The sequence below is a fragment of the Canis aureus genome, chromosome 16, assembly GCF_053574225.1.
Source record: "Canis aureus isolate CA01 chromosome 16, VMU_Caureus_v.1.0, whole genome shotgun sequence".
Lineage (NCBI taxonomy): Eukaryota > Metazoa > Chordata > Mammalia > Carnivora > Canidae > Canis > Canis aureus.
The window spans coordinates 11,958,002-12,219,847 of NC_135626.1; the positions used below are offsets into that span (position 1 = coordinate 11,958,002).

The following is a 261,846-nucleotide window of genomic DNA, read 5'->3' on the forward strand; positions in this document are numbered from 1 at the left end:
GTCAGGAGGCACAGGAACCATAAATGCTCACTTGGGGCTGGGCACAGGCAAAGGAAGGAAAGCCTGTGCTCCTCTGCCTCACTTGGGCCCCCTTGAGCCTGGACCACCACCCAGGCCCCCACCCACTGCCCCCATCCATGAGACGCCTGCACAGTGCAGCCAGGAAGTGACAGCTCAGCGGGCTTCTGGCCCTTGCCCCAAGGGCAGGGGGAGGCCGGGTGTGCCTACCCGCAGCTCCCACAGCCCACTGCTCTGTGCCCACACCGCTACTGTCCTGGCCCAGGCACCTGCCAGGCTGCGCTGGGTGGAGGGTGGGGTGGGCGGAACGGGGTGGGGCTCCTCTGGGAGCCAGCAGCAGCTTCTCACCGGCTCGTCCCGAGGGAAGCGAGCCCTAAGCAGACCTGAGCAGGCTTGAGGGACAGTCAGCAGATCGTGAAGGAGAAAGGCCCACCATGCCCATAGGCCCTGGGCCCCAGGGTTTGAGATCAGAGACTTGGCCAGCCACCATAGCTGGCACAGGACTGGCTGTGGATGTGACACCCTCTAGCCACCTGCTCAGATACACCCAGTCAGAGTCTCCAGCTGCACTCGCCCTGGCCCCAAGCCCCCAAGCAGCAGGGGCCTGGAGAGGTGGGGTGTAGGGACTTGGAGGTGCAAAAGAAAGCACTTCGGAGGCTGACTCAGGCTGGACCACATCTGGGGAAATGACATGCAATTGACAAGCATCTGGCATACAGGGCCCCGCCGCACAAAAGCACACATCTCCCGTTAGAGACCGCACACAGACACACGCACATGCATGCACACGCATGCACACTGCCCAGGTCTACAAAGTGGGGCGAGCAGGGCAGGCCAGCCTGGGCTGCTGAGGGCCTTGTGAGGGGGTCTGGCCAGGGCGGTGCCCCCAGCCTCTACCACCCACTTTGCTGCAACACCCACAGTGTCTCCACCAGCTGCTCCCCAGAGCTGATGAGCTCCTTGCAGCTGGTGAGGCCCCCAGGGTGGCAGATGTGAGGGCCGGGATGAGGTGACACAAGGCCAGCGATTTGGGAAGACAGTTGGTTGTTGGGAGGAGGGTGCCACCGGGGAGGGCAGCTGGAAGCACCGTTGGGCGAGGCGGGGCAGAGATAAATGGCCAGGCCTCCAGCGGTGGGCTCTGTGGGTGGAGGTGGCTGCGGGCACAAATGAAATGAAATGAAGCCGCACCTTCACGGCTTCTCAGCTCCACAAACCACCCCAGATACATGGCCAAGACCTGTGGTGCCACAGCCCATGAAACCTGCCACCCAGGGGACCCCAGGGCCACCATCCACTCTTGCCAAGGACTCATGGCCACACCCACGGAGCCAGCAGGGAGCTCTGCCCTCCCCCAGGCCTGCCACCTCCTCATCCCCACCCCTCCCTGCCCCGAACGACTACCCAACTACCCGCAAACCTGCTCGGCCTCCTCCAAGGCCAGTCAGTCATGGAGCTGGCCACCACTGGGGCACCCTGCCTGGGGCCAGGCCCTGCGCCCAGCCCAGTGCATTCCCCAGGTGACCTGGGGCTCCTCCCCACAGCCTGCGAGGAAGGTATTGTAACCTTGCCCACAGTCACACAACACAGAGCAGAGACTTGCCCTTGGCGCCACCTCCTCCACACCGGGAGCACCAGGGCAGGCCGGCAGACTCAGACATGCCCAGAGGCCAAAAGCATCTTCAAACAGCTCAAAACAGTCAACTGGGGGCCACGGCTTTGTGGGGCGCGGCAGGGGTCTTCTTCCACCTGCTGCCTCCACCTGTAGCTCACATACCTTGATGGGAGCCTTCCAGCAGGACAGGACAGCCTGAAGGGCCTGTTGCCTGAGGAGTTGGCTAGATCCCGGCTGAGTGGCCTCATGGTCAGATCACGGCCTTGCCAGGTGGGACCAGTGCAGAACCGCCCATCAGCCCCATTCAGGAGCTGGAAGAGTATTTACCTCCATTGTCCACATGGGGAAACTGAGGGACAGTTCATAGGTAAGAATCTAGCACTGACACCAGAGCCCAGAGGCAGGGCAGCCCAATGGGTGGGGCTCGCGGGCATCATACTCCCAGGGGCAGCCTGGCTTTGCCCTGAGACTCCCCCAAGCCCTCAGAGGGACCCCCAGACAGGAAGACCCCTCCTCAGGAAAGCAGGACAGAAGAGGGATGGCTACCACGTCCATGGAAGAAGGAGAGGTTAACATGCTTCCCACCCTGCCTGTGCCCCCACGGAGCCCTCTCCCCAGGGCCAGGGGCAGGCCAGGTGGGGCTCAGGTAGGGCCCCCCCAGGGTACTCACCAGCTGAAGGCCACGGGCTTCGCTGTCTGTGGGAGGGCGCCGGGCAGCAGCCGCTGGCCAAACACAGGCACTCGGGCACCTGCACCCCCAGGTGTGCAGGAGGTAGGGCAGGAGGCTGACAGGCCCGCCCTGACGTTGCCAGAGAAACCCAGGCGTCCACCAGTGTAGGCTCCTCCTCCAGGCCAGCTTCCTGGAGTCCATGGGGACCGAGACTCACAGGCACATCCAGCCCACTTGGGCAGGGGACACACACCTGGGGCACACTCATCCCCCCTGGGCCCCGTGACAGGGGGCAGGGCAGGAGGCAGGAAGGGGGCTCCCTAGTGTGGTCCAGGACCACTCCCTCTCAGCCCTCCACCCCTACTTTCTCTCTGCCCCCTGGGACCCTCCAGCAACCACCAGCAGCGCAGCCTGGCAGCTAGAGCCCCCTGGCCCCTCTAGACACAATGTTGGGGGACACCTAAATAATCCACAGTTTGGAGACAGTGGGGAGCAGTCCATAGGGGGAAATGGGAGGAGGCAGGGCAGCAGGGCAGCTGGGAAGTCCAGCGACCAAACTCAAAACCTGAAAGTCTCCTGCCTCCTTGGAGTCAGAGTGGGACCCTTGGCAGCAGAGGTTCAGGAGGGTCTTGGGGGTCCCCGGCAGCACCTGGACACTCACATGGGTCCTTGGGGTCTTGTCTGTGGCTAAGATCTGTGGCCTCATGCACAGTCCTTATCTGAGGTTTTCAACTACGGGTCCTGGTCAATGTGTTGCGGAGGCTGTGCTACGCACACCACCTGCCCAGCTCCAAACTCACACCCGCAGGGGCCGGGGGAGCCTGGGAGTCCTGGGAGCAGGCAGCCCGCCCAGTGCAGGTCAGCGTCCTCCCCGGTGCAGCCCAGGTCAGCTATGGAGGTGATGCCAGCAGGTGGTGCCCTCTCTGTTATGGCCAGAGGAGCTGCCCCACACTCCTTGTGTCCCTACCACCACCTTACCCCAGGAGGTAGGTCTTTCCCTCCCTCCCCCCCAAAAAAAACTCTACTAGAGTCTCTCTTTTTTGTTTATTTTTATTTTTTGAAAGATTTTATTTATTTATTCATGAGAGACACAGAGACAGAGGCAGAGACATAGGCTCCCTGCAGGGAGCCCAATGTGGGACTCGATCCCAGGAATCTGGGATCACGCCCTGAGCCAAAGGCAGATGGTCAACCGCTGAGCCACCCAGGTATCCCTACTAGAAGTCTCTTCCAGAAGATTCCTCTTGGAGTTCAGGAAATTTGGGTTTGAGGCCAGAGAACCTCGGAGCTCAGGGTTACACCTGCCCTCCCCAGAAGTGGTATGGGTGCAGCAGCTCCTCAGCCCCGGGGCATTGCTTGGCACAGATCCAGGCATCCGGCAAGGCCACCTTGGCCCAGAGCTGGGACTGCCCAGCAAGACCACACTGGAGGTAGCTGCACCCTGAAGCCAGAGGGTCAAGAGGGTGGAGACCCCGCAGCCAGCAGCCTGGTGTGGAGCTGGGTGTGCTGGCAGGGCCCCTCTGCCTAGAGATATCTGGCACCCAGAGGCGGGTGGGTTCAGGGGTGTCAGTTCTGGTACAGATGGGTTGACCCTGTCCACTAATGTCAGAGAAACAGAGGAAGTCCACGTGGCTTGAGGTTTGTCACATGACCCAAGCGAAGACACAACCCTGTTCAAAAGGAAGTCCTAGGGAACAGCTGGGACCCGAGACCGATGCCTGGCCTGGCACTCAGCATAGTGTGGCAAACTGCAAGCATGAGCTGAGTCTGCACCCCCCCAACCCCGCCCGGGCACAAGGCCACGGCTCCACAAGGCCTGCAGAAGACGGAACATCAGAAGCCCACACAGACAGAATCATGCTTGAGCCAGTGGCCGGGGCCCTGTGGGCCCTCCACTGCCCTCACGCTGGGCCACAGAGGGGAGCTGGTACGCCAGGCCAGCTGGGGGAAGGGCGCACTGAGCTGGGCCGCCGGGTAGCTGGGTGTCAGACAGCAGCAGGCACAAACACCAGGTCACTCTCCTTCCGGGATGCGACAGGGCTGGAGGCTGTGGAGATAGGACAGCCTCCCAGGGGAAGAGCTTTGCACCTGGTCCCCCTTTGTGTGCAAGAGAGATGGCGGAAGGGCAGTGGCAAGCGCCCCATGCCCCTCGAGGGTTAGGGACCTAAAAAGGGAAGGAGGTCTGGGTATGGGCCCACAGGGTGGGTGCGGGGCGTGACGGTCTCCCCTGCCCTCAATTTCCTGTCTACCAGTGAGCACCCACTCAGAAGCCACATGAAGCCACTCAGGTCATAGCAGCTGGGGTCACGGGCTGCCTCGGCGCTGGCCTGATGGGCAGTGACCAGACTGGCAGAGATGGAGGCCACCTGTGAGCTCTCAGGGACCAAGGTCAGTTCGGCTCACACAGTGCTGAGCCTCCTGCTTCAGAAGGGCAGAACCTCCTCCTCACAGGAGTGTGTTCAGGGCATGGGCTGGCCCGTACTGCCCGCGGGGTCCCCCTGGGGTGACAGGACCCCTGACCCTACCATATGGGACCCCCCCCTACAACATTGCATCAGACTAGGGACCTGCTTTCTTCAGAGCAGGTGGGGGGTGGCCCTGTCCACAGGTGCCCTGGCGGCACTCAGTCCAGCTAGGCTGCCACCTCCAGGGAGGGCACAGCCTCAGGTGTGAGCCGGGCCAGACCCCGCGAGAAGAGAGCGCTTCGCTCAGGAGCTCCTCATGGGGCTGCATCCCCAGTGGGAAGAACTGTTGGGTCTGGGGACCAAGGGCTGGAAGCAGGGTCTCACCACTCACCCAGACCCCCATGGGCCTGGCTACCTGGCAGCACTGCTTCTCCCCTACAACCCGACAAGCACTGGTCCCTGATGCGTCATGCACCCCAAACTCTGCTTTGGCCTCTCCTTCTGGGGAACCAGCCCTGCAACAAGTGGGGCCAAGATCAAACTGGTCACTCTGAGGGACAGGTGGTCTGTGGACTCGAAACCTTTGGGGCTGGCCAGACCCTGAGAAGACCCCTCCATTCTTCTGCTTGGGGGTGGAGGTGGAAGGAGCCAGCCCCGTGAGCACCCCACTCCCTGGCTTCCTGCCTCTGTCAGGCAGGGGGCCCTCATGCAGACCTCCTGCTCTGGGGGCACCTCAGAGTCCAGCACCCGCTCTCTGATGCACCTGAGGGTGGCCCCCTCTCCCATCTGCTGCATCTTTATGAGCTTGTGACTCCACAGAGAAGCTTGTTACTGTCGTAACAGTCCTTCCAAGGGGATCAAAAGTAAATGCAGGGCAGCCCCGGTGGTGCAGCGGTTTGGTGCCGCCTGCAGCCTGGGGTGTGATCCTGGAGACCTGGGATCGAGTCCCACATTGGGCTCCCTGCATGGAGCCTGCTTCTCCCTCTGCCTGTGTCTCTGCCTCTCTCTGTGTCTATGAATAAATAAATAAATAATCTTTTTTTTTTTTTTTAAAGTAAACGCACATGGTGGGTTTGACTCCAGTGAGTCGTTTCCCTAATTTCCCAATCAGCCTGGCTCTGAGCTCTGACCAGTCCTGCGGGGAGAGGAAGCCTGGGGTCCTGTGTCCAGGGAGGGAGGCTGAGGACCTGTCTCTTCCTCCTTCCTGCTGCCTCCCTTCTTGGCTGTTCTGGGCCAGATGCTCAGACGCTCTTTGGGGAAATGTCTGTGCTCCCACCTGGGGAGGTTTGTGATTTGAAGGACCAGGGTGATAGGATTCCAGATGTTTGGGGACTGGGGATTCCCAAGGGCCTCACGTGGATGCTCCAGGTGGAGGAGGGCATGCAGGATCCTGGTGCCCAGCGTCTCCAGCATCCGCCCCCACCCCCCACCCCACTGGAGGATTTGGAAATGAGGGGAAGGACCCGCTGTCCTCTTCCTGGGGCACCTGGAAAGAATCAAGCTGTGAAAACAGCCCGGCCCTGAGGCTACAGGGGGCTGGAGAGAAGGTGGCTTGGCTGAGCTCTGGCAGAGCCAGTGGGAGGAGGGCCCTTCCCCCCCCCCACCCCCCCACCCCCCCCGCCGCAGGATGCAGGGTTTCCATGGCAACCATAGCTGCCTAGGCTGGGAACCGCTGGGCAGAGGCTCAGGGAACAGACCCCGTGTGCAAGGGTGAGGATGGGTGGGGACCAGGAGGAGGTGTGGTTCCCCTCCCCTGCTCTCCCTGGGCTTCCTCGCCACTGCTGGACACAGATGGACATTGCAGGGGGACCCCTCTCGGTGGCCTTCCCGGTGGCCTGCAGCAAGTCCAGGCATAGGTGTTGCTGGCACAGGCAGGGGTGCTTGGTGCTTCTTGAGACGACCTGCGGCCATGGCCCCAGGTCCAACTGTGCCCTGGAGAGCTGGCCGCCTCCAGGCTCTGCCCCAAGGCCCAGGTCCTCCACAGCTTCCCAGCACTGCGTCCTTGTGCCAGGCGAACTGGGCACAGCATCCTGCCCTCTGCCTCCCCTGAGCACCCCCTTACTGAGTAGTGGCCATGGGTCCTCTGTGTGCCCCTCTGACGCCTCAGCTCCAGGACTCGGCACTGGAGCACACCCCTCTGGCCTGCCGGCTGCCTGAGGCATGGGTACGGGTGACCGCTTGTGAGGGCAGAGAAAGGGCAGAAACCAAGGTCCTTCTTCCTCCACACCTGGCAGTAGGTGAGGCCTTCAGGGGGTTTGGCTCCCACGGAGGCAGGTGCGAGTGTACATGGGGGGCTCCTGCAGGAGCAAGCAGGCCCCATGGGACCAGGCTTCCTCCAGGCCCTGTGACCACACCCCAGCTGTGGCAGGTGGCATGCAGGTGGTGGGCACCCGGTGCTCAAGGCCAGGACTGGGGGAATGAGGAAGAAGAGGGGAGGGGGCCCCAAGGAAGCCCCTCTTCTGGGCCCAGAACCCTGGGGATTCCTCCGGTTCTGGCCACCCTCCCAGGTTCCCAGCTAGCAGGCCAGCCCAGTCCTTCAGCCCGGTGGCCTCAGAGGCCCCCAGGCCCCCTCTGGTCCTGCTGCCAAATGGAGCACCTGTGCCAGAGACACAGGCAAACCCCGAGCCCACTGGCCCCACACACAAAGTCTGTGCCCGAGGAGGCAGGAGGGGGTCAGACCAGGGGTCAGGCCAGGGAGGCTGGAGGTCAGAGCAGGAGCAAGCTTCATGGTGACAGCTGTCCCTTGCAGGCTGTGTGATATGTCCTAGGCCCATGCCAAGAGCTTTGCGGGCAGGACTTTATCCTCCAGGATCCGTTGGAGAGAAGAGAGACTCCAGGTGGGGCTGGGGCCCCTGTTTGTCAGTAGCTGAGCTAGGCCTGGGCCTACTTCCTGGCTTGTCCCCTGCTCTGGTGGCCATATGGGCTGGGCCTGCAGTGTCCCAAGCCCCACACCATCCCTGCATTCTGAACAGCCAGGGTCCCCACGGAGAGAGGTTTTCTCACGGACCCATGAGTGTCTGTGTGGCGGCCCTGCTGAAGGAGTTGCAGGAAGGGATAGGGGCCCTACTGGCTTCCACGAGACAAAGGGGAAAAGGAGGGAGCAGCGGGGTGTCCACTGCGAGGGCCTGGTTGAGGAGCTAGGTCAGGTCCAGGGATGAATGTCACACAGCCCCACCCCAGTCATGTCTGCGCAAACCTTTCTGAGATGCCTGGGTGGCGCTCACGAGATAATGTTACGTGACCACAAGGCCACAAATCTACAAGACTTACGTGACTCGACTCATGTGACAACCATTGTAAGTAAACACAGGGGAGTGAGTGTAGCGTGGAAAATGGGTTCCCCAGAAGACACTGCCCGCCCCCCAGAGCTGTAAGCATGACCAGCTTTGGGAAGAAGGGTCTTTGCAGATGTCATTACATAAGGAACCCCAAGGGGAGACCGTTCTGGAGTCGGTGGCGCTGCATTGATGGCCAGTCCTTCCAGAGGAGAAGGGGACGGGCCTGCTGAGGTCAGAGCAGAGGTGGAGGGGCGCCCAGGGCCCTAGGCGCTGGTCAAGCAGAGGGGACACTCCCCTGGAGCCTCGGGAGGAAGGGTGGCCTGCGATGTCTCAAGTGTTGCAGCCTGTTCAGAACTAGAGAGAACACGGTGCTCATTTAATCTTCCCCGTGTGTGGTCTCTCATTGGCACAGTAGCCCCAGGAGATAAGCACAGACGACCTTGCCCCATCTCAGGGGGGTTTGGTGAGCACTTGCTGTACCTCACTCACTTCCTCCCACATTCACCACCCCGTGGCCACCTGGGATGAGTGCCAGAGAGTCAGGGAGTCTGCCAAGGTGGCGGGGCAGGAGGGTTGGGGGTGGACATGACACAGGCATGTCGGCGGCAGTCCTGGAATGGGGAGCTAAGGGCAGAGAATCCGAAAAAGGGGTTTGCCATTGGTGGCTTCCTTGGATTTCTTTGGGGCAGGAAGTTGGCTTACCTAATTCTGTACAATTTGGGCTCATGTGAAGACTCCCCCTCCCAGCACACACCACAGTGGAAACCCCAGACTCTCCCCTGCAAGTGTCAGCCTCCCTCTCTCGCTATCTCTCTGTCTCTGTGTGTCTGTGTCTCCCTATCTCTCTGCATCACCCATCTGCCAGGCCCACTGGGCGGGGCGGCGGGTGTGCAGACAGGCAGGGCAGGGTTTCTACCACGGAAGCTGAGGCTAAGCTCCCCCAGACCAACCTGCTGTGGTCCAGCCTCATGGGGCCCCAGGGGTGTGGGCAGGCTGCAGCCACCAGCCAGGGAAACAGGAATGCTGGGTGGCCAGGTGTTGGGGATGATGTGGCTGGTGGCTGGCTTCCCTTGGACCTCCAGCTATTTCCTGGGCCCACAGTCTCCCAGGGAGGCACTCAGCCCCTGAGGGCGGGTGGGCAGACCGTTTCCTGCCAGCTCCCTGAGCCATGTGCTCGCGGATCCATTCACCTGCCCCGCAGACACCACTGTCCAAGGACTTTTGAGGCCCTGAGGAAATGGCTGTGGGGTGACCCATCGGGGCCTCGCAGGCTATGGGGGGCCTCACCCTGCAACCTTACAGGAGAATAAGTTACTTCCCAGAGTAATGAGGTTATCCAGGATGCAGTAAACCTGAGTGATTTTACTTAAGCAGGTGCATGCACTCACGGTTCCTCTCTCTTTCTCTCTCTCCCTCCCGTCCTTGTCCACCTTTTCCCTACTCAGCTGGGGATGCATGGCACAGGTTGGCCAGGAGTCTTCAAGTTCGCTTTGGGCTTGGCTGCTGTGCTGGTGGCTCTGGTAGTGCTCCCAGCCCCCACCGGGCCCTGCAGGAGCAGCCCTGCTGGAGAGGTGGGAGTGCAGGGGGGGAGGGAGGGAGGGAGGGAGGGAGGGAGGGAGGCCACAGGCCAGGAGCTGCCATGCTGGCCAAGGGGACACCCCAGTCTACCCCTGGCCTCAGTACATGCCTGGGTGGGCCTTAGAAGTTGCATGCCCTGCTGGAGCTCATGGGCCCATCTTTTGTCCCTAGGATGTCTCCAAGCAGCCTGGCTGCCACCTCCTGCTGGACTGGCCTTCACCCCGGGCCCAGGGGACCTTGAGAGTCCACCACATCTCCCCATTTCCAGAGGCTCAAGAGAGCCCTGCAACTGTCCCCTGTCTCTCCTGCCAGGCCTGTCCAGGGGATAGATCAAGAGAGGAGTGAGTCAGGAAATCAGGGTGACGTCAGCTCCCTGGCAGCCCAGTCTGGAGACCTGGGACACCAGGGCTCCATCTGTTCACCTTACAACAGGATGGGCGTGCCGATAAGGCTGGATGCCAGGGAAGGCTGAGTAGGAAAGGGCAGGCATGTGGCAGGTGCCTTCAGGTAGAGGTGACACCGTTGACTTCCTACAGGGCTCTGGGCGTGCTGGCACTAAACCCTGGTCCTCCGAAAGCAGCGTGTCGGCCCTCCAGAGGTGGTGCCTCCTGGACCCGGCCCAGCACCATTGTCTGTGTCTACGTGTCGCATTCCTTCCAAGGATGTATCTGCTCTGGAAATTGCTTTTCTTCCCTCTAAGGCTCCTCTGGGAATGAGGCCCATTAGGGATGGATGGAGGGGGCGTGCTTGTGGCCTCCCATGGGAGCCCTCTGTCGGCTGGTGCACCAATGTCCCAAAGTGGGGAGGCAGTTAGTTACATGGCAGAATGTAAAGAGGTGCTTCCACCCTCCTGCCCCCGGGGAGGCTGGGAGGAGGGAGAAGCAGCTGGGGAGGGAGAGCAGAGTGAATGGAGGAAGGCCGGGTGCAGCGCCAGTAGGCCGCAGTGGTGATGGAAGGCTGGTACCCTCCAGGAGCTCCTCCTGGCCCAGACTGTCACCCAGGAGCCCCCTGCTCTCCGAGGACCAGGGATGTGCTCGTTCTCACAGGTGGGGGCTGTGTGGGCAATATACGTTGGGCCTGTCACCTGGTGCCAGTCCTCATCATGCTCCACCTCCCTGCATGGGTTCTCTGGGCAGGAGGGAGTCAAGTCTCCATGACACATCTCCAACAGTGCAGGTGCTGTCCCGATCCAGCCAGGACCCAGGAGCACCAGCAGGGCCCAGTGGGGACCAGGCACAATGCACAGGCAGACTGGCCCCAACGCTGGCCCTCCCCGAGTTCTTACTGCATACCAGGAACGGTGACCAGCACTATCCAGACCCCAAGAGCCTTCAGGGTCCCTGTGGGATGGAGTCACTGAACCCTATCCACAGGTGGCAGAACCAAGGCTCAGAGAGGGAGAGCAGCTTGCAGCAGGTCACCCGGTGCCAGGGGCAGGGGTGGCCCCTGTCCCGCCTCGCCTGCCAGCCTGAGCCATTGGCCCACTCACCGCACTGCACCCCCAGAAGGTTCCAGCTCCTCCTGGGAAGCTGTGATATAAAGCGGAGACTCTTCCAGCCCAGGGACCCTGGCTCCCTAGGCTCCCTGTTTCCAGGAAGGAAAACAAGATGCTTTCCCCATGGTGACAGCTATAGGGCCACATGCGTTTCTCCTTTATTCCGTCATTCATATCACGTCACCATGAGGGCTTTCTTGGCACCAGTCACCTGGCGGCAGACCCAGGGAACCCGTGGGGGCTAGCAGCTGTTGCCTCCCGGGACACTGAGCTCAGTTCTGGCAGAGGCAGGGCCCCAGGCAGCCCTGCCCTTACAATGAGGCCGGTTCTGGGGGCACCCAAGGTTGGAGGCCTGGGGCTGTGGCAGATAAGGGAGGCAGACCCGCCCACTACTACCCCCCCCCCGCCCCCCGGGAGCCAGCAGGCAGGGCATCGCGGCCACAGCAGGGAGCAAGGCCCTGCCCAGCTCCTGTGGTCACAGGGGAGGGCGAGTAGGATGAGCTGCCAGGCCGCCAGCGCTTTGGGCGCAGATGGTTCTCATTCCCGCTGCCTCTCTTCTGTAGGAAAAACAAACTAGCCCAGGGCCAACAGGCCCTTTTTTATCTTCTGTTTATTTTTGTTGCCATTTGCCTTTGCCTGTGGGCTGCATTCTGCTGAGGGTCCGGTGTGGAGGCCCTGGCATTTCCCTGACCTTGGGGCGGCTCCCCCAGGAGGGGCCGCAGAGCTCCCGAGGCAGGGAGCCCACTTCCTGCTCCCGGAGCTGGCACTGTCCCGTCAGGCCTCAGTGACTTTGCCAGGGTTTGGAGTCTTCTGGCGGCACCAGGACTGAGAACTGCAGGAAGGAACTGGGTGAGACCCAGGTGTGCCCTGAGGGCCTGCCATGTGCCCATTCCTAGGTCAGGCACTGCCCTGGAAAAGTGCCCTAAGGCCCGGCGGAGCCACGAGTGGGTGGCCAGGAGGCCGCAGGGTCAGGTCTCAGCCATCAGGGCTCCCAGGCGTTCACAGAGGAGGAGAGATCGCGCGCTGGGGTGCTGGGTATGGGCTGGTGGCTGGGGGGGGTGCGGGGGGGGTGGGCCCAGTGTCCTTCCAGGTCCTCAGAGCCGTCCAGATTGCAGAGGTAAGACCGAGGTTGGGAGGGTGAGGGGGTGACCCCAGGTTTCAGGGGTGAGAAACAGTTGGGGGGCTGCCCAGTCCGGGCCACACAGGCCCTGGTAAGTGTCCATCCCCTGGCTCCCTGGGTGCTCCCAAACCAGGGAGTCCACACGGGGCACAGAGCGGGCAGTTTGTCACCAGGTCCCCAGGTGTCTCTAAAGGAGGCAGGGGGTCATCTCCCATGGCCAGCGCCCCTCCTCCCACCACCAGCCTGGAGAAGGAGTGGGCAGTTGGGGCTGGACAGCAGGATGGCGGGAGGGCAGCGGATGACCGAGGGGGGCTGGCTGCCTGCCAAGTCAAGGCAGGGCGCCTCAAACGGTCCCTGGAGCGGGTGGGCAGGCCGCCCCGCTGCACTGCGCCCCGACGCCCGCGGGTCCCCGCAGCTCTGCCCTCGGCGCGGGCGGGGGGGGGGGGGGGGGGGGCGGGGCGGGGGGGGCGGGGCGGGGCGGGGCGGGGGGCGCGCTGGCTCCGAGGCCCCGCCCCCTCCCCCCCCCCCCGCGGGCGGCGGTGACATCACGGCCACGGCGGGAGGGGCGGCGCCCCGCGCGCATCACTTCCTCGGCGCCTCCCGCGGGCGGGTGGACCGACCGACGGACGGACTGACGGTGCCGGCCGACGGGGACCGGCGCAGGGCGGCGCGAGCGGGGCAGTGCGCGCCCCTGGCCCTGGGCGACCCCGGCCCCATGGCCGGCCCGGCCCCGTCCGCCGCCGACGAGCTGCCCGGCCCGGCGCGGCGCCTCTACTCCAGGTAGGCTGGGCGGCCGGGGGGGCCTGCGGGGCCGGGCGGGGCCGGCGGGGTGCGCGGGGACGGGCGAGAGGCGGCAGGCCCCGAACAAAGGCTGCGGCGGGCGCACAACGTGGCGGGGACGCGCCCTCCCTGCGGGCTGGCGGCGGAGGCGCGGGGGAGGAGGGGTGCGGGGCGGGGGAGCCAGGGATGGGGCAGGGCCGCAGGGGGGTGGGCGCGGAGGGTGGGGGCCCTGGGGCTCCCGGGGCTTGTGCCCTTCTGAGTCCAGGGCTGGTGGGGGTCGGGGTGGTTGGCTGGGATGGGCTGCTGCTGGCTGGACCCCCCTCACCCGCACAGCGCCTTGGGACAGGGGGCGGGAGACCTACAGCTGTGCTCCTGACAGCTGGGTGGCCTGGCACAGCAGGTGTGTGGAGGGGGGCTGCCAGGAGCTTCCCCCGAGCTGGGCACCACCACCCCACTGCCCTGGTCTGGGTTCTCAGGAGGCAGCATGGCTGAAGGGATCGGGCTTCATCATGGGTGGGGCCTTGTCCCCCGAGGACCCACCAGGAATCTGGGGTTGCGGGGGGTGCCGCAGGTTCGCATCCAGGCTGCAGAGCCAGCCAGCCAGGTGAGGTGTGTGCCTGCCTGAAAACGCACCTGCCTCGGGGCAGATTCATGGATGATGCCAGTGGTCCATGCTTTGTGCTCCGCACTCGTCAGGGATGACAGGGTGGCCCTGCCCACCTGCAGTGCATGCCTGCTTGGTGACTCCGGGCCCGTCCGGGGTGTTCCACACCGTGATGCCATGTGCCGGCCCTGGGCGGACACAAGGTCCTCTGAGGGGAACAGACTGCGCCAGGGACTGCACGGGCCCAGTCCAGCACTCAGCACCAGTGCTGGGCAGGGGCCACTCGCTGGTGGCAACTCCCACAGGCAGGCCTGGCTGCCTCTAGGGAGCCTGACCTGTCCCCAGCTCGCACGGACACCATCATCCTGGGACCTGGCAGCCTCCCCAGCTGCTGAGCCTTCTGAGGGCCTTGCCTTGCCTAAAAGGATCCTCCAGCCCCAGCTGGGCAGAGTGTCAGCAGCAAACCTCTGCTGGGCGCCACCCCCCCCACACCCCCACCCTGCAGAGTGAGGCCCTAGTGGCGAGTGAAAAGGAGGCCTTGCCACTCCTCCCACCTCGGTCTCTGTGCGACTGGCCAGAGACACAGCCTCCATTGTGTGGTCCCAGGATTGAGTGCCGAGCCCTGGCTGCTGGGCCCCATGGGGGCGGGGGTGTGCGGGTGGGTTTGCTGGCAGCTGACACTGGCAGCCCGCCCTGAGGATCTCCCCCCAGCACCCCTGTGGGAATGGCAGGACTTGATTGGGCAGCTCCCGGCCATGTGTGCGCACATGTGCGTCGGGGCTTTAGTCCTGGGAGACCTTGCACAGCTGAGCATGGGGCCGCATCATGCTCATGTCCACATCCAGCATCTTGGCTTGGGAGTCTGGGGTTGGGGCCCAGCAATAACACGCCAGACAGGACCCTAGCGGAGCTGTCCTGGGCAGGGACAGGCTCTGAGGGGATACCGGAGACGCCCTGGGCCCAGCCTGACATCCTTGCAAGCTGAGACCTGAGTTGAGCTCAAAGGGGCAAGCCTGACATAGATTTGGGGTGCATGGCCCCAAGCCCTCCGTGGCCTGTAAGGACACCCCTAGGGAGTTTGTGTAGCCACAGCTCCAGGTGGGCAGGGCAGTGCCTGCTCAGAGCTGGCTTTGGGAGGCTGGCAGGCAGGGATGGGAGTCGGGGAGCCATGTGTGAGGGCATCCTGGATGGGTGGGGGCCTTTAGCTAGAGAGGAGGGAACTGCTTCCTCAGTCCAGCATCCTTGGGCCACAGTGGCTCGGGGCTGGAGGAAGGTGTCAGAGGGTCATCGGGCCAGGGAGCCCACCTGTGGCAGGGCAGCTGAGGGGTGCAGGGAGCCCGGCCTGTGGATGCCCCATGACAGGATCTACTTGATTCGACTACTCTGCCAATGGCTGTTTGTGGGGACCTCTGGGCTGGGCCTAGCATCCTGGCTCTCTTCCCATGCCAGATTCCTGCCTGGTGACACAGGGGTCTGGGGGACATGGGCTTGGAATGCACTCTGAGAGGGACTTGAGCCTGAGTGTGCCCATGGGCCCAACAAGTCCCCAGATGGGGCCCTGGGGAGGGTATTGGGTCAGGGAGACAGAGGCAGGTGAGGCAGTTAGTGCCCAGAATTCTGCTCTATGCCCCTGGGCCCACTTGCTGGGAGCAGGAGTTTGGGAGGGAGGGGCCTATGGGCCTGGGGGAAGTGGTACAGGGGGTGGGCAGGTGGCCAAGAGGTCCCTAAAAGTGAGGAGGCCCTGGGTGGTCCTCTCCCTGTTCCCTTCAGGTAAGCACCTGAGTGTTCTGGAACTGGGGAGGGAAGAGTGAATGGGGAGCACCCCCACTGTGGGGTGACATGTTAGAGGAGTGCCCCAGACATAAGGCGGCCAGACAGGAGTGTCCTCAGGAGCAGGTCGGGCACCCTGCCATCCACCTATCCCCACGCACCTCCTTCCACAGGTGCCTGCAGGCACTGGCCCTGGTAGGGCCTCTGGGGAATAATGGCCTGGCCCCAGGGCTCCCTGGAAAGACAACCCTCAGGTGCTTTCCTAAGCGAGGTGACACTCATGTCCCCCCACAGCAATACCTGTCCCACTGTGCTCCCCGCCCTGTGCTGTCCCGAAATTTCCATGTGGGAGTCAGGGTGGCTCTGCTTTGGGGGCAGTGGGATGGGGTGAGCCAGGGACCTGGAGCATCTGCTCAATGGCCCAGTCTGGGGGTGACATCCCTGGAGAGGGAGGACAGTGGATCCATTTAGCAGAGAATGGGGCCAAGGGGGATACATGTGGTGGGAGCTGGGGGCCTGGCCTGGAGACCCATGATGCGTAGTGCTGGAGGACTGTGTAGGGTCTGTGGGATAGACGAGTGGGGACAGGGGCCCTGAAGGAGAGCAGAGCAGTTTGGTCCAAGTGAGACTGGGCTGATGGCTTCTCCTGGGATGCTGTCTTGCATGCCAAGGCCAGGCTAAAAGGGTGTGGGCTTAATGTGGTGGCCAGAATAGTAAGGCCGGCCCCCTGGGGAGTCGATAACCATTTTATTAACCAGTAAGCCTGCGGGCAAGCAGCAGGAGCTTGGCAGACAGTATCCTGCATCCTGGCCACTGTGGTCTGGCCACTGGAAGAGCTGGCCTGGTGGCCCTTGCAAGGAAGGGCACATTGGGCAGTCACAGCATGAGGGTGGATCGGTGCAGGGGGATTTGGTCCCCCTGGGGCAGGACCTCCACGGACCAGTCCCAGAGGTGTGGGGTCTAATCTCTGCTGGGCAGGTGGAGGACTGCGGGTCACCCGCGAGGCATCCATGTAGCCTGGATGACAGATCCCAGGTGGGAAGGCTGTCCCTCCCAGGGTAAGGGTGGTGAGGCTGCTGGGGCCCTGAGATCTCTGGCCAGCTCAGCCCAGACCTGCAGAGGGTCCCGTGCCCCCAGGATAGGGCTCTTGGTGGCCCTTGGGGTGGACAGGCCGTCTGGAGGCTCCAGGCAGCCCTGCAGCGGGGACGTGGAGGCAGTGGGCAGGAAGGCCAGCTCCACAAACCGGCACTGGAGTGAGTGGTCCAGGGTGGCTGCAGACCAGCATGTCCTTGGGGTACACGGGCAATTCCAGGAGATAGGACCAATACCCACAGGCCTGCAGGGGCGGTGTGGGGAGACAGAGGCCCCAGAATCTTCTTCACTAAGCAGGGCCCTGGGCCTGGCCAGTCTGGGCACGTCTCAGGGGAGACGGGAGAGGGTAGGGAGAGGGTAGCCTGCAGTTCAGGCGGGTCCTGGGAGGCAGAGTAGGGGGCCTAGTGTTGATGTGCGGGTGCAGGGTTGAGGGCCCAGCTTGTTAATAGGAGCTGGATAAAAAGGAGGTGATGCAGGCCCTGCCCTGTACCTGAGCTGTCCTGAGGAGTGGACAGGCGTCCTGAGGGGTAGACAGGCAGCATCGGAGAAGCCTCGGGGCAGGGAGGAGGGTGCTTGGTCGGGACACTCTTGGGAATAGGGCCTGGTGAGGCTGGCAGCCTGGGACCAGGTCCTCCCACCTGTGCTCACCTGCCAGGCCCCCCTTGCCCCCCCCCCCAGTGGCCAGGGCCTACAGAGCTGAAGCTGGCGCTGGCCCTGGCACCTGCCTTGACTTTGTATCTCTGGAATGGCCTTTGCCCTGGGCCTCGCACTCACCCTTTGACTCGGGTTCCTCCATATGCTCTGCTCCGACTCTGGGTAGCTTTGGGGAGCAGGGCCCAACCTGGCTCCCCAGTTCCCTCTGATCTCAGAGCTGTACCCCCTCCTCTTCCCGGGGTCCAGAGCCTTGGAGGCCTCTGCTGCCCCAGTGCCCGTTGCCAAGCCAGGCAAGTGGCCTGGCAGAGAGTCTCCACCCCGCGCCCCACCCCCCCTGCAACCCAGACCTGCCCTCTCTGCTGACGATGCTGATCCCCTGCTCTGAGCTGCCCTGATCCCTTGATCCACCTCAGTTGCTGGAGGCCCCAGACACCCTGCCTAAGGACCTGGGGTCTCTTGGAAGCCAGAGCCTTTGGCCCACCACTCTGGGGTGGGTGGAGGCAGGGGACCACGAGGCGGGCACATCCCCAGGGCCAGCAGCCCGGGTGGGGCAGTTGTCGGCAGGCCTGGAGGGAGGCCTGGAGCCCCAAGATGCCCGCTGCCTCCACGGAGACCCAGCCTGTGGCCCTGAGCTTGGCAGAGAAGGCTGTCTGCAAGGTGGTGTATGGCGCCCCCCGTCCCCGCCCCCTGCTACTGCCCGTGGGCCTGGAGCTGTGGCTGCATGTGCAGAAGATGCGCAACCTGCGGAGGAAGAGGTGCGGTGGGCAGTGGGGCAGGGGCCGTGGAGGTCAGGGTCTGGAGGGTCTCGGGCCAAGTGGAGGACACCTGCCTGCCACCTCCTCACATTGCTGGGCCCATGTGGGACCTGCCCGTATGTGATTCAGGATGCTGTGTTGGGCACCCCCTCACTGTGCCCCTGGGCCCTTGACACAACCTCTCCCACGGTGATGGTAAGGACACATGTCTAGGCAGGAACACTGGGCTGGGGAGGCCACTCCCCCAGTCGTGTCTGTCAGCCAGCAGGGTGTGCTGGGCTCAGGACCCAGCAATGTCAGACTCCAGGCCCCCGTCCTCCCAAGTCACCTGGGAGGAGAGATCACTCAGCCGCATCAGAGAGCTAGTGCCAGCTGGGTGAGGACGAGCCGCCCTTAGTTAAGGAGCCGTCTGCACGGTGGTGGCCAGGCCAGGGGATGGCTGCTGGGGGCTCCTGCCATATGGCATCCGATGTGCCTTCCCAGAGTGTGGTGGGTAGGAGGCTGAGACCCTGGCCCCCAGCTCTCCGAGAGGCCACCCAGGCTCTGCTTGAGTCTGGAGGGTGCAGGGCAACGCCAGGTCCTGGAGCCCACTCTCCACTGGGGAGTCCAGGCTGGGCCAGGGGCACTGTGACGGAGACCTCCCACAGAGAGCCCTGAGTCCGTGTGGTGTGGGGCTGTTTGGTACGCGGTCTTGTTGGAAATGTGTAAAGTGCCCATTTTCTTGACGATGTGGGAGTCAGGTGGACAGGGCACTCTGGTTTGTATCAGCAGGCTATGTGGGCAAAACGGCTGAGAAGTATGGCTGTGGGCAGATTTGTTTGTTGAGAGGATATGTGTGATTCTCCTCCAGTAACTGCTGGTCACTGGGGGGACATGGCCAATTTGGTGTGGACACCTTGAATTACCCTGCAGGCTTTCCCTGGACCCCGGTGACTGGGGTTGGCCCTTGGCCATGCAGAACGTGTCTCTCACTTTTCCAGGGCCATGTATGTGGCCACTGGGCCCCTCCTGCCACCTGCCTGGGTGCCCTGCAGCCTGGAGCCCCACTCTTCCCACCCTAGGGCAGGGCAATGTGCCAGGCCTTGAGGCTGGAACCCACAGGACCAGCTGGAATAGGGCAGAGGAGGAGACCGAGGTTCTAGGTGGTGATGTGTCCTACCCGGGACCCCACAGCAGGGAGAGCTGGAACCAGGGCCAGCCTGATCAAGTGACTGCCCACACAAGGCTCTTCTGACAGCCCTGTCCTTGGGGCAGCTCACCCAAGGCCCAGGGGTCGTGGGGCCCGCAGTGAGCAGGGCCCAGGTAACAGCTGGGGGGCTTGGACCCCACCTTGGGGGCTAGCAGGGCCTAAGGGTAAGGGGCTGCTTTTCTGAGGCCCCTGCCCAAAGGTCGGGAGAGGAAGCCTCCAGCAAGGGCACTGGTTGTCCCATGGAACCCCGGGCTCTTGCAGTTGGGCTGGGTTCAGGGCCAGGAACCTGGAGCAGTTTCCCACGGGTCCAGGGGTCGTCCATCCCGGGATGGGCCCTGTCATGTCCTCTTACAGTAGCGCCATGGGGATGGGGAGACCTGGGAGGTGGCCAGCTGAGCACTTAGCCCGTGGGGCTGGCTGACCCTTGGCTCCCACACAGCCATGCCCCCGAAGGATGGGAGGCGAGGACAGATGATGGCTGAGCCCCAGCTGCCCACAGAGACCTTGGAGGGCGGGGCCCACCCTAGGACATAGGATGCAGTCAGCTCCTGCCCATGTGGCCATGACCAGTTTTCTCTGAATCTCCCAAGGCCTCGGCTGTCCTGGGTGAGAATCAGGGCCTGCCACGGGCTGCTGTGGCTGCTCTGGAGGAGGGACGTGGCCCCAGGCCTGGGGGGCCCTCGTCCAGGTGCCCGAGACTTCTTGAAGGCTGTGGCCACCGTGGCCTGAGGGTCTTGCTATGGTCACAGACTCATGCCTCTTCCTGGGCTGAGCCCCGGGAGCGTGAGGGGTGTGCAGTGCAGCTGGGGCACAAGTGAGCCCACCTGGGGACAGGCACAGCACTGGAGCTGGCACTCGCTTCCAGGCAGTCCTCCAAAGACATTTCCGACTGTGTGCACGGGGATGGAGGGGGCCACCGCTCCCCGAGGGCCTCGTGGTCCTGGTGACACCTGGGCAGGGAGCACAAAGGCCCCGTGGGACCACGCAAGAAGTGGGCGGTGACTTGTGTCCCCTGCGCGCAGGATGGAGGCCTCGTGCCTGGAGCTTGCCCTGGAGGGGGAGCGTCTCTGCAAGGCTGGGGATTTCAAGGCGGGCGCGGCCTTCTTTGAGGCAGCGGTGCAGGTGGGCACCGAGGATCTGAAGACGCTGAGTGCCATCTACAGCCAGCTGGGCAACGCCTACTTCTACCTGAAGGAGTACGGCCGGGCGCTGGAGTACCACAGGCACGACCTGCTGCTGGCCCGGTGAGGTGCCCTGCGTGCGTCTGGGGAGCTCAGGGTGCCCAGGACCCCGGGGCGGGGGGGAGGACCGCACAGTGCCCCCGGCAGCGCATGTTGTCTCTCTGTCGGCCCGTGTTCCCAGTGTGTCCGCCTGCCCAACTCCGGAACCCCGTGCACACCTGTGTGTGGGCTCCATAGGCCTCACTGTTCTCTGGCCTCCAGGCCTGGGCCCGAGCTGCTCTTGCCCTGGAACACGCTCTGCTCCTCCTGTACGTGGGCAGTGGGTGCCCCACAGGCCCTTCCCTGGCCAGCAAGCCCCTGACGGCCCCTGACACCCAACCAGCCTGTCAGAAGTTATTCACACCACCGGGCCCCATGGCTCTCCCGGGTTCCATCCGGGCACCTCCCCAGGCCCTGACAGTGGCAGGCTGGGCCCAGCAGAGAAGTGACCCTCCCCCGCTCAAGCAGGGCTCCCGACCCGAGGGGCCCTCCCCACCCACCCCAGAACCTCAGCCCAGCATGGCCCCCATCGGCCCAGGGCTGGTCCTGCCAGGCCTCCCCTACCCTCACCTGGGCTTCCTGCAGCCCGCAGCATCCTGAGCCTGGCCTTTGGCCTGGCCGCACACTGCCCCCTGCCCTCCAGGACCATCGGTGACCGCATGGGGGAGGCCAAGGCCAGTGGCAACCTGGGGAACACGCTCAAGGTCCTGGGCCGCTTTGACGAGGCCGTCGTCTGCTGCCAGCGGCACCTGGACATCGCCCAGGAGCAGGGGGACAAGGTGGGTCAGCAGCTTCCAGGGCAGCTGCCCCTCCCAACCCCATGACCCGGGGCCTCATGGGAGGAAGATGGAAGAGTGACCCCTGACACACTGCAGGGCTGAGTCCCTAGCTCCCCATCCCCCATGTCAACTCTTCCTCTCACCGACCTCTCCCAGTCTGGCTCCAGAGGGAGGCAGGGTGGCGTGGCAGCTGGGGATAGAGTCGCTCTGGGCCTAGCTCTGTGCCGGACCTTAGGCTGTCCCACTCGGTAACCTCCCTCCATGACCCTGTGACATAAGCACAGACGAGGAAACGTGATGGCTTGCCCCACGTCGTATCTCATGGCAACCGGGCCCGGCTGGGAGCGCCCTCCTTCCCCTGGCACCACACAGAGGCCTGGCCACCCTGACGGCAGAGACTGAGGGCTGTGGGTACCGGATGTGGCTGCACCTCCTCTGCTGAGCCGGTCCCAGGGTCGTTTGGTTGCCTCATCCTCTGTCCACAGAATGGCAGTCACGTGCCAGCACCCCCACCCCTCCTTGGGGCCCCAGGCCTACCTCAGCATCCACACTTGCCTTTGGGGCTGTGTCTGTGGGTCCCCCCAATGTCGGTGCTGCCCTCAGGTCGGGGAGGCGAGGGCACTGTACAACATCGGCAACGTCTACCACGCCAAGGGCAAGCAGCTGTCCTGGAATGCTGCCCAGGACCCCGGGCACCTGCCACCCGACGTCCGGGAGCCACTGCGCAGAGCCTCCGAGTTCTATGAGTGAGTGGGGCGGACAGGGGCACCTGCAGAACCAGCGGACCGGGCTTTGTCCACGCTCTCCTGGCGCTTCCCGGGCCACTGCCACTGGCCCAGGCCCAGAGCACCCATGTCCACCCCATCACCTCTCCACAAAGCCTGCGTGGTGCTGGCCAGTTGACTCTCCTTCCCCACCCCCCCCACTGGCCCCGTCCTCAGGGCCTGCGGGGAGTGCACCAAGCCTCCTGCCGCTTCCCTGTGCGTCAGTCCCCCACCCAGTGCAGAGAAGCAGGGAAAGCACCAAGCAGAAGCCATGGGTGGCGTTTAGAAAGCACATGGCTGGAAGGGGGGCAGGGACATCGGCCAAGCCTCGTGGGTGGGAGAACCTTGCCCCTGAAAACCAGAGTGGGGCAGGCGAGCCCCGGATGCAGGCCTTGGAGCTTATGGTACCTGCTGGCAGTGGCACCAGAGCTGGGGGGCCCACCCTGAGCGGCCCTCGTTCTGGGGCACACTCCTGGGAGGAACCGAGCAGAGGACACCTGTCCGTCACCCTCTAGGCTAGGCGGGTGGGTCACAGGGCCCCTGCTTCCCGGGCATTGAGAGGGACACAGCTCAGATGGATGCGACCCCCAGGAGGAATCTGTCCCTGGTGAAGGAGTTGGGTGACCGGGCGGCCCAGGGCAGAGCCTACGGCAACCTAGGCAACACCCACTACCTGCTGGGCAGCTTCATGGAGGCCACAGCCTTCCACAAGGAGGTGAGTGCACTGTGGGGCCCCCAGCCACCGTGTCTGTGCGTCTGTCATCCACATCGGGTCCCGCGGCTACTCTGTAACCACCCAGCCTTGGGTCTGTATCCTCAGCGCCTGGCCATTGCTAAGGAATTCGGAGATAAGGCAGCCGAGAGGAGGGCCTACAGCAACCTGGGGAACGCCCACATCTTTCTGGGGCGCTTTGACGTGGCCGCCGAGTACTACAAGTAGGCAGGCCTGCCCCCCAACCCCTGCCCACCTCCCCACCCACCCCCACCCCTGCCCGCCCCCACCTGCCCAGCCCGGGGGCCAGGTGGGGGGTTCTGGCCTGTGTCCTAGGGCTATCAAGGGCAGAAAGCACCACAGCCCCTTCCCTTGGTACGTGCTGGCAGAGGCCACTGTGTGCCGGGGACACAGTTGGCCACAGCTCGGGGCTTTCTGATGCTAGCTGTGGGGGGGAACCCCCAAAATGTCTTTACTCCCCACGATAGCTCTGAGTGCACGTATGATCCTTGTACGGACTCAGAAGGTCAGGACCATGTGGGCTCCTGGGAGTCCCTGACCTGTGCCCGGGGAGCCCTGTGAACCATCTGCAGAGCGGTGGCCACCATGTAGAGACTGGGTCATCGGCCCCAGGTCCCGGGCTGAGCCTTACCATCCTGAATCAGGAGCCCGGGCTGGGCTGTGTTGTCCCCCAGCCCTCTATGGAGACTCTGGTGGGATCCTGGGGCTGAGGTCACAGAGCAGGTGGGCTGCATCTGCATCGCCCACTGCCCACCCCTCAGATGAGGGCCATGCACAGTGCCACGCCCCCTCCATTTGGGACTGACCCTCTGTCCTCTCTGCAGGAAGACACTGCAGCTGTCCCGGCAGCTCAAGGACCAGGCAGTGGAGGCACAGGCATGCTACAGCCTGGGCAACACGTACACGCTGCTGCAGGACTACGAGCGCGCAGCTGAGTACCACCTGCGGCACCTGCTCATCGCCCAGGAACTGGCTGACAGGTTAATGGGGGGTGGGGGTCAGGCCTGGCCCACAGGCCTCCAGACAGTCCTTGAGCTGCAAACTGCTTTCAGCGAGGCCCTGCCCTGCTGCCGAGCACCAGGAGGCCTCTCCGAGCAGGACGGCCTGCCTGGCCTCAGTCTCCCTCTGCCATTGGGCCATGCCGTCCCGAGTGGGACCGCATGAGACCAGGTGGGTGCCGGCTGGCCACCTGTGGTGACCGTCAGGGTAGGCTGGTTGGGGATCAGCCCCCTGAGCACCCCGTGTCTGCGTAGCCTCAGTCTCTCAGGAGACACAGAAGTATCCTACATGCATGGGTGTGGGGTGGGCGGCCAGGGCAGGGGCAAAGGGGCTGCTGGCAGGCTACTCTGTTGGGAGGCTCCAAGTGGCTGGCCCTTGCTCTGGCGGGCGATGGCGCTCTGGAACTAGATGGTGACGGCTGTGGATCAGAAGTACACACAGAGCTGAGCATATGCCCAAGTGGTTAAATTTATGTTTTGTGATTTTTCATCTTAATTGAAAGATTGATGACCTGAGGGACTGCCCCTACCTCCTGCCCCCACACCCAAGGGTGGAGGAGAGCCTCACTGGCTGGTAGGGGACAAGCGAGACCCGCAGGAGCCCCAGGCCTGCCGGCTCTGCTCCTGTCACAATGGGCCCGAAAACCGGGGGCTGGTGGGTGGGCTGGCGGGCCTGGGGGCTACAGATGTGAACTCAGTGTCCCACCCTGGCAGAGTGGGTGAGGGCCGGGCGTGCTGGAGTTTGGGGAATGCCTACGTGTCCATGGGGAGCCCGGCGCAGGCCCTAACTTTCGCCAAGAAGCACTTGGAGATCTCCCAGGAGGTAAGCCAGGCCCGCCCTCCTGCCCTCCCCAGCCAGTGCCTTAGCGGCCCTTGGAGGTCTCCAGGCGCTGCCTGGCCCACTTTGGACCAGGCTAGGTGCCTCCGTGCACTCTGGGCTCCTGCCGGCACTCCTCCTCATCCTCTCCAGGCTGTTGCACGCTGGCCCTGCCCTCAGAGGCCTAGTGGCTGCTTCTCTGCCGTAGCCAGGGGGTGCGACAGGGGAGGGGGCCCTGTTTGCACCCCTAGAGTGTTAGCATTCCCTGTGGGCCGACCCTTGACCACGTCCTCTGTCCCCGATGGAACTGGGCCGGGCCAAGGTGGAAATGACCTGCCACAGGCAGCCCAGGGCACGAAGGCATGGCCGCCCCTGGGGGCCCCTCCTTTGCAACTCCCTAGCTGGACATCTCCTTAGGGATGGGACAGGGTCTCTGAGGGCCTGTCCACGCAGGACCCTCCCACTATGGTCAGCGCAGCCCCTGATCACAGGGCCATTACAGGTGGCCTCCTGTGTCCTGGGTCTTTATCTCAGCCCTACACTCCTTGGGCCCCAGTGGCACCTCCTTCCAGCACACGCCTAGTGCCTGCCCTGACCCACCATAGCCCCAAGCCTGAGTGGGCAAGACCCATAGGAGCCCAAGTGGTAGGGGGAACAGGGAAGCTTGGGTCAGAAGAGTCCCCCTGGGGCCACCAGCCCGGCTGGCCCCCATGTTCCCCCTCACCCGCGCCCCCAGAGCTCCACTGGAGGTCCAGCCACGCCCCACCCCCCGCTAGTTCTTGGGCAGTGCACATCACCCCTCTGTGACAGGGCCCTCCTGTTGAGCCTCTGCTCTGAGCTAGGGGCCTGCGGGGTGCATGGGTGGCTCAAGAGACTGGGAAAGGTGGAGTCTGGGGCAGGCCACCCACCTTTGGGCGGGTGCTCAGGAAGGAGTGCCCCACGTGGCACAAGGCTGGCTGCCTGAGGCCCCAGGTGCTCCCGGGGTGTGAAGGGGGCCCACGTGGCCCCCCTCACCCAGGGACAAACACCCAGCCTCCACCCCTGAGGCGTAGTGAGGCCCAGTTTCCTTGGAGGCTGGAGGCTCAGTGGCTGTCCACAGGAGCCTCCCAGCCCACCTGCCCGCTAACCTGGCCCTGCTTGGCTCTAGATCGGGGACCGCAATGGGGAGCTCACCGCCCGCATGAACGTGGCGCAGCTACAGCTGGTGCTGGGCCGGCTGACCAGCCCAGCGGCCACAGAGAAACCGGACCTGGCTGGCTACGAGGCCCAAGGTGAGCCCCCAGGCTGGGTGGGCAGGGGCGTGGCAGGAGGACCACCCAGGGTACGTGGGCCTTGGGGCAGTGCTGATCTCTGGCAGTCTACTAGGAGGTGGGCTCTGCCCCCCGACAGGAGACTCTCTGACAGAGCTGCCCAGTAAAGGTGGTAAGCCCCCTTCCCTGGGGGTGTCTGCCTCTGCCCCACTTCTCTGCCCTGCCCTGGAGCTCCCCGTGGGGGTGGAGGGTGACTGGGTGTCCAGGGTGCTCAGGGCACAGAGGGAGGGGCTTGTTCCCCCAGGGCAAGTTAGGAATCGGGACTGGAAAGTACAGGGGACAGGGACAGTGTGGGAAACATGTGGCCTGGACGTGAGGCCTCCAGGCCAGGGCTTCATGGTCGCTGGGGCAGTGAGGGCCCATAGTCACCCTGAGCCCCCCAGTTTATCACCCTGTGACACTGTGGCCCGCATGAGGAGGAGGAGAGGGCCACTTGCTGCCCCTGATTTAGAGCTCCACTGGCTCCAGGCTGAGGGCTGGGCCTAGGGGCCGCAGTAGCCAGAGAGGCCTAGAGCCCTGCTCGTGCTCAGGGTGCTAATCAGGTGAGGCCCGGGAGGAGCCAAGGCAGCTATAATGACCTCATTCACGGGCCGCTGGTTGCCCCATACAGTCAACATTGTCAGGCACACAGGGGCACGCAAGGACAGAATGTTCCTTGTAGAGCAAATGGATAAAAAGTACGGGGCCTGGGGAGGGGTGGGGTGGGCACCCTGAGCTGGCTTCCCAAATTGCTGTAGGTGGGTAGGGTGGGGCAGGCTCCGCTTGGGGGCTAGCTACCCCCTCCCTGCCTGCATGGACCCCGACCTCTGGTTTTTGAGTTTGGGGGCAGTCTGGCCCGAATCCCCTTGTGGCTGTGTTCCTCAGGGGTGCCTGCCCTGCCCCCGCCCCAGGAGCCCTCCAGGCCTGCTGAGGATGAGGCCGGGGAGGACGAGGCCAGGGAAGTAGCTCTGGGCTACAGCAGGGCTTCTGTGGGTTTCTAGGAATGGCCTGTCCTGGGAAATGGGGCACATGAGTCACCCCCCGCCCCCAGACTGAGGACAGAAGTGAGGATGCGAGGCTTCTGGGATCTTCAGCCACCTTTGTTTTGGGGTGCTGTGGCTGAAGGGGATGGGATGGAGGAGAGCTCAAGGGGCAGGACTTTCCTGAGCGTGGGCGGCTCTGCTTGGAGCCCCTGGCCTTGCACGCCTCGGCCTTGGCCTTGGAGGAGCCCAGCAGCAAGGGGGGGCAGGGCTGGCCTGGGCTTCTGGATAGGCTCCCGTGGGGCTCTCCTGCCATCCTCCTTCGGAGCTGAGGAAAGGCGGGTACATCACGAGAACAAGGCGGCTCTGTCCACCCCACACCCAGACCCTTCCCAGCCAGGGCTCCCGGAAGCCCCCTCCCTGCCAGGCTGCCCGCAGATGCTGGGCTGCCGGCTGTCCTCCGGAGCCACCCACTCAGGCCCATGGAGGCTGGTGTGGGGGCCCCGGGCCGCCTATGCAACTGCTGGAGGCAGCGAGGTGCCCTGAGTCTGGGTGGCCCTTCAGGAGACCCCGGCCCAGGTGAGCCTCACTTACTGGGTGTACACGGAGTGGGGTGGTAGCCTGGCCCAGTGTCCAGAAACGAGCCTGGAAACTGACCCTCACGGCGCGGGGGAGGGTATGGGGGGGCACTTGTATGTGCACAGCCTGTCAGTCTTGGGGAGAGGTGAAGGGGCCAGGGGAGCCCTGGGAGACGTGTTAGTGGGGCTCACATTCTGGGGCCCTGGGAGGAGGCCCAGGCCTCCAGAGGATGAGCGCAGCTTCAGCGAGGAGGGTGGGGCCGCGGTGGGTGGGGCCTGGCTGGCTAGCCCAAGGCCGGACCCAGAGGGGTTTTCCCCCTGTCCTGATAAAGACAAGGGCCCTTTCTGCGGCTGGAGAACCCAGAACTGGCTATGGCTCAGTTTGTAGGTGGATCTCACCAGCCTTGCAACCCTCATCCCAGCAGAGGCCCCAGAAGGAGTCTGGGTGGGCGGGGGCCCTCCCTGCCACTGCTGCCTGGGCCTGGGTCAGTCCTTCCAGGTCTCCTGCTAACTAGCTGACCTGGTGATCTGCCCCAGCTGTGCCTCATTGTCCCCATCTGGGAACTGGGCCCACTGCTTGTCCTGAGGATAGTGCCTGGCAGGGATAAGGGCACTCCCTGGGAGTAGACACCTCACCATCCATCCACACTTGGCATTTATCCTGCAGTCTGTTCACAGGCCAGGCACTGGGACACACGGACTGTCCTCGTGTCTGTCCCTTCTCTGGCCGCTCCTGCCTCAACCTCCTGGAGCTTGCCAAGTGGGCCTGACTTCCCACATCCTGACCCTGGCTCTGCCCCTCCATGCCCTGTGACCTTGGCTGGTGATCACTTTTCTTGAGCCCCAGCATCCACAGTCCTGGGAGGGCAGTCAGACATGACAGTTCCTGGAAGCCCTGCACAGGGCCCCATAGATAAGCGCCAGGAAACACTACCTGCTGGTCATCAGGGAGTGGGTCCAGCGAAGGTGGCCAGAGATGACAAGTGTGCGGTGAACCTTAGTGAACAGATAAGAGGCTATGGCTGTTTGGGAGGAAAGAATGGCCATGAGGCTGGGTGCAAGTGTGCGTGGCCATGTGGGGGCCACTCCCCGTGAGCTCAGGCTGCGGATGAAACACCACAGACCAGGTGGCTTAACCATATGGATGTTTACTTCCCACAGTTCTGGAGGCCAGAGGCCCAAGAGCAGAGGGCCAGCACGATGGGGTCCCGGTTTACAGATGGAGTGGGGGGCCTGGGGTTGGTGGGAGCTCTGTGGTGTTTTCTCATAAGGGCACTCACCTCGACACTGGGGCCACCCTCGTGACCTGGGGTCACCCCAATAACCTCTCAAGGCTGCACTTCCTGGTGTCAGTGCGTTGGAGTTTGGGTCTTCAGCCTGGGACATGGGGGACACAATCGTTTGTTCAGTAGTGGTGACTTGTGAGCAAGGACTTGAAGGGGAGGAGGGAGTGAGCCTGAAATTAGATGGAAGACAGCTCTGCAGAGACCCTGGGGCCTGCACAAGCCCAGCTGGGAAGAGCTTTGGGAGGGCTGAGCCCCTCCCCGTGTCAGTCCCCCCTCTACCCCCCCCCCCCCCCCGCAGGGTGAGCAGAGGAAGAAGATCCCACTCAGGCCCTGTGGGCGTGTCTCTGGGGCAAAGGGAGGAACAGGGAGGCAGGCTCAGATCTCAGCAAGGTGAGAAGGGGTCGCATTCTGGATTCGTTCCGAAGGCAGAGCAGCTGGGATCCTGGACATTGGGATGGACAGTAGGAGGAGCTGGAAGGACACAGCCCAGCAGTTAGGAAGCCGGGTTGCCCGGCCCAGGTGTGCCGGGCTGCACATAGGAGGGGCGGGGGGCGCATCGCGAGCCTGCTGGGAACAGAAGCAATGATAATGACGAGGGAGCCGGTCAGACTCAAGCAGGAGTGGGGTGATGCTCAGGGAAGTTTCCAGACCTCACCCTCACTCTCGGGGTGGGCAGGACGGGAAGCCCGCTAGCATTGCTCTGGCTTGAATGCTGCAGTGAGGGCAGCATACCATCCAGACAGAGGGTGCATTTAGCCAGGCTCAGGGGGCCCTGGGGGGACCCGCCCTGGAGCCGGACACATGCTGTGCGTCACAGGGGCGTTTCAGCCTCCACCACAGCCTGGGCCGGACCGTCCAGCCAGACGGGGCCCCACGGACCCGGTGGGGAAATTGAATATGCCCCTGGGTGTGAGGGGGCAGCCAGCCTGCCCATGGCGGGAGATGGAGCTGGCCTGTCACCGGCCGCGGTGAGTAAAGGGCCAGCACATAGTCCTGCCGGTCCTGACAGGGCCACCCCACTGTCCCCAAACTACTCCCAGGGCTGGGTGATGCCCAGGCCCCGGCTGGTGTTGGATGATCCCACAGTTTCCTCAGAGCTGCCAGTCTGCTCCAGGGGGTGCTGGGCTGCGGGGAGCCCTGCTCCAGCTCCTTTGGCCTCACAGCACAGAGTCAGGCTGTGTGCCCAGAGGCTGCCGGCCAGAGGCTGTTTGCAGTGGGCAGAGGCAGGCCTGGCACTGACCACCTCAGCCGAAGGGAAGCGGGAGGGGGGAGTGGGAGGGACGGACAGCCCCAGGTCCCGGACCCGCAGGGCCACTGATGCTTCCTGGAGCTGGCCACCTGGGACAGCAGCCACCAACGCCCCTTCTCTGATCATCACTGTTTTTCCACCCAAGGCCTCTGGAGAGTGGGGAGCAGGGGGTAGCATTCTCAGAACCTGGAGGTCAGGACAGGGACTAGGGCTCGGCTACCCGCACCATCCCCTTGGACACCTGCCCAGCTCTTAGGAAGCCTGGGGCATCTGGTTTGGGCTAGTCTGAACACCTGTGCTCCTGAACCAGCTCCTCTTCCCCTTGGGGACCAGATGTCAGGCAGCAGGTGTGGCCCAGGGTGGGGTTGGGGTGCACACCCCATACTGTCTGCTGCAGGCGTCTGTAGGGCGGCTTAGTGTCACATGTGGAGCTCAGTGTAGTGCAGGGGTGGCCACAGAAGGCAAGCCTTCCTCACGATGCAGCCTGTGGGTGTGCACAATGTGCCAGGCGCTGTAAAATGCTTCCATGGGTTCCTGTTGCATGGCCAGCTGCACACCTGCAGGTCCTGTGTGATGGGTGGGACATGGGTTCAAGGTGCGGTGGTGCCGAGACAGGACCCTGGAGCATCTGCCAGCACCAGAGGCCTCGCACATGCCTTCTTATACCCAGCACATGTCTGCAGCAGGAGGGGCGCTTAGCTCCGGGGAGGACCTGGCTGCCCCCATGCGTGTAGATGAAGGGGTGAACTGAGTGCAGCTGATCGGGGTGTGAGGCCCCATCTGCATGGAGGTAGGGAAAGCATTCCAGGAGAGGACGTCACTGAGGCCGGTGGGGAAGCCAGGCCTGGGTTAGGAGCTCAGACACGACCTGTGGGGAGCACCAAGGCCAGGCCTGGCTGCCTGTCCAGCCCAGGGGTACAGGGTCATGCGGACATTGCATACGGTGTCTGCCTCCATGGGGGACAGTGAAGTGGGAAGTTCACCTGCCAGCCCACCTCCTGGCCAGGGGTCAGTGCCAGGCTGATAAGGCCCACTGTCTTTCAGGTGCCAGGCCCAAGAGGACACAGAGGCTGAGTGCAGAGACCTGGGGCCTGCTGAGGCTCCCCCTGGAGCGGGTGAGTGGGCTGAGGACGGACGGCTGGGGCCCCAGGGCTAGAGGGCAGCCGTCTGCAGTTAGAGGCTGAGCACGGGCATTGGGTTCATGAGGCCGGTGCAGGGCTTGCAGGGCTGCCCCCACCCACCCTATTCTTGTCTGTGTCCCATCCCCGCCACCAGTGACCAAGGCACCCTCCACAGCCGGAGACGCTGGACCGGCCATCGGCCCCCAGAGAAGCCCCACAGGCCCTGTCCCCACTGTCCACTTCATCTCAGGGTCCCACCAGCCACATTCCCAGTCCTGGCCGGCCCCCACTCCTGTCTACTACCTGCCCCCTCAGACTCTGCCTCATGGGGAAGCCGAGCTGTTACAAGTGGACCAGCAAGGCCTTGGCAAACCCCCCACCAAAGCCAGGCAGGGTAGGGCTCCGGGTCCACTCTGTACCTGCCAGAGGTGGGTGCTGTGTAGCCCCAGGGGATGAGCTAACCTCTCTGAGCTTCTGGTTCCTCCGATGTGGATTGGTTTCAGGCACAGGTGCCCATTGGGAAGTCTGTTGAGGGACAAGGCTTGGGGCTGCCGTGGTCACTCATTGCTCCACGTGGGGTCAGCCGTCTAGCTCCTCCAGGCCCCAGCCCTACCTCTCCTTCCCCCCAGGCCCTGTCTTCATCTGGCACCCAAGTGCCCAGGTGTGTGTCTGTGGGTCAGGGCCGCTGCATCTGCCAGCCTCCCTGGGGTCCTGGGACGGGGAGCGTCGGTTCGGGATTACTGGCCACCCCCGCCCATGCCTGGCCTTCCTCCCCCTCCCCAGGAGCAGAATGGAGACAGCCACCAGGTGGGGGAGTGGCGGGGGCCGGGCAGGGACATGCTCCCTCTCCCCATGAGGAGCAGGAAGTACCAGGAGGGGCTGGAGGCTACCGAGAGGCCCCGAGAGGGCGGCCACTCCCCGCTGGACAGCGCGGACGTCCGGGTGCAGGTGCCTCGCACGGTAGGCGACCTCTCCTGGGATGCCATCCCGTGCAGCAGACCTGGGCCAGGCCAGGCCACCCCCAGGGGCAGAGGCCACACGGTCCTGTGTCATCCCCAAGCCCACTGAGCGCAGGGCACAGGGCACTTGGTGCAGAAACAGTGTTCCATCAGTTGCATCCGGCCTTGGTGAGGCCCAGGCCACAGAGAAACTGGACCAGAGGCCTTGTGGGTGAAGGTCTGCAGGGCAGCCTTGGGGGAGCCTTGGGGGAGCACAGGCCCCGGGCCCCACCAGTTGCCCTGGTACAGGCTGATGGGGGACAGAGGGATGGGCATCCTGCTGCCCGGCCAGTGTCCCTCTGTGTCCAGCAGGCAGGGTTGGCCTGTCTAGGCTGCTGGAAGCCATTGGGGTTTAGAAGGCAGCGGAGCCCAGGTTCAGAGGTCAGCCCAGAACACCCCACCCCATGCACTGGGCTCCAAATCTCTGGGAATTACTCTAAAAATAGTTTCCTCCAATGGCTTAATCAGCACCTTCCAGCATGGGCACGTGCTGGGTATGCCTAGCCCCACACGGCTGCTGTGTGCCCGTCTCCCCCGCCAGGCTTGGAGGGCCTCTGCCAGCCCTCACACTGCCCCTCAGCCTGCCAGCCAGAGTCGTGTCCGTGGAGTGAGGGGTGAGCACGGTGGGGCCACTGTCCCCATCACATGGGGGTTTGGGGTCTAAGATGGTGTGGTTGGGTGTCGTCAAGGGCCCCGGGCCCTCCACCCGGGCAGGACTTGGGGGGTGGGGCTGGGTCAGCCCCAAAGGTCAGCATCCACCTAGAAAGGATCTGGCAGGGGGCCCCTCAAACACTAGGGAGCTGCAGCAGGCTTTGGGACAGGAAGGCCCTTTCCAGCTGGTGACTTGGCCCCCAACTGGTGACCTGGCCCTGGCCAGGTCCCTGTTGTCGCCACGGTGGGGCGGGGGTGGGGGGCTTCTAGCAAATATGCTCGGGCTTGCCACAAGTACTGCGTTCAGAGGAGCCCTAGGAGGGGAAAGTGAGGCATGGGGCAGCACAGAAGCTAGCCTGAGGGCATCCAGCTAGGAATGGTGCAGCCGGGGGTCCCAGCGCAGCCCCTTGGAGAGCGCCACCAGGCTCCAGGCCATGTGTGCCTCTGGAGGGAATTTTGGTGGCAGAGCCCAAGCCTGGGCGCACTGGGGGGCTGGAGCCCAGTGCCAGGCTGGTCCCCTGCCCCGCAGACACTGGCCCGGCTCCCCGCGGCCAGACCTCCCACCACCCAGGGCTCTGCGCAACAGGAAGGCCCTGGGGATGTCTCCATGCCGTCCGTCCTCCCCTCCTGGCTGGTCCCCTGGATGCCCTGGGTGGGGAAAGCACCCCACAGCGAGCGGCACGGGGTGGGGTGGGCCACGAGGGCCCTGGGGCTGCCAGCAGTTCTGGCTGCGTGGGGAGTGGCCGCGAGGCCCATGCCCGTGGGAGAGGCCGGCTCTTTCTGGCTTTTCGCCCGGCCCAGGAGGCCCCAGCCTCGGGAGTCGGGGCTGAAAGGAGAGGTGGCTTTCCCGGGCGGACCGGCTCTGGAAGGAAGGCGGCCCGTCAGCCAACTACAGCTTTCCACATAGGTTCCGTCCCCCTGGCCCTCCGACAGGGCCCCCCCAGGCCGGGCGGGAGTCCTTGTCCTGGAAATAATCTGAGTGTTTACAGAGCGCGTGCGCGCGTGTGTGTGTGTGTGTGTGTGTGTGTGCGTGCGTGCTGCGCGCACTTGTCTACATGTGCGCGCTAGAACCCGGGCGAGCAAGTGAGCGCCGTGGGGGGGTCAGGGGCCAGGGCGGGGCTGGCGCTCCCCCAGGGCCTATTTAAGCGCTGAGCTAACGGGGGCAGCACAGGCGCCACGCGGTCGTGAACAGCACACAGGGAGCGGCAGATCCGGCGTGAGTGTGGGGTCCCCTCTGCGGAGGCTCAGGGAACGCGGGGCCTGCATGACGCTGGCAGGGGGCAGAGCCCAGCTGCCCTCCTGGGACTAGGGCTGTCACCCCTGCAGCAGCCCAGCTGCCCATCTTGTCCGCTGCAGGACCACCCACCCTGGCCAGCAGGCAGGAGGGCTGCGCAGGGGCAGCCCGGGGCCAGGGGGTGCAGGGAGTTTGCGAGCCCCTGGCTGGAAGTCCAGCAGGAAGGGCTCGGAGAATCTGGGATAGAAGGAGCCAGAGCCAGGCAAAGGGGAGGTGGAAGCCTGACCTGCGAGGGCCCAGGTGGCCTTGCTGTCCAGAGCTCCCCCTGTGGGAGGCTCCTGTGGCCTCAGCCCCAAATCCCCCAGACCAGGGAGGCCGTGGCCCTTCTCAGGTGGTGGCAGATGGCTGTGCCCCTGGAACCCAAACTCAGCCCAGGGCAGGTGGGAGGAGTGCCGGGAGCCCAGGGTGACCGCCCTTCCAGGAGCAGCCTGGCTCTGTTCAGCTGGCCACAGGCCACCCGGGGTCCCCTGTAGTGGGCTGGGGCCTACCCCACACCCTCCTGGGGACGCAGGGCCCCTCTGCCCTCGACACCAGTTTTCCTTTCGCTCTGGGCTCCATGGGGTCTTGGGCCAGGACGTGGGACAGCACAGCCGCGAGTTGAGGCTTCCTGAACTATCTCCAGCCTTGGCTCCAGGCCTGCCCTGGTGGGACAGGGGTGTGGTCTGTCCTGTGAGCTCCGGCCAGCTGGTGTGGCTCATGCATGAGCTGTGCTGTTACCACCTGCTCTTGGCCTTTGGGGAGCCCAAGGCAGGCGTGTTTGGGGGAGTGTCCCCCACCTGCCCCTTGGAGGCATGCAGCCTCCCCTGCCTCAGGACCCTCCTCCACAGTGGCCTCTGAGGTTGTCAGCCAGCACCCAGTAGTGACATCTTGCTGTCGTGGTCTCTCCATGAGCCCAGCTCTGAGCGACCCCAGGAGCACCCCCCCCCAGCTGACTGGTGGACAGGCCAGGGCTGGGTGGGGGACACTAGCATCAGAGGGGAGGTGCCTGGAAGCCATCCCCTTCATCAGTCAGCCCTCAGGGCCCTGGACCGGATGCGGATGGGGTGAGGCTGCTGGGGGGACCCACCCTGACCCTGCCCTTCTGGGGGCTCCAAGAGACCACCACCTCCAGCCTCCCCTGTGTAGATGTGTAAACTGAGGCCCAGAGTGGGAGTGGGTTTGCCCAAGGTCACATGGCCCCTTGGGACTCAGGCAGGCCCAGTGGCCTGCTCACCTGCTTCTCATTCCCCCGTCCCCTACCCGGCCCCATCAGGGGGGCTTGCCTAGACCTAGCAGTTTGCCCAGGTCAGCCCTCCCCAGCCCCCCAGAGCAGACCTTGGGCACCTCACTAGCACGTGCAGGGGGAGGCTGGGGGATGTGAACACCTTCTCTTTAGCCTGAACACCCCACACCAGGATCACAGCCTCTACAGGCTCTGTCTTCTGGGCCTGCCCACAGGTCTGGTACCAATCTCCAGAAGGGGTGGGACTGGGGTGGAACAGAGGAGCCCTCACTGTGGTTCCTTGCTTTTGATGATGTGACCTGATGGTGCTGGCAGCCCCAGGGCCACTATCACCACTGCCAGGGTCCCAGCACAGGCCAGTGTCCTGTGTAAAGTAGCCAGTGAGGCTTCCTGCCTGGTCACTCACACATTCAGCAGACACTGGTGAGTGCTGTGCTGGGTGCCAGGCCCCAGAGGTGTAGGCACAGGAGGGGCTCACTGCAGGGCGCTGACAGTGTGGGACAGTCCCCCCCGGGGAGGGTGGGGGGCTGGTGACCCGCATGGGGCCCCTGTGGCCGAATGCAAGCCAATGTGGACACTCTCCCCTAGAGTATCCCTCGGGCACCGTCCTCCGATGAGGAGTGCTTCTTTGACCTGCTGAGCAAGTTCCAGAGCAGCCGAATGGATGACCAGCGCTGTCCCCTGGAGGAGGGCCAACCTGGGGCTGCAGAGGCCACAGCCGCCCCCACCCCGGAGGAGAGGGTCGGTGAGTGCCCCCGGGGACGCGCTGCATGTGCTGCACTCCATCCCCACTCCCAGCCCCCAGGCTGGTGGCCCCGGGAGCCCTCACTCCTGAGGGGCGGGGAGACCAGCTGCAGAGGTGCCCCCTGTCACCACAAGCTCCCTGTCCCCCGCCTCGCCCAGAGCCGCATCCTGAGAAGCGTGTAATCATCCCCGTCCTCCGGAACAAGCAGTGTCAGGGTGCGTCATGGGTGCAGAGCGGGCGTGGGAAGCCAGGCCTCCCTCCTGTCACTTCAGCACCCCCTGGGGGAGGGGGGACGTGGGGCCTGTGGCAGGGACAGCCGAGGCCGGCTCCCAACACCGCTGGGAGCCCCACGCCCCCGAGAGTGTGGAGGGAAGGCCTGGCTCGGGCCTGATCAAGCCCGTGGGCCCCCGGCCTTGCCCTGCAGCCCAGCCCTCGCTGACGGCCTCCCCGCAGACCGAGGAGCTGCTGGACCTCATTGCCAGCTCCCAGAGCCGCCGGCTGGACGACCAGCGTGCCAGTGTGGGCAGCCTGCCTGGGCTGCGTGTCACCCACAGCAACCTGGGTCGTCTGCGCGGGGATGGGGACCCCCAGGAGCCGGGGGATGAGTTCTTCAACATGCTCATCAAGTGCCAGGTGGGCCTGCGGCTGGGGAAGCTGGGTGCTCACCCCCGCCCACCCCGGCCCCAGGGGGCTCCGGCTTGTCTCTGTCAGGCTGATTCAGCCGGTGTGGCCAGGTGCCTGCGGGTGCTCAGACCTGAGGCCCTGCTCCCAGGGCCCCAAAGGCCACCTGGACATACTCAGGCTGGCTGCTCCTTACCGGCAGGGGGGCCAGTTAGGGGGCGCCAGGCCCCCTAGGGTGTGGCCTTGGCCCAGACGGCACCCCCAAGCCGGGAGGGCAGGAGGGCTCTCCTCGTCGTGGGGTCCGGCTGCCTGCCTCCCTAGGCAGGACAAGATGATGGACGGGATGTCAGGGATCCTGTGAAAGGCTGCAAGAAGGGCAGCTCCATGGCTGGCCTGGGACAGAGTGGTTTCCAGATGTGACGTTCGTTCCCACAGAGCAGAGGGAAGCGCAGCCCTGGGCGAGTCCAAAAATCCTCAAAACCGGCCCTTGTGGCAAACCCCTGCACCTCTGACCCCCCTGCTTGCATGGTCCAGCAACTGCACCAGCTCCCGGCCCTTCTGCTCCAGAGCCTGCACAGAAGCCCAAATGCCCCCACAGCTCCCACCCAGTCCCAGCGCCCTGGCCTGATGGGGTGCCCTGCAGAGCTCTGTGCCCCAGCTCCCGAGCTCCTGAACACTTAACTGTCGGGTGATCTTAGGCGCAGTGGTGGTCTTGGGTAGGCCCCGCAGCCCCATGCCCGGCAGTCACTCAGCCCTCACCCCAGGGGGCCCAGCCAGAGGCCTCGGAGTCAAGGCATTACCTGCGGAGCTAGTCTTACCGGTAGATGCCGAGGTGGCCTGACCAGCCCTCCTGAGCTGGCGCCGCCCAGATCAGCAGCCCCTGCCCAGGTAGTGTCCCCGAGACCGCTGACCACCGGGCCCTCCGACACCACCAACCCACGTGTCTGTCTACCCAGTCCTCCAGGATCGATGACCAGCGCTGCCCGCCTCCTGACGTGCTGCCCCGAGGCCCCACCATGCCCGACGAGGATTTCTTCAGCCTCATTCAGAGGGTGCAGGCCAAGCGGATGGATGAGCAGCGGGTGGACCTTGCTGGGAGCCCAGAGCAAGAGGCGGATGGGAGCCCTGAGCCCCGGCAGCAGTGCCAGCCTGGTGCCAGCTAAGACTCCATAGCCTCAGCCAGGCTGGCCCCACCCCAACTCCTGGACTTGGGGCCAGGGGGCTTACACCTGTGATGCCCACGGCCCCTCGAGAAGCCCGTTCCTCTGGAGGCCATGGCTGGGTGCAGGCTCTGCACCCTCTGGCCCTTCCCGCTGTGCAGATGCTAGGCACGGCCCTCACGCTGTTCCCTCCCAGGGTGGCAGGCTCAGGCAGGGCTGCCCTGGGCGTGCGGGCTCACCCCAGTCCTGGACCTGCCCCTCCCCGCCCTGGGTCCGGCCTGCTGCTTGTTGGTCCCCAAACCCTCAAAGGCCTCTCCCCGCCCTGCCCAGCTCCATCCCTCCGTAGCGCCCAGCAGATGTGAAGACAGCTGCCTCCCCTGTGCCCCCGAGGGCCGTTCTAAAGCCTTTGCTGTGGTGTCTGCCAGCGACACGGACGTTTTTGTCCTCCCAAAGGGGGTCCCAGGGGTGACGGAGCAGACATGCTGGCCCTGCCCCCTCACCCCTCCTCGGGCCACAGCATCAGAAAGCCTGGAGCCTGACGAGGCCATGCTGCCAGGCCAGGGCCAGGTCGCCATGCCCTGGGCACTCAGCCCCCAGCCCCAGCTGGCATCCAGCCCCGAGCAGGGAGAAGGCAAGGGTGGGGCTGAGCCGGGACACCCCTCGGCTCCAGCCCCAAAGCCCAGAGACACAGCGGCCTGGTTCTGGACACCAGCCAGCAGCAAAGTCAGCACCCTGACCACACCAGGAGTGGACAGCAGGAATGGGCCCCCAGGTGAGCACCCAGCCCTCCACTGGGCAGATGACATTACTGCCTTCTTGTGGGGAGGGTCCGGTGCCCACACGCCCACGTTGGCCCGCGGGCCAGGGTAGGAGGCCAGCGCTCCAGGGGCTGTGGCCACAGCTCTCGTGCAGGCCCCTGCCTTGGCCAGCCACCAGCCCCTCCAGCGAGTTCCTGGCCCCACAGCACAGCCCCTAGGGCATGAGGGGCGCCTCCTCCCCAGGGGGCGCCCCAGCTGGGCTCCTCGGTCTTTCTCAGTGGCTCTCCAAGTATGGGGAGGCTGCTGGACCCCCATCCACCTGCAGTGCAGCCTGGGGCCCAGGGGCCATGCCCCGAAGGGTATGGGTGGGGGCCCAGGTGCGGGGTCAGATGCACAACACAGGCTTCTTCTTGGCCGCCCCACATACTTGAATGTACATGCATATTTATTGCTCACACGTGTTTGCCATGCTGTCAGTGGGTCCTTTCCAACCCAAGGTACATTTTTTTGTTTTTCCCAAAAAAATAAAGTCTGCCAAGTGAATGCTGTGTCAGAACTAGTGCTAATGATGAGGGGAGGTTGGTCTTTTGGGGGGGCCCCAGGTGACGGATCTTATGTGGGTAAGCGAGCCTGCACTGTGCAAAGGGCCTGGGCCACCACCCTGCTCCAAGCACACAAGCAAGGTGACCTAGCCAGTGATGCGAGCACCTGCAATGGCGCCAGCCAGCCACTTGGTGGCAGGTTGGGACCCTTGTTCACCTGGCTGTGGCGTCTATCCTGACTGGGCAAAGTCACAGGTGGTCCAGGTGCCCACTCGCCTTTCCAGTCCCGAGTCCTCCCCAGTTAGAGCTGTGGCCCACCCACCCAGGACGTGCTTGGGGCCACAGAGCAAAGGAGGTGCAGAGTGCCCATGACCTCACACCCTGAGCCCTGCTGGCTGAGGAGAGCAATGGAGCCATCTTCAAAGAGGGGAAGTTGGTGTGGGGAGGACACCCCCAAGCAGAGACCCCCAACCCCAGAGCTGTGTCCCCAGAGGCATGGTGCAGCATCCGGGAACTGGGCGAGGCAGGAGGCGTCACTTCACTCCTTGTGACCGGCTGCATGGTAGGGTGGTAGTGGGGGAGACCCCTGAGGTGAGGGTGGCATGAGGAGGACAAGACAGGTGGGAAGGGAGTCTGCAGGGAGGAGCTGCAGTCAGGGCACACCTGCCCAGCGAGATCCTCCAGGGCTCCCCACCCAACCGTTCTTGGCGCTCTGAGAAGCCTCCACAGCAAGTACCACGGGGTGCCACGCTCCTTCTTGGTGGTTGCCCTGGGAAGCCACAGTGTGAGCCATCCTTGCCGCTCTGAGGGCAGGGGCTGCCCCTCACTGGCTGGCACCTGGCCATGGGGTACACTCAAGGGCAAAGCTATGACTGTCTCTAGGGCCTGGCCCTGCGCAGGGCCGTCCCTCCAGGGTCAGCAGGGCCTGGACGTCCAGCATCAGGATCAGGAACTATAAGACGTGGTCTTCCACCCCAGGCCTGGTTCCCTACCTGCACCATTGCGTCAGCAGGACCCCAACCCCAGGGGGACAGGGAGTCAGCAGCGGGGGCCCAGCCCTGCCTCCTGGGGCCATGGGGAGGGGCAGGCTCAGCCTCCAGGCCGACAGCCTCTGCCAGCAGCTCCGGAGGCTCCGGGGGAGATAATAGATGGTTGTTTGCCAGGGGACAGACAGGGGGTAATCGAGTCACCGCACACGCTGCCAACACCCCCGAGAACGTGTTGCAGCTCAGGGCACCGATGCAGGGCAGCTGTCAGCTGGCATCCTGCTGGATCCTCGAGGCCATGGCTGGTGATGAATGGTGAAGGTCACACTCAGGAAATACACGCGCTCCCATAAACACAGGAACATCCTGAGGAGGCCGTCAAACAAGGCTGGGAGACAAACCACACGCCCCGTGGGGGCGGGGGGGAGGGCACCACATGGGGCACTTAGCACCCGTGAGTCCCACCCCTGCCCCATCATGGCCACCTGCCCCGCGGCGGCCACAGCGAGCAGCCCAATGCCCCGACTCTGAGGCCGGCCACCAAGGGTCAGGGCTGAGGTGGGCACTGGGGCCAGTCTGTCTGGGTGTCGGGGTGGCAGGTGGCACAGGAGGAAGGAGAATCTGTAGGACCTCCCTGTGTCTGGCCAGAGGACCAGGACCCATGGTGGGTGCTGCGCCCACCCCCAAAAGGACAGTGGCTGAGTGGCCATCCCTTCTGGCAGAGCACATCCAAGCCACCCCCACCCGTTCCAAGCCTTGTCTTCCCGCCCTTACACCTGACAGGCCGCCACCATTAGTGTCTTCATGTGATGGGAAGGCAGCTTCAGAGGAGCTGAGGGACCTGCCCAGGGCCCCTGGTCACAGCCAGGAGGGGCTCAGGCCCCCAGCAGCCTCTTCCCACAGACACAGCCGGCAAGTCTGGGCTGGTCCTTTGTGCGGAGGGGCAGCGGAGGGGCAGCGGAGGACCAAGGTCCTGCAGCACCCGCAGGTGGTTCCTGGGACTCATTCTGATTCCAGAACCAGGGACAACAAGAAGGCCCCAGACCCACCATCTCCAGGTGATGTGTTTATTGATAGAAAACAGGCCAGCCTGGGAGGGTCCCAGTCCGAAGCATCTTCTGGAAGGCAGGAGATGGGGTCAGCTGGGCTCGGTCTTGCCAGGATGAGTGGGATCCTGGTCCTCACCCCCTTCTGGAGCAGGAGGGGATTTGGAGTTCCCTGCAGCTGCTAAAACCAGCTCTAAGGCCCCGTCGCCAGCCACTCGGCACACCTTCTCCCCTCTGGCTGCCAGGATTTCTTCAATATTCCTGAGAGAGAAGGAGGTGTTGTGACACTCCCAGCCCTTGGTCCTTCAAGGGCACCCCAGGGCGCCCAGGCCAGGCTGGAGCCAGGAAAGCAGGTCCCCACACTGGCGGCCCCCACATGCTGACCCTTCAGAGCCCCCAGAGGCAGCTGCTATCTGTCCCCAACCCGTTCTCAAGTAGAACAGCCACTCAGGAGCCCGGGTGAACTCCGGACCACGGCCCCAATTGCTGTCCACAGGAGGGGTGCACACTGCCCCCCACACCTTCAATCTGGCCTGAGAAGGCGAATGATGCACCAGAACCCTGCCTGGACTCTGGCACCCCACACATCTGCATGGAGACAGAGCCGCCAGAGTGGACGAGGGTCACTGGTGCAGGAGTCAGGCCAGCGTGGGGGACCCTGGGGCCCAACATGGCTGCTGGCTGTGATGGCAGAAGGCGGCTGCCAAGCAGGACCACAGGGGCCTGGTCCCAGCCCTGCCCGGCATCTGTGGTTTCCCCAAAACTCAAACGTAACAACCCCTGCTGTACCGGGAAGGCCGTGGGGAAGGCAGGCTCCTCGAGCCTCCCGACAGCAAGGGGGCCCCCGCGGAAGAGGGGTGGGGCCCGACCCCGCAGGCCTGTCCCCTCACCCTCCCCAGGGGGCTTCACCCTCCCCAGGGGGCCTCACCTCTTGCCATCCAGGTCCGAGAACCAGCCCAGGTTGTCGGCGATGACGTGGTGCTTCTGGCAGCCGGGGCAGGTCACGATGACCACGCCCCGGTGATAGGCCAGTTTGGAGATGCGCTTGGAGGACCGGCTCCCACACACCTGAGGGACACCCGCAGCCCAGGTGACGCCTGGACCCGCCCCCGGGAAGACCCCGCCCCCTCTGGGGAGTGATTCCACCCCCGGGCAGGGCCTGCTCTTCCTGAGACAACCCACCTGTGTTCCAGCCCCGCCCCTTGGTAGCCCCTCCTCCCGCCCTGGGGGCAGCCCCACCCCTCCCCGGAAAAGGCCCCGCCCCCAGACATAGCCACACCCTCTCCAGGAAAGGCCCCGCCCCCAGCCATAGCCCCACCCTCTCCCGGAAAGGCCCCGCCCCCAGCCATAGCCCCACCCCTCTCCAGGAAAGGCCCCGCCCCCAGACATAGCCCCACCCTCTCCCGGAAGGCCCCGCCCCCAGCCATAGCCCCACCCCTCTCCCGGAAAGGCCCCGCCCCCAGCCATAGCCACACCCTCTCCTGGAAAGGCCCCGCCCCCCAGCCATAGCCCCACCCCTCTCCCGGAAGGCCCCGCCCCCAGCCATAGCCCCACCCTCTCCCGGAAAGGCCCCGCCCCCAGCCATAGCCACACCCTCTCCTGGAAAGGCCCCGCCCCCCAGCCATAGCACCACCCCTCTCCAGGAAAGGCCCCGCCCCCAGCCATAGCCCCACCCTCTCCCGGAAAAGCCCCGCCCCCGGGCAGCCCCACCCCTCCATACTGTCAGCGCACGCGGCACCGCTGCCCGCCGCGCCGGCCAACCCGAATGCGGAACCAGCTTCGCACCCGTTGCGCGCTCACCTTACAAGTGTAGACAAGCTGGTAATGTGCGGCCCCGGGCGCCGGCTCCGAGCTGAAGCACCGCCAGCCCCAGAGCCCCGCCCCGGCCCGCCTTCTCCCCGCGGCCTCCGGGCCGCCCCTGCGTCCCCACAGCCACCTCAGGGCGGGTTCCCGGGGGCGCACGCGGCTCAGTAGCGGCGGCACGCGGCTCAGCGCAGCCCGCAGCATCCCGCCCTCCGACCTCGGCCGCGCCGCCCCGCCCCGCGCCGCCGAAGCCGCCCCGCCGCCATCTTGGAAGCGGGCACGGAACGTAATCGGCCCTTTCCGGCTGCGGTCCGCCGACTGGCCGGCTGTGTTCTGCTGCCCCCTGGAGGCGGGAGGTGCGCGCGCGGCCGGGGGTGCACATGGGAGCGAAGTCAGCGGAGGCGGCGGTGGCGGGACCGCGGTGGTTTATTATGCATTTCTGACACTGCTGCCCGCGTCCGCCCCGCGCACACCGAGCACGCCCGCCGGCGCGCCGGGCCGGCTAGGAGCCCTCGGTGTCCGTGTTGTCGCTGCCCGTGGTGTTCTCCCAGTCCACCTCGCCCTGCCTCGAGCAGTGCTGCATCTTCCGGAGGGCGCGCTTCCTGCAGGGGCGAGCGCGTGTCCGCGGGGCCGCCCACCCCGGACAGCCCGCCCCCTGCCCCGCCCGCCCGGCCCGGGGCCGCACCTGCGGTAGTTCTCGAAGCTCTCCTTGAGGCGTCTCCGCTCCTTCTCTGGGGGCTCCCCGCCGCTCAGGCCTGCGCCCTGGGGGAGGAGCGAGGCTCAGGCTCCGGGGGGCGGGGGGCGGACCCGGACCCACAGCCGGCTCCTAGGGTGCCCTGAGCGCAGCGCCCCCGCACGGAGGACTGGCCTTCCGCCGCTGCCCCGCCCTGGCCCCCCTCTGCAGGCAGCTCCGTGCAACAAGGGGCACTAGGCTCCTTGTTCCAAACAATGCCCCCCAGGAGCCAATGGCAGAGACCCTTGCCTTCATCCCCAGGCATCCAGGCTGCACAGACCCCCTTCCTGGGCTCAGTCACCCCGAGGCCTGTGTCAGGGGTGCCTAGGGCAGTGGGGACCCCAGGGAAGCCTTACGTTGGTGGTCAGTGGAAGCTGCTCCTCCTGCAGGGCCACAAACGATTGCTGTGGGCTGTCCTTGTTGGCCAGGCCTCCTAGAATGGAGAGTTGGGCCTGTGAGTCCTCCCCAGCTGCAGGGACCACACTTAGCATGGCCAACCCTGGCCACCGCCCCTCCCCTGAAGCTGGGGCCAGTCCTGCAACATCCCCTGGGTCCTTACTTGAACCCTAAAAGGGGACTGGGGTCAGGGACTCCCCCTAGGCAGCCAGAGGCTGCCAGAAGCCCACCAGGCACTGCCCCACCATCCAACTCAGCTCCTGGGTGGGGGCTGGGGCCCTGCAGCAGTTGGCAGCAGAACGTTCCAAGCTGCCAGCTCCCTAGAATTTGCCAGAGCCTGGACAGGCCCAGGGCTCAGGGCCCTCAGACAGAAGGTGCTCTGATGGGTTGGCTCCCCTAAGCTGGCCAAGAGAGGGGCTGGACATCCAGTCTCCACTGACATCATAGGGGGCTAGCACCTTCCCTTCCTCAGCCTCCGACCCTGAAGCCTGCCCCAGTTCCTTCAAGGGGCCATGCCACCCCTGGGTTGGGGCTCCCAGGGCCTTCCCCTACCACTCATTGCCTGAGGGGTCCTGCCTGCTTGTCCCCACGTTGGGGCTCTGTAGCCTGAAGCTCAGCCCCCTGCCTCTGCACTGGCTGTTCCTCTTTTGCTTCCTTTGGAGGCTGGCAGCAGGCCTGACACAGAGGAGGACTGTCTGGCTTTCCATGCCACCTTCAGAATGAGCCCTTCGATCCCTTGTCACCCCTCAGCACCCCCGAGGCCATGTTCCTGCCACCTCTGTGCCTGGCCCTGAGACAGCCCTGCTTTCCCCTCGTTGTACCTCCGACACTCACTGTTGGACTTCCCCTGCCCCCTGCCCAAGAGGAAGCTCAGGGAGAGCAGGATGCCTCAGCCCTGTATTCCTGAGCCCAGGGTGGGCTCTCAGCATCAGAGCTGGGGCACAGGCCCCACACACCTAGCTTGTTTGTTCATTGGGGAGCCTGAGGGCTCCTTGTCTCTCTCCAAGCCTCAATGTCCCCATCTGTAAAGTGGGGTTGTGAGAGATCCATGGGACAGGGCTATGCCCAGTCCAAGTACAGGAACAAGGAGGCCTCGGCTATCTCGTCCCTGAAAAGCTGCTCTGCTCCTCACCTTTGTCCGAGAGCTGGACGGCTTCCAGGTCCAGGGGGAGCGAGAGCTTCCGGGAGAGAAACGGGCATCAACGGCCTGGCAGGAAGTCCTTGCTCCAAGGACCAGGAGGCGGGCCAGCTGGGGCCCAGCTCCCAAAGGGGACTGGGGGGACAGTGGTCTGGCAGAGACTGTGGCCTGGAGCCCACCCTGGGGGGCGTACTCACCTCCTGAGAGTTCCTGGGTGAGCTGTCATCCAGGTCAGAGCTCTGTGGTCACAGAGAGGAGTCAGTCAGCAAACAGGAAACCCAGCCACCCCCAGGGTCGGCATAAGGTGGGGCACAGCGAGGGGTCCCAGGCCAGAACACCCCTCCCTCCTCCTCATGACACCCAAAGTGGCCTGCCAGGCCCTGAGATGTGCCACACCCCCAGGCTCCCCAGAAGGAGAGGGGGGCCTGGGAAAGGCTTGGGACCTGCCCAGGCCCCCCCGTGGAGCAATCTCCAAGCCAGGCCTGGCCCTGGGCTGACCAGCGTCCCTGCCTCTGGGCTCTGGTGTCTCGGGGACACGCTGGCATCTGAGGGCCTATCCTGTGTTCTACTGTGGCTGCATCTCTGACCAGCGGGCGCTACAAAGGCCCACAGCCCTTGGGAGGCCCACCAGCACGAGCATGTCCAGCTGCTGCCGCTTGAGCCTGCCCTCCAGAGCTAGCAGCTGGCCCTCGCGCTGGAACAGTTGCAGCTGCAGCTCGTCTGCCTTCTCTGCCAGCTCCCGGACCTGCTTCCGCAACGTGTCCTTCTCCTGCAGGCTCCGCGAGTGCTGTGCATGCAGCTCCTCCCGTGTGGCAATGGCCTGTGTGGACAGGATGGCTCAGGGTGGGCTGGGTGGCTGCTGGAGACCCCCAGGACCACCCCCGCCTCTCAGCACAACAGTTGAGAGCTTCCTGCAGGGAGTCTGCTTCTCCCTCTGCCTGTGTAGTGCTTGAGGGTTTGTGTAGTAATAACAGCTTCCAATGGGAGGTGGAGATGAAACCTCCAGCTCTGATCTCCGAGCCCTCCACCCCACCGCACATCCAGCCCGCGCTTCTACCCTCCACGGCACTTAGCGGTGGGATCAGGAATATGGCTGTTGGCAGCTGTGTTACATCCTTCATCACGGCTGTCCCTCTGGGGGACACGGCACACTGACCAGAGCACACCTGACGCAGCTCTGACCCATAGCCGGAGTCAGCCAGCTGCCTACGTGCCCAGGCCTGGAGCAGGGTGGCAGCTGCAAGCAGCCGGCCCCTGCCTGGAGGCCAACCCAGCCCTAGAGCCCTCGGCCCTCAATGGCCAGAACTTGAGGAATCACTGAGAATTGCCTTCCTTTCCTGTTGCCCACCAGGGACACCCGAAGAGAAGCCTACCCGTTCACCTGGGCTGCTGGGCCCCAGCATCCCTGGCTGGCAGCCTGCCTTTGGCGGCACAGCACCCTCCCTTCTTCTGCCTCCCCCAGGGAAGGTGGGAGCACTGCTTCCCTGCTCTTCCCTGCCTGTGGCCTCCAGGCAGCTCCCTGGCAACAGGGACCAGGCACCACACCCTGGCACCACGACCCTAGCACCGTGCTTTCTCTGCACACCGTCATCCCCACCAGAGGCATTCAGATGGGTAACTGCAAGGCTAGAGGCTCTGAGCAGGCTTCCAGTCCCTCCAGAGTGTTGCCAAAGCACCGACTGACACTGATCAGAAAAACCCTGGTGCTGACGAGAAAGAGGCCGCTTCTGCCTCCAGTTCCCAGGAGCACAGCCAGCCAAAGTGACAAGGGTTTGGGGTTTTTTGTTGTTTTGTTTTGTTTTTTAAATATTTTATTTATTTATTCATGAAAGACACAGAAAGAGGGGCAGAGACAAGCAGAGGGAGAAGCAGACTCCCCGCAGGGAGCCCTCAACTGTTGAGCCACCTAGGTGTCCCACCCAAGAGTTTTTTAAGTCAAAAAAGCTATTTTAAGGGTGCTTGGGTGGCTCTGTCAGTGGAGTGTCTGCCTTCAGCTCGGGTCATGATCCTGGGGTCCTGGAATGGAGCCCCGTGTTGAGCTCCTTGCTCGGCGGGGAGCCTGCTCCTCCCTCTCCTCCCCTCTCTTGCTCTGTTTCTCTATCAGATAAATAAATAAAATCTTTTAAAAAATTTCTGCTCAGGTTGTGATCTCAGGGTTGTGAGATTGAGCCCCACTCAGCGGGGAGTCTGCTTGAGGTTCCCTTTCCCTTTGACCCTCCCCACCATGTGCATGTGCTCCCTCCCCGCCACCTCTCCATCTCAAATAAATAAATACATCTTAAAAAAAAAAACAAAACCAGAAACCCAAAATGCTGTTTGCCAAACAAGACGGCTCCCATTTTTGTAAGACAAAAATGAAACTGTATGTGCACTAGAAAGAATCTGAAGGCACGACCTGCCAGCAGGGCAGTTTTTCTGGCAGTGGGCTGGGGTGGCAGGGGACGGGAAGGGGTTACCCTCACGATTATTCACGTTTTTTCAACGAGCTGATGACAGCCCTCCTGCAAAAGGGCAAGGCACCACAGTTGTGGGAATCCCCCCACCCCACCTGTGCCCTCACCCTGGGCTGCTCCTCGCCAGCATGAGGCAGGAAGCGGCGAGGTGCCTACCTGGTCCCTCTCGATGGCAACCTCCTCCATCTGCTGCAGGATGGCCTCGATGCGGTCCTTGTACATCTTGGAGTCCTTCCGTAGGGCTAGGCACTGCAGCTCGAACATCTCCTTCTCCTCCATGCACTACGGGAGCCAGCAGCTAGCCCCCACCGCCCATTCTGGCCCCTGCTCAGGCCCAGCTGACAGGGAGGCTGCTTGAGTCTCTGGGTCCCTGCCAACCCAAAGCCCGGGCCTGCCCATCCTGTAGGAGTGCAGGCCAGGAGTGGGGTGGGAGGCCAAGGCCCCGCACCTCCAGGAAGGGGTGAGGCAGGGCTGTGGATCCCAGGGGCTGCGTGAACACAGGGTGGTCCCTCAGCCCACCCAGCCTGGCTTGGCCCAGGCTCATGTCCACCGGCCCCAGCTGCGTACCCGGGCACGCAGGGCCTCCCCCTGCCGCAGGTCCTTGCGCAGAGAGAGGATGGTACTGGCTTGCTCCTGCTGGCCGCGCAGTGCCTGCCGCCAGTCCTCCTCCAGCACCTGGATGTAGGGGCTGCTCCTGTCTGGTTTCCCCTCCTGTGGGTGGTGAAGGGGAGAGTGGCAGGAAGGCAGCTAGACTCGAGGGGGCCCTGCTCTTGGCACCAGCATCCTGCCAGATCTCTCCAGCTCCCAAAAGTGCTTATCCCATTCGCACAGGAACCCACCTCTGGCCCCTGCCCTGGGCCCGCCCCACCCACGCGAGGCCCCCCCGCTCCTGCCCTGGGCTCCCCTCACCTGCACTGTGGCCTCCAGCTCCTGTACGCGGGCCTGCAACAACGTCTTCTCCTGCTGCAGCTCCCACAGCAGCTCCTGGCTGGGCCGCTGCTCCATGGCATGCCTGAGCTTCAGCGTGTGCCTGCGCTCCACCCTGCAGTCGTCTTCTGCCTTCATGAGGCTGTGCTTGAGCCGCTCAATCTGTGAGGAGACACCATCAGCCGCCAGCCTCGCCCCGCACCTCTCCACCCCCAACCCGGCCTCAGGTGCCAGGACACCTCCAGCTGCAGGTCGCGGCTGCGCATGAGCGCAGCCCCCTTCTCCTCAATCTGGCGGGCCAAGCGCATGGCCAGGTCGTAGTTCTCGTCCTTGCAGCGCTTGAGCTCGTGGCTGCCAGCTTCGCACTCCTCCTTGAGCCGCTGCACGCGCTCCTGGTGCTTGCGAAGCAGGCTGTCCTTCACCCGCAGCTCCTTGATGAGGTCGTCCTTGGAGCTAAGCAGCTGGCTCAGATCCTGTACCTTCCTCTGCAGCTTCAGCACCTCGCTCATCAGCAGCTGCGTCAGGCCTGACTCCCCGGATGCGTCTGCAGATGGCCAGGCCGCGTCAGAGGATCCCCTTCCGTGCTGCACCCCTTCCTGGGCCTCAGCCTTGAGGACCCACTCCGAGGCACACAGGGCCCGGCGCTGATGCTCCCCATGGAGGAAGCGGGCTGACCTCCTGACTTAACATCCCCACTGTCTTCCCGCCCTCCAGGACAGCAGCAATGAGGCCAGGTACCTACCCTCCCTTCTCCTGTTATAAGGGCTGGTGGGCACCCAGTCCTTCCGGGAGCCAGGGCTTTGGTGGGGTCAGATGGAGGGGTTCTGTGCCCTCCTTGCATGGGTCCTCCTTTTCTCCACCAGAGAGAAGGCGCAGCATGGGGCCCCGCTGTTGGCACTCCCATGCAACCCTCACACTTCCTTTTGCCCCCAGTTTATCCATCAGGAGCTCAGCCATCCGGCCTGCCCATGGGGCCCCCTGCCTCACCGATGATCATGGAGAAGACGCGGGTGGGCTCCTTGCCCGTGACCTTCTTGTAGAGCTGGGGGTAGTACAGCTCCAGGCTCTCAAGGAAGGCCACATAGCCCTTGTGACCGGTCCGCTGCAGGATGTCCAGGAGCACTCCTGAAACCCACAGGGCCAGGCTGGGGCTGGCTGGGCTTGTGCACTGAGCTCCTATAGGCCCAGCCCAGGTCAAGATCTACCTGCTGCCCACGCACCCTTGCCCTCCCAGGGGTGTCTGCTGTGCATGGAAGCACCACGGCTCCCAGCAGACAGGACAGGGTGTGGGGTGCTGGGGAGCGCCCATTCCTGTGCTCAAAGCTCCCGGCTGAGGCAGCACTGACCCACTTTCCGCTTGCGGATGACCAGGTTGGGGTCACTGAGCACCTGCTCCTCATCATCGGGGTTCAGCACCTTGCATTGCCTCAGGTAGGGCGTGATGCGCGAGGGGTCGATGACGGAGATGAGCTTCACTCGGAAGCTCTCCAGGGTACTCCAGCACTGGTCTTCGTTCTCATAGTCTGACATGGTGGCGGCCACCGCTGCGATTGGTGGGAGAGCAGCTGGCAGGGACAGTTGCATGCTGGGCCCAGGGGAGTCCAGGACAGGTAGGTGTGAAGCCTCACCCGCCCTGGCCCTCCCTCCTCTGCGCTGGTGCTCTGACCGGGGCACCAGCTCAGCCAGGGCAGCCCTCCCGGCCTTCTCTAGACCCTGCAGCCACTCCCTCAGCAGGTGACCTAGGCTTTCTCTGTCCAAGTCACCCTGATAAGTGTGAGGGAAGATGTGGAGGCGCTTCAGGGACTGGCGGCATCTGAGAATACCCCCCCCCACTGTGGCCTTGTTCTGGCCTCTGCACCCCCATCCCTAAAGCGTGAGTCTGGCAGACCACCACCTCGTACCCACTGGCAGGGCCTCCCTGGCAGGTACAGGGAGGTAGGCGCCCAGGCTGGGGAGGCACGCCTGGGGCATTGACCTGCCCACGTACATGCCAGCCTGTGCTGCTGTAGGACTTCCTCCTTCTTGGACATGGCTCCTGCTCAGGGCCTAGCCCCACCGCCTCCTCTCTTTCCGGCGGCTGGCTGGTGGTGCAACAGTGGCCCAGGCACCGGCTGGCTCAGGAAGGGCAGCTGTGGACCGCTGCACCAGGAGGGGCCCAGCTGCATTGGCATGGCCAGCACCCACGCCGCTCCTGCGCCCTCTGCAGACTCCTAGGGACCAGGCACCAGCCACCTCTGGGCTCCTCTCCCTGTTCCTGGGCACGCAGGGTGCCAGCTCCCTGACCAGGGCCATCCGTGTTGGGACTACCCACTGCTGCTCCCTTCCACTGGCGGGCACAGACCACGCTCGAGGCCTGGGCCAAACCAGGAGCCTCCTCCCAGTGGTGGGGACAGAGACCCTGACTTGCCACCTCAGACTGCCCTCAGCCAGCGTAGGAACTGTGGGCGGAGGTTTGCCACCCAGAGGAGCTAGGCCATACTCCCAGAGACAGACGGCAGCAGGCAGGGCCTCTGGAGGAGCTTCCTGAACTTCCTGCAGCCCTTGGCCACACCATCCAGCCAGAGAGACACCAGCAACTCAGTGGATGGCCCTTGGAACGTTCAGCCCGCTTCCTGCCTTTCCCACCTACATCCACAGGTCCCACACCTGACCCCTGCCGCTAATTCCACCGAGCTGAACAAGCAGGTCTCAGGTGGCTGTGAAGGACAGGGCAGGAGTGGAGGCCCTGGGTGCTCTTCTGGGGTATGTGCCCCAGGAGCCCTGAGCAGAGAGATGGGTGTCTTCCTGGCCACCCTGAGAGGGCAGCCAACCAGCCTACCTCAGGGTCCTCGAGAGGCACCTGTGCAGTGGACACTGGTCAGCCCAGGCTGGCCTGATCTGATGAACAGGAGGTGCTGCTGGCAGCCCAGTGGAGCTCAGGAGGAAAAGCTGTGCACTTCCTGATGGTGCTGCTCAGCTCCACAGAGCCGGGAAGGTCCTCCCAGAGGGAGTGGGTCCTTGGGCCTGCCTTCTGATTCGCCCGCCTGGCAGGGCCCAAGAGGCGGGGCAGAGGGAAGTGGAAGTCCTGCTCAGAGGCCTGGAGGCCCACCCCTGGCATCCACTAAGTGGAAGTGTGAGCAAGGACCCTCCCCGGAGCTGGATGAGGCCAATGCACTGTCTAGTCCGCTCTGGCCTGAATGCAGGCTTCTGGAGGCTTCTCCACCAGGGGCTGGCTGGGAACCTGCAGCGTGGGCCCTCTGCAAAGTGCAGGAGATCCCAGGGCTTCAGGCCTAACTCTGGGATTTCAGCCAGATGCCCACACACACAGTAGGCCAGCCGGGCCTTGATCACATGAGGGCTGGTGTAGCGTCCAGAAGGCATGTGGCTGGAGACCCCACTGTGGCCTGTCCGTGCTTGCCCCACATGGCCACCGGCCCCTGCTACACTGCACACCCTATCCCTTCCTGGGAGTGTCTCCACTTAGCAACCTCTTTACTAGGACACTCGGGACTGTGACAGCAGGCTCCCAGGCCACTCATCATGGCCCCGCAAACCAGTTTCAGAAGGGCTGTTTCTGCCATCAGAGCTGCACCCAATAGCCAGGATAGCAGGCCTCCAGACCAGGGTCTGCCAGGAAACCCCCAGGCCAAGGCCTCACTGGCGCAGCTGGGCCGGTTGGTCCAAGTTGTTGGCTGCCAGGCTGAGGCAATTGCTAGGGAAAGGCCAGGATGGTCCTGAGCAGGGCTCCCAGCCCCACCTTCCCATGGCAGCTGCCTCTTGCCTGACAGGCTCCCCGCCTGTAGGCTCTCGGACCTCTGACCCTGGGTGGATGGAGGCTGCCATCGCGCTTCCAGAACAGCCAGTCCTGGGCCCTCCAGGAGCTATGACCAGCAGTGTTTCCCTGCTCTGCAAAAGCAAATTAATAAAGGGTGTCTCCCCCACGGGGGTGTTGGTAAGAATTCAATGACAGAAATGTTCTGTTCTCTGTATCAAAAGCCAGAAATCAATAACAAAAGGCTAACTGGAGAATCCCTAAACGTTTGAAAATAAAATAAGAGACCTCTAACTAGCCATAGGTCTAAAGGAGCCCCCAAGGAAAGCAGAAACGAGCTGAAAAAGCCCCAGGTGCAAACTGAAAAGCTAAGAGCTTGTGCATGAGGCTGCACGGTGGTGGGTCAGCCCCCTGGTGGGTGGGTACAGCACCCCAGGGCATGCTCACACCTGGAGAGCACAGGCATGAAGCCTCTAGAACCAAGCACCTCAAAAGGCTGCACACCAAAGCCAAGGCTGTGCACCGCGTCCCTCAGAGCACCAAGGGTGCTGGGGCTTGGCCTCCCACCAAGAAGCAGCTGCTCAGGAGGAAGGCGATGCCGGCCTGGGGCCGCTGCGTGACTTGTGGGCAGGCGGGCAGCCGCTGGTTCCAGATGCCTGCCTGGGTCGGCGGTGTGGTCAGGAAGGCAGTGAGGCAGGTCCACCCCATTCCCTGTGGCCCCACCAAGGCAGCAGCTGCCTGGTAGCTCTTGGCAGGCCCTGGGGCTTGAGCCACAAGCGTGTTCTGTGCAAAGGGCACTCCCCACGTCCTACACGGTGGCCCGGAGCTCAGGGGGTTCCTCAGACCTCAGGGCCCAGCCATCCGGGTCCTGGCACGGTCAGGGGAGCCCCAACCCTCTGCCCAGTCTCTTAAGGCAACAAGAATCTGGGGCTTGCCTTTTAATAAAAAAATAAGCCATTCACTTTATTCCTTCAAACATTCCTTCCGATTTGTGCTGGAGGACTAGCCAAGCCCCAGTGGCTTCACGGTCACACGGCGAAGCCTCCCCCAGCCTCCAACTGCTTTAGGCTGCTTCCTCCGGGAGGGTTGGAGCTGGGCTCCACAGGCAGGTGGGCTCACTGGGGTCCAGCATGGCTCCCGCCTCCTGGAACACAGAGATGCCCAGATGGTGGGGACACCCTGACCCCAGCCAGACCCCAGAGATGGTGCTGTAGGATAGGAACCAAAGGTGGCATTAGGCCTCCTCCGAGGGCGCAGAACCGGGTCTGGCTGCCCACCTGCAGTCCATGCAGGGGGCCATGCTGAGGGCAGGCCCTAGAGCCTGGGTGGGCTTCTGATGCCCCCACCCCCACCCCCAGCATCCCCTCTGTGGACCCTCTCAGGGCGCAGCCCCACTACACTCGCAGGAGCTGGCTCCCACCTCTGTAGACCAGACATCTTCCCCCACATGGGATCTCTGCACCATGAACTCAACTAATCCGTACTGAGGGCCTACTTGATGCCTGCTCTCTGGGCACTGAGGACCCGGCAGCAAAAACCAAATCATATCACCGCCCTTAAGGGCTCACGTTTATGGCAGACACGCATGTAAACCATGTCGGGTGTAGAAGAGACAGTGCTAGCAAGACAGACATTGACAGTGGTACTGCCCCAAGAGAACAGGCAGAGAGAGCATCTCTGAACAGCCAAACACTGAGCAGACATGATTGGGATAAGGGAACAAGCCTTACAGACATGGACGAAGACCAGGCAGAGGGGACAGCAGTGCAAAGGCCCCGAGGCACACGTGGGTCAGCAAGAAGGAAGCACCAGAGCCTGGAGTGTGCAACCCAGTGGGCGAGGGTGTAGCTAGGGGAGAGGGATTACATGGCCCTCCCCACAAACGGCTCCCATAGGCCTGTATAACCCTCCCCATCACACTTGATGTGAGCTCCTAAGGGCGATGATAGTCTGCCCCACATCTGGAAAGCTGTGGGCTCCTGTGTGCCCAGAACAGAGGCACGGGGAAGGCCCATGGTATAGGGGTACCTGCACCCACCCCTGCCCCTGCTTACCCTGCTGCTCACACCAGCCGTTGCCGCTTCCGGGCATGCCAGGCATGCCGGGTTCTGCGCACATCAAGGCTGTCACAACCGTCCAGGCTCTGCCCAGGGTCTGGGGCTCCCTGAAACAAAAGCCAGGAAGAGGGCACAGGAGTGAGTCCCCACTAGGACAGATAGGGAGAGCAGTGGCAGCGAGCAGTCACGCCAGGGGGTAAGCTACATGCTGACAGCACAGTGCAGGGTCAGGCTGCTCCCCAGACCTTATCCTTGCAGACAGTGTGGCTCGCAGAGGACCAGAGGCCCCAGCACATGCAGGGGCCACACGTGGGCTCTTGCTTCCCCCTACCCCAACGTAGGGGCTCCATTGCCCTTGAGGACACTCCAGAGCAGCCTCCTACACCCCGGTCTTCCCGGTCAGGCCAGCAGGGCAGTGGCCAAGAACATAGGCAGGTGGCAGCGGAGAGCTTGCACATAGGGGACAGGAAGCTCTTTCCCCCACAGCCCCCCAGCCACAAACCCTGCCTCCTGCTGTCCCAATGGTGCAAAGGGGAGCCCCACCTGGGAAGCCTGTAGGAGACCCCACAACCTCCCAGACCTGGCACATGACAAAGTGGCCAAGCTCTCCCATGGCCCCAGGAACAGGTCAGAGGATGCCTTGCCAGAGGCCCCGTAACCCCGTGGTACACATGGCCACAAGGACACAGGGACACCTGCCTGCACATGTCAGGCTTCTTGCCAGGGAGTAAGGATAGTTTTGCCCCCACAGGTTGGAAAGCTCTTCTGGGGCAGCTACTGCCAGAGCCAACAGCTAAAGATCTCGGGGTCCCCAGATACGCAGGGACAAATGCAGTGCCACCTTTGTGGAGCTTGTGCACCACCACAGGAGCCCGTGTGTGCATGGGATGCATGGGACCCAAGATCACCCACTCCTTCCCTCAAGCAAGGCCACGAATGGAGAGGTTCCTCTTTGTTTCCCACAGTGGCCTCAAAGGAGGCCACATCCGTACAGACTGAGCAGGCCCAGAGCCAGCTTCCTCCTCAGCAAACCGTGGCCAGCCCTGGGGGCTGGAGCTCCCACCACATGTGTGTGGACATGGCTGATGGCCACAGGGAAGCAGGGCAGGGGGCCCGTGCCTACCTGAACAGGGATGGTAGCTGCTGGTCCTGCCTGAGGACCACAGGTGAGCTCCAGCTCCCCCAGGTCATCCTCACTCTCAGGGTCAGCCCTCGTGGCCAATGACAGGGTAGTGGGGACGCCGTGGGGAGACAGGGTGGCCAGGAGTGCAGGGAGGGTGAAGGCAGCCAGGAACCGTGCCTTCAGCAGCAGGTAGGCCGGGCTGTCCTGGAGCTGCCTCCGCACCTGTCCCAGTGAGGCCTGCAGGGCTCCAGCTGCCCCACTGGGCATGAGGGATGTAGCTCTCTGCTCTAAGGTCTTCTTGTGGAGCAAGAGTCCAGACAGGGCCCGAAGGCTGCACAGGGCAGGTGGCTGGTAGGGTAGCCTGCTCCCCAGCGGAGGCACGCACACCCCCTGCTTTCCCCGAAGCCACTCCTGCACAGCTGCCTCGCTCTCCTGGGACAGGAGGTCCAGGTCTAGGGCACCCCTCTCAGGCCTAGGCCGCGGTGGGGGTGGCCTCTCCAGGCCCAGAGGCCCCGGGAGTCCCCCTGGCCTTGGGGACCCTGGTGTCTCTCCTGGACCACTCTCAGCTTGCATAGGTGGCTGGCTGGATCTGCAGGGCTTTGCTTCAGGGTGGTCAGCCAGGAGTGTGGCTTGGGAGGGTATCCTGGGCATAGCTATCTCCTGGACCACTTGTGCCTCTCCAGGGAAGGCAGGTCCCCCAGAGGCATGGGCCACGTCACCACCCATTTCCACAGAATTTTGGGACTGGCAGAGCATTGGAATGGTCAAGAGGTCTGTCCTGGAGGGAGGATCTGAGTCTGTGTCCACGTTGGCCGGGGGCTGCCAAGGGTGGCTCAGCCCAGAGGGCCTGGGGTCCCGGCCTACCTGCATCCCAGGCAGGGTGGGTGACAGAGTCACTGACAGTCCCTTGGGGTCAGAGGTCCCCCCCGCTGGGCCTCGAAGGCCCACCACAGCTGGCACTGAGAGCAGCCCCTGAGCCGTGAGCACCCAGGTGACAGGCAGAGGAGTGGTAGCCACCACGTGCGGCCCCTCCTTGTGCATGCCCAGAGCTGGCGTCAGGCTGAGGGGCTGGACAGGCAGCTGAGTGGGGCTGGGGGCTGCAGGGAGAAAGAGTGGTGCCTCAGGCAGACCCTGCTTCCGAGACGTGGCAGGGGCCTGGGACTGTCCCAGACCATCTTGATGGCCATTCACGGAGACCTGGCTGGGGCCCAGCACCGGAGCTCTGGAGGCAGCAGGAACAGCCTCTGTGGAGGCCAGGGTGCAGGCCACGACTGGCAGGGTGGAGGGCCGCTCGTCCTTGGCTGACGTCCTCAGCCCAGTCACTGCAGGGGCTCCAGGCCCAGAGAGCACCATGTCTGTGACAGCCAGGCCCGAGGTGGAGGGGTGGTGGGGGGTCTGTGGTAGACTAGGCTGGAGGATTAGTGGTGAGGACAGCAGCAGCGGTGTGAGAGCCACAGTGCCCTCGGTGGCCTTCTGGGCCCGGGCCTCCCGAAGCCGCTTCTCCCGAAGCAGCTCGGAAACGGTCTTGGGCTTGGGCCGGGGGCCACTCGGAGCTGGCAGGGGCGCCTGTGGACTGGACTTGGCACGGCAGGGCTGCCAGCCCCTGCTCCCCTTGTGGCTGGTGCTCTGCTTTGCAGGCTCTCGTGATGGCAGGCTGCAGAAGCTGCGGCCTGCAGGAGAGACAGAGCTTACGTGAAGAGCTCCGTATATGTGGACCGGACATGGGCTTCCCCCACATCCCATCAGGAGGCCCCTGTGGAAGGCGGGTGGCTGCTGGGAGCATGGAGTGGGAGCCCTGGTGTCTGAGCTGCATGTTCCCAGACCTCCCTGAGCTCTGGCTGTGGCCAGGGCACTGGGTGCCAGGCAGCAGGGCCCGTCGCATACCACACATCAGCACCGCACCTTCAATGTCCCCAAGACAAGGACGGCTGGGCAACACCGCCCACCTCACGTTGTCTCCCAGGCCCCAGTCCCTCGCATGATGCTGCTGGTGTGGGGAGGCTGGTGGCAGCCAGCAGACGCCCCTCCCTGATGCCTGGGACTGGCTCATGTGCCACGTAGGTAGGAGCCTAAGGAGCTGCCTCTGCCCCCTCCTGTCAGCCACGCTACTGTCCTTGCTTTGGGATGCAGAGACCTGGCACCAGGGCCACAGTGCTGCTCAGAGCCCGAAATTCAACGCCCATGGAAGGTTTGCTCCCTTCCCACTACAGGAGATGATCAACACAGGAGCAGAGAGGCAGACAATACCTGTGGCGTTCTGTGTACTTGAAGACATCTGAAAAATAAGTGTAAGCGCTTCAGGGAAGTACCCAGGGTCCAGACCCACTTCTCTACCCCCAGGGAAGCCTTCCTTCTGCCCTCACCTGCAGCAGAAACAGGGTCCCAAGCACCAGAGCCTCCTTCCCTCCCACCCACATCCACCTACAAGTACCACTGGGTGAGCTCATCACAGTGTGGTCAGGGCTGCGTGGGGTGGAAAGACAGGAGCTTGGCTCTCCAGGCAGGAGGCCTCAGGGGCTCCGGGGCCTGGATGGGGCACCACAGGGCTGACCTGGTTGGTCCGCCTTTAGCTGTGACTGGACTTGAGGACATGGGTTTTCACAGACAGAGCCCACACCTGGCATCCCACCCCAGCAGGGCCAGTGCCTAGAGCAGCAGATGCCCAAGGGCTCAGAGGCCTCCATGCAGCACAGGCTGTGGGACCAGGCAGGCCTGAGTGCCAGTTCTGGCTCTGCCTCCCCTGGACTTGTCACAGAGCCCCTCGGGGCTCCAGGCAGATGGGCAGACAGCAGGACATCTCAGAGCCAGCAGGGCTGTTCTCAGGAGCTGACCCAGCCCCTAGGACACCTGAGAATGCCTCCTGTCTCTGGAAAGGGTTGGCATTGCCTTACTCCCCACCTGGGCAGCTGCCGTCCGCCCCAGCACTGGCCCTGCCATGTCAGGAATGGGAGGAAGCCTGTGCCCAGCGCTCACCCCTACTTCTCACCTGTAGGAGCCCAGGCCCTGGGTCCTGAGCACTAGTCTGGAGAAGGGCAGATGACTGGGCCTTCCTCTCTCGAACAACCTCCATGCAGCCAGTGGTGTCGATCTGGAACAGCTTGAGGGACACATGTGACACATGCATGACATACTTGTGACAAGAGCCCATCCCCCTTCCCTGCCAAGGACTGAGATGATGAGGGTGTCTGCAACCAAACTGCACCAGCTCTGAGCACGGCCCCCAGGGCAGGTCCAGAGTCCAGTACAGCCCCTCAATGCCACGACCCCTTCACTTAACCCAGCTGGCCTCAGGACCTGGGGGCATCGGAGCAGTGCTCCCACTGCACCTGGGTCTCTTTCCTGAAGTTTTGTTTATGCACTGGGGCTCCAGGCACCCCGTCCCTTTTCAAGATGGGGTTTAATGGTTGCTGGAACGCTATTCCAGTACTGTCCCTTCCATAGTGACTTCTCTGTTAAACGTCACAGGCCACTGAAAAACCCATTCCCAGGGCCCAAAGCTTCAGAATGTTAGACTTTAACAAGTGAATCCACCACAAACTTCAAAATTCACCGGGTGAAACAAAGTACAAGACAAGAAACTTCTATGTCACGGGCTTCTCACCTGGATAAAGAGAGTGAACACGGGGGTGCTGGTCAGCTGGGCATCCTGCAGCTGCTTCCTGAGGCCATCGGCTGAAGGAACAAAGGCACACGTGCAAGGTGGTTCTGGCTGCTGGCCCTGACTGGCCTCAGCCCTGCCCCCCCGGAAAACACGACCAGCTCTCCAGAAACCCAAATGCAGATATCGTGCACCTGAGCCCTGAGAAGACCCTTGCTAAGGCCTGAATGGCTGTTTGCTTGCCAGGCCGTCCCCTGGGTGCTAAGCATATTGGGAGACAAAACCCAACCAGCCCTCCAAATGGATGCTCTTTAAAAAGATGAGACAGGCACACGGGTCCCTTCCCTCCCTGTGTTCCCTCCCCAGCAGGGTCACCCCTCATCTGCTCTGTGTCTTCCCCCACCCCAGTCCCCACAGGAGCTCTCAAAGGAGAGCTAGGGCAGTACCTTGAGTGTGCACTGTGGCAGGCCTCCGGGAAGTGCAGGGCAGGACATCACCCACCCACGAGCTCATGGCCATCAGGAGCTGGTACTCAAGGAGCCTCCTCTGCAGGGCCTGTCCCCGCCACCGCCGCCTGTTCCTGGTTGTCCTGTGCCACAGCTGCTGTACACGGGGCCTGGCCACACTGCTATCACCAGGGCTGGCCCCCAGGGATGAGCTGAGCAGGCATGACTGCCTCAGTTTCTCCTATATAAGGAAGAAAGGCACTTGGGCTTCCCAGCCAGGCTTGGCTCTGGGGCTGCCCGTGCCCCACCCTTACTACCCCATACTCCTTCCCTGTACTGGCAAAAGGGGGACCAGGCCGAGAGGGCAGTGGTTATGGGGGCTGTGGCGGGCAGCAGCTGGGGGCTGGCTCCTACCACCATCTGACACCAGTAGGCTCTGTTGGTTCTGAGCACCTGCAGCAGATGACTCCCACTATTGCAAATGTGAGGCTGGACACATGGGGAACCCTGGCACGGGGCCTGCAGGGGCAGCACGCACAGCCTTATGCCCAGGTTCCAAAGCAGGGTGGTGGGAAGTGCCCTGAAGTGCCCTCGGGCAGGTCCCTAAGGCCTGGCACCAACAAATCTGGCTGGCTTGGCTGCAGCCAGCACTAACAAGGTCCCCGACCACCAGCAGGCCCCTGAGCTGATGGTACCACGTGCTCATAAATCCCATGGGCAGCAGCCTCTGGACCGGTGCCCAAGGGCCTGACAAGTCACAGATATGGCAGAGGAGCCATGCAGCGCAAGAGCCGGCACATGTAGTCTGCCCCGACAGCCCACTGTCTCCTCAGGTGCCACAGAGTGGAGTCTCCAACTGCTCCCAGGACTCAGTAGCCTGTGTGCTGCAACCCCACACGCAGCCGAAGCCAGGCATGCCCCAGGGCCCTGACACCTCAGACACCAACCAGGACAGGCACACACAGGGCTGCAGGACAGGAGACCCTCCTGCTTGCTACCCCTGCCTCACCACCGCTCAGGGACAGACTGGTCAGAAACGGCTCTGAGTCCGGGAGCCTGCCCAGTAGAGGCCTCCACAGCTCTCCTGCATGGCTGGTAAAGCAGACCAGTGGGGAAACGAGGCTGCTGCCCTACACACCATTCACGAGGTGTGAACACTGTACAGAGCCAGGACAAGGTGTCTGAGGCCCCTCCATGCCCAGGAAAGCCTGCTGTGCCTCAGCACCAGTCTTGCTGACCCTCGAGTAGCAATGTGGGATGCAATGGGGCCTGTGGCCCTACCTTGTTGGTTGGCTCCTCTGAGCTCAAGGGATGAGTGTCCACCAAGTCTGGGTGCCCGACGCCTCCTGCACTGTGGGTGCTGTGGGTCCCGGAGGGGGCGTGTACCCTGCCCACCTCCTCTGTGGGAGCCGAGGCTGTGGGGTGAATGGCCCCGCTGCCATCCTGAGCCTTGCTGGAGCCTTGGGGAGGGCTGGAAGGTGAAGCATGGTGTCCTGGCCAGCCCCGGGCCCCCTCTCCACACGGCTCACCGGCACTCTGCCTGGCAGGCACCCACAGGTCCATGTCCGGCACAGTGTACTGTGTGGACGGTGGTGCCTGGCCACCTGTCCCAGCCTCCGGGGCTTCCTCTGGCTCTGAGTCCTCGCTGTTCCCGCTGCCGCCCTCGCCACTGATGTCCTCACTGCTGGTGTCCCCGCTGCTGGAGCTCCATCGCACACTGCGAAGGGGACGCCGCCTCCTCCTCCCCCGACTCTGCTTCTTCTGTGGGGAAGGGCTATATGGAGGCCTTGGCTGCCCAGGGCTTGTGGACCAGGGATAAGGTGCAGGAAGGCTGGCCCTCTGAGGAGAGACCCTGAGCAGTCTGGGACATGGCGTGCTGAGAGAACAGCCCCCCCCGGCCATTCTGAGGTGATAGCAGCTCCCTGATAGAGCTCAGGGGCTCTCTGCCCTTGGCCTCTGGGAAGAAAAGATGCCAGGACCAGAAACCAGACGTCCCTCCTCCTCTCCCTGCCCGGTGGTGATGCTGGCCCCATAGATGATAGGGCCTTTGGACTGACTTTTAGTAAAGCCTCACCCTGACCATGATCTTCCACTTGCTCAGACACTGGGAGCCCGTCCGATGAGGTAGTTCAGAAGCTATTTTTGCCCAGTGACCTACAAAACAAAACAATGTGGAGGCTGCTTCCCAGAATCTGTGACGACGTATTTGCCAGCTTGGACAACGTACTCTTCTCGAAGACACGCTCTCTAGTAAAAGACAGACGCCATGTGCCATCGGAGTGCGTGCTCACCAGCACACCACTCCCTGCATCTAAGAAGCCCAGGGATAGCAGAGTGATCGGCCCTTTAGCAAAAGTCTAGAGAACACACAACTGAGGCGAGGAAACACACTCTGCGCTTATGTAAATGTAAACCATCTCCTCTGTCCTTCTGACAGTACAGGCAGGAGGACACTGGGGCCTTCTTTATAGGACTGTGTGACCGGTGCAGCAGTCAGAACTCTGTGTGCACCTGAACTTGGCTAAGCCACGTCTAAGGATCTGCTGTGGATAAGAGCAGATGCAGAGACCGAGCTCTTGGCTCATTCCAGCTTGGGGACAGAAATGAGAAATGGAAACATCTGTCAACAGATGTGTGGCTGAGTAAGCTCTGTCCTCTTCCTCAGGGAGACGGGACACAGCTGGTAATACTGGGAGGTCACAAGACACATAAAGACAGAACATTCATAATGGATAGCAGAACGCTGCATCATAAAGTGGAAAAGAGCAGACTCAGTGAACTCACACCAAGAGACTCAATTTTAAAAAGCTTCCCTAGAAAGGCACCCAGAGAGCGGACCAGGCAGGTGCGAGTGGCTGGTGGCAGCCTTCTCAAGGAGAGGAGAGGAGTCACGGCCCTCCTTACTTTCCATCCCCACTGTGCGTCAGTGTGCAAGGGGGAAAAGTGGGGACAGGGAGACAGCTGGGGTCACCGCAAGCTGTGCCTCCCAGGGGCTCAGGGCCGACAAGAAGCCCAGGACTTACCAACACCGTACTTCTCAATCAGCTCAACCAGCTTCTCCTCCTCGCTTGCATTCCATCTCCCCTTTTTCAAGCTGAAGTGTAGCCGTCTGAGATACCTGCAAACAGCAAGGACATGGGGGCATTTCAGGCGCTAGAACGCCCTCCCTCAGCCATCCTGGCTCCAGCAAGGGCTTTGAGACCCAGCACCAAAGTTCAGGTGATGAACAAGGAATAGATTAACTGGACTTCATCAAAATGAAAACCTTTTCAACACGTCTCACAGGATGCCATCGAGAAAGGGAACACGCAGCCCCCAGACTGGCAGACGTGGCCACTGATAAGGAACTCGTAGCCAGAACACGTATCAACTCACAAACCTGTGACACAAGAGCGTGCAGGTGCCTGTGTGGCCCAGCTTTCCGCTGTGGGGGTGCAGTGATGCTGGACGACACGGCCGTCCCACAGCTAACTCCCAAGGAAGCGCCACACTGCTTCCACGGCACCCGCAGCATGTGCCCTCTGCACCCTCGTCAACAGCTGCCTGCCCTTTCGTGCAGTTTTATTTTATTTTATTTTTTAATCTATCTTTATTTATTTATTTATTTATTTATTTATTTATTTATTTATTTATTTATGATAGTCACAGAAAGAGAGAGAGAGAGAGAGGCAGAGACATAGGCAGAGGAAGAAGCAGGCTCCATGCACCGGGAGCCCGATGTGGGACTCGATCCCGGGTCTCCAGGATTGTGCCCTGGGCCAAAGGCAGGCGCCAAACCGCTGCGCCACCCAGGGATCCCTCTCGTGCAGTTTTAAAGCAAACGTCCTGATGCAAGTGAAATGGGGTCTCACTGTCACTCTGATCTGTGTTTTTGCAATGACTAATGACACTGAGCACCGTTTTTGTGTGCTCTCTGGAGAAACGACCATTCAAGCCTTTGTCCCTTTCCGGAACTGTGTGCTGTGGTTGGCAAAGGGTGTTTCTCTGGGTGGTGGTCACAATGTCCTGAAGTTGGGGGGATGGGCTGCACGCTCCCTGAGGACAATAATCCCCCCAGAACACCACTCTTCACGTGAATGTGCCATATGGCACATGGATTAAGTTGTTAGAAACCGTTAAAAAAAAAAAAAACCAAGAAAAGGAGATCATCAAAGCAGCCTTCCAAGGATCTTGCTGTCAGATCAACAGGGTCAAGGAAATAAGCCTTGAGCCCAGTGGGTCAGGGGCCACCTCAGGTTAAGCTCGGACAAAAGCCTGGTTCTAAAAACCACGGACGTCCTGCTTCCTGTGAAGTCACCGCTGGCACGTAGGGCTCCCACGGCCACCCTAGCTTCCACCAGCAGACTACCCGGGGCCATGGGCTGCTCGCCTACCGAGAAGTGACCCCAGCAAGGCCTCCCTCACCCAGCGAGGTCCAACTCACCGATCTCGGCACTGGGCATCGCTCCTACCTGGCACCTCTTCCCGGATTTTAAACCAATCCTGCTCCCCATATTTGGCAACTGCTTGAAGCAACTTCTGCAGGAGAGAAAGCAAACAAGCAAGGCCTCTGCAGGCAGCCATAACCTCCGCAGCCCGCAACAGCCCATTTCAGAAGGGACGGTGGGCACCTAGGCTCACATCCCGGGATGGCTCTCCTCGGCTTCCACGGCCATACACTCACCGCATCTTCCTCTGGGGCCCAGAACCCCTTCTTCAGGCTGGGGTCCAAGCTCTTGGTCCACCGATAGATGAGCTGCATGGAATCTCTCCCTTCCATGTAGTAGACAACTGGAGACAGAGGAACCTGGTGAGCACTGTGCTTCCTGGGTCATCCGGCAAGGGGCTGCATGACCTGACTTCCCCTCCAGCCCCTTGTGCCTGTAAGGACCGAGTTGCATCCGCCTATGAGGGGCCTCAAGCTGGGCGACATGCAAGCTGCGGCAGGAGCACAGGTGGCAGGACCTACACGGGCACTCACTTCTCCGGTAGGGGATGTGGCTGCCGACACGCATCTCCTGGACGAGCTGGGTGAGCAGGCGGTCCTCTTCCCGAGTCCATTCCTTGCGCTTCAGAGCCTTGTTGTGCTGCTGGTACTTCTGCAGGCACTGGAAGGCACTGCGGTTGGTCTTCCCAAGACCCAAACCAAAACAAAGTGGGTGTTACTGGGCGGGCACCGCCTGCAGAGGGACGGCCAGGGTGCAGGTCATTTGTGCCTTGCAGGCCATGCATTTTTGTGAACCAATGACCTAGTTACTCCTACCAGACCCTGCAGGCACAGCGGAAAGCACGATGGCAGATGACCGTGAAGCACCAGTTTGCAGCTTCACCAGACGTGTATCCAGAAAATTCTGTTATGCTTCATTTACGTGACCTCAAGGTGACACTGGACTACTGGATGGCAAACGCCAGCTCAGCAGCCTGTGAGAGGAGCCTCCCTGCAGAGCTCATGCCTCTGAACGACATGGGGGATGCAGTGCTGCCCTAATTTTGGGGCTCTGACCGGTCTCTCTGAAGCCTCCATGGAGGGCAGCTGAGAGGAGCCTGCATGTTGGGCAGCAGGGGGCCAGTTCTTGTGGCGCCCACATCTCTGGGGAGGCCATCCTAGGAGAGCTCTGGAGCAACCGTATTCCAGCTTCCACAGGTGCTCCAGTTCAGCATGTAAACCGCCAGTCTACACAGCAGAAGCTTTTGCCTGAGCATGTCCCCCATCACCCCCTTACTCCCCTTCAGAAAGAGTTTCCCAAAAGCTAATTAACTTTTAAACACTCTTTTTTTTCCTAAAGAAGACTCTCGAGTTAGAGAGAATATGACATGTATGGTTGGATGTAAGCAGTCTGCTGGCCTACAAGGTCTGGGTTTGGAGATGCCCTTTCAGACTCAACACCAAAAGCATGGTCCTTGAAAGAAGGGATCAGCTGGGCTGTGCTAAAAATGAAACCTACTGCTCAGTGGAGACAGCAGGAGAACGAGACGACAAGCTGCACACACAAGATGCATCTGATAAAGGCCTGTCATTCCAAATACACAGGAGGTTCCTTAAGACTCAGCAACAAGACAATCTGATTTAAAAAATAAACCAGAAACCTCAGCAGACTCTTAACCAAAAACGACCTGCAGATAAGAAATAAACTACCACATGTTTGTCATCAGAGATGCAAAAGTAAACGAGACGCCACCACACGTCTGGGAGAATGGCCCGAATCTGGAGCCCAGATGCCGTTGCATGCTGGCAAGGACCCTCATTTGTGGCTGGGGGCTCACAGCCCAGGGCGGCCACTCCGGAGGACAGGAGTAAACATCCTCTTAGCATACAACCACTCCTTGATTTTTCCCCGAAGGAGCTGAAAAGTCACATCCACACAAACACCCTTGCACAGATGTTGACAGGAGCTGCAGTAAGGACTGCCAAATCCCAAAATGATCAAGAGGCCCTGCAGCAAGTGGGTGGACTAAGCGAGGTCCATCCAGATAATGCGCTGTTATAGTGCTCAAGAGAAATGAGCGATCAGGCCGAGAAAAGGCACAAAGGGGAGTAAGTCGTCCAAACAGGCTGCAGGCAGCAGGGCCCCAGCCCCATGACATCGTGGAAGAGGCACCGCTGTGGAGGCTGTGAACTGTCTGCGTGAGACTGCCCCGGTGGACACGTCCCCCACACTGCCCAAACCCAGAGTGCACCGTGACACAGCCCCGACGTCCATGCTGGGCTCTGGGTGCCCACACGCCAACACACATCCAGCCTGTTACACAAAGCACCGTTCTAGTAAGGGATGATGATGGGGGTGGAGCAAGGGATAGAAGGGGAGCCTCTGCATCTTCCTCTGTTTTACTAGGAACCCAAACTGCCCTCAACCAAAAACCTTAAAACCCAAGAAACTAAGGAAATAAAGACTAAAAACAACTTTAAAAGCACAACTCAGGGGACGCCTGGGTGGCTCAGCAGTTGAGCATCTGCCTTCGGCCCAGGTCGTGACCCCAGGGTCCTGGGATCGAGTCTCACATTGGGCTCCTCGAGGGGAGCCTGCTTCTCGCTTTGTGGGTGTCTCTCTGTCTCTTGTGAATAAATAAAATCTTAAAAAAATTTTTTTTAGAAAAAGCACAACTCAGGAAGTGTGTAAAGCATACGTGTACGGCACCAGGTTACCTGGCTGCTCAGGATAAGCAGCACATCTCGTGCTTCTTCGCAAGGGTGGGGACGTGCCTTTCTGACATCGGCGGGGCGCTCCAGCCCAGCGCACTACAGATAAGCTCGGCAGGACAGACCACAGACCGTTAGCCAGGTATGCGCTGAACCCTGTGCCCTCGGGGTCTGTGCGGCCTCCGCACAGCTTTAATCAGGTTTGGTTCAGTGGCTACGATCACGTGTCTGTCTACAGAAGCGGTCAATCCAAACACCTGGACTTCATGGACGACCTTCTTAGGTCGTAAGCCAGTAAAGCTCAAAGCCAGCACAACATGGAGGATTCTGGAGACACCTAACTGCCTAACACCCTCCCTACACAGGGCCGAAGCGGCGGCCAGAGTCCGAGCTCATGGCGAATTGTTTTTGAGAGGCAGGCCTTCAACACCTTCGCAGTGGAGACAGAGGCTGAGCGGAACCCTTGGTCCTTACCTCAGAAATGAGGAAAACAGAAGAGCCCAGAGAAAACTGGGAAGAGTGTTCCCCTCAAACCCCATCAGAACCAACCCCTGGGCTTCACGGGAATAAGGAAGGATCCAGAAGGAAGCCAAAAACAGGCCCTGGGAAGGAGGGGGAAGGTGGGTGAGCACTCAGAGACAGATGGGGGCTGAGGAGCCAGAAGCTTCCGGAGATTCAGCCCAGGGGGCTGGAGAGGCTACTCTTCTCCTTGTAGGCCACACCCTCAAAAGCAGCACGATGATGAAGCTTGGCAGCTCCCAGGGCTGTGGCATGACAGGCAGCCCGTGGCGACCCCAAGCCCGCCCAGTCTCCCAGCCGTGGACCCGCCCCTGCCTGGTCTCGGGGCCCCCTCCGGTCCTTACCCCTAGCTCCTTGGCAATCGTCTGCCACTGCAGGTGGCCATGCTTGGCGGCGATAGCCTTTAGCTGGTCCACCTCCTGCCCACTCCACTCCTGCTTGTTGATGCTTGGGTGCTCAAAGTTCTGCCAGAATTTCCGGATCTCCTCTGCGCTGCGGCTGCCCTCAAACTGCACCCACAGAGAAACAACCCAACCTGAGAGGACTGTCGTGCTCTGGTGGCTGGCGGCCTGGAGCCCCAGGAGAAGCAGGGTTTGGCTGCAAGCACATGCCTGAACCCTCACACCCTTCTGTCTCAGGAAAGGCACCTCAGGCCAGCAGGATGGGCCCCGTAAAGCCTCTCCACACCGCTGGATAGGCGCCTGCCCAGGGCTTCACGGCAGATCTGGTGGCCACTGGGGACGTGACCTGACTGCCTGATGCTGATTTGCTCATTCTAAGCCGCCAGCCCAGCACTGCCCCAACTTACATTAACGTTGGAAATCTTCTCCCAGTCGTGGTTGTCAAGCCTGTTCCCCAGCAAGGCCTCCTCTGGGAGCTGCCTGGAGGAAGGGACAGGCTGCCAGCGTCATGCCTGGCCTTCCACGCCTCTCCCAGGCCACACCATCCCCGTAAGACCCAGCTCACCGGATGTCTTGGGCCTCTGTCTCCGCCTCCCTGCTCTGCTTCTCCAGGACCTGCCTCTCTGCCTCGCTTGTCACCCTACTCTGTTTCTGGTGCAAGTACTCAAGCCTATGGGCAAGCAGAGGCACCAGGGTTATCTGTGTCACCCCTGGGGGGCAGGGGGTGGGGTCTTGGGGCCAGTTCGGCTTCCCCATGCACGCAGGCATGCGCGTCACTCCACGCAACGAAGCTCCACATCAGGGGGCACACGCCAGAGCCTGGCTCCAACTCCACGCCTGCCTCTTACAGGCAGGAGGCTGCCCAGCTTCCCACCCACAGGAAGCAATGACGCTCTCCCTCTGGGTGCTGCTGGCGACATGTCAGCAACTAGTGTGGCTATGTGTACAAGGACACACGGTAACAAACCCCAGCTCGGCGTCCCAGCTGCCAGCCTTGGCCTGGCATGCAGTGAGATGTACTGTGGGTAGCCTGGCAACAGGCCAGAGCCTGCAGTCGCCCCTCCTGAAGGCCAGGGAGAAGGACACCATCACAGAAGCAAACCCTGACCCGCCCATCAGCCGTGAGACCTGGGCAGACCCAGGGAGCCCTGGCCCAGCCAACAGGCGCTGTGAGTTGATCACATGGTGTCACTGCATCACAACACAAAAAGGTCTCGAGAACGGCCCACTTCAGACCAGCGAAACTGCCCGAGCTGCGTGAGTGAAGACGACCATTCAGCCTGCCTGGTTCTTGCACGCAGGATCTCGAGCTCAGCTGCCTTGCTGGGGACAAGTTCCGGGATCGGCGCCTCTCCCACTGCGACCAGGGGGTTGCGGCCACACCGGAGCATCTGCCCATCACAAAGCGTCTGGCCTGGACACCCCCCCACCCCCGCCAGCTCCCCGGGGAGGCTGACATCTGAGGCCATGCTTAGACTTACTTCAACAGCTTCGGCTGAAGCAGGCGCTGCAGGCGGTCGCTCACCACTGACCTTCGGAGCAGAGCCTTCTCCCAGTTTTTCCCTAACGACAGACAATGACCTCAGCAGCGCCTTCCCTGACTTCCATTCGAGGAAGTGGTGGGCACACGACCAGTCCAGGGCCGCAGCACCGGCGGGGGGACCAGGCTACAGGCACAAGGGCCGCTGTCCAGCAAGGACGCCCTGGCCCACACTCACAGCTGGGCCCCTGGGGCTGGGAGTGCAAGGATGGAAAGGCAGACCGGATAGTGAACTGTGTGGATCACAGCCCTAACATGGCGTGGGATAGGCGGGGGTTTTGAGTGGCCAGTCCCAGTGGTCAAGGCCTGGAGGGGGAGGCACCTGGGGAGAGGCAGGACTGTGATGCTGAGGCCCAGGTGCTTACACTTAGTCACCAGGAGCTCCTCAAAAGCCTTGATGCCCTGGGCGGCCTTCTCTCGTGTCTCCTCGTTGGCAGGAGGCCCCTGCCAGATAAAGTGGTGTCACGATGTGGACAGAACCCAGGTATGCTCACCTCACAGGCCGAGCATGTTGCTCTGAGGCCCCACTAGGACTCTGGAGCCCTTCCCCTTGGCCTCCTCGAGCAGCTCAGCCTCAAGGGAGTCCGGGCACTGGACACCTGGGCCCAGGGCTACTGCCTGGTGACTGGCTGAGGGCCACGACCCAACCGGCATGGGGTGGGCTCAGCAGTTCCCTGGGACCTTGCAACCAGGCCGCCACGATTCTGCCAAGCTGCCCCGACCTTGGCACCACCTCTTACAGAAATGCCCCCAGGCTTACTTGTGGAGCTGAGATCACCTTGCCACGTTCCAGGGCCCAAGACCCTGACTTTCACCACTGGCAACAGTGGAGAGTTTGAAAGAGGCTAGAGAACATTACCCTGAACAATCCAAGGGAAGCCGCAACACCCCCAGCAGGTGAGGAGACGAGAGCCCCTTCCCACACAGCCTGACCTTCTCCCCAGTGAGTAGAGTGGAGCGCCAGTTACTCACCACTCCAGTCACTCTATCCTTGAAGTAGGGCTTCATGAAGTGCCCTATGTACAGGTTCGGGGGCAGGCTCTTGCCGTCCTTCACCTTGGGGCCTTTGGACCCTGCCAGGTCACTCATGATCTCTTCCTGTGGCAGATACAGAGGGTCCACTGGGGCCAGGCAGCAGTGACTGCCCTTGTGGAGAAGGGGAACCAGGCAGCCAGGGAGCAGACTTAGCTCAAAGCCCTGGTACTGGGGTGTCTGGCCATGAGGGTTCTGAGGGCCAGGCCCTGTCCTACCTGCTGCTCCCTGTTCTGGGCCAGCAGGAGGCTGACCTCCGCCAGCCTCTCCTGGATGACCTCCTGGTAGACCATGTTCAACTGCAGGCAGGTCTCTGGGTCTTCAGGGAGGTTCTTCTCCTTGGGGTCGTCCTCACCATTGCTGGCCTCACCCCACCTCTCCTCTTCCTGGTTACAGGTGAGAAATGGCAGGTGAGAAAGAAGGCATGCAAACACCATCCCTCTTGTTACTCAGGGCAGCACAACGAGCGTGAGTTCACGCTCCGGTCCCTGGAACAGCAGGAGACCACCCCGACACAGAACATGTGCACATTCCACATCTTAAAACAGAAAACAAGCTTCTGAAGGCACCTCTGGGATTAGAAAGGATAAGGAGGTAAGTGCTGTTCACTTTCCACAATAAATGCTTCTGTGGAACTCAAGGCTCTGAATGGGCTTGTGTGCCCTCATCCCTGGCAGGGGCAGTGAGCACTAACACGGGTGCAGAGGGCCACTGTGGTGCCAGCAAAATTGAAGACTGGAAATAATCCACAGGTCAATTAGGTGTGGAACTATGTAAATCTAAGCCAGGGGGACTACCTGGCAATCAAGAAGAGGCACTTCTGTACCTATTGCCTCATTGAAAGAACAAAAATCCAATCATAAAGATTCTCTAAATTAACATGAAATTCTAAAATAAGCAAATAGCAGCAATAAAAACTGGCGTGACTTGAATACTACCTGCCAGGCACCGTCTTAGGTGATCACACACATGGGCTGAACTACCTGTGCTGTGACTACCCCACTGCACCCTGCAAACTGAGCACAGACAGGCAAGCTGCAAAGGGCCAGACTCCAGCAGTACGCTCAAAGCCTTCCACCTGTGATGTCATACCCAGATCTGTGCGCATTAGGAGGAGCTCAGGAAAGCCAGGAGACATACACCCCAAACTATAGACAATGGTTATTTCTAGGGAGAATGTTAATTTTGGTGACAGACGCTCTGTGATATATCACCTCCACTAACAAGCACATGGAAAACCCAAATGAGCTCAAAGAACCCCTCTTGGTCTTGGGCCCACTGGCAGGGTGGGGTCTGCCTTGGCAGGCACAGACAGTTCAGGCCAGTAGTTACCGAGACAGGGGAATCAGCAGCATCCGAGTCCTCCTCTGGCAATGAATCTGTGAGAATGCAAGCACATCGTGTGGATGACCAGTGACGGGATGCCACACCCGCCAAAGGGATGACCAGCAGGTGCAGCACAGGGTCGTTTCCTGATGGTCAGAGGTGGGTGGGGGCTGGAACTGGACCTTCCCTTCCCATCAGCCAGTGTCTGAGCACTCACTGACCGGACAGGACAGGCCCTGAACCAAGGGCAGGGTCAGCCAGAGAGGGAAGGTGGACCATGCTGGAGGCCAATACAAAGCTCGGATTACAGGTGAAAGGCAAGCCCTGGTGTAGCCCAAAACACTGAGAAACAGCCTCAGGACTGCTCCCCAGGGCCGAGAAGAGGCAGGTAGGCAGGAGGCCCAGTTTCTCATAGTTTCTGACCACACAGGCAGGCCTCCAATCAGATCTGTGGCGAGGGCCCTGAGGGCCCAGGGAGCACCAAGGACAGCCCCGGGGCGGGGGGGCGGGGGGGACGGACGGACACGGGACTCTCAGCTGTCTAGTGTGGTGGTGACTGACAAGCAGAGCTCTGGAACCTTCCGACTCCTCCGACTCCTGAGGACAGCATACTCACACCCAACCAGCAGGTTGGCCAGCTAAGGAGGAGCGCTAACAGGCCATCCCCAGGAGTAAAGGCAGAGGTCGGTGTGGGCGAGCACTGGGCTGGTACGGAGGCCAGATGGATGGGTTCCAGCCGTGGCCTGTGGAAGCTTACCTGCATCAGAATCCAAAGCAAGACCAGACTCAGAAACACCCACACCAATGCTCGAGGAACTGGGATCCAAAATCCTCTCAAGCTCTGCAATCTCCTTTGCTATCTTCTCTCTTTCAGCATCTACGTCCATGACTCCTACTGGTCAACGGGACAGATGACAGGATTTCAGGGACCCATCGTCCACACACGCATACCCGTGGTGGGGGTGCGACAGAAGCCTGACCAAAGCAGGCGGTCCTGCTCGGGAGCCCTGGGGCCCTGACCTGACACCTCCCACACGGCTCCCAACACCCGCTATCTGCTCCACCAGGTGCTGAAGCCACGTGAACGTGCCTGCCCGCTCCCAGGCAGGCTGTGAGCAGGATGGAGGCAGAGTGATGGGCACGGAACGGACGCGCCCCAATGCCGGCCAGTCACCGGTGCAGACAGGCCGTGTGCTAGCCCAGTCACCAGAACAAGGACAGCCCCAGGCCGAGAAAAACCTGAACCCAGGGCTACCAGCGGCTGCAGGCCGGTCCCGGGGATGGTGGGCCGGGCCCCGCACCTACAAGGGCTCCCGGGAGCGGCTGGCACCCAGCCCGACCTGGTATCTTAGCAGCGCCAGTCGGGGAGGCGCAGAACAGAGGAGGCTCGCGAGGCCTCGGCCCGGACCGGGAGCCGGACGCCCGGCCGGAGAAGCTCCCCCACCCCCGCCGCAGCCCCGGCGCTGGTGCACGCTGCGAGCGAGCCGAACCGACGAGAGCCGGTTGCCCCCGCCGCCCGTCCTCCCGCCCGGCCCCCTTCCGGACAACCTCCCCGACACCGACTCCGCGGCTCTCACCCGCCGCCGGCGCCGCCGCCAGCGCCTCCGCCCCCTGCACTTCCGGCGGCCGCAAGACCGGAAGTCGCGCCCCGCGGCCGCAGCGCGAAGCACGCCGGGACGGGACCGGCGTCGGGCGCTTGCTGCCCCCGCGCGCGGGCCGCGGGGTTGGGGGTGTGTGGGGTCGGCCGCGCGAGACCTCGTCCTTGCGGAATCCCGCTTGCTCCTCTCTACCTGTGCTAACTACCTCGGGCTGCTGCTGCGGCCAGGCCCCAGGGCAGGCGGCGCGCAGGACCGGAGGCCCCCCCCAGCCCCCCCCCAGCCCCGCGCGCACCTCGGGGCCCATCCGGGGCCGTCCCGGGCCGGGCGGAGCCTGCCTGCGGTTGCACGTCCTCGGGGCGTGTGCGGAGCTGGGGCAGGGCAGGGGGCGCTAGTCCCCTCCCCGAGTGCCGGGCGTCTCCGGGGTGGGGGGTATGCAGTCTGGAAACCCGGAGTGCGCCTCCCCTAGCGGACAGACAGGCGGAGCTGGCAGGCCGAGGCGTGGGGAGAACCAATTGCAGGACCGGACTGGCCGCGAGGCGCTGGAAATCCAGAGCCCGAGCTGCACGTCCCCCCAGTTTGAATCTTTTATCATGGAACACACCAAGCACACGCGGGAGACGGAGCAGTAAGAGCCCGAGCGTGCATCCAGCTCCTTACTTCATCTAGACCCTTCTGGCGCCCGCAGCCTCTCCGCAAGCCCCTGTGGAGGTGGTAGGGGTCTGGCGGGCTCAAGAGCAGGTGGAACGCATCAGGGGCGCTACGAGCCACCCCCTTAAGATGCTGGGGCTGCAGCTGTGCCCAGAGGCATCCTCCCCGGGAGCCCCGCCCCTGCTTTCTAGCTCCCTGGCTGGCCCTGTCTGCTGGCCCAGAAGAGAACCGCATCCTAGCACTTGCTGCAGAGCCCAGAACCTGCTTCTTACCAGCAGGCTGGAGCAAGAGGTGAGGGTACCCTGAAGGACATGTCTGGCAGGGATTTCTGGAAAGCTCGTACCTGTGGCTAGGATCAGAGAGTTTAGCAGTCTAAATGTCTTAAAATTCAACCACGCGAAAGAATGCTGCAATACTAGACTCCAATCTGTCCAACTCCAAAACACGCAGCTCTGACCCCTAGTGCACTGGCCACTGTGATCAGGCCCACGCAGCAGTGGTCAGTCTCCCCTTGACCCCCCCAGGGCATGGGACTAAGGCTTAACCTGTCAGCACAAATGACCTCTTGTGACAAGATGGAGGCCCTGAAGTCAGAGGCCAGTACTGAGTCTCAAGCATGAAGAACTGGTTAAGTCAGAAAGAAAGGGGCAGTTCATAGACTCATGATTTACTTATTATGTAGAATTTATAATTTATTAAGTAGAAAAGCTGTCAATTGGAACAGGAAGGTAAAAGGGAAATTTATTAAAAAAAAAAAAAATCTACAGAAAAATAGCCAAGAAGGCACATAGTGTAGGTTATGACTTCCCTATGTGGGAAAGCATTTGGAAAGGCACCCTGGCAGACCTTGTGCCAGCACAGGAAGGCCTGCACACTCTATAAATTCGATTCTAAACTTCATTGTATAAACCACCCCTGGCAACATATATCAGAACTCTCCAGCCCAAGCAGTTTTTAAAACCTGAAGGCCCACAGGTGTGTTTAGATGACTGCACAGAGCGGACAGCCTGTGGGACCTGGGGCTCATGTGGGGCAGTGGCGCTCAGGTCTCCCAAGGCAGGCACCACCCATGGGGCCACAGGATGGACTCCGAGCCAGCTGGGGACTAAATGAGGTCACAGAGGCACCAGGACCTTCTGAGGCTTCCTATGACTACAGCTCACCTACTTTCTCTCTTTCAAAATTAAGGACAAACAATTGACTTATAATTAGCATTCTAAAATGACAACGGAAAACATTATAAAACTGTGGTTTTCAGGTTTAGTAACTTCAAAAAATCACTGGCTTTTATAGAAACGTCTTCCGATAGAGCATCAGAGTCTGTCTGTGAAGTAGTGGGAGCTCACCCAGAAGGGCTGCAGAGGAGCCAGGCGTGGCTCTCACACGTGGCCTGCTTGTCCTTGCAGTTAGCTGCTAGTGCTGTCGGGTTATGAAATTAGTATGTCATGATAAATATCTTTACTACGGGTGAGGACAACACGTTTAAAGATGCAATGGCACTTCCAAATCCAGAGCACAGGGACGTCTGAGTGTGAGTGGTGCTGCAACCTGGAAGCACCTCAGTGCTATCAAGACTCCTCCTCTTCATCTTTAATTTCAGAAATTCTGTCTATAGATTTAAGGATTTCAGCTACAAGATTCAATGTTTCAGCTCCAGAAATCAGCTGCCTGAAACGGAAACATAGACATTATGGACCCGAGGCTATGACTGTCCAATGGCCCCAACAGGAGAGGGGCCCAGCCCGTGGCAGGCAGATGGGATGCTCGGGGAGGTCAGCACCAGCCATCTTGGGGGAGGGGGGTCCTCCTACGAACTCATTTGCTTCTTACGACAGGATGTAAACTGTTATTCCTCTCTGTTCAGAACTGAGGTGTTTGGCAGGTGTGGGAGTAGGGACCGTGATCCATCTGAGATGAGGGCTAGGTAAAAATGTGATTACTATGTGGATGGTTCAAGGGCCTGCTGGTCCCGCACACAATGTGTGGTCTCGAGATTAACGGGACCATTGAGTGCACTCCTGCCCCTAGAGCCCTGTCTGCTGTGAGCTGTGTCCCGGTTTCAAACACCAAGCTGAGGACTGCCCCTACTTCTGCGCCCCGAGCCCACTGGCCATCTCTGCCTCACCCCATCCCATGCCCCAGCACCCTCAGCTCCCCCACACTCACTTTATTGAGGCGTGGGCATTATTCATGACGACACGGAGGTTCTGCAAGGCCACGTCGGTGTTCTGCTTTACCACCGTCAGGCTGGCGCCCTGGCCGGACCGCAGGGCTTCATTCTCACGCTTGAAGTTCGAGACCTGTGCCTGGGGGTGGGCGAGAGCAGTAAAGCACTTTGGTAGCTGAATGGGAGAGCGTCTGGAAGGCAAGGCGGCTAAAGCCAACCCCAGCAGCCTCAGCAGAGCAGCAAGTAGATGGGGCTGGCCCCTCCTGAGAGGGCTCTTGGGGCCCATGGGACTCCCTGGCCCTTCAGTCCACCCTCTGCACAATGTGCAGAAATGGGAAAGCCGGGCCAGGGTCCACGCTGTTCTGGACAATCTGGTACATGCCCACCGCCCTTACGTGGAGCAGAGGAAATGGGGCCAGGAGGACCAGGCTGCTTCCTTCATCTGAGTCAGGGTAGGAGCCGCAGCTGCTAGGGAGGCCCCTGGAACCTGTGCACGTGCTGTCCAATCACCTGTAGCAAGTTGATCTCCTGCTTCAGCTTCATGACATGATTTTCTGCCTTCACAGCCCGTTTCTGTCACCAAAAAAAAAAGGCATCAGCACAGTATACCATGGTGAGCCCCCAATGCAGGATGAAGCCAGCCCTTGGCCCCCACCCCAGGCCCATTATGAGGGATCCATCCTCACACCAGCCCGCAACACCCGGTGCATCACAATGCCCCCCCCCAGACACCCCCCCCCCCCCCCCCCCCCCCCGCACCGTCATCAGCTCCAGGTTCTGCTCCACCTGCTGGACTACTGACTCCAGATCATGGTAGTCGCTTTCCTCCTTGATCATCTTGGCCTCCAGCTTCCGCTCTAGTGTCCTCACCCTTGGGACAGAAAACACCCAATTTTTAATACTCATGCACCTTACTCTCAAAATACACCCAAGAGGCAGTTAAGTGGGGCAGGGTAGCTAACACCACAAGGGCACTGGGCCTCGAGACCGACTGCTCTCTGGTTCTCAGCCAGCATGGTGGGTTTGGGCCTAGTGTTTGAAATAAACTTTCGCTCAGAACACAAGACACATACAATGAAAGCCAAGCTCGGTTCCACCCTGATCACTTCATTACTGACGGAAGACTAACTTGAGTGTTAGCAGGTGTTTTGAAGTGCAGCGCTGACTCAAAGCCTACGTACATTTCTGTTTGAGTCTCAGAGAAGCTCTGCACCTCAGTGAGCTTTCTTCTCAGCTTAGAATTTTCATCTTTCAGCTGTAAAGAAAAAAAATCCTATTAGAAACTATATCTCAGGCAGCCCCGGTGGTGCAGCGGTTTAGTGCAGCCTGCAGCCCAGGGCCTGATCCTGGAGACCCTAGGATCGAGTCCCACGTCAGGCTCTCTGCATGGTGCCTGCTTCTCCCTCTGCCTGTGTCTCTATCTCTCTCTCTCTCTCTGTGTCTCTATGCATAAATAAATAAAATCTTAAAAAAAAAAAAAAAAAAAGAAAAGAAAAACTGTATCTCACTGAAAAGGAGTCTGTACCTCTGCAAATTGGTTCTGGAACTGATGAAAGAATATTCTGGAAAGTCAACATACTGTTCACTTACAGAAGATAACCATGAATAGAATACTCTCCCTTTAAAAGCCTATGATCACGGAGGCCAGTTTTACTCCTCTTTTAGGTGATAATCATTTCTAAAAAAAAAAAACTTCTACTCCGAACACAGCGAGATGTCCCTGAGCTGATGCCTGGAGTGGGCCCTTTCCTGAAGGGTGGCCTTCGAGGGGCCTGAGAGGGGCTGCACCTCGCTGCCCCGCACACGGCTCTTCTGGTGGCACACCATGTACGGAATCCGCCAACTCAGAGGACTGCCACATGGGAACTCTAGCAGACCATCTTGTCCCTGGAGCCAAGACCCCAGGCCCCCAAGGCCATTTAGAGGCTCCAGGTTGTCTGCTCAGACATGAGGTGCTGGCCAGGCACAGATGCAGAGCCCTCTCACTTACTGCTTCATAGCTTATCTGCAGTGTCCGGAGATGCCTGTCCCCCAGAGACTCTCCGTGAGCTACAAAGTCTGCACTGGGGCTCCCCGCTGGAGAGGTGTGAGAGTCAGAGTTGCTCAGTGTCCACGGAGGCAGGGTCTCGGGCCCCACCAGCTCCGATGGAGTGGAGAAAAAGGAGACATATGTGCTGCAAGGTGACGTGCTGGTGGCGACCCCTGAGGAGCGGGTCTGTTCCACAGTGGATGGCAAGTAGGCCCCATTCCACCCATCGTCCTCATCCTCGTCTTCATCCTCATCCAGAAGGTCACCAGCCCCCGTAGGGTCTTCAAAAAATGGCTGCTGATATTCCAGGCCATACCCCACAGTCTGGGAAGTTGAGGAGTTGCGGCTGAGTCCCAGTGAGTGTCTTGTGGGTTCCTAAAGAAAACAGTCAGAGGCACAGCTCAGACTCAGTAACCGCTAGCGACCTATCTTCCAAGGTGCTCAACAGTGGAACAAAAGGCCCTGTCCTGTCTAGCAGGGAAGAGGAGGGCTCCCAGCAGCTTCTCTACCCAACTTTCCCACCAGCGTGAGGGGCGGGCTCCCTTTCTCCCCCAGCTCCTGCCATGTCTCCCACGATGGAAGAGAGAGGTCCTCTGGATGTTTTTCTGTGAATAGTCATTGCAGATGATGCCTTGGATCTACCTTTGAATAAATCCTGTTGTTGGCTGTATTCTCTCCTGACAGGGTGAGGTTCTTGGTTTTCAGAAACTCTTTAAAGGAGAACGGATTGGCCTCTGTAAGATCTTCAAGTTTATCACCTGAAACAGGATCATACAACACAATTGCAAAACGTCTCCTGAAAATCATTAAAAAGGAAGCTCCACTTTAATTTTTCTAGAACACAAGAAAACAAAAACAAAAAAAATTTTTTTTCTAGAACACGACCACATCTAAAATCAGGACTTCACCCTTATTGCTCGCACTGATTCTAGGAAACGAAAAACCTAGCCAATAAAAGAGATGTACTTCCACACTCTGAATTCTCCTTCCTGGGGCACCTGGCTGGCTCAGTCAGTAGAGCGGCTTGGGCTTGTGAGTTCCAGCCCGGTAACAGGAGTATAGTTTCCTTATGAATTCTCCTTCCTGTTCCCAACCCCTTGGTTCCCCCACCTTGCTGCCCACGGAGACCACCCTCGGGATCTTTGGGAGGACAATGGGCCTCTACTCCCACACAGACTGTGTTAGTTGGCTTGGGGCACAATATGTGTTAGGGGCCGTCAGAGTTCTAATGGTACAGCTACATCGGGAATCAGTGCTCCACCTCTGTCCTTTCCCTGCTCACCCATCCATCCTTCCAGCTCTCCTGGTTCCTAACCAGTAACACCGTGGCCCTTTCAGTCCACAGCCATCTAAGCCCAGGTGCCAGCCTTGTGTAAAGCGGACTCCTGTTGTCTGAGCCCGTGAAGGCTCCTCAGACCCCTCTACTGTTACTTTCCATGTTGTGTCCTGCACGTCTCAGGTTCTCCCATCCCCGTACCCTCTTTCTACCCTAGGGTCAAGAGTCCATCCTTCGGACTCCACCCCACTTGGCAGACGAATTATATGCTGTCAAACTGACACCCCAGCACAGGGCACGTGCTTGGTACTAGGTGTTGGGGAGAGGGAAAGAGAGGACTGCTCAACCACCATACCTCCGAAATGTGTCTCTTGGGCTCCAGGAGGACCTTGCTTAGTACATTTCCCCTTTCCGTAGCCAAAATCTGCAAAGAGACGTCACTGCTTGACCATGATCATGGAGGCCTCTGTGACAACTTTTTTCCAACACGGGGTCTCTATTGCCATGATTCTCACAGGCCGGGGAACTTTTCAAACCCGAGGCCCCGGGGCTCCTGCCCATGGAGACGGTATGGCTTCCGTGGGCCCTGGCGTCTGTGATTCAGAAAAAGCTCCCTGTCGGATTTGATGAGCAGTGTTCGGTAGCGCAGGCCCTCCTGTGTCTTGAGATACCTCCTGAATACCCTCACAGGTGGCCACTCTCCTGAGACCCTGACACAACCACCTAGCTCTCCCTACACCCTGGCTGCAGGGCAGCCTGAATGCTCCAGGGAGAGCGGGATGAACTAGCCCAGCCGCTGCCAGGGTCTCCTGGAAGGAGGTGGTCTGTGGGGCTTCTGCTGGGCACTTACCAGCCTACAGTGAGTGTCTGTACTTGGAGGGGAGCGCCCCAAGGCCACACTAAGTAGCTGGGTCAGGGGGGACTTAAGGCCACAGCAAGCAGCCTACAGGCCCAGCCAGCTCGGGGCTCCCTGAGGCTTGTCTCTCACCTGTGTCTCCCACGGAAGCTAGCACCGGGCTGGGCACATAGCACATAAACGTCGGCCGAATGCCGAAGAAGTGGGAGTCCAGGTCCCTGCCATGGGGGCGCTCACAGTCTAGCTGGGGGAGACAAGACCGGCGCTCATAGAACGCTGGAGCTGCAATAACAACGAGAGCGATTGGCCGCGCTCTTCGCGGCCCGCCTCACCTGCAGCCCGGCCCGGCGAGGCGGGGGCGGCCCCGGGGTCCGGCGGGCTCGGCCCCGCCGCCCCGCCCGGCCGCTCACCGTCCGGAATGACGAGGCTCCGGGCTCGCGACAGCGGAGGGACGCCCGGGCGGCGCGCGTAGCCCGCCATCGCCGCGGGCCCGGCGGCGCCGGCCCTCCCTAGCCCGGCAGCAGCGGCTCCATGGCCCCGGCTCCACCCCGGCCGCGGCCCGACTTGCCCGCCCCCGTCGCCCGCAGCCCGGCCGCCGCTCCCAGCCTCTCGCCGCGGCTTCCGCTCCCGGCACCGGAAGCGCGCGACCGAACGCCGTGGGCTGACGCCGCAGGGGCGGGGCTTCGAGGGCGGGGTCGGAAGTGACGACAGAAGCAGGGGCGGAGGCCCAAGATGGCGGCTATGGTAGTGGCGGCGGCGCGGGTGCTGCTTCGCGGCTCGGGCTCGTGGCGCTGCTCGCGGCTGAGGTGAGCAGGGGGCGCGCCGGGGGCCGGGGCGGCGCGCGTCCGCCCGAACGCTCAGTCTCTGGCTTCCCCACGCGCAGTCGCAGCGCCGCGGGTTCGGGCTGGGGCTTCGGGACCCCGGCCTCGTCTCCGAGGCGCTGGGGGCGCTTCCCTGCCGGGACCCCCGGGCCCGGGTTCCGAGCCTCATCCGCCTGTCCTCTCCCGGGCCGCTGGACCCTCTCCCGCCCAGTCCTCCCGGCCCGACGGGGCGGTCGGAGGCCACGTGTCCTCTCCGCCCCGGCCCGGTCCTGCCGCGGGGCCCCGTGGTGAGGCCGAGCCCGCGGGGCCTCGGTGCCGCCTCGACTGCAGCAGGCGCCGCGCGCTCCCCGCCCCCGCCGCCCTCCCGCCTTCTTGGCGGCGAGCAAGCCCTCCCAGGCCACAGTTGGTGGGGCCCCTCCCTGGTCCCCGGCGGCGGGCGCGCGGACCAAGCGGGAGCGGTCGCGTGAAGGCTTCCAGCTTCAGGAAGGACGGTCTGGCGGCAGGTAGCGGGACAGGGGCTTCAGGCAGCGTGCGGAGGGTGGCCTGTCCGAGCAGGTGGCATTGGTAAGTCAAGAGACGAGGAACGGAGAAGGGGCAGCCGCGGGGAAGGCGCAGGTAGGAGCAGGCCAGGCCAGACCGGGAAGAACAGCTGCTTTGCGGTGAGGACCGAGTGTGTTTAAGGGTGCCGCCAGCAGGCCACCACGAGGGGCCCTGGGGGTGGGGTGGGGAGAGCTCTAAGACAGCTGGGGGACAGGGCGTTGAGAGCTTTGGCTTGTGTGTGGACCCTAGAGGGGCTGTGTGTGAGAGGTTAACCCGCATCACAGTGAGGTGCTGTCACTACTGTCTTTTACGAGAGACGAAGAACTGATTTCGGCCCAAAGAACTGATCAACTTGCTGCAGGCCCCTGGGCCGAGCCTGGATTTGTACCTAGCAGTGGGGCTCTGATCACTCCTGTGTGTCGTCTCAGGGTGTGTAGAAATCCGCAGAACGGGATGCACTGAGTTTTAACTTAGACAAAACGTGACTGTGGGCACCCGGGTGCTCACCACAGGCTCCGCGGTGTCAGGTGTGCTGTAACTGGGCAACCTCTCTGTTTAGGTCCGGTGCCCCTTCGCGCAGACAGTTCAGTGGTGGTGGTGCCTATCCCCACGTCCCACTCTCTTCCCCCTTACCCGGAGTGCCTGAGCCTGTTTTTGCTACAGTCGACGGACAAGAAAAGTTTGAAACCAAAGTCACCACGCTGGACAATGGGCTTCGCGTGGCCTCCCAGAACAAATTTGGACAATTTTGTACGGTAGGAAGTAAGTACTGTTGGTGGTGGTGTGGGTCATCCTGCTTGTTTTCATGCCCACATACTTTCATTGATCGTTGTGCTTAAACACATTGTCTGTAAGTTGTGTTCTGTGTGGAAAAGTGTGATACAGGCCCTAAAAACCAACTACGTGAAGCACTGAGGCGCCATGGTGGTGATGGGTTTTTCCCCTTTCTACCTTCCTAGAGTTCTAACACTTTTCTACCACATATACAAAGCATACAACTCCATGGGTGTCAGTACACAGTGCAGCTGTGGATATGTAGCCCAGGTAGCGGACACACTGTCACCCTCATGTAATTAGGTCGGCCTGTCTGATCATGTTCAGTGTTAAAAGTTTCTTTTCATTATAACGTTTGGCTTAACCTCTCAATTTTCTCTTTATTGCTAGTTCTTATTAATTCAGGATCAAGATATGAAGCAAAATATCTTAGCGGAATTGCTCACTTTTTGGAAAAATTGGCATTTTCGGTCAGTGTCTAATTTGTAATTTTTGTGACTGTATTTGAAAAGAGCCTACCAAGTTTTATTGTTTCTAAAACAGTTGTTTTAGTAAGTGACAAAATTGCTAAGATAATCCTGCTAAAAAGATATTTAAATTAAAAGATAATCTGATTTCAGATGTTTTAAAAATAAAAGTAAACTTTTTTCCTTAAAAATTGCATATTAGAGGTGGTTTTGGATTGCATACTTAGGTGTACTTCTTTATTTTCTCTAGTCAACTGATCGATTTGAGAGCAAAGATGAAATTCTACTTACATTGGAAAAGCACGGGGGTATTTGTGACTGCCAGACATCAAGGTACGCCAGCTTGCTTTGCATCCATGGGGAGCTGTGGTTCTTATCCTTGGTCCGAGTCCGACTGAAACCCATGCCCTGAAGAGGCTGTGGAGGTTAGCAGTGAAGAATGGGCCTGGCCTGGGCTGGGTCGGGTGGAGAATTTGGTGGGCAAAGCATGCAGACAGCAACACTAAGAGCAGAGAACATACTGGAGGGCCAGGCAGCCCCCAGAGACTCCAGCCAGGTAATAGGGACACAGCAGAGGGCTGCACAACAGGTCATGGTTGCGAGAGCCAGACACTGAAGACTGGTGGGAGCACTGGGATGAACGAACAACTAACCTGATCTGGAGTCAGGAGAGGAACGACTATAGCAAACTTGACCTTGGACTGGTCTTGAGTTTGCCAGACCAGCTGAGGGGAGGAGGTGGCTCAGACTCTGGGAACAGCATAAGGAGAGACTCAGCCAGGAAGAGGCAGTGGTCTTCTTGTGGACAGGGAGAGGTCCAGAATGTACCAGCGTACATATGTAGGGGCCTGTGGATAGTGCAGGTGGTGTTGGTCTGCCAGATGTGGCTCTGTCCCTAGCCACATGCGGCCATGTATGTTGCATGTGCACCAGACAGTTGGGGCCACAGATAGGAAGCACATGATGAACACCCCCCCCCCCCCCGCCCATGGCAGGAATCCTGTGCTTGGGACGTCTCAGAACTGGCTCTTGTCCATCCTGCCTGGGCGTCTGCTTTCACTCCAGCGCGTGCTGGAAGTTACACTGTGAGATGGGACATACCAAGTGTGTGCTGGTCTTCAGTGTAGAATGGGGAATGGCCCCTGCTGGTGTCCCCTGCTGTGACCTTTGTGCCTGCTGTCATTGCTGCTTTCCAGGGACACGACCATGTATGCTGTGTCTGCTGATTCTAAAGGCCTGGACACAGTGGTTGGTTTGCTGGCTGACGTGGTCCTACACCCCAGGCTCACAGGTGTGCCCTGGGCTGCTGCATGAGAGGGCTGGGAGCTGGGCTGTTGGGAGGCACGTGGAAACCCTGCCCCTGAAGATGAGCACTGTGTGCAGCCCTTGGGGCGATTACCAGTGAGTTGGCCCGGTTACCTTGGAAATAACTGATGGTTGGAAAGGCCTTTATGCCTAATACATTGACAAAGGTTTGTGTCTTCTGATGTTTTTAGTTAAATTGGGTCTTTCATTTTTTTTTTCTAAGTTTTTATTCATTTAAGTACTCTGTACCACACCCAACATGGGGCTCAAACAACCCCAAGATCAAAAGTTGTATGCTCCTCTGAGTGAGCCAGCCAGGTGGCCCTGGGTCTTTGATTTCTGAAGGACATTTCAGACTGTATTTACTTATTTATTTATTTTTTTTTAAGATTTTATTTATCTATTCATTAGAAAGAAGAGAGATTGAGACAGAGGCAGAGGGAGAAGCAGGCTCCCTGCAAGGGAGCCTGATGCGGGACTCGATCCCAGGACCCCGGGATCATGCCCCTACCTGAAGGTAGACGCTCAACCGCTGAGCCACCCAGGCGTCCCTTCAGACTGTGTTTAAACAGTTGGGCTGGTGTGCTGCCAGAAGCTTCTATGTCCCTGTCTCCATCCCTTTCCTTGGCCTGGTAGTGGCAGGACTTTGAATTCTATGCTTGAAGTGGGCCAGAGTGGACTATGCTGACTATTGCCACCACTGTGGCTGTACTCTGGTCACGTTAGCCTGGCCATGTGGTTCAGGGCCTTAGTGCTGAGTTAAGATCTTTCCGGTACATACTCCAGGTAGCTGTTGAGGTGGCAGTTGTGATGCTGGACTGTGCCTCTTGTAAGCACCTTCCCGCATCCCAAGTGACTTTATCCTCACAGTGGCCCTTTGGGGCATACAGGTCAGGGGCCTGAGTGCCTCTCATGGGAGGGAAACTGGGGCTCAGAGTAGGTCCAGGTGGCTGCCTCAGGGCCAAGCTGGACAAGAGGCCCACCTGCCCACATGGTGGTACCCCCTTCGCTGACACAGGTGCCCCTAGGTCTACCCCAGATGAAGGCCAAGGAGACTGCCAGTGTTCTCCAGACAGGGACACTTGGCCCAGCCTGGGCGCCTAGGCCCTGCACCATCTCTCTGCTGGCTGGTGTGGTCTGAGCCTTGTCTGGGTTCTTTGTAGACGAAGAAATTGAGATGACACGAATGGCTGTCCAATTTGAGCTGGAGGACCTTAACATGCGACCTGACCCAGAACCACTTCTCACGGAGATGATTCATGAGGTACTGGAAAACTCTTAAGCATTCTCCCCTACCTCTGTGTCAGTGGCCCTGAAGCTGCTCACAGGTTATAGGTGTGGACAGAAGCTTCATTTCCATGTCTGCTTCTCATGCAAGTTTCTCACGTTCTCATTTTTTTTTTTTTTTTAATGTTCATGAGAGACACACAGAGAGGCAGAGACACATGCAGAGTAAGAAGCAGGCTCCCTACAGGGAGCCTGATGTGGGACTCGATCCCAGGACCTCGGGACCACGACCTAAGCCGAACGAAGGCAGACACTCAACCCCTGAGCGATCCAGGCGCCCCTGACATTTTCATATCTATAGTAACAAGATCTTAATCTGTTTCCACAATGAACTTTTTACTTGATGTGGGTTTTTTTTTAATCTTCTTTTTGGAGAGGTAGACTTTATTGCTTTTATAAACACACAGAACTACTGCCAAACTAGTGAAGCTAAGCAGCTGTGGGTTTTTGCTGCCACAGCTAAGGTCATAGTATCTCAAGGGAGGAGACTTGGCCATGGCCTCTCTGTCATCTATTTCTCCCTCTTTTTATTAGGCTGCTTATCGGGAAAACACAGTTGGCCTCCACCGTTTCTGCCCCACAGAAAACATAGCAAAGATTGATCGAGAAGTGCTTCATTCCTACCTGAGAAACTATTACACCCCTGACCGCATGGTGCTGGCTGGGGTTGGGGTGGAGCACGAGCACCTGGTGGAATGTGCCAGAAAGTACCTCCTGGGAACCCAGCCGGCCTGGGGATGTGAGAAGGCTGTGGATGTCGACAGATCAGTAGCGCAGTATACTGGGGGTGTTGTCAAGGTAAAGCAGTTTCTGGACTGTTTTTGGTTTTTGGGGTTTTCTTAAGTATCTGTTTTTGTGTGTTCTCAGCTTTATCCTGCAGGTGTTAGAATTAGCTATGCTTTTGTGGCTTTACCATAACACGTCGTGCCAGAGTAGGACATGTTTCTTGCTTAAACCCAAGTGCGTGTTAGGAGTGAATTTAGCTTCACTGGAAGGCTAAAGGATCATTCTTGTCTCTAGAGGGAGTTTATGGATGTTGATCTAGGATTTCTATAGAACCATGGTGGGGTTTTTTTTGCCTATTTTTTTATTTTAAAGTAGGCTTCACACCCAGTGTGGAGCCCAACGTGGGGCTTGAAATCAAAACCCCGAGATCAAGAGTTGGACACTCCACCTCTGAGCCACCAGATGCCCCTGGAGCTGTTTTTAAATTCATGTGACCTGAGAGGTTTTTGAGGCCTGCTTGTTTTTCATGTGGAAACACTCTTCACTCTCTTTGGTTACAGCTGGAAAGAGACATGTCCAACGTCAGCCTTGGCCCTGCCCCATTCCCCGAGCTCACACACATCATGATAGGACTGGAGAGCTGTTCCTTCTTGGTAAGTCCTAGCCGGGTCCCACCACATCTTGGAACTGGGGGTTACCTCCCAGCCAAGTTCTGCCCTCCCATGTCCCGCAGGAGGAAGATTTCATCCCCTTTGCTGTACTGAACATGATGATGGGAGGCGGTGGCTCCTTCTCAGCTGGCGGGCCTGGCAAAGGCATGTTTACCAGGCTCTATCTCAATGTGCTCAACAGGTAGGTTGGATTCCTCTCACTTGGCTGTCCCAGGGTCGCCAGGCCTGGCTGAGGGTGCTTTTGGGCTGTGACACCACCTTCCAGGTGTCCCTTTGTCCGTGCTCCCTACAGGCACCACTGGATGTACAATGCAACCTCCTACCACCATAGCTATGAGGACACGGGCCTTCTGTGCGTCCATGCCAGCGCTGACCCCAGACAGGTGAGGGCCAGCCCCGGAGCTAGCAGCTTCTACTTCCTGTGCAGGTCATGTCTCAGTATACAGAGCTGGTCTCTGAGAGCAGGGAGGTTGTTGCCACGGTTGGAAAAGATAGGCTGTCAGGCCCAGATCACACTCTTCATTCATCTGTACCTTCTTTCTTAAAGGTTCGAGAAATGGTAGAAATCCTCACAAAGGAATTTATTTTAATGGCTGGAACTGTGGATGTGGTAAGTATGGCATAGAGCTGTCTGCAAATGTCCCCACAGTGCTGGCAGGTTAGAGAACATAACGTGGGGGTGGCTGGCAGCAGGTCCGTCCTCTGTGCCCCCAGCACCAATATCCCAGCCAGAGCAGTGCAGCCCCCTGGGTGGCCGGGGCCTACAGCTGAGCTCCTCCCCTCCTCCCTTGTCAGCATGGAGAACAGTTGTTGCCCTGCCAGCACTGGGTGTGTTTGCACCTTCCTGGCCCCGCATCCTCCTCCAGCTTCCTGGAAGGAATAGTGCAGAGCAGTTTTGTGTGTCCTTTTCAGCCACCCTGCAGAACCATGTGAATTAGAGGCATGCCACATGGATCAGTAGGCCACTCAGGGTAGTTCATGAGCTCTCCTCTAATTCCCATTTTGTGTTTTGTTCTGCTTTTTTGTTTTTATTTTGTTTTGTCTTTAAAGGTTTTATTTCAAAGTAATCTCTCTCCCCAGCATGGGGCTGGAACTCACGCTCCCAAGACCGAGAGCCATCTGCTCTCTGGACTGAGCCCGCTGGGTGTCCCGAACTCCATTTTACGTTTTAATCTAAGTCTTTGTTTCCTTGTGTTTTTTTTGGCATAGTTTTGATCACCTTACGCATTTAGAGATCTTGTTTCTTCCTGGACTGGTGCTGGCACGAATAAGCAGGTTTTGTATGCACGCACATAGAAGGCCCCAGAAAAAGAGCCCCAGTGTGTGGGCTGAGTGCCTCTTGGGGTTAACGCACAGCCTTCACCTGTAGATCTTCTTTCCTATTCAGTCCATGTTTTTTGCAATAGTCCCATATTCCCTTTTTAGTCAGAGAAAGAAGGGTAGTTTATTTCTGTATTTTATTTTAATTTTCAAGATTTTATTTATTTGAGAAAGAATGAGCTGGAGGAGAAAGGGAAGGAGGAGAGGGATAGGGAGAAGCGGATTCCCCATGAGCAGGGAGCCCCATGCAGGACTCCATCCCAGGACCCTGAGATCATGACCTGAGCTGAAGGCAGGCACTTAGCCATCTGAGCCACCTAGGCGCCTAAGAAGCATTGTTTAAAAAAAGATATATTTCAAAAAAAAAAAAAAAAAAAGAGAGATATATTTCAAAAAGAATTTTTTTTAAGTGGGGGTGGGAGGGCTCCATTAGCGGCCCACTGGGAAGAAGTACTTCCCACTAACATGAAGCTAATTTGAGGTATGTTTTAAGTATTTGCCTGGAGTTAGAAAAATAGAAAGGACTTATCTGAAATCAGGAGTCCTTATGCGTAGACAATGACATGGAACCTCAGCAGCTGCCTCATCTCTAGCGTGTGTGCTCTGCTCGCGCCTGGCAGCTCCTGAAGGCAGGGCACCATCATCTCTTACTCAGATGCGTTTCTGTGCCTTCTGGTTTCCGGCTGACCTTTGTGAATGGAACTCACCAGAGTCACGGATTTCAGTTTCAGACTTGGTCAGAGAGGCTCAAGGCCCAGACTTAGTAGATCAAGTTGGTCCCCTCAGAGTTTCCCTAGAGGACACAGGGAACATAGTTAACCTGGGCGCCATGCCTGGGGTCTGTGTGGTCTTTGCCCCCTCACCCCGGTCTTCCCCCACCCCCACTCTTCAGTTTGTCTTCCTTGTGCCTTGCCCATGATTGGGCGATGGTATGTGAACTGCTGCGAACTGAACTGTGTGACTCAGTGGTTGAATCCCAGGTGGAGCTGGAGCGGGCCAAGACACAGCTGATGTCCATGCTCATGATGAACCTGGAGTCCAGGCCTGTGATCTTTGAGGACGTAGGGAGGCAGGTCCTGGCGACCCGTTCCAGAAAGCTGCCCCATGAGTTGTGTGCGCTCATCCGTGAGTACTGTGCTGCTGTGCCCAGACCGGGCTCCCCTTTTCCCTCCCAGGACACAGCCATGGCCCTGGTTAGGTGTGGCTCCCACACTCTTGAGCCCTCGTCCTGGACCAGCTCTGCCTTGTTCACTGAGTGCAGACCCTGTGACCCTAGCTTTTTTCCTCTCGTGAAGTGGCCTTTATCACTGCTCCAGGTTTATTTCTTTTTTTATTTTTTTCAGATTTTATTTATTCATGAGAGACAGAGAGAGAGAGAGAGAGAGAGAGAGAAACAGGCAGAGGGAGAAGCAGGCTCCACGCAGGGAGCCCAACATGGGACTCGATCATGGGTCTCCAGGATCAGGTCTTGGGCTGAAGGCAGCGCTAAACCACTGAGCCAGACAGGGTGCCCCTGCTCCAGGTTTCTAAGCAGATTCAATGAGATAATGGACATAAACGCCCCACATGGGCCTCATGTGGTGGTGCCATCTGTGACGCTGTGGCAGGTGTCCATGGCCTCCTGTGAGTGACCTACAGGAAGTCCCTGAGTTCTCTGTCAAAATTTTACTTACTTGTGACTCTGGGGGACAGGTTTCTCTCTGCTGCATCAGCTCTTCAAAGGGTCTGTGACCCCACAAGGGTTAGGATAGTTCTGTGGTGACATTTGTTAACTCGTGGCCACTCCAGCACTCGTTCTGTCCACGGATGAATCCTTACCCAGCCCCTTGGGGAGCCCCTCAGACCATGGAGCATTGCAGCACCTGATCTCCCTAAGGCCTCGTTTTCTTTTTTTTTTTTTTTTAATTTTTTTTATTTATTTATGATAGTCACACAGAGAGAGAGAGACAGAGGCAGAGACATAGGCAGAGGGAGAGGGAGAAGCAGGCTCCATGCACCGGGAGCCCGATGTGGGATTCGATCCCGGGTCTCCAGGATCGCGCCCTGGGCCAAAGGCAGGTGCTAAACTGCTGAGCCACCCAGGGATCCCAAGGCCTCGTTTTCTGTAGCAAAATCAAGCTACCTGTCATTGTGTTCCCAGGGTGTGCTTTTCGTGCCCAGGCAGCTGTGCTTCCCGGGTCCCTCCTCAGAAGGCCAGGCTGCGTGTGTGGCCACTCCTCTGTGAAGCATGGGGAGGGGAGTGTTTCCTTCCTTGCAGACTCTCCATGGGGGTAGTTCTGCAGACAAGGAGCTTTTCTGTTTTAGATGCATCAATCTCTCTGGGTGGGCACATGTTTCTGCATTTGAAAATGATTCTAAACCATTGGTACTTCCCTGTTTACCAAGAAAATCTCCTGTTACTTCACCCTGACTCATAGTACAGTCTTCACATGGCTGAATCTGGATCCCCTGACGTCCGCAGCCCTGCCTCGGACCCCTGGGTCTGTAGTGACCACAGCCACACCAGGAGACAGAGTGTGTGCAGGAGTCGGGCGTTCCTCTGAAGTCTTTTTGTTCCCTGTGCCAGGCAGCGTGAAGCCAGAAGACATCCGGAGAGTTGCCTCTCAGATGCTTTGCAGGAAGCCTGCAGTGGCCGCCCTGGGCGATCTGAGCCACCTGCCAGCCTACGAGCACATCCAGGCGGCGCTGTCCAGCAGAGATGGGCGCCTGCCCAGGACCTACCGGCTCTTCCGCTAGAGGCTGGCCAAGACCTGGCCTGGCTGTGGGCTGTGGACTCAGCGTGTGTTCACACATGTCTCTTTGGGTGTGAGTTTCAGCAAAGATTTATAAATGGTGCAAACCATGGGACTTTTCTCTTAAACTCAAGCGAATTTAACGTTGCTGAGTATAGCTCAGTTTCTGATGCTTGGCTATCAAATAGGCCACTTGGTGGAATAAAGGTTTGCTTTCACAGCAGCTAGAAACCGATGGAGCCCAAGAAGGTTCAAGGCTAACTGCTGTAGGCGAGCAGGTTAATGTTCTTAACCTGTGCTCTGTGCTCCTGGAGACCAGCAGTCACGAGGTGGTCAGTGCCAGCCTGTCTCCCCACAGAGGCTGCTGGCCTATCCACCCTTCCCAGCCTCCCTGGGCCTGGTTTGCTTTGTGGAGTGTTTTCTCAGCACAGTGTTTGCCTTCATGCTCAACCAGCAGCGTCCCTGAAACAGGGCCAAGAGCAAGCGAGATCTTTCCCTGGGGGTCATCCAGGTGGACCCAATATTGTGAGGCCCTTCATCCTTTAATTGTAAGATGTGTTCCGATTGCAGATGTGTCTGCACAGGATGGGAGATGGGATTTCTTAGATCCGTTGGGAGAGCAGAACTGGGAGCATGCTAGGAGGTGGAGCGTTTGGTGGCCGTGGGAGGAGTGCTATGGGACATTGGGTGGCTTTGTGGTTCTTAAACATGAATGCACACAGAGCCCACGTGGGCCACCTATGGTGGCTGCAGGGCCGCTGGTGGCCCCGGCACTGGGCAGTGGGGCTGTGCAGCATGTGGCTACAGTGCCTGTGGGAGAAAGCCTGCAGCCTCGGCTGCCCAGGCAGGAGGGCAGGGCTGTTTTGAGGAAATCAACACATAACCATTACTTCAGTTATTTAATCCACTTACTCTGTCGGAGTCCATCATCCTAGTTTGATGCCTTTCCAGCATCAATGCCAGCGCTGGCAACTGTGTTTTGGGGACACCAGGCTCTCCGTGCCTGCTGGGATGGGGCCTGAGGGAGACAAGCCTGGCTCAGATGGCAGGTGGGCAGCAGTGTGGACCGTTTGTTTCTGTGGTTACCCCGGCGGGGATGGGATGGGTACAGCATCTCGGGGATAGAGGTCAGGAGTTTAGCCATGCGGCAGGCAAGCTATAAACTGGGGCCAGAGCTCAGGAATACACGAGCCCCGGGTTGGGGGTTGAGGGGGTAGCCAAAGCACCAGCACCACTGTACTTGAGCCCCTGACCAGTCTGGTGACACCCAGACCCAGGGGTCTGTTTGGAAGTTGGCACCAACCCACATGGCCTGCTTCCCCACTGGTTCCTTCCCTGACCCCATTAGGGCACCTCTGCTCCCCTTAGCACCCAGCCAAGCCCCCCTCCCCATTCTCAGCCCCAGGGCTATCCAGCTGCAGGCCCAACAGGTGCCCAAGGGAGGCCTGGCACAAGCAGAGCCTCACGTAGGCGATGAGAGCCGGGTTGTAAAAACCACCCTTGTCTCCTATTTCTCAATTCTTCCTGAAGCTGGTTTTCAGAGACTGGCCTACTTTGTCTTCAGTCATCCAAATTTTAATCTGAATTTCCAAGTGAAACCTGTTCATCTAAATTCTCCTGGCTGCTCCTAAGTGAGTGTCCTGACTTGAGACCTGTGGCCTCTCGGGTGTGTCATGATTCTTGAAGACATGAAGCCCCAGCTCAAGCCAGACTCCTGCACACCAGCACCACCCCATTACTTTCCATCCAGTAGGGCAGAGACCGCGCCTGGGAAAACGCATAACCGCTGCCTCATCTCCAGGCCTTTCCCCACAAAAATCTGTAACAGACCTTTTCAGTTTGTGACTCAAAACTCAAACGGCACATTTCTTTGAACAAAATTTTATACAATCTGAAGTTTCTTAAAGTCTGAGGATTCTCATGAATGGATTCTCCCCTCTGTCCAGAGACTGGGCATCTGGCTCCTAGTTTTGGAAGCGAGCACTAATAAAGTGGGTATAGTCTCCTTAGGAAGTGACTTCATTTCCTTGTGGTTCACTCAGGTCTGGGGTATCCCCTTCTCTCTGAAAAGCTCTTTCCAGCCAGCCCCTGGACTGGGGAGGTGGCCAGGTGTGCAGCAGATCACAGTGGGGAGCCACAGTGTACACATTTCCTGCCTTTGAACTTGACACCCATGTTTTCTGAGAACGTGAGAACAGGCTGAGTGTACAGATAATTTCTAGGACTCAATCTTTCGCCAGAAAGAATTTAAGATTTAACGTGGATTTATTTAAAAATATAAAATATGGAAAAATAAATAATTTAAAAGACTAGATTGCCCCTTGGTTTTCCCACATTCACAGCCTGTCTCCTAAGAGCCACTGTGGGCAATGATAAGCTCAGCCCTTGAAGAAAGAAGAGATCTGGAATGTGGCAGGGACATTCTAGCTTCCCCTGCTTCCTCAGGCCAGGAAATGCACTACTTAACGTTAATGCTATTTGAGGCTGGTGATATGTAAAATGGTCTGAAATCACCAAAACCAGGAGAAGAGAGGGAGGTGGTTTCATGGCTGGAGGAGCCAGGCCATCCCCCCAAGACCGGTGGCCCTAAAACAGGCCAGGCCTCATCCAGCGGACAGTGGACCACATTCCCTCCTTGGAAGTCAGTAGGCTTTGGCCTGACTCCCCGGGCCTGGGTTTGGTCCTGGTGTACTAGGTGGGAGGAGGCCCCTGCTGCTCCCTCGCTTAGGGACCCAGCCCCCTGTGCTCAGATGGGGAAGGGCATGTCCCAGGGTGCACCACAGGTCAACTCGAGTGCTGCAGACACGGGCTGGGGGGTGGGGAGGTGTGGGCAGAGGGTGCTCCAGGCCATGTCCCACCCAGATGTCTGCTCCGAGGGACCAAGGGTGCGGCGTGGCCCATGTGTCCCATGTGTGTACTGCCCGCGGGGTAAAGGACATGCCGTTAGTGGGGCTGGTTCGTCTCGGGCACTGCCACACTGCTCTTCAGCCGCCTCTCAGGTTCTTGGAAGGAAAGCATGTGAACCTCGAGCGGTCGGTCGTCGGCTGCCTGGAAAGGGGGAAAGTCCCCGACAGCCGCCTCTTCCATCTTTTTAGGGGCTTTTGGTCAGATAACCTTGCGTGGAGGCAATAGTGGTCCTCGAGCAGACCTCAAGACACGGTACAAATCGTACTCGAGTGCTGATTTTTCAGTGCTTGCTGTCTCTGGATTTCTTTGGAAATCCGTCTTTTGATTCCTATCAAGTACAGCTCTCGGTCAAACTTGCCAGCAGCTAGCGGGATGCTGTGGAAGAAGGGGCGTCAGCCAGGCAGGCCCGGCTGGTGGCTCAGCCGCCCATTCCCCGCGGGCCTTGGGGACCGGCCGCGAGCAGCAGGACTCCCCCCAACCATGGGGCTGCCACCTGTGTGACAGCTGCTTAAGAGCAACCCTGGACCCACCTGGGGTTCTGCCCGTTCCCCACCCCCAGGCCCCGAGGCCCCGAAGCCAGGACATAGGAGGACATGTGTCAAGGGTACTGTACTGACTTGTCTCTCCCCGGCCTCACTTTGACCCGGAACAGGCCGTACACGGGGCGGTGGTCAGACGTCTTGATGCCAGGGCAGGAAGAATACCTGACTGGACAGATGTCACCCTTGTGGCGGCTTCTGTACATGACCCGGTCCTGCAGGAAAAACCCCATACACAGGAGCCCCAATGCCACACAGCTTGGCCTGCGTGTCTGTCACCTCGGCCTTGCTCGCACAGTCCCCAGGCAAATCCCGCTGGAGTCCATGCCCGGAGCCCCTCACCAGAGCCTGTTGCACCCACAGGTGTCCAGGCAGCAGGTGGGGCCTGGCTGTGCTGCAGGTGGCATCTGCTAACGCCCAGGCCCGTGAGGAGGTGGAGGCCGAGGCCGAGGCTCCAGCCCTGTGCCCCAGAGCCAGGTGCAGGTGCCCAGCCTGGAGCTGCGGGTCCCGTGGGGTCCCCTCCCTTCACCCGTGCAGCCAGCAGCTCCAACCAGTGATGGCATGGGGCATGTGCCCCGCCCGGGCCCAGCAGACCACCCTCAAAAGGGCCCGTTGGGAGGGCACTGAACCCAACCCCAGCAGTCTCAGAGAGGTGTGGTCACTAGCCCACGGCAGGCACCGCATTCAGGGGTCCGGTCTGGCTCAGGGGCCCATGTCTGGCTGCACCCCAGCAGGCCCTGTGGCTTGTGGGCGCTGCCCTCACACTCAGGCCTTGGCCACAGAGCAGGGCCACACGGGGAGGACAGGCCGGCACCAGGCGCGTGCTCACCGTGTAGGATGGGGTCCTTTGCTTGGAGGTGGTGTCGTAGGAGTCCTTACCAATGTCGAACTTGTAGGATGGAAGAAAATGGATGTCTGGCTCCTGGAAGCCCTTGAAGATGGACCCTGGCACAGTCACAGCCTCTCATCAGCCCCCTCGCTGCCCCTCCTTGGGGGTGGGAAGGCCGCACCTCACCCCCGAGACCTCACCTTTCTTCATTTCCTGGGTGAGCTGGTCATGCTGGAGCAGAGTAGACACCTTCTCTACCAGGTCCTGCTTCAGGATGGCCTCCACGGCCACGCGCCCACCACTCAGACGGAAGTTGAAGTCTCCAAACCAGAACACCCCATCGAACCGGGTGGTGACATCCGCTGCAAAAGGAGAATGCCCATGAACCCAGCCCTCCCCGTGCTCACCATGCCTTAGCGACAGGGACTGGTCTGGTCTGTGTCCCACTCCAGCTCCCTGAGCCACAAGCAGGGACTCCCCAGGGCAAGGGGGGAGTGTGCACCACGGCCTCCTTGGCCCACAGTCGCATTCACCATCTCTTGTTTCAAACAGCAGCAAACACCGGGGACAGCACAGCCCTCACACTCACAGGAGCCCACCCTTCCCTTGCACACTGCCTCCACCAGGGCACCGTCCCCAAGGGGCAGCCAGGAGGCAGGAGGGCCTGTCGGAGGGGCTAGTGGGAAGGACACAGACCCAGCTTGGGAGGCTGGGCTCCTCATGGAAGGGTCACAGCTTGTGAGGAACCCACTGCCAGGCCGTGTTCAGAGCTAGTGACTTTCTAGACTTTTCTGACCTTGATTCTCAAAAGCTCTCCAAGTTTACTCTCACTCAACTACTTGGAGAATAAGGCAGAAGCACATGGACAGGGCCTCACCAGCATCGGAGCGGTAGGGGCTGGTGTCAGGCACACTCTTGGGCAGGGCCAGGCCCTGGATGGTTCTGCTATAGTCCAGCAGCCTCTCGCTCACCTTCCCGTCTCCAGCTGTGAGAACAGAGCATTAGGGGGGGCTCTCCGGTGGGGCTTCTGGACATGAGGGAGCCCCTGCCCACCAGATGTGCTCGGCAGGGGCCCGATACCCTCCTCCTCCCTGTAGCAGGGCCATGTGCCATGGGACAACATGGTCCCAGGTGGCGGGCCCCCTGGCTTCCAGGCCTCTCCCGGCGGAGACAGGGGAGCAGAGTCCCTGATGCCTGGGACTTACAGGTGAAATGGGATGTGATGAAGAGAAAAGAGGTGCCGAAGAAGGTGAAGCTGACGCCCAGGGCCCCCTTGGTCTTGATGTGAGATACGATGCGCGTGGTCACCGTGGAGCTCTCCACCTCTGTGGGACAAAGGGGTGGGCTGACTGTGGCCCGGAGGCTGGGTGGGGTACCCAGGGTGCTGGCGCAGGGCAGGGCAGCCCGCATACCTGAGCAGAACCAGATGAGGTCCCTGCGGATGAGCACGGACATGTAGAGTGCCCCATGGGCTACCGAGTACAGCGTGACGTAGCGGGGACCCAGCGTCTCCTGCAGGCGCGTCTCCCACTCCCGCCTGTGGAGGGAAGTGGGGACAGCTGGGGAAGGGGCTGGAGCCTCCCAGCCCCGCAGCCAAGAGAGCCCGGCCACCTGGCCTTGTCCTGCAGGGCCAGTGGCATCCAGACAAGCATATGAGGGCTCCTGGGCCACCTTGTCCATCTTCAGTGCAGGCCCTGCAGCCTGAGTGTCACCCCCCCACAGGGCTCTCGGGCCACAGCAGCTTCAGCCCCAAAGGCCGCCTCAGAGCCGTTCACAGGGCCTCGGGGGGCTGACTGGGGCAGGGGTGCCCTACCTGTCGGAGCAGCCCTCCTGGACCCCGATGACATACAGGTCCTGGGCGTAGTCAGCCTCAGCAGGCAGCAGGAGCTCATCCAGGTTTGGGGGCAGCTCCTGCAGAGGACCGTGCCTAGTGGGGCTCCCACTGGGCCTGTGGTCCCAACCTCCCCCGCAGGACACATCCAGGGGTGCTCAGGCCTGGGCTGGCATCTGTGCCCCTCCCTCGCCATGCGGCCCGTGCCCCCAGATATGCCCGGATGGGGCACGGTGCTCCCAGATGTGAGCGCTCCTCCACCCTGCGGCCGGGTGCACGTGCACTGGGCTGGCCTCCAAGCCCTCGGGGCCCTGGACGAAGAGCGCCATCCCACGCATGGGAATGGCATCCGAGGGACAGCAGTGCCGCCAGCCTGTGCACCTGCCTCCTTCAGCCAGAGGAACAGTCACTTCTCTCTCCTTCTGGGGGCTGTGTCGTCAGGACTCCTGGTTACTCAGCCAAACCTCGTCCCCTCCCCAGGGTCTGTCCCCAGGGCCAGCCTGGGGCACTACTGTGCAGAGTGAAGGGCCTTCTGTGCTGTCGTTCCCAAGCATGGTGGCCCGTGTGGGCAGCAGAAGGCACTCGAGACGCCACCACGGCAACCATTGCCCCACTGGGCGCTAGGATCGCCCACCAGGCAGGAAGTCCACACCCAGCCCCAGAAATCAGAGCACCCCATGTGCAGGGCATGGCACCCACCAACCCAAGGACGGTCCTTGCAGTGATGAGGGAGTACTAGGGAGACACAGCTGAGCTGCAGAGAAAGCCAACGACCCAGCATCCAGGGGCCCCTAAATCAAGAGCTAGAGATAATGTGCAGACCTCTGGGCCAATGGCTGTCAGGACACAAGGCGCCTGTCACACCAGAGCGGCTGGAGGCCACCACTGTCCCCTCCTCACAGAAGCTGCCCAGTGACCCCGAGGCAACAACTACCAGACCAGGCCGTGCAGGCTCACTGATGGTCACAGTTGGCCCCGCAGTGGGGAGGTCATGTGGGAGTAGGGGCTCTTGGGAGTCTCTGTCCCCTTCTCTCCATCTGCCGTGAGCCTACAGCTGACCCCAAACAAACGTACGCGTAAGTCATTGGTCTCTTCCCCATCAGGCCGTGGGTGAGGCAGGTACCTTCCAGCCAAGGGGCTTCTCTAGGGGTGACCCAGGCGTTAGGGAGGCCGGGCAGATGGTGCGCAGCCTGGAGGCCCCAAGAGAGGATCTGAGTGGGAGTGGGGCACATACCTTCTGACCTTGCATGTTCCAGGTGGCCACGAAGAGGGCCAGGTTGCGGTCTGGGAAGTACCGGGCCAGTTCCTCCGCCCCCATCAGGGCCCCACTTGCCAGGAGACTCCCCTCGAGGTAGCTCCTGCAGAGAGAGGGCAGGTTCAGAGGGGACCAGGTGCAGGGACACACCGGGGCACGCCTGCCAGCCTCAGGCCCCTCACAACGTGGAACCCTGGTTTGGGGAGCTTTCCCAGAGCTGGGGTTTCCTGAGGCCCTGTGGGTGGCATGCGGCATGCGGCATAGCCACAGTTCACTGTCCTCCTGGAAACCCACTGCATTCACAGCCCTACAAACACCAGCACGAGTTCAACTTTTTTGTCACCTCCTGTGACGAAGGGCATGAAGGTGATGTCTGGGCTCTTCCAATGGGGCCTGTAGGCCTGGCCCTAGCCCGAAGCACCCTCTGCCAGGGGCTTGCCTCTCCCTCCACGTGGCATCGGGGCCCAGAAAGCTTCAGGGGCATGTCCACCCTAATGACAGTGGACACTCAGGACACACTTCAAGGGTTGAGCAGCACAGTGCATGCAGGGTCACAGCCTTGGTCGTGGAGCACCTGCCACTCTGCCCGCCCCCGCCAACGCAGCCTACAGGGCTCTGGGACGGGCCACCTGTCCGTCAGAGCCCTCGAGAAACCAGCCCAATGTCCATTAGCAGACCCGGAGTACTTTCCATGCCTGCTGACTCTTCATGCCAATTCACTAAGAAAACCTACATTTTACTCTTGCAAATAGGAACCATGTCCTTTGAAGGAGATCCTATCAAGGGCATGGCCGCATGGTCTGGCTGAAGCAGAATGCTGTTCTAGGAGGTCCCACACCCTCCGTCCTAGGCCCTGCTGGCTCAGCCTCATGCCAGGGACTCGAGGGCACCTTGTCCTCTCGGGACCAGTCCGTCTGCAGGGTAAGCAGGACGCAGCCGAGAGCGCAGTGCTGCAGACTCCGTCCCAGGCCCTGCAGCCTGTGTGCCCCATACCCCCCCACAGCAGGCGGCCCTCCTGGCATAGGGGCCACTGCTCCACCCTCAGCCAGGTCCCACCCTGGTTGTGGACAGTCCCTGAGCCGATAGCCCTTTCACGCTTTCTGCTGGCCGGGGCAAGAAAGCCAGGACCTTGTGACCTGGGAGGAGTACGTACGACGCCACCTCAGTGTCCCTGAGGAAGGGTTAGCGCCACTTGGCCATGGATGCTGCTGTACAGGGGCCCGTGCCCTCCCCTCCCACCTTACATAGAGGGAGACAGCCACTCTCCAGTGCTTTACAGGACCGTGTGCTCATGCTCATTCCAGAGCCACCAAGGGCTGGAAAGGCAGGTCGGCGGTATCCCCATCAACCTGCTGTTTGCTGCTTGTCTCAACACAGTGACTCGAGGACCCAATTCTGAACGTGATTCTCATTCCAAGGAACGAGTGGGCTATGGGCACAAGTCCCATGCAGCGCACCCAGGGCAGGATCACTGCCTGTGCACCGGGAGGCCTCGCCATCTACAAGCAGCTGTGACTCCCTCCGCCTCCTGACCCTCAGAACCTGTGCAGGGGAAGGGGACCCCCCAGCAATGGCCTTGCAGAAGTGACCAGTTAAGAAGCGACATGAGAGCCTCCCTAAGGTTTAGGGCAGGCGCTGGGTCCAACGACCAGTGCCCCTGAGAGGAGACGCAGGCATGGTGGGCAGCCGTGTGAGGGCAGAGGCTGAGGGATGTGGCCACAAGCCAAAGGACACGGGGGCCCAGAAGCTGGAGGAGCCAGGAAGGACCCTCCCCTGGAGCCTCTGAGGGAGCATGACCCTGCGACATCGTGGTATCTGACGTGAAGGCTCCAGATCTGGGAGACAATACAGTCCTGTTGTCCTGAGGCTTGTGGCCATTTGGTTCCAGATGCCCGGACACCAGTGCACTGACCATCCTCCCAGCTTCCCCGGTGCCCTGTCCAGCTGGGCTGGTGCTGGTCTGGATGGCGGAGGGCAGCAGGTGAGGGAAGTGGGGCCAGGGCTATACCTGGTACCTTGGGGGCCATGTTGGGGAGCAGGTGGCACAGAGACCCCCAATTTAGGGCCACGGCCCCAGCTGGGAGCAGAGGCCAGGGCCGACCAGTAGGAGGGGCCAGAGCTGTGAGCGGGCTGGTCCGGCTCAGAAGGACCAGGCAGGGAGGCCTTTTCAAGCTGTAGCTGGGCACCTCGTGCACCCCACGACCGTGGTCCCCAGAAACCAGACACAAGGGCTTGGGCGAGCTGGGCACAGAGGGATGTGGGACACCTGGTGTGTGAGTGAGGCCAGAGGCACATGGGAGAATCCTGAGTGAAGGGAGGACCGCAGGGGAGGGTTCTTCTGAAGCTAAATAAAGTCAATGTGCTAGTTGACAAGGTGGCTACTGAAGTCACACAAAGGCTGGACACCACGCGTCCTCTGTGTGCATGGGGCCAGTGGGGTGTTCAGCAAACAGTCCCAGAGCCTCAGAGGGATCGGGACGGGACTGGAAGCAAAGCGCAGCCAATCCAGCCCTGCCTGCCCTCCTGCCGCCAGCAAGTGGGCCCCAGGGCCCCCCTATCCCACCGTGAAGTCAGTGCGGTCACAGCCAGGGGCTCCAAGGGCTCCTCCTCGCAGCCACATGGGGAAGTGGGAGCACCACTCACAGTGACAGCCCCACAGCCGCACAAATGGTGGCACAGATTCACGCGCTGAGCCCTGGCCCCACTTCATGACCTGACAGCGCGAGAACAAATGACACACGGCACTGTGCACAGGTCACGTCCACATCTGAACCATGGTTCACAGGCACGTGCGCCCCAAGTGCTGCTGAAGCATGGGGAAAGTTCTGGAAGGGGTGTCCCTCTGGAAAGGAGCTGGGAGGTGGGCACTTGGCCTGCCCATCTCTGTGCCGCCCCATTCTAGGAGAATACCCTCTCATGCTGCTTGTGGAGGTCCACACACGCTAAAGCAAAGGCCACGGTGATGCCCCCAACCCCCGGAGCCCCTACCTGCTCCGGACGTCCTTGGCGCGGATGGGGGCCAGGAGGCTGAAGGAGGATCTGGCCTCACAGACGAGGGGGCTTGGGGGCCGGCCAGGGCCCAGGCTGCTGTGGGCGCGGAACAGTCTGCTCTGTAGGTGGGGCTTGCCATCAGCCGGACCTGAGTCCACTCTGTGTGTGGGCCGCAGGGACTCGGGGGCCACCTTGGGGTCCACAGGAGGCAGCCTGACGCTGGTCCCAGCCACGGCCCCATCCCGGTGCAGGAGGTCCAGGGAAGTGCTGATCATTCCGGAGATACAGTGGCCCCACGAGGAGGGGCTGCCACCTGCGCTGTCCTGGGCCCGGCGGGATGTGGGGATCTCCTGCAGGGAGGTACTCAAGCAGGGTGGGGACCCAGGGGGGCCGGGAGGCCTGGGGACCTCGTCCTGCAAGGAGCCCCTGGAGCCACCGGCCCCACTGCCCGCTGCCAGGTCCTCCGGGCTGGTCCGAAAACGCCGCCGCCTCCACGCTTTCTCGTCCAGTGACAGAGCCCGCTCCAGCCTGGGCTGCGGCGGGGGCTTTGGGGTGAAGGGCTTTGCCTTAGCTTCTGGGTCCTCGTTGCTGATTTGTGCCGGAAAGGTCAGAGGGAGCACCGGGGTCCTCTCGGGATCCTGACCGTGGTTGGTAGGCGGGGGCCCCAGGTGGGGGGCGACGTCTTTGCCTGTGCTTGGGAGCTGTCCCTTGAGCATCCTGTCCTCAGGCTGCGGGGCAGAAGCCTCTGAAGGGCCCAGGCACGCCAGCTTGCCAGTTTGGATGGCATAGCCTGGAGCCAGAGCTCACAGGTAGGAGCTGACCGGCCCAGCAGGGACCTGGCTCCTGCTGGGGCTGCCGGTGAAGCCCAGGCTCAGAAGTCGCTGGGCAGGCTCCGAGGAGAGAAGGCGCAGGGGCTCCTGTTGGGGCCTGGGGCGCACCGGTAGGGGCAGGGCCAGCTGCTGCATGGCCGGGAACCCTGAAATCCTGCAGTCCACACAAGAACCTAAAGTAGAACCGTGCTATTAGCCTCCTACAGCCTTGGCCGCAACGCCCCGTGACTGCTCCTGCCCAAGCCCCACTGCAGGGTGACAGGGACAGGCCAGCAGCAGGCTAGCAAGTACGCAATCAGACGCTCCGCCTGTGTCTTCCTCCTGGGAGGTGGCTGCGAGCTGGCACCTCTCAGGATGGGCCTGCTCCTCTGTGGGGCGTCAGGGGCGGAGGGGGCGACCGCAACCCCCCAAGGTCAAGGCCAGTTCGTGCAGCCTCGAGGGGTTCGGTCCCTGCGCCCTCACTCACTTGCGGGCCCCTCACCATCACTTGATCCCACAGGCCCCGCCCAAGAGGGGCCCCTTTGGCCGGTCGGCGGCCACGCTGCCGCCAAAGGCCCCCCTCAGCACCCGCGAGCCCGGGCGGCCGCCGCAGGGTCCCCTTGGGGTCCCCAGGGAAACTACCGTGGCGCAGGCGGACCCGCCCCCAGCCCGTGCTCCGGCCCAGGGGTCACCCCGCGCTCCGGACGGTGCCCCCGCCCCGCCCAGGCGTCACCCCGCGCTCCAGACCGAGCCCCCGCCCAGGAGCCGCCCCGCGCCCCGCACCTCTGCCCAGAGCTACCCCGCGCTCCTGCCGAGACGCCCGCGTCCGCCTCTCAGCGCCGCCCGCTCCCGACCTTGCGGGCCCGGCCGCTGCTCCCGGGCAACGGGCGTCCGGGCTCGGCCCCTGCAGCGGCCCCTGGCGGCCGGAGGACCCGGCGCGCCCGCGAGCGCAGAGACCCCGCCCCCACCCGCAGCGTCCCAGGCTCGAGGGGGCGAGGCCGCAGGGGACCTACCAGCACCCAGCACCGAGAGGCGGCTCCTGCGCCCCCCACCCCAAGAGGACCCACAGACAAATGTAAACAAGAGGTGATAGCGCCTGCGAGCGCAAAATACTTTATTTACCAATTTGCAGTGTAACAATTTGCACTTAGGAAAATAACAGCTCCCGCCGGCCCGGAAGGGAGCTTCTTGAACCAAAAGTCGGTGGAAGTCGGCGCAGACAACGGTGGGCAGGCCAGATGGGGGGGCTGCCGAGGGCGCCGGGGTCTGGGGGCCCAGGACCCCCACTGCGCACCAAGGGACGCAAGGATGCTGCCCCTTCAACCCGGACTCTCTCAAAGTGACAGGAACAGATGTATTGAGCCTGCCTGTAGGCGACACACGGGAAACCTTCAGTGGCCTTTCCTGGAGGACCCAGGGTCCCGGGGAAATGGGGAGGCCTGCGCGAATTCCACGTTTTTACCGTTTCTGTACTCAGATTTAAAACACCAAGCAAACTACGTTCCCCAGCAGAACCTACAGAAATTATTTCCTAATGATTCTTATAAATATTTAAATCTTTTCTGCAGTCTCTTCAGACTTAACAAGAATGTGAATAATTTCAGGAACAGTCGATGAAGCCGTAAAGCTTGGAGTCCAGGGGGAGGGCTCTCCCTTCTGGTTTCCTGTGACTGCAGTCAGCACGCTGCCTGCAGAAGATGCTGGGGTGGGTAGAACAGAGGCAGAACCTTAGATGCAGAGCACGAGTCAAGAAGTATTTTCCACCCCTCTCTTCAAGATGTCACCACCCCCTGAGAAAGCAAGGCAAGTGGATGGCACCGTGAGGACCAGTCGTGACTCTGGCACAGGCAGCGTGGCCATCCCTAGCGGTTCCCCGAGGAACCTAATCCCACTACTCACATATGGAAAACACCCAAATCAGATTTGTTGTGGTGACAGTTTTAGTACCGGTGGGTTAACGTGGACTGGTCCCGGGTGGGAAAGACAGGGCCACCCCTCGTGCACGGGCAAAGCCAGTCCCCCTGGGTTGCATGGGACACAGACAGAAGAAGCTGGAAACGTCTTTGCTACCGGATGGAGATGCACTTCAGCGATTCGGGCCTCCCTCAAAAGCTAACCGAATTCTTGCTAAACCAAGTCCACATTTCCTTGAGGGCTTTGATGCAGAAAGGACCTCCCAGGGCCACAGGCGGGCAGCAGAGCCTCCCCTGGACCCAAGGCTCGCTGTTCACTGTGCATGGTTAGGTTCTCAGAGACACCCGGGTTCCTCAAGAGCGAAGTCCTTCCTGTAACAAAAATGCCTCCAGCCCCACCCAGCATGACACTCTTCCACAACTGAGCCTGTCTGACCCTTAAGTCACTGTTAGGTGAAAGATGACAGAGCCGGAGAGCTCCCGTCCCAGCCAGCGTCCTTCTGGAGCTGCACCTGACTTGGGCCATCCTTCAGGGACAGAAGCGGTGGAGGAAGAGCGACTATGTCACGTGGAGACACAGCTGCCCATCCAGGAACACAGGGATGCTGCAGGTGGTCTGTTGGAGTTCTTGGTGGAGCATTATAAGGATTTCAGGCTTCAGGATACGGCTCCAGGATGGGGACTCTCCTAGCTCAACACTGGGTACTTCCTCTGGCCAGTCCTCCCCATCCTTGAGCCTCCCGAGGTGGCAGAGGCCTGGAAAGACAAGTCAGAGTGCTGACTCCCACTCACCCAGCCCCCAAGGCCCGTGGCACCTTCGAACACCCGCCACTCGGGTGTGCGGGACCATTTACACCAACATGCAGCCCCGGTAACGGACCAAGGCAGGACCAGATCAGGGGGTCTCTTTAAAGGGGTCTGCAGTTCTGTCAGGTGGTAAGAGGGGAGCTGACCCCAGGGGCCGACCCCCAGGGAGGAGAGGCCATGGGCCTCTCCTGTGCTCCCTCAAATATCTTAGCTGGAACAAACATCAAAGAATTTCTGTAAAGCACAAACCACAAGGCAGAGATAACAGAAGAAAACTGCATCGTGGAGCAGAAAAGCAGATGTGTGGCAGCTGGGTGGTACCCTGGGATGGGATACAGTAGCCCCGGATCGGGGTGGCGGGGGCCAAGAGCCCGGTGCAGAGGGAGCAGGCCGGCCACCCCGGGCAGTGAGGGCAGGGGCTGCACCAGGACACGTGGGGTCAGCTGAGAGTTTACACCCTGAATGCCAGGACGACCCCTGCCACAACCTCCCCTCTCCCTGGCTCTCCCCAGGCTGGCTGCCGGTCTGTACACTACGGACAAGAACAGGGAGGGGAGGGGAATGAAAGGAAACATTGAAGAACATTGCTCAGTGAAGGATGGGCTGCCTGGTGAAGGGTGGCCAAGGGCCTCATGGGAAGAGGGAGGGCAGTGCGCAGTATACCGGCAGAAAAGTGCGGGGCCCCAGCACGGCTTATGCCAGAGCAGGGTCTGCGGGTCAGCGGGTGCAGTGGGGGCAGGCCTGCTGCCGGTGTGGGGATGGGGGCAGGGATGCAAGGGGCACCAACCTGTGCAAAGGGAGCAGGGCTGTAGAAAGGCATGGCTGGCCCGGGAACGCCCCCTGCAGGGGCGTGGTCGCTGGGAGCCTAGAAGCACAGAGAACCTACATGAGCACAACGACCTCACTGGGTGCTGTGCTCCTCGGTGCACACAGACACTACTCCTGGGGAACCACTGACAGTACTTCTAGGTAAGCCACAGAAGCAGGTCTAAGACGCTTCTCACAACACTGGATTTAATTACTTCATGTTTCAAAGAAAAATAGTAAACATAAAGCAGCATGCAGAGTAAAATGCCTCAGAAACCAGAACATGCAAAAAAGTAAGGAGTGCACAACACCAAGACATCATGTTAGTGTCTATTTTAAGTGGTTAGTAAACATTTTCGATTACTTCAGACCTAAAAAATCCAGCTATAAAATCCAGTGTTTTCGTGTGCAAATAAAAAGGTCAGAGGAAGCCTTCTATCAAGCCAATGGAAAAGCTTCAATGCATGATACACATAAAAGATGAAGTATTCCTTTATCTCCCGCCCAGGCTGGCCAGAGGACAGCCTCCCTGCCGCCCTCTGCCAGGCCACTGAGACCAGGAATCCCTCCTGCCCCCGTGGGCATCTGAAACCCACTCATACATGGTGAGGCTATGCCTGAGGCCAGTCATTTGGAAAGAAATCAATCCAGAAAGAACACAATTACAAACTGCATTCGTTTACTAGGAAAATCTTGGGGTCCACACAATCGCCAGTATATCTGGATGGCTCATGACCTCCTCTGAGGGAGGACATAGGGAGAAAGGAACACTGCATCCTCTGGCGTGCAGTGGATGGGGGGCAGGGGCAGTAGGTCGCGTTAGTGACAAGGGCACGACGGCCAGCCAGCACAGCGCTCTCAAAGGGAACACAAAGGCGACCCAGTTCAACTCGTGTTCAGTGAGAATTGCCAGCCACAGGTACCTGATAAAAATGCTGGCTTACTTCACGTGATAATGAACTCATTGAACTACAGCGTGAAAGCTACAAAACAGCAAGAACACACACAAAACAGACAAATAAAAAATCAACATGCATGTTGCTGCTCCAAGCTGTCAGTTTAACCCCAAAGAGCTTCAGGATGCCATTAGAATCAGGGCAGTCCAAACGGGAGAAAAGCCAGAGTTAGCGTAAAACACCTATTTGAATGGACAGTTTTTATGAAGAAATAACCACTAGCTGGGGGGACTACAGTGGCCCTGCTGTGCTGAGTGGAGCCTGGGGCGTATGTGCTCCAGCCCTGCTCGACCTGGGGCTCCCAAGAGGTTCTGCGCAGACAAGTGGGACTGTGTCATGTTCCCACGACACCCTGCAGGTTCTTAAAAGCTGCTAACCTGCCTTCTACTCAACACTTGCTTTCAAAAGAAGCCATTGGACAGTACACGTGAGCCATGTGCCAGCCGGGCTTTGGGTCAGGGAGCCTCCTTGTGGGGGTGCCTTACCTCTCCTCCTTGGGAGCTGTCCTCGTGGGCAGGTGGGAGCTCAGGACCGGGGAGTGCTGCCGCCGAGCTAAACACCTGCCAGAGGAAGGAGACATGCAGCCCTCCATATGGGACGCTCCGCCCCACCTAAGGCGCCCCTTTGAGCACCGGCAGGACCCACGGGCTCCAGGGCTGATGGCCAATCTCCAGGGCACGCGGACCCTGGGCCCTGCCCGCAATGGCCTTGTCATCCCATCTCAGAGCAGGAGACAGGCTTTGAGGAGTTCTGTGACCCCGTCAATGTCAGGCAGCTAATTAACAGGAAGCCAGGCTTGAAATCCACTCTGTCCACCTCATACACCATACTCTGAATGATCCTATTTTACATGCAAATTCTAAAAAATTAAAAAAAACTTTACAACCATGATTTCAGGAAGACCGAGTTAGCTACCCTGCACACGTGGTTACTCTCCGCATCTCTAGTAGCCGTTCATTCAAGGAGAGAGACTTCCAACAGACACAGGCTGTGTGTGGGCCCCGGGTATACGGTGGGCCTGACCACCAAGTTGGCGAAGGTCAGGGCCAGCCTGCCCCCGTGGGGGAATGAGGCAAACCCTCACCGCCACCCTCCACGTCCTGCAGCCCCGCTCACCTGGGGCTCTGAGGCAGGTTCTGGGTTGGCCGAACCCCCTGCGGCCCCCTCTGCGGGCGGGGCTTCCTCTGCGTCTGTGAAGGGGACAGTGTGGGAGACTGTCAGTCTCACAGGAAGGCTTTCCCATGGTGCACTCACTCACGGGGACAGAGAAGCGAGTACACCCTTCTTACAGGGAGATTAAAGCCAAAGGCTCACAGAAAAGGGGTCAGAGGTCAGAAGGCCCCACACCACCTACCTGCATTTGGTCCAAACAAGTGAGGAGGAATCGGGAGCGGGGCAAGAGGAGCAAAAAACTCTGCAGGAGCAGGAGCTGCCTCGCTCCGCTGAGGGCCCCCTGGGTTTAAAACGTCCACGTAGCGTGCTCTGGCTCCAGCTGCTTCAGGAGAAGCGGCAGGTTCAGGTTGGTGCACCCCACACCCCCGCGGGTGTGTGCACCACGACCATGGTCCCCAGAGACCAGACACAAGGGCCTCCCCAGGGCCCCACCTTCCCTCAGTGGAAGAGCGAGCGGGGATGCAGCTATCCACACAGCACTGCCCACCCCACGCCCCAAAGCTACCGGTGCTGCGCTGCCCACCATCTGCGCCGCCCACCATCGGCATGGAGTCTGCTGAGCTGGGGCCTCGCACTCCGGAAGAGGAGAGCTCTCCCTGGGACCGGCCCAAGGGAAACCAGGATCCCTCTGCAGACAGATGGCCTGCCATCTAACGCCGACTTACAAACCCTAAGCCCTGGCATCACCAGAGGACCAGCAGGTTCTCAAACAAACTCTAACCTCTGGCTTGACTGTGTTACCTGCTTTCCTAGAAAACATGTTCACAGAGGCCCTCGGGGGCCCTCCAGGACCAGGGGGCCCAGCAAGCGGAACCTTGGGGAGCGAGGCTGGTGGTGGGGGCGGAGCCTTCTTCTGTGGAGAGAGAGCATCTCAGGGAGTCATGTGAGAACCCGAAGCCCGGAACAGCTGGGGCAGTCCCCCCAGCCAAGCAAACCCTGGGAATTCCGACTCACCTCCTCCTCCGGCTCATTTACATCCACCCACCGGTTCTTCTTTTCATCCCAGACGATCTGCCACGGTTGTGAGAAGTAGAGACAGACGTCAGGTGACACAGCTCAGGGGACACAGAGCCTGCTCCCTCCACACAGCCCACCCTCCCGGGGATGCCACCCAGGCCTGCTTGGCTGTGGAGACACTACACACCAGCACTGGCAACTTTCCTCAGGCTGCACTCCATCATACTCACCGATTTGTTCTTGTCGTCTGGCAAATAAGCTTCTGTCCTTTTTTTCCCCGGGAGCCAACGGAAGAACCAGGATTCACTACTCTAAATGTAAAAACCATAAGAACCACCTTGAGGACACGGTGCTCAGTGACAGAAGCCCATCACTGAAGGACAGATTCTACTCTCAGGACGCCCCAGAGGAGTTGGGCCCATGGACACAGAGCAAGAGGGGACGATGTGCAACAGGAACTGAGGTTCAGTCTGGAAAGGGGAGTCCTGGACACAGGCACAGACGGCGGCTGCACAGCAGCTGGGGTCTAACACCATAGAACCATGACCTTAAAAATGCTAAGTTTTATGTTACGTGTATTTTGCCACAATTAAAACATCTGAACACTGAGCCTTTTAGAGCTTATCCTGTCTAAATGCCAACGAGTGGCAGATTCTGGCATTGTTCTGGACTAAGCAGTGGCGAACAGGCTGGGAATGTCCTGTGGGACCTCCTCAACACAGTCTGTCGCCCTGCGTCCTATGCTGGGTGGATTTAGGTGTCAGGGACGCTTACCTTATTCTTCATACGCTATACTTCAGTTTATCTAAAATATGGAGAAACAAGGAAGCAGCAGGTGTGTGTGTTCTCAAACCCGCCACTCTGAGCTCCACGGTGGAGGCGACACAGTCTGCACGCTCACAACGGGTCAGAGCGTCATATTTTAGCCCAGGCCCATGCACACTCTGAATTAAACTTGTGTTTCCTTAACGATGCTGGCCATTAAGGGACACCTGGGCAGCCTAGTGGGTTGAGCATCTGACTCTTGGTTTCGGCTTAGGCCAAGATCTGAGCTGTGGGATTGAGCCCCAAGTCGGGCCCTTTAGAGAGTCTGCTTGGGTCTCCCTCTGCTCCTCCCCCGAGTGCCTGCTCTCACTGTTTCTAAAATGGATACATCTTGAAAAAACAACAACAAAAAAACCACCAGAAACCACTAACCATTAAAAAAAATTCGATATGCTGAACTGCATGAAAATTAAGAATGTGTCCTACGTAAGCTAACATTGAGAGTAAAAAGGTGGTCTGCAGACTGAGGGAAGATCCTGGTGACGCACACATCTCACAGAGGACTCGTGGCCAGGACATGAAAGCGGGTGAGACACAAGCCAACACTACAAAGGAAAACACACAGGTGGTAACGGCACATGACAAAGGTGCTGGGCAAGGAAGCAAAGCGAGAGCATTAGGAAGCACCATGAGCCCCCGCTGAGAGGCTGCTGTGGAAAGGCCCGACAACCCAGTGCGCATGGGGAACAAGGATCGCCCTGCTGGTGACAAGGAATGACTGGGCCCCTCCGGCTCTGCTGGGGGGAAGGTCACCCAGTACAACCGTCCAGGAAAACGGCCTGGAGGCACCTCCCTGAGAGAAACAAGCGCTTTCGCCAACAGAAGACAGAGAACGCTCACATGGGTTTCACGTAATGACCCCAAACTGAAAAACCGCAAATGTCCATTACTGGAAAAAAGGACGAACAAAATTACAGCACCTACATAAAACAGATACTATTATACAATGACTTAAAAATTAAGCACTGTTATAGGAAGTTCTGGTATAAGAGAAACTAATGGTGACAAAAGTCAGAGAAGGCCATCTGTTAGGGGTGGGCCTTGACAGGCCCTGGATACAGAGCCTTCTGGGAGGCTGGCCCTGCTCCAGCTATGCTCTGGGTGGTGGTTATACGGGGACAGACACACAAACACACATTAAGCTGTGCACACCTCCCTGTCCGCATAGCACGCTTCCAATGCCTTTGTCCCACTGCCAGTGTAGGAGGAAAGTTGTCTGTGGGAGCTGAGCCCCCTCCCCAGGCGCCCCCACCCTGCTGGAGGTGGGCTCTGTGTCACCTTCTTAGGCTCCTTGGCCTCTTTCCTGGCTGCTTGTGTAGGTCTCTTCACTTCGGGAGCGGACGTCAGTGGTGGCTGCAGAGCACCTGAGCTGGCACACTCCCACCCTGGAGGGACCTCAGAGTCCTGGGACATCCTGGAGGGGCCCTGTCCCAAGGCAAGAGGGGACAGGTTCACCTGGGGCACCTCCCCAGGACCCTTTAAAGCATTACCAAGGGGCCATATCACTAGCGACAAGAGCAGAGTGAGGAGGGCAGGAGGCAGCTGCCCCTGCCTCCGGACCTGCTCTTACAAGCAACCTGGTCAAGGCACGTGGCAGGACTCATAACGTGCCAAGGCACGTGGCAGGGGGACCATGGAGTCCAGAGGCACCCATGGGCTGGAAGAAGGGGTGTGCATGTGAGCACCAACGGGCCGCTGGGCAGAGAGGGGCAGGGAACATTTTAAAACACAAGATTCTTTTTTTTTTCTTTAAAATACACATGGCTGAGTGAAGACTGTCTCTTTTATAAACTCTTTTTACGTGAAAATAAAGCATTTTCATGGCAGAACACATAAGGAAAGTTTAAAGTACAGTAAGTGCCTGTGACAGCGTGGCCACAAAGGCCTGGGTTTGTGGGAAGAAGGCTGCGGGACCCACGGCGCAGAAAACCAGGTGTCCCTCTCCGCTGGGGCCAGAGCAGCAGACCCGGTATGTCTACCCAACACGTCTAAGAAACTCGGTGATTTCAGGACAACCAGTGCGTTTCCGGGATTCTACTGCAGAGAAAGGGGTGCAGAACCTGGGAGGCCTCTACGTTTTAGAGAAGGGACTGTCTGTACACCAAGTGATCATCCTCCTCAGCAGTTTCCACCGACCGTTCACACTGTGAGGGTTCGAGCTACCTTACAAGTGCTCTCCTGCTGAGGAGCAACTTCAAAGATAATCTTATTTACACCGTTCTCCCCCTACTCACAACTGGAGAACAAGTTTGGGCTCCTGATCAACGCAACTTATGGAAAACAAAGAGCTTAGGGGAAAAAAGTGGGAGGGTACCAGATTAGCAAATTTTCCACCAAAACCCTCTTCTCTCAGCTCCAGAAGTGAGTTTCTACCAAGCGCCTCTGGTGGCAACACCCCTGTCAAGAGAAGAGAGAACTGCCGTGGTCTCTATGCTGACACAGCACAGAGACCACAGCACATGGCAGACGGACGCGCTCACAATACAGCAGTGCTCGGAGCCCAAAACCAGAGATGTTCCCGAAATAGCTTCCTTTTGAAAGCCAGGCCAGTGTTTTGCTTTGTTCGTGGGCGCACAGGCAGGCAGGCGCCCACCGGCACAAGAACCATATCAATTGTGGAGGAGGCTTTGGCCTGGGCACAGCTCAAGGCCAGCTTGCCACAGCTGGATGCCCACTTACCCTCCTTACTCTAACACGCAGCCACATCACAAAACAAATGAGCACTGACATCCATGAGCCACCCAGCCTACCGCTTCCAGGATCCTCAGCATGCCCTGGCTAGGGAACTTGTCTCAAGTCCAAATGACTTATGGCTTTTCCACCAATCCTCTCCTTGAATGCCAAACCCACTACAGTTCTGCTCTCGGGGTGGCATCAAGCAGGCCTACCTGGGTCCTGGGTCCTGGCCTCCTGCTCACTTCCCTGCAGAGGTGGCACGCCAGGTGGCAGGCCAGGCCCCAGGTACGGAGCCACAGGGTCAGGCCCAGAGGGCTCTGGAAAGCCAAGGGCAGCCCCTTGGGGTCCACAGCCAGGCCCCAGCTCAACAGGGCCCTCAGGTGGCAGCACCGGGAACAGTGGCACCCTGGCAGGGACGACTGGCTGGCTGGCAGGGAGCGTTGACGGAGCTGCAGCAAGAGAGCAGAGAACAGAAGCCTGCCGTCACTGGTGCTAACTCCAATCACTTGAAGAAGCTAACTGGTGGTGGCCAAAAGTTTATCACATCCTTTTGTGCGGCCACGTTTCTTTTGTTATGGGCCCAGGGAGCAAATCGTCAAGACAGAAAGTGCTGACGATGCCAGGGCATCAGTGATTTGGGGAAAAGCAGAACACAAACTTTTAAGGTCAAGAGGAGGATGTCATTAAATGTTACATGGGGCCCAGGCTTTAAGACTCAGCGAGACCCCAATGCAGCCTGGGGAACAGCTGCCTGCAACAGAACTCAGTGTTCGTGGATCCCTCCCCACCACCTTCCTTCTCCTCCGCCAGGGCTCAGTAGGTCACCCACCCAGTGAGACAGATGTCTAAGGCCGTAGGACCTGACAGGCTCACGAAGGGCGCCAACCCCAGGGAGAGAGGAGGCTGACGTGCTGGGAAGACCCATCCCATCCACTCTCCTGGAAGCAAAACGATAACGTTCCACATTGGGAAGCCCCTGCTGCGTGGGGGAGGTGGGCAGGTGTGCTGCTTCCCCGGTGTTAGGGGGCTCACCTGAAGGCAGCAGCCGCACACCCTGGCCAAAGTGCTCAGCGCTGGGCACGGGCGGCGCCAGTAGCGGATTGCTGGTGCCCGGGCCCCCTGGCTGGGCGAGCGCTGGGCCATCGTAGTGCCCTGCCTCGGAGCTCGGTGTGCTGGGGCAGCGCTGGGGGAAGGTCCCATCCTGACTCCACACTGTGGCACCCTCCTAAGGGAGAGACATGGCGGGCATTTCCAACAGCCCGACACCATGACACCCGACCCCACTGACCCGCTGCCCACTGTGCCTTCCCTCTCCTGGGGGTTTAAGTATCCTGATGACTGTGCACATTCCTAAAATCATACTGTTCGCAGCTAATGCATTGGTGTGAAAACAGTAGGGGCCCGAGTCACACTTGTCAGGATGTCTCTGACCTCCTGGTCCCCTGAGACTGAACATGTGCTTCACACCTTGACCTGCTTGTCCACGCGGTGCAGCTGGGCCAGCCAGGCAGGCTCAACAAAGGACTCCTCCTCCGGCTTCTCTCTCAGCTGTGGGTCAAAGAGCCGCAGCTGGGACGCAATCTGGACACACACAGGGAGGAAAGGGCCCCGTCACTTACCAGGAGTGACAACGAAGGCTGTTTCCAAAACCTACCATTACCTGGAACAAAAGCATCTGTGGGGCTCAGCAAGATTGTCCTCACCACCTACTCACACAAACTTTTAAGGTCAAGAGGAGGATGTCATTAAATGTTACATGGGGCCCAGGCTTTAAGACTCAGCGAGACCCCAATGCAGCCTGGGGAACAGCTGCCTGCAACAGAACTCAGTGTTCGTGGATCCCTCCCCACCACCTTCCTTCTCCTCCGCCTTCTGAAGCATGCGGGGACCTGCTCTGAAACCTCCACACACTGCTGAGTCATTAGACAGGGAGCCCGGCAGCCTGTGTGCCACCAGCACCCGGACCCTCCAGAGAGGAGTTTGCTGCCACTGCCATCGACTACACAGACTTAAGCTTTACCGACCAACTGATCAAAATGCTGAACAGACCCAGACCTGCACACACTCTGATGGGCTATGGGGGGGGGGGGGGAGAGGGGACAGCGAGGGATATGGGTACAATGAAACCAGGTGGCCTTGAGTAAACAGCTGCTGATGCCTTAGCTAATTATTCTATTTTCATAGACATCTAAAGCTTCCTATTCTCCAGTGTCATGAGTGTATCTCCCAGGATGAAGCTCCTGGAGGGAGGGAAACATAGGTGTCCCCATGCACACGGGGCACCACCCACCCCATCCTGTTTGCACTTCACCCACACCTTGCACAGTGTCCATTTTATAGAGCAAGAAACTGAGGCTGGCCCTGGAGCAGCCAGGACCCCAACCCAGGCTGCTGGACTCTAGAAGCTCACACTCTTAACTGTTAGATTAAACTGCCCCACGGAGGGGATCCCTGGGTGGCTCAGCGGTTTAGTGCCTGCCTTCAGCCCAGGGGCGTGATCCTGGAGTCCCGGGATCGAGTCTCGTGTCGGGTTCCCTGCATGGAGCCTGCTTCTCCCTCTGCCTGTGTCTCTGCCACCCCCCCATGAATAAATAGATAAAAATCTTTAAAAAACAAAAAACTGCCCCATGGCGAGCTTCCCAGAGACGGGGTCCTTCTTCCTTCGAAGCTTACAGCCCAGCGTCTATACCAGGTGAGGCCTCTGAAGACTTCCTACAGGAACACACAGAACGCCCCATACCTGCCCAAGAACACCTGAACCTCTCAAGCTGCTCGAGAAAGAAGTCCTGAGCATCTGCATGGTCACAGTTCAGTCCCCAACACCAGTCCTCCTGACGTGCACGTGGGAAGATGCCACTGGAAGGATGCTGGAGAAGACGTTACCTGAGCCAGCTGGCTGATGAGCACGGGCGAGTACTTGTGGGGCTGCAGCAGGATGCTCTTGGCAATCACCTCGCAGTAATGGAAGGCCTGTGTGGCCAGCCCCATCTCAGCCAGGCGGCACAAGTAGATGAACTTGAACACCTGGGATCAGGGAGTGCAGTACAGTCATCCCACTGTGCCTCCCCAGCCCCCTAAGCTGGAGCTACTCCAATGCCTCGTGCCCCCTGTGCTCCCCACGGCTGCCCAACAGCACTGAACCCCAGTCCTGGAAGGATTTTAGATGTAAGTCAACAACTAAACTTCTTAGAAACTCACTTCTTTTCTTCAGCACACTTACCAGGCTAGTCACACAGGATTCCTCACCCTGCGCACCCAGGCCAGCCAGAGTGGCAGGATGGCTGTCCCCAATGACACCCCACTACACAGCATCTACACCCACACGACCCCAGGTCAAAAATACTCTCCTTGTGACAGTAAAAACGGCAGACAGGAAAGTACCGAAAACCAAATACTCTAGGAACTTTTTAAATGCAAAGAAAAATCCTCAATTCCACAGGGTTTGCTTCTCAAGCATTACAAATCAAATGTCTCGACATTTCCAAATACACTTTATCACCTTCTGTGTAAGACCTCAAAAGCCCTCAACGACCAAAGACTTGTTAGCACTGACCACCCCCTCGTTAAAACCAGAGTAGCTCCAGCTTACCTGGAAATTGGGGAAGGAGCAGGTCTGTGCCCCAAGAGACTGGGCATATTCATAGGCTTCTGTCCTCTGAATAGCTTCATTGGTTGCAAACTTTGAAAACGGCAAACTGTTAAGCAAATAAATAATTTTAATCTATGAGCCAGTTACCCAGAAGCATATCCTGCCACGTGATTGACACGGTGTGATCAAGATGGGAAACCATGGCTGCCGGGTCTGCGAGAGCCGTTTCTGGGTTAGCTGATGGAGGAATGCTTCCTTTCTAAAGGAAAACAGATACTAGGACGTTCCTCACCTGTGGTTCGATCCAATTAAGACGAGTTTTGTGGTTTTCTTTGTATAAACTCCCAATCCGACCTGGGCCATGAGGTAGCAAAAGTGTGCAGCATCTAAGAGACCTTTTGAAGCTGAGGAGACATAAAGCAGGCCAAGACTCAGTGGCTGTGAGTTCTCCCAGAAATCTCCACACGTGGACAGGAACACCAGAGGAGCTAGCCGAATGGGAAAGCCACGTGTGGCCCTGCACACCCCGCCAGCAGCTGGGGTGTGCACCCCCACCTCTGTGCCTACATGCACACTCAACCTACCCAGAGTGTCACCCATGGTGGCCATCGCCCTGGACTCCACATCCACATTGCTGCTCAGGTTGGACAAAACCATAGCAAGATGTGGCCTCCAATCTCCCCACTTCTCATCTCCGCAACACTGAGGTCAGAAAAAAGCATAACAAAGTCAACCCTTATCCTTGGAAGAGCGTGTCACTATCCTCTTGTAATGGGGGAACTTGAGGAGCCTAACAGGAGAAAGCACTGGGTTTGCAGCCTACAAAGTGCCTCTCATAGGAGCGCACTTCACAGGGAGCCCTGCACACTGACCGTGGATGCGGCAGGCATCCGCCCTGACATCAGCTGGTACACTGTCTGCAGAGGGTCGTTGATGGGAAGACTGTTGGCAAACCTAGGTGGATACAGAGAGAGAGCTAAGTCAGCCCTGTTTAAAATACCAAGAAAAACCAGTCTGGCTTCATCCTGGCCCTCTGGGAACCATCTTGTGCCTCACCCAAGCAAAGCACACAAATCCCAGTATTTCAACAAAAGAACTAAGAAAGACTAAAGAGGGGATCCCTGGGTGGCTCAGTGGTGTAGAGCCTGCCTTCACACCCAGGGCGTGATCCTGGGGTCCCGGGATCAAGTCCCACATCGGGCTCCCTGCATGGAGCCTGCTTCTCCCTCTGCCTGTGTCTCTGCCCCTCTCTCTGTCTCTCGTGAATAAATAAATAAAATCTTTAAAAAATAATTTAAAAAGACTGAAAAATACAGAAAACTGCAGTTAACAAAATTTTTTATTTTTATTTATTATTTTTTTAAAGATTATTTTTTTAAAGATTATTTATTTATTCATTCATCAGAGACAGAAAGAGAGTGAGAGAGGCAGAGACCCAGGCAGAGGGAGAAGCAGGCTCCCTGCAGGGAGCCTGATGTGGGACTTGATCCCGTATCTCCAGGATCACACTCTGGGCTAAAGGCGGTGCTAAACCACTGAGCCACTTAGGCTGCCCTAATAAAATTTTTTAAACCACCCTTCTCCGTACAGCCGGAGGGAAGAGGGCCCAGCAGGCCTGCACCAGTGAAACAGCAGCACAGTACAGAGGACACTCCCCAGATTGTGACAAGGGCTGCAGATTACTGTGCTTCCAAGAGCTGACCAGGCAGCGCCACTGGACCAGCCTGATGTGTCCAGAAACAACCTATACCTTAATGTCCTCTACCTGGTCATGACGCGGGCGTGTGTCCGGCTATCCATCTTACTTGCAAGTAACAGAGCATGACCCCATAAGGCATTCTTCATCGCAGACTCTAAAGCATCCTGCAAAATATTTTAGTGGTTATCTGAGTTATCAGAACAATTTCTGGGACATAAACGAGCAGAAACAACAGCACATGCTGTTACGTGCTGTCGGGAAGGCGGGGGAGAGGGGCCACGGGGCCCATGAAGAACGCGTGAGTCAAAGGCCCACCAACAAAACACAAAGACATCCGCCTCTCACAACCTGCCCTCATTGTGAAGTCTCTGCAATAGGTCTGGTCTGTGCATGCACACACTAGTTTGTGATCTGTTAGCAGCCAGCAGACAGAACATTCACACTAACAAGAAACAAGGACGACGGAGCAGCAGTACTGCCGCCTCCCAACTGTCCTTTCTGTTGTGACAGATGCCACAGGCATGCATCCCCCGTTCCAGGACACACGAGGCCTCCACAAACCACATCTCACACAGACAGCTTTTACTAACGTGGCTTCCCTACACCCAGAATCCTCTGGGGTAGCCCTGCGAGGACTGCTTCTTCAAGGACAGGGATGTGTTGCAGTAGAGGAAAATGTTAAGCAAACCTGGCAGATTCTCCGATTTCGATCCGTCGTAAAACGTCGTGAAGATTATTTATCAGATACGAGCTTTTGGAATTTATCATGACATCCAAGTACCAAGAACTCTAGCCGCCAGAGCGGGGTGGGGGGGAGGGGGGGGCCCTTCCCACTGGGCCCTTGAGCGGCTCCCACCCGACCCCTGCCTTGCTGAGAGATGGTGAGCACACGCCTAACTGTGTGAGAACAGTCTGACTCCTGTCCCGAGCCCAGGTCTGTCCCTGAGACACACACACAGCAGGGGTGCGGCTCAAGTCCCTGAACACTGCACCTGCAAGTCTCTGACCCTGGCGCCCCTGGAAAGACAGCCTCTGCGGTCAAGGGTGGACACCTTGGACCCAGACACGCTTCATAGAATGAGCCCACCAGCGCCGGGTCGCAGTCAAGGTGCTGATGCTCCCGAGAACAGGACCGTGCACACCAGGGCCCGCCCATGGACCCTGCGGGTTTGAGGCCTGCTCACCTTCTTGCGGCCATATAGCAGCAGCTCCCGGAACCTCTCGGTCTCCTTCTCAAGAGCACTGCTGCTGGCTGCCTGGCTGTCAGTGAGAAACGAGAGCTGGGCCTCCCCGGACTCCTCCTCCTCCACTTGCTCCACAGCCTCGTTAGTAAAATCAATCAGGTTGGCCTCGTTGGGTGACTTCCCAGGAAGCCACACGGTTTTGTGGTCTTGTAACAAAAGCTCCGCAAGGTCTGTTCCCACCACAGTCTGTAGGGGCCGCAAACAAAAGTGCTTCACTACACACAGAATTCAGGTCAGGTGAGGCCCCCAACGGGACTCCTCTGATGAGCATGTTAAACTGCCACGGACACGAGCCACCACTTGTGATGTGGCCAGGAGCAGGATGGACAGATCAGACGACCTGAGAGGCTGACAAAGTGGACCCAAACCTCCCTTCACCCCAAACCACATGCTCTCAAATTCCACTTCCCCCCAATCACAGGTGGGATACTCTTCCTGAGTAAGCCCCTGGACAGTGACCCTCCTTGCCGCACAGTCTGCCGCAGAAACTGCCTAAGACAGGCCAACAAGAAACTTACCCCATTCTGTCTGCACAAGAGAACGATAAAATTCCAAAGAAGACTTGCAGACTCCTTGTCAATTAAATTTTCATTCTGCAAACATTTTGTAGCTTTATTCTGTGCAAAATTAATAACATCCACTTTATGGGTATCATCTCTGAAAAAAGAACAGACACTCAATGAACAGCAACGACTGCATCTGTGAGGCCAAGCACAGCAGCCACCCCCGCACCGACGTCGTGGGATGCTTCAACGGGGAACATACTTGCCAAGTGGTCCTGGGAACGAGCGCAGCTCCTCCTGCTCCGGCGTGTGCTGCAGCAAGGTCTGAGGTGGAACGGGTGGGGGCAGAGAGAGAGAGAGCAGCTCACGGAGGTCAGGTGCGTCTCAACACCAGCCCGTGTCTGCCAGCTACACCTCCCTCACTGGGTGCAGGCACAACTGCTTTACAACCGTCATTTTCAAACTCAGCAATAAGAACCATCTCTCCTCTCCAACTCTGAGGCAGGGCCCTAATACATGCGCAGAAGAGGGCTGCCAGGGCCGCAGGACAGGGTGCCCCACACCAGCCTCCAGCGCCCCAGCAGCAGACAGCCACCCCACTTGCCACCAGATCATGAAGCTCTTCTAGCTGTGACCAAGAGCCACCACCAAGATGGACACGAGCAGGGTCCTCCCCACTCAACCAGAAATGCAAATAAAGACACAATAAAGATACAATAAAATGAAGTCAAACGTGACACCGGACGCAGGTACCCAATGCTGAGAGGAGAGGGAGATGACCCAGCACAACAAAACCCATAAACCCAAGATTCACGGGAAAAAACATTTCCCAAGGTCACCACTTCAGGGGCAGTCCTGCGATGCAGAATCTCTACTCGTGCAATTACCTCCATGCTGTGAATCTCAACCAGCGCAGGCTGTCCTTCGGAAGGCAGATTTGGGATCACTTTAATGAGCTGCCCCCCAGGACCGAACCTGGCACAGACATGAGGCACGGAGAACTTCTCCGGGGAAGTTGGTCTTGATGGAGCTACATTTAAACAAAGTGAGAAAGAAACCGTCAGTTTGTCACTTTTTAATGCTTCTGAACTGGATCAATGGTACAGATTCTCCAGGTGTGGACACAGCTGGAATCATAGGTTGGACCATTCATGACAATCTAGATTTCAACTGTAAACTTAAATATCCCATTAAAAAGGAGAACTTAGGCATGTGTCAAAAGAATGTTTCAGTTGTAAAAAACGAGAACCGTTCTCTCCTAAAAAATAATACTTTAATACAGCCCTGTGCACCAAGCATGTGCTCCTCAGAAGCAGCGTCTGGCCACCTGGCCGGAACCTCCACACCCCAGCTCTCCTTCACAGGCCGGCTCCTGGCAGTTAGTAGCACGGGGCACTGAGAACGATGATGATGGCAGGATGCCTGAAGTCAAAGGAGATCTTCCCTAGAACACTGCCCTGCAGGAACTGACATATGCTTCTGCACTTCCCCAAGGAAAAGCATTTGATAGAACATCTTAGAGATAAGCTGAAAATGTGGCACAAGCGACAAGTCCACACACAGGAGTTTCTCACCAACTGCTGACCCAAGTGGCACCCGAGAACTCGGCAGGTAACCTTGTCATCAGAGCCACGCTAACGTGGGCACCATGGACAGGCCAAGCAGTGCTTGGGTCTTGAGCCTGAGGGAGGTGGACAGCCCCTGTGACAAGCTCTGGGACCCCCAGCAGTCCTGACTGTGCACAGAAGACCAGGCTGGCGCCGATTCCCACCCAAGCTGAAATCCACATCAACACCCCAAGCTTATGAGGCTGCCTCAGCAGTGACCCAACATCCCCGTGTACCTATAGGAGCACAGGGTCCCCACCACACATATACCTTGCTCCGTGGCAGGCCAGCCACCTTCAGCAGGGTAGCCGTACTCTGGGAAGCCCTGGGCACTGCCAAAATTGCTGCCATAGGCGCCGTAAGCATAATCGCCAGGCAAGGAGCCGGGGGGAGGCGGGGCCTCGTAGGAAGCAGCAGTCACACCATGATTTCTGTAAACCTGACTCTGAGAAAACATGCAACAAACCAGAAAAATCAACTCCTGGGAGTGCAGGGCACTCAGGAGTGCTGTCACGACAGGGGAGGGCAAGAGGGCCCCCACCTGACGGGAGTGGGAGCTGAAGCTGCTGCGCAGGCTCTGGGCCGAGCGCTCGCTGTGCACGCTGCGCCTGTCCACATCTTCCCCATAAGGGTCCCTGTGGGGCTCAGGGTCATCGTCAAAACTGCCAGTGAAGCGAGGGTCATATCTCCAGGGGTCATCATACCTCTCGGTCCTGGAGGAGGCAGCGACAGAGGTGAGGAAAGGGAAGGCTGGGTCGGTGACTCCAGGACAACAGCCCTTTGCTGCACAACAGTAAGGCCCACCATGTCGTCACCCCCTCACCAGCCTCATGACCTTAGAAGCCCAGTTAGAGCCCACCCTCAGGAGAGTGGCCACATCCCAAGCCCAAGTTCAGATCTCTGCCTTCAGATTTAGAGAAACACCCTTCACAGGCACGCTGCGTGCGGCCATGCCTCTCCCAGGCCCAAGAAGAGGAGGAGCTGACTCCCAGGGCCTGTCCAACAGCCCACTCGGGAACTGCCAGGAGGGCCTGGCTCACCCTTCTCTCTCAGACAGTGACCCCAGCGTCAGTTGCTCACCAGGATCCCAAACACAACTGTAGCCCTCAGGTGAACGACAGACACGAGGGCAGAGACGCAGGAGCAACCCTCCGTATCGAAGTGTGCTGTACCAACCTGTCGCCATAAGCATAACTTTCTTTCCTGTACGGATCGTATTCAGCATCATACCAATACCTCCGGTCACAGGTGCGGGGATCCCGGAATCTGGAACCATAGTGGTACCGCTCCCAGCGACCTGGGTCTGTAAGCAGGGGGTTTATGGTTTATTACAACAGGCAAAGGGAGACACTCCTCTGGCCTTCGCTAGAGAAACCACACCACCCCAGGACTGAGGAACGTCTGTCTCCAGGCTCTTAGAGGAACCAAATTTTCCTCCCAAAAATCAGCATAACCTTGGAAAGTATTAACTGTGAGACAGAGGACCCCAGGAAGTGTCCTGCCTGTACGTGTAACACCTAATAGCCATTGGCTGTTCTCTCGACACTCAATTAAAAATAAAAAAAACCTGCTAGAAGACATCTTTGTTTAATTTTGTTCGTAGTCACTACCTTTTAACACTTAATGCCATGACTACAAATTTTCCCTGTAGGTCTCCTCTCAGCCCAGAGAGTTATAAGAAATACTCCAAAACTAAACAATTAAGAAAAAAGACATTAACATCATAAATCAGATGCACCACTTTTGGCAGGTATGAGCAGAATTTATACCTCAAGTGATACAAATGTATAAGGGAGAGGCCTGAGGGAAGTGGCAGATGGGGTGGCTGTGCTGAGACAACCAGAGGCTGTGGGCCCAGGACCCGCCCCTGCATTAGGTGGCAGGGACCAGCAGGGCCGCTCAGGGGATGTGCTGACATGTACATGCTGCCCAATAGGACAGCGTCAAGACCAACAGGCTGCAACAGGTGCAGTGAGGCCATCTGATGTCTGCACCACACAACTTGGGGGCTCCCGACCACAGGAAGCCATAGGAGGCCACTGGAACACCTGATGTGGCCAGCGTGATCTAGAAGCTGGTTTCCCATTATACTTATTTTAATCAACTTTAGTAGTCACATAGGGACAAGGCCGCTCTGGGACTACTCACAATTACGCTGTTCTAGAAAATCAAAAGAAACTACTAACGTGATAAAGAGACATTAACATTAGAATTAAAACATACTTTCCTAATGAAAAATAGCAATACAATTATTTCCAGGCACAGCTCATTTTCAACTACTTTGGCTCTCAGGTGAAAAACACAGAGACTAAAAAACAGTAAGGCCTCCTGAGAAACCACCACAGAGTGCAGCTGAGCACCTGGCTGTGCCAGTGGTTGGCCATCTAAAGCCCTGAACGACGGGACGCCTGGGTGGCTCATGGTTGAGCATCTGCCTTTGTCTTAGGGTGTGATCCTGGGTCCGGGATCCCTCCAGGGAGCCTGCTTCTCCCTCTGCCTATGTCTCTGCATCTCTCTCTGTCTCCCTCATGAATAAATAAAATCTTTAAAAATAGTAATAATAGGGCAGCCCGGGTGGCTCAGCAGTTTGGCGCCACCTTCAGCCCAGGGTGTGATCCTGGAGACCCGGGATCGAGTCCCATGTCGGGCTCCCTGCATGGAGCCTGCTTCTCCCTCTGCCTGCTTCTCCCTCTGCCTGTGTCTCTGCTATTCTCTGTGTCTCCCGTGAATAAATAAAAAAATAAATAAGTAAAAAAATAATAAAGCCCTGAACATACCTCCATAATCATACTGGCCGGAGTAACAATCTGCATAGCGGTCACTTTGACTGCTCCATCCACTTTTGGAACTATAGTAACCTTCGGGGTACCCCTGCCTGAAAGCAGATACAACACTGTTAAAAACAACTCAGCTCCTCACTTCTTAGATTAGGATGGGACATTAGTCAGTATAACGGACTGCCAGAGCATCAGGCACTCAGCAAAACACTCTGATTGTGAAAAAACTCAAAAGAAGATTGGAAACAGTAACAAGGATATGATGGGACCTTCTCCCACAGAGCTCAAAAAAAACCTCATCTCAGAAGTACCTATTTAAGTGCCGTGCAGTGTGAAAGAGCGGGCCGCCCTCTGCGTGCTCAGCGCCGTGTCCTGCATGGCCAGGCTCAAACAGGTTCTCGACTTTCTGATACCATGCTTAACAGGAGCAAAACGCATTGAGCTGTCAAACTCATCCTAATGCCAACTTCGATACCCTCTACATAGACCACATGGTGTGTCCTCTGGATGCATAAGGGTGGGCGGCGCTGGAATAGGGCAGCAGCTGGCTCAGCCCTTGGCGTTGGCCTCTTAAACGTGACTGGTGTGAGACCTGAACCACAACTCATGGAGGCCAGCCTCACAGACCAAGCTACAAGGCGGACCCTCAGCACAGAGAAAGGAGAACTTAGGAAGGTTAAGTGTCAGACCTTCTAAGGTAATAAAACTTTTTTTCTCCAACAGTGGGGGGTAGGGGGAGAGAGGGAGAGAGAAAATGTCAAGCAGAATCCACACCCAGCATGGGGGGCTCAATCTCACAACCCTGAGATCAAGACCTGAGTTGAAATCAAGTGTTGAATGCTTAACTAACTAAGGCGCCTCTGGGGCAGTAAGGTTTTTAGAAGAGCTTAGCTAGCATTTTTGTTTCTTTTTTTTTTTTTTTTGCATCTTTGTTTCTTAATAACAAGTTTTATACAATATTTGATTTTTTAAAATATGACTTTTCTCATGCCCTTTCAGAAATGTCTCACTCAGCTAAGCTTGGGGGCTCAGTTGAAAGCAGAGCCCTTTGAAAGGGCTTGTGAGGAGATGGCCTGTGAGCAGCACCCACTGCCCTGGGCTCAGCTATAGGAACAAGGCATCTTCCAAGTGTTTTGGAAGAGAACCCTGAGACCCCGCCCATCTGCAGAGTTGGGGCCCCTGAACACACCAGTGGTGGGCTCAGAACAATGATGTGACACAGTGCACAACCAAGAGCATGCCACCTCCTTGCTGCCCTCACCAACTAAGCCCATTCATCCATCAGCAAAGACACAGTCACAAAAACAAAATACATGTTCCTACCTCAGCAGTTCCTGCAGGGACGTGATCGCACCAGACGTGAGTACACACACAAGCATGCACACATGTGCATATAAGAGCACACATCCCCCAACCAAAGCAGGGCAGGAAGAAGGACAGGCTGCTCTCCAGAGCTGTTGCAAATGAGCAGTGAAGACAGCAGGAGAATAGAAACACTGTAAGCCCAGGGACAGAACTATCTCCATGTACCCCAGCCTAGCTTCTTGTTGAGTGACTTTTCAACAGCATGGGGCCACCTTTGGCCTCTTGGAATTGACTGCTACATTAATTTGCAGGTGGGCAAGCAGAAAGAAAACTGGAACAGCAAGATGCACTCCAGCTTTGCCCCTCCCCCACCTTGTCCCTTCTAAGTTCCAGAAAACACCTGCCCGTTGTTTTCCCTGAATCAGAATACTTATTTTAACTTCAAACCTCACGTTCTAGGTGGTACACAGGGACTAAACCCTCAGGAACTTTCTTACACAAAGGTCTTAGAAAATTGGGCCACATGTAGATCAGCGATACACAGAGAGGCCAGCTGACCAGGCAGGCAAAGGCTCACAGAGAAAGTGCCTTGTCTCCAGCAAAGCTATCAGAGACTCGAGGACCAGCAGTAGGACCCCACAATTCTGAAAGGCAATTCACATACAAAGTCTTCATTGATGATCAAACTTTCTCTGTTATGAATCTGAGAAACCACATACTCTTATAACAACAACTACACCTCTGACTTGTCATTCTTCCAACCTGATGAGCAAGTACAGGTGAAGGCCCTGGAAGGCAGGCAACGATGCACATAGGAACAGGTTGCACACCCTGCTGTTCCGCTGGAGCACCACCTACGTCTCTGAGTGGGAGGACCGTGACCTGCTTCATTTCCTACTTGACTGAAGGTACCATGCCAGGGCTCTTTCAAAATCCCCCATCCAGGGCCACCTGGGTGGCAGTCAGTTGCATCTGACTCTTGGTTTTGGCTCAGGTCATGATCTCAGGGTCCTGGGATCAGCCCCGTGTTGGGCTCCCTCTGCTCAGTGGAGAGTCTGCTTGCTCCTCTCCCTTTGCCCTTCCTCACACTCGTGTGTGAGGGTGCGCACTCTCTCCCCCAAGTAAATAAATTTTAAAAGATTTCATTTATTGATAGAGTATGAACGAAAAAGAGGAGCACGAGCCCAGGTAAGGGCAGAGGGAGAGAAAGCAGCAGACTCCCCGCTAAGCACAGACCACCCCCGTCCATAAGGCCAGATCTCAGAACCCCGGGATCATGACCTGAGCCAAAGGCAGACACTAAACCGACTGAGCCACCCAGGTGCCCCTCAATAAAGAAAATCTTTAAAAAATAAAAATAAAAGTGAAAAATAAAAAAACCTCCCTCCTCTATAATCACAAAACCAGGACAAGCTTGGTCAGCAAAAGAGAGCAGTAGCTCAGAAGTGTGCAGGGGCCTTCTGGCACAGGAGGCCATGCTAGGAAAGGGATGTGGGCAGGTGTCCTGGCCCATGACTGCCTGGCCTAAGAATCAGGCATCTCTGTGATTAGCAGTAAGGAAGAGTCTGTGTAAGGGCAAAACCACCATGGTCTAAGGGCCCTAAACACCCAGTCAGCAAAATGCCAGAGTTGTGTGTGGGCCTCAGCACTGGATGGCCAGTTGGCCCAGAGAAGACCCCACCAAGGGTCTAGGCTGACGCAGTGCGGGCTGATAACGCAGCATGGCTGTAGGGGAAGGCTCTGACCAATTTCAAAGTGCTCCTGTGCTCTGCCCGCGCTGATCAAACATAAACACGGAAGAGATAGGTTGGTGTAATTCTTTACAATACAAAATATCATCTTTTCCAGATCAGGAAGTTACTACCACAGCCAGCAACGCAAACACCAATCACCTGGCAGATGGCCGGTCTGAGCAGTGACTTGCTCGGGAGCTGGGTCGCTCAGGCTCGGGGTAGCGGTAGCTGTCAGCATAAGCAGGCGCCGCGCTATCGTAGGACCTGTACCTGGGCTCATACAGGCCGTAGATGTCCTGCTGGAAGAAGGGTGTGTGCAACATTAGAAACCAACAGACACAACTCATCCAGCAGCTGGTGCTAGCTCTGCATGGCACCAATGGCCTTCTAGGAGGAGCACAGGATGTGGGGCTTCCTTCAGGCAAAACAGGAAACCTACAATTTGAAATCCACAGCCGTAGGCAGGCAGCAGGATCTTTCTCAAAGGGACTGCCCTGCTGCTCAGAAGATGGCCAATATGTCAGCAGGTGGCCCCTATGGAGCCGTGGAGACTCTACAGGGCTCTGCCAAGCTTTTATTCCCTCATGTCTCGAATGTGGAGATGCTAGGACTCCACAAGCTTGTGTTGTTTCGGACACCATTTCACATAAGCAAAATAACCAGGGTTTCTTCTCAATGGGTCCTGGAGCTACAGGTAGCCTCATAGAGAGGACTGTATTTTATCCTCACAAGGCTTTTGGCCCTGTTATGGACCCATGAATGACTACAGCTCTGTCTCTAAAAAGTGGCCATGTGAAGAACCAAAGCAGAGATGAGGTGGTCTAGGCAGGAGACAGAATCAGTCCTTTGGTCTGAGCCTGACTCTCTGCCATCACCTGGCAAAAGAGGAGAAATCACGTAAAACGGACTTATTCTTGACCCCTCCTGGAGACCATGGCGACAAGGCCAAAGGGCAGAAGGAAACGGGCTTCCACAGAAGTGTGCTAGGCTCTGGCTGGAGTTCCCAGGATGCGCAAGTAGTTGCTGCATGAAGGATCGAAAGCAGGTACACTGCTCCCTTCATGCTCTATTGGCCCTTCCTGGGCTCTGGGCAGATCAGAAATCAATTTCCATGTATGGAAATAGGAGTCCTTGGGGCCCCTTCCAGGATCTAGAATTCACGAGTCTCAGTGATCAGTTGTACACTATTTGTACATTCCCAAAGATGCTCAAAGCCTGTGAAGGAGACCCAAGCCTCCTATCGCTGGGGGCTGCCACCCAGCCTGGGCCCCAGCAACCCTGCACACCCAGTCACCTCTAACCTCGAGGCCTCCAGAATGACCATGGCTCCTGCCTGCGCCCCCTTGTAGGACAGTGCTTTTCAAACTTCTGGTCCACACTCCTTTGAACTCAGCTAACCCTGGGTGATGCTGGGCAGGGACTAGAGCTGATAAGAAGCAAATAGTGATCCAATGTGTATACTTGAACCACACGGTTTCAAACTAGGGGACTGAACAGAACTGGATTTCAACATTCGTGCACTTGTGCCCTGAAGGGCAAGGCTTCTGCAGCCCCAAGGCTGGTGTCTGGTGCCCCCAGACACCCCCTGTTGGGACTGCTCTGGCGGAGTTTATGGAATTTCATCCCCCTTGGCTGTTGCGCTAGGATTACACTCCAAACCTAAGTTTTTTTCTCTAAATGTTTTTATTCTCAAGGAAGAACTTCAAAGACCATAGTTTCCTGTTACTGGTCAGGTAGACTTTTCACATCAAAACCACACCGAAGCTTCAAGGGGCTATCCCACCTTCCCGAAGTGTACAACCCACAGCTCTAGTTCTGCAGAGAAGCCCCTGGTGGGACAGGAAACAGGGCTTCTCAGTCAGAGAAGCTGGGGCATGCTGTGTTAAAAAATTAATCGAGTATTCTATGAGATTCAATACACAAGCGTGCAGAGTCAATTCCAAGAGATGGGCTGCACTTGGCAGAGCAAGCTCTGTGACCAGGGCCACTTTCCTCATGCAGTAGCATGTGGAACTGGCACTCTGCACAGTGGTGGCACTAGAGATTACTTCTGAATTGAGCAAGAAAAGCCTGCCATGGAGCACAACTTGAGAGAAAGAAACCGCTGGTCACAGGATTCAAGTCTGAGAGCTTGACCGTACCTGATAATAGAGGGAGACCGTGCCAGGATCCGGCGGGTAGGGTGATGGGTAATGGGACTGGTAGCCATCGTACAGGGCTCTGTAATAATAATAAGATGCCAAGTCTGGAGGCGGCGGCTGCAGCCAGTGCTGGTCCGACCGCACAGCTGCCTGGCTCGAGCTGGTAGACACAACAGATGCGCTGGAGGACCGAGGTGGCCGCGGCGGCGGCAACTGCTGACCCGTGTCAGCCGGAGCTGGACTTGCAGGTGGTGGGACCGAGTTTTGGGGCTGACCCTGTATGGGTGGACTTCCTGGGTTTGAAGGTTCTGAACATGCTGCTTTGGGCCCTTGTGGGGGAGGTGGTGCGGGCTCCTGCTGGGCTCTCTCTAGGCCACACTGGTCCTGAGCATCTTTTGTCACCTGTTGGTAGAAATAGTCTGGGTTATGTGGCCCAGGCCCCGGTTGTCTAGGATGACTGCTGAAAGTGTGTGGACAAGCGGAGCTGTCAGAATGGGACGGGCTATACATTCTTAGAGGATTTTCCAAAGTCCTATTAGGCGCAAAGTCTAGGGCTCCGGCAGTTTCTTCCCGATTACTGGAGTGATCTGCCTTATTACCAGCAGGTACTGAGGTAGCATTTGCAGGTGGCACTAACATCATGCCTATGCTTCCAGCAGGGCTACTGACCAACTCGGGAAGAACGTTCTCCACATTATGAATCTTTTGGTTTTCTGGAAGCAAGTTCTTTGGAACTGGATGAGGTGGTGGCTGAACCAGCAAATTAGCAGGTTGATTAGAAACTATTTCCAAAGTGCCAGGAACTTGTGGAAAACTACTTTGCATGAGACTGCTGGGCAGAGGCGAGCGGGTGAGAGAGCCAGCCACGATCCCAGACACAGGAGCGCTGTCTCCAGAGTCACCCCCCACAGCCCGGCTGCTTGTGGAGGGTTTATCCCCAATCAAAGCATCTCTCCAGGGCTGATTCTTCTCATTAGGACTTGATAAGGACACAGAAAAGTTAATGGGCTGAGCCAAATTATAGCTTTGATCAGGCTGGGCGATCAAGACTGGTTGATTCTGCAAAGATTCAGTGGGTGGTGAGGATAACAGACTGGCATAGCCAGAACTTGCCTGTGATGGGAGGGCCTCCTCTTCTCCCATCTTGGGAGGATTCTCGAGGTTCTCAGAAGCACCGATGCTGTCCCCACTCTGCAGAGGGAGGCCAGAGCCTGGCTGCCGGGCCTGTGGAGCAGACACGCCCTCATCTGGAGGCTGAATCACTTCAGATGGCTGTGGTTTCACAGGCACATGCAACGCAGGAGCAGCTGGGGCTAGAAGGACGTTGCCTCCAAAATCTGGCAGCTCGTTCTGCGCCCACAACGTCGTCACTGGGCTCTCACACTTCACAGCTCCCTGGGCTCTGGCCAAAGGCCTTTTCTCAGCTGCCAGAAGCACAGTTTCCAAGGGTGGTCCAGTGGTGTGTACGAGCCCAGGCCCGGCCTCCACGGGTACAGTAAAAGGCGGAGAACAGGCCTGGAGTGTGAACAGGGTCTCTATGTTGTCTGGCGGCTGCTCCAGGTTGCCGGGGGAGGTGTCAGGTGGGGCAGCAGTGGGTCTGCGCTGCTTCTGGTAGGCAGCGGTTCCTCTCACCTCACCCACCACATTGGCCCGATCGGCCTCAACTGGTTTTACTCCAACTAAGTGGGATTTCACTGGTTCAAATGAACTATTTGCACTTGTCTGAAATATCCCAGTGGGTTTCGGAGGGCTGGGGGTTGAGGGCTGAGACAGGCTGCTGTGGTGATTCTGGCTCATGGTGGTCCCGTTTGTCTCACCTCCCACAGGAGAAGAATCTATTTGCTTAAAAAAACTTCCCGAAGACTCATCTTCAGGTTTTCCAACTTCTTGCTGAATGAAAGTACCTACCAATTCTTGGGGCCTGGCTGCACTCGAAGGATTCCTGTGGCTCTTGCTGCTGTAACTGGATGACACGCTATCAGATCGTACAGGGTGCGGTGCTGAATCCGGTGCCTCGAGATTTGGGCCCCCGCCTCCAGCAAGGCCCACAACACCGAGCCTGGGAATGGCTGGCCTGGGAAGGGGCCCATATCTGACCTGATCACTCGGGGTGGAAGGGTCCAAGCTCAGGGGCTCACTTGGCAGGACTTCCTGATTCTGAATGAATTCAAGGTCTTCCACGTTCTCAGATTGTGAGCTACTGGCAGCGTGCGTACCTGCATTGGCTGTGCTGCCCCACAGGGTGATGGCAGCATTTGCTGTGGTGGGTCTATCAGGCTGGGCACCTGCAGACTGAGAAAAATAAGGTTGTGGATGCCCTCCTGGCTGCGTGGCCTCACTGCTGGAACCTTTGGGAAAGGCCTGGTAAATGCTACCTGCTCCCATATGGGCAGGAGCATGACCGAGTGCAGGACTGGGGGAGAAGCCATCGAAGTCACACTGACCAGCAGAGCCTGTTTTTTCAGATGAGAGGTTCTCCTCATTTTCTGTCTCCCCACCTTGGAAAAACATAGAGAGAGCTCCCGAGTCCACTTCTGGCAGGGCCCGGCTGGTCCCAGCCCCCAGGGGATAGTGCAAATGGCTTTCTGGGCTATTTCCCTGAGTGAGGGGATTAATGAGAGCAAGGTCTGGCAACTGCTCTTTATTCACTCCTGGACTTGGCCTGAGCTCCTGGCTCACCCGAGTATTCCCAGCTTGAGAATTTTGCCTGAATGCATTTTCAGGATCAAAGTTACTTGTTGAGTGGTTTCCACTTTGCAGGTAGGCTGCCTCGGTGCTTCCGTCACTGGCTAAGGGCCCTGGCAAAGGCATCAGTGGGTTGAGCTGCTCGTGGCCAGGACCATGGTGCGGGTTGGATGGAGCAGGGAAGTGAGGAACACTGGAGGCATGGGGCACCGCATTCTGAACAGATCCTTCTGGGCGAGGCCAGTAGTGCTGACCTGAGGGTTGTGGGCTGCTCTGCCCTGGCCCCCACTGGCCTGGCGTCGGCTGATGAGGCTGAGGGATGAAAGGGGGCGGTGCTAATGCCGGAGCACCATCGTGCAGGTTCTGCGTACTCAGGGGCCTATCAGGCCCAGGCAGGTTTATGGGTGGATGCCCCCCGTGGGAACCGTCAGGACCCACTCCTGGAATGTACTGAGGACACGACAGAGTCTGAACTTCGGGTTCTGAGCTGGGAGCACCGTCGGCACTCCGGTTCAACTCTGACTCCAATGGTGCTGAAGGGGTCAACACACTGGAAAACAGACCACCATCTGCTCTGGGCTGTGACACAGGTCCTTGGGGGGTATCCCCAGCATTTGTGTGAGGCACAGGCAGACCAGGGCGCTGAGGGAACGCTGCTGGGGCTGGGCCTTGCAAAATGGGCAGGCTGCTTTTGGATGAACTGCCCAACGATGTACTTTGTAGCGCCTGTCTACTAAAAGCAAATGGATCCGTCACCGGCTGCAGTGGGCAAGTTATTGGAGTCACGGGTGTGTTATTATTTGCCTGTCTCCTATACGGTCTGTTGGACCAGAACATGCTCTGAGGAGTCCCAGCTGGAGGTGGCCCAATCACGCCTGATGGGGCTGCCTGGGGTGGTGGCTGCATGATTGATCTTTTGCACAATTAGATCCACTTACAGAAAGAAGCAGGATATAGGGTTTCCTTAATTTGAACTGAAAAAGAAAAAGAAGAAATCAGCATAAAATCCATATATTCGAACTCCCAACTAGAATTAGGGAAACTAAAAAAACAGAGAAAGCCTGGAAACTTAAGAGTTTGCATGTCCAGTCCTGAGGCCCGCTGCTCCCATCCCCTCGTGCCCAGAGGAGGAGCTGCTGAGCGCACAGGCAAGCACACGGACACCAGCCCAGGACACAATCACAGACTGTGTGGGAGCTCACTGACCAACTTCAGACTTCACACAAGTCACTACCTTCTCTGGGGTTGTTTCAGAGCCCTGCTGAATACCCACCTGGAATGCCTGATGCCTCTGTGATGCCCCCACCACATGGACACAGATGAAGCACAACCTAACTGCTGGTCTGATTTACTACCAGCTACACTGATCTCTCCTGTTAATTATCACCAGATCCAGAAACAGCCAACTCCTCGCTTAAGATTACATATCATACTTCTCATACAAGTTAATGTTCAATCCTGAAATGAAAACGAAAGTTTAGGGATCCCTGGGTGGCGCAGCGGTTTGGCGCCTGCCTTTGGCCCAGGGCGCGATCCTGGAGACCCGGGATCGAATCCCACGTCGGGCTCCCGGTGCATGGAGCCTGCTTCTCCCTCTGCCTGTGTCTCTGCCTCTCTCTCTCTCTGTGTGTGACTATCATAAATAAATAAAAATTAAAAAAAAAAAAAAAAAGAAAACGAAAGTTTAAAATTTCCATTTCCAGTGTAACGAAATAGCATTATAAAGTACAGAGTAAAGAAGTTGCAAAATCGGAAATACATAGAAATACCTCTTATGACCCTTTGTAAAAGATCTTATTTTCTGCACTGTGACTGGTTGAACGCCACTAGCAGGTGCCCCTGACTGCTAGAGCTACAACTATACTCGGAATGAAAACCCCAAGTAAACTTAAAGCAACTTTAAAGCTGACCAAATGGGGACCTCTGGGTGGCTCAGTGGTTGAACATCTGCCTTTGGCTCAGGTCATGATCCCGGGGTCCTGGGATTGAGTCCCCCATCGGGCTCCCCACAGGGAGCCTGCCTCTCCCTCTGCCTATGTTTCTGCCTCTCTCTGTGTGTTTCTCATGAATAAATAAAATCTTAAAAAAAAAAAAAAAGAGTCCTGACCAAATGACTTGATTCAAAGATTTTCAATAATAGAATGCCAACAAACTTTAGAGACAACCAAAGGGGCAAAAATCATCTTTACAGTGTCTTTTGTTGCTGGTCCTAGGGGTGGGTTTATCTAAATAAGATACATTAAGTATAATTTTAAATAGTTAACCTGTACTTCTAAGACAAGAACCCAGGTACTGTCTCTTTACAAAGTTCTTTTCTATGTGGAACTTCTTCCTCCAGTACCATCCTCACAAACAACCAGGGTTAAGTCTAGCCAATCACCGGGAAAAGTAAACACCAGAGGGAGAAATCATAGAAGGACTCCAGAGTTTAACCCACACATTTCTGCAGATGTACGATGTTTTTGCTCTTGGAAATCTGATAATCAGATACAAGAACACATTTATGAATGTGTTTTTAAGTAAAGCTACTTACAAAAGAAAGCTTCTATGCCTCTCTGGAAACTCAGGTGCTTGGAATCTATTAATTCACTACCATTACTGCCCACACATGCTCTGTCCTAAGCCAACAGGGAACCCCTTCTGATGGATGAGCATTTCAAAACTCACTCAAACTTAATGGACCATATTAGGAATTGCATCGGATATCTCACCAGGTTACAAACTGCCATTTCAAAACAAAGAATGTTTACAGCTCAGCTGGACTGACAGTAGAACAAGCAGAGCCTCCTCTTATCTGTGAAACTGAGGCACCCAGGACGCCCTCCAAGACACAACTTCCTCCTGTAAGGCTTCAGCAGAGGACCCTCAACCATCTTAAACACATTGAAAAAAGAAAAACCCCACATAGCAGAGGTCCAGGGGGTGTGACAGAGCAGAGGTGTGACAGGAGAGCAGGGCTGGGTGTCCAGCTGAATGGCCCCAGGGAACACCACTTGTCTTTCTGGGACCCAGCCTCTTCATCTGTGAAGTGAAAGAAGCAATATGACCATTTCTAAGGTTCCTTCTGGGTTTCATCTTACAAAATTCTATTCACAGTAGGTTCTGGGATGCCTTAATGCCTGCTGCTTTTTAACAGGGAAATGTTATCAAAGAGTAAATTTCACAGGTTTATACTTAAATGTTTTCCTTGAAGAAACTTTCTTTAAAAACTATTTTCTCAGGGATCCCTGGGTGGTTCGGCAGCTTAGCACCGCCTTCAGCTAGGGCGTGATCTTGGAGTCCCAGGATCGAGTCCCACATCGGGTTCCCTGCATGGAGCCTGCTTCTTCCTCTGCCTGTGTGTCTGCCTGTGTCTCATGAATAAAAAAGAAAGAAAAACCTTTAAACAAAACAAAACAAAACTATTTTCTCAACTCCTAGACTAAGAACCAGTTTTTAGGCAAATGCTATTACTTCCCTATAAAGTAAAATCCCCTTCTCTCCCTCTCCCATAATTGAGAGCGTTTTGGCAATATGTCAATTTCATTCAGAACAATCTTGAACAGGGACATTATTCTTTTGTTCCTTTCCTCAATTCATAAACAGAAAAACTGCCTAATATTTCTCTCCTGACCCTAGGAGCTTAATTCCAGCCCGGAAGTCATCCTGTATCCCCAAGTCATTTAACAAAAAACAAAAGCAAACAAAAGCATTATCTTAGAGAAACCAGTTGTGTTTCTTAAAGATGCATTACTCATAAACGTAGCCCTTCAAGTAGACTGCCTTGTATCTCCGTGAAATACTTAAGCACAACCTATTTCCAATACACAGTCCTGACTGTAGAACTGAAACATTCGAGCTATGAGCGTATAAAACCAACAGGAGCACCAGAAAGCACCCAAGAGTCTATCTACCCTTTGCCTACAATCTCCCTCACAGTGACCGTGAGTGTGACGTCCCTGTCAGACTATGGGACACTTCACCCAAAGACACCATAAACTCCAGCTTTTCTAAATACACAAACACATTTACATGTTAAACAACAAGAAAGGGGAGTCTAAACACTGCTAAAAGTGACAAAAGATCCTAAGGGATGCACTGACATTCAGGGAAGAGCTTTACAGAAGCAAGGCTTCATTAAAATCGACACTCTACCCTTAAGAAAGTTCTGCATAGGATTTTGGGACTTACTGCTATTTAGGGTGAAGGAATCACAGGAACAAGAAAGCCGCACTATTGTGCCTCTTGCCTTATCTTTGCAAGATGACACCACCCAGAACCCTAAGAAGAGGCATGGAAGAAAACAAACACAAAACTGCAGGGAGCCTGGCTGTGCTGAAACTTGCAAAAGTATCTCTGGAGGAGCAACTGTCTGTAACCTGGTTTGCTCCTTGCCCTACCTGGAGTGGGAATAGTGGCTCTGGCGAAGAACACCTGCACACATGTATCTAACACAGAATCTTAAGCAGATCATGCCCAATCCCTAAGCCATGTAAAAGTGTTTACAGGTGAAGCAGCAAAAACCGATTTTAAATAGCTGTGGTGTGCCCTGACGCTGGACTGTGATACTTCTGCCACGAGAAACCTACTGAGTTCATTACTCTCGCTCTAGCCCTTAATGTAAAGCAAGTGGCCGACCTCCGACCTCCGCTGCAGCATCTCGGTCACTCCGCCACGAAATTACCAACAGGCAACAACAATGCGACTCTCTCAGCAGCTCGGCTCAGAACAAATCTCCCAACCAACGGGGACTAAAGTACTTCCGAAGCTTCCGAGCAAAGGACACGCACAACTGTGAGGCAAATTTCGTACACGTTTGTGCTCTCTGAAAAGTTGCAGATCTGGTCTATCCTCCACCCCTTCCAACACAACCCTCCAACCAGGCCGCCGGGGCTGAGCCCGACGGGCACCTGCCACATAGTCGGCCATGCCTGCGGGGTCCACGTCAGTCAGTCTGGTCCCCACCCGCAGGTCCCCACCGGCCCCCGGGCCGACCCCTGGCGGCCCCCGGAGACGCGCTGTCCACCCGGGGCTGGGCCCGGCCCGGCCGCTCCCCCCCCGCCCGGCCCTAACCCTCACCGGCGCGCCACAGGGCGCCCGAGGCTCCCTCCTGGCCCCTCCGCGACCCCTGGGCCAACCCCTCAGGAGCCGCGGGTGGAAGCCGGCCCGGCTGTGGCGACGAGCATAGACCCGGCAGCCGCAGCAGCCATCTTGGCACATCCGGCTCCGGCCGCCGCGCCGCCGACGTGTCCGACCACGACGTCAGCGCGCGCCACGCCCGCCCACCACGCCCATCGGCCCCGCCCATCGCAGCTGCCCCGTGACGCTACGCCCGGCACGCTAGCTCCGCCCCCTCCCCCGCCGACCATCCATTCGTCCGCCCCGTTGACCCGGCCCCCCGCTTGCGGCCAATCTCTCGGCGTTCATCCCTTCGTCCCGCCCCCTTGGCCTCGCCCCTCAGCCCCGCCCCCCCGTGACCCGCCCTTCGCCCACCTTTCGGGCGGGGCGCGCGGCGGGCTACCCGGAGACGCCCCCGTCACGCCAGCTCTTCCTCTCAGTCTTTCCTTGTCTTAGGACGGGAGAAGAGTCGGGCTCTTCGGTCAGACCCAAGTGAGGGTCTAGTCTTGATCGGCCGAAGCCAGCGGGCGCACCCACCGAGATCGGCTACTCGGCGACGCCGAGAACCCGAGCGGCGCCCTGGCGCAGGCGCGACCCTCCCATTCTGCCGTTGGACTTCCTCCAAGGCTGGAGACGGGCGGAAGGCGACTGCGCATGCGCCGGCCGCCGCGGCGGACTGCGCCTGTGCACCGCGCGGCGGCTTTCCAGTTGCCTGGTTACGGCCAGCTGCGGCTCAGGGTTCCGGTTCTGCCCGGGAAGTTTGTTTCGGTCCGCGCCCGGCCCTCGGGAAACAGACCCCTGGGAGCCGTCCAGGGGGCAGGCCCCGGCCCGGGCTACGCCGCCCCGCCCCCTCCCCTGCGCGGCCGCTACCGCCGCGCACGCCCCGCCGCGTCCGTCGATGCCCCGGGTCCCCAAGCCGCGGGGACGAAAGCCAGGGCTGCGTGCGGCCTTCCGCAGCCGTTGAGCGGGTACGGGACAGGCGGGGACAGGCGCGCGGGGTACCGCCGCGCTCAGCCTCCTGCTCCTTCCCGGGGAGGGTCTTCGGGACCGGGGTGCTGCCGTGTATACCCTCATTTCCCCCCTGAGAAAGGAGGTTCAGAAGGTGGGGAAGCTTCCAGCCAGCAGGGCCGGCCCACTCACCTGCACCCCTGCCTGGCAAGGCGCGACCTGCCCCCACGTGTCCCAGCTCCTTCCGGGGTGGGGGGGGCGTCCGATTGCATAGCCCCGCGAGGCCAAGCTCCCAGCAGCGAGGCCGAGCTCCCAGCAGCGACCAGTGCGGGCAGCGGGCGCCGGGCAGCGGGCGCCGAGGCCTGCTGGGGTGGGCGGGCTCCCTGCTCACCTGTGGGACGCGAGCCTGGGGAGAAGGAAGGAGTGTGGCTCAGCTACCTGTTTGCTCTGACTCTGGCAGGGAGCAGCCACGCTGTCAGGGGGTGCGGGAGGAGGTTCAGCCCATCTGACGTGGCCACTCTGCTAAACTAACATTTGCCTTGCAGAAATCAAGGTCCCAACCTATTTCAACACAGTGAGAGATCGTGTGCTGGAACTCGGCCCCGGACCCTGCCGCCCTTGATTCACTTCCTCCTGCGGTCACTTTGTCCCAACAATCCGCTCCACAGAGACAGAAGTCACTGTGAACCCCCCTGAAAGGAGGAAGCAGAGGCAAAGGTGCAGGGGCCCATCCCCACCTCCCCACTGCTAGGCCTCTGGAATGGAGGCCCTTGGGTCCTTGGCTGTTCGGAGCCTGGTGTGCAGGAGAAGGGTCTAGGCCCCCAGCGGAGCCAGAGGTGGTGGAGGCTGGGCTCTGAGTCGCAGGTCCTCCACTTTAAGCTTCCTTGCCCTCCCTGACCATCGTGGCCTCATCAGCCTAGAGTCCAGGCGGGGTGGAGCACCTAAACAACATGCTGTTGATGCATGCACCAGAACAGCAGGCATGAGCTTGACTGTCCTGGGCCAGTCAGGGGCAAATGGGCATAGGGTGACTCTGGCTGAAGAGCACATGAGGCCTGTGCAGGGGGGCGAAAGGTGCACTGCCACGACAGCTGCTGCTGTGCCTGAGGAGTCGTCCATCCCTTTACCTGCAGCATGTCCCTCTCCTTTCTTTCTGTCCTCCCTGGCTGGTGGAGGCTGCATACAAATGCCGCCACCTCCCTGAAACCCGCCTACAGGGGCTAGAGTCAGCCTCTTTCCTGAGGGCAAAGTTATTAGTTGCTCATGCAAAGTTCCGTAACCAGAGCTGTAGTCCTGTGACCCAGAGCACCCGGACACAGGGCTACGTACTTCCAGGACAATGGACAGAGGCTGTGCCAGGGAGCAGGGCTGTCCTTTCCAGCATCACGGCAGTCTGTCACGCTGCATTTTCAACAGCACAATCGTCAGCCCCTCCCAGTAGCCTGCACTGTCCAAAGATGGCTGCCACTGGGCACCTGCAAGGGAGGCCGGGCTGAGCAGAGGTGGGATCTTAGCAGCATTAGAGGCCAGAGTGCCAAGAATGTCAACTAGCCCACTGATAGCTTTCTTTAAAAAAAAAAAAAAAAAGATTCATTTATTTATGAGAGACACAGAAAAAGAGAAAGAGAGAGGCAGGGACACAGGCAGAGGGGAAAAAAAGGCTCCATGCAAGGAGTCCAACATGGGACTCGATCCCAGGACTCCAGGATCATGCCCTGGGCCCAAGGCAGGCACCAAGCTGCTGAGCCACCCAGGGATCCCCTTCACTGGTAGCTTTCTATTGCATGTTGAAGTGGTGATATTTGGGGTATATTGAGTTAAATGTACTATTAAAATTTATTTCATCTGTTTCCCTTTTTTAATGGAGCTCATCAGAAGTTTAAAATTCCATACATGCAAAAAAAAAAAATTCCATACATGCTGGGCATATTGCCATTGGACAGCGCTGGCCTAGACAGCACATGGAGGGAGGGGGTCGGGGACCCCAGGCAGCGGCCCCAGCCTGGGGCTATAACTCCCTAGATTATGGATCTGACAACTGACCGTTTCGGTGACTGGAGAAGGAGCCCTCGGAGGGGTGGCCGCAGTCTCAGTGTCTGAGCCTCTGCCCCTTGCTTCCCCAGGGCATAAAGTAGCTGCAGTTGAGGGGTCTGCAAGTGGATGTTTATAGGACAGTCCTGCTCCACACTGGGCACTCCCCTGAGTCAAGCCTTCAGCCCTGGGTGCTGAGACTGGGGGCGTCGGAGGGGGCTTGCTTGATTCAGCCTGGAGAGAGCAAGGTGTGCCTCCATGCAACAGGACTGGCTGAGTTGTCCAGGGAAAAAGTGCATTGGGGCCTCAGAGATGGAAAAAGCTGGCAGGGAGGGCTTCTGGAAGAGGAAGGAGGCCATATAGCTGAGGAGGTCCAAATGGAGAGGAGGGGCTGTCAGCTCCTTCAGGAGAGGGCAGGTCAGGGGGGCAGAGAGAGTGAGGTGTTCAAGCCTGTCCCGTGGCCCCTGTGCATCGGGCTCCCATGGTGTGGAGAGTTGTCGGTGGTGTGTGACCAGGCTGAATGTAAGGAGAGAGAGGTGCCTCCATGGAGCCGGCTGGGGTACAATCCAGCCCCCTGGGGTGCCTTTCGAGAGAAAATCCACACCTGGGCTGAGCTTGAAGAATGTCCCCACCATCAGCGTCCTCATTAGCTCTCATCTCCAGCACCTGCAAACATGCATGGCACCTGCAAGCCTCAGATAATTCTTTTTTTCCTTAAGCATTGAACCAAGTACTAAACATGTAAGGTGACACATAAGTGAGAGGAGTGTCCTAGAAGCACAGGAGGGATGCCATTTCCACGTGAGTCAGGCCACAGAGAATCAGAGCCACATGAGAAAGTGATTTGTATTTCATTAGCTGCCGCCAGGCCCTGGAAAAAAAACCGAGACCTCTTTCACAAAACTGTACAGTCATTTGCTGAGCCCCTACTGCACTCCAGGCACCACTAGGAGCTGGAACTGTGGCTGTGGGACTGCTAGGCCGGCCCCTGCCCCAGGGACCGTGTACTCTGAGCAGCTGCCAATGCACCCAGTGGGGGTGGGGGGGGCATGGGAGCACCTGTAAGATCTGGATCCCACCTGCGGGTGACAGAGTAGAGCCCGGGACAGAGGAAAAGGAGCATTTGTGGCTGAAGCAAGCAGAAGCTTGTGTAGGAGCAGCAAGGGGCGGAAATCCTTAGGTGGGTGGTGGCATCAGGCGGTTATGCGTTGCCCAGGGCTCTGCAGGCCCTGCACTAGATTTCTGAGGGCAAGGAAGCTCTTGGGAGCTCCCACCAGGAATGACATGGTCAGTTTGGCCTCCCTCTGGCTCTGGCAGGGCGCTAACAAGACCCGGGAGCCCAGGAGGGGGCCTTGGGGCCCCAGGGGAGCAGTCAGGCTGCTAGACCAGACTGGCAGGGAGAGCTGAGCCTCGGTGACTCAGATGCCAGCGGCATCTGCAGCCACCCCACCACCACCACATCAGCCGAAGTAACAGGAGGGCGTGAGCCCTGAGCATGGACTCATCCGCAAGCATGGGGGCTTGCGGATTGGGAAGGCAGAAAGGCCACGGTGGAGCACCAAGTGCCAGGCTGGCTGCAGCACTGACTCCTGGGCGTCCGAGTTACCGTCTGGAAAGTGTGTGACCGAGCCACAGAGGCCCCCTGAGTGGTTGTGAGAACGTGGACCAGGGAGCCATACCACCCTGGCTCAAATGGGTGCACCTGGGGAAGCGGGCCTGTCTCTTTGAGCCTCAGCCTCCCCATCTGTAAAACGGGACAATAACGCCAATAACACGGTGACTGGGCGACCTTGAGACAGTTGTGAACTGCAGGTGTGAATGATGGAAATCCCCGCGGGAGCACCTGCTGGCCAAGGGGGCACTGGCAGGAACCTGCCAGCAGGGGGGGCAGAGAGCCGCCTCCCATTGGAGACCCGGTCTGGGGACTTCGGGCTTCAGAGGCTCCTGCAGGATCTGGGCCTTGGCTGCAGGATCAAAGATTCGGGCTTCCCCCCCAACACCCCCAGACTGGGGCCCTTTACAGGGGGAGTATTTCCGGACTCCTTACACCCCTGGACAGCAGGCGTTGTTCTGTTCACACAACAGGTGCTCCATAAATCCTCCAAGTTGAGCTCGATGCTGCCACAGAGACAGGGAACGTGTGTTTTTCAAGCTGTGTGCTCAGTGGTTTCATCCTCACAGCCCAGGGGCTGGGAATTGTTTCTTTTCCATAAAGAATACCTATAATGCGCATTGCCCTGCATCACCTTCACCAGGTGTGGCCAGCAGCCTTCCCTTTTCTCCACCGGAAGACAAGGAAACAGGGCAAAGAGCAAGTCACTTATGTAAGGTTATACCTTTCGATGGCTCAGGTTTTATTTTATTTTATTATTTAAAGATTTTATTTATTTATTCATGAGAGACACAGGCAGAGACACAGGCAGAGGGAGAAGCAGGCTTCATGCAGGGAACCCCGATACAGAACTCGATCCCAGGACCCCAGGATCACGCCCTGGGCTGAAGGCAGATGCTCAGCCGCTGAGCCACCCAGGCGGCCTGTCAATTACAGGTTGAGATGCTAATGTTCCAGATATATTGGATTATCTAAAACATATAAGCTTTTTCTTGTTTCTTTTCACTTTTTTAAAATGTGGCTACTGAGATGTTTAGCACTGCGTTTGTGGCTTGTGTCACACTTGTTACACTTTCGCTGGAAGGTGCAGCTCTGAATCACCCCTCGAGGTGCTGAACAAAGTTATCCCCCTCCCCCGCCCTGTCCTTCCACCCAGTTCAAACAAGTTGTCCCGAAGGAAGGAAGCCCAGGGGTGGGGGGAACTGGGCCTGCAGCTCTGCTGTAGGTGTCATGTGCTTTGTGTTGCTGGGCCCAAGTCTCCAGAGGAGGGACAGGGGCTCTGGGTATGTGCCTGGCCAGCCGGCTGGGGCTGCTGGGGCTGCTAGGGCCCCTGGGGAATGGCTCTGGCACCTGGAGGTGAGACCCAGCACCCTTGGCTGGTCGGCTAGGGCTGCCTTAACCAAGCCCCACAGACTGGGTGGCTCAACAGAAACTAATTCCCTCACATCCGGGAGGCTGGACATTTGAGCAGGGCAGGCCTGGTTCCTCCCAAGGCCTCCCTCCCGCGTTTGCAGATGGCCATGTCCTCCCGCAACCCACCTGGTGGCCCCCGTGTGTGTGTCTGTGTTCTTTTTTTATAAGGACAGCCGTCAGGCTGGATTGGGATGTACTCCCAGCCTCCCGTTACCCTGATTAGCACTATAGACACCACGTCTCCCAATAAGCCACATCCCAAGGTCCTGGGACCTCAGGTCTCAAAACAGAAATTCTGGGGGGAGGGGACACAATTCAGCTGGAACAGGCCCCCTAAGTCAGGGGGAGGCCTGTGGTGTCTAGTGGGGCCTCCTAGGGGTGGGGACTGGCTGAGCCCGCCAGCCCAGGGCATACATTGAGGAACCACAGGGCAGAGGGACCACAGGGCAGAGGGAGAGCCTGACAGTGGTGGGGACTCTGCAGCCAGGGCAGGGGAGCAGCTCTGGGCCCCAGGGGACACTGGCTGGGAGTCTCAGAGCCAGGTGGGTGGGGACAAGTCCCTGAGGGTCGGACTGCAGGGCAGGACAGAGCACATGGCCAGAGGCTGGCGGCCCCCAGGACCTTGTCCGCTGGGACACAGGCAGGGCTCCCCACTCTGCGCTCCGTGTGAGCTGGAGCAGGGTGATGCTCTGAGGGCTCCGTTCTCTTCTGTGGGCTTCCATCCAGCTGTCAAGGGCTCTGGTGACTCTGGGGACTCCCGAGGCCCACCCTGCTGCGTTGGGGGATCCCACCACCTAGATGAGCCTCTTGGAACTGCAAACACTGCTGGGACTTGGTTGTTTCTTCTAAAACAGTAACTGAGCTAAAACTGAAGTCGTCATTATTGGAGCGAGCACGCCCGTCTCAATATGTTCAGCCTGCTATGCAGCCAGCACCCCTGGGGGACCCTGCCTTCCGAGGCACCATAGGCACCCCCACCCTGCTTCCTACCTCTCTGGGCTCCCCCATTCTGCACGTTCATACCAATGGAGCCATATGTGACGAGGCCTCCATGTCAGGCTCCTGGCACCCAGCATCACATGTTTGGGGTTTGCTGTACCCTTGTGCTAGGCCTCCGTTCCTTTTTGGGGCTACATCATACCCCATCGTGTGCACTTGGTCTGGGTTCTCCAGACAAACAGAACTGAAAGACTGCACATGTGTATAAAGAGGCCTATGATCAGGACTGGGCTTGTAAGATTACAGAGGCTGGTAAGTCCCAGGGTGTGTGGTCAACAGGCCAGAGCCTGGGACAGGTGATGTCAAAGGCTCCTGCCTGAGTCTGAAGGCACACAAGCCAGGAAAGCTAACGGTTCGGTTTCCATCTGAGAGTCCTCAGGCTTGAGACCCAGGAAAGAGCTGATACTTCCATCCGTGCTCAAGAGCAGCTCTGTTCCGGGGCCAAGGGTGAGGCAGGAGGGCTTCCCTCTGTCTCTTTGTTCTAGTATGGTCATCAACTGATCGGATGAGGCCCACCCACGCTGCAGAGGGCTTCAAGTAACTCCATCCACTGATCCGAATGTTAGTCTAATCCACAAACAAAAGGCCAAAAGGCTCAGCCAAGGGGACACATGAAATGAACCATCACATGTGATCCACACATCAGCTGTTGGGCATTGGGGCTATTTCCACCTCCTGGCTGTTATGGATAGTGCCGCAGTGAACAAGTGCATGTGGGAACTTGTTTGCGCCATTTTCACTTCTTTTGGCCACCTAGATGTGGCATCTCGGGTGCTGGGAGTTCTTGGGGCAGATTTCAGACTGGCTCTGCTCCCTCCATACACAAAAGTCGGGCCATGTACCCTATTCTACATCCTGGAACCTCTCATCTGGTCTACACAGCCCAGGGCCTGACACGGGGCCAGGGCAGGGGTAAGTGGGGAGGGGAAGGAAGCCTCCAAACTCAGCAAGGAACTTGGGATCACACCTGTGCTTGGGTCTCCTGGGCCCACAGGGCAGGGGTCGTAGTAGGGGCCATCCGACGTTCCCTCCCTCAGTTAATCTGGCTGGAATCTGCCAGCTGGGATGTGGCCAGGTAGAGATAAAGGCACAGGTAGGAGGGAGAAGGGGGCCCTGCAGGTGCCTGGCAGCCTGTGTCTGACAGCCGTCAGCAGCTCCTCGGCCTTACATGACCTTCCCCACCACGGTCACCCCTGTAGCTCCCTCCCCCCGCCCCCGCAGGGCTCCCCAGGTTGGGCAGGTGGTGCCCTGCCCCTCTGACGGACAGGAGCCCCCTGCCTTGGGGCTGTGTGTGCCTTGCGGCTGCGTGTGCCTTGGGACTGCTTTAGCTGCCACGTCCCTGGCCCTCTGCACAGGATGGGGCCAGGCCCACACAGATGCAGAGACGCCTGCAGAACTCCTGGAGATGGCTTGTCCCCAGCATCCCCAGGGGCCAGGGCCAGGTGGTCTCCATCACTGCGCATCAGAAGGGGCAGAAGAATTGCTGTTTCCCTCCGAATAGAGCGGCCTGCCCACCCGCCCACCCGCCTGGCCTCCAAGGAAGGGAGCGGATGCCACAACCAGATTTAGCAAAATTGGGATGACCATCAGCATTACTTTTATTGCAAATCAGTTAACAAAAAAAAAAAAAAAAAAGATGAAAAAAAATACAGCATTTTCATCACCTACAGTTTTGCACTTAGATAACTTTTTTAAAAAGTTTCCTTTTTCCTGTAAACTACACTCTATTTTTACAAAACACAGTAAGAATCAACATCTCAGGGCATGTCTGGTCATGCCCACTAGGGATGGCACACGACACTGCCCCTTGGCAAGGCCGGAGAGGCTGCCTGGCGGAGGCAGCAGGGAGGCCTTCCCTGGGTTTGCTCTCAGGAGCTACGGTCCCGGCGGCTGCAGGTCAGGCCGCCAGACCTGGTGGTGAGCAGAGCCATGTTCTGACATCCCTCATCAGCATGACCCCGGACACACCTGTTCATTCAGATTTTTTAAACAAAATCCACCTTTAAAAATGTATTTACAGACGTTTACTTTGCCACAGGCTTATACTTGATATTGCAAGAATCTGCTCCTTCCCCGGGCACACGCACCCCTCTCCAGACCAGGAGGGGTGGCCCCGGAGCTGGCTCCCGTGACCCTGGGGGGCACCCTGGAGCTGTGTCAGGCCTTGGGATGAGCTGTCTCTGCAAACCGAGGCTGGACACAGCCACAGCGCTGGGAAGTCTCCCATGAGGACGAGGCCGAGAGCTGTTTGCTCTGCGAGCTGAACCCAGGCCAGGGGGTAGCAGCTGATCTTTCGTGGGGTCTAGTGAGGTGCCGGCGTCTCCAACAGGGTGGTCCAGGCAGTGTCTTTCCCCAGAAAAGGATTCTCCCACATGGCATCCCCGGGGGTCGGGGGCAAGGTGGGTGCCTCACGGAGACCTGACTCCTCACTCTTACACAATGCTTACATATCAAGGCCAGGGTGGGGGGCAGAGGAGCTTGTAAAAGAAACAGGAACTCACAAGACCAATCCACAACTATGTAATACTGAACCTGAAACAAAGATTCATGATCGGTACCATGAAATGTGCTCGCGGGACACCCCAAGAACACATCTTTAAAAGCACGTTTTCAGAAAAATCGTTAAAGAAACCACATCATTTTATATTTCACACTCCTGGTTTAAACGCGAATTAATCCACATGCTAAAGGTGAGGTGAAGGTTCTGTCTTATTTGCATCTAGATGCGTCTCCTCCCACAAAGTAGGTGACAGGTGATGCCGGCAGGAGGCTCAGGACCAGGCGTGGGGTCGGGGGAGGGGTTGCGGGGGGGCACGCGGGGACAGGGCCTCAGCCCCCGGTCACCCTGGCACCTTTCTGGACAATGCGGGTTCAAACCTCCCTTCCCCGACATCATTCTTTTGGATTTTGAAGGAAAAACAAAATCAATAAATAAGTGGCATTTATAAATCATGAATCTTTGTTCATATTTTACAAACACGTAACAATATCATAAGTAGTAAAATCTCAGCTGAGCACTAGTTTATTTTCTCAGAACAGATAAAAATTGTTACCTGGAGCCATAGAAAACATTAAGTATAAATAAAAAAGGCAGTGTTTCCTCGGAAAATAAAAGTACATAAATAAATACTAAAAAAAAATTAAAATCCTTGTCCTTTTATTTTGTATAAAAACATGTTTCTTAAGAAAAAGCCCCTTCGGTCCATCCCGGTGTCTGCGGTGCGCACGCAAACGCCCCAGCAGGGCTTGGGAAAGGAAGCCAGGGTCCCACCGGGGTGCTGGCTGTTTACTTGAGCGTCTCCGGAATGTGGGCGATGTGGGACTGAGTGCTGGTGGGCGGGCTAGAGATGCCCTCCGACCAGTCAGAGACGTGGGAATGTGGCGACGAGCTGGACCACTGGTCCGGGGACTCAGGGGACGGGGTGAGGAAGGGGTGCTCGGGAACCTGCAGCTGGTGGCTGGGGGTGTTGTCCGCAGGGGAGGAGGAGTAGCTGTGCTGTGAGGGCGGGGTCAGGAACTGGGCGGTGGTCATGGCCGGGGCCAGTGCAGCAGGCAGTGCCGTGGGCAGGGCCTGGCTGTCCTGCGGCAGGATAGTGTGCACCGCCAGGCCACTGGCACCCAACGGCTGCACATCTGCCTGGCTCGGCTCTCCGCCCAGGAAGCTTCGGCCCACGTGGCCGCTGGCGGCCGAGCTCACCCCGAGGTGCGGCTGGGGTGGCTGGGGTGGTGGCGGCAGGCTCTGTGGCTGCTGGATAGTGGGTGGCTGCAGGCTCGGCGGCGGCTGCAGGCCGGGCTGCGGCATCTGTAAGTTCTGCTGCTGCTGCGGCACCTGCTGCAGTGGCTGGGTCTGTACCAGGTGAGGCTGGCTGGCCAGGCGAGTGTTGGGCAGGGCCTGGTAGCTCATCATGTGGGATAGGGCAGCGGTGGTGGGGAGGCCGGCGTGCAGTGGGCCCATCAGGCTGTGCTGGAGGCCAGGGGCCTGCGAGCTCAGGGGGCCCGGTGCCACGTTCCCTCGCAGTGGGTTGTACTGGTTTGGCACCAGGCCATTCTGGAGCCGGGACAGCCACTCACACTGGCCGTTCAAGGCCGTGGCCCCACCCATGGTGAAATTCACGGCCCCTCCGCCACTGCCACTAGTGCTGCCACTGCCGGTGCCCAGGACAGTGCCGGTGCTGGAGGCCACGGGTAGGTGGGAGAGCCGTGGCGGTCCCGCCTCGAAGGCCAGCCGGCCACCCCCAGCCAATGTGGCCATCTCAGGCTTGGCGGCCACGCTCAGGTGGCTGACACCTAGGTGGGCATCAGGCATGCCAGGCAGGTGGCCAAGAGGCACAGATGGGGATGGCTGGAATGGAGACGACAGCAGAGGTGGTGAGGCCACGTCTGACAGGTAGCCGTGGGGTGACTCCAGTGAGTCCACGGGTGACAGCACACTTGAGCTGTCCAGTAGGCAGGCCTTGCCGTCCTGGGATTTCTTTCTGCGTGCCTTGAGGTCCTTGGTCTCCTTGCCACCACAGGCCAGGCCCTTGGTGCTGGGCTTGCGGGCCTTCTTGCCCGGCACAGCTGGCTTCAGGTTGCCCAGGTAGCCATTGGGGGAGCAGAGCGGGGGGGAGAGTGTCGGCGTGCCGCCCAGGGCGGGGCCGTGCAGCTGGGGGCTGCGTACAAGGCTGTACTCATCCAGCAGCCGAACGATGTCATGGTGCATGCGCTCCTGCGCAATGTCGCGAGGTAGGCGGTCCATGTGGTCTGTGATATCCCGGTTGGCGAAGTGGTCCAGCAGCACCTTGGCGGTCTCATAGCTGCCCTCCCGAGCGGCCAGGAACAGGGGTGTCTCCTCCTGGGAACAGGCGAGAGGCAGGTGAGGGGGTCACCCACACCAATGCCCTGTCAGCAGAGGGACCGCACCGGAGAAGCAAGCTCATGTAGGCCCTTCCCCAACTTCACCATGACCTGACCAATTAAGTCTTACAAACGCCCTTAAGAGGAATCCCAGGAGACCTGCGCTGAGGCCGTCTGTGGGGTCTGTGTTCTAAGTGACTAGGTTTGACCTGTATGGGGGCACAGACCCCCCAGAATCTACAACCGTGGCCTCTCTCCCTCTCTCTCTCACCTCCATAACAGCTACAAATGGTGCAGCCGTTTCAGGGACTGGAGGATCCCTGAGGGGGCACCCTTGGGCACCAGGCTGAGAGGGTCCTGTCCCCAGATGGTCCCCAAGTGACCCTGATGCCTTAGCACCTCTCCTGAGTTACGATTTCCCTGTCTGCACAGAGAATACACCACGCATCCCTGTGAGGCTGCTGTGTGGGTGGCAGTGGGGAGCAGGTGGCCTGGTGGTGCCTTCCCGGCTCACACGAGGCACCGGCCATGGCCCAATGCCTTCCTGGCAATCCCCGCATCTCTGAGGCTCAGTCTCCCTAGCAGGATGGGGGGTCACATTGTGGGCACTCCACACCAAGGAGACCCAAGTGGGGTCAACACACACAGGGGTCAGCCACCAAGGAGCACCCTGTGCTAAGCACCCAGGGCCCAGGTTGGGAGTTGGGAAGGAAAGTTTCCTTGGCTTTGGGGATACACTGAGCAAGATGGTGACAGCTCCACACACAGGAACATGGCCTGGGCATCCCCCGAGTGCCAAGCCCCCACACCCACCAGGCTTGGGCTCCATCTGCGTCAACCCTTCCTGCCTGTTCTCAAACAGAAGGTGCTGTGAAAGGACTTGTAGCCTTGCCCCGGCCCGTAAGCCCACCTTGTTGTTCTGCATGTCTTTGTTGGCCCCATTCTTCAGCAGCACAACGGCAGCTTCCACGTTGTTCACAGCAGCGGCCCAGTGCAGGGCAGACTTGCCTGCAAGGGGAAGCCAAGGGTCAGTCAGGGTGGGCTGGCAGGGACAGCGGGCCCATCCTCCACACCCGGGGCCGCAGCCTGGCTTACCCAGATCATCCACAGCGTTGACATCAGCATGTGAGTTGATCAGGTCCTCCAGCATGCCCTCCACAGCCAGGCGGGCCGCCAGGATCAGTGGCGTCGTGCCGTCATGCATGCGGGCATCCAGGTCTGTGGCTCGATTCCGGATGAGGATCTAGACAATAGGAGACGGTCTCAGGCTTGGCAGATGTGTCCGAGGCTGCCGGCCCGGACACAGTGCCTGCGAACCCACCCGCAGCACAACAGAGCCTCTGTGAGTGGAGTCCTGGGAAGTGTGGATGACGCAAGGAGCGCAGGGAGGGCGGCACTCCACTGGCGATAGCTGGAGGGGCTGGGGTGCAAGCTGCACTGCCCACACACACCAGGCATTCGATCATCAGGCATGGCCTCATCCCATCCTTGCTGTGGGCCTGGCTGCCACCACCACCACCCAGGACAGAGGAGTTAAGTGTCTGCCCAACCACGGTGGGCAGAGCCATGCCTAGACCATGGACTCAGAACTCCTGAGCTGTGCTGTGTTCACCCAGGTTCAGAGAGAGCATGCAGTCCTTCAGATGCTGCTGCGCCCCAGGTCACCGATGGGAAGGACGGTCACCATCCACGGGTGGGTGACAAGGGCTGGCCTCACTCCCACTGAGAGCCCCCGGGAATCCCACATGTCTGTGTGCCAGAAGGGCTGTCAGAGCCAATACAGCCAGAGCCGTCCTCCGGGGGCTCGTTTACAGGTCCTCCCCCAGCCAGCCTCGCTTCCTTAGCTCCGCAGGCGAGTAACGCGTTAAAAATCATTACATTAGCAGCTTTGTGAGGGCTTTCCCCCAAATGGCGCCATGCCTTGCCTGTCTGTTCAGGGCAGGGCTGCCCAGAGCCTGGGAACTAGCTGGTGGTTTGCAAAGGGGGGGGGGGGTCTGTGCAGAGACAGAAACCCAAAACCCACACATCCAATTCCCTGAACCCACGCTACCCCCAGGCTCCCAGTGAGGCCAAAGCCTCAGGTCCACAGGGCCCCAAAACCCTCGCTGCCACAGGCTACGCCTCCAGCCATGGCTGAGCAAGGGGGCCGTGAGGAGCTACCACAGTGGGGCCAGGAGGCCTCTCACCCCCACGCCCTGTAGGCCTCCTGCACACCTGCCTCCAGCCTTCCTTGGAGCTGTGTGACTCAGAGCCACAGGTTCATGTGAAGCTACCAACCATCCCCGCTCAGGCTACACTTGATGTCAGGGCTCTGGGGCCCGTGAGCCCAGTCGCCAGCCAGACCAGGGGCAAGGTGGGTGGGCCAGGGGCTGGTGGAAGGGCACGCGCAGCAGCTGCCCACCTGGAAGACACCCTGTGCGTCAGCGGACACGGCCGCGTGTAGCGGGGTGCGGCCCATGTTGTCCTGGATGTTGGCATCTGCGCTGGCTTCCAACAGGCGCTTGGCCGCATCGGAGCGCGAGTAGCGGGCGGCCAGGTGCAGGGCGGTCTCGCCGGTGCGGTCTGTTTGGTTGTGCAGGCTGGCGCCCTGGTAGATGAAGTCGGAGATGACTGCTGGAGCGTCCTCTTCCTCCTCGCTGTTGCCCGTCTCTAGGCCTCCTCCACTGCAGGAGGCGATCATGAGGGGCGTGAAGCCATCTGTGTGAACGCAGGGGAGGGCTCGGTCAGGAGGGTGGGCCCCAGGCAGCGGCAGCAGCGGGGGTGTCCATGGTCTTGACTTGGTGGGCGGCCATGTGGATGCACAGCCCAGCCTGTGGCACCCTCTACCCACGGTGGGGCCACCAAAATCAACCTGAGCTTCCCAAGGGACAGAGCCAGTCCCGCTGCCAATTGGCTAGTGGGTGACGGTAGCCCTGCAGCCCCATGGCCTGACCTGCCTGAGACCTTCATCAATAACCCATCCGGGAAAAGGTGACGTAAGCACCTCAGACGTTTCAGAAGGAATGAATCTGATGGGCAGAATGCCTTCCCCAGATGGAGCCAGCTAAGGTAAGGGAGGAGCGTCTCCCGGGACATCCTGTCCTGAGAGTGCACCTTGCCTACCCAGTGCCCGGCCTCCAGCATACTGACCCCGGCAAGCTGCCGGATGAGGGTAACCCTGTCCCAAGAGCCTCTGGGGTGGGGGGCAGTGGCGGGTGGCTGGCTGTGCGCCTACCTGGCCCTCGGACATTGACGTCCATGCAGTCGGCATCGGCTTCACCCTGGGGTGGCGTGGGAGCCATGGCCGACACGCGCAGATCGGCAGCATCCAGGTGCTGCTGCGTCCACTGCCGGTGGTCTGTCTGGTCATCCAGGTCGGGAAGAACCACCGGTTCCTCGAACTAAGGAAGGGGTGAGCAGAGGGCCCATCACAGGGGGCCCAGGGCAGGGGTGGAGCCGCCCAGGGACGTCCAAGATCCCACCAGACTCACCCGGAACTTCTTAGCCTCCAGGTCCTCGTCACCCCACTCGTTCTGGTTGTCGTCCATGAGCGCGCCATCTGAGACATTCTTCAGGGGCCTGGGAGCACGAGGGCGGGGGAGTGAGACTGAGCAGGGCTGTCCCCAGGGCCGGGGCTCAGGCAGCCGCCCAGTGCCCTTGGACCGAGCAAGGTGAGGCCTGTGGGTCTGCAGGGGACGGGACCCGTCTCCCCCAAGCCCCCCAGAGGCTGCGGTGGCGTCCACTAACTTGAGACCCACGGAGTCCTCGCCAAGGGGCTCCCGCCGCTTCTTCTTGCTGGCCTCTGACACCTTGAAGCCTTCAGGGAACCAGAGCTGTCCATGCTGCCGCCGGCGCTTGCGGGACAGCAGCACCCCGCAGCCCACGAAGAAGAGCAGCACGAAGGCGGCCACGGCCACGTACATGAAGTGCAGCTGCGGGGGCGGGGGCAGCTCCACGGTCTCACCTGTGGGTGCCCAGATATCAGGCGGCAGCTCCACGGCAGGCCGGCAGCCGGGGGGCAGCGGACTGGCTCCGCGGCTGGGTGCCTCCTCACCCGCTCTCCTCCACCCCGCCCCCCAAAATAAGGTCATTTTCTACGCGATTAATCAGAATTGCAAACTATCGCTAAATTCTCTCTTGCACCAGCCGACTATCTGGAGACGGCTTTTACTTTTTTCTCCTTTAAGGGAGAAGGATTAGCCAACTTCAAATCACTGCACTTGCATTGAGCTGTTAAGACAAAGGATTTACAGGGATTTTCGAGATACAAACTTCAACACTTCACATGACACCGATCAATTCTTCTCTCTCTCTCTCTTTTTTAAAAAGCTGTAATGATTTTGAAATAATACCCAACAAAGAAAAATCAGGGGAACAGGGAGGGGGAGAAAAAGGCTCCCACTTTCTGGCAGATGTGTCCATCCCCTGGGCCAGCCACCCCGACAGCTGTCACTACGGGTAGGGAGGGCGCGCCAGACAGAAAATCCCACAGAAGTGCTTCCTGCGCTCTGGACGGCATGACACGCACTGCATGGGCGGCAAATGGCACAAAAAACAAGAACATTTGCCAGGGGGCGGGGGGGAAGGCTGGGAGATGCAGCCCCTCCCAGGTAGACTTTCCTTAGAAGCCTGCAAACTGTCCCCCAGGGAGTGGGGCTAGGGCGGGCCACTCACTCTGCACGGCCTCAATCTTGTAAGGGATGTTGAGGCTCCCCAGCGAGGCAAGAGCACCCAAGAAGGCGGCCACATCCGTGGCACTCTGGAAACACTGCGAGGATGACTGGACACACTGCCGGTTGTCGATCTCCAAGTAGACGATAGATCTAGGGGAGTACCCAGGTCAGGGGGCTCAGACCTCAGGTGCACCCCCACAGCTGCTCCATTTACCCCTTGGGCCCATGGCATCATCCCCATGGGGGAGGGGGCACTCCCAGGATGGGCATAACTGTACAGAACCACCCAGGAGGTGGACAGTGCTCCCTCCAGCCCAGCAAGCCCCACATGGGCACACACAGCAGGTGCTTCTGAGACACTCCTCAAAGTGCTCCCTCGACCACTCTGCCACCCTGTACATCCCACTGGGAGATGCAAGCACTGTTCTCCCATCTCAGGAGTCTGGTCCTCCTCTGGGAACTGACCCCAGGTGCTGGGCAGGTGGGCCCAGGAAGTCTGGGTCTTGTGGGACCCTCTGTCTATTCCGCCATCAGGTTGGGAGGCAGCACCCGGCCCACCAGGGGAGTGGGGAGCTGGCACGCTCACCCGCGGATGTCCATGGGGTCCAGCTCCCTGCGCCGGCGTCCAGCCCCACCAGGGAGCAATGCAGCCTCCACCCGATTTAGCAGGGCCCCAGGCACGGCCCAGCTGTCCACCGCACGTTTGATGGGGTGTTTGCGCAGCTCCTCCTCTCGTCCGTAGTATGGGAAGATCATGGGCTGGCCATGAGCATCACGCTTGAACACCACGTTGGTGTGCAGCAGGCGGCTGAGCTCCCGCAGGAAGTGCAGCGAGTTGTTGCGCAGCTGTGCAGGCGGTGTGAGCACCACCAGCACCAGGGCACCAGCTGCCAGCCGCTCGGGGACATGCTCTGCACAGTCCAGCCCATCCCACTCACACTCCGCGCTGTTGCAGCCCTGGTCACAGTGCCCATCACCGAAGTGGTCCTTGCAGTACTGGTCGTACAGGGGGCTGTGGACAGATGGATGCAGGCACGCTCAGGGCCCTGTCCAGCCCTGCGCCCCCGCCGGCCCCTCCCAGAGCCCTGCCTGCACCCGGCTCCTCACCTGTGCCCCTTCTGGGACCCCTCCCTGCACCTGCTTCTCCACCTGTGCCCTGCCCTGGTGCCCCCTCCCAGAGCCCTGCCCCCAGAGCCCCACCCGTTGCTCACTTGTGCCCCGCCCCCACCTCACATGTGCCCCACCCCAGCCCACCTCCTGCCCACCTGCACCCTACCCCCTGCCTAAGCCCCGCCCCCTCCCCCACCTTGCTCTGCCCTGCCCACCTATACTCCACCCACTCTGCCCAAGCCCCACCCAAGGCCCCGCCCCCCAACGCCTCACTTGCACTGGCCCTCTGCACGCTGGCAGTCGAAGCCATCGAACAGGCAGCCAGCAGAGTTGCACTGGCTGTCGCAGTGGCCGTTGCTGAAATACTTCCAGCACTGCAATGACTGTGAGCAGTTCTGCCACGGGTCGTTGAAGTTGAGCGAGCAGTCGCCGCCGTCCCAGCCGCACGCATGGTTGTTGCATGCCAGGCTGCACACCTTGTTGCCCGCCTCTTCGTGGCACTCAGGCAGCTCGCAGGCCTCCTCTATCTGTGGTGGGGGGATGTCGAGGCCCAGGCCACCCCCAAAGCTGTAGTCCAGGATGTGGCACAGGAGCCCATTGAAGTTGGCGGGGCACAGGCAGCGGTAGAAGGGGCTCTCGGTGGTGGGCTCGCAGCTACCCTGGTTATAGCAGGGGTTGCCACCCACACAGGGGCTGCCGGCGGGGAACTGGCACTCGGGGCCGGTGAAGGGGCCCAGGCACAGGCAGGTGGGGCTGCGCGGGCCCGAAATGCACGTGCCACCATTGAGGCAGCGCCGGCTTCCGCAGGCCCGGGCATCATTCTCACACGTGGCACCCTCAAAGCCCTGGGGGATGGGAGATAGCGGGGTGTCAGGAGGACAGGTAGGGCCACCTGTCCCCGTGCCTGGGACAGCCTGCAGCCGGTGCCTTGGATGGCACATTCTCCCCACACGGAAGCCCAGGGGTTGCTGGGGGCCGGGAGGGGGGTTGAGGATGACACCAGGCACTGAGATGCTCACAGGCCGTGGCCCTGGAGGGCATGTGGTGCTGCCTTTATCAGAGCCCAGAGCACACACCCTGCAGGAGTAACCCCGACCAACACAGCTGGCCCCAGTGTGCTCACCCACTGTTACCCCCATGTGTGACCCCGAGGTACAAAAGCCACATGGGGATGGTGCAGACAGGGGCATAGCAGGTGCCTGCACCATTTCTCTATAAACCTGAGTCAGCTCTGCAAATAAACTTCGGCCAGAAAACCTGGATCTCAGAGCCAGGAGGACGCAGGCCAGCCCCAGCCAGCCCTCCCTGCCCTCCATGTGCAGTGGCAGGGAGGGGGCACTCTCCTGCCCCCCGCAGACCAAAGAGCCCCTGGGACACCTACCGCAGGGCACTTGCAGATGAAGCCACGAGCTGTGTTAGATGCCACGGCGCAGGTGCCCCCATTCTGGCAGGGCCTGCCCTTGCAGCCATTGATGATGGACTCACAGCGGCGTCCTGGGGATGAGAGTGGGCATGAGGGGCCCGTCCTTCCCCGGCCCTTGCCCTGCCCCACCCTGCCCCAGCACCCACCAGTGTGGCCTGCGCGGCACTCGCAGTAGAAGTCATTGACACGCTGTACGCAGTTCTGGGTGCCTCGGATGTCACAGGGATTGGACAGGCACTCATTGACGTCGCCCTCACAGCGCTCGCCAACGAAGCCGGGTGGGCAGGTGCAGCTGTAGCCGCCCACCTGGTCCACACAGGTGCCGTTGTTAAAGCACTTGGGGCCCCGGGAGACGGGGTCGATGGGGGGACTGCAGTCGTCCACATTGACCTCACAGTGCACACCTGCAGAAGCCGGGCACTGTCAGGGACCAGCCACGTGCTGGCCCAGCTCCCTCTGTCAAACGGTCAGGAGAACGGGACCCCACAAATGTTCAGGAGAGGGGATGCGGCAACAGGGCTGCACCCCACACTTGTTGCCCTGTGCCAGTGGCCTGGCTGGACTCCCTCCCTTGGCTCCATCCCCGGTCAGTCCCACACCTGTCTCCTGCCCCATATGGCAGAGCGGAAGCTCTAGGATGCTTGTGACCAGTGCCTGACTTGCCCACTCGCCCCCTGGACCCCAGCCCCAGGGTGTGGGGGATCCTTACCCTGTGTGCCCCGGGGACAGGAGCACTTGTAGGTGTTGATGAGGTCGATGCAGGTGCCCCCATTCTGGCATGGGTGGGATAGACACTCATTCATTTCCTCGGAGCAGTTCACCCCGTGGTACCCGGCCACACACTGTGCGGGGAAATAGACAAGAGGTGCAGCTGTGGATCAGTGGGAGGCTGATCTGTGGCCCTCTGCACCTGTGTGGGTGGGCGGGGCCACATGAGCCACCCTCCAGACCAGCTAAGCCTTGAGGTTCTCACACCCGGTCTACCCAGAGGGAGACCCAACCCAGCTGACACTAAGGAGGGCCCTGGTAAGCTGAGTCACTGCTTGGAGCAGGGACTAGAGCTTGTCTTGCCAAACAGAAGTGGGGGCCTTGGGGCAGGTATCTGCTGAGCCCAGAGGGACAGCTCTGGGGAAGGAGACCCAGAGGAAAACCATATCCTGTATTTCCGTGTAGTCTCCCTCTTCTAGGCTTCCCCACGGGACACCCTCAACAGGCAGTCTTCCCTGATTATCACAGCCCTCCCTTCCTGGAACCACACCTGTTGGGTTTAGTCTCCACTGCTGTCTCCCTTGCAGCCTAGGGCTTGGCACGCACTGCACACACCCCCTCCCCACCATGAGGATGGGTGCCCACCTCACAGGAATAGCCACCAGGATAGTCGGTGCAGGTGGCCCCGTTCTGGCAGGGGCTGGGTGAGCACTCATCCACCTGGTCCTCGCAGTAGCTGCCTGTGTAGCCTGCCTGGCAGCGGCAGTGGTGCGTGTTGCCTGCATCCATGCAGAGCCCCCCGTTCCGGCAGAGGTGGGTGACATTGACGTCTGCATGGGATGTGGGGGGAGGGTGTAGGTGTGAGGCCTTGGGCTGCAGGTGGGGGGTCAGCCAGGGCGGAGGCAGGGGGACACTAGGGGACACAGCCAGTTACCTTGCCGCTGGGCGGCCACTTCACAGGACACATTGGGTACATCGCAGTAGAGGCCAGTCCAGCCACTGTGGCACTCGCACCGGTACAGGGTGTTGCTCTGCCAGCATTTGCCGCCGTTCTTACAGGGTGAAGAGTCACACCAGCGCACGAGGTTCTGGGGACGGCAGGGGCATCCGTACTCACACCGCCCACCGAGGCCCATCCCACCCGGCAGGTGCACCATGCACATCTGCCAGAGACCTGTGTACCCGGGGCAGGCTGTGAGCCCATCCTACAGAAGTGGAAGCTGAGGCTCAGGGGCTCCCCTGCAGCTGGGGCGGAGGGGCTCGCACTCTCTCTGGGCCCTCGGCTAATCTAGACCCGTGTTTCCTTGAAGGAAGACTCTTCTTTGGAACTATATTTTGTTGGGACTATCTATAAACAGATATCTTATGTGAAAATCTTTAATAAAGATACATCTTTGATACTTTTACATACTTTCTTTTTTTTTTAAGATTTTATTTATTTATCCATCGTGGGGGGGCGGGCAGAGACACAGGCAGAGGGAGAAACAGGCTCCATGCCAGGAGCCCAACATGGGACTCGATCTGGGGTCTCCAGGATCACACCCTGGGCTGAAGGCGGTGCTAAACTGCTGAGCCACCAGAGCCGTCACTTTTAGATATTTTTTCAAAAAAAAATGGTTCTTGAGAAAAAACTAGCTGCCTTCCTCCTCTGCTTCTTGGTCTCGCTCCATAAACCTCTGCTCCTGACCCAAAAAAGCCCCACTCCCCACTAGATTCCTTAGGAATCAACATGGCCTTGGGCCAGGCACTGGGCTGTCAGTCAAGATCCCCAGAACCACGGGACCATGGCCACTCCTGTCCCCGCTAGCCTGGCTCTTGCCTCACCCACTTGCCAGCGGCCTGGGGAAGCCAACAAAAGAGGGGCCTGGCAGGGAGGCTGTGAGGATGCACTGTGGGTCGACACCCCACCCTGGCCACCTTCTGCCAGGCACCGTGCAGCCCACCCGCTCACCTGGCAGTTGAGGCCCGTGTAGCCCTGCGGGCAGGTGCACCTGTAGGTACCGTAGCTGTCCTGGCAGGTGCCACCGTGTAGGCAGGGCCGGGAGTCACACTCATTGATGTCGTGCTGGCAGTAGCTGCCCGTGAAGCCCGGTGGACACAGGCAGGTAAAGGAGTTGATGCCATCCACGCAGGTGCCACCATTGAAGCAGGAGCTGGACAGGAGCAAGCAGCAGGGGAGATGGGTGAGCGGAGCATGAGACCTGCCTATGCAGCCTCCCTCAACTCAGACGATAAAAGGGGCCCAACAGCTAGAGCGGGCAGGGAGTAGCCTGGCTGAACTCAGGGAGGCCCCTAACACAGCACCAGGGACCTCCGGCTCTCCCACCACCTGACACCACATTCTCTGCCTTCTTTACAGGTTGTGCCAAGAGCAACTTTATGACACCCACATGGGTGGTGGTAAGAGTAAGAACCAGGAAGAAACCAGAACACACTCAGATACTGAGGGAGATGACCATGTCGGAAACAAAGGATGGAGAGCACTGAGCAAGGAGCCTCCTGGCACCCCGGGCACAAAAGGAAACAAGATGGGTCATAGAGTTGATCATAGAAGGGGGCACACCAGTTCTTCAGGAAAGACCACCTGGGCTCTGGTTCTCAAGCTGGTCAGTGGACAAGGGCCTTTCTAGGACACAGTGATTGCCATCTGACTGGTTATACAGCGAGGGCTGACCAGCTGGATGCCTGCTGGGTGCCCCAGGCGGTGCACCTACCCCCCACCCCAGGCTTCTGCCCTGCTGCCTCAGCCTGCACCTGGACAGCCCTGCGCACTCGCCTCTCTGTGCAGTCGGGTGTGTTGTTTTCACAGTGGATCCCGCTGAAGCCCGTGGGACAGGTGCAGGTGTAGCTATCGACACAGTCTGTGCAGTTGGCGCCATGGCGGCAGGGGTTGCTGGCACACTCATTGATGTCCTCCTCACAGAAGGGCCCCTGGAAGCCAGGCAGGCAGTCGCAGAAGGCTGTGTTGACGCCATCTGTGCAGGAGCCGCCATTGTGGCACGGGTCTGAGAGGGGACAAAAGGGCAGGCCTGAGGGGGGCTGAGGGGGGGCACCACTGGTGCCTGCACTCCCCCTCCAGGTGCTCTCCGCAAGCGCTCCCAGCCCCCAGGCTGCAGGCTTGAGGACTGACGGAGTTGGTGTCACCATCTCCCCTGCTTGCTGGGTTTCTCTGGGTCTCAGTGGCTTGTGACACCATGACCCGGCGTCAGGGGCTGATAGCCCTCCTCCCCGGCAGGTCAGTGAGGACCGAGAAGACCACACTGGGTGGGGCCAGGCACCGCGCTGTCGGAGGAGCTCCCAGAACCCACGGTCTGGCTCCAGAGGCTCAGGCTCCTAGGCCACCCAGAACCACTCTCCTCGGGCCACGTGAAGCCACCCGCCCCAGGCACGGCCCCCTCAGGCCTCCCAGTTGACAGCAGCCAGCTCCCTGCCCCACAGCCGCCTGGAAACCTGCAGGTCTGAGAACACTCAGAGGGGCCAGAGTCAGTGGCGGAGGGGGTACAGGGCGGGAGGAGCCAGGCAATGGGGGTGCAGAGCCGGGAAGTCACTCACTGGGCCGGCAGTCATCCACGTCCGTCTCACAGTTGCGCCCCGTGTAGCCGGCGCGGCAGTGGCAGCGGTAGCCGCCGTTGGTGTTCTGGCAGGACGCACCATTGCGGCACGGGGTCTTCACACACTCATTGATGTCGACCTCGCAGGTCTGTCCTGGGGGAGCGAGGGGGTGTGTAGGGTCAGCCCCCACCCTCCCAGCCACGGGGCCTCCTCTGCCCGGGGACAGTCCACTGGGGACACCCCACAGGAAGGAAGGGCTCTCTGACTCGCGACCCCCACCCCCCAACCTTGCAGATTACAGAAATCCAGGGTGGGAAGGACCCCGTCAGGCCCATTCCTGCTTCCAGACCCCCTGCCCCAGGGGAAGGAACCCAGGCAGGGCCGCAGGGCCAGGAGGCCTCACCTTGCCAACCCGTGGGGCAGATGCACGAGAAGCTCTCGTAGTCCTCAGATTCCTTGCACGCACCCCCGTTTCTGCAGGGGCTGGGGGCGCACGGGGCCAGCACCACCTCACATGTAGCCCCTAAGTGGAAGGGGGACAAGTGCTGAGACCCAGAGCAGAGGGTCTGCGCTCCACGGCATCTCCTGAAGGAGACCCTTGGGCTGGGGGTGAACCCTAGGCAAGCTCCTGGCTGTGTCACGACCCAAACTGGGGAGCTGAAGACAAACCAGAGGGACAGTCGGCTCCAAAGCAGTCCCCACAGGATACAGCCTGGGCCTCGACCCCTCGGAAGCACCAGACCCCAGACTGGAGGCTGCCTACCACATCACAGGGCCCCCCTGCTCCCAGCTTCACACCCTCTCCTCCCAAGGCCCTTGTACAGCCAGCGCCTGGTCAGAGGCCACGGGAGCCACCAAGCAGAGGACAAGCTCCGGCGGCACAGGACCTCGGCACGGGGAAGGGGGTCTCGCTAGAAGCATGTCACACTGGGGTGACTTTCCTCCCTGAGAGCCCAGTAGACAGCCTTCCTGTTTACGGCTGTGGGGGCCGACTCCCGGAGAAGAAAGGAAGTGCTATCTTCCCCGAGGCCCATTATCTCCCAGGCCTGCTGGGGTGATTTTCCAGAGCCTTTCTTTCTGTCTGTTTCCACGGTGACCTAGGCAGGCAGGAAATTCGCCAGAGTTTCCGACAATTGTGCAGAGGGAAGCAGGAAGTGGGCAGACGGGAAGTGGGTCAGCACAGGCCGGCTCCTCCCCACCAGGCCCTCCAATCTCTGATACTGTGTCCGAAAGGGACCTGTGTGCCCCCAGCGAGAGGGCCCCTGGGCGGCTACCAGCCTAGAGCTTCCTCGCTGACACAGGACAAAATCTAGGTCCCCAACTCCCATCAAAGAAAATACGACGCTGGCCACAGCCTGCCCCATGTTGCGGGGCCAGCAGCACAGGCACAGGCCCCCCGCTCCCAGCCCCCTCCGCCTGGCCAGAGAGGGCGGCCTCTGGACCTCCAGCTGGTCAGTGGTGTGGTCTGAAGCCGTCCCCAGAGGTAGCACCCTCTGCCCACTCCCAGTGGGACCCAGGGGCAGCAGTGGTCGTGGACGTCTGTCTTTCAGCTCTCTCTACAGAGAGGACCATTTCCTGCAATTCTGTCAGCCAGGCCAACGGTGGGTGCCGGGACGCCCAGGGAAATGCCTCCCGCCTCTGCTCAGCACTCACAGAAGACTCCTTGTTCCCCGACACAGAGAACGTCCCGCCATCAAAGGGATCCCTCAGGCCTGGCCAGCAAGGGCGGGGGCAGCCTGGCCCCAGGGACCCATGTGGTGTGGACACCAGGTCGTGGAGGCCAACAGTCCAGGCCCAGCTCCTGGCCCTAGTGTGGAAGACCCCACCTGCCGGGTGGGCTGACCAAATCAATTATTTGGGATGGGCTCCTATTAGAGTGTCTCCCCAGCATCCCGTATGTTCCTGGTGAATCTGGCAGTGACACCAGTGGGGTGAGGCCTGAAAGTGGCCAGGCCCTAGGACCTACAGGCCCTGCCCTCACCTGTGTAGGGCAGCGGGCAGTTGCACTTGTATCCAGCCACGTCATCAATGCATGAGCCCTGGTTCAGGCACGGGTTGGACGCACACTCGTTGATGTTGGTTTGACAGTTGGGACCTGGAGGGAGGACCAGCAGTTAGCGTGCCCATCACCACGGGGCCGTGGACAGGTCCTGCAGTGGGGCCCTCCTCATGCCCTGGGGTGGAGGAGGAGCCCTACACCCACCCCAGCGGCAGCAGGTGACACCATGGGTCACTCCGTCCCCCCACCAGAGCTCCCGTCAGCCCCACTCACCACTGAAGCCTTCCCGGCATGTGCACACATAGCCGCTGGTCATGTCTCTGCAAGCGCCCCCATTGGCACAGGGGTTGGACTCACATTCGTTGTTATTCACGTCACAGTTTGCCCCACTCCACCCAGGGTCACAGTCACATTTGTACCTGCAGAGGTGACCGCAGAACCATCCACAGGTGCCCACACTCCCGGCTCTGCTCCTGTCCTGCATCCCCGCAGCACAGAGCAGCAGGTCCACGTTGACCCTCAAAGTGGGAGTAAGAGCACCCACCGTGCTCAAGACAGCAGCAGGGTTTGGTTATACTACCCCCGGGGCAGCGCCTAGTCCAGGGCAGCGGTCAGCAAGCCATCTGCCGCTCACCCACCACATGGCCTTGAACCGAGAGCGAGGGCCCTGCTCAAGTGGACATCTCTGTCCCCAGGGCAGTGTTGGGCACCCAGCAGGTGTCAGGGACGAAGCCAGCCTTGGCTGCCCTGGGTCCTCACCGCTCCCTGACACCCCATGTGTGAGGTCCTCCCATGCTGGCTGTCAGCACAGGCACCATGGGAGACAGGCTCGGGCCCACGGTGGTGCCCATGTCAGATGCCCACCATATGGGCCAGGCTGTCACCTATAGCTCTGACCAAACCCCCATAAGCTGGGGGCCCCTGCACCTCATCCTCGGGGCTGAGGACTTGCCAGAGTGAGTCACAGAGCTCAGAGGAAGAAATTGTGGGGCAAGCGGTTTATCACCCAAGAGGAGCCTCAGGAGAAGCCGTGTGGGAGATGCACACTCTGAGCACCACCCTCCACCCCGAAGCTGTCCCAATGCCTGTGCCTGGCCGGGAGGTCACACTGCTGGACCTCCAGGCCCCTGCCTTAGGCAACCTCAGCCACCTCATTAACCTGGCTGCGGGCACTGCAACACATGCCCCTTTCATCTTTGCAGTTGGGAGCTGGCTTAGCAGTCGGGCCGAGGAACAGGCCGATGAGTGCATCACAGAGGTGCCTCGGCTCACCTAGGACCTGCGGCCTGAGCCCATGATGGCATGCAGCCCGGAGCTGCACCGTGCACATGCCAGGCCCTGATGAGGGCCCACATGGTCATCGGCCCACGAGCGGGCACCCACTGCAGCGTCTCCTGGGCCTGCCCCCCCGGCTACCCCCCCACAGCCCCAGCGCCTACCCGTTGAGGCTGTCCCGGCAAGCCCCATGGATGCAGGGGTTGCTGCTGCACTCGTTGACCTCGGACAGGCATGTGGGGCCATGGTAGCCCTCGGGGCAGCGGCACATGAAGCTATTGATGCCATCCTCGCACGTGCCCCCATGGTGGCAGGGGTTGCCTGCGCATTCGTCGATGTTCACATTGCACATGCTCCCTGTGGCCAGGGGCGGGGGGGGGTAGGGCAGAGCTCAGACACCCACGTCCTGGGGATGCCCCCAGAACTGGAGCTGCAGTGAGCAAGTCCTGGCCCCTGTGAGCCTCGGTGTCCCCACTGTGGAACTGGGGATGGCCACCCACCCCTCCCTGGGTCCTCCTGGGGCATAAACCCGGTCAGCAGGGACTTCAGCCGTGAACACAGCGCCACCCTGCCTAGTCCGGCAGCTCCAGGAACAGGGCCCATGTCATCCGGCTGCCCAGCTGGGCCTCTGGGGTGGACAGCGGTGGTTGGCAGACGGGGAACGTGTGCCTAGGGGCTTGAGGACGCCCATCCTGGTGCCGGTCAGAGTCCCAGGGCTCCCGTGCCCTCTGCTGCAAGAGGCTGCCCCTGGTCTGCGGGGCCCTGGCCGCTCACCTGTGTAGCCCGGCTCGCACGCACACTCGTAACCGTCGATCCTATCCAGGCACGTGCCTGACTCACAGGGGCTGCTGGCACAGTCGTCCAGGTTTGTCTCACAGTTGGGTCCTGGCAGGGGCAGCACTGTGATCAGTTCTGGTGCCCCGACCCCATGCCCCGACATCCCCCTACCCGCAGCCCAGGCCCCCCCTGGGCACCTGTGGTCCCCTTGAGGCAGGAGCAGAGGTAGGCATTGTCACGGTCCTGGCAGGTGCCACCGTGGCGGCAGGGCTGGCTGTGGCACTCATTAATGTTGCTCTCACAGTGGTGGCCCGTGTAGCCCGGCTGGCACAGGCAGGTGAAGGTGGCCACCCCATCCTTGCACACCCCGTAGTGGCAGGGGTCGGGGTCACATTCATCAATGTCCACCTCGCAGTGGAGGCCCGTGTAGCCTACAGGGTAGGGGCCCAGGGCGTCAGTGCAATTCCCGGAATGCCACCTGCCAGACCTGGCGCTCTCGTCCTCCCCCAAAGGGGAGGACCGGCAGGTGCCTTTCCTCAGGGATGCTGCCCCCCACACTCCGTGCTCAGGCTCTGCAAGCCCGCCCACCCTCCTCTCACAGGCCACTTACCTTCTGTGCACATGCAACTGTAGGTGTTGGGCCCATCCAGGCACTTGGCACCATTCTTACAGGGCGTGCTCGCACACTCATCCACGTCATACTGACATAGATGCCCGGTGAAGCCTGTGGCCAGGAAAGGGGTGGTAGTCAGATGCAGTGGGTGCCAGGAGGCCCCCTGGACAAGCCCCAGCTGGACCAGAGCAAGGGGTTCCTGGGAGGGGTTCCCCAGAGCCTGCCCTGGCCAGGGCTCAGAAGACATTCTGATCTCTCCTCTTGCCCCCTTCCTGCCTCCTCTGAGGGGACCCCGGCTGCTGTGGGCACAACCATGTCAGGCTGCAATGAACTCCCCCTCAGTGTCCTGGGATGGCCGACTGACACCTTGCAGACTCAGCCTCTGACCTGCAAACCCTCTTGGGGCTCAGTGCCCCCGGACCTACACCCCTCCTGCCCTGAGCTCCTCAAGCCCCCCTGACCATCAGGTTCACTGAGGGCCAGTGAAGGTGGGGAGTGCAGGCCAGCTGACTCCTTCCCGGCACTGCCTCCGAGAGCCAGGCTGGCACCTCCCCTCAAAGCCCCTCAGGGAGGACAGGGCTGCTCCCAGAGTGTACTCACCCTTAGGGGAACCCACAGCAAGGAGGATTTCTGGGGTCCCCTGGCCCCCAGAGAGATGGAGGCTGGTACACCCTGCCTAGCCTGGCCCAGCCCTTTCATTCCCAAAGTGAAGTCCTTGCAGCCCGGCCCCAGGGCAGTGGCCTGGCACCCCCGCCCCAGGACAGTAGGGAGGGGCTCCTACAGGACAAGGCCCGGCCTGAGTGGAGCTCCCCCCCGCAAGCAGGGCGTCAGAGCTCCTGGTCCACCTCCCCTGAGGGATGGTGGGGACTTGGTGGCAGCCATGCAGGGGATGGGCCTCACCCGTGGGGCACTCGCACAGAAATTCATTGATTTTGTCCAGGCAGCGGCCATTCTGGAGACAAGGGCTGCTGGCACACTCATCCGTGTTGACTTCACAGTGTACGCCCTCGTAGCCTGGTGGGGGGGGGGGGTGAAGGGGCACAGTGGTCCATGAATGGCCTCAGGGAGCTGCGGAGCCAGCATCCCCACACGTGTTCTTCTGCTGTGTACCCGGCAGCATGGGGCTTGGTGGCCAGGCAGGCCCCGGGCTGCTCTCCGGGCCTCTGTGGAGGCCAGGCACTGCAGGGCCTCAGGCAGGCTCCACTCACCAGGCATGCAGATACACTGGAACTCCCCGATCTGGTCCAAGCAGGTGGCATCATTCTGACATGGGTTTGAGATGCACTCATTGACATCAATTTCACAGCGGGGGCCAGTGTAGCCCTGCAGACACTGGCATTCAAAGGAGCCCAGCGTGTTGATGCACTTGCCTGCATGCTCACAGGGGTTGGCACCTGGCGGGGGACAGGAGTACACAGCTCCAGTGAGAGGCTGCTTCAGATGCCCTGAGCTCCGGACTATTCTGGAGCATGCAGCCTACCCTGCCCTGAATCGGGCTGGGAACACCCTTCCAGCAGCCTCCACCCCCTTGGGCCAGGAACACCTGTCCAGCAGCTGTCCCCCCGCCGCACATCCCAGCCCGACGCACCCAGAGAGCACTCATCCACGTCCTGGCTGCAGGCTGGCCCCGTGTAGCCTGAGGGGCAGGTGCAGATGGCTTTGCCATTGACAGGGTTAGTGTCACAGTTAGAGCCCTCATTGCAAGGGTTGCTGATGCAGGCGTCGTTCAAGTGGCAGAGCAGACCTGGGCGGGGTGGCAGCAGTCAGCAAGGTCCCCTCCCCGGCCTGGGCAGGACAGGCCTCCCACAGTCACACTGCTGAGCAGCCCCAATCAGGCCCACAACACCCAGGTCATTCCAAGAGGGTATAACCAGCGGGCCTGCCCTAGGCATACCCCTGGCCTTCATCCCTCCAGAAGGGCCCCTCTCGGGCCATCTCAGGGGGCCCTACTCCCTGACGCCTGGAACAGCCCTGCCCCCTCCAGCCTGGCACTCACCCGTGCGGCCGTGGGGACACTCGCAGTAGAAGGAGGCCACACGGTCGTGACATGTGGCACCATGGAAGCAGGCGGCGCTGGCACAATCGTCGATGTTCTCACTGCAGTCCTCACCAGTCCAGCCATTGACGCACACGCAGTTGTAGCCGCCATGCGTATTGTGGCAGGTCCCACCGTTCTGGCAGGCGTTGGGCATCAGCTGACACTCGTCCACGTCCTCAGTACAGTACTGACCTATGGGCACCGAGACCATCAGGCTGGGCGAATGCCGCCAGGCCCTTGACCACAATGTGCAGGGCCCACCTCCACCAGGAAGCCTTCCCAGGTGGACTCTTCCACCTGCCACCAGCCTGAGTCACTGCTCTGCTGTGGGCACGCTTGTCTGCTATCCCTGGACGTGAGCCTCCAGCTTGGCCCTAACCCAGGAGACCCAACCACAGGGCCAGCCAGGGCCACCCGGGGCCAGGCTACAGATGGCCCACGATGAAGAGCTGGTGCCATGTCGGTGTGGCCACTGGGGTGGGGGCCTCAGACCCTGGCTCTGGCCAGGGACTACCCCAGGTCACGCCATCCTTCCTGGCCTAGACCGGGCTCATGGGCCCCTGTCCACATGCGGGTGGTGGGACTAGTGGGGGGTGCCCCTGGCCGGTGCCCCAGCACATGCACCTGTCCACTCTGGAGGGCAGCGGCAGTTGTAAGTATTCACGCCGTCCACACAGGCACCTCCATTCTTGCAGTTGTTTCCAGGACAGTCGTCAATGTTCTCCTCACAGTTCTGGCCGGTAAAGCCTGCGGCGGGAGGAGCCCAGGGCCTGGTCAACAGGTGGGTCCACTTTGCCATCGCCCTGGCTGGACCACAGCACCCTGCTCTGGGCAGGGTACTGCCCCTCCATGGCCTGCCCCGGGAGGCGCACTGGCTGGGGGGCCAGGCCCTGTTCCCCTTCTTGGCGACTGCCCTGGGGTTGGTGGCGGGGGGGGGGGGCTCCAGGCAGAGGATGGCAGGTGGCAGTAGACATGTGGCCCCCAGATTCCTGGGGACAGAGGTGTGGCATCCCACTTTCCTCCCAGCTGGGGCCGACCTCTTCATATCGCCTCCACGCCAGTCAGCTATTAACCTGCTCAACTCCCACTGGTTCAATCATCAACCAAGGAAGGTGCGTCAGGGAAACAGCCCAAACCCTTAGCTGCCTACTAATTAACACCCCTCCTGCGGTGCCTTTGAACCCCTTTCTTGCCCTGGGAGAACCAATCCCCTCCCTCGGGCTCCCCACCCCACCAGTACCCCAGGGCCAAAACAGGAGGCCCGGAAGCGCCAAAGTGCAAAGTGGACAGGGTTTTGCAGGGAGCACCCCAAACAGAAGCCCAGGACCCGAAGTCTGAGTTCTGACTCCCACGCACACTGTGGTGGGCCTGGAGTGCTGCTTCTCCGCACTCCCCATGCCTCGAGAGGCTCTCCTGTGGGGCGGGGGAGCGGCACACGAGCTCCACGCATGGGGTATCCTTTGGAGGGTGCCCCACACCCCATGTCCTGAGCCCTCTTGAGCAACATGGCTGGATGGAAGGTTCCAGGCCTGAGGTCACCGGGCTGGCAAAAAAGGCACGTGAACCCAGAACCCAGGGCTGGGCCTGGCAAGCAGGCTCATTAGCTCTCAGCCAGCAGCACCGGGGTAGTCGGGTGGCAAGGAGAACACCCAGTGCCCCCCAGGAAACGCACGCACATGGCATCTGCATACAAAGGCAGCTGATGTGGTGACAAGGCCCCAGGCTCTGTGGCCAGCAGGCACATAGGACACTTCCCCTTTGCTGGGGCTGGGACATAGGCAGCTGGGGCAGTCCCTCCAGGGTCAGCTGGGCCCTGTACACCCAGTGTCCAAACCCCAGCACCCCCAGATCCTGCGCCTCCCCTGCCCCCAGGCCCCCCTGAGCACCAGGGCATGCAGCTGACAGACTATGAGGTTTTTAAGCCTCCCATCTCACATCCCTGAGAGCCAAGCCATGGGGGTGGGGGTACAGGGATGTGCCAGCTCTGGCCCCAGCAAGACCAAAGGCCCAAGGCGACACAGCAAGCATCCAGGCAGCTGTAGTGAGTCTCACAACCAGCACATGGTTTCCGGGGAATTCAAGATGAGGGAGCTCTTCCCCGCTTCCCCAGGAGGCTCAAAGAGGGCAGGGGTGCCTGGGGGTGGAGGGAGCCCCAGGGAGGGCTGCAGGGTCCCCAGGTCCTGGGCATAAGGGAGATCCTGCCTCCTGGCAGATGTGGGATGACCAGCGACGGGGGTGACACCTAGACCCTATGCAAGCTTCCTCCTAACCCCACCAGACCTGCCCCTGCTCCACACCCGGGGCTGCCTGCTGGAATGCACCCCCCTCCCTGTGCCCTGGGGTCTCCCTTGGGGCCTGCCACCGGCAGCGGGAGGCACAGTGGGACCATACCTGGCAGGCAGGCGCACTCATGGGTGGTGTCCCCCGTGGGGCGGCAGGTGCCCCCGTTCTGGCAGGGGGAGGGGCTGCAGGGCACATAGGGCAGCTCACAGTGCGGGCCGGTGTGGGTGGCACGGCAGGTGCAGCGGTAGGAGCCCACCTCGTTGTGACAGGTGCCCCCATTCTGGCAGAGCCCGGGGCTCTGGCTGCACTCGTTCACATCCTGCCGGCAGGTGGGACCATGGAAGCCGGGTGGGCAGCCGCAGATGTATGAGGCCTCAAAGGGCAGGCACTGGCCGCCGTTGGCACAGGGGTTGGAGGCGCACGGGTCAGCCTGTTGGCATGTCTTCCCTGGTGGGCGAGGGGCAGTGAGGAGGTCACACAGGCCATCTGGATCCCCGTGGCCAGCCCTCCCCCAGCACCCAGGGGCAGCTTCCAGGCACCATGGAGGTGCCAGCCTGGCTCGGACCTAACAGCACTGTCCCTTTAGTCCCCAGGACCCCACGGCAGGACGTGGCCATCTCTCTGTGGACCAGGACCAAGGCTCCCAGGATACATGGCTGGTGGGGGGGAGGCGGCCTCGAGACTTGACCCCTCCAGAGCCCAGCCCCCCATGTCAGAGCTCCTGATGGAGGGACAGGGAGGAGTGGGGGCCCTGGAGCAGGACAACTTATGGGGCTGGAGAGGGGCATGGGGACCCTAGGGTAGCGATCACCCACCCCCACAGCCTTGCCCAGATGCATAGACAGACCAGGGTCTGTGAGTGCCCGCTGCCACCCTCACCTGACCAGCCCGGGGGGCAGCGGCACTTGTACTCAGTGAGTGTGAGCAGGTCACAGGTGCCACCGTTGCGGCAGGGGGTGGAGAGGCAGGCGTTGTCCCGGGGCGTCAGGCAGAGCGGCCCAGAGAAGCCCAGGCGGCAGGTGCAGGCATAGTCTACCAGGCCACCGCGGTCCACCGTGTGGCACGTCCCAGCGTTCTTGCAGGGGGCGCTGAGGCAGGGATTGGGTGCCTGGCATCGCTGGCCCACGAAGGCCCCGCTGCAGCTGTTGACAGAAGCCAGGGTGGTTACTCACACCAGTTCCCCCACCAATGACCCCCCTCACCCAGCACAGGCATGGGCCGGGGTCATAGCTCCCTGGGGAGTGCTTGCAGCCATCGGGCCCCACCCCACCCTGGGCACAGCTGGCCTGGGCTGGGGGGTCCTCGGGGAGCTGTGATGGGAGCCAGACGGATGTGGTGGTTGCACAACACCATGACAGTGCCAAATGCCACCGCACTATAATGCTTTAAAGTGGTTAATTTTACCTTCAATGAATTTCACCTCAATAATAAAAAAAAAAAAAAAGATGTTAATTGGGGCAATGGGCTGGCCTTCAAAGCCCTGGTGAGCGTGTGTGAGCACCTCGGCGAGCCACCAAGAAGGGGCCACACAGGCCGTTCCCGCCATTCCCAGGGAAGAAGAGCTCGAGGCTCTTTTGTTTGGGGGGCTTGTCTGCTTTCCCTCCCTGCTCTCGCTTCTATAACCAACATGCCTTATTTGGGTAATAAAAGAGCTTCCAGCTTTTCTGCTTTCAGCATGGATGCTACCGCAAACACACAGAGGGCTGCAGACAGAGCTGACCAGTGCCGCTTCCTTTCTGATGTGGAATTCTTTCTGCTGGGTGTGTGTGTGTGTGTGTGTGTGTGTGTGTGTGTGTGTGTGATCCCACGGGAATACCGCCCCGGACACAGTTGGCACCCCCTCCCCCCACACTCTGCGCCCAGACACGGTCAGCCACCCTCGGGATCAAGTCTTCACAAGGCCCAGGCGACGTGAGCCCAGAGCAGACATCCATTTCACAGCAAGATAATCAAGATGTGGGGAAGAGCATCCTTCCGGAATTCTTGGTGAGCTGCCCCGGGCGGGGGAGGGGGGGGATGGCAAGGGAAGATGAAGGCCACCAGGTCTGTGCCCTGCCCCAAACACACTGCCCAGGCTCCAACAGGAGCAGATGAACCAGGAGGGGCGGGCATCTCATGGCTTCCTTGCAGTGACGGGACTCAGGCATGCCACCCCCCACCCTGCCCTCCCCCAGCCACCTGTTGGCCCCACTTCTGGAGCCCAGGCCAAAACGTGCCCACCAAGGTCATCCGGTGGCATTGCCTGGAAGGCGAAGCTCATTGAAGGCTCTGGGACCAGCCAGGCATTGTTCTTCCCAGGGGCGAAGCCTCTGAGGCATAACGTGCCCCCAGCCCGCCCCCAGCCCGCCCCCGCCTCCGTGGCCTGGGAAGGCAGCCCTGACGCTACACCCACAGCTCTGGGCACCAGGGAGGCGGGGGCTGAGAGGGAGCCTCAGGGCCCCAGATGAGGAGGGAAGGGCTCTCCTGAGCATGGAAACATCCCACCTTCCAGAGCCCAGGCAAGAAGGGGCTGCCCAGGGGTGCTGGGGACCCCCACCCTCAGCAGAAGGCAGCCTGCCGGTCCTCATGTCCTCACAGCCTCCCCTCCCGCCTGCCCCAGGGGCTAGAACCACACCTGCAGGGGTGGGGTCTCGGGGTCTCAGCAACTGGGCGGTGCACCCGCCCCCCCCCCCCCCCCGCCTGCCCCCAAGGCCTGGGATGCATCTGTCTCCTGCAGGTTTTCAGAGGTGGCGGCAACACTTGGGGAAGGCAGACGAGGATGACGCAAAGTGACCACCCTGATCCACCGCCTGCTGCCAGGAGCCCACAGCCCCAGACCAAGTGGCTGAAGGAAAACCCGATGCCTGGGGCAGATGGGGCCCCAGGGAGGCAGCTGTCCTGGGGAAGCGGGCCGCGGGGCATGGGCTCTGGCAGGGGTGAGGGTCTCCCGCACTGCATGACTCAGGGAGGGTGGCCCTGGGCTCCAGTTACAGACAGCCTGGTCCCGGCCTGAGCAGCACAGGGAGCCAGGGAGAAGCGGCAGGGGGATGGGGGGGGCACCAGGCAGCACCTCCCCCAACCCATCAATGCCACCCATTGTCAGGCGGGAGCTGGCCACCGCTCCCACTTGGAGAAAAGGCTCTTTTTTCTTTCCCAGCCACTAACCGAGTGGCCTGGAGGTGGGTGCTGGATAGGGGGCGCTTGGTCATCAAACAGGGCGGCAGCCTGCCTTGTCTACTCCGCACCCCGACTCTCAGCCCTGCTGGCTTTGGGGGAGGGAAGCCTCCGTGGTCCCTGGGGGGTGTCCCTGGGTCCCCTCGACCCTAGACTGATCCTTGTCAGGGTGTTGGGCATCCCCCGATGGGCCGGAAAGCTCAGCCTGGATGCATACCCCAAGGCCTCCAGCCATGGGGCGGTGTCCCGGTGAATGGGCCCCTGCTCTCTGGTCACCCCTGCTCCCAGGCAGGGCTCCCGCAGGAAGACTGCGGGACAACCCACCTGGACGGGTCACATCCTAGCCAATGGGGCTGGGTTAGGCCGGCCAGCGAGGGAAAACATGCCAATAAATCAGGCGTCGTTGGTAGTGTGGACAAAGGCTGCCCAGGGAGCAGGTGCGCCTGTGGCCGGGGACGCGGGCGGCAGCTGCTCCCAGCCGGGCGCGGCGGGCCGCCAACCAGGGCGGGTGGGGCAGGAGCCAGGAGGCTCCTCCGTGGGGGGAAGCGGCCTCTGAGAAGGCCCATTGTCTTCCCCACTCCTGCCCAGGCCGGGCAGACACCAGCGTGAAGGCATGCTGCCCAGCCCGGGCTGGCTCCATCCACCACTGGCACCCCAGCTCCAGGCCAGGCAGGGCCACGAGGGGAGGAGCAGCCCCTGGAGGCGGGACAGTGGAGGCAGATGCTGTGTGGAGAGAGCGTAGGGTGCGAGGTACAACACCAGACCAGGACTCGGCCGGGAGCCTGAGCCAAGAGGAAGCACTGAGCCAGGCACGGGGTCTGGGACTGGAGGCCAGTGGAGCACCTCTGGGCCAGTTCTGGAAGCCGTCCTTCCCCCACAGTGGGGTCCCCCCAGGTCCTGGAGGCCGTCCCTCCCTAACCAAGGGACTCCCCCCAGATCCTGGAGGCCATACTTCCCCCACTGTGGGTACCCCCCCAGCTGCTGGAGACCATCCTTATCCTTCCCCCACATGGACCCCCCCCTCCCCAGCTCCGGGAAGCTTCCAGCCCAACCACCTCTCTCCTCTGCAGCCATGCACACCTTGCACACCTCCATCCCCACCCGTAGCATTAGCACTTTCCGGAACGATGGACTCCTGCAGCCCCCTCTGCCCACGCAGCAGACTTCCCTGGGAGGACTGATAGGTCAGGGAGGCCCCTTCTTGGACCTGGCCAGTCAGGCCTCCAGGCCTGCCTCAGGGGGCAGTGTAGCACTGGTGGGGATGGGCACCAGGCCTGGCAGAGGACACTGAACCCAATGCCTGCCGTGGAGGTCAGAGACTTCCCAGAGGGGCCCCCACTGACCCGAACAATACTTCCCGCTGACCTGCACCCCCCTCCTGGCCGGGGTGTGGAGAGCCCCCTACAGCACTCAGGGTTCCTCCCAGAAGCCAGCCAGCACCTGCGCCTCAAGACCTGCCCTCTCTCCCTCCCATCCATCCGTTGGGTTGGCCCATGCTGGCCTCAACAGGTGAGTGACAGGTCGGGTGGGGGCTCCGGGAGGGGGGCAGCTTCTGGCAGACACCCCACCCTGCCCAGCTGACAAGCGCCAAATGGTTGATGGGGCCTGTTGTCACCGGCCTGAGCAGGCACACTTTGTTCCTCAGTATTTCCACAGTGGGGCTCAGGGCTCCGCCCCCCAGCGTCCTCTCCCCGCCCAGCGCCCTCCCCTCCCCCCCAGCGCCACTCCATAGAAATGCAACTCCAGAAAGCATCCGGAGGCAGATGTTGCTGTGACCTTTCACCCGGGACTAATTCTAAATTGTGCTGTTTTCCTAAGCCAAGCGGCCATCTGCCAGCCCTGGGGGACGGACTGGGCCTGGGACAGGACACAACAGCTTCCCAGCCCCAAACTAGGAGAGAGAAGGGGTGGGAGCAGCCAGGGGTGCTGAGTGGGCTCTGCCCTCAAGGAGTCTGTGGCCCCAGGGTGAACACGGGGTGAGCACAGGGCCTGTGCCTTGGCCAGCTGGGGGGGGGGGGCGGAATTACGTGGAACCCTGTCTGCGAGAGGAGCCCGAGAGCCCCCAGCAGAGGCCTTTCTGGGGCACAGCTGAAATGCAGTCCCATCAGAGGAGGGATTCCCCATCCCACTCTGCCCGCCTGGGCCTCAGTTTCCCCTGAGTGTAGCAGGCTGGCCCCTCAGAGGGCCCTAGTGCATGTCACCCGGCGACCCAACCATTAGGGCAGAGGGGATTCACTGTTGCCAGCGCTGGATTTGTTTCATGCGTGATTTACCGCATCCCTGGGAATGTGTTTATTGAAGCTGCTCAGTTACATGTTTAAGGAAAACTGTGGAGACCCAGGACGACCCTGCACAGGAGGACCCACCCTGCCAGGACAGGAACATGGCAGCAGTGCTCGTGTGCAGGGCCAGGCAGGGGGTGGGAGGCCTCCAAAGGTGCCTCCTGATGCAGTGAGGGACAGCCTTCCCCACCCCACCGGGCAGCCTGAACCCCGGCTCCTTGCTGTAAGGACCCATCTGTATGTAATCAGACCTCCCCTCCTTCACCAAGTCGACCTGTCCCCAGCAGAACGACCCCTGGTATAGCAGGGAAGGCCTGCTCCCCACCCATCTTCCTGCCACCATGGCCACCACAGCTGCATCCTGGCAGCAGAATGGTTACCCCAGAGCAGCACAAGGGGGTTAATTCCTCACCAGACCCTTGCCCCCAAGCTGCCTGCCCTCAGGGAGGCCTGGGCAGGGCCTGGGGGGTCCTGCCTGCCACCCTAGACACTCCCTAGTCCCCACAGGGCCCTGGCTCTGCCGGCAGCAGTGTGCCTGCCTAGAAGCCCCCTCCCCACATCCCCCTGCTGCCGCCTGAGCCTTCTGCCCAGGAAGGGGTCTGGGGCCCTGCTGTGTGGGGGCCAACCAACTCAACGATCTGATCCTGGAGTCTACTGGTGACAATGGGTGGGGAGCACGCTGGCTCCTGCCCCTCCCAGAGCCCCATCCTGTGATGCTCAGCAAAGGCCCACCAAGGCCCATCGCTTTCCACCCAAACCATGGACACGGGTCACAAAGCTAGGGCCCACCCATCCCGGGCAGCTTGGCCAGGAGTTTGCGAGCGCCTCCTGGCCTGGGGAGAAAATAACCTCCCATGTCCCCACCCACCTAAATGGGGTCACCTGTGGACTGGCGGGAGTGGGGGGGTGGCTCTTGGCCACATGGGCAGACTGGGGACAGAGAGGCATCAGACCCCAGGTCCCCAGACATACGGCCATGAATGATGGGGTCAGTGAGCCCAAGTCTTTTTCTAGTCAAGGCTGGGGGGGGACGGTTCCTGGGACCTCCCTTGGGCAGAGGCCAGTCCAAGGCCCCGCCACCTCCACCTCAGGGGGGCCATCCGTCTTCAGGAGGCATTGGCTAAGTGATCATGTGCTCATTGCAGGTGGGGAGCTGGGTGACCTCTGTGGGCTTCTCCCAACTGTGCCTGGTCTGGGGACCTGGGGTCCTTTCCAAGTGGGAACAAGTGGGACAGCTCAGCTCTGGGGAGAGATGTGAGAACCAGGACAAGGGAGCCCTGGTCCCCTGCCCTCACCCCAAAGTCCCCAGACCAAGAGCCAGAGCATGAAAAGTCCTCAGCTCCTCCTGTAGGGCCCAGCCAGCGCCTCTGCCTGCTCCAGGCCCCAAAGATAGCCCTCTGCAATCCCCTCCCCACCCCCACCTCGACAGCACAGGTGGGGGTGGGTAGAGCCAGGCCCCTGGCTTCCAGGGCCTCAGGAGAGGCCAGGGGGCAACACCCCCCTCCCAGGCCAGCAGGGCGGCAGCAAGCAGTGCAGGGCAGCTGAGGGTGTGCAGCCTGCCCACCGCGACCCAGGGTCCAGGCTTTCCGGCCCCAACAGCGGCTGACGGTCCTGCCGGCACTTTGTCTGGAATCTTTTCCCTGAGCTGCATCTTTGGAAGGTCTAAAATATGCTGGGAAGAGGAAGTGCAGGAAAAGCACCGGCTTCCTTCCCTGGCCCTGGGGGAAGCCCTTTGTGTGGGGGATGAATCTGCCCTCCTGGGAAGCCACCTTTCCCACCACAGAGAAAACAATGCCCCCGATGGCTCATTGTCCCCATGTCACTCAGAGCCACCCCACCCTGGACGTGGGAAGCAAGCAGCTAGCTGTCTGAAGGGAGGGAGGGGCCAGCGTGGAGGTCAGCAGCTGCCTGCGATGGCCCAGCAGCAGGGCACGGGGTAACCCTGGTTGGCACAGCCAGGAAGAACAGGGTCCTCCAGGGTCATAAGAAAGCTCTGTGGTAGTGAGGCATGTGAGAAAAGTCTGCTGTCCACCCCCCACTCAGAGATCGCACCCATGGTCCCCTCAAAATTCAGCCCCAAACTAGAGGCAGGGCTGAAACATGTGTCCTCTCCTGGGCTCTCCCCAAGGCCTGCCGCTCCCCCCGCCCCCGCCAGCCCCTCTGCTGTCAAGCGGGGCAGAGCTCAGACCCACACCCCCAATCGCTCAGATGCAACGAAGGAATCGACAGACTCACGGGGCTACTGGGAGGGCTTAATCCAAAACTCGATTAATTAAGTCAGTGATTGCAGACTGAGCTCCCCACCAAAGCCAGAACCAATTCTGGCAACTTCCCACCTCTGCTCCCGGGAGCAGATGCCATTTCAGGGGATGTGGAGAGAGAAGGCCACATGGTGATGGCCTGACCCCCTGGCTGGTCAGGGCAGACACTCAGGGGTATCTTAGCTCCTGCCCATCGTCTGGGGAGGTCACCAGGGACCCCTCACATAGGTTCCAGGATGATGGCCCCAGCAGCCTCACCCTGCTGGATTCCCAGGATGGCCCTGCAGGTACACACAGGGTCTGATTCACAGACAAGAAAACCAGGGTTCAGGCACATTTTCCCACGGATGACCTGGATTAGAATGTGGCTCTTAACCTCTCCTGCTGCCAATGGTGGCCAGGAGCTGGTCACCCAGAGGCTGCCAGAGCAGGGCCACCCCCCTAGGGGCAGCCAAGGGTCCAGCAGGAGCTCCATGGGCAGAGGAGGAAGGAGTGTGTCCTTTGCACCCCAGATGCCCTGCCCAGGAGCCTGGGCTTCTCACCTGACCATCTGATCTAGGGCCCAGAGAACTGGAGCAGACAATGCATTCTTATATCCCACAAGCTCAGCTGGAAACACAAAACCCCGGGTGGGGGCTGGGGTTCTGGGTGAGAGGTCTGGGAATCAGGAAGCCTCCCAGCCAGCCAGCAGGTGGGACGCTGCTGGGCCCCGGCTCCTCTGCAAGCCCTGTCAGCAGGAGGGTTGGTCATGCGGGCGCTGGACCCCCGGGGCTCCCGCCCCCACGTGTTCATGTCCCACCTGTATGCATGCACCGAAGCAAGCTCACGCCCAGCCTGCCCCCCACTGCACGCCGACGAGGCTCCTGGGACACCACAGGGATCCTGGCAGAGCCAGCGGTGGCTGCCTCTGGCTAAGCCGGACCACAGGCACATGCTCAGTGTGGCTCCAGGGGTCACCCCCACCCTGCACTGTTCACCAGCCCCTTTCACACTGGCCTCCTCTCCCCACTCAGGCCCCCACAGACCAGGCCCCACACCCCTCAGGTTTGCGCACTGGCTGTGGTGCCCTAGGACACAGCAAATGCCAGAAGACAGGACCCGGGCTGGCCTTGAGGAGGTGAGGGTGGGACCTTCACAATCACCATCTGGGGACACCCAGGTGTCCTGGGACAGCTGGCACAGGTCGAGGGCCCTCTGGAGGCAAAGTGGGAGGGGCAGGGCCTGACCTGCCCTAGCATGACCTCGCCCAAATGCTGGGGCAGAGTTAGTCTCTGAGACAAGGCCTTGGAGTGTGAGGAACCGATGGGTTCCATCGGGGGAACGGGGTGGGGGGCACGTGAGACCAATCCACATTAGAGCCACGTGTGAACCCACACAGATGCTGACTTAGGAGAACCCCAGACAGGTGGTGAGGGCCACACCTTCACCTGCCAGGGCTCTGTGGGGCACTTCAGGGGGCTCAAGGCGCCAGGTCCCCCCTGATGGAGAGGAGCTCGGGGAGGTGAGGGGGTCACCCACTCCACAGCACGCACCAGCCTCCAGCCTCCACCGCCTCCACATCCGGCTCTGTGCCCACCCCCACTGCCAGCCCAAGCTCAGGTGTGCACCTCTCAGTCCTTGCCGAACACCGGTGTGGAGCCAGAGCGGAGCCCGGGCCCTGGGCCTCCAGGGGGGACACTGCCTCGCTGAGCCCCGGGCCACAGGCAGATGTCTTGACGTGTGGCCCGGCCTGGCCTCCCCACCTGGCTCCCAGCAGACGGGCTGAGGCCGCCCTGCCCTCCCTGCCCTCATTCTGACCACCAGACAAAGGGAGGGGAAGTTAAGGGGGGGGAAGCCCCGCCCTGTGAGAGCCAAGGCCCTGTCAGACAGGTGGAGGCGCCCTCCAGCTGACCCGGAAGGCGCAGAGGTAGTCAGCTCACCCAGAGGGAGGGAAGACGAGGCCCCAGGGGAGGGGTGATGGGCGGCAGGACCATCCCCACCACAGGGCCTGAGCTCTGCTCTCTTACTGAAAAGCCGTCAGGGAAAAACACAAACTCAAAACCCTGGCTTCTTCCCCAAACCTCTCATTTCCAGTAACTGCAGTTTCCGCTCACCAGCAAACGACGCAGAGGAAATGGTGGGAGGCAGGTCCCCAGCCCCAGGACGGGCCTGCTGTGCAAGCCTGGACAGACCTTTACAGAGGCCACCAGCTGCTGCTCCCCCTGCCCCTGTCCTTCGGGGACTCCTCCTAACCCCCTCGCCCCCACCTCCTTGCCCCTGCCCCGCTGCTCCTCTGCAGCCTGGCCCGACTGGTGGGGGGCCTGTGCGGCTCCCTCCCAGCAACTTTCTGTCCTGGGCCCCCAGCTTGGCACAAGTGGGGGCAAACAGGACCCTGCCCCCCCCCCCCCCCCCCAGCAGGCTCTGGAAGCCAGATGGTTCACAGCTCACAGCGGGTCTAGCCAGGCACTGGGTTCTGGCTCCTGGGCAGACGCCTGTGGCTCAGCTGTGACACAGACCGGGCCACGACCAACCGAGGGGTGAAGGCAGCAGGAAGCCAGCAGCTGAGTTACTGCCCAGGCCAGGACAGGTCTCCAGGGGATGGAGCAGCCGAGGGCCGGAGGGCCCCCCGCCGTCACTTCCTGCCATCCTGCCGCATGACCCCCATGTGGCTCCCAGAATTCTCAGGGTGAGTGGGTGGGTGGGTGGGTGGGTGGGGGTGTCTCACAGGTTCTGTGGCCACTCAAACCCCAGCCGTCCCAGGCCCGCTGCTGTCACAGGGGGATGAACATGACCTCTGCTTGGCTCTGCCCGTTGGGGAGTAGTTTGCTCAGGAAATCAGCAGTGTCAACAGAGCAACAAGAGGACCGTTTAGCGGCTTAAAACCCCAACTAAGTGCAGCACTGGGGACGACCCACCACTGATGGCCACACACCCCCTCCCCAGGTAAGCAGGGACCACTGGGCACAAGGTCTCTCACAAACTCGTGAGAATGTGGCCAGGACGTGTTCAGCCCCAGGCCCACATGGCACACGGCCACTTCTCTGGTGAGCATCTCTGTGACCTCCAGCCGATCATAGTGGCACCCACCCGGCGCCCAGCCATCTCTGAGCCACCTGTGTATGCGTTGCCAGGCGAGCTGGCAGGTATCCCGTGGGTGGTCGAGGGACCCCATCTTGGCAGGGTGAGCTCTCTGGGTGAATGGTCCAAAGCAGCATTTGGGCCAGTGCTGTATGGGGCCTCCCACATGGAGGCCGGGCTGGGGGCTGGCAGCTGTGTCTGAGGGACGCTGGGGTTTGGGAACTGCAAGTGTGCAAGCTGGGCTGCCCCCCAGCAAGGCCCACTGGAAACCAGGACCCCAGGTGCTTCTTCCTGGAAGCTGTGAGCCCCACAGAGAGCTGCCTCCGTTGCTGGGGGAAGGAGGGCCTGGGTCTGACCTCCATAGAAAGCCCCCAGCCAGCAGCCCAGGAGAGCTCAGGACCCATAGCACAACAAATGGCTGTGGGGGCTGGAGGGGGCAGGCTGCCTGCTGAGGGAGGCTCCACCTTCCCCTCAGCATCAGGGAGGAAGCAGGGAGAGGACTTCGCTTATCCTAATTCACTCTAAAGTGCTAATCACTTGCCATCCTGATCCCTGCTGAGCCCTGCCTGGGCTTGGGGGGAAAGTCTGGGGGCCACCTTTGCCAGAACGCTGCCCTCCTAGGAGCAGTGGGTGCAGGGTCAAAAGAACCACTCAGTGGGGAAACAGCAGGGGGAAGTTTCTGCCCCAGAATTCCACGGGTCTCGGAAATGCACAGAAAGGACCCCCCCTCCCAAGGGGATGAGTCAGGATGCTAACACTTCCAAGTAGGCCCAACCAGGAGCCTCTCAGCCAAGGGCCCCCAGCCCACTCTGCTGCCCTACAGGAGACATGGGGCCTCCCTCAGCCCAGAAAGCAACTGGAGGGACTCCACCTGTGTCGCCAAGCAAGGGACCAGGCACCTAGCCCTAGCCCCTCTCACCTTGTGTGGGGCTCAGTGCCCTCAGTAGGGCCACACCTGGTACCTCTGAGCTGACCCTGAGAATCCAGGAAGAGACTGGGAAGCAGTCAGGGGGTGCGGCTGGGGACCAAGGGCCCCAACTGTGCTCCTGCCCTCACCCTCTGCTTGGGGCTGTGCTGCCTGCTGACCTATCCCGCCCCTGTGCTCGACACCCACCCCCTACCCACCCCACCCCCCATGGATGCAGCCCAGGGCTGCAGCAGGCCTGGCACATGCAGGCGGGGAGCCCTCCCCACAGCACCGAGTCTTTCAGGCAGTGGGTGATGAACGCACACACTCTTCTCAGGCCTGCTGTCTGCCCGGGAGTCTGGCTTTGAAACACTGTGTCTCTGCTCCCACATGGTAGGGCCTGCAGCGGCCTTGACACTCCCAGCACCTACTAAATGCTCTGTCAAAGCCCTCCTCCACCACGTCCCTGCAATGCCAGCTCCGCAGCCCCATGTGCCTGGTGGCCCGTGGGAGCAGAGGCTGCAAGTAAACGTGGACCCTGAGCGGGCTGGGACCACGGGCGTGTCCAGCTTTCCTGGGCGACTCCCCAGGGACACGCCAGGGGCACTAGCACTGCTGGCTGGTCACACAGGTCCAGAAAAGAATGCCAGTTTTTCAGGAAGCCATCCAACACCCATTGCCCCCACCTCCTGTGAATGTCAACCCCAGACCGTAAAGGACCTGGGTGCTGGTGCCCTGTGCCAAGCCACCCGTGACAGTCCCGGGCAGGCTGTGCCCTTGCTAGGAGGGCAGAAGCCCTGACGTGGTGTCCAGGCCAGGTGGGCTCACACAGACACACAGCAGCCGCCAGGGCGGGACAGGAAACATCCAGGACGGGTACCTCCAGAGATAGGGAGCAGAGCAGGCCCTGCTAGGGCTGAGCCGCAAGGACGGGATGCACTTTGCGGGGCCAGCCCAGGGGAGGAGCACGCAAGGCTGCAGAGCTGGCACTGCAGGGGTGTGGCGGGAGGAGGGCCATTATGGAGCACTTAGTAGGTGCTGGGCGCAGGCAAGGCCAATGCAGACTTGATGTTTCAGAGCCAGAGAGCAGCCCTGAGGGGAGAGCAGGGGCCGGGGTGGGGGGTGTAGGGCAGGGGGCAAAGCTCTGGAAGCAGACCACGCTGGTGGTGGCACAGCCTTGTAAACGTATTAAATGCCCCTGAATTGCACACTTGCAGTGGCTGAAACAGCAACATTTATGATGCATGTGACTGATCCTGGCACCCCCAAATCTACCTGTCAACCCCCGTGTCCTCGGAGCAGGGCAGGGGGTCAAGGTCCTGAGGAGACCCAGAAGCCTGTTCAGGGAGGGCCTTCCTGGGCCTGCCTGCACTCCTCCAGGACACCTGGGGATCTCTAGCCCCTCCCCAAAAGGCACTCCTTTCCCTGCAGGGAACCCAGAGCTTGGCCCCAGACTGGTAGAACCTGCCCTGGAACCTGCCCTGCCGCATGGCCAGGCCTGACTCCCCAAGGGGTGCCCTCGGCATCCAGGGCTTTACAGGCCCATCCCCAGGTCCTGCTGGGACACTGCTGGGGGGCGATCTCCAGGGGCCACCAAACCCAGCTCCCTCACACACAGAGGGAGAAACTGAGGCCCACGGAGGAGATATGTGTCTGAGGGGGCACAGCCAAGCAGAGCCAGGCTGGGCCCACGTCTTCCATCAGCCCTGTCAAGCCTCGGCTGTCTCAGGGCACTTCAGGACCAGCAGACACATCCGGACCTACAGTCATGAGACCCTAAAGCTGGCCGCCCCCTGAAGCCTCTGGGAAGTTATGGATGTGCCTGAACACAAAGGTGAGGGCTGATGTAAGCTGGCTTCAGATCCCCACCCCCACCCCGGCCTCTCCCCTTGTCGGCCTCAGTTTTTCCCACCTGTAAACTGGCTTTAAAGGAAGAGACAAGCAGAGCTGGCCACCCCCTGGAGGGGGTGTGGGCCAGTTGAGTAATGTCTGCCAGGGGTTTTATGAGGCCGGATAAAAGCAGCTGTCTGTGCGTGGAGTTATTACTGTTACGTTGTTGAGGAAAGCAATCTAGATGCTCAATCAGCTCTGCAAAGCCACATCCTTTCACTATTTATAGACAAGACATGAAACAGGAAAGGTGCCCTCCCCACCCCAGAAGGGTGCAAGCCCTGGGCCCAGCACTGCCTGGGGGGCCCCACTGGCCAGCCAGGCTCCCCTACCCGCCAATGGCACAGTTAAGAGGGGCCAGTGCTGGCTCCCGGGGGGTCCTGGCTCTATGCCCTGGTGCTGGGGACGTGGAGCAGGGTCATCCCGCGGGCCCCTCTCCTGCCGCCAGCTGCTGGGGGTCCCCACACCCAGACCGTGCCTCCCGCGTCCCGCTGAAGGGCTGCTCCTCTGTCAACTGCTGGCCCGGCTCCACCCTCTTCCTGCTAAGGGCATAGTTTCCTTTCTCTTTTACAAAACAGATATTTATTTTCAGTGGGAAAACTGTTAGCTGCTGTTCAGGGGCTGGGCCTGGCCCCAGGAGGCGTCCTCCTTCCAAGGAGGTATGTCCTTGACATCTCCCGCACAAAGCAGGTGGGTAGAGGAACGGGTCTGGCTCACACTGGGTTAGGTGTCTAGCACATGTGTTTCTACCCGGGGCCCGGAGGCCCCAGCAAGGCAGACGCAGAGGAAACCCCACAGCAACTGTGAGCGTTGGCCTGTTCCTCCCCCAAGACTCCCAGGTGACTCAGTGGAAACTGCCGACCCAGGACCCAGGTGACAGGAGCCCAGGGCCGATGGCCAAGTCACTTCCCCCACCCCGCCCCCCAGCCTCTGAACCTCCTCTTGGAAAGGGAAGTCGTCCATTGGCTTCCTTGAACAGTGGCCAGGGACAGCTTGGGGCCGCGGTTAGGATCGCAGGTGTCGGGGACAGGGAGAGGCAGCGCCAGGTACCACTCTGCACTCCACAACCTTGGTAGGACACCCATGTGGTGCCACAGGCTTGCTAGGGGCCATGTCAGGCCTGGGTCGGGCTGCCCCGCCCACGGCGCTTACCTCTGCCTGACTAGTCACACCCACGTGCTGTCGTCTGCTGCCCCACAAAGTCACCTCCACGAGGGCCGGGGCTGTCTGACCTGAGCCCCAGAGCCGACGCCCAGGGCACAGCCCAGCACGTGGCGGCACTCAACAGCCTCTTTGGAAAAAAGCAAAGAGAAGCACGGGGCAGAGCCAAGGCCATGGTGATGAACACCACGCCTCAGAGTCAAGGAGCCCTCCCCAGGCAGCACCTCCTGGGTTCTCTGAATTAACTCATCCACCAACTAAACATTCGAGAATGAGGATCCTGAAACCAGCCGTGTCAGCTCAAAAGGAGAAGGCAGGGAGGCCAGAGGGGCACGGACCCTGGTGGCGGGGGCCTGAAGCTCGCCGCTCTTATGCAATCCCCGCACCATGGCAGAGATCAAACGTGGGTCAGCCGCATATTACAGATGGGGAGTCAGAGTTCAGGTGACCTGATGACCCGGGGTCACAGACCTGGTGGGTGGTGGGGCCAGACCTCAAGGATGGGATGATCCCAAGCTAACGGTCACCACCGGCCACCCAGCTGGCCATCCCTCCCAGGTGCTTACCCTGCTTCTGCGATTGCCTGGAAGACGCCCCAGGGGAGGAGACTTCCCTGCAGGTAGGGGGACTCTCTTAGCCACTCTGGGGCCCCAACGCAGGTCCGGGCAGCTACTCTGAGCCTTTCACACCGAGAATGCATGCTCACCCAGACAACAGTCCCTTCAGGCCTCTCCCTCCCTCAAACAAAAGAGGGGCCCCACTTGAGCATCCCCCCCTGTGCACTGACAGGCCTGGCGAGGGCTGTGATGACCACCTTGGGCCCACCTGCAGGGCCACCGCATATGGCAGCTGTCCAGAAACAGCATTCTGCCCATAGGGACAGGCAGCCCTTGGTCTGCCATGCCTCAGCCACCTGGTGACATCCTGGGAAGGCGTTCACACCAATCCTGAGCCCTGCAGCCACCTAACAGGTGGCTTCTGGGGGAAGGTTCCTTCTTTTTGGGGTGGAAACATGATTCACCAGGTACTAACACGCTTGGCCCTGTGACACCACCGTTTCCCACATCTGATCCATAGGGAGCCAGCAAACCAACCCAAAACGTCAAAAAGCTTCCTGAGAGTCCAGGATGAGCACTACAGAATTAGAACTCATACTCTCAGGTTGGCACCCTAACACCTTTGAGAAAAGAAGGTGCTTTGCTGCTCAGCCAGGAGAGTGGGGCCTCCCACACTGGCAGATGTTCTGGGGTCTCAAGGGAACAGAAGGTCCCAGCAGAGGGCACAGGCCACGGGGCAGAGGGAACCACGGCCCCTCACAGCAGTGGCCACAAGTGGCCTCTCCATGGCGGGGCCTGGCTGGAACCCTGTCCCCGCTCTGGTCCCTGGCCTCCAACACAGTGCCACCCAGAGGTAGGGCCTCTGAGGATGGTGCTTCCGTTCCGCCTTTTAAGTGGATCTGTGGGGTGTGCACAATGGGGTCTCTGTGGGCCGAGTTTGGCTGAGTGCCAGGCGGGACTGAGGCAGGCTTCCCGCCAAGGAGAGGGGGGAGCACCAGGCCCCGGGGAAGAGACAAGGCCAGCACCAAAGCCCTGAGCAGTGGCCAGGCTTGGGCAGGCAGGCTCTAGGATTGAGGGGCAGGAGAACATGCTGCACTATTGCCCTGTCCCCTTGAAGTGTCTCACTCCAATGCCAAGGAGGGGGCTGCAATAGCCTGCACCCCAAGGCATCCGCTTGTGGCCCAGGCTCAGCCCCCAGACACCCCAGTGTCCCCTGGGGCTGAGCTGTCCCTGCTCCTCCTCGGTGGCAGAGATAGGAGACCACTCCCACCCTCCCCAGCACAGCACCCCTCCTGCCTTCCCAAAGCGCTCGGCAGAAGTACAGAGACCCCCCCCACGCCCCATGGGTGAGCGGGCAGCCAGAGCAGGCACAGGGCCGGCGGGAAGGGAGTCGTGCATTCTGGGAAGCCACGCATAATTAATCACACGGCATTAATCCGCCTCCCAACAATAGCCGCTGCGCTTCCCCTGAATCCCAGCTGTCGGTCTCTGAATGAAAGGAAACAAGATTTAGGGCATCAAGCGTCGGTGAGGCTTCTGGAGGAAAAGAAAAAGGCCCCAAAAAAGCAAAAAAAAAAAAAAAAAAAAGTAGTGTGCATTCATTAGCGTCTGACAAAGACACAATCCTCTTTGTCTATTAAACTGCTCACAGACCTGTTTAATTGGCTTCAGTTTGGGGAGGGTGGGGGCAGCGAAGGAGGGGCTGCCTGCCCACGGGCCAAGGGTTGTCAAGGGAAGGGGCCCTCGGCAGTGGGAATGCAGCACGCTGAGGAGGACCCAGGACTGGCTGGGGAGCCCTTGCTTCCTTTGTGCGCCCCCCACCCCCCGCCCTGCACCCCGGCGGGAGGAGGGGACCTTTTTCCAGCCACCAAGCACCTCCTCATAGTCCCATCAAGGAAGAAGTCAAGCTGAAGGGCACCAGCCGCAACAGAAAAACTTTGGTGAGGCCGCTGCGCAGGGGCAGGCAGGGCACACAGGCGAGGGTGCATGGGCAGGCAGGGTGCGGACTCTAACAGGACTCCCCGCCCGAGGCGGGGGCGCCCCCGCAGGACACACACATTCCCACTCCAGCTGCGGACCAGCCCAGCAGGTGATGGGCCGGATGGCAGCAGGGCTGAAGCTACAGATGCCAAGACAAAGACCAAGCTCTGGCAGGTACACTCCCACCCACCCCTAACCTATGAGATGGGCTCCCGAAGAGTTCCCCAACCTCACCTGAGGTTGGAGAGGGGGTGCTAGAGGCCGCAGAGGGCCCAGAGGGGTCGGGCTGAAACAGCCCATTTCTGTGAGGGTCAGCACTGGCTGATCTTCGGGAGGCACCCCTATGGGCAGGGCTTCTCTAAAGGTCCACAGCCTCCCCTGGCAGGGCAGTCGTTTCTCAGAGACTTTAGGAAGAAACGGGGTACTGGGAATCCCCACCTAGCACCCCAGGAGTCCAAGGTGGTGCACAAGGCGTGCTCGAACCTCCAGCGGCCAGACCAGCTCCACACGCAACATAATTGCTGGTGATTAAGTAATTGCCAGACTTTGTCCAATAAAAGTAGCACGTGACCGCGCCCAGCCTTCTGGGCCATCTCCAGAAGACAATGGCCTAGTGTTCTGTCCCTGCTGGCCCCTGCTGCAGAAGGCAGGGGCTCTGCTCCCGACAAAAGCAACAGGTCCCCACAGGGGCGCAGGGGTGCGTACTCACACACAGGCTTCTGTGCCGTTGAGGAACACTTCACACTTCCCGCCATTCAAGCAGCTCTCACTGGGCTGGGAACATCGCAGACCTGGGAGGGGCGAGGCAAGAGATCAGCCTGGGTGGCACAAGGGCCCTCAGCCCAGGGAAAGGCCCACCCCAAGGGGTACAGCAGCCCCTCACCTAGACAGCTCTGCCTCATCACGGGGTTGCTGGGGGCAGGGGACCTCAGGAACCCTCCCAAATGGGGACCCCAAAGGGCTTCCACATTCTGCCCAGAGTTCTGTAGTCAGAAACGGGGCGGGGGGGGGGGAGGGCAACAGGTTGGCAGGGTGGCAGGTGGACAGGTCATGCTCCATATGGGCCAAGGAGGCCTGAAATGCCATCTGGACAACAATGAAGGGAATCTGAGATGTCCCTGGGCCACTCTTCCAAACTCTGCACCCCCAACCCATCTTCAACGGGGAGCCCAACTGGGCTGGGGCCCCTATCCAGCCACCAAGATTGTCTTGCAGTTCAAACATGTTCTGGGAGGGGGCGGTGCTGAGGGGTGGGGTGGCCACACTGCCCCCCACCCCAGCTCGTGGGAAAAGGCGACAGCTGCAAAGCTCAACGCCCCGCCCGCCGAAAAAGCGCCAGCCTCGGAATCAGAGCAGCCCATTGTCAACAGGGCCGCCTCCTGGGGCAGTGGGGCTGCACCTCGGGGACCCGGAGCCGCCTCCAGGACACCCAATACCTGCTCTGCGTCGGTCACCCCCAGATACACCCAGGGGAGGAGGATGGAGATGCCCTATTTGGAAAGAATTCGACCCCATTCCCAAGAAGGGATTAATCCAGTCGTTCCCTCCCCGTGGTACCAGCGACCTGTGAATTAAGCCCCTTGGGGGGGGGGGGTGCAGGTACGGGATGTGACTTGGAACCCCACCTTCTGGAAGCAGGGAGCTAATTCTCCCCACGAACTTTCAGGGGAAGAGAGGACTCAGTTACCACCGGATCCCTGATGTGAAGTGGAGAGAGAAGCGTTCCTTCTCCACGGCCTCTCAGCCCTCGCTACATTTCTAAACTTGAACTCCGCAAAGTGAAAGTCAGGCCGGTAGGGGCTGGGTGTTCCGCACCCCGCACCCCCCCCCCCACCGGCAAGCTGCATGGGAGCGGGGACGGGGGTGGCGATCGGGCGTGGGAAGGGGGTGCTGCGTCCTTCCCTCGCCAGCCCTCCCGAGCGCTGAGGCCGCCCGGCCCCACCCGCCCCGCATTGCTCCGTAAGGGCAGCGCCGCGCCTGGACCCCACGCTCCGCGCCCGGCATCCGCGCCCGGCATCCGCCCCCGGCGCGGGCCAGAGGCGACGAAAAAGATAAATGGTCCCCAAAGCAACAGGAAACCAAAACCGACTCGATTCAAATCGAAAAGGAGTAGGCAGCCAGCCCGCCTGCCCCGGCGGCAAGCCCCACGCGTGGCTGACGGAGGGCGAGCCCAGGGCTGGGCCCGCCGGGGTCCCAGGCGCTCCGAGCGCCCCGCGCCCGGCTTCCTTCACACCGGCTCCGCGCGCGGGCGGCGCGAGCCCTTCCCGTCGGTCCTTCTCCTGCGCCCGGGGTCGCCCCGCGCCCCTCTCCCGCCCCTGCCGCCGGCTCCGGGCCGGCCGGGGCGCGCGCGTAGGCGCCGCCAAAGTTTCCGGAGGGCGCAGAAAGTTGCGGGCTCGCGGGCGGGCGCCTACCTCGTGCGGCGAGCGCGGGCAGCAGCGCCAGGCAGAGCAGGGGAGGCAGGAGCGGCGGCATGCCTGCCCGCCCGCTGCCCGCTGCCCGCGGCGGCCTCCCGAGCCGGGACAGCGGGGCTGCCGCGCACGGGGCGCGCCGGACGGTCCCACGAGCGGCGGTGGCGGCGGCGGCGGCGGCGGCGGCGGCGGCGGCGGCGGCGGCGGCGGCGGCTCCCGGCTTCCCGGCTTCCCGGCGGGCGGGCGGGCGGGCGACGCGGGGCCCTCGCGGCCTCGGGCCCGGCTCGCGCCCCGGCTCGTTCCTCCGCTGCGCTCGCGCCCGTGCCCGCGCCCCGCGCCCCTGCGCTCCCTCCCGCGGCCGAGGCACTAGTGAGGCGCAGGCCGCGGTGCGCTCCGCCCCCCCTCCGGCCCCGCCCCTCGGGCCCGCCCTGCCGATCCCTCCGCACCCCTCGCCCTCGCCCTCGCCGGCTGCGCCCCTGCGTGCCCCGCGACCTCCCCGCGTCTCCCCGCAGCTGGGCGCGCCTCGAACGCCCGGGCCCCCGGGGGCCGGGGGCCGCGGCGGGGCGAAGGGGCGTCGGAGGTCGGACCTAGGGACTACTTCTTGTTCGAAAGTTTTCAGCGGCAAAAAGTTTGGTTCAGGACTGCGGAAGGATCCGCCTCTGACTTACGCCGCGCTCGGCGACAATTGACAAAGATTTGCATCTCAATAGCCGAGGAGGTGCGAGCTGAGTGGGGCGAGTGGGGCCTAAGGGTACGTGCGCGGCTGAGGAGCTGGAGGAGCGGCCAAGGCCTGTGGGGGACCCGGGGCCGTGACTGGAGCTCGGGGAGGACTCGTGCCCCCGCGGCCGTAGGGAAGCCCCCGACCCAGGGGCTCAGGTCCCCGTGGCGAGCCTCCAGGAGACAGGCCGGGCACTTGACCCCCAGGGATGGCGGCGCCGGGGCCTCTGTTTCTGGAGAGCGCTGGGTGCCCCAGTGAAACCACCTCGGGCCAACGGCTGCCCAACGGACTGCGCTGCTACTACTCCCCCAGGAGGGACCCGCCTCCAGACGCTCTTGCTCGCTGACCAGCCCCTTCTTCGGGCGCCTCCCTTTCAGATGCCCGGCAAGCACACGAGTCCAGCAGACCCTCTGCGAGCCCCAGGGCAGCCCTGGGCCCCTCCCACGTGCTCCTTCCGGATGATTTATTTCTCCGCCACGTTGCCAGATTTGGGCATCCTGTGCCAAGTGGGGTTAAGCTCTGGGCATTCCAGATGCCTGCCACGGCCCCTGCTGAAACCAAAGTTCATGGCCTGGCCCTGGGGACAGACACCCCCATCCCAACAAAGGTTGGTCAGCACCGTGGGAGGAGGTACAACCACCCAGCCGCGCATGCCCACGGCCCTCTGGAGTGGGTGATGCCAGGCTGAGAGGGACCTGGCTGTGTGAAGGGCGGCAGGCCAGAGCACCTGCAGGACTGCAGAGCCTAGAGGCTGGTAGCGCAGTCGCCTTGCAGGGAGACTTGCGATGTAGGTAGAGTGGGATGCCCGGTGGTGGGCAGATTTCACACCTGACTCCTGCCCACTCTTCTTGGCACACCTGTCCTGGAGCGCTGGTGGTGGCTGGGATGCTGTGAGTGCCAGAGGGCCAGCCAGGCCAGGCCAAGACAGCTGCCTGCCTCCTTCCAGAAGCTGGCTGCACAGTGCAGAGCCTGGGGTGACTTCTCTCTCGGCCAGTGCCCGTGACCTGAGGCGCCTGGAGGCTGCAGAGATGTTTATATAACAGCAGCCTGGCAGCCTGGAGGAGCACATTATCCCTACAAGGAAGAGGATGGCTGCAGTCCATCCCTATCCTCCCGTCCCAGCTCATAGACTCAGGGCTCTACCCACTACATCCCTGTCTACTCTTGGGGAAGGACTGAAGGCCTCAGGCTGGGGGGTGCTCCTCCAGGCTGCTCAAGTGCCCTCCACTGGGGGCCTGCATTCTGCCAACAGGCTCCAGGCCAAAGGTTCAGCCCTGGCTTGGGAGCAGGTTTTCACCTTCCTGCCTTGGAACAGCTCTGGAGAGAGGGGAGGAGGGAGCCCTGGAGGGAGGAGGGGAGGGGAAGTCCTGGGGGAGGGGAGCCTTACCTGGGTCTGCCAAGCTGTGCCAGCTCTGCTCTGGGCCTCACCCGGGAGCTGGGTGCTCTCATTAGCCCATGGTGGACAGGACAGCCGGGCTTGCCAGGCTTCCCAGGCTTCTGACCCCTGGGCCATCTGCTGCCTTGGGCACCCCAGGGGCAACAGGGGCCAGGGAAACCCCAGGCAAACCAGAGTGGCTGGGGCAGGGAAGGGCTCGTGCATGGCCTAGGCAGGGGGCTGGCCTGAGATGGATGGGAAGGGGGTGGGCAGGGCCCTGGCATGTGGATGCGAAACTTTTTCATTCACACGTTAGGCTTCAGCTTTTTCTGGCCTTGCCTTCTTGTCTGTCCTGATTCAAGCTTCCCAGGCCAGGGGATTCGAGGGAGGGGAGGGGAAGGGAGGGGAGGGGTTTCCGACCTAGGACCTGTGGATGTTTGGTGCCTGCCACTGGGAGAAACAAGGAAATAGAGGTAGATGAAAGGTGCAGGCCACCCCAGAACCAGATGGAGGGCAGGGGCGGTGTGGAGCTGGATGGGGCGCCTACCTGGCTCAGGATGGGGGCTGAGACAGGGCCGCGGTGGGGATGGGGAATCTGGGAGCCAATAGGGGTGAGGCTGCAGGGCTGGCTTCCAGAGGGGTTACTAGCAGTGTCCAGGGGACCTCAGTTCTTGGTGTCTCCCGGGTCAGCTTGCCAGGCCCTGTTGGAGCTAAGGCCCCCACGCTCTCACCTTAGGCAGACTGACTGACGTGTTCTGCCTGCTGCCTCCATGAATACTAGGGTGCCTTGGGGGGGGGGGTGGGCTGAGGAGGCCATGCTGACATTTGGCCCATTCCTGCCCCCAGCCCCACTTTGAGGGGGTAGTGCGCAGTGGCTGGGTCTGCTTGGGGGATGTGTTTCAAGCTCCCAAGGACTGTAAGCTATAGCAAGGGCTGAGTGTCCTGGTCATGGAGGGCTGTGCTTGTTCCTTCTGGCAGCGATTGGTGTGGTGCTTCTGGTGTCCTTGGACCCCTCGCAGCCCAAGGGGGTTGGGGGAAGGTAAGCACATGCTCCTGATATTTCAGAAAAACTGGGCCAGGACTAGCTCCCTCCTGGTCCGCCCAAGTCTGGGCGCCTGAGGGCTGCGGAGGGCAGTGTGTGCACACTCCCTGCTGTCCTGTATGGTTTGCGGGTGGGGGGCAGCCCACCAGGGAGGGTATGGGTTGCAAGCATCCTAAAGCAGAGGGGAGGGTGCTGAGGGGAGGAGCAAGAGCTCACAAGTTGAGCCATTGGCCTGACCTGGCACGAGGGTGCCCTCCAGAGTGACTGTGGGAAGATTCCAGAACACAGGAGAAGGTCCTCACTCACCACCTTTGAAGTTCATTGTAAAACATACCTGACCTGCTTGTGATGAGAGCCCAGGGGCCTGAGGAGCGTCCAGCCTGTTCCCCACCCGTTACAAGCCCTGGGCCCTGACAGATGCTCCCCCCGTCCCCCCCTGGGCCTCAGTCCCTCCTTTGCCAAGTCTTTTCTAAAGTCCTATCTAGGGCAGCCCTGGTGGTGCAGCGGTTTAGTGCCGCCTGCAGCCTGGGGTGTGATCCTGGAGACCCTGGATCGAGGCCTACGTCAGGCTCCCTGCATGGAGCCTGCTTCTTCCTCTGCCTGTGCCTCTGTCTCTCTCTCTCTGTCTCTATGAATAAACAAATAAAATCTTTAAAAAAATGAATAATAAAAAGATAAAGTTTTCTATCTACTCAGCCCAGGGTGTGATCCTGGAGACCCAGGATCGAATCCCACGTCAGGCTCCCTGCATGGATGGAGCCTGCTTCTCCTTCTGCCTGTGTCTGTGCCTTTCTCTGTGTGTCTCTCATGAATAAATAAATGAAATCTTTAATAAATAAATAATAAAGTCCTATCTACTTTTTTCTACTGAAGACCAACCAGGAGCATTTCCCAGAAGTTTGAGTGTTTTCCCAAGGTGTGGATGTAGTGGCTCCATGATGTGGCTTCAGGTGGACAGGCCAGGGCTAGCTACCCGGTCCTGAGCAGGACGCTGGGCTCCGGCAGCACATCGCCACGTGGGGGGTATGCGTGGGGGGCTCTACTGGCTTCTTGCAGTGCTTTCCTTCGGGCAGACCTTGGAGGGCCCCCCTGTTCTGAGGAGGTAGGGCATAGGTGAGGGCCTAGAGCTTGCCCCTGGCACTTCATGCAGGGGTCCCCAGGCCCAGGTGTGCACCTAGCCATCTGCAGGAGGAACAGACCAGCCAGGCTTACCTGCAGGTGCTGGGCATCTGCCCAGGGCCAGTCTGCATGGGTCAGTTCCCCACCCTGCTGTCTGCACATCTTGTCCTCTGCAGATATGACTCCTCCCTCCTTAGCCTCCTCCAGGAAGCCATCCAGGGGCACTTGGGATGATCCCTGCACTAGATCATCTAGGGAGTGTGCAGTCATAGACCTGTCCCTGTAGCTCCCGGTCCACCACAGATGCAGCTATGACTCCCAGGACTGTGGGGCTCTGCTGGGGGCCCTGCCTGTTGGTGGGGGGCTTGTATGCCTAGCTCCCCTGGGGCCATGGCTTGGGAGCCCCACTGCCTCTTGTCAGCACAGGCCGGGGGTCAGCTCCCTCCTGCCTGTGAGGTCCAGGGAGGAGAGCTGGCATCTTGGAGGCAGGCCCCAGAGCCTGGGGAGCATGTTATGCCCGGGCAAGTCCCCTAACAGGTAGCTTGCCTCCCTGAGCAGGTGTGCTCGTGAGAACAGGCTGGTGTGGCCTCTGAGGGCCACAGGACTTGTCGTTTGAGAAATAGGCTGTAGGGCAGCCAAAGCAGTACTGACCCAACAGAGACCACCTGCCACTCTCAGCAGTCCCCGGACTGCTCCGAGAGGAAACCCCAACTTCAGGTGGCCCTGGGCATGGTATCCCAAGCCCTGAGAAGGAGGAGCCCCAGCCCCAGAAGGATCAGGCCCCCAGATCCCCTCAGCAGTTCACAGACCTGGGACTGAGCCCAGCCGGGCCTCGGGTTGGGGTCACTCAGGGTTTGGTGGCTCACATCTGGTGCTCCTCAGAGGCCAAGACTCCAAGGAGGAGGCCCTGTAGGGACTCCGGGGGCCTTGTTTGGGGGCTGAGAGAATCAGAGGAGCTTGGCAGAGGAGGGACATGGTGGGGGCAGGTTCCGAGAAGGCTCCAGCGCTCAGAGGTGAGCCCTGCAGGCAGGGGCTGACGGAGGGGCATAGGCCCCCCAATGGGGAAACTGTCACCATGCCCATCTGATGAACAGGGCACCAATGTTCTGAGTGAGCTTGCAGAGTCCAGCCTGGCCCCGGGGTCTGCCCACACCAGGCCTCATCCCGTGGGACCCAGGGCCCTACAGAACCTGCAGGGGATAAGTGGGGGCTCCAAGGAGGACAGCTCTGAGGACCTTCCCCCTGCCCAGCCCTGTTGGCCGCAGCCCAGAACTTTCTCCAAAAAGAAAGGGCCCCAGGGGACGAAACTGCTTGGCCCCACCCCTCAGGCTCTGGGTAGAAACGGAGCTTGCACGGGCCTGAGTCACTCAAGGAAAAGCCAGCCACTGGAGTCCCTCCTCCCTCTCCCCCACCTCCCTCCTCCCTCCCTCCGTCCTTGCCTCCTCCTCCCTCCCTTTCTTCCTTTCTGGGGTTAAAAATAGCTGCAAATTTCCCTTTAAAAGTAAGTGCACTTTAATTTTTCAAGAGAAGAAATGCTCGAGAGGGGCCAAGAGCCCCTGCAGACCAGACCGCTGACAACGAACTGGCCCTGCGCCCCCACACCCCCAGCTCCGCCCCATGCCTCCCCCCCCAGTGCCCCCGCCTCCTGGCCCAGGTGGGGCTCCGCCATCCTTGGCTTGGCCTGTTTCTCAGGGCTGCCTGGCTCCCTCCCGTTTGCTCCGGACACATTTAAACATGTTGAGAACTTCCGTCCTCCCCCACCCCACCCCACCCCCACCCCCACCCCCGTTAGAGGCGAGTGGGGCTGGAAATGGTGATTTGGGTTACAGGGCGCCCAGGGACTTGCGTTTCTGAAGTAACACGGAGCACAAACATTAGCAGGTACGGCACATCTGTGAGTTATTTCCATGTCTCCAAGGGGAAAGGGAAAAAAACCCTGACCGTCCTTAAGTGAGACCAGAATTCTTCTATATTTTTGCCTTGACAGCTAAGGAAAAAATTTGCCAAAAACCAGAGGCGCTGCTGAGTGTTGGCGTGGGAATGTTAGTTTAGTCAGACTTGCTCTGGGCCATTTAAATAAAAACAGGCACTTTGGTGGCAAATTCCAGGGGGATGTGCCTGGGACTGGAGCTCTGCGCCCAGAAAGGGGGTTTTGTGACCTCCCTCCCTCCTACCCTGGGCTCTTTCTCTTGCTCCTCCAGCCTCTTTATCATCACAATCAGCGTTTCACTGGCAAACATTTGGTGCAATAATTTTCAAAAATCAGCAAGGAAAGTCAAGTCTTTCATGTGGTCTGGAGTGCGTTGGCCCAGCTGGAGGAGAGGGCTCCGAGCCCTCCCCCTCCCCAGCCCCGAGCTGTCTCTCTGGTTGCTTCAGCCACCTGGGGGTCTTTGCACAGCTTAAATCAGTGCGGCCATCACCAGGGGCAGAGGGAGGATGTGCCAGCCAGCAGGCTGAAATGGGGTTAGATGTGTGTCCCCTAGGGGCCACTGTCCTGCCTGGTCCAGGACTCTGGGGACCTGCTTTCAGGCCAGCACCCTGCTGGGGTGGGGGCGGTGTGTGGGCAGAGCACTCACCCTGCGGGCACACTGCACTGTGGCTGCCCTGTGAGGCTGGGCAGGGAGGGACGAGCTGGTTTTGTCACTTACTGGTTCCCTTACAGAAAAGGAGAGCTGGTGCCCCGAGGGCAGGGCTGGGGAGGGGTGACCTAGGCTCTGCTGGTGTAGGGTGAGAGGGTGCATGGGGCGGTGGCTGCCCTTGTGCTGCCCACCTGGCAGCAAGCTGGGAAGTCCCTCTGCACCAGGGGACATTTGGGCGCCAGGAGAAGCAGACTGCTGCCATGCGGGTGACCCCCCCCGCCCCCCCCCCGCCCCCCGTCCCTGGAGGCCCTTGCTCATGAGGCTATATGGCCTCCTTCCCCAGAGCAGGGTCCCTAGCATGGCCGTCCTAATGTCAGCTTCCCACTTAGAACGGTGAGCCTTGGAGTCAATGTGAGAGAACAGGCAGGCTGTCCCTGCCCCTTCACCCCTCCACCCTCCAGCCCACAGCCTGGGCTGGTAGGGGCTCCATGAGCTCCCGTCCATCCGTCCCACACCCCTGCGGAGGGCCTGCTGGTCCCAGGGAACCTGATGCAATGTCTGTGGAGCTGGGAGCCTCACCCAGGCCGGCAGCCCCACAGCTGGTCAGTCCCGTGCTGAATGGCCACCTGAGCTGACCCCAGCCTGGGCAGAGGTACACACTCGGCATGTGGGGCTGGGGGAAGCTATCAGACAGATTGGAACCAGGAGCATTGGTGCTGAGGTCGGGCCATTTGTGCAGCAGTATATGCTCCAGGGGGCAGGGAGAGAGGACAGCAGGGAGGCAGAGTGCTGGGGGAGCCATTCGGGTAGGGGGGTCAGTACCAGAGGTGACCCAGAAGGTGACCCAGGAGCAGAGACCCAGGGAAGCAAGGGGCAGGTGGTGCAGATTCCTGGGGGGAAACATTCTGGCAGAGCAGCTCCCTGCCCTCCCTCCTTTACTGTCCTCACCCACCTCCCTGCTTCCTTGGGGCCCACCGCGGATGCCACAAGGAATTGGTGACCACCCATGCTCCCTGGAGAGCCACAGGCCCGAGGTGGGTCCTTGGATAATCCTGGGGGAATCCACCACTGTCTGCGGCCACGATTCCCTCCCTGGGCTTGGTTCTTTTTTTTTTTTTTTTTTTTTTAAGATTTTTTATTTATTTATTCATGATAGTCACAGAGAGAGGAGAGGCAGAGACACAGACAGAGGGAGAAGCAGGCTCCACACCGGGAGCCCGAAGCAGGACTCGATCCAGGGACTCCGGGATCGCGCCCTGGGCCAAAGGCAGGCGCTAAACCACTGAGCCACCCAGGTATCCCCTCTGGGCTTGGTTCTGCCCCTGAGGTCCCTGTAGATGTCATGTAGTTGAGATAAGGTAGGACTGGAGCAGGGAAAGTCCTGAGGAGACAGACACTTGGACCCAAGGCCAGAGAAGGACAGCATGACCAGAGAAGCAGAGAACCTCGGAGGACTGCCAGCTGTGGCTGGAGGCACCCCAGGGCCTCAGGAGGGAATACACTCTGTGACGCCTCCATTTCAGACTTTCAACCCCAGAACTGGGAGAGAATAAAATTCTGCTGTCTGAAGACTCTAAGTTCATGGTCACTTGTTACTGTGGCCCCAGGAGACAAACATGAGAGCTGATGGCAACACAACTGGGGGGAGACAGTGTTTGCATGCTGTCCTCGGTCCTTGGTCCAGGGCTGTGGGGGTGCGGGTGTCCCAGGAGGATGGAGAAGGCGAGGTTCTTGGTGTGCTGCCTGCCTGCCCACTGTGGGCACCTGGACACAGCCAGGCCCTCTTTAGGTGAAACAGGTGCCCAGATGCCTGGTGTTGGAGAAATGATGGTATAGGGCTTTGCTCAGGGCCACCGAGAGCAAGGAGAGTGAGTGCAGTCTGGTCCCGACCCCTCTGTTCTGTGCCCACGGCCCGGCTCACGGTGCCCCATCACCCAGCTTCAGGCCACAGGGAGGGCCGACAGATGATGGTCTGGCGCCCCACCCACCCACCCACCGCCGCCAGGGTGAACCTTCTGCTGGACTTGAACCAGCTCTGTCCTGACCTCAGACTCTGGCAGGGCTAACCCCACACCGGAGGCGGCATGCCAGGCTTCCCAGGCTTTCCACCTGCTCCGTCCAAGCCAGGCGACCCTCCCCAGGAAAGGACTCATCTTCTCAAGGAGGCAGCCGGCGAAGGAGCCATGCTTTCCGCTTCCCCAAGAAGAGGAAAGTGTTGGTTCTCCCAAATGTGTGTGAACTGGCTTCTGGGAACCCGCGCCTGGGCCATGCCCGGTGTCCATGCCCAGTGTCTCTGAGGGCCGGTGTCCACACTGGCTCCTGACTCTGATTTAAGGAGCCGTGGGGAGCCAGGGAGCAGGGTTCACCTGGCTCTGCTGCCACCCAGTCCCCCAGTCTAAAACCTGGGCCTGACCACCTCTTCCTGGGCTCATCTCCTCCTCCTCCTTCTCTCCTCCTCCTCCTCCTCCTCCTCCTGCAAAGGCATGGAGGGCGGATCCCAAGGGGACAGTGGATGGCAGGGGGAATGGGCTCCTAGTGGAGAGGCCCGGCCCCAGGGTGACGTCTAAATCCTGCTCACAGCCACTAGCCTGGCTCCAGTGGTCACCGTTTTCTCCAGAGGATCTGAACTGGCCTGCACTCGGGGCAGCAGCAGTGGGGCCAAGTCTGGGGTGGCTCTGGAACAGAGCAGGTGGGACTTGGGGCGTGGGCTGTGCTGTGGGTGCTCCCCCCAACTCCCTTCCCTGCCTTGCACAGCCAAGAGGCCACCAGCTCCCATGGACATGTAGCAGGGACCCAGGAGCCTGATAGATCCAGCTTCCCTCTGGATCCAAGGGTTGGAGCCGGCACTCACCTCCCAGAGGCACTTGTCCTCCCCTCCGCTGACTGATTCCCCCCCACCCCACCCCCGCCCACGTGGCCAGCCTGAGCCCTGTGGGGACAGGGCCCTGGCCTACATCCCAAGAGGCCCTGAGGAGGGGAGGTGCCATGACGTGTGGGGCATCCAGTCTGGGCCAGCGTTGCCTCCAGGGGGGCAGCCTGGCTGCCCCCTGCAGCAGGAGGCCCCATCTCCTTGGAGCCCAGAACCTAGCACATGGTTCTAGTGCTGTGGACTAGAACATGGGACTGTGGACCCCCGCCCCATGGGACATACTATGCTTGGGCCTGTGCAGGAGGGCCGTGTGACCCTTGAGCCATGCAGGCCAAGGCCAGGGACCCGATGGGCAGAGGGGGACATCCTCCTCCTGGTCACAGCTAGCTGGGAGGGGGGCGGGGCAGCCTCAACTTCCCAATGGAAGAAACTGCTGTGGCCTGGCAGCGGCCATGATCCATCACTGCGGCCAGGGCAAGGGAGGGCATGTGGTGGGGGGCATTGCTAGCTTCTGAGCCATCGGGGCAGGCGCGGGGCCTCCTGGGCAGGGCTAGAGTGGGCGAAGGGGGCCCAGGGCCTGCGCTCCTGGTGCCCTTCCCTTGGCCTCAGGTCCTCCACTCCGTGGTCTCCCAGCCTGGCACCCCAGCATGGACAGAGACGCCTACCAGGAGCCTTGGCCGTGGGCCCTGGGGGCCCTGCCAGGGAGCGCCTAGAAGCTATATCCAACCACACATCTGCTTAATTGCTCCTACCATGTTGAGTGTGCATGTTCATATTTTAAACAGAGTTGACATTTGCCCCCAGGTAAGACCCACCCCCAGAACAAACAGGCTCTATTCTGTCCCACGGGTTTCATTCCCTCTTATGACCCCACAAGCACTCCAGGTCAAGAAGCTTCACCTCAAATGTTGACCCCAAACAGGAGGGGCCGCGGGCTGGCAGGCCCTTGGAACAGCATGAGGGCATCCTGTCTGGCAGTTTCCAGAATCACTCCTAATGCCCTTTGAAGATGCGGGTTGTCTCTCAGGCTCTGGGATCAGAGCCCCTGATCCTTGCCTCCTGTCTGGCAAGGGGGCGGGGAGGGGGGCAGGTGACTTTCCTGCTCTGAACCTCAGGCTCTTCTCTGTAGAACAGACTCACTGCAGGGACCCAGGAGGGGAGAGCACTGGCCCCACGGATGCTCAGTGCGTCTGGGTCTAGCTCGTGGTCAGCACTTTCGGGGGATAGTTGCAGTTTGCAGACCACTGCCCCACTCGTGGGCCCATGTGTTTGCACTTCCAGGTCCAGGGAGTGGCAGGTAGCCCAGGCTGGCCAGGACACAGTCCTGAGGGCTTTCTGAGCTGACCTGGCTAACCTGTCAAACCGATGCTAGCGACTCCTCCAGGAGGCCTGGCACCGCCCCCACTGGTTTCTGTGCACAGCCAGGCCAGCCCAAAGGAGCCCCTGCAGTTTGCAGCCTCAGGACAGACCCCTGGCCAGAGACTGTCACGCAGGCACCAATGCCGTCCCCTGTGTTCCCAGGTAGCCAGTGTCTGCACCATGGGTCCTCCCCGCACAGGCCCAGCATTGGACGCCCTTGCCCCGCCCGCCCTGGGCTCACTTCCTCAAGCAGGGACTTGGAGGGGGGTGGCGGTGGCGTCTGGCCAGGCAGCCAGGCAAGGGGAGGGTGTGGGCTTCACTTGGGAAGCGGCCTGTCCCCAGCGCTCCCACACGCTGAGCCATGCCGCCACTGCAGTCTGGGGCTGAGCAGGTGTTTCCTCGTGCAGGGGCTTGGAGACCTCAGAGCCCACAGCAGGAATCAGAGGCCCCCCGAGGCCCTTCGCCAGGTTCTGTTTATGCCTAGAAGAAAGTTCCCACCTTGGCAGCCAGGCTGCGGCGCGTCCTCCTGGGGCCCCCTGGACGCTGCCCAGCCCTGCACCCAGCCCCAGAGCTGGCTGGGAGCCAGACACACCGGCCTGGGCCTCGAGACTGCAGAGCTGCTCCCTGACTCCATGCACCCTCACTGTTCCTCTGTCGGGCAGGCAACACCCCCAAGAGAGTGGGGGCAGGCAGGTGGTGGCCCAAATCCTGCCCTCAGGTGGGACCCCTGGCAGGTTTAGACATTGTCCCTAAAGGGAGCAGACCAGTTGCCGCAGAGGCTCTGCTGCCCACACTAGGCGGTGGGGCTGGGCTGTAGTCAGGGGGCCTCGCCTGGAAGGGGTTCCCCACTCATAGGTGACAGCCTCACCTGGCTTGGGGCTCATCAGCCAGCCAGCTGCAGGGGGCTCCTCCAGCCCCCTGTCCCCCACTTCCTGCTAGACCTCCCAGGACAGGAAATGACCCTCTGGGACTGTCCTCTCCAGCCCTGACAGGAGAAGGCCCAGGTTCCAGGCTTCTTTCTGTCACTCACCAGCTTTGTGACGACGGAGAAGTCACCTCACCTTTCAGAGCCTTTCTTTTCTCCTCTGGAAAATGGGAATGTTTCTTCCACCCCACTCACCCTACAGGTTTGGTTGAAGATTGAAAAAGGTACCTGGGTGGCTCAGCAGTTGAGCATCTGTCTTTGGCTCAGAGTGTGATCCCAGGGTCCCGGGATGGAGTCCCACATCGGGCTCCCCACAGGGAGTCTGCTTCTCCCTCTGTCTATGTCTCTGCCTCTCTCTCTGTCTCTCATGAATAAATAAATAAAATCTTTAAAAAAGAAAGAAAAAGGGATCCCTGGGTGGCGCAGCAGTTTAGCGCCTGCCTTTGGCCCAGGGCGCGATCCTGGAGACCTGGGATCGAGTCCCACATCGGGCTCCCGGTGCATGGAGCCTGCTTCTCCCTCTGCCTATGTCTCTGCCTCTCTCTCTCTCTCTGTGACTATCATAAATAAATTTTTTAAAAAATTAAAAAGAAAGAAGAAAGAGAAAGAAAGAAAGAAAGAAAGAAAGAAAGAAAGAAAGAAAGAAAGAAAGAAAGAAAGAAAGAAAGAAAGAGGCAGCCTGTGCTGAAAATGCTGGATGTTATGAAGACTTTAGACTTTTGTGGCCCAAGTGTCCACACTGCCTGACTGCAGGCCAGCCTGGGAAGCTTCGCCCTGAGGCCGCATTGGACGTATGGCAATTCACAGAATAAGGCAGACACTTTACAGTTTCTGTGTATGATGGCACAGAGCCCTTCCCCCCAAGCACCAATCCTTGAGACACGGAGTGGCCCCTTCAACACTGACCTCCAGAAGGGGCTCTTCTGGGAGTTTGGAAGGTGGGGGTCACCACCACCTCGCTCCCCAACCAAACTGACCCTTGAACATGTGTTTATTGGGATGGGGGTGGGGCAGACTTGGAGAACATTCACTGAACACACCCTTGGACCAACCTGGCCCTTGCTCTGGGAGCTGGGTTTTAGCTTTCAGGAGCCAGGGTCTCGAAGGCTGTGGGCAGGTAGTAGCCTGTCGTAGCTCAGCTGTCGGGGGAAGAGTAAGGGGAGGAGGGATGGGTGTTGAGCCCCCAGTCCAGCGGGGCTCCTCCTCTGCTGGGGTCCACGGAACAGCTTCTTGCAGGAGGCTTGACTGTGGGGCTTAGAGAAGCCAGGAAGGGCCCCCAAGAAGGGGACAGTGTGGCCTGGAGTCACAGCTGACTGTGGGGTGTGGACCCTGCCCCAGCTGGCTCAGCCGCTTGCTCACTCGGGGACCTGAAAATGGCATCCGACAGCCCTTTTGGAAACCAGCCCCAGCAGAGCCAGGTCAAGGCCAGTGTCTGGGGTGCAGTAAACAGGAAAATCGACGGGGGGCTGGACGCCCAGGGAGAGGAAAGGGCTGGGTCAAAGGGTCTCACAAAATGTTTAAAATGAGCAGGAAACAAGGACTTATTCATGTCTCTGCCCCCAACCCACCCCCCCCCCACCCCCCGGCCCCTGCACTGCTGAGCCAGCTCTCCAGCTGAGGGGCCCACGGCACAGGCTGGATGTGCCTCCTTGACACCCCATAAAGCCGAAGCTCCCACCAGCCACTGGGGCCTCTATGTGGCCTGGCCCAGGGCGGTGGACCCGTCTGCTGCCTGCCTGCCACAGCCTGGCCCCTCCTCAAGCATCGTGACTTGGCCAGGCCCACTCCCGCTCACCACCTGGAGCCATGAGTGGGATACGGGCCCAGCGGGGAAGGGGCTGGCCTGGAGTCACCTCGGGGGACAGGGGCAGGTCTCTGCTTCCAGGTCTGGTGGCCTGACTGGACCCCACGCCTCCACCAAGAGTGTCTCCATCTGTGGAGTCCCCACGAAGCAGCCCCAGCGCCTTCTCAGCAGCACACGCCAGGCCCTGGCGGGTTCTGGGGACCTGAGTCTCCGCTGCGCAGATGAAACGTGACCCGGGCATCCGTGGCATGAAAATCAGTTGACGTTGGGTGAGCCACATGGTGTCAGCCCTGTAATGTGGCCAAGGAAGCCTCTCCTGCATCTGGGGGCCGTGAGTAGAAGGTAGTGGCTGGGCAGAGGGCCTGCCGTCCCCGATGGCAGCTGGGCTCATCCTGACACCTCCCCACGACCACCAGGGGCAGCGACAAGTATAAAAACGTCTGTAGTCTGGAGCCAGTGATTCTACGTCTGGGGTTTGTCCCGCAGAGCCTTGGTGCAGCCCCGGGGACCTGCCCCTCAGCCTCCGGGGCCACAGCATTTATAACTGGGAGACACTGGAAGCCGCCCAGCCAGGGAACCAGTGAGGAGACTGTCAGTCGTCCACCTGGCTGAGGAAGTGCAGCTGTTAAGTCAGGTCTGTGGAAGGTTCCAACAGCATCAGAGCTGCTCGTCCTGCATTGAGCGGTGGGTGGAGAGGGCGGAGCAAGGTGAGGCTTGGGCCCGGTGCTCCCTCAGGACAGCGTGGCGAGCCTCGCACGCACGATGCACACGTGGGAAGGAAGGGATCCCAGGTGCAGTGGGTCCCACCACATTCTGCTCCATCCATGGTGCATAGTGGGGACACCTTACAGAACCATATGGTTTATGGACTAGACCTTCACCCTACAAGCAGAGGCCCTGTGCCCAGGCCCTGGGGTCTGTCCCTGAGTAGTCAGCTGCCCCAGGGGCTCAGGAGGAGAGCCAGGCTGGAAGAGCCCTTCCTGGGGCTTGGCCCCCCCACCTCTTCCTGTGGGATGCTGGCCCGCCGTGGGGTCTCCACTGTGGCCCCCCTGCCACCAGCTACCCCCTCCCTCGCCCCTGGAGCCTGTCGGGCCCTAATGGGGATGTAGGTTTAGTGTCTCTGCCCCCAAGAAAGGCCTGGAGCTGAAGCACAATATCCAGGGAGGAGGACTGGCTTCTATGCCTGGGGAGCCAGAGAGCCCCCAACCAGGACAGCTGCACTGAGCGGAGGGGATGGGCAGGGGTGCAGCTGGACTCCTGGGAGAAGCTCAGATTCCAGGCCAGGGGGTTGGAGCCCTCTGGTATTGCCATTGAGCTCTGGCAGGCAGGGAGCTTCAGCCTTCCACACCCCGTGTGGGGGAGGCAGGGGGTTGTCAGTCCTACAGGGGCAGTTGAACACCCCTCAACACTTCATGCCCATTGTGCACTCGGCCGCCGGCCTCATCCTGGGTGGGTCTACAAACACCAGGGAGCACAGGGCCTTGGGGTGGGGTGGGGGGCGCCCAGCCCATGTGAGCAGCGCCTCTGTGGCCTCTGTGACCCTGGCTTCACATGGTGAGCCCACTGCCATCCTCCTGACCCGTTCCCACAGTGGCCACGGATGGGCCTTCCCTCTGAGGTGGGATGGGCTCAGGTGGGGGCGCTCCAGCCCTGAGGTGTGGGCCCAGGGCAGGCAGGAGGCGATGGCGAGTCCCCACCCTGCACTCATCCCCATCGACACCACCCTGATTTGTCGTTTAAAAAAAATTTTTTTTTCAAGTACAGCCTATGCCCAAAGTGGGGCTCAAACTCACAACCCTGCTATCAGGAGTCACGCGCTCCACCAACTGAGCCCGCCCAGCGCCCCCATTCCAGTGTCTTTTAATTTGTTGTCATAACCAGCCTGTGAGGTAGATCCGTTTAAAGAAGGGGAAACCGAGGCCTGTGGTAAGGGACAATCAGCAGTAGGACTCCTTGGATATGACGTGTGCCTGGGAGGGAATCCGCAGAGATGGTGGGGAGGAGGCAGGTGGCGGCCAGGGCCTAAGGGTGGGCCACCCTGCATGCAGGGCACGGGCTCTGCTGCCAAGGACCAGAGCCAGATGCCGGCAGCACGTGGACACAATGCGCCAGGCGCCTCCGACTCATTCACTTCTGAGTAGCCACCAGTGGAGCGCCTGGCTGGCTCCGCAGGTGGAGCGTGTGACTCTGGATCTCAGGTCGTGAGTTCGAGCCCCATGTCGGGGGAGGAAATTACATTTATTTATTTATTATTTATTTATTTATTTATTTATTTATTTATTTATTTATTTTTAGGAAATTACTTTTAAAAATAAATAAACACACACACACACACACCTCAAGTGGCTGCTTTTATGTTACATGAGTTTCGCCTCTATGTTGGAAACAAAAAGAAGGGGTCGGGGCGCCCTCCCCAGGTAGCTGTCCCCCCTGGCACTGCCCTGGCAACCCTGGAGGTGAGCCTGGCACTGCCCCCTCCCCAGGCTAGCAAGCTCGACCCCAGGAAGGAGGTGACCTGGTTTGAACGTGCAGAGGCCCCTGACTCAGCTCCCTTTTCCGAGATGGAAAAGGCCCGGGGGGGTGGGGGGTGGTGAGGTCCAGTTGGAAAGGCCACTGACCTTTGTTCCCCCAGGGCATCTGGGGGTCAGGCAAAGTTTAGACCAGGCTTTGGGGGACACAGAGGGTGCAGACCCTGGGGCGAGGCCGTGCCCACATCTGGGGTGGCTGACCCCACCCCTCCGGCCCTCCGGCCCCTCTGGCCCCTCCGGCCCCTCTGGCCCCTGACCCCAGGCCAGGCCTCCCTTTACCCTGTTGGCCCAGGGTCAGCTGGAGCCCATGAACTGAGCCAGGCCCCATACCAGCAGCCGGAGCTGGGCTGAGACTTGCTTCCCGTTGGCCCACCTGGCCCCGGGACCTGGCCTGGGACCATGGCCTCATCCCCCGGAGGGTGCAATGTCCATGCCTCCATGGGTCCTGACCACTGGCTGAAGGCTGGGGAGATCCGGGGCCTGTGTCTGACCCTGCACCACTGGAGACCTTGCCAGGTACCCGTGGTCTTGGATCCAGTCCCCACAGCCCTGCGATCTGGCCATGTCTGTGATGTTGGCCTCAGTGTCCTCTTTGGGGGACCTCCCCCTGGACGGTCAGGGCTCACTCCTCTGACCCCTCGGCTCTGTGACCTCACTTCACAGATAGGAGGCAGGGGGGCCTGGAACGAGGGGGAGCCCTGGTGCCCACCAGGTGCCCACCCGCAGGGGCTGCTGGGGCAGCTCTGGCTTTGGTGAGAGGAGAGCAAGGCTTCCTCCCCAGGTGATGTGTGGCTTCCTGGGCGTCGGTAGGCACAGGCCCTGTTGGACATGCAGCTGTGGGCCAAGCTGGCCCTCGGCCAGGGTCACGCTGAGTCAGTGGTCAGGGCGAGGCTCTTGCTAAAAACACTATGTGGGCCAGGGTCCCCTAGCCCCGGCTGCTGCCCAGGCTGTGTGCCTGAGACCCCCAGTCCCCCAGACCCCCCAGGCCCCCAGCCTGCCCAGACTATTGCCTTAATGGCTCCCGGGTCAGCCCCTGCGTGCCCTTCCTGGCCCCACCATCCCCTGTTGCCCTCTGCCCACTGCATCCCCCTTGCTCTGTGTCCTCAGCAGCCCCACTGCGCCCCTTGCCCCGGTTCCCCTGACCCACTTCCCTTTGGCCATGTTCCCACCAGGGAGCCTGATGGTGACGTGACACCACAGGGAGTCCAGCCCCAGCCCTGCCAGGACAGTGCCCCCCCCGCCGTGTCATAGGTGGGCATTGAGGCAGGGGCCACTGACCCTGAAACAGGGCGAGTGTGTTCCCTTGGAGCTGGGGCCGGCAGGATGTCCGTCCTTCTGCACTGGCCCTTAGGAGAGCCACCCGGGCCCAGCCACTGGCTCCACAGGAAGGAAGGGGGCCCACGTTCCCACGCTCAGGCCTTTCTGGGGTCCCTGCCTGATCTGAACCTCGGGCAGCCCCCCGCCTTGGTCATTGTGCCCCACCCCTCTGCGTGCCCCCGACCCTTTGCCCTGAGCTTCCCTCTGCCAGGTGCGCCCTCCCTGGCCCCTCCTGGCTCTGAATAGCACAGCCCAGGAGCAAGGCCAGTCAGACTGGCTGCAGCTTCTGGGGGGCTCCCTCCCAAATTTCCCAGCTCCCAACCTGGGGCATGGGTACCACCTTCACCTCCCCATCTGGCACCCCTTGGTCTGGGTCCCTACATCCTGCAGGCCAGTCCCTCTCACAGCCTTACCAGCTTTCCTCCTCCCCCTTCTCCCTCTGCCTCATCTCCCCTCCCATTTCCTCCAAGACCCTTCTGCTTTGGGCTCAGAGATACCCTTCCAGGGCAGGGATCTCTTGTCCCGTTTTACTCCGGAGACCATGGAAGTCAACTGGGGGGCTGGAGGGTCACTGGTAGCTGTGGCTGCCCAGGTGAGTGGCCCACCCTGGTGTTGTGCAGTGCACAATCCATACCACCAGGCTTCGCAGCCCTTGGTCACTCCCATTGGGCACCTAAACCTAGCAACCTCTCCACCTCCTGCCCTCTCCACCTCCTGCCCTGACAGGTGTGAGCAGCAGGAAGACACAGAAGCTTGGCGGGATGTGCTGGGCTGGCTGGAGAGCACTCCCAGCGTGGCCCTGTGCTGGCGCCCACAGCATTCCTGGGATGCTTGTGCCCCGTTCAGCAGCCAAGGCACTGGCAATGCAAACACTGGGGGCCTCACACACAATGGTTCCCGCCAGCCCGCCAGACCCTTCGCCACTCCTCCTTGCTGCCATTGTCCTCCCCTCTGGGGAGATGCAGTGGCAGGGACAGGGACCCTTAGGAGGACCAGGCCACCGTCTGGGGGTGGCTGGAAGAGGTGGGAGAGGATGAATGGCCATCCAAACAAGACCCCAAGAACCGACCAGGACTCCCCTGAAGGGGTCCGGGGAGGGGTGACTGCCTCCTCATATCCCTACATGGGGGCCCAAAGGGGTCAAGGTCGGAGGGGGTGGGGCCCACGTACTCAGGGCCCGGCTCTGACCCCCTGCCCCATGGAGCTGGACCCAGACCTGCAGTAGGTGGCCTGGCCTTGGGATACCCCACCCCCCCACTCATGCCCCCATGCCTATCCCGCCATCACCTGGCCCCTCTGCCCCAGTGGACATGCCCCCGATGCTGCACCGAGGGCAGCTCCCCCAAGGCCTATACAGAGCTCACAGCGCCTGTGTCCTGTGTGCCCGCCCAGTGCACACCCCTCTCTGCTCTGACCACTGGCCAGGTGGTAGCAACCGCCCCATCCTGAAACCTGAAGTCTCCTTCCTTGCACCTCCCTTTCCCTGTGGAATGTTCCACATGTGGTCTGTCCAATCCCCTGGTGGGCATTTTGGGTTTTTTTTTTGGCCAACAGGGGCACTGGGCTGCCCTGACTTGGGACTGCGGGGCGGGGGGGGGCAGGTGGCTCTTGGGGAGCAGGACCAACAGCTATAACTCTGAGGGCCTAGGCCTAATTGCCACTACCAGGACATACCCACTCACACAGCGTGCCAGCCTGGGTCCTCACAGCGCCAGTGGCCACGGATAACAAAGGTGTTGCCACTGGGGGCGGGGGGGGGGGGGGGACGCCGCAAACCCGGGATCCTGGCGATCTTGAGGCCCTCTGCTTGTCCATCCATGCAGACTCTCTGCTCACATGTTCTGCTCTTTCACTTTTCCCCTCCTGGATTGTTAAACTTTTTCTTTTTTTCAGAGCTTTTTATATATGAGAGAAATGAGCCCTTTTTCTCTGAGATAGTTTGCGAACCACTTCCCCGCATTGCTAAGCAGCAGACCCCGATAGTTTCAGGTGGTTGTTCTTGTGCAGAAATTTTATTTTATGTATTTGAACTCAGAAAAGAATTTCTGTGTGTGTGTCTGTGCTTTCTGTATTTTGTGTCATGTGAACAAAGGTCTTACCTGAAGTTTATAAAGAAACTTCTTCCCCTTTTTTTTTTCTCTAGCCTTTGTGGTTCTGTTTTTTACCTTGAAACCTGATCCGTTTGGAATTTATTTTGGTGTGAAGTGTGAGGAGTCTGGGATAATCCACAGAGCACCCCCTGCCTGGCCCTGGCTGTGGCCTGGCTCAGGGCTTCCTTCACAAGACAAAGACAGAGGCACTCACCTGGTGGGCTCTGTGTTGTGCAACTACACCTGATACTTCTTTTTTCTCTGCAGTTTCCTCAGTTGTGTTGGCTTTTGTGTGGTTTTTCCACACGAGCCTTAGAATCAGTCTGTTTAACTTAAAAATAAGTCGTATTAGTTTTTTTCTATTTTTTTTTTTTTAAGATTTTACTTATTTATTCACGAGAGACACGGAAAGAGAGAGGCAGAGACACAGGCAGAGGGAGAAGCAGGCTCCATGCAGGGGGCCCGATGTGGGACTTGATCCCACGACTCTGGGATCATGCCCTGAGCCAAAGGCAGACACTCAACCGCTGAGTCACCCAGGTGCCCCTTGTTAGCTTTTAAAAGCAAAATGTCAATAAATAAATAAAATCTTAAAAAAAAAAAAAAGCAAAATGTCATCATGATCAAGGATCGATTAAGGAGAACTGATGTGTGTTATTAAGTGTTATTAAGATGTTGGGCCTTCGGGGATCCTTGGGTGGTTCAGTGGTTTAGCGCCTGCCTTCAGCCCAGGGCATGATCCTGGAGACCCAGGATCGAGTCCCACATCAGGGTCCCTGCATGGAGCCTGCTTCTCCCTCTGCCTGTGTCTCTGCCTCTCTCTCTCTCTGTCTCTCATGAAAAAATAAAATCTTAAAAATTAAAAAAACAAAAAAAAAAAGATGTTGGGCCTTCCCATGTGCTGGGATCTTCCTGTACAACCCTCGGGTGAATTTGAAAGCTCTCTTAATATGAATCTGGGGTGGGATGTCCAGGGAGGCGAAGTTGGTTGAACGGCTGAGTATTAGTTTCAGCTCAGGGCGTGACCCTGGGATCCAGGATGGAGTCCCAAGTCCCGCATGGGGCTCCCCACAGGATCGAGTCCCACATCAGGGTCCCTGCATGGAGCCTGCTTCTCCCACTGCCTGTGTCTCTGCCTCTCTCTGTGGCTCTCATGAATAAATAAATAAAATCTTAAAATAAAAAATTTCTTTGCATTTTGTCGAATGCCCTCTGGGCATCGGATGGAGAGGTATATTTGAGTCATTCAAAGCTGAGGTGTCCTACAAAGAGTGCAACGGGTAAACAGATGGGGTGCTCAAATGAGGTAATTTGAGGAGATGTAGTGAAAGCACTCTTTACAGGGGTGTGGGCAGGGATTAGGGACATAGCAGGGACAGGGCAGCCCCAGGGCCCCAGGCCTGAGGGCAGTACAAGTGAGCATGGGAACCTGCAGAAAGGCCGCCCCCCAGCCAGGCTCCCCCAGGGGCAGAGGGGGCTCTGGGTCACGGGAGGGGCTGCCCACAGGAGGGACGGCGGCAGAGCCAAGGCCCTGGCTCCTCTGGGTTTTGAGGACGTGGTGGTTGACATGGGTCTCTCAGCTCAGGAATGGTCTCTGCCTGCTGAGCCCTGGGGATCACTCCCCGGATGGGGCGGAGGGAGGTCACGGGTGGCCTGGGCCCTCAGAGAAGAGGCTGTGGATTCTAGGGGAGTAAGCGAGGCCCCAAGCAGCTAAGCACAGAGCAATGTGGGGTGACATGGGGGTCCCAGGGCTGGAGCTGCGGGCTGCAGGAGGTCAAGGGTGACGCAGCCCCAGAGCACACAAGGTCTGGCCCTCGAGTGCAGCATGTGAGCCACAAGGGGGACCCCCCCTGGCAGCCCTCCTCATCCCCGGCATCCTTCTGCCACTGTCCCTATAGGGCAGGGTCACCCACCAGGTGTCTGCAGCAGCCCCCCAGCCTGACTAGCCAGCTTCATGGTGGGAGGGCTGCACAAGCTGATGCCCCTCTGCCTGCCAGGGCCACTGGGGTCATTCCCAGGAGGGGCCCCGCCAGAGACAGATTCCCACTGGCCCAGAGCGCTAGCTGGTGGCCCAGGGAACAGTCCCTGCTCCCTCTCCTCCTGGGCTTCTTTTTTTGGGTTATTCTGTGAGTGCAGTGGATGGGTTGGTGGGTGCACAGAGTCTGAGGACAGGGTCTATTCCCCACAGGACGGGGCCTCTTCGGGCCTCGGGCCTCCGCCCTAGCAGCTCTCCAACCTCGGGCCTGCACACCTGGACCCAAGGCCCCACTCAGTGCTCCGGATGGGGGACATCGGCTCTAGGCAGTGTGAGGCAAGCCTGGGGCCAAGGAGCCTCAAGGCAAGACCACGTTGGCCTGACACTGTGGGACCGGGCAGCTGGAGCCTGCACTCAGGTCCTCAAGTCAGGCCGAGGTCCTTGTCTGCTCCTTGGTGGTCTGTAGTCCACTCTGGGGGACATGGCGATCCCACCTTCCCACCTTCCTGCCCTCTTGTGACAAAGCTCTGGGGGGGCTCACTCCCCTCCCAAGGAACTGGGAAGACACAACCGCCCCCGGCCTCACAAGTGTGACCTTATGTGGAAAAGGAGTTTTGTGATGTGATCAAGGTGAGGCTCCTCCTGGGTTAGGGGGCCCTAAATCCAATGACTGCTGTCTTCACAGCAAGGACAGAGACACAGACACAGGGAGACTGGGGGCTGTGGCCACAACCTGGAGCCTCAGGACAGAGGGAGGCCCTGCCCCACCTCAGCTTCTCACTTCTGGTCTTGGGGGGACTGCACCTCTGTTGTCTGAGGCTCGGGCAGTCGTCTGTCCTGGGCCCCTGTCCTCCCCGGTGCCAAGCCTCGCCACTCCTCTCCGCCTCCGCAGCAGGGCCTTCTCTTCTCCGGGCCTCTGCCTGGGGCTACCCCTTGTCTCCAGGGGCCTCAGGCTCTGAGCCCATATCAGGGCTCGACTCTGCAAGCACATCTCAGTCGGGATGTCTCCCCACGTAATTCCCTGACCCGGTGCTGAGTGCAGAGTAGGCATTCCTGCGGCTCCGTGAGCCTCTGAGCCCCAGCCCCCAGACCCTGCACGTATGTGGGTTTCCCCTGGGCCACCAGGACCCTGGCCTCCGCCCTATAAACTGTGGCATTGTTGACACCCTCCTCCAACCCCCAGAAGTGCTGGCTGACCCCCCAATGCTGACTTCAGGACATACCCCTTTCAGCCCCTCCCACTGAGCCCCCTCCCTGCCCTCCCTGACTCCATGGCCTGCTGGACCCCACGGTCCCCTCCCTCACTCACTCCAAACCTACCTCTGCACTTTGCACTTTGCCCTGGCTGTTCCCTCTGACTAGGACACTCTTCCCTATACTCCTTCCTGGTTGGTTGGGCCCCTCAGCGCCTCTCCCTGCAGCTCAGCCCCTGATCCCCTCATGCCCTGGCTGCACTGAGGGCACTCGCCCCACTGGAAGGGCTGATCTGCCTGTGTGATCTCCCCAGTGTCCAGGATGGTGCCTGACAACCCATAGGCTCTTTATTTTAGGTATTTGCTCAGTGGGGGACCCACAAAGGGCTGAGACTAAAACAGGGCAACCCCTGGGCTGGAGGCCAACAATCAAGCCGGTGAGGCTGGAGGACAGGGGATCATCCGCAAAGGGCTCGAGGGGCTTCCAGGCCCTTGATGCCCCCCAGTCTTCCAGAACACTGCTGCACTGTTCACCATGCCCTTAAGAAAGGATCCTGAACACCGCCAAGGGGACCCCCGCGTGCGAGCAGAGTCCGTGTGAGGGGTTTTGGGAAGGCTGGCAGAAGCTGGCTGGGGGGCAAGATGTCTTCACCTCCGTGAACAGTCATACCAGCACCATGGCAGCCTCCCACGCACCCACATGTCACCCTCCCGTGGCAGGAGCTGCTCACATGGGCCGCGGGACTCTCGGCCCTCCTGCCCCAGGGCCAGCTGATTCTGTCCTCAGGTGCAGCAAGGATGGTCCCTGAAAGGCCACAAAACAGCACGATGACCCCGGAGCCACCCCCTCGGAGGCTGAACCACCTTGGCCCCATGCGACAGTTGATTCCCAGGAATTAGGCGCTGATTTCTGTGCAGAGACGGTTTTCATGATAAATAAAATGAAGATCCTAAATGACCTGGTGAATGTTCTAAATGACGGAGTAACGTCCTCTGGTGGAAGACAACCGTCGCCAAGGCTTACAATGCCACTGGCTGCACCCGGGGTCGCCCCACGTTCACACCCCCAGACATGGGCTGCCTACAAATAAAGACAGGCTGGGTATTTTGGGTAGAGAGACAGTCTCCAGGGACCACTGCCAGGAGCCCCTGTGCTGGGCCCGCGTGGTTGGGGGCGCCCAGGGCACGAGGAGCCCGATGTCATTCCCAGAGTAGGTATTTTTATGCCTGAAAATGCTTGTGGGAAAGTCAGGGGGAGGCAGGGAGGAGGAGGGAAGGAAAACAGAAGGGCCAGGGTCACAGGCGCAAGGGGCCATTTGCTCAGAGGCCGGACCCCTCCTCAATCCTCCATCCTCAATCCTCATCCTCCATCTGCTCCACATGGGGGGTGTAGACAATGGACAGTCTGGTGGCCAGAGTTCTACTGAGGCTGCTCCCTGTGGCACAAAGTCTGGTCCTTCTCAGGACGGTGCTGCAACGAGAGCCCATCACAGCGTGGAGCTCAGCATGCGGGGCCCTGCTTCCCCCAGGCACCCTCACCCCCTACCCTCCCTGCTCCTCCAGGCACTCCTCTCACCTTCCAGAGGGCTGGCAGTCTCTGGGCCCCAGGAGAGGGCTTCCAGCGGGGAGCACCCTGTGCCTTGGCTGGCGGCCCCCCTGCAGCTCACTCGTTCCCCTGAATCACTCTGTGTAAGGGGGACAGGGAGGCAGGGAAGGGGGCCCCACGTCCTGCAGACCCAAAGGCACACACCTACCCGAGATGCTCCCTGTGTCGGGGCGACTGTGCTTCTTCTCACTGACCTCCATCCTTCCCCGCCCAGGGGTCTCTCATGGTGCCCCATCCACCTAGGCCTGAGGTGGGTCCTGAGATGCAGGGTAGGGTGTCTGCACTCCTGGGGCCCTTGGTTCACTGGAGAGGGGCCATGGCAGCTCCCAAGCAAGCCACAGATACAGGATGGAGTGAGGGATCCTGACCTGGGTCAGCCTCTGAGCTCCCTGGGACACTGGGAGGCTGGCTTCAGGGTGGGCAGCATGGACTCCTGGAGGCCACCTTTCCTGGCCCTGTCCTCAGGGTGTCCAGCACCAGGGGCTCTGTCTGCAGAGGCATCTAGGCCTGGATCGAGGACAAGCAGCCCCTGACCCAGTGGGGCCCTGACACCCGCATCCTGGGAAAGTACCCTACTCATATCCTGGCCCACCTGTGCCCACCTGTGCTAACCTGTGTCTACCTGGGCCTTATGGGATAGACCTGCCTCACCCCTCCTGAGCCCATGTAGACCCCTCACAGTGAGAGACCGCACCAGCTCGGCCTCCTCCTCCTCACCCCCTTCAGGCTGCCTTTCCCTGCCACCCCTGGCTTAGGGGGCACCCCTCCAAGCTGGCCGGCGGGCTCCTGCCCGGATCTGCGGTGTCCCATCTCACTGCAGCCTAAGATAAGGGCCTGACTCAAAGCTGCTTTGTTCGGCCAACAAAAAGACATTTCTGCAGTGCACTGGCAGCCAGGCCATTGGTTTGCCTGCACTGGGGAGGCCCCAGCCCGGCCCCGGCACCAGCTCGGGAAACCTTAGCCCGGCTCCGACGGGGCTGCAGGGGCTGGGGACGCACCTGCCACGGGCTTCCCAGGCCCTTGGGCCCACAAGAGGTTTCTCCTTTCTGTGCCCTGGGCCTGCCCATGGCCACTGTGTCTATCACCCAGGGGTGGCGGGCCCAGAGCCTCCCACCTTCGGGGAGAGGGCCAGATGCACTGCCAGGAGCCTAGTACAGCCAGACAGTCACCAGAGGGGTGAAGAGAGGGTGGGAGGGGGTGGAAGGTGGTGGGAGGGGGTGAGGAGGACTGGGAAGCAGTGTGGGGGGGAGGGCCCACCTGCTGGGCCTGGGCCTGGGCCTGGGTCTCCCTGCCTCCTGGCCTCTGTCCCACGTTACCTCCACATGGTGTGCAGCCCCTCACCATCCCCTACCCACCCTGCCTTCAGGGCACTGGAGACTGAACGCAGTGCCCAGGGAGGGGCCACACTGTGCTCATGCCCTGTGCTGGCCTGAGAGTCCGAGGTATTTGCAGTGTGCTTAATTGCACCCCCCCCCCCCCGCCCCCAGACAGCCACCTGAGACCTCAGAATGTGGCCTGATTTGGAATAATGAGGGTCTTTGCAGGTGTAACTAAGGTGAAAGTCTCGGGAGAGATCCTCCTGGATTGGGCTGCGCCCCAAGTCCAAGGACACGTGTCCTGAGAGGTGGAGATGCACGGTTGGGAGGGAGACCACAAGCCCAGGAGACCTAGGACTGCCTGCCACCTGCAGGAGCTGGGAGGGTGGCACCGATGGGACTCCTGCCCACTGTCTTCAGCCTGGCATCTGGGATTGAGAATACACTTGTGTCACTTCAAGCCTAGTTGGTGGTGCTTGGTTACGGAGGCCCCAGGAAACAGTAGCGTTTCCCCAAATGCTCCCTCCCCAGGAAACGTGGTCTGGGGCTTCCCGGGTGCTCTCCCAGGTTTGTTGGGGTTCCCAGCTTCCAGGTCCCTGCAGCAGGACGCCGTGTCCCCTTTTCCATCCGTCTGCAGTGGCCGCCGTCTGGGGCGGGCGCATGGCAGGGTTTCAGGGGCTTGGGGTCTCGGAGACTTGAGGGTCTCAGGGACTCAGGGCTCAGGGCTTGGGGACTCGGGGACTGCCACTGTGTATGGTCTGGTGGGCTCCTCCCCCCCCCCCCCCCCCCCGCCATCCCCCACCTGACGCCTCCCACCTCCCCCGCCACTTGGGAGCCTCCGCCCCACCTGCTGTAGCCCCTTCCTCTCTCTGCTTGGGGTCTGCAGCCCCCCCCCACTTCCTCCCTCCCTTCCCAAGGCCCAGACCACAATGTCCCGCGTGCCCCCTTCCCCCAGGCTGGTTGGAGCCTGCCTACCTTCCACCTCACCCACTGCTTCCCATGGGCAGGCAAGCTGCTTCTGTCCATCTGCCTCCATGCCCCAGGTCACAGGGTCATGGGCAGCACCCAGTTCCCCTCCTCACAGGCCCATAGCGGACCAGTAGCCTGTGCTTGAGGTCACACAGTTGGTGAGTGTCGTGTGGGCCTGGGCACAGGGCACCTGACCCACTTCCCTGCTGCACATTCTCTGCCCCCCGACTGTGGTCCCCCAGGGAGGAGGGACTGACCAGGCACTGGACTGGACGGGCAGCATTCCCTGCCCCCACTTGAGGGCTCATGTGCTGCAGGCAAATGCGTCACTCCTGGGGCTTTGCGTCTGCAGGATGGAAATGGTCAGGGGCCAGCAGTGGCCAGGCTCCTGGAGGCGGGTGCTGGGCAGGGATGCAGGGCAAGGCCCTTCTGGAAGGTCAGAGGAGGGGCTGTGAGCGTTCCTCCTGGGCCCCAATCTCCTTCCTGCTTCACTGAGCTCTTCTCAGCATCCTAGGCTGGCTGTCTGCTCCTTCCCCAGAGCGGTCATTCTTTTCCCCAGGGAGTCAGGCCACGGGGCCTCTAGGAGCGCACTCACAGCGCACACAATGCAGGGAGTCAGGAAAGGGGTACGGAGGGTGCCTGAGGTGCGGCTGAGGCCCCAGGATGAGCAGGGGTCTCGCAAGCCAACAGAGAGGGCGGGTGTTGTAGGTCTTGGGGGGCAGAGCCCAGGGGGGTCTGAACCCAGGCACCAGGAAGACCCAGGCCCCACAGCCGAGGGGGCAGCTGTGCAGGAGGCCCCGGGGAGGGGGGGCACCCTCCTCACCCCACAAACCAGGGAGGGGACAGCCCACTCACAGCACACTCTCCCACAGTTTCCCAGGCACAGGGGCCTGCAGGCTCCCGTGCTTCAGCTGGGCTCAGGCAGGAAATAGCCAATGATTGTTCATCCGGTGACATAAAGGCTGAGTGCAAGGGACTGAGAGTCCTGCTCTCAAGATTCTTGGGGGAGGAGCTTCTAGGTGTCCCCAGGGGCCTGTCCTCGGCCCTCTGTGCGGGGAGCATGGGCAGTGCCTTGTCTTCTTGGAAAGTGTCCCGTCACCTCCTCAGTGGGCATCACATGGTTTCACAGTCACCTCTTGGGTCCCTCCCCGCACCGGCCCCCTGACTAGGACTGGGTGCCGATCCAAGTCTTGCAAACGGCTTGTGGGGCGATGGGCATGCAGAGACGGGGAGCGAGTGTCACCAAGGCAGCCATGGTGCTACCAGGGAGGGGAGAGCTTTCAGGTGCACACGCATAGGTGTAGGAGTGTTACTGCATGCTCCAAACATAGCCTCGTGAGCACAAGGGGCATGTGTGTGCACATATGTGCAGGTGATCACGTGCGGTAGGTGTGTGGGACCCACATACACACGTGCTGGTGTGAGGAATGTGTGGGAGTCCCGAAATATGTGTTTGCTGCACTCGTGCGGGTGTCTGTGGATGAGCATGTGCATGCGTGTAGTTGTACATGTGTGCTAAGATGCGCCTATGTGCACACACGCTCCTTATCCACGTACGGGGCAGGAACGGGGTTGTCCTCGGGCTCCGTGGCCAAGGTGTGGATGACATAGCTCTTGTGGGCAGAGCCTCTGAAGGTGCCAGGAGGGTGGACAGCAGGGTGGACAGCAGGGTGGGCACCAGGCAGTGTGGCCCTGCACAGAAGCAGGTATTCACCAGCCTGCCCTGTAGCTCACACGCTCTACTCAGGGAGACTGAGGCACTGTGAGGCTGACACAGCCGGGGGGCATCTGCCCTGGGGCCTCCTGGTCCTCAGGACCTCCGGGGGCACCATGGGGAGGCCCAGCATGAGCCCTGCCAGGCCTGCCTGGGCCCGAGGCCCACATCCCCCCAGCTACTTCCTCCTGTGCCCTGAAGGCCCCAGTCCTAACATCTGGTTGGTGTTTCTAGAGAGCTGGGGGTGGGGGTCTGGGCAGCCCATCTGCAGGAACAGCACGGCTGTGAGAGCAAGTCCAGGGGGCGGAGTCCAGCCTCTACAAGGGAGGATGGGGGACCCTAGAGGGAGGTGGGTGACCAGGCTACAGCCACCGCAGGGAGAAGCGGGGAGGCTCTGTGGGGTCCCCCCCCCAGCTGCAAGCTTCCCAAGCTCCAGAATGCACTTGGTGAGGGGTGATCACTAGGGTCCAGGCCTGCGGGCTGCCCACCGCCTGTGGGGCTCTGTGGGGCTCCTGGCTGTCATTCTATCTCTTCCAGGCTCTTTCCTTGCTCCTAAATGAGGACGACCTGCTGGTGTCCTCACACAGTGACCCTGGGGGGGTGCTGGGTCCCCTGTGTGCAAGCCCCCCCCCCCCCGCCCGCCGCTGGCCTGTCTGCAGATGCCTGGCCTTCACCTATTTCTGCAGCAGGGGAACAGCGCACAGTCGGTAAGAGGGGGGTGCAGGACCCCTGTGAGGGAGGGTGTGTGGTACCAGGCTCCAGGCAGCCACGCTGAAGACTCCAGGACACTGACAGCCCCACATCCCCCCTAGCCTGAAGGCGGCTGGGGCTCAACTCCCTGCTCAGCCCTTCCTGGTGAGGTCATGGGAAAGACTTTGCAGCAGACACACTCCCCCAGCCCAGAATCCCCCAAGCTGCCCGGGGAGTGGGGGTGGGGGGGTGGGGGGGATGAGCTTGGCTCCTCCCGCTGTGGGGAGGGGTCCCTACCTCAGGCCAGCCCCTCCTGGCTGTCATCCTGAATCCCCCCTCATCTCCCAGGAGCCCAGGCTCATTTCTGGGTTCAGACTCCAGCCTGGGCTTATCTGGGCTGTGCTGAGATTTGTGTGCTGTGATGTGCCCCCCCTCACCAGCCAGGCTCAGGAAAACAGCTCCCCAGGTGCCCGCTGCCCCCGCCCTCCCCAACCCCACCAACAAGGCCGGAAGGGGGACAATTGAATCCAGAGGGGAAGGGGTTAACAGCACCAGCCCCCACCCTGGCCTTTCCACAAAGCACCAGGAAATAAACAAGAAGAGCTTGTTTTCATTTGTCCTTGAAAAATACAAGGATTTCCTTTCCTGGGCTAGGAGCTGCCCCCAAAGGCCCCTTGGAACCCTAGGGTCAGGGCAAGAGGTAGGCTCCAGCGGGCTCCCGGGCGGTAGGGGGCTTCCCTGGGCAGGCCCTCTTGGTGCTCCCAGCCACATGCCCCCTGAGAACCTGCAGAAGGGCCCCTGGGAGGAATGAAGGCTCCTGGCACCCGGCAGAGGCGCTCATGATGCACTTGTTCATAGAGGACCTACTGTGTGCAGGTGTGGCTCTGCTCTCAGGGGTTCACTGCACACACTTGAGAGCAACACTTGTGACCTCCCCCTTGAGGCCTAAGTCAAGGAACAGCGTATCAGAGGCAACAGCTTGTGCAAAGGTCCTGTGGTAGGAGGGTGCTTGGTACCTCCAGGACAGAGAAAGAGAGGGAATGGATTGTTGGGGGTGGAGGGGATCCGGGGCTGGTGCAGGAAGGTTGTCGTGGTGGCCAGCAGGGCTCATCGTGCAGGACCTCCCTGACCTCCCTGACCTTCCTGACCCCCCAGGCCACGAACTACACTGGGATCGTGGTCCTACAACAGTGGGAAGTCCAGGGGGCTGGAGGATGCTGTGGCTTGTGATGACTTTTTAGAGGGTCACCCTAGTTGATGGTCAGACATAGCTGTGAGGGCGGGACAGGGGTGTGACAGAAGCCCGGGTTATGGGGCACGACCTGCTGACAGGGGCAGGCGCCTGATGGGGGCGGGGGACTGTGGCTGCAACAGGACAGGTGGTACAGGGACCATCAGAGCAGGGCCCCTGGGGCCTCCCAGAGCTCATAGCTGGAGGAGGGGACGATCTGGGAATGGGGAGGCTGTGGGCAGGCCTTTGGGATCCCCCTGGCCGCCCTGGGCCCCGGCTCCTCATCTGGACAGTGGGGTTGTGAGAGCACCTGTGAGGCGGCAGCTTGCTCCCTGTGAGGGGCCTCCCCAGTGAGGCCTGGGTGGCAGCCCCTGGGAAGCCCTTCTCGATTGCCTGGCCTTGTTCATGGACTCAGGCCGGTGCTGCACTAGCCGTTCCCTGCTCCCACCTCTGCCTGCCTCCCCTCCAGCTCTGTGGCTCCATCTGTGTCCCCTTACATCTAGTGGCTGCTGTCTGCATCTTTCCCCGCCTGGGCCTCAGCAGGGATAGCGTCTTGGGGCTGGAGACGGAATCACGTGGAAGTCCTGCCTGCTGTCCCTCCCGTCCCTGTGGCCCTTCGGCTCCTGCCCTCACTGCTGTCCCCAAACCAGAGCTCCTGGGTGTGTTCTGGCCTCGGACCTGCTTCTAGGAGGTGGACGGGGGGGACCCGAGGACACGGGGACCAGGGTGGCCTCGGGAGTGGGGTGCTCAGGACACGGCCTGCTGTCCTCCGCAGGCTGGACAGTCCCCTTGCCTCTGTCGAGAGGACGGTCACAGGCCTGCCCTTGGTGGGGGTGGGGGGGTTGGTCCCAGCCCCAGGGCCATGGGGGGTCGCAGCACAGCTAGGTCAGATTTGCTGCTCGGCTGGCCTCTGCACCCACAGCAATGAGGGGCGTACAGGCCGCTGGCTTCCTGTTGCAGCCAGAGCTGACTCTGGGGTCTGGGACGGGAGTGGGAGTCAGTGGACAGGGAAGCAGAGCAAGTCCCAGAGGGGACGGTCAGTGCTGTGACCCAGAAGGGGGTCCCTGTGACCCACAGTGGGGCCACAGAGTGGGGGAGCCAAGGAGAGGGGTTCCCAGAAGCAGCCCCTTCCCTGGGCCTGGGTCCTGTGTGGAGGCCACTTCGGGGCAGGTGCCCCACCCCCAGGACCTGCCTCCCCTGTTTCAGAGCTGGTCCTAGATCAGACCCCCGCAGGAGGGGAGGGACTGGTCAGAGTGAAGCCATGGGACCCACAGGTGTGTCCCACATCCTGAGGGAGGCCGGGTGAGAGTGGGGCAGGGTTCCACCAGATGGGGAGAGTCTATTTATACAGGGTGTGTGTGGTGGTTTAGGATGGAACCCCAGCTGGTTCTGGGGCCCTGCTCACCTTGGCCAGTCAGGCCTTGGAAGAGGCCAGAGCACCCTGTCTACCTCCACCACTCCAGAGGGCGGACAACATGTGCCCATGTGCCTGGGAAGGTGTGGCACACAGTGGTGGCTGTTCCCTCCAAGCTGAGGTGGGCACAAGGGGACACCACCTGGAAACCGGCTCCCTAGATCCCAAGTCCCTCCGACGGGGAGTATCCGAAGGCACAGGGGGCCTTGTGGCCACAGAGCTGGGATGGCAGCTGGGTGTCCTGCACCAGGGGAACCCAGGCCCCCAATGTGGGGCTGGGGCTCTCAGGCCCCCGGGGCCACGGGGCAGGCAGCCAGCAGGGGCTGATCTCACCAACACAGCCGAGGAGAGCAAGGGCAACCCACTGACCCCAGCCCCTGATGCAGAAGAGTTTCTCCCTGGGCCCCCGGGGCCTGGGTGGCCCATCAGACCCAAAGCCCAGCTCCCAAAGCGGGGAACAGGGGCCCTGGAGGAAGAACCCGATCCGCAGGACACAGCAGCTCCCTGGGGCTGCCTGGAGGGACCTGGGCCTAGGCCCCAGTACCTGGGGAATCGGGGCTGCAAGATGACCATCCCGCCCAGCCCCGTCTCTGGGAGCTCGGGGCCCATAAACGGTCGTGAGTGCATGACTATATGCCCCTGGCAGCCGCTGGCCAAGCCCTGGCATTGGTTCCAGTCCTGTGGAGCAAGAGCCCGAGTGTCAGGAAAGACCAGGTTGAAGCCGTGTCCCCTCCAGTGGAGTCATCTGAGAGCAGATGTCCAGGGAGATGCTGCAGGTTCCCCCCGCAGGGGTCCCAGGGCGCAGAGGTGCAGACCTAGCCTGGGCCCCCTGAGGTCACCATCCAGGCTCCCTCCGAGGTCCAAAGGGTCACGGCAGTGGCAGCCCGGGTTGTGGCCACTCTGCCACCGTGTGGCATCTCTCCTGAGATGCCAGCACCGGGTCTGCATTCTGGCCTCCATCCCTGAACCTCAAGGCATCTGCACAGCTGGCCCCATCTCCAGGAAGCCCCTCATCCAGTCCCCAAATCTGTCCTCACTGTCCCTGACTTGTCCATCCTGCTGGGCCGCAGGACCCGGGGCTGTCCATGTTGGCCGGCCTTGTGCTGTGCTCCTGGTGGCTGTTCACTGTGGGGCAGGGCCCACCCACCCTCAGAGCCCCTGAGGGTGGAGGCGCTGGGAGTACAGACTATGAGGGGACACACGGACTCCATCAAAATACAAACTTCTGTGCCCCGAAGGACAGCAGCCCATGCTGGGGTAGGCAGGGATGCAGCAGAGGAAACAAGGACTCTGTGCTCAGAACTCCTGACGAGCCCCTGTGGCCCGGCAACGAAGCATGAGCGGCCACTCAGCCGGTGGAGAGAAGTTCGATGTCACTACCTATGGGGGGGAAGCCGGCCAGAACCCCGGGGACATGCTGCCTCGCACCCATCCTGCAGTTGTATGAGTGGAGGGCTGGAGACCAGTAGGGCAGGCGAGGGACGGGGATGGGGACACCATCGGTGCGGGCGTGGCAGACAGGGGGCTGCTCCCCAAGCAGGTAAACTGGGAACTGCCACCTGGCCTGGTAGTTCTTCAGGGCACAAACCCCAAGCCACAGGAGGCAGGGCCAGGTCTGCTCCCCCGTGCTTGCAGAGGCTCCAGTGTACAAGCCACCTGAGAGTCCATGCATTCATGGAGGGTGAGGTATGGCCTGTCACACCACAGAGAGGATACTTGCCACCACGTGGGCACCACTGGCAGTCAGTGTGCACACGTAAAGGACAAACCCTGTAGGACCAGCTGCCTCGAGGGCCCATAGTGACCACACTCACACAAACAGTGCAGGACAGGGCAGAACCACGTACTAGGGTTTCCCCTGGGGGCCAGGGGGCCACCCCACCCACAGGCCGCTGCACAGGCCTTTCCCTTCTGTTCCCTGGCCCGTGGCTGTGCCGGCCTCCCAGCTGGGGGGGATCCTGAGGACTCGAGCCAGTGCTGGAGACACTGCCTGGCAGATGCCCTGTGGCCCTTGAGGAGGCCCCTGAGGGCCAGGGGGGTGGGCATGCCACACGAGGGACAGAGGTCCCCCCTCCGTGTGCTCTCTGCAGCTCTGCAGTGGATGCAGCAGGGCCGCTCTGACCCTCCGTCTCTTCATCTGCAGCATGGGGTTGAGATAGTGCCTGGGCCTCCGGCTATGGGAACCGTGGCTTTAACGTTAGGGTGTGCAGAGAGCAGGTCCCGGGGCAGCCAGGAGGTCAACGCGCCCAGAGCACAGGCAGAAGCCCCCGTGGTGGTCCGTTTGATGCTCCCATGTGCTGTTAGATGCAGGCGCGTGATGTCTGCAGAGGGGAGGCCCCAGGCTCACAGTGACAGCCTGAGGGGTGGATGCCTGCGGCTCTGAAACAAGGTGGGAGAGAAGTGCTCAGGGGGTCAGTCCTTGGCCCAGACACACCTCTGGCGACTTTTAAAAATTTTGTGTGTGCGCAGGATTTCCCCTTTCTTCTGCGTTCCCAGAGGCCGCGGCAGGTGCAAGGGTGGCGGTGGGTATGGCCGCGTTGTGCCCTCTGGCCTGTCTGCCAGGCGGTGGGGCGGCAAGCCGTCCAACCCCAGACAGGGATGGTGGTGCTCGAGCCCTTGCAGCAGGCGCTCAGGGACCCCTCGGTGCGCTCCCACCCCTCCTTCTAGGGCACCGGGTGTCTTGCAGGGGCTCAGAAGGGCAGCACGAGGCCCTCCCTTCCCGGCTGTCTCCCTGCCCTGTGTGCGCTGGGCCTCAGAACAAAAGTGATTCTATACTTGAGAAAAGGCGGGGTTATGAGAAAGACTTCCCGTTGCAGGGTTTTACATTTGGAGGGCGATGCTGAGCCCCACGGTCCCTCCAGAGCGGCAGCACAAAAGCCCCTTTGTACCCCCGCCCCCACCCGAGCGCCTAGACAATGGCGCAGAAAGAAATTATCTTTTCAGCAAAAGATTAAGCAGGCGTCCAAGCCCAGGCTGGCAGGTTTCCATGCGGCTGTGGGGCCAGGGGGCCAGGGGGCCGGGGGGCTGGACCCCCTCCTAGCCCAGGTCCCTGCGGGCGACATGGAGAGCACGGGAGGCTGCACAGCTGGGGGTGGGGGGGGGAGATGGTCAGCAGCCCTGCCAATGAAACCTCTGGTGGCCCCAAGTCACAGATGGGGACACTGAGGCTGCCCAGTGGCTGCCTGGCCCCAGGCTGACCATCTGGAGCGCCCGGGGGAGGGGCTCTCCCACCCTGGGAAAGTGTGGGTACCAGCAAGAGAGGGGCCGGGCCACCCAGGCCGCAGCGGGCGCAGGGCCCTCCAGGGGATCAGGAAGCCAGTCTGTTGTGCTCACCTTGCCGCTGGGCTCCTCCTAGGGCCACCCCCCACCCGCCCTGCTCCTGAAACTTGGAGTTTCAGCTTTTACTGTGTCCAAGATGGGGCTGGGGGCCTCTCGCACTGCCAGCCCCCCCCATCACGCCGAGAAGGCCCCTCCCAACCCCTGTTCCCAGGGAAGGGGTGCCAGGGGCTGGGCTGGGCTGTGTGGGGCAGGTCTGTACAGGCCGGGATGGGACCACCCACTGCCTCCAGGGACTGGGCCCAGTGGAGGAAGGGGCTTCTGCAGGGGTGCAGTAGTTCCCGGGGGAACGAGGACCAGGCCTGGGCAGGGAGAGCCCCCTGACCACTCGCTCTCTCCCCAGGCTCTCCCTGCCCAGGCCTGGGGCTGTCCAAGGGTCTTTGTGGGCGGGGGTGGCACTGAGCTGGGTGGAGGGGCTCAGGGGGCTCACTCTCACCCTGCTCTCAGGCCCTCAGAGGGAAGCTGTGGGGACCCAGGTTGTAGGGGACAGGGGTTGTAGATGCTCCGGGCTTATGGGACAGCGTGAGCCTGCCCCTGGGCTGCATCTGCCCGGCTGGCCTTTCCTGGGTCATCTGTGGCCTCCTGCCCTCCCCCACCCTGCAGGGCTCACCTCCAGGCCCAGAAACTTCCAGAGTAGGTCTCCAGCTGGCCCCTGCGCACATCTGGTCCTCGCACCCAACACAGGACTGGCCCTCGGATGAACCCTACCATCATCCTGAGGAGCCAAAGCAGAGAGAGGGTGGGGGTGCGAGTGGGTGAGGGGGTGCTAAGGCCTGCGGGCATGCACAGGTGCCACCTGGGCAGGAGGGGCCTTCCTAGGTCTCTGGGTTGGAGGGGCTCCTGCCCTGCCCTTTCCTCCCCTTCCCAGCCCTGGTCCCAGGCCCCTCACTGGTTGCTGGGCATCTGCAGCCAGACCCTGAGTGCAGGTGGCCCCAGGACTCTCCAGAATCCAGGTCAGGCCTCTGGCAGCACAACCTAAGAAAGGGCTGAGGCCACCGCTGCTCCACCCCACCCTCAGCCGCATGTTGAGTCACATCCTGGGGACACAAGGCTCCCAGCGTGGCCCTGACTGCGCTCACGGTTCTCATTGTACACCCACGGCTGAGGGACCAGTCACAGTCAGGGCCATGGGGCAGCTCTGCTAACCACTGACCGACTAGATACGAGCCAAGGGTGCCAGCCCAGGAGGCACCCATTTCTCCCACCTTGCTCAGGGCCTATGGGCTCTTCCCTCACCATGCAGGGCCATACTCTTCGTGAGGACACCTGCCTCGAGGCCCGTGAGCTGCCTCCAGGGCTGGGACCTCCCACGTGTCCCCCTCTGAGTGGCCAAGGGTCTCCAGGCTGAGCCAAAACTGGGCAGAAAGGACAGAGGACAGGTCTTTTTCCTTCCAGTGAGTGGCCCACCCGCCACATCCCCGTGGCCCCAAGCCTGTGCTGCCTGCCCCTGCCGCCTGTGCCCTGTTCTGCTTGGTGCTCCTCTGTCGGCAAAGACCTGTCCACACACCCCTGTTGTCCACCCTTTGAGGGGTGTCCATTTCAGGGAGCACCATCGTCTGCCTGCTGAGCTCCGGCCAGGCACACACTGCTCTCCATGAATCCGGGGCAGGGTGCCTGGGGCCCCGACGCCATGGGTGAGTCGGACTGAGGGGCACCCGCCTATCCCCTCCCCACGCCAGAGGTTCCAGATGTGTGGGGACCACAGGATGAGCCCTGATGGACAGGGATCTGGTGCTGAGCCCAGAACCCTGGGCAGCATCCTGTCCCACCCTGCTCCCTGGGGGTCAGTCCTGGGAGTTAATCTTAGGGGAGCAGGAGCCCCGGGGGCAGGCAGGCACCACAGGAGGCTGGCCCTGCTGCCTCAAGACCAGAAGCGGGGGATCCCTGGGTGGCGCAGCGGTTTGGCGCCTGCCTTTGGCCCAGGGCGCGATCCTGGAGACCCGGGATCGAATCCCACGTCGGGCTCCCTGCATGGAGCCTGCTTCTCCCTCTGCCTATGTCTCTTCCTCTCTCTCTCTCTGTGTGACTGTCATGAATAAATAAATAAAATCTTTAAAAAAAAAAAAAAAAAAGACCAGAAGCGGAGGCCAGGGGGGCACAGGATGGACCACAGGGGTCTCACTGCTGCTCCTGGGGTGCCCTCCCTCCCTGGCCCAAGCCTGGAAGGACCTGAGCAAGGCACCCACCCTTCCAGCTCCGGGAGGACACCCCATCCCCCCTCCCCTACAGCTTCTCTCCCACCTCATAGCCCCTTCCGCTCAAGCCCACTCCAGGGGGCTCCCTGTGTGGGCAGGGCTTGGGAAGACCCTGCAGGGCAGGTGACCCGGCCTCTGGTCCCAGTCGGGGCCCCAAGACCACTGGCTCCCCTGTGTCTCTGCTCTGGCCTCCAGCCTGAGACCCCATTTCCTGGGACCCTCCGGTCTGCAGTTCTGCATGTGGTAGGGCCTGGTGCCTTGGGAGGCATGCAGGAAGGGGCAGTGAAGGTGGGAGCCCTGGGTGGTCCTGGGCCTCAGCTGCCAGGCCGGAGAGCAGGGAAGAGGTTGGGGGGCAGAGGCCCCAGGACCCCGCACCAGGCCCCTCCCAGCTCAGGAAGGCGGTGGGGAGGTGGACAAGGCAGTGGCCTTGGTCCCCTTCCCTGGGCCCTAGCACGCAGACAATTGGGGGAGGGCACCTCCGAGGAGCTTGTCCAGCCACCTTTACCCTGGCAAAGAGGCAGCAGTGATGACACATGGGACCCCTTGTTGCAGCCACCGGGCCCTGCAGCCTTGCTGTTGTGTGCAGAGCCCACACCCACTGTCCTTTCAGAGCCATCAAGGCAGGGCCCCTCAGTGCCTGGGCGTGTCCTCCATACCCCACATGCCGGCCAGCTCAGGGGTGTCCGTGTCCTGACACACTCAGGGAAGCCCCCAGACCCCAGGGGTGAGAGCCTCAGAACCAGGGACCAGCAGGGGGAGAGGGGCACATGGAGCCGGTGCAAGGGGACCGTGTGTGCGTGCCTGCACAGGGGAGGGGGTGCTGCGTGGGGAGTGTGGACACCTGAACAGTGTGCCCTGTGCCCTGATGTGCAGACATCTCCCCAGGCACCTCTCCCCTCTACCCCTCCACCTCGCTGCCCCACCGTCTTGCTGCCCCCCAGGACTCCTGCCCCCAGTTCCCCTGCTCCCCCAGCCTGGCCCCCGAGGCCCTGGATTACTCTCTCTGTTGATGTAAATCCCCAGTGTAGCCTGACCTCAGGTTCAGGGAGGTTTGACCTGGTGCTACCCTTGCCCAGGGGTTCCCAGGGTGGTCAGGGCTGCCTCCGTGCTGAGGACCAGAGCAGGTGGCAGGGACAGACCCACTCAGGCCGGGTCTCCTAGACTCACTGCCAGACTGGGGCCTTCGGGGCACTCATGGTATCTCTGGGGTCCAGCCTGGGACAGGTGTGGGGGGGATCGGGGACAGAGCCTCTTCCCAGGAGAAGACAGCCTAGTGTGGTGACAGAGGGGGGCTTGGAGACCCAGGCTGAGTGGGGTCAGGGCCCAGAAGTCCTGTTGGATGAGGAAACCCAGGGTGGCTTCCCAGGGGCGTGCTTAAAAGGCCCCTGGGTCCCCAGAGGCCTCCTAGGCCCCCTCAGACTCAGGTACATCGGGGGGCTGGGACACAGCCCACAGCCGTCCACCCTCCAGCCACTCACTGAGCGCTGGCAGGTGGTGGCCGCTGGCGGCAGAGGAGAGCATGGCCTGCAGTGCCTTCTGTGTCTCCAGGCAGTGATTTTTGGAGCTGGTGGGGAGGGGTTAGAAGTGGGGAGGGGCAAGGGGTGGGGAGGGGCAAGGGGTGGGGAGGGGTGGCATCCCCAGGGCCCCTGCATGCAAGGAGAGGCAGGCTTGACGGCTGGTGCAGGTGGAGCCCAACACCTGCCACCCAGAGCCTGGAAACGTGGGAACAAGCTCTGAAACCAGGAGGAGGCAGGGCCGGTTGCAGGGGGAGGAAGGGTGGAACACTGGGGCTAGTGGTCCTAGGAGCCTCCAGGGGGCTCCTCCCTCCCCTGGAGCACAGCTGGCCTTCAGCATCCTCAGGGGAAGGCCTCTACCCTGTGCCGCTCTCCTGAATCCATCCTGAAGAGACATGCAGGAGTGTAGACACAGCTCTCCAGAGACCGTGGGGTTGGGGGAACTGGGGGGGGGGGGTCCGGCCTGCCCCTCGTTTCCCATGACCCCGTCAGCAGGGTACTGAGGCTTTGAGTTGCACTGGCACCACCTGCTCTGTTTGCTTGTAGCCCCATCCCCCAGGGGCTCTCCTCTGTGCCTGGCCCCTGAGAGTGCCCAGAATGGTTCAACATGACCGCCTGCTGCTCTCTGTGCCTGGGTCACTGGCCAGGGAGAGCAGGGTGGGGAGGAGGCTGGCACCCCCACCACCCCTGATGACAAAGTGCTGCCCACTTGGCACACAGCAGCTTGCCAAGCCCAGAACAGCCGCGTTTTATCCCCCTTTTACAGCTGGGGACACTGAGACCCAGGGAGGGTCGCCCAGGGCAGCTCCCTGGTGCACCTGCCTCCAGTGTTTGTGCCTGGAGACCCAGGAAAAGCTCCAGGGCCCAGGGCTCTGTGGCTCCTTACATTTGGCTCCGGCGAGCAAGGGAAACAGGCCAAGGGGAAGCACGACCCCCGTCTCCGGGGCCCACTGGGTGTTGCCATTGGGATGTGAGTCCGGGTGCAGCTCTTACAGGTGCGGTGGGTCCCGGGGCGCCTGGTGGGGAGGACCAGCCTTCCGAGACTGCCCTCAGGCCTCCATCGCCCACCCCAGGTGCGGTCGAGACGCTGTGCCCCAGGGTGCCCGGAGAGCTGGGGGGCGTGTGTGCCTCCCACCCTTGCCACAGCTCCTGGTGGCGGCAGGCTGAGACCCAGGCCACCTGGGACCACCCCTGGGCCGCCCTTCACGTCTTCATCCCTCTGGGCCTGTTTCCCCACCTGTCAGAGGGGGGACACCTCCTCCCCTGCTCGGGGCTTAGCCACAGCCCCTCGGACTCCTCCCAAGGTGGTCTTGGGCTTCCTGGGTCCGTCATCCCTGGAAACTCTGAAAACGGGCTGTGAAATTCTGTGTGGTGGTGCCTCTTCCCAGGGCAAGGTGCACGGTGGGTGCCAGGTTCTGAGGTGTCTGCAGCCCCCAGAGAAGCCCAAGTGGCTGCTGCAGGGATGAGGAGGGAGCCCAGAGAGCTGGGATCGGAGCTGCACCTGTCACCACTCGGGGGAGCAGGCAGCCCCTGGGGCTGGGGGGGATGGAGGTGCTGTGTGGGCAAAGGGGGCTGTGGCAGGGGCAGAGGCCCGGGACCCCTGAGGAGGAGGACCTCAGCTGGCCCCCCCGCCTGCCCCTGCGGGGTCATCCCCTAGGGCTACGGCCTCCCTGAGCGCAGGGGGCGGGGGTCGGCCTGAGGCCAGGATTTCCTGAGGGATTGTGTGTCAGAGCCAGGGGCTGGCTGGGGTCCCCGACGCGGTGGCTCCCAGACAGGAAATCCACATCCCTATGGGCCCTGATCCCACCACTTAGGGCTCCCCTAGCCCCCAGATCAGCCGCTGGGCGGGTCCTGGGAAGGGAGGAAGGAAGGGAGAACAAGCGCTGCCCATAGGACCTTATCAGACTCCAACTGCAGGCCCTCCCCTGCTCAGGAACCTGCCGGGGCTCCCCTGTGCTCACGAAACTCAGCTGCCTCTGCTGGAAAGTCAGGTCCCCAAATCTGGGCTCGTCCTACTGCAGCCTCTGGATGGCCCCCGCATGGTCCCTGCAGGCCCTGCACGCACCCTTCTACACCTACAGGCACCTCCTCCATCATCTGGGCCCAAGACCCATCCCCCTGAGGGCCAGGGAAGTGTCTCCTCCTTCAGGAAGCCGGCTGAGATAGCTCCTCCACGGATGGGCCCAGCTAGACCAGACCCTTCCGCCTGTGTGTGGGGCTGGGTTCCGAGAGTCTCGAGCAATTCGGAACCGAGGATGGGTGGGTAGATGTGTTCCACCACCGCGGACAGGCTGAGAGAGACCCCTGGAGCTGGGGACACCTGGGTGTCCCACGGTGTAGGGAAACTGGGGCCCCCATGTCCCACCCTCTGGGGCCCCCCTGGCTGGGCCCATGTGCTCGGGGCTCCATCCCTGGGCTGCCTGCCATCCGCTGCCCTGACCCCAGGGCATGCTCACCACTTCCTTCCCCGGCCCAGGGACCTGTCCCTTCAGTGTGGACCCCGCCCCAAGGGTTGCACACCCCAGGCCGGAGGGGGTGGCTGCGGGGCTGGGCAGGGCCAGACAAGCTCAGCTCCTGGACCCAGAGTGTGTTTGCTGCTCTTGCTGGCGGGGGGCAGAGGGTGGGGTGCTGGGTCCCCAGTGTGGAGTGACCTTGGGACCCTTGGGCCCTGGGCTACTCCAGGTGTCCTGACCCCCTAGGTTAATGGTGCTGGCAGAGCTGGCCCACTGCTGCGAGGTCCAGGGGTGCCGGGAGTAGGGGCTGGTTGGCCCAGGGCCAGGGGGACTGCACCCCCACTTCCTGGGGATTTCTGGGTGCCCCATGCCTTACCAGAGCACAGGGCTGACAGCAGCCCCACAACCTGCTGAGCGCCCCCTGAGTGGCGGAGCTGGGGCCTGCTCCAGGCCAGCTGAGCTCTGACTGTTCACGTACATGGTCTTGTGCTCTACCTTCAGGTTTGATTTTTACATCTGCTCATTGTTAAATAGACAAATGTGTGTCTATTAATCTCCACTGTATGCATGCACCAACTCTCCTGAGCGCTGAGGACACAAGCGCTCTGGCTGGTAACGCACCCAAAATGAGCCAACCTGACGCAGTACCAGCCAGTCCTGGTGTCAGAGGGGGTGCGCTTTAAGACGGGTCTGTGCCGAGACAGAGGCTGAGAGCCCACCCAGCCAGCGTCATGGTGTATCTGCCCGGTGACCAGGGTGGCTGGCCGCGTGGACTCAGGGCAGGTGGGGAGCTGCGGACAGAGAGGGGGTGATACACATCTGCTCTTAGCAGTCAGGATGGGACCCCTGGGTTCTGGCACAACTACGAGGCTGGCTGTCTGCGCGGCCCCCCTCCTGGGGACACCACTCTGCCCGCTAGCCGTCCACAGCGGACCTCTGTGTCCCCCAGCCCTGAAGGCATGTAGAGCCCTGGCCCATCCCACAGCGAGGTCCTCAGGCCCTCAGACCTGCTGTGCTCCTGGGCCTTGCAAGAGTTCATGAGCCCCCGCCTGGGGTGCCTGCGTTCTTTCCTCTCCTGCCCTTGCCTCTGCTCCTGCCCCCAGCTCCTCTGAGAAATGTCCTTTAGGCCTCAGGTGAGACATGCCCCTGAAGCCTCATGTTCCCAGGAAAGCAAGGTGGGGCAGGGCAATTGCTGAACACCCCTCTGCGCCTCTGGTTGTCTTCACTGGGCCCTGGGCCGGGGGGCCATGAGCTGTCTGCAAGCTCCCAGTGGTCCATTGTGCACACTGAGCAGATCAACACCACTGTCTCTGGAAGTAAGAGGGGCATGGCGAGCAGGCCTGTCTGCTGGAATGACCTCCCAGTGTGGGGTCTGGCTGGCCTGGTCCTGGTCAGTGGCCCACCTCCACCTCCACTCCTGCCCGTGGATGCCTGAAGCTGCATGGGGTGCCAGAGGGGCTGTGGGCAGGGGGCAGGGGGTGCTCCAGGGGTCCCTGGGACATTCCTGACTCTAAGCCCCTGAGGTGCTCTTGCTCTGGCCAGGCGGAGGGCCCATTTTCCTGGCAGCACTGCTGGGAGAGGCCTGGGGAGGCCAGGAAGGAAGGTGCTGTCAGAGGAAGGGGACACGCCTGGTGACTTGCCCCTCACGGCAGGGGGTGAAAGATTGGGGCTACCCTTAAAGGGTAGGAGCCACAGTCCCGGCCTTCATCCTGGCCCTGCATTTGTCAGCAGGGCCCCATGTTGTCACCAGGTGCACAGTTAGACCCCTCCCCAAGGCTCTGGCCTCCCAGTTCTAGGTGATGGGCTTGGGTCTGGGCAACGGGAGTTGTAAGAAATGACGTGCGTACATGTGCATGTGCCCACATGGGCTGCTGGGCAGGCACACACTTCCCCTTCCACCCCCATAACGGGTCATTCTCTGAAATGACATATTGCAGATGACCTCACACTGTGCTGGCAGGCACCGTTGTACACAAAACAATGACCCAGTCCTCGCATTCCAGAGCATAGCGATAAAAACAGGTAGGAACTACATCCCAATCGTTCCCTGGCCCTGGCTTCAGCATCCTCTGCAGAGACCCAGCTTAGGTGGACCCTCCAGGAAGAGCTGTAGGAAGAGGCCCTTGGGAGCATCTCCCTCATGGGGATGACTTTGCTCTCTCCTCTGCGTCCCCTCCCTCAGAGCAGAGCCTGGCCAACTGTGGATGCTCTGAGAATCTGTGCTGAGTGAATCAAGACGTGGGTGGATGGTGGATGTGGATGGATGGATGGGTGAGTGGATGGATAGTGGTTGGTTGGATGGATGGTTGGATGGTGATTGGATGGATGGATGGTTGGGTAGATGGATGATGAATGAGTGGATAGATGGGTGGGTAGGTGGAATAGAGGATAGGTAAATGGGTGGATGGATGGACATGGGTAGATGGATAGATGGGTAGATGGATGAGTGGCTGGGTAGATGGATGGATGGATGGATGGATGGATGGATGGATGGATGAGTAGATGGATGGATGGGTAGATAGGTGGTGGAAAGATGGATGGTGGATGAATGCCTGGTTGGATGGATGGATGCATGGATGCATGGACAGATGGATAAGTGGATGAATACTAGATCCTGTAGAGTCCTTGACTACACAGACCAGTGGGGCAAGGGGACAGTCACCAGGATTTATGCTTATTGTGGTCAGTGCTGCAATGGGGCGCACAGGGCATGGAGGAATGCAGGGACATGCACCTGGTGGGGGTTCAGGAAGGCCCTGCAGAAGCCCCTTTCCTGGCTGAGACCTGAGAGATGGGTAAGAGGTAGCGGAGCTGAGGAGTATTCCAGGTAGGGGGCTCAGCACAGGCAAAGACCAAGAGTTCAGGTAGAAGAAGGTGAGGTAGGAGTGGCCAGAGCTTGTGCCTACAGCCCAGCCTTCCAGCCAGTTCTCCTTGTTGACCCAGGATCCCCCCAAGGGCACGGCCTGGGTCCTCCTTCATTGGCACAGACGCCACCTGCCAAAGGAGGGGGGATGGGGCTGTAATTAAGTCCTGGCCCCACAATAGCCCTCAGATGGGAGGCTGGTGTAGAGGCCTTGGCCTCAGTCCCTATGCAGGCAGGGATGTTCTGGCCTGAAGAGGTGAGGGTGGGTGTCTGGCCTGGCTCCCACACTTGCTTGCCCTCACCTGAGCCCAGATCCCTCCAGGTGCAGCCCAGTGTGGGGGACAGCTGTGTCTTGGTCAGGATGGGGGGCTACTGGCCCAGCCTGGGGCCCCAGCCTCCTCTGTGCCCTGTTCCCTGGAGAAGGAAGCTTACCAAGACTTGGCCATAATTTTTGCCTGGAGCCCCAGGGGTTCCCATACCACCCTTCATTCTCTAGAAAGGAGCTGGACAGCGGGCAGCAGGATGCTGAGGGATGAAGAGGGCGCTTTTCGACGCAAAGGTCACCCCAAGGGCCGCTGAGACCACCAGAGCAGCTTCGAAGGAAGGGCTCCTGGTCCCTGCTGTGCGGTCATGAAATGTGTGGGTGGCCCTGGACGAGCGGCTCCAGCCATTTGCCCTCTCGAGGATAGAAGCCAGGGAGGCATGGAACCCAGAGACCCGGCCCAGGGTCCTCCCTGGGGAGCCAGACCAGCTCTGCCCTGGGAGTCTGCAGCTGGTTTTGCTTTGTGTGTGAGAGAGAGTGAAACCGCCCTCTCTAATTATACCCTGGACCGTCTTATCCCGCCCCCGCAGACCTTTCCACTTCAAAGGCCACTAGCCCTTAGTCAGGGAGGGAAAGTTTCTGGGTGTCCGTGAGTCTCCCCTCCATCTGGGGGTGGAGTCCCAAAGAGCATCAGTCCCTGGCAGCCCATCTCTGTGGCCCTGACCCTTTCAGGAGCAGGCTCTGAGGCCTGGGGTGGGGAGGGCCTCTGGGGGCTGCCTGGTAGTGCTAGGTGAGGGAGGCACACACCTCAGGACCCCAGCCCAGCTCCTCTGGCCCCAGGGCTGGCCAGTGGTATCCTAGCCCGGAGAGGTCGGGGTGGGAGCCTGGCCTCCACACTGCTCCAGCCTCCCTCCCACCTGGGTACCCATCCCTGAGCAGCCCTGCGGATGCGCAGGCCCTGGAAGCTCAGCTCCCTGGAGCCCGGGCCTGCAGCTTGGCCACCTCCTGCCCGCTTGTGGCTCGGGTGAGCCTCAGGCCATCCTGCTTTGCTCACAAGCCCCAGCTGCCCTCAAGTCCTCTGGCCACAGACACACAGAGCGGCCCCTCCCAAGCCACACAGCCACCTTACGCAGGTGCAGCGGGGGGTGCTGCCCACGGCCAGAGCTGGACTGGCGGGGCAGGCAGGGGCCAAGGGGCAGGGCCAGGCCTGGGTGCAGGCTCCGGGCAGGGGGCCCAGAGGGTGCCCAGGTGGGCAGCTGCTCCTAATGGGGCGTGTGCGGGAGGCAGAGATGAGGTTCCCAGGCCGGGGATCAAAGCAGGTGGAACTGGTGGCTAATTATAGAGGGAGCCAACATGTGCCTAGGGAGGCTCCGTGGGCAGGGCCAGGACGATGACGTCCCCACCCTCGGGGCAGCTGGATGGTCTTCCCATGAACTACGCAGCTAGAAGGTTCCCATGGGGCTAGGAAGGAGTGAGCCTGGAATGGTGCCCATGGAGACTGGTCCATGTGGGGAGCATGCCTGGGGGTGAAGGCCCTCTGGGTGTTATTGATAGAGGCCTGGTGTCCACAATGGAGAAGGTGATTTCCTCTGTGGCCTGCACTGATTGGGTGTCCCAGGCTCAGTCATCCTTGTGCTCCAGGCTTGGTCCCAAGCCCACTGGCCCCAGGAGGCCTCCCCTAGCCCTGGGGCCCTCGCCCCACTGGCAGTTCCTGGACAGCTGCTCCCACTCCTCTGCACTCCTTCCTGCCAGCCCTGCCTCCGTGTGTGGGGGCTCGGGGGCCCGGGCTGCCTGAGGAGGTCCACGTTTGGTGTTGACTGAGTTGATAGTAACCCCCCTCCTGGGGGCATCGTCCTCCAGGGAGAAAGGAGGGGCACCCAGGCCCCTCCGTGATAACTGAGGCCCTGGAATCAGCGACTTCTTCCAGGATTGGGCAAAACTCTGAGTGTGTGGCCCTGATGTCAGAGGATCCTTGTCCAGGCCTGGGCTCCAGTGAGTGTGTCTGGCCCCCTCCTGATTCACATGTGCCGGTGCCTGAGGCTGGGATGGGGGGGCAGGGGCAGCAGGTGGGGCCTGGCAGGACCTCCTCAGGCCTCTGCCTCCTTGGGGTCAGCTGGCCCTTTGGGCATCTTCTGTCTCTGTCTTGGGATGTCCCCGTGCAACCCCCTCTGCCCTCATGCCCCACACCAGCCCCACTCCCTGAGCAAACAGAGGCCACAGGGTCTCAGTGGGGGGGACGCAGGCAAATGGGCTGAGACTGTCCTCTCAGGGGTGAGGCCGACACAGCTGGGCAGCCTCAGCAAATGGTGTGTGTGTCAGAACCTCCCTCCACCAGCTCCCAGCCCCCCGCGGAGCCCCTCCCTGGCCCCACTTCCCTGTGGGCTGCCCTGGGCGGTGTACATAGCCACAGGTGGTGGAGGCTCTGGCCCGAAGGTGCCCATGCTCTGAGGAGGGCATCTGGGGACAGGCAGGGTCTCCTGGCCTCGGACGGAGCCCATTCCTCACCCCATGCGGGAACCCGAGACAGGCAGGACCAGTGTGGAGGGACACAGGCAGGCAGGCCCTGAAGCCCTGGCGACTCCCCAGCACAGGCCAGCCTGGCCTGGCCCCTCCCTGCAGCTGCCCCTTGAGGACATTCCAGGGAAATACCCAGAATGCCAGGGCCCCACCCTGCAGGCTGTTCCAGCCACCTGCTGCCTGGGTCACTGTCCTCTGCCAGCAGCCACCCTGAATGCCCGCTGCTACCCTTTCCTGGATCCTTCTCCTGTCTCGAGGGACTTGCTTTGTGGGGCTGCTTTCCACTCAGCACACTGAGAGCTGTGTGCCCACCCCCAAGGGTCCCTGGGACCATGGCTGGCCTGGGACCTGGGGTGACTGTTGGGGGAACAGCCTCTACAGGACCCCTGCAAGACCCCAAGGCCTGGCCTGGAGAGCTGGAGCCCCCTGACTCCTTCACTCAGCAAATCTCTCTGGGCATCTCTGTTGTCAAGTCTGTGTGAGGTGCTGTGGCACGGAGGGGAAGGGGACTCTGTCCCCATGGCACTCTGGGCGTGGGGTGGTAGCCACAGGGACATGGGGCACAGGGAGATAGAGTGGTGGTACAGACCACCAGGCCTTCTGCTGCCCCCACGCACAGGGCTCCAGGGTGCCCCGGTCTCTGCGGGGGGAGGAATCGATGCCGTTTGGGGTTTGCACCCGCCCCCACCCATCCTGAGATGCCGCCTCAAGAGTCTTCCCTGGAGACCTGCAGACCCCTGGCCCGCCCAACAGCTTTGGGGCAGAGCACCCTCGTGAGCCCAAATCTGCCAGAAGGCCCCGCTGGCTTGGGGGGCAGGAGGCCACCTGCCACCACCCTGTGGGCAGCCAGGGGCAGGGAAGGCACAGGACAGTCCTGCCTGCCTATTCACAGGTGAATTCCTCAGAGCGCAGGCCACCCTGCAGCCACCCCACAGCCACCCCAGGGGCCCTGTGGGGTGCTGTGAAGGAGACCCAGAAGCAGCCAGGCCTGCACACCCACTGCCCTGTGCTCCAGTGCCCACCGGCACCACCAGAGGCAGCAGCTGGGCCAAGTGTGGGTTTGAGGACCGCACAAGGCCAGCCCCCCAGGCCGTGGCCTTTCCAGCATGGTTCTGCTCTACAGCCTCAGTTTCCCTGCCTTTGAGCGGGGATAGCACACCCACTGCCAGCGCTGTGCCAGGAGAGGAGGTGGCAGTGGGGGATGGCCAGTGGCAGCTACTGTTAGATATGGGGCCTCCACCCTGGATCCTTTGTCCTCATCCACAAGGCCGGGCTCTGGCCCTCCATGGCTCCTGCTGCTCCGGCAGGAAATCCCTCTGGTCACAGAGGCCTCGGTGTGGCCAGCGGGTGGGGGCCTGCGCAGTGACACCCAGCGTGACTGGCCTGCTTGAGGATCAGCTGGTCAGCGCGGTGCGGCTGTTAGACCTTCCCCACAGGTGGTGGGCTCCAGGCCAAGGGCTCAGAAATAAAAATGCCTTTGTGTGAGGAAGGGCCTGGGCCCCTAGAGCCGCTCTGGGCTCCAGGCGAATGAGCGCAAGGGCACAAGGGCACCTAAGCTCCCAGGAACGAGGTCTATGCTTAGAAGCATCTGTGGGGCCCAGACCCAGGTGAGCACGGAAGGTTCTTGTCTTTCCCCCAACCTGTGCTGGGTGGGTGTGTGAACGGGTGGTCGGGGGGCTTCTGAGGGCAGGACGGTCTGGGCTGAGAGAACACACTGAGGGGACAGGGAGGGTGTTGGGTCCTGTGTGCATCCACAGGAGCCCGGGATGGGGGGGGGGGGTGAGCCCAGCTGGGCGGCCTATCATGTTCTCACGTCCAGAACCCTCCAGAACCTCATGCTGGAAAGTTGTTTGGTTGTAGACTCTCCAGCTCCAGCCCCGGTAGTTGACCCAAACCCTGGGCAGGTGCAGCATGGGGCTCCGGTGCAGAGGGAGGGGCTGTCCTCCAGCATGGGGACAACGGTGAGCAGAATGGGGCTGGGAGCCGGGCCTGTCTCCAGCAGGGACTGGCCTTCCTGCCTCCCGGGGCTGATCCCCAGGCTGCCCTCGGAGGGGCTGAGTAAAGGCCCACAAGCTTGGGTCTGGAGTGTGTGCTCACACCCACCGCCAGGGTGCCCCCTATGCCTGGAAGGAGGAGCCTCGGTCGTCAGGGCTGCAGGCCAGCAGGCCCTCAGACATGGGGGGGGGGGGTTGGCGGCAATCAGGGAGGCTCCTCAAGGAGGACGCACCACTCCATGTCCATCCACAGACACAGGGATGAACACGGAGGGTGTGGAGTGGGGATGACAGCACATCACATGTGATCGAACTTCCATGACGTGTCCAGAGCAGAGAATCTGCAGGTGCAGAAAACAGCCAAGTGGTTCCCAAGGCCGGGGTCGGGGTCTGAGGCAGGGAATAAAGGGCACGGATTTCTCCCGAGCTGATGAAATGTTCTAGAATTGATTGTGGTTCGGCTTGGCCATATTTGTAGACACACTGAAGATCGTGGGATTGTATGCTTTTTTTCTTTTTAAAAGATTTTATTTATTTATTCATGAGAGACACAGAGAGGCAGAGACACAGGCAGAGGGAGAAGCAGGCTCCCTGCGGGGAGCCGGATGCAGTACTTGATCCCAGGACCCCGGGGTCACGACCTGAGCAGAAGGCAGCCACCCAACCCCTGAGGTCCCAGGCACAATGAGCAGTATACTTTAAGTGGGACCTTGTGCAGCATGCGAATTACATCTCAATGATGCTGCTATAACAACTGAAAAAGCCCTGCTGGGTGCTGGCCAGGTGGGGGGCCAGCGCAGGCTGCTCAGGCAGACATAGGTACCTGGTCTCCCTGTCACCGCAGCCTTCCTTCCCCCCAGTGGGCTAGGGCAGGATGGCTGTGGAGGGCCAGATGGGCTTGGGAGGGGGCCGGCCCGGGGCCTGGCTCTGGTTTGTGGCGGGCGGCTTAGTGTTTGTTCAGGAGGCCGGGGCCTGCTCCTGACCTGGCCAGGGGCCTCCTCCCCTCCTGCCCTTCTCAGAGCCTTCCCAGAAGGATGTTTTTCCAGAGATCTGATGAGCAAATGGCATTTGGACTCTGGCCTAGAAGCCTCGTGGGGAGGGACCCCACATCCCAGCCCCATTTAGGAGTGGCCTGTTTCCTTTGGAGGCTCACATCTGGCCAGAGCCTGCTCTGCTGCTCTGCAGCCCCTCCGGGCCATGGAATCCCAGGGCTGCTGCCGAGGGAATGTTTTTATCCCTAGAGTCTGGGGTGGGGGCCGTGCACACCCGGGCAAACTTGATAGGCCCTCCCAGGGACAGGGACGACTCACAGGAAAGGCCAGGGTGCAGAGCTGGGGCGGTCCAGGGCAGTGTGGCCTCAGCCTGGAGGCTCAAAGCCCAGCCTAGTGGCCCCAGAGGGCAAGAAGCCTCCTAGCAGGCATCTTGTCCCCACCGCCCTGGCCTTCCTCTCCTCCCCCAGCCCCCCAACCCCCCAGCCCCAATTATAACCACACTTCCCACAGCTAGCCCCCACTGGGCCGAGCTCCACACCACCCGGATCTGGTAGGGGGATGGTTTTCCCAGAAATGGGCCTGTGAGTCACCAGCCAGCCCAGGAAGTGGCTGCCTCCTGTCCAGCCAGCTGACCACCAGGCCTCCGCTCGGACCATCGTGCAAGAGGCCATTCACGCATGACCTCGGCACTGACCGGGAGCCTTCTGCACCCAGGCCTCGCAGGTCTGCATGGTGGGCAGCATGCCAGGCGGCAGCGGGTCTGCAAGCAGGAGCGGCAGGCCCCGTGGGAGGAGGGGCACGGGGAGGCCTTCCCAAAGAGGTCGGCAGCTGGGGAGCCCTGCAGTCAGAGGACAAAGCCCAGAAGGGAGGCCCAGTGGCAGAGCTAGAACTTTCCAGCCTGGAATTCGGGGCCCCCTCAGGCAAAGCCCAGGCCTTCATCACATCTGGAGGCCAGAGCCGCCCAGGCCCTTGCTTCCCCGAACTCAGGGCCCCCGACTCCTGCCCCTGTGGCCCAACTACCCCTAAGCACCCCCCCACTGCAGCCCCAGAACGCGCCCTCCGGCCCTGGGCAGCCTCGCCCGGCCCTCGCTCTGTCCTGGCCCTTGGGGATCCGAGGGCACAACGTGGGAAAGGCCGAGTACAGACGGCTCAGGCTGTGGGGGAGCTTAGGGCATGCCCAAGGGAGAGGAGACCAAGGCACCCATGCCAGTGTTCGCCCCACCAGGCTGGCCTCCACTGGCCTCCTAGGCCCTGTTACCATGCCTGGTCCTGGCTGTGGCTTCCCAGAGCCCCTGAGCACACCCACCTCTCCCCTGCTGCCCAGAGCCCCAGCCCAGGGGTGTGGGGGGGCCCGGGGGTGTGGGGGCCCAGGGCAAGAACCTCTCCATCACGCACATGTCTGTCCTCAGCTCTCCCACCAGAAGGGATGGTGATGGAACAGATGGGGGGGGGGGGCGGGCTTTGCTCTCTGGGGTCAGAGAACACAGCTTTCCCCACCCCTTCCAGACCCCCAGCTGACAGCACATTCCAGAGCCCCCTCCTCCCCACCTCCCCCCAGCTGAGTCGTCCTTCCCAGTGGAGGTGATTTCCTCCACTCCGACCCCCTCCCATGCTTGCCTCCAGAAGGACCAATTAAAAATGAAACGGGGCAGGTCGCAGACCAGCTCTGGCAATTCCAGCTGTGCAAACACTGACCCTGCAGGGCCACCGGGGAGGGGATGGCTTGACCCAACTGCAGGGTGTGGGATCAGGAGCTGGGGCCTCGACCCACTCCTCCCCCCAGTAGCCTGGACCCCATCCTGCCCCCCGACCCGGCAGGGGTTGGTCACCATGGTTGGAGTTAAGCGGTGGCCAGAGAGAGGGTGGCCTGGGGAGACCCTCAGGGCTGCTGGGTGTGGGGGTGAGGGATCCCGTGGCTCTGGGCCGCCACGAGGGTGTGGAGGAGCTAATAGAGTGACAAGATCTGGAGGCAGGGGTCTGCCTTGGGGTCCAGTGGACTCTGGGGGCGGCCACCTGGCTGACAGGAGTTCCAGAGCACAGAGGCCAGAAGCTGTGGAGTGTGTGGCTCTGTGCTTAGGAAGGTGCCCCAGGAGGAACATGGACACGTTGCCTGTGGCCATGGGTCCTGGGGGCTCCGGGAATGGGGTCCTCACCAAGGGAGCTACTGGTACAGAAAGAACAGCCAGGGTCTCACGCAGGCACAAGGACCGGAGGGGTTCCCGAGAGGGTCTCCTCTGGGAGGGACGGAGCTGAATGTGCTGAGATGGGGGTTTCCTGAGCTGCTAGAGGGTGGGGATAGGGTAGCTGGTTGGAGGACTTGATCAGCCAGGGCCCAGGGGTGGGGTCCTTGGGAGGCAGCCCCAGGGCAGCCCCATTGGAGGTGTCCTCCATCCACTGGGAATGCGAGCCTGCTGTGGGCCCACCGTGCGGACACGCTGCAGGGACAGGGATGAGCTCACTGCCCCAGGCCCATGGTCAGGGAGCTTGCGGAGGGGCTGGCTGGAGCTGGGGCCCTCGCGTGAGCTTCAGTGCCTCCGGGGGGGCAGTGGGTAAGAAGGGGGCACTGGGAGGGGCAGCCCCATCCGCAGGTTGAGCAGGTCCTGAGAGCCTCACCTGTGAGCTGGAGCAGCTGCTAAATTCTCTGCCAGAGAAGAGGTCCTACCTTGGGAGCAACTGTGGGGCGACTGCTGGGTTAGGGGTGATCAGGATTCTCCCCAAAAGCATCGGGATCTGAGTGTGGACCTGGGGGTCAGCTGCTCGGGGGGTTCCCTGGGTGGGGGCTGAGCAGGAGCACACCCAGGAGGACTCCAGGCAGGTGCAGAGCCAGCCATGCAGGGCCGGATGGAGAACCAGGCAGAGAACTGGGTGGAGACCAGCGTTTCAGGGCAATAAACTCTCCAGCAGCCGAAACGGAGAAAAGCGAGGGAGGCCCAGGCCTGCCCAGCCCCAGGCAGCACGCCCAGGCCAGGTGTGTGTGTGTGGGGGGGGGGGGTGCAGGGGGACTGGCAGGTGGCGGGGGGCAGAGCGTGGGCCTCGGTCTGCACAGCTTGTTGCCACGGGGAGGGCATGGGAGAGGGTCTGCTGGGGGGGCGGGAGCATGGAAAGGATGCTGTGAACTGTGATTTATTATCAAGCAAGATGCCTAGGAGCCGCTGTACCAGGCTCAGCCCGCATGCAGGGTGGCCTAGCTCCGTGGGAACCCTCCGGACGCAGGCAGGGGGGAGGGGTTGTAGGGGCGGGGATCTCCACTTCCTTTCCTCCCACCTCCACCCTGCCGCTCTGTCTACACAGAGCTACACAGAGCTGTCTATATGCTCTGACCAGGCTGTTCTGTGACCAGGCAATTACCTTCAGTGGCCGGCAGGAGACCCCTGCAGGTGCTGCCTGCCCTGCCTCTGTGGCACATCCTCACCTAGTGACCATCTCCTCGAGGACGTGGAGCTCACATGTGGGGCCGTGAGGACAGCTCCGAGACCAGAGCCTCCCCCCTGCACACTGACCCAGCAATGAGAGTGTCCTGGGCTCCGAAGGCCCTGGGTCATCTTCGTCCTCACCCCTTGTACTGCTGAAGAAGCTCCGGAGATGAGCAGATATTTAGGGAGGGCCTAATGTTCACCATGTCCAGTGGAGGAAGACAGAGAAAAGCCACATGCATGTCCCATCCCCAAATTGCCCCAAAGGGGCCACTGCTGGTGTGGGAGTGGCTGTGAGCTGAGGGGTGGCAACAGCTAGGACAGGACTCCTCTTCTAGGGAGGCTGAGTTCTCTCCTACATGGTGTAGTCCTAGAGGACTTCCTGGAGGAAGAAGCATGTCAGGGGCCCCTGGAGACTGGACATCTCTCCAGGCCCTAGTTTTCTTGCCTGTGACATGAGAAAAGAGGCTTGTCCTGTTTGCTGTGTGGGGTGTTCACAGGAAGGAGCAGATGGGCTCATGGACAGGAAGGCACAGGGGCTTCTTCATCTTCTGTTACACTGTTTGCAAAATGGATCCAGGAGTCACAGTGTCCAGTAGGCCCTGGCGCCTGGAGGCTGAGTCTGGAGCCGGCCATGGCAGTTTGGTGCTGCGGGTCCCCCACCCCCAAGGCTGTCCCACCACCCCGGGGAAGGCATCGGGGGCTTGAGCCGTTGGAGGACCTCGCTCTGAGCAGGCCGGGATGGCAGGGCCAAGCGTCAGCTCGCTCCCCACAAGGCATCAGTGGAGCAAAGAGGAAGCTGGGCTGGTGCAACTGGGGCCTTCGTGTCTGCGATCTCAGGAGCTTGTGCAACGCACAGGATCCGGAAAACTGGCTGCCTGTGGCCGCACGCAACCAGCACGCCAAGGGTCACCTGGGAGGCAGCCCGCACCCCAGGACAACCATAGGTCACCCTCGCCTAGCTGGGGAGCTGGTGGGACCCCAGCCCTTTGGGCCCTTCTGGCTGCGGAGGCCCACACCTGCCCAGGCACGGAGCACGAGCTGGCCCTCGGAGGAAGCCAAGCTCTGGTCTTAGAACCGTCCCGGGTTTGAGTCCTGTCCCAAAAGCTGTGGCAAGTGCTTTGCTCTTGTGTACATGGGGCTCGTAAAGGGACTACCTGAGAGTGCCCTGAGACTAGGCCAGGGCCACGTCCCAGTCCTCCGCAGTGCCATCGGCCCACTTTGCCCCTCTGGGCTCCTATTAGAAAGGGGAGCTGATGGGATTCCTGGGTGGCGCAGCGGTTTAGCGCCTGCCTTTGGCCCAGGGCCCGATCCTGGAGACCCGGGATCGAATCCCACATCGGGTTCCTGGTGCATGGAGCCTGCTTCTCCCTCTGCCTATGTCTCTGCCTCTCTCTTTCTCTCTCTCTCTCTCTCTGTGACTATCATAAATAGATTTTAAAAAAAATTAAAAAAAAAAAAAAGAAAGGGGAGCTGAAAAAAAAAAAAGAAAGGAGAGCTGAGGGCAGCCTGGGTGGCTCAGCAGTTTAGCACCTGCCTTCGGCCGAGGGCGTGATCCTGGGAACCTGGGATCGAGTCCCACGTCGGGTTTCCTGCATGGAGCCTGCTTCTCCCTCTGCCTCTCTCTCTCAAGAATAAATAAATAAAATCTTTAAAAAAAAAAAAAAGAAAGAAAGAAAAAAAGAAAGAAAGAGGAGCTGAGAGGAGATAGGGTGAGGCTCTAGGTGGACTGTACAGGGGAGGAGCCAAGAGAGGTCAGGCCAGGCTGGGGGGGAGATGGGCACGGCACTGAGGCCAGTGCAGCCACCTGCTGAAAGGACCCTCCCTGGACTCTGCCTTGGCACAGAGTCAGGACACCCCCGGTACCCCCAGGTAACGCCCACCTCCCAGGACAGCCCCGGAGATGGGGAGGGGGCTGCACACCTGCACCGGGGTCCCGCAGGCCCAGGCCAGGTTGGCAGGTTGGGGCCGGGGGTGGGAGGGGCTGGCAGAGACCTGGTTATCGCTCCCCTGACAGGGCGCTGGATACAGAGCCCAGGGCCCCCAGTCCAGCGGTTATCAGGACCGCTGCCCGCATGACCTCGGCAGCCAGGTCGGGCCTGGGGACAGGGATGCCCGAGGCGTTCCCAGCCTGCCCGGTGCCCGCTATCTAGGGCAGCCTTGCCTAGCCGGAGATAGCTGCCCAAGTTGAGATAGTCTGGGAATGCCGCAATGGGGCGGGCTCCCAGCTCAGGGGAGGAGGGCTAGGGGTGCAGTGGGGAGGCCGGGGTTCAGGGAGTGGGTCAGCAGAGCTGGGGCCACAGGGCTGAGTGTCTGTTGGACACAGGAGTCCAGGGCTTGCCTGGCTGCAGTGCACTTGAGCAGGGCCCAGCCTGGCCTTGGTATGTGGCCTCCTGCCTAGAGCACCCTTCTCCTCCCAAGACCCTGCCCCAGCCATACAGGCCCAGCTGGGGGCCCTCTGTCTGCCTGGGAGGGGGCTGCAGGGTAGGGGGACATGCCCGTTCCATAGTGGGCCTCCCCCCCCCCCCCCGCTGGCTGGAGTCCCTGCCCGGGGTGGGGGGGCCTGCGGTAGTGCCTCCTCCGTGTGGGACCCAGTATGTGACTAGTGTCAGGGAGGGGGAGGCAACGCCTGCGACATGCCCACTATGAGCCCCAGGCCCGGGTCTGGGCTTCCAGAGGGGGGGCCTGCCCCCCTGCAGTAGGGAGGATCCCAGAAAGCCCTTCTGCCCATACTGAGGTCTCCAGAGCTCCCAGCCCCCTCCCTGGGCCCACCTTCCCGCCAGGCTTCGTGGCTGGAAACTGAGCCCCAGCTCAGGCCCCCTGCTGATCTCCAAGGTGGGCACGTAGCCTCCTGAGCCCTGTGCCTTGCTGCCCCTGCCTTCCCATCAAGGCCTCGTCCCGCCAGCAGGGAGGGGGTCTGCACCAGCCCCTCCAACATCTGTCCTCACCCCCTTCCCCCATGAATCAGACATCAGCCCAAAAAAAACGGGTCAGAGGCCTCAGGCCAGCCCCTCCCACGCAGGCCCCACATTTTTTGTCTGCTGGGAGAGGCTTTCAGGTGGGCCCGGGTTGGGGACATGGGGGTTCTGCCGGGGCCTGTCCAGGAGGTTCTCTGAGACAGGCGTAATCAGAGCTGGGGAGGGGGGAAGCAGCAGGTGTGGGTGGGTGAGCTGCATCAGGGGCCCACGACCTGTCTGCCCGAGGCCGGGCCTCCCTGCCCCTTCCTGCTCCTCCTGGGTGGAGGGATACAGGCCTGATGCCCCCGGCTTCCTGTTCCCAGAAGTGGCCACAGCAGGTGGAACTGGTGACAGGGGCCTTCCTTCCTCTGCCACAGATGGAGAAGGAACAGTAGTGACGAGAGATAAATAAACCCTGGGCGTCTTCCCCATGGGGACACTGCCGGGCAGGGGCAGGGTCCTCCCAGGTGGCCTCGTGGTGGGGGGACCATTGGCCAGAAGACCCCTGGAGTCAAGCCCTCTCTCCGCACTGGACCCAGGCCCCTTGGCCACTCTGCTCACTGAACCCTGGCAGGGTCACCCTGTGTGATCAAGTGTGCAGGTTGCACACTGCTCACAGGCCCACAGGTGGTTTATAAGCAGCCCTGCCTGCAGGAGGCATCTTCCTAAAACACTTTCTAGAGTGGCTGGAACCTGGTCTGGCAGCCCCAGTCCTCTGCCAGCCCGCACCTGCTCCCCTGCCTCACCCTTGCCCCTGGGCTCTCAGCCTGGTTCTCACCGTCCAGGTGAGCAGGTCGTGCTGCCTCTGCTGAGCCTGGTCCCTGGGCCATCCCCCCCGCCCCTGGGACTAGGGAGGTGAGTGAGCCAGGCAACAGGCAGTGCCCAGTACAGTCCATGGGTCTGAGAACAGTCCCTGCTCTGGGTCCCGGGTCCCCCGCCTGGAAAGTGCCTACACGGCCACAGGCGTAAACCCTGCCTCTCTGTGAGCCGCATTGGCCCTCAGGACACAGGGCAGGGACTCCTTCTTCCCGGGAGCCCCCCAAGGTTCCTGGCTGGAGCCCGCGTCTCCCCCCAAGGTTGCGGGAGTCCCGAGGGGCTCCTGTAGGGACATGTGAACCCATGGAACAAGGGAGGCCCTCAACCAGGGTCCCACAGTGGTGCAGCCCATTGGTCCAGGCAGCACTGAGTGCAGAGAGCAGGTACATGCCTGGGCAGGGCCCCGCAGCTGACAGCTCCAAGGAAGGCACTCTTTACCCCCTGCTGGCTCATGCCCCCTCAGGGGTCAGCGTTCAGGGAGGTGCCCACCCACATGTCACACCCACCTGTCTCTGGGCCCCCTTCCTTTCTCTGTCCTCATCTCCAGCAAACCAGGGATGCTAAAGGACCCAGGGCCACTTAGGGGAGACGGAAGAGACCTCGGTGTCCCCAGGCCCCCAGAAACCAGAAACCACTGAGGAGCTGGTGGCCCTCTGAGCCCCCTCATGTTGGGGGGCAGGGGCCTTTCCAGGATCCGGTGCCTCTTGGGCCGGCACACCTGTCGCCAAGGGCCAGCACAGCTCAGACTTCAGCGACCCTGACCAGGGGAAAAGTCTCTGGCAACTGGCCTCTCTGCAGACCCTCGATGGCCGCCTAGCCAAACTGCAGCTACTTGATGCTTAAGGGGGGAGTGGGGGCTGGGGGAGCTGCAGCCAGGGGCCAGGCCTGGAGGGACCAGGGAGGGACCCGAGGAGGATCGGGACTTGCTGGGACTCACCCCCCCGGCCACCTGCCACACCGTCCTCCTCAGCGCAGGATTTTCTCACGCTCGGCGCTGGCATGGAAGGGCAGGCCAGGCTGGTACTTGTCTTCCTGATCCCAGGAAGGTGGGCGAGGCTTTCCTCTGGGCCCCGGGGGCAGGGGCCGATGCAAGTCCAGACGCGGCCTGGGGTGGGGGGGCTGGCTTGCAACACCGGCTCAGCCGCTGCCCAGGCCAGCCCACACGGGCACGCGTCCCAGCCCGCCTGGCTTGCCCTAGCACCCACCTCCCACCGAGGAGGGCAGAGGGCAGGGGCCCATCTTTCTTAGATTGGATCCAGGGACACAGGCCAAGGCCCTGCCCCTCCCTGGGCCTCAGTTTCTTCCCTTTGAAATGGAGGTTCCATAAGACCATCTGTGCACCTCCATGGAATGGCACCTGCACCAGGTTCAGCACCTGTGGGAGCCAGCCCCGTGGTCACCCTGCCGACCTCAGAGTTTCCCTCTGGAGAATGGGATGCTGCAGCCGCCACCGTGGGACCATGGGGATGGTCCCACAAGAAAACATGTGCTTGGGCAACCCGGGTGGCTCAGCAGTTTAGCGCCTGCCTTCGGCCCAGGGCATGATCCTGGAGACCCCGGATTGAGTCCCACATCGGGCTCCCTGTGTGGAGCCTGCTTCTCCCTCTGCCTTTGTCTCTCTGCCTCTCTCTCTCTCTCTCTCTGTTTCTCATGAATAAATAAATAAAAATCTTTAAAAAAAAAAAAAGAAAAAAAGAAAACACGTGCTTAAGGCCTTCGTCCTCTTGGCATCTGGGTCTGCATTTGGGACAGAAAGTTAGGAAATCTTAAGGGCCCCTCTCTGATGAGCTGGGGGACAGAGGCCTGTGGCCCCCAATTCCTGGGCCTCATCCAGCCCCAGGCCAAGACATGGGGTCTGTCTGGCCAAAGCTGGTGTGGTTTACTCCACCGGTGGGGCCCCCAACCCAATCCTGCCCCAGCTGCCAGCCAGGCCTTCAGGATGGGCCGACCTTCTGGGGAAAGACTGTGACTCCTGAGCAAATCCATTGCATTTGAGGTCAAGCTGGCTTGCGGGTCTCTGTACCCCACCAGGTCCTGGGGTGGGTCTGTGGTTTTAAAGACCAGTGGGCTCCTCTCTGGGCATCACCCAGGCAGAGTCAGTGGGGACTCAGGCCAGTGGCAGTCCCCACGTGCCCCTGGCTGTCAGATTTGGCACAGTGGGATACAGGACAGACTGGAGGGGTGCCTTAGAGCCTCCCTGTGCCGTCACCCTACGGGGAACCTGAGACATGGGGAGGTGAAGGCCTGCGGCTGGCTTTGTGAGCCAGGCTGAGCCCCCCGGGGAAGCACCTGGCAGTTCCGGCCCGGTGTGGAGGCTCCATGTTTGCCCACCCCATGGGGCAGGATGGTGGGCACCAGGGCACAGGTTCTGGGGAAGGGAGCCCACTGGCCAGGAGCTGTTTCTGTGAGGGCTGCCATCAGAAGCCAGGGAGGGGTGATGCAGGTCCCCTGGGAGGCAGCCCCCGACACCCCACCGCTCCCCAGAAACTCCCCAGGCAGGCGTGGGAACGTGACTAGCAGGAATGGGCCTCTCCCCTGGGAATCGGCTGCTGGGCACTGGCCAAGAACGCTCTGATCCAAAGAGGAAGCAAAGTGCCGCTACGGTGACCGGACAGGAACTGCCAGGGGTGCACAGACTGACCCTGGTTGAGAGCCCCGACCCTAGCCACATACGGAGCAGCTGGCCCAGGAGCAGACTGACCCTTGACCACAGCCGTGGGCTGCTCCCTGGCCAGGGTTACAGCTGGACTAATCCCAGCTGTAGTCAGAGCCCTGACTCCCGGCAGACTGGCCCCTGTTCCTGGGTACAGACTGACCTGGCTCTAGGTAGAGCCCCATCCTCTTGTCTGCAGATCCCTGAACTGCACCTCTGTCCCTCCCTGTGCCCCACTCCCCATGTTCTCACCCCCAGACTGAGACCTCCCCCCGCTGCTGCCCTCACAGAGGCCAAGCTCCAGAATCTGAAAGGTGACAGTCTTATCGGCTGGGTGTTTTGTCTCCTCCTGGTCCTGCACTTTCCAAGGGGACTCAGGCCACCCAGTGTGAGGTGCATGGGGGAGACCAGAGCACAGGTCCAGGATGCTGAGGTAGAGGCAGGAGGATTGGTCACCCTCCTGGGACCCACTGTTTTCCTAAGCACTCGCTGTGGGTCAGCACATCACCTCCAGCAGGCCGTCATCCCAGCCAGCCCAGAAAGGAAGGGAGTGACTGCCCCACTTTGTGGAAGAGGAACCTGGGTCAGTGACAGGGTCCGTGCTGCGCGAGTGTGCGAGTGTGTACATCACATGATCCAAGCCAGGGGACCCGAAGCCCGGTCAGTCAGCCCCTTAAAGGGGACAGACCTCAGCCAGGTCCCCCGCACACACCTGCTGTGGGGCAGGGGCTGCCTGGCATTGGTGGGGTGTCTTCGGGGGTGGGGAGGAGATGCAGTCAGAGTGCCCCCAGGGCTGGGAAGTCCTGGTCCCCAGGAGGGCAGGGAGGGTCAGCCTGGGCTCTGCGGTCCCTGCAGCCACCAGCTCAGCTCCCTGGGCCTCTGGGGTCTGGGCTGGGAATCCTGAACTTGGAGGGGGGGAAGCTGTTTATTTGCAGGTCTAATCTCTGGACCTTATCGCTGCTGTTTGCCCATCAAGAGTTCAAACACAGCAGAGGTCACGGGGGGCGGGGGGGCACTGGCGATATTTGCTCGGCTTCTCCCAGCAGTGGTACAAATAGCAAGGAGCATTCGGTGCAGAGGGATCTTCCGCAGGCACTAGATGCCAGGTGGTGTGCCTGCCATGTTGACATTCCCCGGCTCCAAGGCTGGCTTCCCACAGTACCCCGGAGGGTGCGGCCAGTGAGGCTCTTTCTCACAGGAGAGTGGTGAGGGGTAGTCCCAGCCCGCACCCCTAGGTCCCCGGCCCCAGCCCCTGGGCTGCCACCAGCACTGGCCGGGCTGGGGGTGAGGGGAGCAGCGATGCCCCTGCAGGAGGCCGGGCCCAGCCCAACCCAGTGCTCACGGGCTCTGAGCTTCACCGAGGCAGGCAGTGCATGCCCGGGCTAAGGCACTGGGATCTTGGGGCGCCTGTCTCCCAGCTGTTAAATGGGGTCCCTGGGGGCCCCGCATCCAGAGCTGTGGGGACCTGAGCCAAGCAGGCCCTGGCTCATCTCACCCCCACAGGCTGGCCCAGCCGTGTGTGTGGGGGGGAGAGGGGGTTGGGCCTGCCCTCCCCCAGGGTGCGCCCTGCAGGCTGGCACCCAACCACACCCTGCTGCTTTTCCTCCGGGTTTATTGGGGTTTAATCACCATCACCCGGTTTACGTGGCCTCTGGGTCGCTTCAAAGCTTTCTGTGTGCCCCCAGGGACAGGCGTCTGCCTGCCACTCCCGAGCAGGGGGCCTGGGGCCAGCCCAAAGGCCTTACACTGGGGAGCCAGACTGAGTCAGGGAGCCACCTGATAGGCTCCCCGGGTTCAGAGCCGCGGAGCGGCAGCTGGACCCACACTCACTGTCGCGGGTCCAGCTGGTGCCTTGTGGATCCTGGGCCAGGCTACAGGTCTGGGCAAGTGGGCCAGTCCCAGGTATGGGCGCCATTGTGGCCAACGTGGGGTGGGGCAGCTGGGACCAGGGCTGCAGGAGCCCTGGGTGGGTTGGGGACTTTGCCTTCCCAGGTCCCTGCCTCCACAAAAACCAAAACACAGTGAAAATGATATTTTATGGCTGCATTGGCCTAAAGACAAATATTATTATATGGGAAAGCATTTCCTATTTTAAAAGTTTCATTTTTTTTCCTCCTGATTTTATTTTTTTTGAAGATCTATTTATTTATTTTAGGAGACCTAGAGCGCAGGTGATCACAAGGTAGGGGGAGAGCCTCTTCAAGCAGACTCCCCACTGAGCTCAGAGCCTGACCTGGTGGGGTGGGGCTCGGGGGCTTGGCCTCACTTCCCATGAGATCAGGACCTGAGCCGAAACCAAGAGTCAGATGCTCAAGTGATGGAATCCACCCTACCCCGCTGCCCAGCACCCCTCTCCTGATTTCAGAAGACATTGAAATATTCCTCTGAGTCCCTGGAAGTCCCTGGGCCCTAATCCCTGGGCCTGATGGAGGAGTTTGTGCCGGGCCCTGGGGGCCAGGGTGGGGCCTGACCTGGGCTGGGGGTCAGGGGAGAAGCTCAGGAGATGTGACAGCAGAGCTGAGAACCAGAAGGTGCGGTGGGGGAGCTCCTGGAGGGGTGCAGAGCCTGGAGGGGGATGAGTCCAGGGGGCAGGGGACAGAGACTGGGGGGAAGCGAGTCCAGGGAACGACAGACCTTGGTGGGGGCGTCGGGGAGCCGGCCTCCTCCTGGGGCTAGGGTTTGCAGGGGTGGGGGTGGAGGACCCCAGGGACTCAAGGGGTTTAAGCAGGAGGCTGCTGCACAGGCAGAGGTGGGAGTGAGGTGAGGGCAGGGGGTTGGTCATGTCAGGGATGAGGCAAGGGTCCTAGTAGGACAGGGGCTGGCCCCAGGGTGGAGCGAGCAGGACACAGGTCTGGTTCCCCATCTGCACAGTGTGAACCTGGGCTCCAGGGGGTACTGAAGGGCAGGCAGGTGTCCCCGGGGTAAGGGGTCTCTGCCCAGCACTCCTGGAGGATGGGACAAGGCTGGGGGTGGGGCGGCTCCCCCCCCTCCCCGCAGGCACTGCATTGTGCCCCCTCTGACCTCCCCAGTGCTGGCGGCCCAGGGACCAGCAGCCTGCCTCCCACCTCCTGCCCCTGTGCAAGCGCCTCCCCTCCCCCTCGGGCTCCCTCGGCCAAACCCCAAACCGCCATCAATCAGGCCAGCAACACCTGCAGCTCCTGCGTTCCCACGTTCCTCTGCCTGCCCTGCCTCCCGCCGCCCCACTGCCCCAGGGAGCACAGGCACTGGTGGCCCTCAAGGATCTGGAGGCAGGGCTCGCAGGCTCTCTGTTCTCTTAACCCCAGGAGAGCCCCCACCCGGAGCACTTCCCAGAAGAAGCCAGGCCCTGCACGGCCTGAGCTGGAATTGCCACCCCGTTTCACAGTGGAGAAAATGAGGGCACCCCCAGGCTCCTCTCTCCTTGGGTTTGCACCTGCAGGGGGGAGGAACACAGGTAGGAGAAGGCTGAGACCCCACCCGCCTGGGGGCGCCCTGTGGCCATGGGGAGCTAGCCCAGGCAGTGCCCTAGCCAGCTTCCTACTCTATGCCTCGGTTTCTCAGCAGCACGGGGACCTGTGGCATCCTTTCCCCTAGCACAGACTGGACGACCAGGAGGAGCCAGGCCCTGGGAGGGCACCTCGGAAGCGTTCCAGCAGCTTCTCTCTGGGCAAACAAAGGCCCTGCTGACCATATGCCACTGCTGTGATTTGTTTGGGCTGGGGGGCGGGGGGCTGGCATACCCCACCCCGCCCATCTTCACACAACAGAAGCTCCTTGGCCTGTGAGGCCTCCCTCCTCAGAGCTCCCAAAGCCCCAAACTCCCCACCCGGCCAAGCTCCCTCCCAGGGTGCCTGTGGGTGGGACTCCACCCTGTGTGTGTATGGGGGGGCAGTCCAGGGGATTTGGGGCCCTGCTCCAGCCCTGGCCCCCCTTCCAAGGCCCCCCCCCAGGGACAGAGCCGCCAGCCTAGTGCAAGCCGCCTGCTCTGCCTTGCCCCTCCTGAGCCCTAAGCCCCCAGGCCCCTCACCGCCCCCTGCCCGCTCCTCCCTACCCCAGCACCGATGTGGAGGGGGTGGCCCACCACCCTGTCCCCTATTGCGGGACCATTCAGCCGTGTCTACCCCTCACCCGGCAGGTGGGTGGACCCTCAGTTCTGGCCTCCAGGCCCCGCCCCTCCCAGCCTTCCCCACCAGACTTCACCCCAGCCCTGGGCGGTTAATAAAAGGCCATGGGGCATGAAAACGAAAATGGCTCGGGGCGAAGCCTGGCGGCTCCCCACACCTCAGACAGCTCTGGGGCTCAGTCCTGGTCCAGAGGAACCCAGTCATCTCTTCCTGCAGAACCCTCCCCTCCCACCCCTGCACCTGCCCACAGGATCTGTTCCCCAAGCTCTTGACGCCACCTGCCGGGCCAAGTGTGTGCTGCTGGGCCTCCACTTATTCAACGGCGGTCGAAGGGCCTGAGGGGGCTGGGGGGGAGGAGGCTCAGGAGGGAAGAGGTGTCAGGAGGGAAGGGGAGGTGCCCAGGAGGGAAGGGAGTTCAGGAAGGGAAGGGGGTCAGGAGGGGAGGAGGCTCAGGAAGAGAGGGGTTCAGGGGAGGGGAGGGGCCCAGGAGGGGCGGGGCCCAGGGGAGAGGGGCCTAGATGGGATGGATCCAAGAAGTCCTTTTTTTTTTAAAAAAAAAAAAATTTTTATTGGGGATCCCTGGGTGGCTCGGCAGTTTAGCGCCTGCCTTTGGCCCAGAGCATGGTCCTGGAGACCCGGGATCAAGTCCCACATTGGGCTCCCTGCATGGATCCTGCTTCTCCCTCTGCCTCTTGCGCTTTCTCTCTCTCTCTCTCTCTCTCTCTCTCTCTCTGTGACTCTATGAATAAATAAATAAAATCTTTAATTAAAAGATTTAATTAAGGCAGCCCTAGTGGTGTGGTGGTTTAACGCACCGTGCAGCCCAGGGTGTGATCCTGGAGTCCGGATCGAGTCCCACGTCGGGCTCCCTGCGTGGAGCCTGCTTCTCCCTCTGTCTTGTGTCTCTGCCTCTCTCTCTCTCCCTGTGTCTCTATGAATAAATAAATAAAATCTTAAAAAAAAATAAAAGATTTAATTAAACTTTAATTTTAAAAAATTTTTAATTAAAAAAAAGGGTTTACTTATTTATTCATGAGAGACACACAGAGAGAGAGAGGCAGAGACACAGGCAGAGGGAGAAGCAGGCTCCATGCAGGGAGCCCGATGTGGGACTCTATCCCTGGTCTCCAGGATCATGCCCTGGGCTGAGGGCGACGCTAAACCGCTGAGCCACCCAGGCTGCCCAGATCCAAGAAGTCCTTGAGAGCCTCAGGTACACACACACACACACACACACACACACACACCCCTATTCCTGGGCGGGTGCTGCCCACCCTTCCCCTACTTCCCACCACCACCACCCTCACCACCCCCCAACTCCTGATTGCCAGCAGCTCAGATCAGCTGCCCAAACCCAGAGGGCCTGCGAGGATGCCCTGGGGGTGGAGGCGACGTAGGGTATGGAGACCCCAAGGTCTGGTTGTTGGCAGAGCCTGGAGAGACAGGGACCCCTTGCCCTGACAGAGGTGAGGGTGGGAACCCTGGATCCCACATCTGGCTGCCCCTCCACCAGTGCAAGGGGATGGGGACTTAGGACCCCTCTCCAGAGAGAAAGCCTGGTCCAGAGTCGGGACTCGGGCAGAGCACAGACCCGCCTGCTCCCCAGGGACCCAGGCCGCGGGGACAGTGCCACAGACCCAGCCAAGGCCTGTGGAAGAAGAGATTCAACTCCAAAGAAGTAGACAGCAGAGCAAAGACGGGAGCAGGTACAGATGAAACAGGACATGCCCAAGCAGTAGAGAAGTGAGAGCTGACGCTGCCACCAAGGCCAGGGCAAAAGGTGGGAACATTCCTCTCACCACTGCCTCTCTTCCCCCAAGTGCTGGAGGTCCTAGCCAGGGCAAGAAGGCAACAACAGGACACAGAAGACACAATCCTACTGGTAGATCCTTCCCAAATCGCCAAAACAGCTGCTAGAACTAACAAAACAATCTAGGAGCTAGGTGGGAGGGTAAAGGGTCAACTTAGAAAAGTGAATTACTCTTCTATTTGCTAATAACGAAGCCCCGGAAAATGACATTTAAAAATTTTTACAATAACATCGAGACATCAAATACATAGGAACTAAAAAAATGAAAAAAAAAAAAAAAAAGAAACAGCAAAGAATTTCAAATAGAAAACTTTGCTAAGAGAAAGTACAGGAGGCCTGAAATCTCGGAGAGATTAGAAAACTCGGCATTTCTGGGAGACTGATTCTCTCTGAAATAATGTGTAGACTCGCTGCAAATTCTAGCAAAATCCCATCAGTCTAGCAAAATCCCATCAGTCTCTTAAAAAGTTTTCCGTGAGAGGCGCCTGGGTGGCTCAGTGGGCTGAACATCTGATTCTTGGTTTTGGCTCCAATAGTGATCTTGGGGTTGTGAGATCAAGCCCCATGTCAGACTCCACACTCAGCAAGGTATCTGCTTGGGATTCTCTCTCTGCCACTCACTCTGTCCTGCCCCCAATTCACACACATTCTCTCTCTCTCTCTAAAATAAAGAAATTAATTTTAAAAAAGTTTTTGACGAGTTGATTCTAATTTGAAATGGAATTGCAGGAGATTTGGAACAGTCAAGAGAATTTTGAAAAAGTAGACAAAGTTGAAAGACGTGCATCATAAAGACCATGAAGCAGTGGCTGTCGAGACAACTCGGTGCTGGCAGAAGGGCCGATGAATGTTTCATGGCAGACAGAGTGAGGAGTCCAGGAACAGATTCACAAACACACGGTCAACTGATTTTCAAGTTGGGAAAGAAAATCTTTTTAATAAACGGTGCTGGAACTACTGGATATCCATACAGAAAAAAACTGGGCCTCAAATTTTATTCCACTCTTTCCCCAAATATGAAATCGAAGTGAATCATAGGCCTGAACATAAAACACAGAACCTTCTAGAAGAAAACATAAGAGGAAAATCTTCTCAAGCTTAGGGGTAGATGAAGATTTCTTTCAGGTCACAAGAGCAGCAGCCATGCAAGAAAATAAATCAATAAATTGGTTTTCATCAAAGTAAATATTTTTTTGCACATCAAAAGATACCACTGACAAAATGAATAGGAAATCTGGACACTGGGGGAAAATCCACAGCACAGCCTGTGACAAAAGATTTGTGTTCAGTGCATGCGAAGAGTGCCAACAAACAAAATACAAACAACCTTTTTTTTTAATTTAATTTTATTTTTTTAAGACTTTATTTATTTATTTGACAGACAGAGAGAGCACAAGCAGAGGGAGCGGGAGAAACAGACTCCCCGCTGGGCAGGGAGCCTGATGTGGGGCTCTACCCCAGGACCCTGAGATCATGACCTGAGCCGAAGACAGAAGCTTCACCAACTGAGCCCCAGGTGCCCCATAACCCCATTTTTAAGTGGGCAAAATACTTGAATCAACATTTCACAAGAAGAGATGTACAAATGGCCAATAACTCATGGCCAGGCGCCCAGCATCTGTAGATGTCAGGACAACGCAAATTAAAATCACAGTGAGGCACTAGTACAAACCCACTGAACAGCTAAAATCCAGGTACGTCTGGGTGGCTCAGCGGTTGAACATCTGCCTTCAGCCCCGGTGGCGCAGCGGTTTAGCGCCGCCTGCAGCCCACAGTGTGATCCTGGAGTCCCGGAATCGAGTCCTACATGAGGCTCCCTGCATGGAGCCTGCTTCTACCTCTGCCTGTGTCTCTGCCTCTCTCTCGCTCTGTGTCTCTCATGAGTAAATAAAATAAAATTAAAAAAATAAAATAAAATATATTTTAAAAAAAGAACATCTGCCTTCCGCTCAGGGCATGATCCCGGGGTCCTGGGATGGAGTCCCACATCAGGCTCCCTGCATGGGGCCTGCTTCTCCCTCTGTCTGTGTCTCTGCATCTCTCCCTGTGTCTCTCTTTAATAAATAAATAAATCTTTAAAAAATAAATCAAATCAAATCCAGACCCCTGGTAAGGGCAGGTAGCATCGGAAGCACATGGATTGTGTCAGCAGGGGTGTAAGATGATGCAGCCACTCAGAGACTGTTGGGGAGATCCTTCCCCAGCTAGGTGTGCCTCTGCCTTAAACCCCACAATTCAACTCTCAGGAACACATCCGGGGGGAATGAGAACACATTGGTCTCTCCACTATCTGCTGCTGTGTAACAGGTGGCCACAAGCTTGGTGACTTAGAGCCATCCCCCCGGTCCCCTCAGGGTTCTGTAGGCCCTGAGTCCCACGTGGTATGGGTCTCGCTGGGCAACTGCACAGAGTGCTTCTCTGGCGTCTATCACCACCAGAGAAAACACTGCTTTTAACAAAAACCTGTGATCGGATTATTCTCCCCGGGGTGATCTTCTTTGGCCACAGGGTGCAACCTGATGGCAGCAGTATACCTGCTGTGGTGTTCACAGGTCCCAGCATGCTTGGAGACGGAGGGGATGCAAGGGCCAGATCATCAGGACCAGCCTTAGAGTCTGCCTACCGCGGTCACCAGAAACCTCGTCCGAGGAGGTTCTGGGAAGCCTCATTCATAAGAGCCAAAACTTGGGGGCCCATAGAGTATCTGTGGGCAGGTAGGCAGCTCGGCATGTGTGCTGTCGCCACTCAGTGAATACGATCAGCCCTCGAAAGGCACATACCAGGGATGAACACCAAGGATGGTGCAGGGGGAGGACCATTTCCCCCAGGAGGATGGAGGCAATTCTGAACCCACTATGCAGCTCCCGGGACAAGCAAACATCAGCGGCCAGTGGCCGGAGGGGCCAGGCTGGTCTGGGTGGAGCAGGAGTCACAGAGCTGCAGGGGAAGTACAGGCAGGACCATGGGGTGAAAGGTCAGTACTCACGCGAGGCTCCTATAAATACAGGGGTCCCTGTGAAAATGAGTGTCTGCGCACGGGTCCCAGTGTGCTCTGCCTACCAAGGGCACCTAGAAGCTGTCTCCCCAGGAGCAGTGAGCACATGGGCTCCCAGACCTGAGTGTCTAGCGCCATGCCCCAGTTGGAGGGACCAGGGCACCTTGCAGAAACCTGGGCCCTGCTGGGGCGGGGGGATTGAAAGTATGCACAACCAGCCCCGAACACCTCATGGTGCCAGAAAGTAAGGAAGTCCTCACCCCCCAGGGAGACCCACCGCAATGTGGTGTACATCTCAGGGTGGGCCCGCAGCGGGACCCCGGGACAGAGGAGGAGCTCTGAATAAAGTTTGGACTTGGGAGTCAATGATACTCTATCGATACTCAGTGCTCAGTGGTAGCCAGGGCATCCAGCTAAGGGCAGGTGTGAACCACAGGGACCCGGGGAGGAGGTCTGTGTGGGCTGAGTCCTATCCCTGCTGCTTCCGTGCAAGGCTACTCCTGTCCTACAGCTAAAAGTTTACTTAAAAACCTTGACGACTGGGGCGCCTAGTAGTTGAGTGTCTGCCTTCAGCTCAGGTCCTGATCCCCAGGTCCTGGGATTGGGTCCCGTAGGGCTCCCTGCTCAGTGAGGAGTCTGCTTCTCCCTCTACCTGTGCTCATGCTCTCTCTCTCTCATAAATAAATAAAACCTTAAACAAATAATAATACTAAAAAAACAAAAGCCTTACAACTATGGTTGCAGTCTCATGGAGTCACACAGCAGATTTGAAAAATCTGGGGTCCCTTTCAGTCACTCAAAGGGTGTGGTTACCAGTCAAAACATGAAAATGAAACTGTCCTGTGGCTTCCAGGGCCTCACTTTGCTTCCTAAAAAAATCTCAGGACAAGGTTTGGGTCTATTTTTATTTTATTTATTTATTTTAAAGATTCTATGTATGTATTTATGAATTTATTTGAAGGCGCACATGCTCAAGCAGGAGGGGCAGAGAGAGGGAGAGATTCTCCAGCAGACTCACTGACATGGAGCTCAATCCCACAACCTCAAGACTGTGACCCCAAGACCGTGACCCCAAGACCACAACCTGATCAGAAATCAAGATTCAGATGCTCAACCAGCTGAGCCACCCAGGCAGCCGTGGGGTCTAGTTTTTTGACACTGTCGTCCTGGGTCACACTGAGAGCATCCTCCGTCCCTTGGGTCCCTGGGTGGGCCCACGCGGTCATCCCTGTAGGAGGGGCCCAGCTCCTCCCTAAGGTAGCTCCTGCCCGGTCTCTACTAAACTTTAAAAAAAAATTATTTTCAATTGTGGTAAAATACACATAACAGAAGTTACCACCTTCACTGCTTTTAAGTGTGCGGTCCAGGGCGTCAGTGCATCCATGCTGCTGTGCACTGTCCCCTCCGGCCGTCCCTAGGACGTGGTCACCTTTCCAAACTGGACTCTGCCCTACGACACACAGACCCCCTTCCTCCGTCCCCCCAATCCCCCATAGCCCCCTCCTCTCCTGTACCTTCCCCCTTCCTCTCCCCCTCCAGGCCCCCCCCTTCTGGCTCCTGAATTTTTTCCTCCCCCCCCTCCTTTAATGTGGTAAATGACACATAACATCATGTCCACCATCAGTCCAGGTCGAAGTGTGCAGTTCAGGGCTCCTGGGTCCTGGGCCGCCCTCCCACCACCCATCCCCAGGACCTGGCCTCCAGCAAATGGGAAGTGGTCCTCGTGAGACGGCAGCTCCCTCCCTGTGTGCGCGGGTTCCCCCGGCCCGGGCCTCATGGAGCGGATCCTGCAGCACTGTCCTGTGTCCTGCTGTTCTCACGGGGCACAGGGTGGAGGTCCCTGCCTGTGCAGGCGGAGCCATGTGCCACGCCAAGGACGGACCCCAGCTGCCCATCCATTGCTTTGTCGACGGGGCATTTGGGTCATGCCCATTCCTCGGCTTTGTGAATAATGCTGTTGTGAGCGTGGGTGCTCAGGCACCTCTTCCAGACCCGGCTTTTAGTCCTCTTTCATGTGCACCAGGAGTAGAGAGCTGGTCGTGTAGTGACCCCGAGCACTCTGCCCCCAGCTGCCGCAGACGGTTCCTCCCACAGGGCCCCCGAGTCCCCAGGGCTCGCCAACACCAGGTTTCTGGGTTTTGATGGTGGCCCTTCTCATGGGTGGGCAGGGCTGCCTCCTTGTGGTCATCTTTGACTTCGAGCACGTGGAATCCAGTTCTCAGGACTGTCCCTCTGTGCTGACTCCTGTGACGCCGGCATCAGCTCTGGGCTCCTCTCACCGTGTGTCATATTCTCCTGCTTCTTTCTTTGCACATCTGCTCATCTTGGCTTGGATGCCAGATGTGGAGGTTTCCCTTGTCGGGGGCCGGGGGTTTCACGTTCCTGTAAACCTCGGTTTGGGGGACGCGGGCACGTTACCGGGAATGCTGTGCTCCTTCTGAAGCCCCCTTCCTGGTTGGCAGGTGGGTCAGTCTGCGGTACTAACTGCACCGCGGAGGCAAGCCCTTCCTGGGAGCTCAACCCCCTGAACTAGAGTCTCTGTGGCTGTGGTTGGGGGTGGGGGTGCAGCTCCATCTAAGGTAGATACTTCCTCGCTGCCCCTGGGCATCCGTCACGGGCCAGTGCTGGCCAGTCCTCTACCGAGTGCTGTGGGCAACCAGCGCCCTGTCTGTATGGCTGTCCCCTCTCTGGCACTCCCTCACATGAACTCTAGCTGCCTGGCCCCCAGACTCCCACTCAGGGATCCACAGGGGCTGCCACAGCCCTCCGCCCCAGGCCATGGGATGGAACACCCTCAAGGCAGTGAGCTGGGACAGGTGTTGAGCTCACCCCATTTCCCCCCCGTCTCTCAGGGGTCACTGTCCCATGTCACCTAGGGTTCAGCCTTAGAAGCTGCTGTTCCATGCTCTTTTTTTTTTTTTTTTTTTTTGTCTGGTTTTGCTTTAGTTTTTGGTTGCTTCAGATGGGAGGGTAAACTCCATCTCAGCTGGAAGGGGAGTTTCCTCAGGTAATGGAAACATCCCACGTTCAGAGCTGTGTAGTGGCCACACATAGTACCCAGTGGGCAGAACTCGTTGAGCTTGTGTGACCTAGTGATCTCACCTGAGTAAATGCCCAGGAGAATAGAAAGCAGGTGCTCAGAGACATGCACCTGCACATAGTGGCCACAGGTGGATGCACGGTGCTCGAGATGTGGTCCACCCGTACCACAGGGTAGTATTCAGGCTCAAAAAGGAAAGAAATTATGACACCTGGCACCATGAACCAGAATGGTTCATGGATCAGGATGAACCTGGAGGACATTGTGCCCAATGACCGTGCCACAAGGGGACAAATCCTACGGTTCCACTCATAATCACTGTGACAGTTAATTTGGTATAAGCCCATTTGACTGGACTTCTAATAAATTTCTCTTTTTATTTTTTTTATATTTTATTTATTTATTCATGAGAGACAGACTGAGAGAGAGAGGCAGAGACACAGGCAGAGGGAGAAGCAGGCTCCATGCAGGGAGCCTGATGTGGGACTCGATCCCGGGACTCCAGGTTCACACCCTGGACCGAAGGCAGGTGCTAAACTGCTGAGCCACCCAGGGATCCCCCAAATTTCTCTTTTTAAATTGTGTGTTCACTTGATGGGGCCACGGGGTGTGCGATACTTGGCCAGACAGTGCTCTAGGGCTTCTATGAGAGGTTTTTGGCTGAGATTAACATTTAGATCAGCAGAGGGAGTGAGGTCACTTTGGGTGGGCTTCCACTCATCCGTTGATGACCTGAATAGAACAAAAAGGCTGACTCTCCCCTGAGGAGAGAGCATCCCTCCTTTCCGCCTGCCTGTGGACTCCACAGGAAACCCTGGCTCCTCCTGCATCTTATTCCTGTCCCCCCCCCACCCACCCTGCGACCCTGCAGACCCGGGAACTTGTCAGCCTTCAGAGTTGCAGATGTCAACTGCTTATAATCAACTTTTCTTTACAAAGTGTATAGACCGGGGATCCCTGGGTGGCTCAGTGGTTTAACGCCTGCCTTCAGCCCAGGGCGTGATCCTGGAGTGCCAGGGTCGAGTCCCATATCAGGCTCCTTGCATGGAGCCTGCTTCTCCCTCTGCCTTTGTCTCTGCCCCTCTCTCTTTTTATGTGTCTCATGAATAAATAAATAAAATCTTTAAAAAAAAAGTGTATAGACCTACCTCAGATTGGTTCTATCTCTCCAAAGAAGCTGATGCAGTAACAGCTCTAGAGTCAGAGACCCACAGAGGAAGGTGGGGGCTGGGCGGGGCTGGCAGGAGGGGGCTGGGGAGCTGGGGAGAGGCATGGCGAGGGTCCCTGTGTCTCAGGACAGAGTCCACTCCAGAAGATGACCACATTCTGGCGGGAGGGGACAGTGCACAGTGGTGTGGACTGCGGGCTTAAAGGAGGTGAGGACGGTCAGTGTGGGTCCTGCACGTCTCCCCATGAGCACTGCACTGAGCAGCTCAGCTCTGTGGGCAGAGGCCACAGACACAGGCAGCCCAGAAGCTGCCCCTGCAGACGCGGAAGGGGCCTTTAGTGACCGTGACCCAACTTGCCAGCAGCAAGGGCCTCAGGTTCCCAGCAGGATTTGCTGACCTGCACCCACGAGAGCCACGGGGCTTGTTTCAGGGTTCGTTGCTCAAAGCCGCTGGGTTCTCCAGAGGCAGCCTCCTGGAGCCCGTGTCCCCGGTCCCCTTTGCCCCAGCCACTTGTTAACCCGTGGCTCCCTGGGAGCCCGGCCTTGCTTTGTTCCACCGTCACGGGAAGGCTCCTGTGGGGTCCAGCTGAGAGTCCCAGAGATTTAGTCAGTCCTCTCAGAAGGGTGCAGGACATGCCAGCCAGTGCAATCTCCCTGGCAGCTGGAGAGCCCGGGGCCAGCCTTCCCCCTCTGCTGCTCCCCGGGTCCCCTGTGGCCAGGCACAGCCAGAAGGCACTGAGTGTGTCACCAAGGGAGAGCAGCGACAAGGGCCAGCGCCAAAGCCCGGGGCTCCTGGGCCCTGGAGCCCCTGCCTCCCTGGGCTCCCCCAAGGCCTGAGGCTCACGTGCTCCTAGCAGTGCTGACATCCAGCCAGCTGGTCACTTGCAGGTGGTGGGCCCTCAGGCAGTGACCCCGAGC

At 60.2% G+C, this 261,846-nt stretch overlaps 9 protein-coding genes and 1 long non-coding RNA gene across 49 annotated transcripts; 3 read left to right on the forward strand and 7 right to left on the reverse strand.

The window, feature by feature from the left end:
* The first annotated feature begins 11,751 nt into the window (after positions 1-11,751).
* Positions 11,752-38,826, forward strand: GPSM1 (G protein signaling modulator 1). 9 transcript variants are annotated; one of them, XM_077851378.1, is made up of 14 exons: positions 11,752-11,905; positions 20,043-20,264; positions 20,884-21,019; positions 21,623-21,765; positions 22,375-22,498; positions 22,604-22,719; positions 23,341-23,496; positions 24,229-24,337; positions 25,479-25,602; positions 30,758-30,828; positions 31,618-31,794; positions 35,588-35,744; positions 36,169-36,377; positions 37,322-38,826. In XM_077851378.1, exons 2-14 carry the CDS (start codon positions 20,044-20,046, stop codon positions 37,526-37,528), a joined length of 1,950 nt encoding a protein of 649 aa, XP_077707504.1. In that variant the 5' UTR covers positions 11,752-11,905; position 20,043; the 3' UTR covers positions 37,529-38,826. The 9 variants fall into 9 exon arrangements, with proteins under 9 accessions (XP_077707504.1, XP_077707503.1, XP_077707506.1 ...); XM_077851377.1 differs by having other exon boundaries at positions 11,753-11,916; XM_077851375.1 differs by lacking the exon at positions 11,752-11,905 and adding an exon at positions 12,802-12,956.
* A 2,038-nt stretch (positions 38,827-40,864) lies between these two features.
* Positions 40,865-43,017, reverse strand: DNLZ (DNL-type zinc finger). The gene is made up of 3 exons (XM_077851401.1): positions 42,658-43,017; positions 41,786-41,925; positions 40,865-41,118 (listed from the first exon to the last, which is right to left on the reverse strand). The coding sequence occupies exons 1-3, from the start codon at positions 42,862-42,864 to the stop codon at positions 40,950-40,952; spliced, it is 516 nt and encodes a 171-aa protein (XP_077707527.1). The 5' UTR covers positions 42,865-43,017; the 3' UTR covers positions 40,865-40,949.
* Positions 43,018-43,068: 51 nt separating this feature from the next.
* Positions 43,069-52,865, reverse strand: CARD9 (caspase recruitment domain family member 9). 6 transcript variants are annotated; one of them, XM_077851392.1, is made up of 13 exons: positions 51,126-52,606; positions 49,654-49,892; positions 49,295-49,432; positions 48,547-48,851; positions 48,290-48,469; positions 47,948-48,091; positions 47,537-47,662; positions 45,673-45,747; positions 45,125-45,166; positions 44,922-44,967; positions 43,750-43,826; positions 43,346-43,422; positions 43,069-43,262 (listed from the first exon to the last, which is right to left on the reverse strand). In XM_077851392.1, the coding sequence occupies exons 2-13, from the start codon at positions 49,889-49,891 to the stop codon at positions 43,163-43,165; spliced, it is 1,548 nt and encodes a 515-aa protein (XP_077707518.1). In that variant the 5' UTR covers position 49,892; positions 51,126-52,606; the 3' UTR covers positions 43,069-43,162. The 6 variants fall into 6 exon arrangements, 4 of the variants coding, with proteins under 4 accessions (XP_077707518.1, XP_077707516.1, XP_077707514.1 ...); XM_077851390.1 differs by having other exon boundaries at positions 45,556-45,747; positions 49,654-49,851; positions 51,126-52,595; XM_077851388.1 differs by having other exon boundaries at positions 45,556-45,747; positions 51,126-52,594.
* A 129-nt stretch (positions 52,866-52,994) lies between these two features.
* Positions 52,995-73,225, reverse strand: SNAPC4 (small nuclear RNA activating complex polypeptide 4). Of its 6 annotated transcripts, XM_077851374.1 has the most exons (24): positions 72,795-72,847; positions 71,975-72,112; positions 71,224-71,270; positions 70,110-70,277; positions 69,832-69,957; positions 69,225-69,303; positions 68,801-68,882; positions 67,885-67,989; positions 67,727-67,799; positions 67,263-67,427; positions 64,243-64,390; positions 63,946-64,052; positions 63,706-63,800; positions 62,306-62,400; positions 61,357-61,436; positions 60,564-61,043; positions 59,283-59,523; positions 58,840-58,910; positions 58,225-58,335; positions 57,486-57,513; positions 56,315-56,908; positions 55,239-56,203; positions 54,113-54,222; positions 52,995-53,202 (listed from the first exon to the last, which is right to left on the reverse strand). In XM_077851374.1, the coding sequence occupies exons 2-23, from the start codon at positions 72,102-72,104 to the stop codon at positions 54,121-54,123; spliced, it is 4,092 nt and encodes a 1,363-aa protein (XP_077707500.1). In that variant the 5' UTR covers positions 72,105-72,112; positions 72,795-72,847; the 3' UTR covers positions 52,995-53,202; positions 54,113-54,120. The 6 variants fall into 6 exon arrangements, with proteins under 6 accessions (XP_077707500.1, XP_077707499.1, XP_077707494.1 ...); XM_077851373.1 differs by lacking the exon at positions 72,795-72,847 and adding an exon at positions 73,108-73,225 and having other exon boundaries at positions 55,239-56,908; positions 71,975-72,109; XM_077851368.1 differs by having other exon boundaries at positions 55,239-56,908.
* A 904-nt stretch (positions 73,226-74,129) lies between these two features.
* On the reverse strand, positions 74,130-80,353 carry ENTR1 (endosome associated trafficking regulator 1). Of its 5 annotated transcripts, none has more exons than XM_077851398.1 (10): positions 80,202-80,353; positions 79,924-80,073; positions 79,291-79,359; positions 78,302-78,417; positions 77,621-78,034; positions 76,812-76,885; positions 76,417-76,501; positions 76,141-76,203; positions 75,630-75,769; positions 74,130-75,131 (listed from the first exon to the last, which is right to left on the reverse strand). In XM_077851398.1, exons 1-10 carry the CDS (start codon positions 80,269-80,271, stop codon positions 75,032-75,034), a joined length of 1,281 nt encoding a protein of 426 aa, XP_077707524.1. In that variant the 5' UTR covers positions 80,272-80,353; the 3' UTR covers positions 74,130-75,031. The 5 variants fall into 5 exon arrangements, 4 of the variants coding, with proteins under 4 accessions (XP_077707524.1, XP_077707523.1, XP_077707526.1 ...); XM_077851397.1 differs by having other exon boundaries at positions 76,390-76,501; XM_077851400.1 differs by lacking the exon at positions 79,924-80,073 and having other exon boundaries at positions 76,390-76,501; positions 80,202-80,286.
* An 89-nt stretch (positions 80,354-80,442) lies between these two features.
* PMPCA (peptidase, mitochondrial processing subunit alpha) lies at positions 80,443-92,443 on the forward strand. Of its 7 annotated transcripts, XM_077851395.1 has the most exons (14): positions 80,997-81,176; positions 81,712-81,914; positions 82,317-82,396; positions 82,644-82,726; positions 83,389-83,497; positions 83,590-83,684; positions 84,862-84,962; positions 85,520-85,783; positions 86,272-86,364; positions 86,445-86,563; positions 86,675-86,765; positions 86,930-86,992; positions 88,683-88,827; positions 90,269-92,443. In XM_077851395.1, the coding sequence occupies exons 3-14, from the start codon at positions 82,341-82,343 to the stop codon at positions 90,436-90,438; spliced, it is 1,389 nt and encodes a 462-aa protein (XP_077707521.1). In that variant the 5' UTR covers positions 80,997-81,176; positions 81,712-81,914; positions 82,317-82,340; the 3' UTR covers positions 90,439-92,443. The 7 variants fall into 7 exon arrangements, 4 of the variants coding, with proteins under 4 accessions (XP_077707519.1, XP_077707520.1, XP_077707522.1 ...); XR_013354020.1 differs by lacking the exons at positions 80,997-81,176; positions 83,389-83,497 and adding an exon at positions 80,443-80,597 and having other exon boundaries at positions 88,669-88,827; positions 90,269-90,410; XR_013354021.1 differs by lacking the exons at positions 80,997-81,176; positions 83,389-83,497; positions 90,269-92,443 and adding exons at positions 80,443-80,597; positions 90,125-90,266 and having other exon boundaries at positions 88,669-88,827.
* On the reverse strand, positions 92,300-102,521 carry INPP5E (inositol polyphosphate-5-phosphatase E). 3 transcript variants are annotated; one of them, XM_077851386.1, is made up of 11 exons: positions 102,395-102,521; positions 100,784-101,789; positions 97,775-97,898; positions 96,523-96,620; positions 96,122-96,246; positions 95,915-96,034; positions 95,587-95,694; positions 94,910-95,071; positions 94,710-94,825; positions 93,959-94,095; positions 92,300-93,716 (listed from the first exon to the last, which is right to left on the reverse strand). In XM_077851386.1, the coding sequence occupies exons 2-11, from the start codon at positions 101,500-101,502 to the stop codon at positions 93,584-93,586; spliced, it is 1,842 nt and encodes a 613-aa protein (XP_077707512.1). In that variant the 5' UTR covers positions 101,503-101,789; positions 102,395-102,521; the 3' UTR covers positions 92,300-93,583. The 3 variants fall into 3 exon arrangements, with proteins under 3 accessions (XP_077707512.1, XP_077707513.1, XP_077707511.1); XM_077851387.1 differs by having other exon boundaries at positions 93,979-94,095; positions 102,379-102,521; XM_077851385.1 differs by having other exon boundaries at positions 102,379-102,521.
* Positions 102,522-102,682: 161 nt separating this feature from the next.
* Positions 102,683-136,702, reverse strand: SEC16A (SEC16 homolog A, endoplasmic reticulum export factor). 10 transcript variants are annotated; one of them, XM_077851411.1, is made up of 32 exons: positions 136,051-136,223; positions 129,421-131,966; positions 128,308-128,709; positions 126,326-126,465; positions 123,129-123,226; positions 121,528-121,654; positions 120,893-121,064; positions 120,622-120,796; positions 119,632-119,774; positions 119,007-119,068; positions 118,760-118,898; positions 118,182-118,427; positions 117,064-117,161; positions 116,171-116,252; positions 115,883-116,000; positions 115,591-115,702; positions 115,299-115,404; positions 114,593-114,733; positions 113,177-113,290; positions 112,742-112,934; positions 111,922-112,158; positions 111,348-111,430; positions 110,312-110,458; positions 108,439-108,519; positions 108,206-108,262; positions 107,993-108,104; positions 107,433-107,573; positions 107,195-107,268; positions 106,564-106,638; positions 106,046-106,105; positions 105,103-105,180; positions 102,683-104,264 (listed from the first exon to the last, which is right to left on the reverse strand). In XM_077851411.1, the coding sequence occupies exons 2-32, from the start codon at positions 131,896-131,898 to the stop codon at positions 104,196-104,198; spliced, it is 6,360 nt and encodes a 2,119-aa protein (XP_077707537.1). In that variant the 5' UTR covers positions 131,899-131,966; positions 136,051-136,223; the 3' UTR covers positions 102,683-104,195. The 10 variants fall into 10 exon arrangements, with proteins under 10 accessions (XP_077707537.1, XP_077707530.1, XP_077707534.1 ...); XM_077851404.1 differs by lacking the exon at positions 136,051-136,223 and adding an exon at positions 136,465-136,702 and having other exon boundaries at positions 128,308-131,966; XM_077851408.1 differs by having other exon boundaries at positions 107,433-107,570; positions 126,326-126,462; positions 128,308-131,966; positions 136,051-136,224.
* Positions 136,384-138,661, forward strand: LOC144285802 (uncharacterized). Its single transcript, XR_013354024.1, has 2 exons — positions 136,384-137,057; positions 137,583-138,661. It is a non-coding gene; the product is annotated as an uncharacterized LOC144285802 (long non-coding RNA).
* A 5,995-nt stretch (positions 138,662-144,656) lies between these two features.
* On the reverse strand, positions 144,657-188,158 carry NOTCH1 (notch receptor 1). The gene is made up of 34 exons (XM_077851414.1): positions 188,018-188,158; positions 186,316-186,397; positions 169,238-169,500; positions 168,467-168,805; positions 166,700-166,822; positions 166,034-166,267; positions 165,626-165,781; positions 165,246-165,431; positions 164,938-165,051; positions 164,035-164,148; positions 163,622-163,855; positions 163,422-163,532; positions 162,812-163,004; positions 161,646-161,791; positions 161,355-161,468; positions 159,777-159,896; positions 159,374-159,526; positions 158,598-158,826; positions 157,773-157,974; positions 156,756-156,909; positions 156,467-156,651; positions 155,823-155,955; positions 155,260-155,517; positions 155,072-155,184; positions 153,964-154,535; positions 153,167-153,592; positions 152,582-152,730; positions 151,655-151,871; positions 151,399-151,486; positions 151,143-151,308; positions 150,330-150,625; positions 149,024-149,171; positions 148,839-148,936; positions 144,657-147,926 (listed from the first exon to the last, which is right to left on the reverse strand). Exons 1-34 carry the CDS (start codon positions 188,076-188,078, stop codon positions 146,379-146,381), a joined length of 7,725 nt encoding a protein of 2,574 aa, XP_077707540.1. The 5' UTR covers positions 188,079-188,158; the 3' UTR covers positions 144,657-146,378.
* Between the last annotated feature and the right edge of the window lie 73,688 nt (positions 188,159-261,846).

Coding starts and splice junctions, on each gene's coding strand:
- INPP5E (XM_077851386.1), bottom strand. CDS start 101,502: ATGCTCAAGGGACAGCTCCCAAGCACAGGCAAAGACGTCGCCCCCCAC. Junction 96,621..97,774: donor GGAACATGCAAGGTCAGAAG/GTATGTGCCCCA, acceptor GGTCCTCTGCAG/GAGCTGCCCCCAAACCTGGA. Junction 94,096..94,709: donor AAAGGACCCCATCCTACACG/GTGAGCACGCGC, acceptor TTTTTCCTGCAG/GACCGGGTCATGTACAGAAG.
- GPSM1 (XM_077851375.1), top strand. CDS start 12,892: ATGGCCGGCCCGGCCCCGTCCGCCGCCGACGAGCTGCCCGGCCCGGCG. Junction 12,957..20,042: donor GCGCGGCGCCTCTACTCCAG/GTAGGCTGGGCG, acceptor CCCTGCGCGCAG/GATGGAGGCCTCGTGCCTGG. Junction 21,766..22,374: donor AGAGCCTCCGAGTTCTATGA/GTGAGTGGGGCG, acceptor TGCGACCCCCAG/GAGGAATCTGTCCCTGGTGA.
- SNAPC4 (XM_077851373.1), bottom strand. CDS start 72,104: ATGGACGTAGATGCTGAAAGAGAGAAGATAGCAAAGGAGATTGCAGAG. Junction 69,304..69,831: donor AGGATAGAGTGACTGGAGTG/GTGAGTAACTGG, acceptor TTTATCTGGCAG/GGGCCTCCTGCCAACGAGGA. Junction 63,801..63,945: donor GGGCCCCAGAGGAAGATGCG/GTGAGTGTATGG, acceptor TCTCTCCTGCAG/AAGTTGCTTCAAGCAGTTGC.
- CARD9 (XM_077851388.1), bottom strand. CDS start 49,891: ATGCAACTGTCCCTGCCAGCTGCTCTCCCACCAATCGCAGCGGTGGCC. Junction 48,852..49,294: donor CGTCTTCTCCATGATCATCG/GTGAGGCAGGGG, acceptor GGCCATCTGCAG/ACGCATCCGGGGAGTCAGGC. Junction 45,167..45,555: donor AGCTGGACATGCTCGTGCTG/GTGGGCCTCCCA, acceptor CTGTGACCACAG/AGCTCTGACCTGGATGACAG.
- ENTR1 (XM_077851397.1), bottom strand. CDS start 80,271: ATGGCGGGCTACGCGCGCCGCCCGGGCGTCCCTCCGCTGTCGCGAGCC. Junction 76,886..77,620: donor TGCAGATAAGCTATGAAGCA/GTAAGTGAGAGG, acceptor TTTTCTTTACAG/CTGAAAGATGAAAATTCTAA. Junction 75,770..76,140: donor AGGAGATCAACTTGCTACAG/GTGATTGGACAG, acceptor GCCCACCCCCAG/GCACAGGTCTCGAACTTCAA.
- PMPCA (XM_077851393.1), top strand. CDS start 80,524: ATGGCGGCTATGGTAGTGGCGGCGGCGCGGGTGCTGCTTCGCGGCTCG. Junction 80,598..81,711: donor TGGCGCTGCTCGCGGCTGAG/GTGAGCAGGGGG, acceptor CTCTCTGTTTAG/GTCCGGTGCCCCTTCGCGCA. Junction 85,784..86,271: donor ATACTGGGGGTGTTGTCAAG/GTAAAGCAGTTT, acceptor CTTTGGTTACAG/CTGGAAAGAGACATGTCCAA.
- DNLZ (XM_077851401.1), bottom strand. CDS start 42,864: ATGCTGCGGGCTGCGCTGAGCCGCGTGCCGCCGCTACTGAGCCGCGTG. Junction 41,926..42,657: donor AGCTTGTCTACACTTGTAAG/GTGAGCGCGCAA, acceptor GGTGTCCCTCAG/GTGTGTGGGAGCCGGTCCTC. Junction 41,119..41,785: donor TCGGACCTGGATGGCAAGAG/GTGAGGCCCCCT, acceptor CTTCTCTCTCAG/GAATATTGAAGAAATCCTGG.
- SEC16A (XM_077851404.1), bottom strand. CDS start 131,898: ATGCAGCCACCACCCCAGGCAGCCCCATCAGGCGTGATTGGGCCACCT. Junction 112,159..112,741: donor TGTGCGGCTGCTGCCTTCAG/GTGAGCCCCCTA, acceptor CTCTTGCTGCAG/CTCCGTCAACGCTCCCTGCC. Junction 107,269..107,432: donor CTTGTTTGGACCAAATGCAG/GTAGGTGGTGTG, acceptor TCCCCTTCACAG/ACGCAGAGGAAGCCCCGCCC.
- NOTCH1 (XM_077851414.1), bottom strand. CDS start 188,078: ATGCCGCCGCTCCTGCCTCCCCTGCTCTGCCTGGCGCTGCTGCCCGCG. Junction 166,268..166,699: donor CTGCCCTCCAGAGTGGACAG/GTGCATGTGCTG, acceptor CGGTGCCCATAG/GTCAGTACTGTACTGAGGAC. Junction 155,185..155,259: donor GTGCCGCGCAGGCCACACTG/GTGGGTGCTGGG, acceptor TCTCATCCCCAG/GACGCCGCTGTGAGTCCATC.